General features: G+C 40.2%; 10 protein-coding genes across 27 annotated transcripts; 6 read left to right on the forward strand and 4 right to left on the reverse strand.

Annotated features, from left to right (window-relative positions):
• Positions 1 to 11718: 11718 nt before the first annotated feature.
• Positions 11719 to 19905, reverse strand: idh3g (isocitrate dehydrogenase (NAD(+)) 3 non-catalytic subunit gamma). Of its 3 annotated transcripts, XM_041798749.1 has the most exons (14): positions 19687 to 19901; positions 19406 to 19453; positions 19064 to 19081; positions 16693 to 16790; positions 16493 to 16608; positions 16292 to 16352; positions 15994 to 16126; positions 13902 to 14035; positions 13686 to 13788; positions 13440 to 13586; positions 13215 to 13309; positions 13058 to 13118; positions 12538 to 12668; positions 11719 to 12095 (listed from the first exon to the last, which is right to left on the reverse strand). In XM_041798749.1, the coding sequence occupies exons 1-13, from the start codon at positions 19765 to 19767 to the stop codon at positions 12567 to 12569; spliced, it is 1197 nt and encodes a 398-aa protein (XP_041654683.1). In that variant the 5' UTR covers positions 19768 to 19901; the 3' UTR covers positions 11719 to 12095; positions 12538 to 12566. The 3 variants fall into 3 exon arrangements, with proteins under 3 accessions (XP_041654683.1, XP_041654682.1, XP_041654684.1); XM_041798748.1 differs by having other exon boundaries at positions 11719 to 12668; positions 19687 to 19900; XM_041798750.1 differs by lacking the exon at positions 19064 to 19081 and having other exon boundaries at positions 11719 to 12668; positions 19687 to 19905.
• Positions 19906 to 20019: 114 nt separating this feature from the next.
• Positions 20020 to 31429, forward strand: fam3a (FAM3 metabolism regulating signaling molecule A). The gene is made up of 10 exons (XM_041798751.1): positions 20020 to 20323; positions 20886 to 20916; positions 21006 to 21113; positions 21511 to 21534; positions 21627 to 21750; positions 22099 to 22157; positions 22249 to 22299; positions 22419 to 22503; positions 25632 to 25758; positions 30162 to 31429. The coding sequence occupies exons 2-10, from the start codon at positions 20904 to 20906 to the stop codon at positions 30258 to 30260; spliced, it is 690 nt and encodes a 229-aa protein (XP_041654685.1). The 5' UTR covers positions 20020 to 20323; positions 20886 to 20903; the 3' UTR covers positions 30261 to 31429.
• A 1558-nt stretch (positions 31430 to 32987) lies between these two features.
• Positions 32988 to 81290, forward strand: si:dkey-151g10.3 (serine/threonine-protein kinase WNK1). Of its 6 annotated transcripts, none has more exons than XM_041800187.1 (25): positions 32989 to 33516; positions 44163 to 45356; positions 58637 to 58809; positions 59371 to 59591; positions 60052 to 60209; positions 60388 to 60476; positions 60595 to 60814; positions 61050 to 61368; positions 61496 to 61614; positions 62040 to 62240; positions 62666 to 65977; positions 66251 to 66291; positions 68782 to 68917; positions 69016 to 69132; positions 69213 to 69314; positions 69413 to 69461; positions 69565 to 69717; positions 69850 to 71933; positions 72067 to 72313; positions 74322 to 74407; positions 74491 to 74828; positions 74930 to 75165; positions 75249 to 75344; positions 77042 to 77205; positions 78157 to 81290. In XM_041800187.1, exons 2-25 carry the CDS (start codon positions 44628 to 44630, stop codon positions 78721 to 78723), a joined length of 9957 nt encoding a protein of 3318 aa, XP_041656121.1. In that variant the 5' UTR covers positions 32989 to 33516; positions 44163 to 44627; the 3' UTR covers positions 78724 to 81290. The 6 variants fall into 6 exon arrangements, with proteins under 6 accessions (XP_041656126.1, XP_041656121.1, XP_041656124.1 ...); XM_041800190.1 differs by having other exon boundaries at positions 72067 to 72172; XM_041800191.1 differs by having other exon boundaries at positions 72067 to 72172; positions 74325 to 74407.
• Positions 81291 to 82819: 1529 nt separating this feature from the next.
• phf8 (PHD finger protein 8) lies at positions 82820 to 100441 on the forward strand. Its single transcript, XM_041799487.1, has 22 exons — positions 82820 to 83143; positions 83733 to 84025; positions 84206 to 84291; positions 84387 to 84513; positions 87962 to 88122; positions 88265 to 88406; positions 88587 to 88773; positions 88894 to 89056; positions 89177 to 89264; positions 93240 to 93346; positions 93454 to 93545; positions 93917 to 94006; positions 94103 to 94384; positions 94484 to 94566; positions 95206 to 95375; positions 95580 to 95665; positions 96053 to 96174; positions 96455 to 96786; positions 96911 to 97006; positions 97092 to 97201; positions 98165 to 98525; positions 98610 to 100441. Exons 2-22 carry the CDS (start codon positions 83928 to 83930, stop codon positions 98696 to 98698), a joined length of 3072 nt encoding a protein of 1023 aa, XP_041655421.1. The 5' UTR covers positions 82820 to 83143; positions 83733 to 83927; the 3' UTR covers positions 98699 to 100441.
• A 465-nt stretch (positions 100442 to 100906) lies between these two features.
• huwe1 (HECT, UBA and WWE domain containing E3 ubiquitin protein ligase 1) lies at positions 100907 to 142601 on the forward strand. 8 transcript variants are annotated; one of them, XM_041799236.1, is made up of 82 exons: positions 100907 to 100956; positions 103367 to 103436; positions 107413 to 107462; positions 107657 to 107726; positions 108087 to 108185; positions 111067 to 111273; positions 111395 to 111547; positions 111642 to 111704; positions 112044 to 112121; positions 112229 to 112276; positions 112469 to 112637; positions 112720 to 112820; positions 112916 to 113066; positions 113166 to 113293; positions 113385 to 113525; positions 113652 to 113757; positions 113919 to 114026; positions 114110 to 114211; positions 114359 to 114439; positions 114598 to 114704; positions 115018 to 115195; positions 115285 to 115376; positions 115461 to 115681; positions 115822 to 115879; positions 115986 to 116162; positions 116331 to 116576; positions 117268 to 117401; positions 117486 to 117601; positions 117690 to 117872; positions 117962 to 118178; positions 118257 to 118379; positions 118507 to 118744; positions 119077 to 119424; positions 120188 to 120310; positions 120401 to 120496; positions 120619 to 120888; positions 121087 to 121239; positions 121349 to 121476; positions 121558 to 121639; positions 122002 to 122178; positions 122295 to 122837; positions 123002 to 123197; positions 123330 to 123497; positions 123590 to 123738; positions 123825 to 123891; positions 123978 to 124201; positions 124317 to 124528; positions 124625 to 124807; positions 125510 to 125682; positions 125771 to 125910; positions 126071 to 126146; positions 126448 to 126546; positions 126629 to 126756; positions 126842 to 127001; positions 127268 to 127496; positions 127615 to 127793; positions 127883 to 127972; positions 128605 to 128765; positions 128883 to 128925; positions 129778 to 130191; positions 130372 to 130582; positions 130816 to 130940; positions 131027 to 131247; positions 131348 to 131739; positions 131925 to 132588; positions 132678 to 133395; positions 133509 to 133600; positions 135584 to 135740; positions 135843 to 136032; positions 136174 to 136376; positions 136472 to 136713; positions 137333 to 137435; positions 138036 to 138185; positions 138286 to 138531; positions 139102 to 139219; positions 139310 to 139450; positions 139535 to 139822; positions 139958 to 140063; positions 140322 to 140439; positions 141025 to 141206; positions 141478 to 141668; positions 141747 to 142601. In XM_041799236.1, the coding sequence occupies exons 4-82, from the start codon at positions 107682 to 107684 to the stop codon at positions 141847 to 141849; spliced, it is 13842 nt and encodes a 4613-aa protein (XP_041655170.1). In that variant the 5' UTR covers positions 100907 to 100956; positions 103367 to 103436; positions 107413 to 107462; positions 107657 to 107681; the 3' UTR covers positions 141850 to 142601. The 8 variants fall into 8 exon arrangements, with proteins under 8 accessions (XP_041655170.1, XP_041655177.1, XP_041655175.1 ...); XM_041799243.1 differs by having other exon boundaries at positions 100913 to 100956; positions 136472 to 136554; XM_041799241.1 differs by having other exon boundaries at positions 100913 to 100956; positions 135843 to 135975.
• A 23819-nt stretch (positions 142602 to 166420) lies between these two features.
• Positions 166421 to 222055, forward strand: l1cama (L1 cell adhesion molecule, paralog a). Of its 4 annotated transcripts, none has more exons than XM_041798359.1 (29): positions 166421 to 166550; positions 191670 to 192010; positions 196410 to 196424; positions 197994 to 198096; positions 198566 to 198768; positions 200648 to 200770; positions 201990 to 202160; positions 203192 to 203306; positions 203613 to 203797; positions 205853 to 205984; positions 206075 to 206221; positions 206313 to 206424; positions 206778 to 206938; positions 207033 to 207192; positions 208423 to 208547; positions 208712 to 208813; positions 209176 to 209373; positions 209463 to 209533; positions 209624 to 209849; positions 209953 to 210068; positions 210488 to 210701; positions 210997 to 211119; positions 211388 to 211564; positions 216745 to 216858; positions 216961 to 217110; positions 217508 to 217639; positions 218614 to 218686; positions 218831 to 218842; positions 219452 to 222055. In XM_041798359.1, exons 2-29 carry the CDS (start codon positions 191884 to 191886, stop codon positions 219711 to 219713), a joined length of 3849 nt encoding a protein of 1282 aa, XP_041654293.1. In that variant the 5' UTR covers positions 166421 to 166550; positions 191670 to 191883; the 3' UTR covers positions 219714 to 222055. The 4 variants fall into 4 exon arrangements, with proteins under 4 accessions (XP_041654293.1, XP_041654292.1, XP_041654294.1 ...); XM_041798358.1 differs by lacking the exon at positions 166421 to 166550 and adding an exon at positions 180501 to 180612; XM_041798360.1 differs by lacking the exons at positions 166421 to 166550; positions 218831 to 218842 and adding an exon at positions 180501 to 180612.
• A 285-nt stretch (positions 222056 to 222340) lies between these two features.
• ribc1 (RIB43A domain with coiled-coils 1) lies at positions 222341 to 230018 on the reverse strand. The gene is made up of 8 exons (XM_041800337.1): positions 229950 to 230018; positions 228155 to 228373; positions 227784 to 228001; positions 227561 to 227675; positions 227149 to 227267; positions 226331 to 226567; positions 224752 to 224918; positions 222341 to 222447 (listed from the first exon to the last, which is right to left on the reverse strand). The coding sequence occupies exons 2-8, from the start codon at positions 228351 to 228353 to the stop codon at positions 222366 to 222368; spliced, it is 1137 nt and encodes a 378-aa protein (XP_041656271.1). The 5' UTR covers positions 228354 to 228373; positions 229950 to 230018; the 3' UTR covers positions 222341 to 222365.
• A 259-nt stretch (positions 230019 to 230277) lies between these two features.
• Positions 230278 to 243297, forward strand: smc1a (structural maintenance of chromosomes 1A). The gene is made up of 26 exons (XM_041799331.1): positions 230278 to 230673; positions 231209 to 231397; positions 232368 to 232480; positions 232860 to 233063; positions 233280 to 233518; positions 233632 to 233890; positions 234200 to 234340; positions 234437 to 234519; positions 234634 to 234733; positions 235138 to 235245; positions 235366 to 235551; positions 235923 to 236102; positions 236210 to 236356; positions 236599 to 236736; positions 236840 to 236956; positions 237047 to 237153; positions 237248 to 237389; positions 237489 to 237634; positions 237736 to 237889; positions 237982 to 238089; positions 238212 to 238368; positions 238491 to 238645; positions 238833 to 238984; positions 241669 to 241738; positions 241839 to 241949; positions 242516 to 243297. Exons 1-26 carry the CDS (start codon positions 230565 to 230567, stop codon positions 242594 to 242596), a joined length of 3696 nt encoding a protein of 1231 aa, XP_041655265.1. The 5' UTR covers positions 230278 to 230564; the 3' UTR covers positions 242597 to 243297.
• A 337-nt stretch (positions 243298 to 243634) lies between these two features.
• On the reverse strand, positions 243635 to 277659 carry LOC121517507 (dihydropyridine-sensitive L-type skeletal muscle calcium channel subunit alpha-1-like). The gene is made up of 45 exons (XM_041799330.1): positions 277272 to 277659; positions 275831 to 275936; positions 270345 to 270484; positions 270021 to 270154; positions 269776 to 269928; positions 268545 to 268750; positions 268341 to 268444; positions 265447 to 265592; positions 265288 to 265369; positions 265049 to 265209; positions 264726 to 264951; positions 264428 to 264635; positions 264202 to 264322; positions 263515 to 263629; positions 263321 to 263420; positions 263151 to 263220; positions 262603 to 262735; positions 262107 to 262236; positions 261964 to 262023; positions 259691 to 259797; positions 259469 to 259556; positions 258365 to 258472; positions 258175 to 258227; positions 257934 to 258080; positions 257533 to 257734; positions 257256 to 257414; positions 256151 to 256261; positions 254569 to 254652; positions 252262 to 252309; positions 250879 to 250905; positions 250660 to 250785; positions 250509 to 250574; positions 250303 to 250394; positions 250066 to 250225; positions 249847 to 249974; positions 249636 to 249732; positions 248842 to 248944; positions 248648 to 248749; positions 248423 to 248556; positions 246956 to 247081; positions 246588 to 246796; positions 246437 to 246501; positions 246288 to 246334; positions 246130 to 246204; positions 243635 to 245040 (listed from the first exon to the last, which is right to left on the reverse strand). The coding sequence occupies exons 1-45, from the start codon at positions 277454 to 277456 to the stop codon at positions 244732 to 244734; spliced, it is 5553 nt and encodes a 1850-aa protein (XP_041655264.1). The 5' UTR covers positions 277457 to 277659; the 3' UTR covers positions 243635 to 244731.
• A 2973-nt stretch (positions 277660 to 280632) lies between these two features.
• Positions 280633 to 284143, reverse strand: tmem9 (transmembrane protein 9). The gene is made up of 6 exons (XM_041799628.1): positions 284052 to 284143; positions 283766 to 283899; positions 281951 to 282042; positions 281693 to 281801; positions 281483 to 281614; positions 280633 to 281392 (listed from the first exon to the last, which is right to left on the reverse strand). The coding sequence occupies exons 2-6, from the start codon at positions 283856 to 283858 to the stop codon at positions 281252 to 281254; spliced, it is 567 nt and encodes a 188-aa protein (XP_041655562.1). The 5' UTR covers positions 283859 to 283899; positions 284052 to 284143; the 3' UTR covers positions 280633 to 281251.
• Positions 284144 to 286666: the final 2523 nt, after the last annotated feature.

The raw sequence follows: 286666 nt of genomic DNA on the forward strand, positions 1-286666 counted from the left end.
CCATTTCTGCCAAGCAAATGTTGTCACTAACTTCTTCAGACTTTCCGTTGATAATTCTTCCCTGAGTAGTGCTGCCTGTGGAGGACAGTGGATAAGGAAGCATATGGAACATACAGAGAACACAAACACACACATAGAGATGTTACGATATGAACATTTCATTTTCCTGATTAAAGTGACTTCAAATATCATGGTTATCAGTATTACCATAGTCCGTCCAAAATGCTGATAATGTTATAATTTGCTGGAAATGTTTAAAAAGAATTGATATGTCATTTAAAATCATTTAAGCACAATGCACTTTTTTTTGTGAAAACATAAAAATATCAACATCTTTAAAACTAGAAAAGCACTCAGAGAGCGCAGACCTCAGCCACTAGCCCTATCTCCCAGTAGTAAAGAGTCCTTTTAAAACATTTCTGGATCAAGACAGTGATCCAGATCACTCCCAAAATCTAATTCGCTGGTGGGGTGAAGACACGGTAAGGCAAAGCACTGGCTTCACTAGACGTGGACTGTCATGGTGGAAGCACCCATGGTCTCACCAGACGACTGGAAGTCATGGCAGAGGGTGATTTTTTCCTCTGTTCCCCCCAGCATTGTGAGTATTCTTGCTACAATTCGCTGTCTTTCTCTCTGTTACACTCCAACTCGTCTCCTCGACCAGGCACATGTCTTTCAAACTCTATAAACTCCAAAACTTTAAATGGAAACACACCAAGAAATGCTGCTGGGATTGAAGTTACTCAAGGCTGCCATCTCCTGGTGTAAAGTGGTAACAGCGCAGACCTCTGCCGTTAGCATCTCGATCCAGACGATGATCTGGATCACTCCCAAAATCTTATGAGTTCTTCCTTATGCCATTTCAGACATTTCCTGAAAATTTCATCAAAATCTGTCTATGACTTTTTGAGTTGCGTCGCTAACAAACTAACAAGCAAACAAACAAACAAACTCACCCGATCACATAACCTCCTTGGCAGAGGTAATTAGCATTAACAAAGTATAATGCTTAATTAGCATTAACAAAGTATAATGCTAATTAAATAAGGTCTCCAAATTCCTTTTTTTTTTAAGATACAATGTGCTTTAAAGAACATAATATCTGTTATTTCAATGCCTGACTGGACAGAAAAGTATCAAAGTTATCAGAAACAATCAGATATACAAGTCATATTTTCAACCCAAAGTTCCTTGGAGATCTGGGTCCTCATCAATACTACAATTGATTATTTTCTTTTGTTCGATTTAAAGACAAAAAGCTGTTTAATTTCTAACAGATGTGGTAAAAGCTAAGTAGAGCTTGAGTTAAAAAGTCATTATTCAAATCTATTTTAAAGTGCTGAAAAAAACACATTTCTCATCCTCACAACTGTGTTTAGTCAAGTTTCTTGTCAACAACTGCGTTTCAAAATCACCTAATAGTCATTTAAGTGAGCTCACCTTGAATATATCAAGATAACAATTTTTCAGCTCGTTAAGGGAGCTAATTATCTTCTATTTTGACGATTTCAACACAGATTTCAACACTGGATCACTATTTTTAACTAACTGGACTTCCTACAACATTTGGGAGCACTTTTTTACAGTATTTTTCTATTCCCATAGTTCCCAGAGGGTTGTTTTTTTCCAAGCCAACAACTGTGGGCTACACACTGGTGCAAGAGCAGAGGAGACAGAGGAACAGCGATGTCTCCTGACCCTAGAAGGTTTTCTTTATGTTCCCTGTCGACATGAATGCTTTTTATTCCACTTACAAACTAGAGTTGAATGATTTGAGGAAATTATCTAATTGTGATTATTTTACCAATATCGCAATTTACAATGTTATAATGTCATTAAGCAGACTATTTTGCCAAGCAGCATACATCTGTAACAAGTTTTCATGTCGTTAAGGACCTGACTAGATTGTCATTGGTTTATAATATGTGAATTTATAATATGTGATTTTTTTTTTAAGTTCCTCATCTTACATATTTTCAACAAACACAGACAATCTGTCATTCTATACTTTAACCAGCACAATATCAAATATATCTAAACAGGGCACACATTTAAGGTTAAAGAAATAATTCCCCATCTGCAATTTGTAAATTGCAGTAGGATATATTGCGATTGAATGTCGATTGTGATTAATTGCCCAGCCCTAAAACAAACCCACTTAATAAGCTGTCTGGACATTATTTACCGTGATATTAAAGTGCAGTTATCACAAATAGTTTTAATGATAATACAAATTTGAACAGTACAATAACTTATGAATCATTGTAGCGGTTATCATTAAAGGGTAACTGTTTCATTCTTGCATGCACTTCTGAGCTCAGGTGGCAGAGAATAGCCAATAAGCTGATGTAGCTTAATGCAGCTAAGACACAAGCAATGTCCAAATTAAGGCAGAGCATGCTTTGAATAACCCAGCCTTGGTAGCCTGAATAAATTGCTGCCATATAATGAATCTCAAGTACGACAGACAAAAAAGAATAAACTTGGAAGGATTTGAAAGGGAAAAACAAATGCATCTATTGAAGATGCCTACATAAAGGAAAAGCCTTCGGTACGCCACGGTATTCTGAGATGGGATATAACCATAAGCTGCTTACTTCTTAAGGTCCTGCGACAGCCCTGTGATAAAATTCTACCGTCAGTATGCCACACACATGCAAACACATACACATACAATGCTGTTCTGCATCACCACCTGTGATGTTACACATCACCACCTTGTTCCTGCCATTAAGTCTCTGTGACTATCTCCAGTGGTAGATCGCAGGGGACAACTTTGCCCCACTGTTCTGGCTCTGTGCATTACAAACTGCTTATGAGACGGAACAGGGATGCAAGTATTCGACCTTCAAATGGCAGTATGTGAGTCCCATTTATATGTGCCAACCGATTTAAGGGGGAAAGCCCCATTTACACAGAGGAGAGCTGACGGACTGGATGCAACTGTGCTTAGCAGTGCCCGATCAGAGTCAAGCTGACTGATTAACCAGTAATGAGGTGTGTAATACAGTAGAGATCATCTACGTGAGAAGAAAAGGCACTTCCATATTGATTTAAAATCCCTAATTGGATCTTAGATTAACAACATGTGTGAAACACTGACAAGGAGAGAAAACATGAAAGAGGAGGACTGGAGATGATCAGGAGCAAGCCAGATCAGAATTACTGCCAATAATGAAAATAAATGACCTTATGGCAGTGTCATATCTCATGGTTTGACTCAACCTTTCAGATGAACATTCGTCTTGGAGAGGTGGATGAAAAATACTAAACACGGTGATTCAAAGAGACGCAAGGAGAAAAGAAATGATGGAGAAGTTGGGGGAGGTGCAGGGAAAGGAGCAGCACAGCTGCCTTTTTAGTGAGTGCAAGTAAGCTAAAACATAACTGTATGAGTGAACATGATATGTCTGCAGTTGAGATGAAAGGGTTGCTAAGGGAAGTGATACAAAATAGAATTAAAGTATGAGGCTTTTATCAGCCCGGTATGTCTAATGTACTGTATCTATACCAAAAACCAGACAGCAAAGATAGACAGTAAATAACAGAAAATCTAGAAGCACTGCTAAAGGAAAATGTGAGAGATGACATCAGTGCAAAAAAACTTCATAAATGTCTGAGTCAGACTGTGTCAGGGACCAGGCATACTAGTCATTCAAAGTAATGGGATTTTCTTTTTTATAAATACAGGCTCTGGTTAAACTTTGTGTCTACGCTGTAACTGTCCTTGCTCTACTTCCTGGATGTAAACCTGCAGAGTAGATAGTATCCATTTGGAGCAGCACATAGGTAAATTAGCATATAATCGCTTGACTAAAGCAAGGTGTTGAAGGCTGCAGGTGCTAGCACTGCTAATGTACACGACACTTGGCGACTCAATGTAATGTCATTGATTGTGGACAATTTTGTTATTCAAGATTGTTAAAAACTGCTTAATGAGTAATTAAACTGACTAAAAAAACAATTTAACACAGTTTTCAGCTGTGTTAAATGAATTGTGTGACATTTTGACTGCGTACTTAGTGTCTCCATACCTTTAGACAAGTCAGCTGGTCTGAATTTAAAGTTTCATCTAATTGGCAGGGGAAATCAACAGAAAGCTAGAAACATAGTAGACATTTCCATGGTTACAGCAGACCCAGCCAATCAGACTTTGCTGTGACACTCAAGGATTGTGGATACTGTAGTATTGTTTTTCTTTAACCATTTAACATCTTATGAATGATTTTCTTGTACAGAGGCACACAGCATTATTTCACACTCAGGTAGCACATGGTAAGTCTACCTTGGATATTTCTGACATTTTGGCTAATAATCGGATCCGGGATGCGGAAAACTAAAAGGATTTTTACTCAAGAAACCATGCTGTTGAACACCATATCTGTTCCCAGTTCAAACTGCATCAAATGTCCTATCAAAATGTAGCTTCAACAACTCTTTTCTTTTTTAATACACTCAGAACTAAACCTAAATCATACATGGGCCTTGCCTACTATGGCTTTTCCTTTTATACACATGCAGCTGTTGGCAGTGCATCAAAATATTTCCACGTTACTACCCTGTTAGTTTTACGAGATCTGTCACCATCTTTTTCTAGTAAATCACTTAACCCCATAAAGAATTTGGTCAGCATGTGATCAAAAGTTAGCAACACCTTGGCACACAGCCCAGCTAGACCCTCCAAGAGTGTTACTGGGCCACACCACTGCAGGAATTCTGCAACGGATTATCTCAAAAGGTCCACACACTCTGAAGCCCCCGTTAAAGGATTTATTTAGCTTGCTAGTGTCACACCCTTTTTTTTTTTTTTCTTTTTTTTTTTTGCTTCTTTATGATTGTTCAGTTTGGATCCAGCAACTACTAAGGGATGTACGGTTGAAACCAGAAGTTTACATACACTATATATAAAGGCACATAAACTTTTTTTTCTCACCGTCTAACATTAAATCAGATTAAATTTTTCCTGTTTTTGGTCAATTAGGATTACCAAAATTATTTCTATTTGCTAAATGCCAGAATAATGAGAGAGATAATTTTTTAGACAATTTTTTATTATTTTCTTGAGAGTCAGAAGTTTACATACATTTCATTAGTATTTGGTAGCATTGCCTTTAAACTGTCTGACTTGGGTCAAACATTTTGGATATGCTTCCACAAGCTTCTCACAATAGTTTGCAGGAATTTTGGCCCATTCCTCCTGGCAGAACTGGTGTAACTGAGCCAAGTTTGTAGGCCGCCTTGCTCGCACATGCCTTTTCAGCTCTGCCCATAAATTTTCAATGGGATTGAGATCAGGGCTTTGTGATGGCCACTCCAAAACATTGACTTTGTTATCCTTAAGCCACTTTGTAACCAGTTTGGCAGTATGCTTAGGGTCATTGTCCATTTGGAAAACTCATTTGCACCCAAGCTTTAACTTCCTGGCTGATGTCTTGAGATGTTGCTTCAGTATTTCCACGTAATGTTCTTTCCTCATGATGCCATCTATTTTGTGAAGTGCACCAGTCCCTCCTGCAGCAAAACAACCCCACAACATGATGCTGCCACACCCATGTTTCAAGGTTGGGATGGTGTTCTCAGGCTTGCAAGCTTCCCCCTTTTTTTCTCCAAATGTAACGATGGTCATTATGGCCAAAAAGTTCAATTTTAGTTTCGTCAGACGACAGAACATGTCTCCAAAAATTAAGGTCTTTGTCCCTGTGTGCATTTGCAAACTGTAATCTGGCTTTTTTATGTTTCTTTTGGAGTAATGGCTTCTTCCTGGGAGAGTGGCCTTTCAGCCCATGTCGGTACAGGACTCGTTTGACTGTTGATAATGACACACTCTCACCAGCTTCAGCCAGCATCTTCACAAGGTCTTTTGCTTTTGTTCTTGGGTTGAGATGCACTTTTCGGACCAAAGCACGTTCATCTCTGGGACACAGAACCCGTCTCCTTCCTGAGCGGTATGATGGCTGGACATTCCCATGGTGTTTATACTTGTGTATAATAGTTTGAACAGATGAACGTGGCACCTTCAGGCATCTGAAAATTGCACCCAAGGATGAACCAGACTTGTGCAAGTCCACAATTCTCTTCCTGATATCTTGGCTGATTTCTTTTGATTTTCCCATGATGTTACACAAAGAAGTAGTGTGTTTCAGGTGTGCCTTAAAATACATCCACAGGTGTGCCTCTAATTAACTCAAATGTTGTCAATAAACCTATCAGAGGCTTCTAAAGACATGACATCATCATCTGGGATTTCCCAAATTGTTTAAAGGCATAGTAATGTTAGTGTATGTAAACTTCTGACTTTTAAGAAAGTAATAAAAATTGTCTTAAAAATCCTTTTCTCATTATTCTGGCATTTAGCAAATAGAAATAATTTTGGTAATCCTAATTGACCAAAAACAGGAAAAGTTTAATCTGATTTAATGTTAGACGGTGAGAAAAAAAGTTTATGTGCCTTTTTATATAGTGTATGTAAACTTCTGGTTTCAACTGTACATATCTTTTTTTAATCTCTTAAATACTAAACACTGAGGATATTCTGTCCTTAAAACAAGACCATTGTTGTGAAAAAAGTTAGCAGTATCATTGCTAACAGATCAGTGTGGTGGAGAAACATTTATTTCAACAGCTTATAGCTTTTAATCACCATGTTTGATTTATCCTACATCTGAATATAAAAGATTCAGATATCCTTCTTACAAACTATAAGCCAGTCCAAGATCTATTCAACTGATGACTGGAAATGTCAACTCTAAGGGGGGATCCCTGTTTTAACAGTCAAAAATATACAATTAATAGCAACACCACAAAATTCCTGCCAAACACTTTTCACAGGGACCAACCTCAAGCTTTGTAAATTATCCAGCTATCAGGGTGATTTTTCAATGCTCCTTGCAAAACAAACGACTTCCTTACACCTCATTTGTTCTTCAATGATGCCACAAATCTCAGAGATAGATATCCATATAATGGGACACTGAAAGCTAGATTTGTTTGGCTTTTGTTTTGTTTCATTTATTTTGGCAAATCAACCCTTTAAAGTCATCTTCTCTTCTGCAGTTTGAGCTCCTTCAGAGGTTTATGCAAGCACTAAATTGTGGCCCATAGAGATCAGGTGATTGACTGTTTGTAGCAACATTTCCCTTACTGGTTATCTGTCCCGTGGCCCAGCTCCAGTAGCAGCAGTTCAGAGGGGACAGAGACACTTGGAGTAAAGAAGGGGAGGTGAAGGGTGATGTGTGAGTGAGTGGCTCCATGTGCAGTGATGGGAAGTGGTGTCAGAAACAGCATGGTCAACAGCCTAAGTGGAAAAGGATGATGAGAAAAAGTTGGCACAGTGAGGGACCTCTTATAAAAAAAATACAGGGAAAAGCCAAGGTTTGATTTTAAATAAAAAGGAGCAGTGTCATTAAAGAGCCTGCTCACTGTCTCTCCTGATTAAATTACTGACATAAATATAGAGAGAGCTTGACAGTTAAAGATAGACCATTTTCATGAGCAAAGGCACACATACTGTGTGTTTGTGTGTATATGGTGATTCCTCAGGCCTACTCTAGTGCATGAATTTGGATTTCTTTGCTGGACATGATGCATTGTTTAAAGGGAAAGACTGGGGAAAAAATAGCTGAATTGGACAATATCTATGCCACTATGAGGTTTATGTTGCAAATTGATTCTCTGTAGAAAATTTCACAAGCTATCAAGCAAGATAAAAAATGATCAGTTTGCTCCCTCTTTACCAGCTAGGGCATGGAAACAAACAGTATCATACATCATGTTAATACTGCATCAAAATTTTTTCAACCAGTAATACCCCACCCCCCATTACCATTACCATTTTTTGTTTAAAGTATACAGTGCTCACAAATTTATTAGACCACCTGTCATATTTGTGTCAGAGACAATCCAGCATCATGAAGTGCTTTAATGCGGACTCTTTCATTTTCAGTGAGCTCTCCACATTTTACCATTTTGTACAGGAATGAGGGATTTCAAACTGAATTCACCTTTTTATACCCAAATTTGAGCCGGCTCACTGGGCTTCTCTGGGAAGTCAGAAATTAATCAAGCATAATATTCAACCACTAAAACTCATTTTTCTGTTCAGGAATGCAAGTAAATAACTATAATTTGATATGTTAATCACGAAATAATAATGTGCTTTACTATTTTTTTTCAGTTTTTTTGTAAATCAGTAAATTTGAAAATTCATGGATAACAATAATTAGCATATTTTACATCAAATATATGTTCACTGTTTTTTAGTGATGAGGTTATAGTGGTGGTAAAATTTGTGCTCAATAACATATAACGTACTCACGCAGCTATGAGCTCTCAAAGTCAACATGAAATAGCTAGCTTAATATGCTATCTTTTTGTCTAGCTAAATATTGTCACAGAAACGTTAGCTAGCAAGCCGTACAGCTAGTTAACTCTACAAGAGGACGGACAATAACTTGTGTAAAACTGTGTAAAACTAAATCCATGTCATATCTACAATTTTTAAGAGACAGAAATAAATAAGCATTAATGCTTTACTAACAACTTTAGCACACCTCAGTTGTTGATGGAGACTTAGCTCACCTTAACCTCACTCTCTAGCTATGTTGATATTTCTGCTTTAAGTATGTAATTGTATTTTTCCTCAAAGGAGAGCTTTGTCTTTTTATTGCATATTTTTGGCATGGGTAGTAATCATTATGGAATTTGCATACACATGTTTTTAATTTGACTGTATAATTTATCTATTACTGGCTAAAATTAAGTCTCATTTTGCAAACGGGAATAATATTTCTGTCAGAAAAAAAACAAGACATAAGAGCTGAAATATAGTGAAAGGAACAAACACATGAAAAATATTTAATGAAAGCAGTAAAACAATAAGTCATGAAGCAGTGTTTACTTTCAATAAAAGAGAAATAATAGTAAATTTTGAAATGAAAGGTTATTTTATCTTCTATATTTAAGCTGTATTAGTGTATATGCTGACTTGTTGACCCAAGCAAAAACTCTTGCAAACACCAAAACTATTGGTAAAGCATCAAGCATTTTTACAGTATAATACAGTATATACCTTACACAGCAGGACTTCTACATCTTCAGACTCCAAAGGTCTGCTCTGACCCTTACACACCTCGAGCTCTCTCCTGGCTCATCTCAAAACCTTGGATCTTCTGTCCTACTTCCTTGTCTGTTGTTTTGCCATCTCATCTAGACTTCTTCCACCTCCTCCCATATTTACTCCTCTACCTCTTCTGTCATTTTTGCTTGGACTTATCCTGTTACTCATCCTGTTGCTCATCCAAAAGCCCTTTGTCTGGTTCACACTGAACCAATAAATCATTGAAGACAATGTCACATTGCTTCCCATGATTAAATGATAATCAAAAAAAACAACAAAAGTAATACATTCAAACCATGATTCAGATAAACAAGACTGAAATAGTGACCTGAATAATTTCTTTATATGCCACATTTAAACATTTGCAAAAAAAAGAAATAATGGTTGTTCTACTTTGATGAAAAGCACCCCGATATGTGGGTTGTTTAACAATTTATATTTGAAAAAATTATTGCTCATTTCTTCGGTTATGGTTTCCCAAACTTTTCCCAGCAGGTCTTCTGATTAATCACAGGAGAACTCACATGATTAGTTATCCACACAATTAATCACAGATCCACTCCAATTAAAGCAATGCAATTGAGCAATTAATGACGTTAGTTATGTCTGTGTTTAACGAGTCAAAAAGCCTGCAACACAATATTAAGAGGTTTATCCTCTCCCTGCAAAAAAGTGCAGCTTTAAACAGCCTGGAGAAGTGAGGGTTTTTAAGGAAATTTGAAATTGGGTTGCTGCATCAGATAGAGATTATTTATTTCACGCTTTAGCAGGAGGTAATCTTTGAATTTCTGCAGCACTGTAACATCTTTGTTCCCCTTCTCATGCGCCATTTTGACAAATGAATCCGTTATCAGTGTTTTAAATGATGATAAGACAATAAGGGGTAGTGTTATGAGGCAAGTTAATATAAACTGGTTCCCTCCATGATTTAAAGACAGAAAAAGCCAATCTCCTCTAAAAGTAGCCTCATAAAAGACCAAGAGCCTCATTCCTATCGGTCACATGAAAAGAATAAGAATCAACTTCATTTTCTCAGTTATGTGGGACAATCTGGCTGCCAGATTACCAGGGTCCTATTTCTCCCTGCAGTTTTTTTTAACTCTTAAGCAACCACCATAAAACATGGACTGCTACATTTTGTCCCTGTCAGTTACACTTTTTTTAAAGAGCACACTGCTCTCTCTGGTCCAAAAGTTCCAGTGAAGAGGTGACTCTAGAAAGTGCTGTTGCCACCTAGTGTTGAAAAGTAGAACAGCAGCTTGTCATCTGATGTTGCACGATAAGACATTGATGGGGCATGAAATTGTAAAACTAACAGAAGGATCAGTGGGCTTTATCTAATTAGGAGCAAAATAATCTGGATCTCGAGCAGGAAGCCACAGCAGAGATTCGTCTTTGAAGCAGAGGAAGAGTCAATATAAAACTTTATTGCCTGAGTAAGAAGAAGTTAGTGTTTTATCATGTCATTAAACACTGATTATTTGTTATCACTATTAAAAAATAATGCAGTCTAGTCACATCAATGTGGTGAGAAGTGACAAAAAAGCAACACCAGCCTGGTTGGGTATCCCATGATGGGGGATAAAGGGGAGGGCTTCCAGGGGCCCAGCCAAATGAAAGGCCCATGAAGGTCTGCAAAATCGTGGTCCAGTGTAAAGTTTGGCTGGGATAACTACTTTTTCCCCTAAATAAAAACACTTGTATCAAAGCAACAGAAATCATTGGTGTATTTATGCTGTCATACAGTATAGCCTCTTTTTTAATGTAAACCCCTTTTCTTAAAACAGCATTACCTTTTATTGGTAATGTTTACTGTTTGGATGGATAAACTGAACTAAACAGTTAGGAAGATACCATCATGTCAGACTTTAGAGATAGGCCATAATGTGCACAAACACCAGGACACAAGAAAATAAAGTAGAACCCGAGACAACTTTGACGGAAAAGGATGAATACTTGTGAAAGGAGGAAAAAATGAATTAAAATTGGCAAAAATGGGCTAAATGTGGCAAAATTGGGTAAAAAAATGGGCAGAAAAGTCATGTTAATGGGTTAAATATGGCGAAAATGAGTTCAAGAGGTAAGAATGGTTGAAAAGGGGCAAAACTGGTTAAATATGGGTTGAAAGTGGCAGAAATGGACGAACCTTGTGATGAAAATTTGTTTAAAAAATGTCAAAAATAAGTTAATAAAATGTTGGTGAAAAGTGGTTAGTGGCAAAAATGGATGGAAATAGTCTCAAAAACTGGTTACATAGTGGCAAAAACTGATTAAAAGAGGCAAGACAGGTAAAAGAATTAGCAAAATTGGTTAAATGCAGGTTGAAAGTGGGAAAAATGGGAGGTAATGGGAATGAAAAGGGGCTATAAAAAGTGGTAAAATGAGTTAAAGAAGCAATAATGAGTGAAAAGAAAGTTACTTCAGAAAACTGAACAGAAATGGTGGTGAAAAGGGGTTGGGGGGGCACTTTTCTCAGGTACATGTAGGGGGGCTCCAAGGAAAAATGGTTAGGAAAACTGCCCTAAAAAATTATGACTAAATTCTTCTTACTTGAGCCTCAAAACTAATTGGAGATATTAAAAAATAAGGAGTCAGTTCACTTTCATGTACATTATATCTTTATTGATAATATTCAAGTTATACAGTATTTATACCCATCCACAGACATGATAACCGTTCTTTTCAAATTAAGACAACCGTATTCTCTTATATGATTAAGGAAAAATGTAATAATGGCACAAACACAACAGTTGACCTTTGGCATCATTTGATGCACACCTTTTCTTATAATACAGTAAATATATGATATTAACAGTTGATCTGATGTGAACACAATGGACACTGCAGTGTAAAACAGGCATCATGGCATTACAGTTACAGTATCAAGAAAAAGAAAGTTAAGGCGTTGAATCTGCATTGCACATTTTTGTTGATTGAAGGCTGTAACAGAGCTGCAATTTCAAAAATAAATAATGATCTGCAATGAAGAAAGGAGAGTTGATACTGTATGCTCCTAATAGGAAATTTTAGGCCTTTCTAAGCCCAGTCTGTTTGGTGATTGACGTGCTGAATAAGAATCTTTCCGAACATTTTCAAGACCACAGTATTTCAACTGACAGTACCTGATGATTTATATCTTATATTAATATCTTCTTACAGATATATTTCTCCTGTGTTTCTCAGTTAAATACTATTCTATCAAACGTAAACTGTTTTTAACTCAGTTAGTCAACAAACATGAAACTGACAAGTGTGGGTAGACGGTTGTTTGTGCAGTAAATTGCGCAGAAAGCTGTGCAGGTAAGAAAGAATAAAAAAAGAGAACCGTTTTGATGTTAGAGATAGGATGTGGTGCTATGGAAACTAACATGCATGGACATCCTTTTCAATACTTCACACCTTTTCCCAGTTACACACACCTGTATATCTCTGGTGAGTGTGTAAATGTTTACAGGTCAGATGTAAGCTGTCCTTTACTCTGGATGAACCTCATGATGGACTGAACCACCTCTGATGTGGTGCCCTGACCTCCGATATCAGCTGTGTGCAACTGCAAGACAAAGAAACATTAGAGTAAAAATTCTGGACCCCATAAAGGTTAAAACTTGTAGAAAATAAAAATGCACTCTTTTAAAAAGTTGTGCAACAGCAATAAGCTGCTACTTTGAATGTGACACAGATCTGGTTTTCAAAGCTTGTGGATCATAATTAATGCCACCCAGTGTAAAATCTGATACCGTACAGTGTAGCACTTAATAAGAGCTTTGCGACATCAAAAGCACACAATGGTGCTTTGTGTGAGCATTTTGTAATGCCCACTAGGAAGCGTGCCAGACCTGTCACCAGGGCCTCTAAGCCTCTGTCAAACAACAATGAACCAACAGAGTTATGGCAGCGACACAGGTGAAAGGAGAGGCCTATTAGTGAAGGAAGACTTACCCGAGTTTCATTCATGGTGGTGAGGACAGCATTTCTGATGGAACTAGCGTGCTCATAAAGCCTGGAGATAAAGGAGAATAATTTAGATTAACAGCATACCACGTTTACAACATTAAGGATTTTTAAGTGAAACGCATCCATCTTAGAGGAAGCTTACTTAAGGTGGTCCAGCATCATGCAGCTGGCGAGCAGCATGGCAGTGGGGTTGGCAATGTTCTTGTTTGCAATACTTTTCCCCGTGTTCCTTGTTGCCTGAGAGAACCGGAAAAAATAGGGCAAGAACCAGGCACAGGTCACAATGATGATTCATTTAATTTTCCATTCTTCCAAAATAGAACAGAGGGGATAGTGTGCTAACAACCGTGAAGTGCCAAACACTCACCGTTTCAAAGACAGCATAGTCACGACCGTAATTAGCCCCCGGCACAAGGCCAGGCCCTCCCACTAGGCCAGCACACACGTTGCTCACAATGTTCCCGTACAGATTGGGCATCACCATCACGTCAAACTGCTGGGGCTTGGATACCAGCTAAAATCACACACAAATACGCAAATAATTTCATAAGCATCTGAGAACTTTTTAAACGCAAAAAGATTTTTGAAAAGAGATGATGCACTCATCTGTTACCTGCATGGTGGTGTTATCCACAATCATGCTTTCAAAAGTGATATCTGGGTAACCAGAGGCCACTTCTCTGCAACACTCCAGGAACAGGCCATCGCCCAGCTTCCTGTTAAAGCAAAAAGTCCACACATTAAATTTTTACCAGTGAGAAACTCACAATATTATGTAAGACCCAGGAAGCCTTACAGCCTTGGTATTACATTAGCCTCAGAGACTCACATGATGTTGGCCTTGTGCACAGCAGTGACCTTACGTCGGCCTTTCTCCCTGGCCAGTTTGAAGGCATACTCAGCGATCCTGAGGGAATTGTTCCTGGTGATGATCTTCAGACTCTCCACTACTCCTGATACACTCTAAAGAAGAGGAGGATGACTGAAACACTCTCCACTACCTTACCCAACAGTCTTTGTGGAGCTGTCTAAATAAAGTTACATTGTTTGTTGGAAAGACAACAAATCATAACTGAGAAATTCTATTATAACTGTATAATAAATGCTCATTTTGAATTTACTGCCAGCAACATATCTGTAAAAGTTGGGACACAATTAACAAGAATAAATTGGCAACGCAGTTTTGTTAGATGATTTTGTATAAAAAGAAAAAAGGGACTGTTTTCAAAATGCTTACAGAGAAAGGCTCAGTCCTGATACACCCCCTGCACCTACGACTTAGGGCCAATCCCATTTCTACCCCTTAACCCTTCCCCTTGTTTACCCCTTGAAACAGAGTGGTAAGAGGTAGAGGTGAAACCCTTCCCTTAAGAAACGGGACACCACTTGATTGCTGTTCATCATCACACATTGTCGATAAGGGTGACAATAAAACTTCAACCATCTCGTTCATACTGTGGATCTCCGTGTTGATCTTCTCAGTTCAACACAATAAACTCCCATCCCTAGTAGCTAAAGACTGAATATATATGAGAAAACAGAACTGTTGTGTTTTCTATAATCATTATGCTGAAAATATTTTTACATTTACACGCCTCCTTCGTCGTCTGTTGTGCCATTTCACATTCGGACGCCGTGCATGAAGGGAAATTCATCATATTCTTTGGTTTCAAGTGTGGTCCTGGAAAATCTTCATTTCAAGGGCTATGTAGCCCTTGGCCCTTAGCCCTAGCCCTCCATTCAAAAGAGAATTGAGACACCCCTTCGTCTGAAGTGAACGTGCAAAACCAAGGGGTAGGCGTAAGATAAGAGCTTAGGGGTAGAAATAGGATTCACCCTTAGCCCTACTTCTATGTTTTGCACCTTCACTTCTAGGGGTACAGTGACGATTCTTGTTGGAGTGGAGGGATTGTGCAAAGTGCTAGGGGTAATTGGCACTTAAAACAGAGACTTTCCAGACATACACTCCAAACTGAGTGTTTTCGAAAATCAGGAATGCCTTGCACATCATTGGCAAAATGGCTGCTGAAGCAATGAGAGAAGGATGCAAATGTAAGTAGTGTCTAGGTTAGGTCACAACAACCATCACGTTTCTTAATGTGATGACATTTCAGTGAATTACAGGTATTCTATATCAAACAAGTAAAACATTTTTAAAAATTCCAGTTAATGCTGCCGATGACTACTGATTATGTATCAGGACCTGGGCAAAGGGGCAGTCAAAAATGAGAAGTTAGGGTAAAAAGTAGAAACAGGAATTGGGGGACATCGGTTTAGCTCAGTTGGTTGAGCAGGAATCCCTAAGCTGAGGTTATAGACCTCAACACATTTTTCTTGCAAATGCTCATACTGGGATAACAAAGATGTTGTGACTTACAGTCTATTCAATCACAGAGTGTTGGAGAATAAAAAAATCTGACCAAACATTTTCAACATTACCTGCATAAAATTCCAGATGGCCATAAAATTTTCAAAAAACAATTAAATTCCTTCATTTCAGCATACAATAACAGATGAGGTTTCAATGGTTCATACATCGCCACAAGCTGTTTTATGTTAAACACAGAATCCCAACTTTTTCGGAAACAGGGTTGTTTTGAGTTCTAATCTCTCTCACTACTGTATCTTAAAGCTCACAACCAAGAAACTTAGTATTTAAAGCTGGTCTGTCATGTCTGGCCAATACCAGTCTGTTTAACAGTCATTGTCTGCACCAACACTAATCACGACCAGCAGACTGCTGTTTTATCTCCTGGTAAATAAATACTCTGCTCTTCAGAGTGTCTGGGTAGTACAAAACTCCTATTTCAGAGAGGGCAAAGAGAAGTTTTGGGGACAGGCCACAGAGGGGAAAAGAAATCTTTACAGGAAAAAGTTTCAGCAATCAATAAAACTGATTAAGTGTTCCTGCTTTGTCTGACCTCGTGCTCCAGGCTGCTGTACTCTCCCTCTGTGTTCTCCCTGATGATCATGATGTCGATGTTCTTGTGACGAGTCTGGACTCCAGGGAGGGACTGGCAATGCATCACGTTGGCAAACAGGTCTAAGCTCGTGCTAGCCACACACACAGTAAAAAAAACAAGAGTGAAAGGGGAGTGGAGGGGGTTTAGAGAAAACAAAGTAAAACAACGGGTCAACAAACAGAACCAGACACCAAATTAAAGGACAAATTTAAGTCATCAGACAAAACAGAGCTGAAAATTTCATTAAAACTCTTACCGTAGGAGATTATTTCTGGATTTGACAGATGGCGCCATGGTATGTTTGGTTTCAATGTTACCTACCAGGAGGGTTAAATAATGTCACAGTTTAGCTTTGGGGTCTTGGCCTTTTTTTAAACCACATCCTTCACACAGCTGTTCTCTGCTTTTCATGTTTTTATACTCCGATAGCAGCACAAACTAACAGGGAGTTACTTACCTTTAAGGGCAACTCCATTACGGCGGATGGCAGTGATGGCGTTATTGATATCATCCCCAGTCTCTATAGCAGAGTTGACATGCACCACCTCAAAGTCCACAGGAACACAGCTAAACCTATGAATAGAAAACATGCATGAGGACATAGACTCAAATGTGTGGGCAACACTTTGAACAAGGTTTAACTTAAATCTCACCAACCTGAAAACCTCTCTGACATGATTGAGCAGCTCTGGACCGATCCCATCTCCAGGAATGAGGGTGACAGTGTGTCTCCCTCCATACTTTGCTGGAGGGGGCTGTAACATTAGCACTTTTATTAACTTTACTTCATGTAAAGGACATCACTGGTGGTTTTGCATGTTTAAACCCTACTTCAAAGTAGTAATGTTACACATTTGTAGACATAAACTTCTAAAATGAAAGGGCTGACTGTTTCCTGTGTCATTTTAAACAACTAATAAAGATTTCTCCAATAAATCAATAAATTGTAGACATTCCATAGTCTACGCACATTTATAAATGATTTTAGTAATGCAATGTCAAGCTAAATTACTCAATTTATTTTTCAAAAAATCTTTATTTGCATGTTCCGATGCATACATTCACTCATACTGACACACAAACATAGACATGGGAGGTAAGTGGAAGGTGGGATATTGCCATGAAATCTTATGGAAACAAAACAAAAAAAGCAGAACATCCCATGTTTGACCCTTCAAAGAACATGTGTGAGGGTAATGTTAGCAGTTAAAGTTGTAAGCCAGGGGTTTTTTCCAATGTTTTGCAAGTTAAGCAGCCCACCGGCCCAAGCATCAAGAGGCTAGCAGTCCCATTATGTGGGATCCTTCTGATGATTGCCACAAAGCAGGGTTGGAATTTCACTCTTTTGTCTACTCGGCTGATGGTTTAAAAAAAAAATCTACAAGCCACAAACATTTTTACCAGCCACTCTATTTTAACAAGCAGCGTTACTTAAACTAGTATAATAAAATAAGTTATAGGCTTTTAAAAAGAACATTTGAATTGAATTTAAATCTTACTTTTGATCAGTTTGTCTTGTATTCAACCACGCAATTGTTTGCTTCTTGCAGGAGCGCAGTGAATTCATAGTCATTTTCTTGCACTGTGTCAGATTTGCTAGAATTTTACATTTGTCTCATGCTGAAGTTCTGGCTTTTTTAACCTATTTTGGACTTGTGACAAGCAAAAAATTGGTGCAAACACCTTTAGCAGATACACCAGCTGCAGTGGAGAGCTACTCTCTCATGATACTGAGCCAAACCATCCCAGCATACAGCTGCCTGTAAAGCAGCCCTGACACAGGGATGAGGAGGTGGGGTTTTTGGTCAGTGAGCACGTAGTTTTGCTCAACTTTGCTCAGTCAGCAGGAACAAGCAGAAAAAGGGGTGTAATCAATGTATGCATTTTAGTGTAACAAAATCACTCTGGCAGGTAAGACTGCTTGTGTTTACCTGCCCCAGCGGCCGGTAAGTTTAGCAAATTCACCCGACACTGCTCAAAAGTACCTGCATTTGGCTGGTGCTAATTTCCCACCCTGCTACCAAGACTGACAGCATCTTAGTAGGAACCCTGACACAGTAATTAAGGGTCTATGTTTTGCTTATCAGGTTAGTCACTATTAAGACTAAAACAACAATTAAAACTGTCTTGCTTACAAAGACCAGAAAGAGAGTACACATTACACAGATTTTAGGGTCACTGCATTGGCTAGCCATTTGTCTTTTTTTGGTTTTTAAAGCTCTAAATTGTCTTGCCTCTTCTTATTCATATGATTTGCTTTTACCTTATGAGCCCAGTCGAACCCTCAGGTTAAGGAAGTGCTCTGTTAACAGTATCCAAAGTCAGACCTAAAACATGGATTAGGCATCTTTTTATCACTACATCTTACCTGAATACCTGAGGGCAGGACCCAATATTAACGTTTTCAGATGCAAACTCAAGACCTACCTTTTTAGTCTGGACTTTAACTAAATCTTATATCATCATCTTAATCTTTTTTAGTGTTTCAGATTTTATCTTTCTCTATGTTACTTTGTTTTATAAATTTTAACCCAACCTCATGTTTCCTCATTATGAATCTCAAGATAGTATTTTCTCAGTACATAAGTTCCTATTCCTACAGAACCCATTATTCATTACATATTTGCCAATGTTGTGTTTGGACAATAGGGTTGGGGAATGGGGTGGGGTATGGTGGGTTGGGGTGAGGTCATGCATTCTTTTGTTTATTTTGTTTGTGTGCAAAGCACTTTGTGCTACACTGTTTTGTATGACAAGTGTGATACAAAGATTGATTGATTGAATTAAATTAATAAGCCAGATATATAAATGTGTATCATTGTTTTTATGCCTATATAACATAATACCATAATGTCACGTCATAAAGTATATTACTGAGAGTAGGTTTTTTTTTTTTTTTTGTAATTTAAGGTATCACATGCATTTCCCATTTTAACATCACACAGTCTTGGAACAGAAAAGATCCCATTCTTTCTTATATGTGAAATGTTGCACTTCAGTTACATAAATCACAGAGTTAGCTACTTACTATATTTTCTCTCTGTTGCTGAAGATGCACAGCAAGGAAAGCAGAAGGACAAGAATCAGTTCCGTAGCTCCATAAAGAATCCATGTAGCAGCAAGTACAGAAGCATGTTGTTAATATACTATCCTCCCCCAAGAGGGTGGAAAACAGATAAACCCAAGGTTATATTAAACGGATTAAAAAAGTGTACCAAAAGTTACACCCAAAGCGAAACAGCTTGGAAATACAGTTTTTAAGAGTAGTTGTGACTTTTATGATTTCATTGCAAATATGCAGCATACTGACAAAAATCACTTCCACTCATTCTGGTAAGTAAAAGCCACAGAGAAAGTCAGATTCACTCACAGGAAGCAGGGACTTGTTTCTGTGACTTGTCACAGTTGTTCCAAATACCTGAAACAGAAAAGACAGAAAAGCTGCCGAGTCAGTCATACATTTAATTACAGTAAGTAGATAGGAATGACATCAAGAAGTCCATTTATCTTTACCAGAGAACATCTGTAAGCTTGCAAATAAAAACTAAATGACCTTGTGCTCACGTGAAGCTGCCCCTCCGACTTTAATATGGAGCAAATAAACCACAAGAAACACTCACAAATATGATGATTAAGAATATCTTGTCTTACTTGAACCGTATTTCCAAGGCGTCGACCCCAGAAAGGATTTATGAATTTGGACATCGAAAGCACAGCACTGTGGGCAGCCATCTTGGTTTGCTACAACATTCGCGTGCACGAGGAAGCGTGGAGGATGTGCTCGTGCCAAAGATGTTTTTTCCCCCCTCAAATTCGCATTCTAACTGTTAACTGTTTTTAATAATTGCGTGTTTATCATGTGTTTATCATTGTCTGAAATGAGTGTGCTTCTTAATTCTATTTATTTTTAACAAATTTGTTCAACAGTGATGATTAATGTTTAGTCACATGACGCTCCTCGCGCAGGCTCAGTTGAATGGTCATGGATTGGGGGTTGGCAGTATATCCGGAAGACAACCAGATGGGATAAACCGAACATATTTTTCCCCCCATGTTCCTCGTTAAAGCGGGATTATAAAACGTATGTAAGTGGTAGAACAGACATAGTGTCCGGAGTATGTCTTCTCGTTAAAACATTGTTGATACCAGAAAAGATAGCTTCAATGAGGAAACAGCGAAAGAAATAGTCAAAGTCCCGAGTGGCAGGAGCAACAGCTCTCCGCTATCGTTCATTACATCCGAGGACAGGAGACCGAGAAAAGGCAACACTCGCCTGAAGCGTGAGCAAGTAAGACCTGTTGCTTCTATTTCTAAGTACATATGAGCGATTAATTATTTTATTTTTTTATTTCTTTGTATTCGAAATAATTCTGGTCTATGTCAACACTTCAACCTCATTTCTGCAGTGCCCCATTGCAATACTACTGTAAAACAGTGAAAGCTCACGGTAAAGATTTGGTAAAATAACATTGTAGTGGATTATTTACTTGGGTTTCCTTTGAGGTTGTTTACTCATTCCCATATCGATTTACAGTATTAATTTCATCATAGGTACATGAAATAAGTATTTGCAAGTTTTAAACCACGTAATGAAATTAGGTTTGATTTTCTACGTTTTCTAGTTCATGAATGAGTTTTCCCTTGGACGTAACCGGTGTCTGCTATTCCATATTTAAACCTCTTTTTACTGCACTTTTGTTTATACATTCTGCCATGATGAATTAAAGATAATTTTGACCACTTTCAATGCACTTTTTATTGACAAAGGCCGTTTTTTAATATTTGGAGAACTCTTTACTGATAGTCACTCATTCCCATTTAACAATGCTATTCTTAATGCATCTCTCCAGGTCTATGAAAGGGTGAATATGAGATTAACAGGTTTGTTCTGAATTCCTTTGGTTTAAATTCATTTATCTCTGGCCAATCTGTATTCAGCCTGAACAGGTGTTTCCTGTTTATCTTGACAGGGCCAATCAGAGCTGTGGCTGTGCTGTTATTGATAGGACTCACCTGGCTGTTGGCAAACTCCTTATTTGGAGGGGAAGGCGGTTTGTCTGTGAGGTTTTTCTTCAGTGGTAAGAGAAATAGTTTATTTAAAGACTGAATAAGAGTAACTTATCAAACCCCTTTTTTTGGTTCTACTGTCCTAAATATGATAGGAGGAATCAGTCTGTCTTACATAACTTCAACTGTAAATTGTTAAAGTTTTGAAGTCTTTGTCCTGTGAAGAAAAGCGCATTGAGAGCAACATGAATGGACAATATTTTTAATTCTTGTTATTGTTAAATTTTATTATAGAAAAGTTAATAAAGGAAAAAATATTTGAGGAAACTCTAAGCAAGAGCTATAAGTTTTTTTTTTCTGCTACCTTGATGGGTGTTCAGTAAATGGTCTATGTGTAACTAGATCAAACAAAGCCTTACTGCTATGACCTGACCCGATTTAAGTCTGAAAATTTGTGTCCTTTTTCAGGAGCAAGTGAGGAACCAACTCCAGGTAAGTACAAGATTATGTATGATCTCTCTGTTAACTGTCCCATTGCATCCTTTACTGTCTCCCTCTGACTACTGTATCCCATCTTTTTGCAGAACCCCGCCCTCGACGGTATAAATGTGGTCTCACAGCTCCTTGTCCCCCAAAACATTTGGCTTTCCGCCTGGTATCCGGTGCTGCCAACGTCATTGGGCCCAAAATATGCCTGGAGGACAAGATGTGAGATTCAGAGCTTTCCAGATCTTTTCTGTTCATGTATGTCTTTGTCTCCCTGCTGTCTCACTCCTCTTTTATTTTTTGGGGGTTTCACACTCTGTTCTTTTTTTTCTCTTTGCTGTCATAACAAGGCCTCCAAGTCTGTCTGGGGAGCTGAATGCAAGTATTGTTTCAGTCTGTCTCTCCCCCCAGTTCTCTTGTTTTTGTGTGTAGTCTTTGTCCATTTTACATTTGTTGTTCATTCTCAAGTACCAGGCAGTGTGTATGTAGAAGTGTTTTAGTCAAGTCTTATGTATTGAACAGGGGTGTGCTCCCCTCAAGTTCTTCAACTTCGTTTGTTTTTGTTTGCAGGTTAGTGAGCAGTGTCAAGAACAATGTAGGTCGGGGACTAAACATTGCTTTGGTCAATGGTAGGAGCATCATCCTATTCCTTTTTAAGCCAACCACATTACATGTATTTGTTTCCTTTTTTTGACATCTTACTGGTTTCTCTTGCTCCAGGGGTGACAGGAGAGCTTTTGGAAACAAAGACCTTTGATATGTGGGCAGGAGGTAATTCAAACCAGACACTAATGCATAGTATATATTTCACATCTGGTACATACAGTATTGCTGGGTGATAAGAAGCTGTAAACTGCAGTTCATAGCTCCTATGCTGTTTTTTTTCTCAGATGTTTCTGACCTGTTGAAGTTTCTCCGGCCGCTCCATGAAGGAACTCTCGTCTTTGTGGCTTCCTTTGATGATGCAGCTACAAAGTAAGAATTCACAATTTGCTATCAGTTCCAGTCCAGCACCCTTCTCCATCCCCCTTTGATGCACCTCAAAGCAATTTTCACAGATAAGCTGTCAGCAGGGTTTAAAGACCTATTCTAACTTTGGACAAAATTTGAAAGACTAAAATAATACGTGCCACTGCTTCTGAGGATAGCCTGTTAAATAACAGTAGCTGTCAGTTTCCCATTAACACCTTATACATAATAATGGACTCCATTTTTGCCTTGACTATGTTAGCTTTTAGTATTTTCAAAATATTATAGCATTGTAAAATAGCATTGAAGTGCAGCAGAAGTAAAATGATGAAGTAAAAGTCTTAGGAGTGTTTTATCAGCCTTCAAAATTGCCAAAGCATAGCGGTCAGGAATGAACATTAAAATACAAAAGCCTATGTGGGTGAAAATATACTTTATGGTCAAGGAATCAATACTACATTTTTCATTTTAATAACATCAAGTGGCTTGTCCATTTCTTGTTGACTACTTACTGTCTTCATGTATATGAGATTAAGCACAATAATAAACTGGTTGCTTCTCTACAAAGGCCTTACAGGTTAAATCGAATGTTTACAAAGTGGTTAAAGCTAACGCGGGAGCCTAGAGTGACCATCAGGTTCTTGGTCACCTCTCTTACCAAGGTCCTTCTCCCCAAATCCCACAGTTTGGCTTGCTGACCGGCTATTGAAAGCGTCCTGGTTGTTCCAAATGTCTTCCATTTGAGAATCATGGAGGCAACTGTGCTCTTGGGAACCTTCAGTGCAGCAGAAAACTTGTTGTAGCCTTCTATAGATCTGTGCCTTGTTTGCTCTGATGTGCATTGTCAGCTGTGAGGTCTTCTATAGAGAGGTGTGTGCCTTTCCAGATCATCTCAAATTAGTGAGCCCTGTGTGAAGACTCTTACACTGCTTTCCACATTATTAAGCAAATGACATTTTTCTCTTATTTTCCAAAATATTTATGCAAATGAAAGAGTATTTTTCAAGTCATCAGCCATTAGAGCATAATTCAAATGTTTTTGAACAAACTTCATAATGATAACCGTTTTTTTTTGTAAATAAAAACCTCAAAATGCACTTTTCCACATTATTAAGCAGGCCACAGGTTTCAAGCAGTATGGGAAAGAAAAAGGATCTCTCTGCTGCCGGAAAGTGTCAAATTGTGTAATGCCTTGGACAAAGAATGAAAACATTAAATATTTTACGAAAATTAATCATGATCAACGTACTGTGAAGAAATTTGTGGCTGATTCAGAGCACAGACGGGTTCATGCAGATAAAGGCATAATGAGGAAGTTTTCTGCCAGACAAATTCATCAGATTAAGAGAGCAGATGCTAAAATGCCATTACAAAGCAGCAAACAGGTATTTGAAGCTGCTGGTGCCTCTTGAGTCCCACCAACCTCAAGGTGCAGGATCCTCCAAAGGCTTGTAGTCGTGTATAAACCTACTATTCAGCTGCCCTATCCAGTGCTCACAAGAAGAAACGGTTGCAGTGGGCCCAGAAATACATGAAGACTCATTTTCCAATGGTCTTGTTGACTGATGAGTGCTGTGCAGCCCTGGATGGTCCAGATGGAGGAGTAGTGGATGGTTGGTGGATGGCCACCATGTCCCAACAAGGCTGTGATGTCAGCAAGGAGGGGGCGGAGTCATGTTTTGGGCCAGATTCATGGGGAGAGAGCTGGTAGGTCCCTTTAGGGTCCCTGAAGGTGTGAAAATGACCTCGGCAAAGCATACAGAGTCTGTCTCTAACTGACCACTTTCTGCAATGGTAAAAAAGAAGAGCAGTGCCTTCTGTAACAAAATGATCTTCATGCATGACAATGCACAATCTCATGCTGCAAAGAATACCTCTGTGTCATTGGCTGCAATGGGCATAAAAGGAAAGAAACTCATGGTGTGGGGCCCATCCTCCCCTGACCTCAACCCTGTTAAGAACCTTTGGAGCATCCTCAAGCTAAAGATCTATGAGGGTGGGAGGCAGTTCACATTAAAACAGCCATTCTGGGAGGCTATTCTGACATCCTGCAAAGAAATTCATGCAGAAACTCTCCAAAAACTCACAAGTTCAATGGATGCAAGAATTGTGAAGGTGATTTCAAAGAAGTGGCCTTTGTGTTAACATGTAACTTTGCCTGTTATGAAGTTTTTGATTAAAATAGCTTTTGATTTCAGTAAATATGACCCCCTAATGCTGCAAATTTAACAAATGACCATTTTCAGTTCTTTACAACCAAAAAAATGTTTTAAAACTCTGTCATGCTTAATAATGTGGAAAAGTGCATTTTGGGGTTTTTATTTAAAAAAAAATTACGGTTATCATCATGAAGTTTGTTCAAAAACATTTGAATTATGCTCTAATGGCTGATGAAAAATACACTGACTGTCATTTGCATTAATATTTTGGAAAATAAGAGAGAAAATGTCATTTAATTATGTGGAAAGCGGTGTACTTGGCTTCGCTTCTCTCTGATTCACGTGACTGCCTTCATTGGCTGTAGCCTACATAGAGTTGCGACTACACCACAAATGTTTGTTAGCACTGACGAAGACCGGTTTGGTCGAAACATGATGGCTTTTTAATGATTTGGCCATTATAATAAAGACTTTTTAGTATTTCCTTCCTCATTTGCACTTTTTGTGTTTGGAGTGCCTGGTTTTCTCTTACTTTTTGGACAGTTTTTCCCCCTGTTTTCCAAGAGCATCCAGTTTTGGTTTACTATTGAAGCACCTTAGTCACACTGAGCAGCCAGTCAACCCCCCTCCTTTGCTGCCCTAATTTTATTCACCACAGGTGGATTCAAACCGAGGCATTGAAACATCTCAACAAAGACTGAAAGAATTAGAGAACCCTGAGCTAAATTTAAGTGTCTTTGCAAAGGTTCTGAATACAATTGTAAATGTGATGTTTGTATTTTTGAGAATTTTGCAAAAATGTCTAGAATTCTGTTTTCACTATGTCGTGAGTGTAGATTAATAAACAACTTTTTTTTATAACAGTGGCATCATGCCGCAACACAAGAAAGTTGTTCAAAAAAAAAAGTGAACTGGGTCCAAATATTCCCTGAATACTCTGCCTTAACACACATAAACCCACCAATGTTTCTCTAGGATGAATGATGAGTCTCGACGACTGTTCGAGGAGCTCGGGAGCCAGGCAGTGAAGGAGCTGGCTTTCCGAGACAGCTGGGTGTTTGTTGGAGCAAAGGGAATCGAGAATAAGAGTCCTTTTGAGCAGGTATGTCTCTAAATGCAAGCTAAGGGGGGAAATCATCAGTCACTAGCAACTAAGAACACTTACCTGAGAACAGATGTGACAGAATATATCATCCTCCATTTAAAAGTACATCTGGTGTATTTTTCAATTTCGATTACAGTAGTGTCATAATACAGACAATTTGATGATATATTACAGAATACTTATAAATTCAAATTAGATTCCTGTATCACAGGGGAAAGTTGTGTAATGATGAAGGTAGGCAAAGTAAGTTTATTTCGAGAGTGACTTTGGAAACTGTTGTACACAGTGTGTTTGTTCTGCTAGTGTTGCTTTCAAATATGCAAAATATTAGAAGAGGCTTTTTGAATAAAGTCCTAAGTGGCAGTGATTTGTTTGTCATTATACACTAGTTTTTCCTGACCACTTGAGGTTGTGTGTGTATTGAAGATGATGTATATAAGCACAGTTTAATTAAAATATTGCGATAGTGACTATTCATTTCATGTCATTTTGAAAGCACCTGCATGGTAGGACCTATATCTGTCAACAGAACTGATGCTATTCTGCAGTGATTGTAGTAATGCTGCTCTGAAAACACTAGATGTTAGCCAATTACCTAAAAGAAAATTCATAAAACAAGTTCAACTCTCACGTGATAATTTTTTTTTTTGCCAGTCCAAAATAGGGACTCAAAGATTATCAAAGCTTATGACATGAACTTAAAGGATTTTTCAGTATTTTTGAAGTTGGGTTGAATAAGGTACTTTGCAGTAGTAGTACCATTAGCCTCCAGTCATTTTAGAGCTCGTTGGTCCTTTATCGATGACGTGCTAGAAGAAGTCAAGCTACACAGTGTAGCAGATGGGTACAGCAGCTCTATGTAATGTAGCCAGTTTAAGGTAAGAAATGGGCCAAAAATCAATTGTACACTATTTCAAAATTTTTTAAACATTTTATTTTTCACCCTAAAAGCCTCTGTGATTGGCACTAATGTGAGTTTTGGCTACTGGCTATCTGCTCTTCTGCCTCAGTGTATCTGAAACAGCTGTTTGAGTCTGTAGGTTTTGTCAGAGGAAACGAGTAACTAAGTTAAAGCAGCTGTACCAATCTGCTGCTGTATCTGCTGTGAGCCAGGCACACACTGTGCAATTTCAAGCCGACTCTGGCAGTCGTGGCTGATTGTCACCTCATACTGTGCAAATGAATCGCTCATGACACACGACCAGCATACCCAATTTATGTGCTCACACTATACGGTCTGATGGTGGTGCACGATGAGTGCTCACACTGTGAAGTAGGTACGGACTGTGACAAAATCTGTGGAGTTTCCTCTGAGAAATTCTTACACACTGAGGTTGAAATCATATCCAGTCATTAGGGATGGGTACCTTTCACATTTGAACTGGTACAGTAAAACAGTACCCATTTTCGGTTCTTTTGTGTGTAAATAATATGCAATAATAAATGTTATATAACCTTAAAACTTCTGAATTATAGCTATTTATTTCTAAATATCAAAAAGCACAATCCGGCTGAAAAGCGGTGCGACTTCCAAGTGAATCGTGCCCCTAAAATTTGTGGCAAAATCGGGTAGAATTCGCACAGCATACACCTGGTTTAATGACACTACTTTTGCCAAGCTTATACAACCCAACTTTAAAAATACTGAAATATCCCTTAAAAGACCCTGTAAGGCGAAATCCAAACTTTGTGTCTTAACACACTAGATATTATTTGCTGTCAATATGTGAAAAAAAAGATCTACACGTGATTAAATTTTAGATTTAGACAGTTAGAAAAATTTTTCACCTCTCTCCTGGCGGGGTTTAAATTGGTGAGGGAAAATATGTGGACTGAGGTCAAGGGGGAGACTAATAGAGTGGTGCTGGAATTACTCCTAAAACGCAGAGGTGAGTTAGCATATTATCACATCTGGTTCCCTTGTCTGAAATTCTATGGGATTTTTGACTGTTTTCTCCGTTAAATGCCTGAAATAAGGTCGGTGGTGAACACAAGCTCAAGAGAGTTTAACGTTTTTTCCTACAACATAAAATACATCTAAAACGTGCCCCACCTTTGAATTATGTATCTTTTCACGCCTTTACAAAAGCAGTTGTTAAAGGACAGCTCACTAGTGCCGTTTTTACACATAGATTCTGCAATAAAGGCGAAAAGGAATGCCCGTCTCTGTTCCTCAACGAGCAATTCACACAAAGGTGTAACGGAGCCATGCACGCCCAAGCTTACATACACACCCCTGCATCCCGTAATCAGATGGCAGCCGCTGCCTGAGCTGCTGCTTTCAATGAAACTCAAAACTCTGGATTTCTCGGTTCAAAACTTTGTATTTTCTAAATGAAATACAGGGAAAATAACATGAACATTCATTTTGATCGATTAGATCCAATAGACGTTTTTTTCCTCCATGTTTCTGATTTGGAGGCCCTACTTTAAGCATTGTCATAGTGCAAGTATTTACGTCAGAGGTCGGAAACTTCAGAGTACCGAGCTCACTTGAACACATCATGGAACTTTTCAGACGCTGCTGTGAGCAGAGATGTGTCTGCTCTCTCCTCTCCTGTACAGAGTGTGATCAGCTCTCTAACCTCACAGTCTCTCCAGTTAATCCACATTATTCTGCTGTTTTCTCTGATGAAATGCCGCTTGATTAAACCACACTGGTTTTAAAATCTCCTGTTTATGGAGACAGCAGCGCACACTCACCTTGCAGAATGCCATGACGTCCTTTCACACTTGTTGCAGAAATGTTTGGGATCAGAGGTGGGCGAAATCGACCCCCCCATTGCAGAACTGTCGCTTTCATACAGAACGGCGTTGTGGAACGAAGGCGTAACAGACACGGAAAAGAGAGGCAGTGTGAAAGTAGTTTAGGACTACAGCGTTTATCAGGAAGACTATCCGAAATCATCCACAGCGTGGAAACTGAGCCTGCCGTTCACTTGGGCGATGATAGCATTTTATTAGCTTTTTACTTTCGTCAGTTAGATTAATGAACCAGATATGTTGCTTATATTATCAATTTATTAAACTTATCTGTATGAACAAAACGTATAAGTTTCATAAACTTTTATTGGACACAGATCTTATTTTCAGCAATAATCTGAAAACACATTTTTTATTTTTATTTGTGCAAAAGAAAGAAGATTAAGATAATACAAAGAAATACATGAGCATATTAAATGCACAGGTGGGACAAAAGAAACCCCTAAGGGCTTATAAGAGGGTCCCACCTAATATTAAATATGAACATTTGCTAGATCTTGTCAGGAGGAAAAAGGCCAACAAATTCATATTCTCAAAGTCAAAAGCAGGAACATAATACAGTTTACAGGAAAACAATTTTTGTGCCGTAGTACGATGCACTTAAAAATTGCTATATGCAGTAAAAGCGTTTGTTTAAGATCTCTTTTGAAGGCAGAAATAGAAGTGTGACTGTAGAAGTGTTCCAGATTACTGGGTCTCTGAACCTGATTGAAAACTGTCCAAGGCTGGTTATGTAGAATGGACTATGGAGAAGATCAGTTGATCTGGTATCATAATGGTGGATATCAGACCTAGTCACAAAAAGTCATTGAAAGATTCAGGAAGTAAATTATGAAGGAAATATATAAAAAATATATAAAAATATTGGCAGGCTTTGAAATAATTGAGCAGTATGAGCATTCCACCCTGAGTAGGTGCACTTGAACCAGTAGTCAATCCTATCTAAAGCACTGTTCATTCGAGCAATCAATTTATGTTCATTTTTATCTGTGATGAAAATGTTTGTATCATCGGCATATAAAATAAAAAAGGCATCATTTGATATTAAAGGTAAGTCATTGATGTATATAAGGAATAGAAGTGGGCCCAGTATGGAGCCCTGTGGAACTCCACACTGTACATTACTGTATGAGAATTTAGCTCCGTTCCAAACAACATATTGTTTGCTGTTAAGCAGGTCACTTTCAAATCAATCAAGCTCAACACCAGATACCCCATAAGCCTTTAGCTTTGACAATAACATGCTGTGGTCTAGTGTCGAAGGCTTTAGATAAGTCAATAAAAACTCCAACTGTAAATTCCTTTTGATCTAAAGCTGTAGATCAGTGATACCCAACCCGCAGCTCTCAAGCCACATGTGGCTCTTTAGTGACCAGTTGCAGCTCTTTTAAGGCCTACTTAAAAAAAAAAAAACCTTAACTAAAAACCTTTATGAAGGTAAACACCGTCATAAATAAAGATAAACGATAGGTCACATCAACAAATCTGTTACCCAAACAAAGAAGACAGGCTTTAACTTCCAAATGTAAACATTTATTATTTTAAATCTGTATATTTTTACTGTTGGACGCAGGATTCCGATCCTGGCTGTATTTTTTAAAACAACTGTTGTGTTTGCCTGTGTTTGTTCCCATCAGCGTATGAAGAACAGCAAGAGCAGCAACAAGTATGAAGGCTGGCCCGAGTCTCTAGAGATGGATGGCTGTATTCCCCTCCGTCCCCCACTGGAGGGCTGATCCTGCCTGGTACTCTCTCACGTTAACAGCATAGTACCAGCTGGAGTGGTGGAGCAGTGGATCCAAATGACTGTCAGAAAGCCATGAAACTGCCCAATGACTGGAACTATCTCTAGGCTACAAACAACATTATATTTTCCCTCTTGTTGCAGAGGTATGAGCTGACAGCAAAGATTGTCTTGGGATGGATTCTATTTAAAATTGCTGGAACTTGTGCAGGATTTTTGTGTGAAGCTTTGTGAGCCATTTTTGAGCTGAAGTTTTGCTGTAGGATCTGGGAAAATGTTTGTGCTGGGTTAAGGGAAACTTGAGAAGCCAAAGGCTTGATGACCAAAGTGTAACTACGACTCATGAATGAAAACAGCTGGACATGGTTTTTCAAAGCTGTTGTTAGAAATGGATATGTTTCCTTTGTGCAAGGCTGCCTGTAGGGTGTCAATATTCTTCAGCAACAGGAATATGAAGCGTTGAATACTTGCACATTTTGTGTTCAGCAGACAAAAGACACTCTGAACTGGTTTTGCTTTAAGGCTTTGGAAACCCTAATCCACATTAGCATAGGAAAAATGTTTGAGGTACACTAGTTGTTAAAACTTCCTTCTAAACAACAGGAGTTGGTTAAATTTTATATTGAAATCTGTTAATATATTATCTTGTGATACATATTTCATTGTTGCGCTAAGTGCTTGCTGCCATTGTTTTCTTAGAACTTAATGCATTGCAGTTGTTGCTTGCCAAATGTTTACAGACTTCTTTATATGACATTGGCCTAGGTCATTTTTCTTTTTAATAAGTTTATTTATTTTAACACTTTATCAGAAAATACAACATGTTCAACATTGGGGTTCTTCCAAAACACTGCCTTTAGTTTTAATGTTATCTCAGCTTGTAAGCATATTTTGACTGAGTACTGTTTTTTTCAGGATTCACTTTAAATGTGTTAATGTATGTTATTTTTAAAAGTTGCGTGTTGCCAGGGGGTCTCTTGTAAACCTGACGTTTAGAGTATGTATAAAAATAAATATATATCATTTAAATATATGTTTTGAGGTCAATTTTAAATGCTTTGTCAGAATTATGTTAGCTTCTATGTGTAACAGTTTTCCCCAAAGCGTTACAGTTTGTCTTTACTTTGTTACATACTGATGAAATAAAAATGTCTGAATTTTTTTTTGTTTTCCTCCTTTTATTTTCTACCGCTAGTCTTGAGTAAACTGGCGTGCTTGAAGAAATTCACCAGAGGGCGACAAAAGCCCAAGACTCTCTGGGGTTAGTCAGTTCATCCTGCTCAAGGCATTTGCTTTCCTGAGCATATGCCACCGTTTGGATAATCACTACAGACTGCAAGAAGAAGGTTTCAGGCTTCAAAGTGACCGTAGTCACGCATACAATCGTCATGTTCGCGAAATTTGACGACCGAAACCGTATTGAAAAAACACGTTAAATTTCATTGTTCCATTTAAATGAGTTGTGTTGCATTCAAGTGTTGCTTGGAAAATGGTCCACTTGCGTTGTATTTGTTTGGATAAGTTGATTGTTTACATGGATTGTGGGGAACAAGGTGAAATAATCTTGAATTTTTCATTAATTTTTATTTTATTTTGTTTTCACGGTTTGGCTTTTTAAAATTTCAGTTAAGTTCTGATTAGTTTTTAATGCTTGTTTGCTAATTTACATAAGTGCACAGTTTTCATGTTATCAGATGTCGTGGCTGAGAATCAAAAGGGCTTTAACTTAATACATTTTAAAGAACCCATTAAAATAGGTTTTCCTACACTCTTTCTAAATTTTGTTTTAAGTTCATGTTATATTGCCCAAGACCAAAAATTATCATTGTGGGAACTATTCCTTAATCAAATCAGGCCATTCTACATTCCCCAGGCCTGGATATACATGTCAATCAATATACTATGGTCAAAGACTAAAACTAAGGAGATATGCCCCGAATTTTATCTGTTTTATTTTAGTTAGTTTTGTAAGCACACAATACAGTTGTACTTTTTTGTAAAACTTTTTTTTTCTATTTAGTTTCAGTTAATTAAAATTATTTTCATATGTCGGTCTTAATTACTTAGTTAATTTTGGTTAATTATATTAACCGTGGTGGGGAATTTGAGGTTTACTCTCTGTCTATAAATAAGTCAGAATGTTGATGTAGTTTGTTGCTCAGGCCTTTATATGGACTTCAAGTGTCAAAAATGTACTATATTTTTCCTTTAAATGTCTTCATGTCCAAAATTGGGTTCAAGGTAAGAAAATTAGTCTACTTTAACAGAAATTAAGGCATCAAAGCGACAGAATGTATTTTTTTTATTTAACTTGAAAAGGTAATTCGTAAAATGGACTTTACAAAGACCAAACTGTGAATCAATGCGTCTGACAAGTGTATTCTTTTAAATTTACTTCTATACTTTGCTTTACAATACATCTAAGCAACAAGCAGTATTAAAGCGATATTCTACCGGTCTAACTCTAAACTGTTACAATTTCCTTTACATTCATTATTAAGTAAATAATAAAAGATCAAATGATTATGTGGCTTCAACGTATTGTTTTGGAACTGACGTTTCCTTGAAGTATTTAAAAGCAGCATTCAGGCATCACAACAGGCCGCTGAAATAAACACGTATCATTTGCCCCCTCTCGTGGCGGAGTAAACTAACTGCCGCACTCGCGCGTCCACAGGATGATGATGAGCCCTGTGGCAAGTGAGCACGGGCAGACAGAGCGCGCTCAGTACTCACGAGAACCTGCTGAAGGCCGTTGGACTCGTGCGTTGTAAATTATGTACATAAGTTACCGATAATATTCGGGTTCACATGAATGGCCGGTCGCAGAGGTCGGACTAGTATAACCGAGCAGCGAAAGGGGAAATCTGCAAACCAACGGTAAACCAACGGCTAACATCGTCTGAACCGGACCGCGGACACCAAGTGCTCTGTGCCTGTCGCTCACCGAGCCTCGACGACTCCGGTGGGGATTTTCAAGCCGATAACACCGCGGCGAGCGCATAAAATGTAAAGAAAGGAGCAAAACGGATTTTTTTCTAAAGCTTTGTGTGTAAATATATATTTTTCAGCGGATGTACGATATTTTTGGCCAGAAGCTCAGTGTAATTCGCGTTACTGCCGTTTTTATAAAGCAATAGGAATAATAAAGAATCCAGTTATCAACGAGTTAGCTAGCAAACTGGGCTGAGCAACTCGTTTTGAAGCAAATTTATCTTTGAACCGACGAGCTACGATGTCACATTTTGGTAAGTAATATGTTTTGTATTTTTTTGAATCAAAATTAACAGTGTAATTTTATTACAGTGGTGCTTAGTGTGACATTGTTGTTATCCCGTCAGTCTGTGTAAGCTCTACGAGAAGGCTCATTAGGTATTTATGTTCTACGGCTGCGTTCTTTCAAAATAAATGATGCTGTGTGAAAACACAGGAGTCAAGTGCAGAGCTGCGGACAGTGAAGATGTGACAGGCCCTCAGACAACAACTGTTCAGCCCATCATTTGAATGATTTGCCTGCGCTCGGGGCACCAAAGGCCAGGAGGTTTGGGAGTATTTGATTTGTGTTGGTGTCAGTCACCGTGCTCTCGCCCTGTACTGTGACTGTACTCTTGTGTCTTTCAACGTTTGCATGGCGTTTCTAAAGTCAGCTGAGCTGCCAGCTAGCCAATGGCTGCACGTAATACTGTCTGCACATCCTGGTATCTCTGTATCTTTGCCTATATGCTCTATCCTATAAATAACATACATCACTGCCACTTTGCAGCGAGCATTGGATATTGCATGACAAGTCACATCAAAGTGGATTTTCTCCAGGACATTTTTTAAAAAATGCATGTCAGAAATTCCAAACAACCCCACTAATTTTCCACAATGTCGGATACTTCCTCTTGCATAATACCAATCATTTGCATTCACAACTGAGTACTGCCCCCTTGCTCCTATATCATTATTTATTAAAGTTGTCAAACATTTAAATACTTAGATATGCCTCTGTAGTGCATGGTACAGTCTGTTATTTTAATAGTATTGGGAAAAGTGTTCAAATTGCACAGCTATTTCTGCAGTGTTTCTACACCGGAAGGTTGCAAATGTATTTGTGCATTTTTCACAGTTTGTCTGCAATTTTTGATCAGTCATCAACAAGATACTACACAAAATTGGGTAGCAAGAACTTCTATTTTTATTGCAGGGCTCTCCAAAAGGTCAGATGGTTTTATCTTAACTAGTATTATATCTACGTTTTAAATTCTGGTATGATGACAAACCTAATGGATTTCCTGTCTATGTTTTAAACACAATGCATCTAAATAATAGCCTAATAGTGTTATTGGAGAGTCACACCTGTACTTAAGACATTAGGGAGTGTACTTTCTCCTGTTCTAAAAGGCTGAGAGCTGCTAATCCACTAATATCAACACTTTGCTGATCTCTGAGTGCTCCATCATCCGTAAAAGTTCAGAGACCATTTGCGGGAACAAAAGGGGCTCAGATGCTGATATGAGCTGCAGCAGTAGTAAGCTACTTTAGGAACATGTAATCCCGATTCATCATTGGCTGATTAAGGAGCCTTTCTCTCACCTGGATTAAAGGAATCCTTCAGTATGGATGGAGCAGTTCTGGTAGCTGAAGGGGGAATAAAAGAGAACAAAAAACGGAGGTTAGATAACACATATTCTCTCTGTCTGTGTGTCTCTCTCTCAGTGAACAGTGCTGTGAGTGTGCTACCTACACTCCGCTCTCCCATGCTTGACCTGGATTGGACAAAAGTCCTTGTTGTGTTTCAGCCTTGAGTTTCCCTAATGGGTAGAGAACAATCGGTGTGTGTTTGATTCTAGCGGCCAGCATTTTGGTATTTTTTTCATCTGATTTCAAACACACCACCTTGACTGGAGACGCACAGGGAGCAACATGTGCTGTAACATCTCGTGCAATCATTATGCAGGAGGAGGAGTAATCACAACAGATTTAGTTACATTTGCTTTTATTTTTTGCTTGCACATACACTACTCTTACATTAAAGAGCTGGATTCACATAAACCATGCTTCAATTCAGGATAACATTTAAGATTTCTTCATTTCGTTTACTTTGTTTTGTTAAGGATTTTTATTAACTGTCACTGCAGTAATAACTATTCTTACAGGTCTTTTCATAAAGGCGTTAGCTTGTGTTCCTTGCTGTCTATATTTCACAATGCTTGTCTTGAACATTGTAATTAATTATTGTGCCACATACCAGTGTAAGCCTGAGTACCTCCTCCCACAGCAGCTGAGTCAGAGTCAGTTTACACCTGCCACTTAAAGTGATATGTCCTGATGTGACTGCATGACCAAAGTCAAGTCTGCCTTTAACACAGACTCTCTGAACTCAGCCTGTGTTCTTCCTGCTCTGGCATCAGCAGCTGTGCTGCAGAGTTCATATGTAGACTGTAATCTTCAGATCATGTAGCATGAAATAATTTGAATTTGGCCAGCAGCTCTCAGACCTTGTGGTACCTCTGACCTGTCTCCCCACATCACTCAGGCTCCTTCTTTTGGTTAAATCTCTGTGGGACTAGTGCTGAACTGGGAAAAGACCACAGAGAAGGAAATGTTGCACTGATCATGTGGAGCTGCTGGGTTTGGTTTGATTTAAACTGAAAGAGTCGTGGCTATTATATATTTGTTGAGTTTTATCACACTCCTTGGCCAAGTGGCTCCAAGCTTCTCCTTTCTAACTGTTTTGTACAGAAAAGCTTGGTCTAAAACATACAGTACATCTACTTCATGATAAGCCACTTGGGCACTTTCAACTATTCACCTGACAGGAAATATCTGACTGTGTTTTTCATTATTACAGAAATCTAACTTTGGTGTGATACTAGCAAAACTCTAAGGATTGCAATCCTTGATTTGGTGCCATGGCAACAAATATAGCAGCTGTAAGCGCCAAATACTGGGACATGTCTCGTTTTCAATCATCAAAAAATGCAAGCAGACTCCAGCACCATGTTTAAATTGCCCATCTTTGGCAGTGTTTGGGCACTGAAATGCTGCTTACATACTATTGCATAATTTACACAGAAGTTTTCTTGCTGTTTTTGATGGGCGTCATTCTCCTCTCTGCACCTGTTAAGAAACAGATCCAGCTTATTTAAAGCTTTTAGTACTTTTTATCACTTTAGATCATTAAAATAACAAAGATTACATCATTTTTAAACAAATGGTGCATCCAAAATAGGGATGCACCAATGCATTGGTTTAACATCAGTTTGACCAACATCGGCCCTTTTGACAAACATCAGCCATCCAAATAGTGTAGACATGAGCAGATGTCAGAAATGTATTTGTGGTGTTGTCTCAATTTAATACTGGCAGATAGCACACATAATGGCTGATTCAGGGAGGTGATAAGATATGACGTGTTAGACAAACTCTGATCTGTTTTGTGGTCAAAAATGAGAGAAGGTGTTGGCATTGTGGAAGTGTTACATCAAAGGAAATAATGAATAAACATCTGCATCTTCTCAACCCTGTATTTTACAACTTGTGCATCTCCAATTGAAGAGTATGAAATGATCCAAAATTTTGAGAACTTTACACCAGACATTGCACCTGTAATGTCATAATACTTTCAAGAAGTCACAAGTTTTCAAAGCAACTAATATATGCAATGCATTTTTGTGTTTGAAAAAAGATCTTATATCAATCTCCACCTGTTTTATAAAATTATGTCCTTATATGGATATTTACACTGGATATAGGCCAATATTTATAGCTTGTATATTGGTTATAAAAATGAGTAGAAATCATATCTGCTGATCCAGACTATTTACTTTTTAAGCTTATGTCTGCCGAACAGTTTCCTGAATCTCTCACATAACTTACAGCTTTCTACATCTATCTGCCATTCCTCATATTTCCCTTCAATAATACCTTTGTCTGAAACATGTATTCTCTAAATTCAAAATAAATCCTAAAAGCAGTTTCCCACTAGATTATCATCAAACAGTCTCATAGCAGCTTACAGCTAGACTAACTTGATTTAACTACATCAAAAGGGTGAGAGAGCATGACTATTTCACAGAAGTTCCATCTAATGAGTTTATGTGTGGATGCTGAGTGAAGGCATCACTTTGTGACGTGGTAAAAACACTGCAAATGCTCATATATCACAACAACAATCAATCTGTGATTAAAAGTGCAGCCCTCATGCAAAGTAATATTGACAATACAGCATGATTTAATCTATTTTTCCATGACTTCATGTATCCATTATCAACAAATTATACAAAGGTAATGGTAACATTAGACATGAAGTAACTAAGTCAATACAATTTGTAACTCATAGTATGAGAACATGAGGCTTTATTTGGTATACAAAATTAGCCAGTGAATTATTTACTTGACCAGTCTTTAAAGCTTCACCTGAAACATTTTTTGGGCTGGTAGTAGAGCAGCAGGACAATCTTACTGTTACAGTTTTACAGCTAAACATCCCATGTCCCTGCTCCCCCACAACCCTCTGCACCCAGTCTCCCTGTGACACTGGACATACCAATGGAAACCATTCCTATGCTAATGTAATCACTTCATGTTTACGTGTTTTCAAGCCTTTTTCCACACAGCAAAACGTTCCTACTTTTCCTCTCCTCTTCCTCATCTCTCCTAACTTCACACACCACTATAGCTGCTTTTGTCCTGTGCTGAAATTTAGCTATAGTCACTGCTTTCATTCACACAAACATTGGCACATATTTTATCAGGCAAAATCCCCCCAGCCCCCTTTTTGTCTGTACCACCCCCCTCTCTTTATCTCTCTCTTGTTCCCTTTCACTCACACATTTTTCCCACCCCTTCTACTAGCTGGTCCCCCTCGCTACATCCCTCCTTCCCTCTCATTCTCTCTCTCTCTCTCTCTCTCTCTCTGTCCGCCTGCTCACATCAACCACAATCCCTTCCTGTCCCCCTCACCACTTTTTATTCACTCTTTTCATCTACACGTCCCCCTCGATTGCAAAAAAGGCACTGTCTGCACACGCACTCACTCACTGAGTCCCATGGCTCTTCCTTTGTCCGCCTGCCTAATTTTCCAGTGGCAGTTAGGTTCCTGGGGATTAATGTTTGCACCCCCATTAAGAAATGCAGTAGACAAATAGGGTCGCAATTTATCTAATGTGTTCAAAGTCACAGAGCATGCAGGAGATGACAGACTACTTTGTACATACTTTTGGTGAAAAAAAATGCTTGTGATTTCTGACCCCCAGCATGTCATAACTTTGAGCATAGATAAAAAAAAGTCCTGGAGAAAAACAAACATGGCTTCCAGAGGGTTTTGAGAATAGAATAGAAATCACATCTTTGGCAGTCATGAAAAAAAAGTTGTCACAATGATTTTCATTGCACATTTCAAAAATGATTAGGCAAGCTGCAGGTGTTCTCCGCCGAAGCCTGGAGGGCAGACAGAGGGCAGCATGTCAGATGTTCACTTCTCATGCACCCTAGCACTGATTGAGAAATAAGCAGACAATGATTCTGACATGTGAATTTGATGTAGGCTGCGAGCTGGGGTCACTGGGGTGCTGAGATATAGAATCCACCTTGCAGCTCTGGTGATGTTTTGTTGTAAGTTTCTGATTTGACTTATCGCTTGGTAGTTTGGCTGCTGTGAGGAAATTCCTTTTGGCTTTCTTTCAGTGAAAGGGAACATGTGGTTTGGGTGTGGGAGTGTTTGCTTTTAATGCATCTGTGTGTTTATTTTCATCTCCTGTGTAGAGATACAATAATGTAAGCGGAACAGAGACAAAAAGTGCAACTCAAAGTTTGTCCTAGCCTGCTGGTGTGTCTCATATCTGTGTGTTTGGAGGGAGACTGGGTGGGTGTGAGAGACAGTGATGGGGTTGAACGTGTTTGATGTACTGTGATAACTCTGTCCGGTATGTGGCTCTCATGGGAACTCCTTACCCTGGGGACATGAGCGAATAAGCTCCTGTTTAAAGGGCAACTTCCCTCTCTTTATCGCCTGTTGTTTTTCCTTCTTTTTGTCCCCCACATCCTGTTAGCCTTTACCTTTTTACACTCACTGTACACTACACTATGTCCCCTCTGGGCTGCTGTATCTCAGACCATTTTCTTTTAGGAATCGTCATGCACAAAGTCTCAGATAAGACATTGTTTTGTGTAATTTAGTTTCATTGCAGGGCTGAAATGAGCAGTTGATTGCACATGAAGACAAATTAAAGCTCCTGTGACCAGTTTAGCAAAGATACTGAAATCAGGAGTGATGTCTCTAAATGAGCAACATCATTTTTAATGCCTGAAATGCAGCCACGGGGTAGGTGTCAGGAGAGAGCATTTACAGCACACTTAAGAAACACATGTTATAATATACATATACAAAGCAAGTATTTGCTTGCTTACTACTTCGTTTTTGTCAGAAAATGATCACTACACAATTACATAACAAAATCAGTAAAGAGGTATGATGTATTATATTGTCCAGAGGGGATGCAAGAATCAACACAAGCAAAAAGTCCTCAAGAGAGCTTTAAATAACCTTATCATTGATTTTTCTAAATTAGAGGACCAAACCTGGTTTATTTGTTCAGTCTTCTCGAGTGTAAGGATTTTTATCCAGAAAATTCAACACACAAAGACATACCAGCTATATTTTGATCACAGCTGGAAATATTTGGTGCTGAAGTCCATGTTTTTAACCCCTTTCTTTGTAGAACTGTATAAGCAGAAAATCTCCCATATTTGTCACCAGTGACACTTCCATTATACACAAAAAATTATGACTGTGAGAACTTTAACTGTTACTTTCATATTCAGTGATTCAGATGTGTGGCAGCAATGATATTAGAAACCTTTAGTGAGAAATTCTCTTTTATAATGCTTCAATGATATAACCCCAATCAGTGGCTGCTGTTTAAAAATGTAAATAAAACAGAAGGCAATGATTTGCAAATCTAATATACCCATATACTACTCACAATAGAGCATAAACATATCAGATGTTAAAACTGAGACATTTTACCATTTCATGATGGATATTAGCTCATTTTTCATTTGATGGCAGCAACACGTTTCAAAAAAGTAGGGACAGGGTCATGTTAGCCATTATGTAGCATCCCCTCTTGTTTTAATAACAGTCTTTTAATGTATGGGGGTGAAGAGACCAGTTGCTGGAGTTTCGGGAGAGGAATGTGGTCCCATTCGTGTCTGATGCTGGATTCTATCTACTCAACAGTCCTAGTTATTCTTTGTTGGATATTTATTTTATGATGCACCAGATGTGTCTGTTGGTGAAAGGCCTGGACTGCAGGCAGGTCTTTTCAGCACCTGGACTATTTTACTGTGAAGCCATGCTGTTGTGATGGATGCAGTATGTAGTTTTGCATTGTTTTGCTAAAGTGTGCAAGGCCTTCCATGACAGAGACATTACCTGGAGGGGAGAATGTGTTGCTCTAAAACCTCTATATATTTTCAGGATTGATAGTATCTTTCCAGATGTGTAAGCAGCCCACGCCATAGGCACTAATATACAACCCCATACCATCAGAGATTTAGAGCTGTGCACTGATAAAAAGCTGGATGGTCCCTCTCTTTTTGGTCCCCAGGACACAGCGTCTATGGTTTGCAGAAGGATATTTGACCACAGAACAGTTTTCCAATTTGCCTCAATCTGTTTTAAATTAACTTTTGAACTCTCTGAGGGTTTGTTATTATGTACTGTAGATGGTGAGGTAATGAAAATCTTTCCAATTTTGTGTTGAGGAACTTTTCTGAAATTATTCCACAATTTTTAGACACAGCTCTTTGCAGATTGGTGAAAATCTGCCCATCTTTACTACTGAGAGACTCTGCCTCTCTAAAATGCTCCTTTTATGCCCAGTCATGCTACTGACCTGTTGCCAGTTGACCTAATAGTTGCAAAATGCTCCTTCAGCTGTTTTTCATCCATACCACTTTCTCTTCCAGCCTTTTGTTGCCCCATTCCTTCTTTTTGTGATATTTTGCTGAGATCAAATAGGAAATGAGCCAATGTTTTTCATGACGTGGTCTCAGTTTCAACATCTGACATGTTGTTGACATTTTTGTGAATGAAGTATGGGTTTATGGGCCTCATTGCATTCTGATTTATTTATAAAGTCAGTGTCCCTACTTCTTTGGAATTGGGGTTGTACTCTGGGATGTTGTTTTGATCACACACTTATATGCTGTAAGCAAGACATGCAAGTGGTAAATGTTATTTACGTATGATAGAATATTATGAAAATGCAGCTTTCATCTCCCCTGTCCAATCATGCAGACTTAGACTCCTTGAATGAGGTTGACAGTATGCCAGGTCACAGGGAAAGAGGGGTTTAAATTTTATGTAAATGTGGATTTTGTGTGTATATAAAGGGATTCATACACAAGCTGGTAACTTTCTCCTCAGACAAACATACAAAATGTACAGTTCTGTGCTTATGAAATCAACTTTTTAATTGTTGGGCCAAGAAAATTACAGGAGATTCCCCTTTAATATATTTACATATTAGCTGCTGGTTTAAGAAAGGACATTATCTTGAACCTGTTAATCTTAAAAGCATTGTTAAAACCTTTTCTCAAATACTTAGTCTATTTATAGAAAAAAACAAAAAATCATTAGTCACACCCTTGTGCTGTAGTTGGGTTGGGCATTGCCACATGACACATAATAAGGAGCTCAAATTTGGACTAGTTTGTGTTCAGATGTAGCCATTTCATCATATCTGTGTCAGCTGTTTACTCTTTAGATGAATTAGACAAAAAAATGTGATATTTCCCTCTTAATGCCTCTAGCATTTAGATGAGAAGCATGTTGTGGGAGGCCACAAGCTAAATGCTAATTACAGCTTGTCTCTTAGAGGCATGTGTATGTGTCTCGGGAATGTTGCCCAACTGGAAGTCTGTTGTTCTTGTAGAGCCTCATAGCAGTTGGTCTAATATCAGCCCATTGTGTTTTAAAATGACTGACAGCTTCTAGCGTTGCATGCCAGAGTCGTCCTCTTTGAACCAGCAGAGACAACAGGGCTTGATGTAAAGTGTTAATGACTGTGTTATAAAGGAGATAATTGCTAATGTGAGCCACCAGACAAGCCCCCAGCAGTCACGGTGAACTTTGCTCATTGAAGTGAAAGAAAAAAAAAAAGTCTAGACCTGCTTTGAATGAGGCCAGCATCTGTCAAAGAAGACATTTCAGGGGCTCAAAGAGACTGTACATGGGTGGTCAGTGCGGGTGCATTTCATACCACAGAGTGCTGTAATTTTAGAAAGGGGGTTGAGGCATACATTGGCCCCTGAAAGTCCCATGTGTTCAGGTTGTAAAGTAATACACGTTGAGTTGGAAACTTATATGCAAAGTGAGTAAATAGTTTGACCTGGACTGCCCTTTTTCACTGCACTTTCACCACAGCTTTGGTTATTGGTATGCATTAGCATGCCCACTTCCTGTAAATCCAGCTGCTTGATCCATTATAAATCATAAATGGAGACTTTGAGCTTTTTTGCAGTCTTAATTGCAGCCCAACCTTGTCTCTTAGAGATTAGCTCCAGAGAAACTTCAGTCTTGATGAAAAAGATCATTTGCTGTCAGACAGCAGATGAGATATAATACCTAAGGCCAGATGAGAAGTGATAAAGGAGAGGTGGAGACAAAGATGTCATCTGAATGATGCCCATTGGTATACACAGACTCCTTCACACACAAACCCAAACAGTGAATAAGTTACAGCATTGCAGGGATCTTGCCATGTCAGAGGACACCAGCTGTGCTCAGTTTCACCTTCTGTTGGCAGAGGATAACACTGAAAACTGTCGATTATCACCCCACCTGAATGCTCAGCTGGGTATGCACCAAGTAATTCTGTCAGTGGATCATAATCCTAATCAAAGTTGTGGATATTAATGAGCTCTTAGTTGCAGATGTGTTGTAGTCTCTCCAGCATGCTTTGACAATCCTTCTGAGTATGAATTATTTACACTCCACCAGCCCATAGTTCATCATCCATATTTAATGTAGAGATTGCATATTCCTAACAGCAGCTTTCTGTTGACTAATGGAGCTATTGAGTACAACGTAAAGTCACAAGACTCTGAAAAATGTGCTCTTGAAGTTTGGTCATCTCTGAGGTTAATTTTGACTGGATACGTACTCTTTGAGGCTACTTTGGTTTAAATGTCATAGTTTGGCCAATAATAAAAACACTCTCCTGTACAGGTTTTAGGATATTCTTACCTTATACGGGTACAAGTTGCAGTGCAAGAGTTCACTGCTGGGTCTGAGTTACATTGTCTAATTAATTACTGTAGGCCACGTTGCCAAGAAGCTGTGGAAAAACACCATTTACGGAAGTTACTACTTTCTGAAGTTTCCCTTGTATCTGATTGCTGGAAAATTTGCAGTTATTATGGAGCTCTTCAGAGTGAACACACATTAAGTTTTCATTCATGTCTGCAGTATTTTGTTACCTTGCAAGCATAATTGCATAAATGCATTAGCTGAGGTTTGACACTCAATCAACTCTTAACATTATCAAGGGAAATACATTGTCTCTTTGCAAGAATTGGTGGTGGTTTGCATTATAGGAAATAGTAACATCTTTTCTGCAATGGTGTCTAAAAAGTGAAATGCTCTAGAATGCCACATTCAGTCTTGTTTGATTTTCATAGACATACAAGACTACTATGGCAGTCATTTTTTCTCAGAAGGGTGCGCTGATGATTTTCCTCTGAAGTCCAGGCACCTTTCAAACTGTCTTTTCAAACATGTAGATCATACATTATCCTACTAGCATTTTCTTGACAGGGATATGACAACAATAGAACAATAACCGTCTCCCCTGGCAGAATATTCTGAATATTAATGTGATGTTTTGTTTTTGTCTTGCAGGGTTTACTTGAAGATCTTTAAACAACAGTTTGAAAGAAGAACACTGCTGCTTCCCATCAGGCTTGAAAACAACTCCTGCTTTAGTGTGTGTTTGCTAGAGCTGTGAGATGTGTGGTTATCTTTGAGTGCTTCACATAAGTGGCATCTTAAGAAAATGTAGGCGATGGTGAGGAAGAACGTGAGGAAGGACACTGTTTTCTAACAACTGTGGTGCCACTCTCCTGTGCTGCTGAGTGTCCTCTCATAAAGGAGACAGGAAGACACAGACTGGAGGAGGAGGACTGGAGGGTCATCTGTTTGACCAGAGACGGCCGTCAGTCACCTGAAGCTCTGGAAGAAAACACCTGACAGACTGGCAGGGGTGAGTGGGTGACCACCGAAAGGGAGAGAGACGGGGACTGACGGAGAAGCAAAGGTTTGGAGGAGGAGGAGGTCCAGGAGGAAGAGTGGGAGAGGCCATTCCCCATGGCAACCGACCCAGGAGAGCCCACGGGGACGGAGGAGTCCTCTGAGAAACCTGATGGACAGAGGGAGGAGGACGCAGAGCGAGAGGGCCGGGCCGACCCACAGAGGGAGAGGACACACAGCACCCCCTCGGACTTCCCCTCCTCCCAGACTCAGGAGAGGAAACTGGGAGACGATGGAGGAATCCAAGGAGGCGGAGGAAGAGGAGGAGGAGGAGGAGGAGGAGGGGAAACCAGCCAGGAAAACCCAGACAGACGGATTTCATTCTCCACACCTTCCTTAACTGTTGACTCTGGCCAGAAACGACTGAGGAGGGAGAAGCGCTTCTTCAGGAAGAGTGTGGAGATCTGTGAGCAGGACGATGAGGTGGAGGTGCCCCAGGAGGCACCCCACAGTGCCCCCCACCTGGAGCTTCGCTCTTCAGACTCAGTCTTCACCAGCAGTGCCCAGCAAGGAGCTGCCTCATCCTGTGCTGCCATGGGCCATGACCCATCCTGTGAGAGCTCTGGCCAGGAGCCCGGAAAGGACGCTTCTTCTACCGCAGCTGGCCAGAGGGGGAAGGAGAGGGACCGTGAGCAGGAGGAGGAGGCTGAGATGAAGGCTGTTGCCACCTCTCCTGGAGGAAGGTTCCTCAAATTTGACATTGAACTGGGAAGAGGAGCCTTTAAAACGGTGTTTAAAGGCCTGGACACAGAGACCTGGGTGGAGGTGGCTTGGTGTGAGCTGCAGGTAAGACCAGCTGTTTTGGCACCATGATAGTGACTAGGGCTGAACAATTTTGAAAAAAAAAAAACATCGAATTGTGGTTATCTTTGTTTTATACTGCAGTTGAATGTGACTTGTCATGATAAATGATACTTTACCTGTCATTCTCAATTTTAATTAGCTAAATATATGCAAAAATAAGGAATGTAGGACTTTTTGCAAATTATTCTAGAAAATATTTACACTTGAGTGTTTGCGTGATGTGTAGAGCATAACATGTCTGCTGCAAAAAAAAATGTTAAAATAGTATTTTGATGCTTATTTGGGTCAAAGAAATATTGCATCTTCTGCGATATGAAAATTGCAGTAGGCATTATTGCAATTTCATCTAAATTTCAATTACTTTTGCAGACAGCTGACTTTTTAACCGTTATTTTAATATAGCTTAGTGTTACCTTTAATGTTAAGCTGCCAGATAAAATGAGCTAGAGTAATCAATAATATGGAATAACAGTAAATAATAGATCATTAGAAAGTGTTAGGAGCCTTCAGCAGTTAGTTGAATTATTTGATATGAACAATTAATTCTCTTTTCAATTAGTGCGCCTAAGAGAGCTTTAAGCTCATCATTGCTCTTTTGAAGGGGATCGCATTTGATGTGTCACACCAGGAGACACTAAAATCTTGGAATCTCAGTATGTTGTCTGCTTGCTATTCATGAGGCGAGTCTGCAGTTGAGTGAAGCTGAGGTGAAAAGGAGGAGCACTGCTTGTAGCTGACTGACAGCACAAAGTGAAAGTAAAGGCTCTGCCTTTTCTAGGACTGTTATGAATAATAGAATCTTTGGCTGCCAGTGCCTCTTCTTCTTGTGGGGTATCCTATTAGAACCAGTTTTTGGCTTTAGACTATATAAAAGAAATTCTTTCATGACATTTAAGGGAAATAGCAATTAGAGACAAAGTATTAATAACATATTTTTAAAACAGAAATAGCTAATTTTCTTCATGCCAAGCGGCTCACAAGCTGCTCACAAGCAAATGAGAAGTTAAAGTGTTTTTTTTAACATCTTTTTAGGACTAGTATGTGCATATGTATGGCTCAGACTATAGGGTATATTTCTGCCTTCCATTGTAAATTGTGTAAATATGGTATGGTATAAATTAAAATGGTCAGATGAGAATGAATCTTTGAATGGGATGCTTTCTTTCAGCACAGAGCCATGGGGAACAAATGTAGGTGTAACAACCAAGGACATCACTGTAAGAAACTCTTTGTCATGTGTTGACATGGCAGTGGGAGGATGATAATGAAACATTACAAATGTCTTACATCAGGACCCCGTCAAGTACTTTACACCCTAAAGACAACTGACTTTATCATGAGGACCAAAGGGAAACATTGTTACATGTTATGATTTCAACATGTGGTGGGAGACACACTCGTGGAGGAGAACAGAAACGCATCCCTCTGACTCTTGGCCCCACAATAGAAAGCAGTGTTTTGGTAAGCCATCAGATTTGACTGCCGGCTTTGTGTGAGAAAAGTCAGTCATGTGTTTGGTTCAGAGCTAATTCCAAAACAGAAGCCCCGACTAATCCTCAAGATCAGGCTCTGTCTGTCAGACTAAAAGCAGCAGGCACTTCCCCATCACCTTTCTGAGTTCACCCAAGGCACCTGGAGAATCTGCACTGTATATTATACTGAAACAGCTTATGCTCTGTACTACTTAAATACTTGATATGCTCTGTTTGCAAAGGTGTACTGTTTCACCTTTAATAATAATGCTGTCATTATATATTAATGTCATGCCACCAGACAGCAAAGGCAGCCCTCTGTTCTCTGCTTGGCTCAGCAGTGTGAATGAACCTTAACTAGATTCAGCATTTTTAAAGTCAGTACGTGTAAAATGATATGGACAGACCAATTTTTTTGTCCAGAAATGAAAAGGAAACCAGACAAAGTAGAAACAGTCTGTTTTTGTAGATGAAACATCAGAACTCTGAACTTTGATATGATAATCGTAAAGATTGGATGGCATTGATACCTGTTTCAATTAGGGCTAAAATGATTCCTCAAATTATCTGAGTGATTTATATATAAAATTCCTCGAGGCAAATTTTGTGCCTTGAGGCTTTGCTTAAATCAGTCCTGTATCCATATACGTCCATGCTGTAAGCTTGGACATCGCACTGTGTGTTGCACGGCGTGCTGTGCTGTTACTATAATGTAACATGCATGATGTGAGGCATGAAAATCACGAGGGAAGAGAAGTTGATGCAGTGATGTTTACACACACTCATCCTGTGTTTTTACGCATCCACTGCCCGTCGCTTCATGGCAGATATGGCACTACGCCTGCACCCGTGAACCTATGCAGAACTCCGAGTTTATGCGCTACCTGCATGACTCGCTGGTGTGAGACAGCGCTCAGTTTGTGTCTGCAGACTTCAGGGAATTTCATAAACTTCTCTGATTGACCCGACAGTTTCACAGAAGACAGACAGGCTTAACGATTCAAGTCCTGCTTTGGTGCTATCCCTCTCTCTCCCTCTCTCTCTTCCGCGTGCACGTTATACATTTAATTATAAATTATCTAAAACTCAGCGCACTGATGTCTTGATTACAGCGTATTTTTCCAAAATGTTTTAGCATCCTGCATAATTTGATGAGACTTAAATTGAAAAGGAATTGACACCAATTAAATAGAAACACCTTATTGCCACAGACAGTGACTGAGACAGAGACTAAATAGGTTAAAGTTCATCATCATACCATCAGGATTCAACAGGTCATAGAAGCAGCATTATCCCTTAAAATGTGTTCTCCATGTCAGTGGATGGTCTTAAAAGGTCACATTTTTATGGTGGATGAACTCACAAACAGAAATGTGCAAAAATTAAAAGTGAACACCCTTTGAAAAAAAGACCATATTCCTGTAATCTGAAGGTTCACCTTTCAGACATCATCAGACCACTGTGTGAATGATGGAGCTTTATTCTTGCTAGAATATGAAATATTACAATTATGCATAAAGTAGAGGGTGTTAAAATGATGAAGTGTTGCTTTACTTTAATGGCAAATTGGAAAATAGATATAAACTACAATTAAACAAATAAAGTGTTGGCACCAAACATGTCCTGGGAAAGGATCCCTAAAACCCCAAATATGGCATAATCTAATGTCATTATTTAACTTCCTTTCCTTGTAACTTTAAGAAATGTAAATTGTCATCAGAACTTCACTACACTTTGTAAAATATATTTTCTTTTGAGAACCTGTTAATACTGATTTTTAATATAGAAGTTGTTCATTTAAGGGACCAATCTTCTTTTCTCATTTGTCTAGTACTACTTCTCTTGTAAAAAGCAAAAGTGACTGATTAAAAAAATGCAATATTTCTTATTAGAGTACTTGATTAATCGTTAGAATAATCGATAGAGTACTGGACTACAAAAAGAATCTATTACTGCAGCTCTAGTTTCAATACCACAGCAGCAAAAATCGAATTCCTAAGCCCCTAGTATTGGGTAATTTCTTGTTTTTAAATAGCCAAAAATTGTGGTGAAATCTGCTGGCAATGCTTCTGATAAAAGCTGAAAACATACTTGCTTAGACAGTGCAATTGCTTTTACCTTTACATGCAGCAGCTTTTGGTTAAAATGATTTAATATCTGTAGCTTTGTAAAGCTTCAGATATTTTTCTGTAACATCTACCATTAAAACACCAGATTGTATTGTTTGACATGTGATATTGAAAAGTATCAAGGAACTGTGCATTTTTACCACCTCACTGTCAACATTTTTACTCTTTAATAAGGTGTTATTTCGGACTTATTTAAAGAGATTGTGGCAATTTTTCTCTAAAAATAAAACAGACTAGGATTCTGAAAAAGAGCAGTAGAGAGGATGAGACAACATGAAGAGTGTGAGAAAGAAAAGAGAGAGACACAGGAGGTAATGATGATTGAAAGAGAGAGAGAGACAGAGGAGGGAGACAAGCAGCCAAACAGAGGATTACCATGGCATCCCTCCCAGAGAGCAGCCTCTGAGCTAATGCTAACTTACCCCATGCAGGGAGACACATGGGCACACACAAACACACATGGCCATGCACAAATGCAGACACTACACAACGACCAGGTCACACAACTATAAATGGATTCAGTGCTGCATTCAGGGGAAACATTGTAGTCAGTCGGGTCACTTAATCTGCCCTATTTAGCTCATCTAACCAACACTTTTAGACTGCTTCAATGCAAAGTGGCATGACAATAAACAATAGTGATTTAAAAAATGTATAATTAGACATGATCATCTTACTCTCGCGTTGATAATCAAGTGTAGAAAACAACAACTAGCCTACTGTTGTTGGATACAAACAGCCAGAACACTATTGTTGAAACTTACAGGATGATTATAAACACAAGAATTCTTTTCTAAACTGTGTTAAATGTGATTTATTCAAATTTAAATATTTGTACAAATGTAAGTTCCTAAGGGCATACAAAATATTGTTTCCTTTTATCATAAGTTAGGATAGGAAAGTAGATATTGCACTTTTTGATGCTTATGTGGCTACCCTGTGAGACTGCAGCCTGGGAGCACCTAGCTCCTCTTCTCCTGTGTCCACAAAGAGAGGGAAGCCAGGGGATTAGCTGTCCAAATGCAGCTTGAAAGAGTGTGTAATTAAAGTTCACAGTGCGGACACCATCGCTCTTCTTTCCTTTCCCTTTCCCTGGGAATTCCATGCCTAAAAGGGCAGAGCCATACATCTCCCATGCTAGCACTTTCGCCCCCTCATCACCCTTTTAGTCGATTTGTTTATATCTGTCTCCAACATTTATTGCATTTCTGCGTGCAAGCTGTTGCTCTTTGCTTGTGTCTGTGTCAACATGCCACTGTATGTGTCTGCCTCTCCCCCTCCCTCTTTTCTCCTCTCTCTCAACCTCCCTCCATTTCTCCCTCCATCACTTTTTGTCTGTGTGAGTGAGCATGCAGAGTGATCCAGGGGAGTTAATTACAGTGGGTGCCTGTGAGGCTGGGACAAAAACCCTGCACAGACAGCATAACTCGGGCAGCAGAAACCAGACTGGTTCAACCCAGTTATCCCAGACAGGTTCAGCTCAGCTCAGCTCACCTCAGTCATGCCAGACTCCCAGGACTACAAAAACTAATTCAGTAGTTTGGTCTGAAATACTGATGATCAATGCCACATTAGATATTAGCATGAAAGAAGCAGGTCTGCATGATCTAAGAAAACATGGTTAGATACTAGATATATATTTCAGTGTAGGATAGTTTATTTAATTTTGCAATAACAATATGAAGCACATTGAATTATTATATATCACTGGCCATAGCCTTAAATTGCCATTTTTCATTATTTGTTTTTTTCATAAATCAGTCACCCTTTACATCTGTCAGTGGCTTTTACAAATTTTGATAAATAAAAACTGTCAAAAAGATTCGGATTATCACTGTTCATCATTAAATTGTTTGAAGTTTTTCCCTTGAAAAGTGGTGAATCTGGAGATAGTTAATAGCCCATAGGGAGTGATATATGGTTGCTATATGAGGGTTGCTGCTAGCTTGCTTGCTTATGCTTCAACCTACTTTATCAACATTGTGTGAAATCCAATAGAATTTTTCACAAAATTGATTAAAAAGCAGGTACAATCAATCATGACTTCTCATTAAATTGTCATTCATAAAATAGGACTACAGAGCTTGTAAGCAGAGGCACTGACATGAAATAGCATACACAGTTACAAAAGAGTGGAAGAGGGTGGAGAGTGGAACCATAACTTGTGTATGTTAAGTAATTTTTGTATTATTTATTGTGATTTTAATTTCAGATTTTTGTGTTTTTTCCCCAAAGCACACATCACAGTAGAGATGAAACTGCAGTTAATGCACAGTCTGAGTTAGTAGGCTGACTTTCAAACACCTTGCCATGTCTCTTAAGCTCATCCTTTTAGAGCTTAACAAGACCTTCTCGTGACAAAGGGTGACCTAACCTCATAGCTCAGTGTGATGTGTCTGTGAAATAGAATTTATGTTTACATCTCATTTTATGATTATTAACCCGTTCACAACATTGAGAAATATTATCTGATCCCAGACCACTACCTCTGGGTAAAAAAACTGTTGTTTTTCCTCTTGTTCATAAAGAAAATTAGATGCCATGATTGCAAAATACAACCGCAAAAGACTTGTTTAAAAATTAAAGCTTCAACGAGGAACTTTCAGTTTGTGATTACTTTACAGGCCCCTGTAGTGAAAAGTGCTTATCTCTTTGCTGATCTTTTTCTGTACGTGTATCAGTACACAGTTAAAATAATCACACAATAATGTGCTGTTTCCTCATCCTGCTGTAAATTATTTTGTCTGACACCTACTCTGTGGCAACAGTAACAGGCATTAAATTACTATAAAATAGGAGTAGTCATTCTTGTTGCATTGTTGTTGTCTTGTTTGATCTAGAAGCTTATGAAAATGCAACAGTTAATTTCAGCTTGATTCAAAACCAGATACAAACTTCTCATAGGAGCTTTAATCAACCAACAAACTGATATTCATCATCCCCTCAAAATCACTAAAACGAATAAAAAATGTTAACAAATGGACCAAACCAACTCCATTCAACCTCTTCCAGATTTTAAAAGAGATGCCCGGTCAGACCAGGTAAAGCAAAGTCAGACTATTGATGGATGATCCCAATTAGAATAGGCACCAATAAAAGGACTACAGCCTGAGGACTAGACTGGGATGGAATTGATCCAACCAAACTGACCAGCCACAGCCTTAACAAGGGCGCTGAGAGCTGGCAAGTGCCCCCCAGGCTGTAGCCATGCACGTTTAGCCATCATTTTAACAGCACTTTCAACTACCTATAAATGTTTTACCACATAAACACAGACAGTATGAACAAATCCTAGCCAAATCAAAAATCAATGAGTATGTAGTGCTGGTGATGAGATTAAAATCTGATTTTTATCTAAGGTACAGGAAAGCTCTTGTGGTAGCTCCGGTTTTCATTAAAGACCTTTCTGAATTTTATTGACATTACTATTAAAGGTCACATATTATGCTAAGCACACTTTTTCAGGCTTTTCCAACAAAAAATATTCGGCCTGGGCTTTTCCACAATCCCCCCAAGAGTCAGAAAAATTCATTCTGTCCCCCCTCTCTTTTTCCACCTTTCAGAAAATGTGTGTTGAAACAAGCCATTCTCAGATTTTCCCCTCATGATGTTATGTGGGGAGTTAGCACCACCCCAGGTTTGGTGGCCCTCCCCGCTTGGAGGAAAGTTCTGGTCTCCTCTCCTGATCCTCCTCTCAGCTGGCAGCTGAGGGGATCAGGAGAAGCACATTTCCTGAGAGGGGCATAGTCACAGTTTTTTAGACAGGCAAACATCAAATACTGGAGTGTTTTTTTCAGAAACAAACTTCACAGGCATGTTTTAGGGACCTCTGAGCCAATATGACCTTTCTTAAAGGGGTGAAATATGTGACCTTTAACATATGTTGCTCCCATGAAACCCAGAGAGGATGTGAGTAGCTCAACCAATCTCTCCTAAACTTCGGTATGATGCGGCCCTGTTTGAGACCTGAAAATCTTCTGGGGTCCTCTGAAACCCTTGTACAGCCATAGTATTAGACTCAAATAGTTACCTTTAATTTTTCATTTTTTTATCTCATAAACAGGTAATTTCAATACAAATACTTGGCTTTCAGATTCATTGGCAGTACTTGGAAATTGTCCGCAAAGTACATTTAATAAACCACTGCCTTAAAATCATGAAGCCAGCAACATAGAATGTTTAACAGAGTCTCGCCAGCTAATTTGGCACCTGTTAAACCGTGACACCGGTTGTTTACATCAGATAAACTAATAATAAACATGAGTTGGAACCTCTGGCAGGGTTTTCTTTCTTCTGTGACTTAAATTAGTAACATATAGACATAAGTGGTTTATTATCCTTTAAATGTGATCACATTTTTTTTGTGATTATTAGTTATTGTAAATGACCTCAAATGGCCCCCAGTCCACACTTTGGGATGCACTGAGCTAGACTATAGGGCATTAAAGTTTAGATTTACAGAGAGAAACTTGGACTGAAACTATTGACAGCTAAGAAATATAGCTAATGCTGTGCATCGGCCAAAGGTCTTTCTGAGTGTTGTGAACTTGGCCTACTGGCCTAGGGTTCTAATCCAGCATGAGGGCCAGCCCTTTACCAGCAATCTATCTTGTTAGTCTGATCTGTTGTAGCTTACACTAATCTAATCCTAGCCACCCGCCACCCCAGATTTTCTAACACCAACATACTTTCAGAGCCCTGCATGCTGCATTCCCCCTAATAAACTGTATGTATAATGAGAAAAAGACACTCCTGTCTTCTTTCTATTGCCCTGTTTTTCACACTGTTGCAGACACTCCACTCCGTCTTCAGACAAGAAGGCATCCAGGGAAGTCAGTCCCTCTCATGTTGTGTGTCTGATATCTGACACTCGCGCAGTGTTTGCCAAAATAGATGTTTTAGGGCTCACGTGCTTTGGCACTTCTGACCCCATCCTCTTACCATCTACCAAATGTGCTGTGTAAGCTATATCCTGTCCATTTCCTGTTTTATGATGCTACTTAACCTGCTGCTTGACCTTCTGCTCTGCCAGATGTCTGATCCTAAAAAGAACTAGTGGTACACACAACCAGGTCTTAGGTCTTACTCTGTTTACTAAGATATAAGACTAAAGCCGTGTCGGGGAGGCGGCACGTGACAGCATTACGTGACCTCAGAGATTGTGTTTGTGTGAAGACAAAACAACATGAACATCCAATGTTTTCTCTATCTAAGAACGGTTACCCAGCAGCAAATACTTAATAAAACTCAATTAAGAATAAATGGGTAAAAAGATTAATGTCAATAGTGAAGGACCATACAATAGTAAAGTTAACCACTGTCTCAGATGGAATCAAAGAGATAAAGTCAACAAATACCAGCAAGTGAACATCCTGTTTTTCTTGGATGGAATGTTTTTGAATGTAAATATAACTGTGTTCATTAGGGATACAGTAATACATCACAATATTACAAAGAATGGATACAAATATAGACAACTGAAATCGATTAAACAAAATATATATTGCAGTTTTCTTTTTAATCAGCAGAGAGCTGTATTTACTTTTGGTTTCTCTTATTCAATGCAAGTAACACCTATAAAACCTCAGAATCAAAAAGTATTATCTAAAGAAAAATAAGAAAAGAGATACTTTGCATTTTCATTGTCAGAGGGTTGGCATAAATTGACTGGAGTCTTCTTTCCTACCCAAAAGTTGCAATAATGTCTTTTCATGAGTCCAATATCTTTATTCTATTATATTGTGTATTGAGTGTATCTCTACATCCCTTTTTCATTCCACTGTTTTGTACAAATTAATAACCAAGGGGTTTATTTAAATGCAGGATATGCTTTTATTTTGTATTCTATTATCTTTATATTTTTGGAATTACTTTGACAGTAGCCTAAACCCTTGTTTTTAAAAGATTAGCCTACTTCATTGTGAGCCATCTTTAATAGCCTGCTGGACTTGTGCACTCAGTAAAAAAGAAGTTTAGACACTACCCCGGTCATGTCACAACAATGGCTCATAGACATTTGTGAAAATGGCTGGTTATCTAAAATAACAGCAGATTTGTACTGAAAACTACTTTTATGTTCAGTATACTTTCAAAAACACTGAAAATACGTACTCAACTTAACTTTATTTGTATAGGACTTTTTATACATAAAGTATGCAGCCCAAAGTGTCTTACAAGAAACAGATGGACAGGAAATAATTCAGGGATAATGGATAAAATCATAAAAAACAAGGAATAAGTAATAAAATGGATTTATAAAATTTAAAGTTATTACATAAGTAAAGCATGAAAAAATACTACAAAACAGTAAGTTTGAAAAGGATTGAAATAAAAAATATTCAGACGTATAAATTAAAATATATGAAAGTTAAATGATACCTGATGTAAAACACAGACAAAGGTCATAAAATCATTGCAAATTAAAAGACAGTTTAATCTCCCAAGGCAGAGTATTCCAAAATTACAGCGAAGTACAGACAATGGTCACATATGTAATCATCATAAGGAAAAATGTTACTTTGTTGTAAATCTGTAAAACTATATAGCAGATTAAACAGTATGTGCGGAACTTTTAGGCATGTTTGGGTGAAAAGCTGAGGCTGAAGTAAGAGGTGGATGTGGTGAATAAGCACAATCTAGGGTACCAACTGGGCAGTTAGAGGGGTTGCCAGAAGCCCCTGGTTGTGCTGTGGATGCCTCAAAGGCTAAAAAACGGTTGCCGTGACCCGGGGTGAAAAGACCCAGACATGAGAGATACTGTTGAGGTAGACCTTGGCAGCTGAGCTACAAACATGTGTTGACGTGTGGTGAGCTTGACTCTGGCTGCCCTTTCCAGCCCCAGGTTGTGGCCATAATGAATCAATAGCACCTTACTTGCCTAAAACTTGTGCACATGACTATACTGTACATCCTGGTTTAAAAAGCCTCAAAATCTGAACTGTTCTGTATTCTTGCAGGGTCATTTAGCAGACAGTTTTGTCCGGAGCGACATATATCTGGGACAGGTGTTTTGGCGTTAAGGACCCTGCCCAAGGGCCCACACAGGATACTCATTGTGTCCTGGCTGGGATTCAAACCTCCAGTTTTCTGTAGCAAAATCAGTGATGTAAACCACTGAGCTACCCAGCCGCTTGTCACACTTAATTTGCTTGCTGTCACATATGAGACCATTAAAATCTAACTATGCTTGTTTCAGCTTTGAACTGTGATTCATGATGGTAATTATTGCTGATAGTCACCATCAGTTGTTTACAACTTTTTAGTTTTTGCAGTGCATTGTTGGATACTATGATTGCAATATACAGGGAATAACAATGCTCAGCCAGAAACAGCATATTCATCCACTACATAGTGCACTATATCGTGACTAGGGAAGGATTCTGGACAGAGCCCTAGTTTTTATACTATCTTTGTGTTTAAAAGCCAGTGGTATTTTCTTTCAGGACAAGAGAAAAAGAGAACTGCCTGTTTGATTTAGAGGTTTTGTCATGTTATCTGAGCTGCACTCTACCTACCCTGGTTTATTTTTATGGTTTTCTGTTGCTTCCCCATTTTCATTTCTCTAATGGTGAAGAGACAATTGTTTCCTTTTTCCCCTGAAGTGGCTATTTTGTTTGTCAGTTCTGTTTTTGTAAACTGCTGTTGTGCCAAAACTGCCCCAGATTATAGTAGTATTTTTCATGAGTACCTAAGTAATGTTCTTTACTTTTATCACATCATTTAGCATGAGTGAGACCTGACAGCAGTAGCTGTTTTGGGTGTGTTATGCAGTCTTGGCAATGAAAAGCAGGCTGTTACGTACTTGAAGAGCATGTATTGTCATGTTTTTGTTGTTGTTGTGCCTCTGTTTGTGTGGAAATAGATGTGCGTGGGCCTGTTTGTGAGTGGCTGGCTATGCACATGGCCAGGGTAAGGGGTTTGTTTGAGTCCGTCTAGACAGAATCTCTCTAAATGAACTCTATCTGAACTTTGCCCACCCTAAGGGTGTCTGATGCCACACTCATAGGGAGATAAAATAGATGCTGAAGAGGCAGCAGACAGAGACACAGCTTGTCTCCCACTGTTCCAGACAGTGAAGCAGAGTGATGCTCTGAGTGAGGAGTGAGACAGAGGACAGACGCACCAAAACTCAGCCTACATCAATGACAAAATGTGTCCAGAAGGGAGACAAGTAGATATTTCTTTAGAGATGAGCAATGATGAGATCCTGGCATGATTAGACACACCTGCACACACTCACGCAAGTGCTTTGGCATGCATGCATACTGAAACTCTATGTAGCTGGTATTAAAGGAATGAGACTATGAGGGTGAACCTAGGATGGGTAACTTATTCTTGGCCATAATAGAGCAAAGAGGAGCAGTCTTTTTGTTGATACTGTGTTTCCGTTGAGAGAGGAGGGCGGGAGAGGTTGGTTCCACCAGTATTTCCAGAAAAGGACAGTGAACCAGTATAGACACAGCGACTGGAGGGTCTTTGTAAAGAAGAAAGACAGACACAGGGAGTAGAGGCAGGGGCACAATATATGGAAGGCAAATATATGAGAATTGTTTATGTACATTCAAAATTTGAAATACAGTGTTTCTCTTTGGGGAGCTTTGTATGAAGCAAAAAGCTCCAGATCAATGGTATTGATCAGTGGAAAGTCATTGTTATGATGACTTCTATTTTTAGAGAGCTTTGATTGTGACAGAACTGGCTGCATTTGACTCCCTCATTAAGTAAAACACACTGTCCTTTAAAAACACCCTTTCACATAAACTATTTAACGATGAACTCTTTCGTGTTAGTGTTTACCTTTGAGTGCTATGTCAATGATGATGTCAATGCACATCGGGTTACAAGGTCAATAAAGGTCAGAGACAGCAGACCCACAAAGCTTTGTTAGTACACATGGAGATAGCAGACAACAACAGTTGCTTCTGGCAGGTCTAAAAATAGAAACTGCCATAGGAGGTCCAGTCAGGATTTCCTCTGTTGTTGAATGATTGAATCATGAACATAGTTTTGATTCTTCTTAATATTAATGCACTTCCCTTTAAACGTAATATTCAGGGAATTAAAAAATATATTTCTTTAATATGGCAGATTTAGGAAAATTAATTTGGGGAACTAGGGGAGAAAAAGAATTGGTGCAAATATGCAAATGATACAATAAAAAATGTGCTATGAAAAGCAGTACAGAACATCTTTACTGCATAACAACATGAGTGTTGGGTGTTATAAAAACCAGTGTGACAATGTCTTACACTGGGATTTTTCCAGTGACTGCCCCTGTTCCTCTGGGATGCTGTCCTTGCCACTGAAGTGGGTTTCTGCAGCATCCACTGGTCCACCATACTGTAGATTTGTGGCAGATGCAGCATAAATGTGTTTTATGAAGCTCAGGCATGGGTGTTGTCTCAGTGCTGCTGCATGTCTGTATTGCTAGTACCATCTAGTGGCAGCAGCAGGTGTTAGTGCACACAAGTGGATGTGGAATGTCAAGGGAAGTATTGATTGTTTTTGTGGTGCAGAACTTGTCAACTTATGAGCCACACTGAGCTGTGCTTATGGTTTTAAAAGATACTAGTCGGGGTATGGGGAAAAGCTCTCTTTAGATCTGTAGGTGAGAAAATAGTTATTGTCTTGCCATTGAACTTTTATGTATTTCTCTTCTCAGGACCGCAAACTGACAAAAGCAGAGCAGCAACGCTTCAAGGAGGAAGCTGAGATGCTGAAGGGGCTTCAACACCCCAACATCGTCCGCTTCTATGACTCTTGGGAGTCTGTGCTCCGTGGCAAGAAGTGCATTGTATTGGTTACAGAACTCATGACTTCAGGAACACTCAAAACGTAAGCACTACCTCCTCTTAACAGTCATTCATTCATTTCCTTTCATATTAAAATGATCTCTCTACAAGTAAGTCTTTACTTATAAGAAATATTCTATACCATTTTTCTTGAACCCGCTTGCAGATGTAAACCTCCTTCCTGGACAACAATTTTGATCTGCAAATAGTTAACTAGTAATGAAGCACTCTGGCTGATGAAAGTAGAGTAGAAATGTAAACTAATTTCTCTATGTGAAGGACAAAAATCAACATAAACAGTGGCTATAAAACAAATTAATAGTTGTGGGTCCCCTTTCATTATTTCTAAGGGAACTCGTGGCTTTTTAATTCATCATGATTCCTTATTCATTTCAGTTATTTCACATGCTTTGTTGGACCAACTCTGATTTATGCATGATAGTATAAACTTTTCTTTAATTGAATGCATTTGCATCTCATCAATGCAGTATAAACAACATAAAAGCGTGATTAATCTTTAGTGAAAGTCATTTGCATGTATCAGTGTTTGATTAAATATGTAGTAGTTTGATCACAAAATCAGGCTATTGATATCTCTGCACAGTTACCTGAAGCGCTTCAAAGTGATGAAACCCAAGGTCCTGAGGAGCTGGTGTCGTCAGATCCTGAAGGGTCTTCATTTCCTCCACACCAGGACTCCTCCGATAGTCCATCGAGATCTTAAGTGTGACAACATCTTCATAACAGGCCCCACAGGCTCAGTTAAGATCGGTGACCTGGGTCTGGCCACTCTGATGAGGACCTCCTTTGCCAAGAGTGTGATAGGTAGGCTCCATATTTAGGACAACTGCTGTGGAGAACAATGCCAGGAATGCAGTATATAAATTACCACAATGAAGGTTCTATAAATACAGTCCTCTTTTGATTCAGCACTTTTAAGATTTTAAAAGTCTCAGGTGTCTTAAGAGTAAAGATTACAGAGACAGATTCATTCTAAAATCCATGTGGGCAGCACTTAATGCAAGCAGAGAACTCTGATGAGGATGTACGCCAGCTTAAGCTGTGCACTATGTGTACCATTTGGCTAAATAAAGCCAGGAAGCTCAAACTATTTCTGGAAAGGCATTGATCAAGGTTTAACTTAAGTTTAAACTCTTACATTAACTTTTTTTTTCTGTGTGGACTTCTATATGGCATTAGATACAGATTTTTAATACTCATTGTGGTATCAGACTAAACTAGGTTTCTGCTTTTATTGACTGTGGTCCTCCATCTGATCAACCAGGAACCCCAGAGTTCATGGCTCCAGAGATGTATGAGGAGCACTATGATGAGTCTGTGGATGTCTATGCTTTCGGCATGTGCATGCTGGAGATGGCCACATCAGAATACCCCTACTCTGAATGTCAAAATGCTGCTCAGATCTACCGCAAAGTCACAAGTGTAAGTCTTTTGACCGCATAATAAAGTCAAAGTGATACATGAAGACCTCAGTCTGAAGTAGTTAGATCAAAGTGTTTGTCTGTGTGGTGAAAATGACTCATTCTCAGATACAGTACGTATTTAATTCCATTAATTTCTCATTTTTTAACACAAGTAATCTCCCATTTATTTCCTGTAGGGGATAAAGCCAGCTAGCTTTGATAAAGTTAATGACCCAGAGGTCAAAGAGATCATCGAAGGCTGCATTCGTCAGAACAAGAGCCAGAGGTAAGCAAGTTTTATTGACTTGACAGGACATACAATAATTGACTACTTATAAGCCAAGCATATAAAAATGGTTCCTGTTTTACCATACTTGCATTTTGTGTTGCCCTTCCCTTGTCAGACTCTCTATCAAGGACCTCCTGAACCATGCATTCTTCGGGGAGGACACAGGGGTGCGGGTGGAGCTGGCAGAGGAGGACACAGGCACCCAGGACTGCCTGGCTCTCCGGATTTGGGTTGAAGAGCCCAAGAAGCTGAAGGGGAAGCACAAAGACAATGAGGCTATCGAGTTCAGCTATGACCTTGAGAATGATAGTGCTGAGGAAGTGGCTCTAGAGATGGTGAGAAACAGGGAGAATTCACACCTAACCAGTGGAGAACAGGGTTTCTGAGTCCCAGGTATAGGCAATAGAGTTGGATGGGAAATGTTTTTGAAGTTTCAACATTTGAAGTTGGGGGGTTAGGGAAATCCTTCAGCTCATTTACTCGCTTCTTCTTCGAACCCCCTTATGACCTAGATTTACCATACCTACCTCTACTCATTATTAACTCTCTTGCTCTCTCTCTCTCCTTAAGGTAAAGTCAGGCTTCTTTCATGAGAGTGATGCCAAGGTGGTGGGAAAATCAATCCGGGACAGAGTTAATCTGATCAAAAAGTCACGGGAGCGGCGGCAGCAGCAGCTCCACCAGCAGCAGCAGGGATATGAAGAAAGAAGGGACTCCTCTCTCACCTCCTACACCTTTTCTCATCCCACCTGCACTTCCTCTCTGGGGCCAACGACAGCTGGACAAACAGGAGGTGGAGGAGGAGGACAGGAGGGCGAGGAGCTACCTGAAGTTGACCAGCATGTCAGGCAACAACACATTTTTAGTGGGACAGCGCTTAGGCTACCAGGTAGAGCTTTCAGCTTTTGTATAAGTATATCTCTGCCTCACTACTGCCGTGAAGAATGAGTTAATAAAAAAAGCCTGGTGAATAACAAAACTTAACATTCCTTATGTTTATATTTTCAATCACTCAGCAGGTGAGAGTATGGGGTCTGCGAGCTGTGAATCTTATGCAAGTGGACAGAGCCAGGCATACTCGCAGCAGGGGGATGCTTACTCCCTCTCCCAGACGACTCTGCCCTCTACAGCATCTGTACGTCAATGCATGGTTTTCACATTGTTCATTAGGGGTGGGACAGAATATTGATTGATCCTGAGTTGATGACACAATTCTCAAAGCCCTGGTGACAGACACTGATATTATAAAATTTTAAAAAAACTTTTAAAATAACTTCTCTTGTTGGCCTTAATGTGAGAGGAGGTTAATTGGCCCAAGAACAGTGCGATAAAAGAGGAGAAACATTAAATAAGGTAAAAAGTAAGAGTTTAAGCCTGATAAGAAATGAAACAAACTCAAAATTGTTGTGAATGAAACCTGCACTTAAACTTTTTTGGGGGATCTTGTAATATTGAGTCAACTAGATATAGTGATGCACCAATGCATGATAAATCAATTAATAAATCGAATGCCTGTATTGCTAAATTGTATCCTTCATTAATTGTTATCTTGCCCTGCAGAGCACTGGAGCAGTGGCGCATGCTCATATGCACCCAATCGGTGAAGGTGGGAGTGTCCCTAATGTGCCTATTGGCCAGAGTGTTAGCATGTCCAGCATGTCCATAGGCCACAGCGGAGGAGGACCTATTGGCCAGACGTTTATTCAGCCCATTTCCATGGTTCCACAGGTATCACCAAGTGTCCCACAACAATATTATCAGGTGAAAGGGGTGATTTTACTATTATCTACACCATTCAGCATAATGCTAATGCAAGTAAAGCTATGGTCCCACTTGTCTGTCATATTTTGGGTTCTCTTTCTTCAATTAACTACTTATCCAATGCCAAATCATCCTCATCATCCTCTGTGATTGACCATCTGACTGTATGCTATACAGGATTTCTCTAAGGTAGTCAAAAGCAGAGATGGAAGATGCTATTTTTCTACTGGTCTCTTTTATTAAATAAACTGTATTTTAAATGTGCAGCACACCTCTGCTATTAAACCCTGTGAGAAACCCTGTTGTGTAAAACTAAATGTGTTATTGATTTGCCAAAGCTTATTCTTACCTAATTTTTCTACTGCTTTCTTCTCATCCCTTTTCCAATCATCACCAATCATCGTTCTGTCATTATCACTGAGCAGTCACAAACATTCCCATCAGATGCATTTCAAACAGCCACTCCCCACACCTCATTGGCCCCTTCTCAATCATACATACCACCTGTTTCACCACAAGCTCAGTTTAATGTCCTCACTACATCCATGTCAGTGGGTGATCCTGCTGCACTAGTGGGGACTGTTGTGCCCCTCGCTCAGCAGACCCAGCCCCCCGCCACGCCCATGCAGCTCACTGACATCATTCCGCAGGCAGCAACTCAGCAAACACAGCCCGTCATGATCCCTCAGCAGACTATTGTCCAACAACAACAGATAGGGATGGATCCCCATACCTCCGCCCTTCAGCAACAACCACAACAGCAAATGGATGCCCAGGCCCCACTGCATGATCAAGTCAGCGCAACTCAGCAGGCAACGGAACAACATCCACAGATCGTTTCGACTACAGTTGTCCAGAAACATCAGCATGAGGCTCAGCAGCAGACCTATGTACATCAGTCGTTTCTTCAGCAGCCAGTTTTACCTTCACAAACAGGTATGGAGCAGCAAACCTTGTCATTAGCACAAACAGGGGAGCAACCTCAGACTTACAAACAGCAACCAACAGGGGAACCTTGTGAGCAGACTGTAATACAACCCCAACTACTGCAACAACAGCTTCAGCAACAGCAAACTTTGCTACAACAGCAACAACAAGTTTTAGTACCAGAGCAACATCAGACATATGTACAGCAACAGCTTGATCAGCAACAACAAAAAACATTGCTTCAGCAGCAGCAGGCTCCACTACAACAGCATCAACTGGAACAGCAACAAGTGCTTCTTCACAAACAAATGCTGGATAAACAACAGCAACAAGTTCTCATTCAACAGCAAGAGCAACAGCAGCAACCAAAAGGTCAGATACAACAACAACCACATCAGCCACTTTTACAACATCAGTTAGAGCAGCATCAACAACAGCTTCCATTACAACAACAGCAGCAGAGTCAGATATTTCAACAAACTGGAATCCAAAATGAAGTAGAGAGGCAACAGCTAAGTGGACAACAGCAGCAAAAAACTGTACTGCAGCAGCAGCAACCCCAGCTGACACAACAGCAACAAGAACAACAGCTGCAACAGCAGGCCTTACTGCGGCAAATGGAACAACAGCAGCAACAAGCACTAATACAACAGCACTTGCAACAGCAGGCTATTTTACAACATCAGCAACTACAACAGAAAGCTCAGCTACAGCAACAACAACAAGAGCAGCAACAGTTGCAACTGAAGCAGCAGATAGAGCAGCAGCAGCAGGCTCTTTTGCAGCAACAGCTGGAACAGCAGCATCAACAACAGGTCCTGCTGCAGCAACAGCAAGCTGAGAGAATGCAGCAGCAGGCTCTGATACAGCAACAGATTCAAGATCAGCAGCAGAAAGCAACCATCAGTCAACTTCAGGAGATGCAAAAAACCAACAGTGAAAAGCAGATGCAGGAGTCACCAACTAATATACAGGGCACGTGTATTCCACAATTGAGTGCCACTCAATTTATACCTCATGTGCCGCTCACACAGCAGCAAGTCATGGAGCAACCACAGCAAGCAGTACCAATCCAGCAGCAACGCCCTCCTGTTATGGAACCTCATATCCCAATGGGACCTCCAGCTGCTGAACTGCTCCAACACCAAACTCAAATTGTCTCACAGGCCCAGGTCCCCATTGCCACTCAGACTGTGCAAATTCCTGTCCAGACGTGTCCTGTTATCACCTCTCAAGTCTTCACCCAGCAAGGACAAAGTGAGGCTAATCTCCAGGACCAGGGTAAAATCCCAGTCCAGTTTATTGCTCAGACCACAGTTCAAGCAGCCCAGGCTATAATTGAGGCTCAAGTAACTCCCCCAGCGACAATGATCCAAGGACAGACACATGCCATCCAAAGCCAGCATGTTCCTTTACAGGCTAGTTATCAAGCACCTGTAATTCCTACACAGAGCCAAGCAGCTGCTCAGCCATTGATCCAGACTCAGCCTCTGCTCCAGATACCTCATGGTCAAGGCCCAACAGTTGACAATCAGATGACAGGACAACCAAGCCAGGCTGCTGTTCAGCCTCCAGCTGTATTAACCTCGATTTCCAGCCAGACTCATCATGAGAGTTACGTTCAGCAAAATGCTCAAATGCCTGGGCAGGTGCAGATACAGCTACAGCAACAAGATCAAGGCCATCCACAAATCCAGCTGCATGCTCAGGTTGCCACAGGAATCTTACCTGCTCAGTATGTTCCTCAGCTAACCCAACAAACATTGCCTTCTGCACAACAGGATATTACTCATATCACACAGCTGCAGCAACAGCAACAAGAGCCAGTAATGCAGTTTCAGAAAATGATCCTGTCCTCAGGCCCTGCTGGAAGTGCTGGACCCACTACAGATGATCTCAGCTCCAGGGTCGCCCCTGCAAACCTTATGGGTCCTCCCCATCTTGTAACGCAGGCTGGACAAGTTGTAATTGCAGGTCAGACAACATCACATCCAGTCATGCAGGCACAGCAGCAACCTTCAAGAAGCACTGTTGACCCATCAGTCATTCAGCCCATCTCCCAGTCTACTCTGCCTCATTGTATGGGACAATACCAACAACCACTACAGAAGATTTCTGAGACACAGCAACCACTTGCTTCTCCTCCTCCTCAGACTCAGTTACTGTCACAGCCTATAAAAACTGCAATCCAACCAGTGTTTTCTCTGAATCAGGCTGCAATACCCCTTGAGGAGAGCCAGCTGCCCCCCCAGTGTTCACCTACCCCACATCTGCTGAAGCATCCCGCTTCACAGATAGTTCCTGGTACTGTGGCCGCACCTCAGTCACAGGCTTTGCCCCTTTATAGTCATCTTGCAGCTGGCCCCCCTCCATCTCCACAACACCATACCAAGCAAATGACTCCAGCTCACACACACACACAAACAAGCATTCAGGCCCAGGCACACTCCCAAACTCAGACCCACGTTCAGGTGCAGGCTCATTCTCACACTCAGACACACACTGAGACACCCATTGCTGAACAGCCTGTTCCACCCCATGCTGTCTTTGCTGCTCAACAAATACCCCTCAGCCCTTCTCATAACTCATGTACCCAAACAACCCTACCAACCCATTATCCTGCTGCTAATGCTGTACCAGAGCTGCCTACATCTCCTCCAGCAACCAAGGCAACCATTCCAGGACAGGCTGATTTTATACCTACCTCCCCTCCGCCTGTTGCTACTCAACAATCTCTTGATTCTAATGCCCCCAAACTTCCCCAAGGCTTGCTGCAAGACTGTGACCTTTCCCTGCTGGGCAGTGCTCAGGTACAAGAAGACTTAACGATTGCTGTATTCATTTACAAAGATAGAATTATTGCTAGAACTGCTTTCTGATAATGTGAAAACAACTTTGACTGAGCCTCTTTGATTGAAACTAACAGGTGTTAATTCTTTAACATGTTCTCATTTTAATAGAAAATGTGTTCTTAACAATGACATTATCAATGATTACTTAAACTGATTTACTTGCATTCAGTATCACTAAATGCTTTCTGTTTACCTGCATGCTCCTTTGTGTCTGCGTTCATGTAACTACAGGATGGTCCGTACCTGTTGAGTGCAGAGCATCATTCTTCAGGGTATGTTTGATTTCATTACTTTATAATGTTCACAAACTTTTTGCATGTAAATGAGAAACAAGAGTTTAAAAATCAGAACTTTGGAGCCGCATGCACAAGCATTTCAAATTCATGATTTTTCTCTCTATTAGACTCGTTTGTTTCAAATTGAATTAATTCATTAATATTCATCAATAATCTGAAATGATTGACAACACTGATTTCTTCCTTTGACAAGTTTGGTCTCCTTAAAGTGCCACAGCAGCACAGGGACTGTGGACTTTAAGGTTGCCAAGCAGTACTAGGGGAAGATTGCTTCAGCTCAGCAGGAACCTGATACAGTGTGGGTGCTGACTGATAGTCCTGATGGGGTGTCTGCAGAGATAGCCAGTGGGTATTGAAGCTGAGAATGGACAAGGATAGAAGACCCCAAAATAAAGAGTTGAAACTATGTTTCAGCAGGGACAGATGGGCAAATTGGTGGTTATAGTCAAAGCTTTGCCTGAGTATGGGAACCGACTGGGTTTAAGTCAAAAAGTTAACAGGGTCTCAGGGTGTTGGTCCTGGTAGCTGAGTCTCTTCATGAGCCAATGGGCTGAAGATTACAGCAGGGGTGGAGGGTAACTAATTAAATTTACTCAAAATACTGCAATTGAATAGCTTAATTTGGTGCTGGTACTTTTTTGATTACATTTTAAAATCAATACTTTTCCCACAGCTGTTAACTACACAGTAGCACACAGCAAGAGAATGATTCCACATCACATCCCAAAACAGCTGCCTGCTGGGATCTTTTTGGTGATGTTTCTGGTGGATTGTGGTTGTTTTTTGATGTGAGGTACATTTTCACCATAAATGAAGTTATCCACTGACCCACCTTGCCACAGATTTACAAGAATTACTGCAGATCTGTCATTTTAACTATTAAACACTTTCAGAAATAAAGTTTAACTTTATGTTTTTTGGACCAATGTAGACACTTTTAAAGTGTTAAATTTAACTCAATTTAAGTTTAATAACCACGGTTAATTTTGCTGTGTATTTAACTTAATTATAGAAGTGTGGCTTTATCTGAACCATGTGGTTAGAGATCTGTTCTCTTGTTGTTATTGCCAGTAAGGAAAGATCATATTTTACTGTACAAGTCATTAGTAGCTACTTAGTACTCAGTACTTAAAGTAAGCTTGAAATGAAATTCTTTTTACTTTTACTTGAATAGATTCATAGACCAGCACATTAAATAACTTAAGTAAATTTTAACAAGAGTAACTGTACTTTTACGTGAGTGTAATAGTTGTGTTCAATTCTTCAATACGGTTCTCCACTTCTAGAAAACAGTATTGTGTTGAGGGGGAATAACAGAAAACTCATATACATGGTAGTTAAAATGCCAATTTTATGCCAATGGTAGTGTAGAAAGGAAAATTGGACCCAAGCAAAGAAGACTGCAGTTAGTGCAATTTATTTAGAATTGACCTGGAAGCATAAAGGGGGGTGATAAATTTGTAGAAAAAACTGGTTACAAGAAATACGCTGTCAGCTTGGCCTTTTATTCACTGTTAAGGTACAAAGTCCAAAAGGAGAACACAACATAGTACATGTACAGATGGGTATATTATGCATCTGATCTATTCTGCTTATCATTACTGATACTTACTAATGTTATTTTCTTTCATTTGGTGCACAAACAGCAAATGCATGGCATGAACATATATTAGAATTTTCATTAGACTAATGTAATACAAATAGTCCCCTTTTTGATATACTTATATTTACTTCTCAGGAAGTTATAATACTCAAAACAAACTTAACTTAGCCTGATGTTTTGATTTAGGAATTTTATGTACATATTCAAATTTATTTAAAGTGGGGACCAGCCCAGCCCTAGCCCACATGTTCTAAATCCTCCCTTGCACACTTGTCCTGTGAACTTGCTCATCATGTCTACCACTAGATGCTTATTACACTATATTACAAACACTGGACCACTTAGACAACATTTTTTACTTTGCAGGATATCTGTGATGTTTGCCAACTTGAATTTGTGAGTGTATGTTAAACTTAAGTTGATAAGTGTATGTTTAGACAACCATTACTGGCTTAGAACAAGAGTCAATGAAAGGCTTGTTGACAGAAGGTACCTCTTTTCAGGCCTGCATGGATGTTCATTATTTTCTCAAACAACAGTTTTGAAATCAGATTGCCCCACTATAGTGCATAATCAACATTTTGATTGTCTGTTTATCCATGGTTAGGAAAGACTTCAGTTTGATATGCAGTTCTCACATTTCACTGATAGTTCATAGAGTTGTAGAGAAACATCAGGCTGCATGATCAAACCAAGTTTTGCATAGTGTAATACAGTATAATGCAACCTGGTTTTGTCATCATCATTTAATATCTTTTAAAGAATAATTAAGGTGAAGGAGGCTTGGTTAAGCCTGGAACCCAACAGTGGAAAGAGTCATGGATGTATGGCATGTAACAGTCCCACCATCTTACCCCCAACAGATCTGTTCCTGCTAATGGTGAAGAATCTCTTCATACCTTGGCCAATGGGAAGATAGAGAAACTAAAGGCTCAAAGAAGAGCTTCCTGTCAGAGGCCTGAGAAAGTTGCACATCAGTTCCAGCTGAGCATGCTTCAGGTGTGAAAAAACCTACAAATAGTGACTAATATTGCTAAATTCTATTGAAGTGTTTTTGGTACAGAACGTGTCATGTTTTGTCTTCTCCTCCCCCTCAGGTGTCTGGCAGTGGTGACAATATGGTGGAGTGCCAGCTGGAGACCCACAGTAACAAGATGGTGACGTTTAAATTTGACATTGAAGGGGATGCACCTGAGGACATTGCAGATTACATGGTAGGCTGTTTTCTATTACGTTTGCCTGCATTTCTGGATGAAAAGAAATCATTCTTTATCTTAATGCTTTGTGTGTGCAGGTGGAGGAGGACTTTGTTCTTGATGTAGAGAAAGAGAAATTTGTGGAGGAGCTAAGAGCCATCGTTAAGAAAGCCCATGAACTCCTCCAAACACATTCTCAGGTATACTGATTTCCAAATACTTATTTTTGAGGTTTAATCAATCTTTTATTCAGTATATTGATTTTTGTTTTTGCTTTTGTCTTTTTTGTCTTTGTTAGACGGGGTCAACTGACCAGCTGCATGTGAGCACTCCAACTAGCTCAACAAGTGAGTCACTCAATTATTAACAAAAAAGTGAAACTACAGATAAACTAAATTCTAGTCAGTCTTTAACTTGCTAATATTTTTTCAAAACTGTTTATAATTTTAGTGGACTCAGTGCCGCATTCCTCCCCAGTCGGACGCTGGCGCTTCTTTATCAACCAGACCATCCGACATAGAGACTCTCTGTCTGGACAAGGAACAGCGACAACACCACCTACTTCAGAAACAAGGGTTCCTCAGTCTCCCATACTAGAGAAAAGTAAGCTCATCTAAAATCAGTGCTGTGTCAAAGTTCAAGTTCACTTCAGTGCTCTTAACTCTAATGCTGTGGCTTATTAACACCCCCAAGTTGGTAGCATAACATAAACTAACCATTTGTTCCTCTCTGCAGCCATAGAAAGTGAAGGATCCCAGAGTCTGGAGTCCTTGACTGGAATGGCTTCTCCCCCCTGCCCCACCCTCTCTGCTAGCTCCCCTCCAGTCTCCACTGTCTCAGCTCCTGCTTCCATGGTCCCTTCAGTAAATGCTGCCCCTGCTCCTAAAACAGCTGTCCCTGAAAGCATCTCAGCACCAGCCTCCACCATTGAAGCCCCTGTCATTGCTTCAGGTGGTGTTACTGAACTGACAGGCCTCACCTCTGCATCTGCTAACCAAATTCCCAGTGGGCCCTCATCCATGGGAATACCTGCGCCTGCTGCTGTTAACCTTCTGACCTTGTCAGCTGCTCCTATTATTGTATCTCCCACAGCCATTTTGCCAGAAACGTTCTCTTCTCCAGGAACTAGCAGTTGCTCCCCTGTTGGTCAATGTACAGTGGACGCAGTAATAACTGCTCCGAGGCCACGTGTGGCTACAGTGGAGCAGTCTATTATCTCCCCTCCTCCCACAAGTACAGTGACCTCCTCTACAGTGAGTCAACTTTCCTTGGAGCAACAGCAGATGCTCATCCAGGCTGCCAAGCCTGCCCCACAACCAACGCAACAATTCCAGCCACAGCTACAACCTGTGCTACAGCAGCAGGCACCAGCAGTTCAACAGCAACTGCAGTTTGATCAAAAAGCACACCAAATGAAAACATCAACACCACTACAACAGCAAGTGTCCCAAGAACAACTCAAGCTGCAACAGGGTCAAACACTGCAGCAGCTACAGCATCAGCAACTTTTGCAGACACAAATACCACCTCAACAACAGCTGACTGAGGCGCAGGGGCTGCCTGTGCCCAGTCATACAGAGTTCTTACAACAGTCTGTGCAGCAGTTTCTTCCACCAATGTCCCTACAGCAAGCCCAACCATCGATTCCTCAACAGCAGACTCCACAGTATCAGCAACAGATGCTGCAACAACATCAGTTACAGCAGGTTCAACAACAGGTTATGGCACCCCAAGCTGCTGTAGTTCCACAACATCAGGCCCCAATTGATCCCCAGCAGCAACAGTCAAACCTACAACAGACAATGCATCTACAGCAACAGCAAATGGTGCAGCAGCAGCTACAGCAGCAGCAGCAACAGCTTCTTATGGGTGCTGCTGCGGCTTTAAAATCAGATCAGAGTCAAATGCTGCCCATGTCAATAAGTCAACAGTTTCTCCAACAACAGGCACAGCTCAGTGTTAACACTGTTTCACAACAGCCTATTCAACAGCAAAATCAAATCCCTGCTGAGCTGGCACAGCAACACATGCAGTCACAGAAACAGGTGCAAAACTATGAGCAGCAACAGGAGATGGTTAAAGCAACAGAAACGCCACAGAAACAGCAGCAGTTTTCTCTGCAGAAGCAGTCTTCTCTACAGATGTCAGAGTCAGAGGTTTCCACAGGAGAGACTAGTATAACTGAGGAAACATATAGCTACTCTGCAGCTTTTCACCCTTCTTCTGACTCTTCTCTTCCACCTCTCAATTTGGGCACTGCTGATGCCCCGTTACCCTCTCTTTCCCACACAATGACGCCCTCCCCTGCACAACCTTCCTCTGTGGCTGAGTCGGACAGTGAAGGCCCCCCCAAAATTGATTTCGTAGACAACCGTATAAAGACTCTGGATGAAAAGCTGAGAAACTTGTTGTATCAAGAGTACAACAGCGGTGGCACACAGGTAGGGGGAGCTGCCTCAGGGCCTACATCAGCTGCCTCCACATCAGTGGGAGGAGATGAGTCATCTGAGCCACAGTCTATGCCCCCACCTGCCTCCACCTCCTCAGATACAACCCCTCACTCTTCATCCTCTACCACCTCCTCCACCACCTCACGTTCCTCCTCAACATCCCCTGACCCAGAGAGGGATGGCCGAGGAGATGACAATTCCTCAGATGTGCACAATTTTGTGGAGCAGGGTCCGGTGGAGCAGCAGCCAGGCCCATCTATCCCCTCCACTTCTGCCTCATCTACCCCTCCTATGTCTCTACCACCTCCCACCCAAGAGGACTCTGCAGGGCCTCAACGCCCGCCTGTACCAGGAGAACCAACTATCCTTGTGAGTAAAGACAATGGATGAGATTTTGATGTCATTCTCTTTTGATTTTGTCTCTCACTGCATTGATTCTTTGTGAATTTTAAACGTTTTCTAAATTTCATGCAGCTACTCTTAATTCTTGTAACTATTCCAGGCTGTACCCCCACACTCTGACACCAGTACCACAGGAGATGCATCATGGCCCCACAATCAGCACCCGATCCCCCTCCGGCATGGACAGCAGAAGCACAATGCAGGAGGTGGATATTTTGGCCTAAACCTGACATGTCCTAGTATCAGAAATCCTGTTAGCAAGAAATCCTGGACTCGCAAATTCAAAAACTGGGCATGCAAACTGCGCCACTCCGCCAGCTTGTTCAAGAAGCCCAGAGTCCAAGAAGGTAGCGTCCTTTTAGGGAGCGGGCAAGCACGCGAGAGAGAGCGAAAGAGAGAGAGAATGGGATGTTGGGGCATGGACCTAATATCTAGTTCTAGTTTTAACATAGTGAAATAACCTGCTTAACCAACAGGAACTAATAACTGTTAATGTTAAAATATGTTAATGTTTACAGCTCATAAATCCTGTTATTATATCGTAATATGACTCCATGTAATGTCCGTGTCGACATCACTACATACATTATTGTTTTTGCTTTTTGCTTATCCATTTCTTTTGACTTTATTTAATTTTCTTGGCAATCTTTCTTTTTGCATGGGGTACTCACGCAGTGGGCGAGAGCAGTGAAGAGTAGAGGAGGGTGGAAGATTGGCACAGTTTAGGAAGAGGATGGCATCAGAAATCTGATGCCCATCCCAGTGCAGATGAGCCCTGGAGTATAACCCAGCTGTGCCTGTGTCCAGGACATATTCCTTCATATATCAACCCCTCCCTCCCCTTTTATCCCCAAGTCTGCAAGCACTGCCAGCAGCAACCATCTCACGTCCTCACCCCCACCTGCTGGCTGAGTATAGACAGCAAAGCTCCATGCAAGACAACTCAAAACACAGATAGGTGCTAAGATGCTAACCTAATTTAATGTGTCAGCTCAGGATTGCTTTACAAGTTTCTACTATATGCTGTTTATGCAAATGATGCATTTATGAAGATTACTGTTTTTTACCAATTTTGTATCAAAATGTTTAGACTGAGATCAGAGTCCAAATTTTCATTGTATAATTTGGGGCACAAAAGCTACTGTCAGATGTTGTAAATGGGTAGGCTTGCCATTTTGCATGTGTTTGATTTATCTGAAATATGTGTTGCAGTAGCTGACAAGATTTTTTTAAGTGCATGTGCACAGGCATGTTTGTTATGTTTTTCATGACTGACTAATAATGGATCATTATCTGTAAGTAGAACATATACAAGGCTGCCTGTGTATGTGTTGGTTTTAAACTATACACTGAGTATCCATGCACACTCTTGGCTAATTTAGTATTCCCAAATATCAAACACATTGAACAATACCACCATGGATCTGAGCCCAGATCTCAAATGTGTTATTGAGCTTTGTTGTCTGGTATAAGAGTGGGAATATAGTGAGTCAGTGAGAATGAGAGAGTGGATGTGTGGGTGGGTGGGGGTACACTGTTAACATTTAACTGCCATCTCACAATATGTTGTTTTTTAATTTAACAACCTACTATTTTTTGTTATTAAAAGCTCCTGTGAGGAGTTTTCGCTAGTTATGAAACAGACTGAAATTGATATTGGCATCTCTATGTGACCTGCAAAATCAAACAAGACCTTAAGCAACAGATTGTAGTTCCCTTTATAGTAATTTTAACTCTTTTACCAGATGCTGCTAGGTAGGAGTCAAACAAAGTGAGATACAGCCAAATCAGCCTTTGTTGACATTTTCCACTGCAAACATTCATAGTGAGTAATACATTTGATTGGAAAATTAAAATTTTCATCAGAAAGAATTACACATGTTCAGGACAAGATCAGCGAAGTTGTAAATGGCACTGCTTTGTTTACAAACAGCACAATCCAAAAGTTCCTCACAGGAGCTTTAATAAAACAAGTTATTACCACCCCTTCCCACACACCCATTAAGTTTCTCTGTGGCATGCATTTTGACACAGACATCTATTTAGTTTATCATGTACAAAGAATGACAGCCACAGAAGCCAAAATATGTTCAAGCACATAGACCTGCACGCCATGTTAATCACAATGTTGATGAAGTGTATCATTGATGGATGATTTCTAACACTGTGCCTTTATTTTCGTGCCCCTTGTCTATTTTTGTGCATTTATGTATGTCTCTGTCATGATTGTTTCTCTGTCTGTTTCATTTGTGTGTCTTCACTATGTCATTTACATGTTCTCACGCCCATGTTTGTGTGTTCTTGTCTCTGTGCCTGGTCTCCCCTTTTTGTTTTTCATCCCTGTCTCATTATTAGAAGGACGCTCCTGCAGTCGGGCATTAAGAGAGGAGAAGGAAGCACAACCTGTAAATCCACCTCATTCACGGAGAGGAAGGTTTCAGGTCAGAACAACAAATCTTATCATTTCTACTAATTTATCCAAACTTTTATTTCATGCAGTCTTGATAATCAACTTTGCCATCAGGTGACTCCTGTGCCCCAGTCCTCCCCCCCAAAGGAAGCTCTCCCAGGCCACGGTAGCACCCACAGGAAAGTGGGGCGCTTTTCTGTAACTCAGCCTGAGACGAAGGAAGAAGACAAGCACACTGACAGCTCCCCTGTGTCTCCTGATGTGGAGAGGGAGAAGAGGAGATGTCGGGTTAAAGAGGGAGAGAGAGATGAAAGTAAGAGGACCCCAGCAATGGCTCACCTGCCTCGTGGTCACGGGCATGGCCACTCACCCCTCGGCAGCAGTGATGATGATGATGAGAGTGAGCTGGAGGATGAAGACCTTAGAAAAGAATTACACAAGCTAAGAGAGAAGTATGTCTGTTATGTTGCTCCAATCTTTTAGCCTGTGCTTTCTTTTTACATGAAGGATTTTACCCAACCACTTTCTCCTCTGAAATTTTTCCTCTTTGTAGGCATATCAAGGAGGTGGTTTTCCTTCAGGCCAAACAGAACAGGGAACTGCAAGAATTGTACAGACAGCTACGTTCTCTCAAAGACCAACGGCAGAGTCTACCTGCCTCCCTTTCCCGAACACCCCCTCTTCCTGCAGCACCCCCTGTCCTCTCTCCTCGTAGGCCCCGGCCAGCCAAAACCAAGCTCCGGCCCCGGCCTCACTCACACATGGATAACAACGGAGTGTCACACTCTGGTAATGCTTTTTATCAAATCTCTCTTTTCCTTTTTACCCATTTGTTTCCTCTTTGTGTGACCTTTTTTCTAACTCTCTCCCAGGGATTCAACAGTCGAGTAGTTTTTCAGGTGGTGAACAGGGTAGACTGCCCCTTTATTGCAACCCAGAGCACCACGCTACACTGCCTGCTAAAAGAGGTACAGAATGCCATACATATACCAAGATTACAAATACAGTGCTGTGAAAAGTATTTGCCTCCCTCTTGATTTCTTATTTTCTGCATATTTGTCACACTTAAATTTTTAAGATCATCAAACAATATTTTTTCTTTAATAATTTATTTTTGGGCTTTTTATGCCTTAATTGATAGTGGAGGATAATGGATAGAATCGGAAAAAGCAATGAGAGAGCTGGAGAGAGGACAGTGCCCCAGGCTGGATTCAAGCCCGGGCTGATCACCTACGTTGGGCGCGCCTTAAACCACAAGGCCACCTGTGCCCCAAAATCATTAAACAAATTGTAATATTATAGAAAGATAGCCCGAGGAAATACAAAATGCAGTTTTTAAATTATGATTTCATTTATTAAGGGGGAAAAACCTTCCACACCTTATTGGCCCTATGTGAAAAAGTAATTCCCCCCCTTGTTAAATCATGAATTAACTGTGATTAACCACATTTTTGGAAAGCTGAGGTTAATAACACTATTCACACCCAGGCCTGATTACTGCCAGACCTGTCGAATCAAGAAATCACTTAAATAGACCCTGTGTGACAAAGTGAAGTGTGCTACAAGTTCTCAAAAAGTAACACATCATGCTAAAAAATTCAAGAACAGATGAGAATATCTTTGACATTTATCTGTCTGGAAAGGGTTACAAAGCCATTTCTAAGGCTCTTATGTGAGAGCCATCATCCATATAGGGAGAAAATTCAGAACAGTGGTGAACCTTCCCAGGAGTGGCCACCCTACTGAAATTACTCCAGGAGCACATTGAGGACTCATCCAGGAGCTCAGAAAAGAACCCAGAACAGAGTTCCAAGGCCAGAACCACTACTGACCAAAAAGGCTCGTTTCACTTTTGCCACAAACACCTTGGTGATCCCCAAGGCTTTTGGAAAAATATTTTGCGGACTGATGAGACAAAAGTTGCACTTTTGGGAAGGTGTACATCCTGTAGCGTCTGGTGTAAAATTAACACGGCATTTCATAACACCATACCAATAGACAAACAAGGTGGTGGTAGTGTGATGTTCTGGGGCTGCTTTGCTGCTTCAGGACCTGGGTGACTTGCCGTAATTAAAATGGAGCCATCAATTCTGCTCTATAAGGAAATAATAAAGGAGAATGTCTGGCCATCAGTTTGTGACCTCAAGCTCAAGCAAACTTGAATTATGCAGCAGAGCAATGAGCTGAAACACACCAGTAAGTCCATGTCTGAATGGCTTTAAAAAATGAAGATTTTGGATTGGCCTAGCCAAAGTACAGACTTAAAACCAACTGAGACGCTGTGGCATGACCTTAAACAGACTGTTCATGTTCGAAAACCCTCCAATGGGGCTGAACAATTTTGCAAGGAAAAGTGGGCCAAAATTTTTCTGTATTAATATAAAAGACTAATTGCGAGGTGCCCCAAATGCTTGCAGTGTTTGCTGACAAGGGTGGCACAACCAGTCATTAGGATTAGAGGATGAAATAAATGAAATTATCATTTAAGAACTGCATTTTATATTTACTCTGGTTATCTTTGTCTAATATTAATTTTGCTTGATTACATTTAAGTTTGGCAAATATGCAAAAACAAGAAATCAGGAAAGGGCAAATACTTTTTTCACAGCTCAATAATGTAGCAAATACATAGAGGTGTGATGTGTCCCATCATTTTTCCCCACAGATAACAGCCCTTTAAGAAAAAGCACATTTACTGACGAACTGCACAAACTTGTTGATAATTGGACAAAGGAGACGGTGGGCCCCTCCCCACCCAAACCTTCACTTAATCAAATCAAGCAGATTCAGCAAGTGCAGGAGTTGGGAGGCTGGAGCCAGTCTACTGAGGTAGGATAACACACCTTAAAGCCCCTTTCAGGTGAACTGTCCTGACCGCTTCCACAAGAGTTTGAAATAGGCAGAATTCCCTTTTCACACATATTCCTCACTAAAGTTTAATTTTCCTGGTGAATGGAAGGGAAGTGTTGCAGAGGTTACAGTCAGTACAGTCAGTTCCAGTTATTTAAGACACAGTTAAGTGGTGCTACAGATAAACTACGACCACGTTATGTAACTGGACTTCTACCTTGTCCCAGTAGATTAAAAGCAGATTGATTAATTGACAGAAGTATGTCAGATTCTGCTATGGTAGGTGGCAATACGCCCCCTTTCAGCCAGTTATTGTTGCACCTTCTTCTGGTCACATACCAAGTGTCGTTCACACAAGCTGGCAAACAGCAAACAGATTGTGTGGACAGCGACATCATGGGCTGTGTCCAAACTGACACCCACTATATAGTGCATATATATGGAATATACCAAGTACTGTATGTATGCAGTGCTGTCATAATTCTGAGTGAGCATTTCTTTATCCTGTCATGTACACTTGTTGTATTCCACAGTGCATTTTGAAAAGTTTTGTATAACTTTACATATTACATTCATTAAAGCTTTTGAGTGTAATGTAATGTTTGACTGCTCTCATGCATGACAGGCAGATGAGACTATTCACCTAGTCCACCTTGCAGATTGCATTCACACATGCGACTCAACTGGATAGTGATGGCAATTCTTTTCGGGGGTGCAGGGGCTAAATACGCATCCATTTGTAATACTGAACAATAAAAACCTTACTGATGGTTTTTGTATGTTTATTGTAAATGCAGTGAATTGGATTGTGCCATTACCAAACAAGTAACTGTCTATCTCTTATCAAATATATTTTAAATAATTACATTATCATAGCATTACTTTTTCACTGTAATATTTCTTTTGTACTCATTTCTTTAATCCATACAGGTGGCTTCACAAAGTTGGTTTCCTGTGGCACCGCTGAATCCCCAGGTCCCCCCAACTGCTGCCACCCTACCTGTGGTAGCCCCTCCTCATTACACAGCTGGAGGGAGCCTGTCCAACCTGCACTCTACGGGACCACCGCCACAGACACAAATGGCTCAAGTGCCACAGATGCAGCAAAGTTTACATCTTCATCAGACCCTCCCCCTCCAGCAAATGACCTATCAGCAGTCCCCACTTCGCCAGCAGATTCCGCAGCCTCCAGTTCAGAGTCCCCAACATTCTCAGTCCCAACCACAGACTCATCTTGTCACCCAGCTGCCCCACTCACCACCTCAAACCCAACCGCTGCTGCCTTCCCAAATGCCCGCGTCTCCAGTGTCCACGGCTGCGTCTGCGAGCACAGCTAGCACTGCTGCTGATGCTGCTGCTACTGGAGGGACTTTTAGCTCCTGTTCCTCATCCTCCTCCACTTCCTCCTCATCATCATGCTCTACTGCTGCTCTACCTTCCAGTGCCAAAATTCACCCAGCAACCCCCACCTCTGCTCTTCCTCTGGGACAGAAATAAAACCAAGGCAAAGTGTGAGGTCAAAATGAAGGTGCAAGAGATGGAAGTACAGTGTGGATCAGGACGTAAAGCAGATCCATGTGGAGTGTTAGTTGTGTATGAATGGCAGAGTTGTGAATGAGGTGAATATTTGAATTCCAGTGCTTGTGGGTGAGATGGAGAGTGAATGTGAGAGACAATTGATTCTAGTATGTACAGTTAAGAGGGTAATGGATACAAATGGATCAACGGCTGGGGTTTATAAGTCTTGGCATGTTTGGGTGATGAGATGTATAAATTCTTAAATGTATGAGTGTGTGCATTTATGAGTGTGGATGAGTGTTTATTCAAGTACATATCCCTTTATGTCCTTTTACACAAATTAATGTTCTTATTTTTGTTTTAAAAGAAACTCAGTTGGACCTGATCTAAGCAGAGACAACAAGGACAAATTATTCAACATTTTGTTGATATTTTTGTGAGTGCTTAAAGTAAAAGGACTATCAATTTTTAAAAGTGCAATTAGTAGTGATCATCTAAACTGATCCGCATGTATTGTATGGATTTGTCTGTAAGGCATAAGATATTTTTATAGAAGCACATTGATGAAAACCAGATGCATAAAGGATCCTCTCATGATCCGTATGGATCTTTTAAATCTGCAGGCCTACAGCACAAGGGGCTTCAATGGGCAATGAAAAAAAGAGCACGTCACACTGTAGAGCATGGTTAAGTTTTAGAGCTACCGTTAATACCACAATGCGACCAAACGCACTGTTAAGAAGCATGGGCTTCATTTGTATTATTTTATGTTTAATGTTGTAACATAGAAACTGTCTGAATTAACATGAGTGATGTGGGATAAATTCAGATGAATTCAATAACACAATGGTGAATTGATATATGCCATCTGTGTTTATTGGCTGCACTCAGCCCAGCCCTGCATGACCGTATGACTAAATTGACTTGCCTGTATTTTTGTGCATCTGACATTTGTAGCCTACTGAGATGATTCATCAGTCATGAGTACATATGCTTTCAGTTTAAAAGGCTTTCACGTTCGACATTGACTTTCAGTTTGAGCTCTGCATATCAAAGTAAATCACGATGTCATGCTGCAGAGGAAGATGAAAAGGAAAAAAAAAAACTGCCAATTTTTACTTTAATCAGGGGAAACCTTACAGGTTATTCCCATGTTGCCTTTAAAAAATCTGCATTTTTATGGGTGTGTGTGTGTTTCTATTTTTTTCTGTGTGATAAAGCTGTGATAGTCCACTTGTATATTGCATTTTAAATTGCACCTCTCTTCCTTTCATTTAAAGCAGCCTCTCAGATGTCAATGTATCCAACTGAAAATGTTTATTCTGCCTGCATGTGCTGAGTTTGTTTCCTACAGACAGGTGAGGAGATAGGCTGTACACATGCTAAAAGTTTAAACATTGTGCAATCCTCACACCCTAACTTTGGCATTAAAAAATTCCTAATTTCAATTTTTGAAGTATTTGGTCTTTAAACGTAGGCTGCCAGTGTGTATGCCTGTCAGAAGCTGAAGTATAGGCCAGAACTGTGCTTTATGCACACTGCAAAGTTTTAATCCAGTCAAAATATCTTATTAATTATCTCTAAACTCACTTGATATGAAGACAGAATAATATATCAGCAGTTGATATATTATGGCACATTTGATTGGAGTTGGACATTTTCTTAGCATATTAAGTAGCATGTAGTCTAAGCAGCATTTCTGTTGGGTTGGTAGACTGTGTGTCACTGAAAACTGAAGATTGTATCAGTTGTTGAAGACTGCTGATGTGAGTCAAAAACTTTCAGAATGGATAAAGATGTGTGCTTATGGATATGGCTGTTCAGAATCTGCAATTACATAATCTAGGATATAACAGTGGTTTTCTGTATTGGTTGCTTTTCAACAAAACCCACATTGTCACTGAGTTGTAGTTGATTATTAGTGAAAGGTGAGATTCTATGCTGTCATGTCTGATACTAACATGTTGACGCAAGCTACAGCTTAATGTCCATGATTAATGATATGAAGCTGGCTTTTGTCCTTGAAGTGTTACCAAAATGTTATCTAAAAGATAAAGATTATTTTTGTATTTTGAAATGGGGTTGTACAAATTGTAAAATTGTGTTCTCACTTTAAATCAGAGGTTGGTTGAAACTGGAAAACATTGGTTTTCATTTGTGTTTTTGTGGGACTCCCTGCCATGATGTACCTCTTTCGATCCTGACAATGGGGGTGATTTACAATTTTTAAACATTTAAAATATAATTTAAGACACTACATCATTTCTGAACCATGATTACTTTGTTGATTCATAATACGGTAACATAAACCTTGCTGCAGAGCTGCAGGTTTAGATCAAATTGATTAAAAAATTAATGCAACAAAAATGTGGACAGTCCTTACAGGACATGAATGATAACCAATGATGAAAGGACATTTTGGCTGAGAAACCTCGAAAAATAAACTATGTTGCTGGTGATTTAGCCTCTGTAAATTGTAACTAATTCAACTGTTGATTTTATTTATGTTTTGTAACTAATCAAAATAAATGATGTCAAACATCAAATGGCAACATTGTAAGATTTATTTACAAGAAGTATTATACAGTAACTTACTAAGCTGAAAACTCCTGCAAACCTCAGTAACTCATGAAATTAGACTTCCATCTTTTTCTCTAGTATGCTATTATGCTTGAATGTATGGCTGTTTATTGTTTGCGTGTAACTTCGTCAGCTGCTGCTGCCAGTCTGCCAGTACACTTTTGAAAAAGATTTTAATCTTGACTAGGTCCTCCAAAAGTGTCTGGCTCAGGAGGGGCTGTGCCCCAGCGCCCTCTATTGGCCAGCCGCCACTGCCTCTGCTATAAATGAAACACATGCTCTCTCTTTTTCCCCATCAACAAGATCAGTTTAAGCTCTCCTTTTGATGAAGCACTTCTCTGTGTACATATGAAACACTACAGAGACGTTTGTCATGCTTCATTGATAGAGACAGAAAGTTTCATCAAGGGATGAAACAATGAGAAGCAGAAATAATATCCGGCGTGCTTTAGAAGGGTTTGGTATTTTAGAGTAGATTTTAATTATCTCCGCTAAGGAGGTTATGTGATCGGCAGGGTTTGTTAGTTAGTTTGTTAGCAACATAACTCAAAAAGTTATGGACGGATTTTGATGAAATTTTCAGGAAATGTCATAAATGGCATAAGGACGAACTGATTAGATTTTGGGAGTGATCCGGATCACCGTCTGGATCCAGGAATCTTTTGAAGGATTCTGTACTATTGGGATAAAGGGCTAATGGCGGAGGTCTCCGAGTGTTTTTCTAGTTTCATACAGAGTTCAATAGTAGAATGGGCTTTTAATAGTGTTTCTGTTCTTTCAGTCACATAGAGGTAGCTATAAACACAGTCCACTGTGAGGTCAGGTGATAGTGGTACAGTAATTGCGTTGGCCTCCGTAGAAAAGATTGTGGTAATTTTAGTTTTGGAAGACAATGACAGAAAATTCATCTTCAAGAAAGCGAAGGACTACAGAACATGTGTATATCCGCCTAGATCAGGCCGTCCTCATAAACTGAGTGACCGTGCAGGAAGGAGACTAGTGAGAAAGGCCACCACCTATGACTACTCTGACAGAGTTACACGCTTCAACAACTTTTGTCTGGGTTCTTCACCAGACAAAAGCTGTGGAAGAGAAGGCTACTGTTGAAAAAAACTCATTAAATCTCTTCTAGACTACGCCAACGTATGGGTGTTTGCACCGATTATAAATGACGTTACACAGTGTTGCACTGAGCCATAAAGCCATGACTGAAGTACCAGTGAGACCTTTTGATACTTTCTAAGAAAAAAAAACGATGGCAAAAAAATAAAACTTCACAATGTACCTTTATTTGTCAAATAAAGGTACAAACGATGCCGTTATCGTACCCAAAGTTCTATTTCTTAGGTCATTTTAATGTACAAAAATTAGCATTTTTTTTAAACATAAGACGAGTAAAAAGCTATAACATCCAACAGTACTGTTTCTGTAACTTCCGTGGATAGAACACTATCGAGCGTTTTTTTCTTGAACGCAACCCGGTTTTTGACTCTCTCCAACTTTATTGTTCTGTCAACAGCAACAAAGCGACGAACAACGGTCTGACGCTACAGCCTTTGAAATGGCGTTGATGTAGTTTATTACGCCGTTATTTGTAGTTATTGTGCTCGTTTAGTCCTCTTCGAATTTTAGTTTTCTGGTCCAATGTAAAATTCATGGTCGGGCCGCTTGATCCGTGCAAAACGGATTTTTTTAAACAAAAATGTGGTGAAGCAAATAGCATTTAATTTACGTTGCATAATAAGGCCGCAGCTACCAGCGGGCTTGCGTAGGGATTACAACGGCTTCTGAATGCTTGGCCTTCCGCAGCGACATGTCGGTGAGTTCCTAGCAACAAATATCAGTTTTGCCAGTAAACGCGGCTTCCTAAAACCAGGAAGCTGTGTCGATTAAGTGTAAAGTGTGTTTAAACCTTAGAAACTAAAAAATGTTTAAAGCATTTCTTGTGCAAGTTGAAGTTAACATCTTCTTAAAGGCTTAGTTTAGCTACAACCGTGGTTAACGTGGCTAACATTAGCTTAGCTGCTAAACGAGTAAGTGTTTTGCTAGCAATACAACATTCACGGGAAGCGTGTTTACAAACATTGAGCTAATGCTCTGACCTAAGAGTTTTTTACTGCTTACAATTCAAAAAATATATTTTTAACCATCAAGTCTTGTAATAATATATCGGTAAGCTGGTGCCTCTTGTGTTATTCGTTGTGGTATATTTTGGTACTTAATAATAAAACATCAATGAAATTGCACTGTTTAAACGATGAATTTAATTAGATCCAGGAAACATTTAATTGGCAACAGTCTGGAAGTGCTTCTCAGCACTAACATTACGTACTTATGAGCCCGTAGTGCCAGTGCTATATCGATGGTCAGACCGCAGGTTATCAACATGTTTTTTCCTATTTCTCCAGGCTTCAAAGTGAATCCCTGTGGACATGTTCATCAGGAATCCTCAAGTGAAGTGATACATCTGCAGTTCATTTACGCCTCAACATCAACACCACTTCAGTTTTAATAAATAATTTTATGGTCTGAATAGTGGTAAGCACATATCACTTATACCTGCACAGAAAAGTCCCTAGTTCAGAAAAACCCATAGGCTTAATATGGCATCAGTGCCAGTGTACTGTCTGTGTCGCCTGCCATACGATGTGACACGCTTCATGATAGAGTGTGACATCTGTCAAGACTGGTTTCATGGAAGGTAAGTCAGTTTCAGATTTAGTACACATTTAATCATACTTTTGCTCCCATGTTTAATGTAAATAAAAGGTTATGTTGAGTTTATGGCACGATTAAATTCTTGTCTTTGTTGCATGAGTTATTTGGGTATATTTTGCATTTGAACCATACATCTTTTGATACAAGAATGTCTTCTCTGTAGTTGTGTCGGAGTAGAGGAGGACAAAGCAGCTGAAATTGACCTTTATCACTGCCCAAACTGTCAGGTCACACATGGGCCATCCGTCAGTAAGTTGCAATTTCATAAGTATCCTGTTAATTATATGTTTTGATCTATTGGTTTATATTCACACTTTGTTTGTGAATGCCTCTTTTTTTCTCAGTGCGCAAACGCCGTGGAGGCAATAAGCAGACAGACAGTAGTTCTGCTGGAGTACGAGATCCAAGTCGGCCTGTCAAGACGGGCAGTGTGCAGTTTGTCAGGGAGCTGCGGAGTCGCACCTTCCCTAAGTAAGCCTCTCTGTTTATAGTTTGGTTTATTTCAGTCATTTTTTTTTACATGTAAAGCTCAAATACCAAGGTTTTTATAGTTAACTAAAACTGAATCAATAACCAAAACTAACAAAAAATGTATTTAATTAAAACTTAATACAAGCTCAGCTTTAGAAAAAAAGGGAAACCTTAATTATGTGTTTACAAAACTAACTAAAATGAAACAAAATTAGGCACAAAATTTCCTTAGTTTTAGTCTTTGTTTAGTCTTTGGTGGAAGCAGACTGACCAACATGATCACCCAAACCTGGGGGGTTTAAAATAACCTGATATGATTGAGGAAGACTTCACACAGTGGTTAATTTTAGATCTTGAGTTGTATTCAGTTATCAAATTTGAATAGATACATTGAAAAAGTGAAGCTTGTTTGAATGTGTTCTTGAAAAATGTATGGTTTTTATTTTTTCTGACCTGTTCTGGGTTTCACTACTGACAAATATCCTGTATTTCTGAAAAACTAAAAGCTAAGAACAATATCGCAACAGACTTTGATATTTTTGGTTGAAAAATAATTAACAAGTGGTTTCTAGCATAGTTACTGATCCATAACAACTCTCAAAATGTATTTCCATGTACCCTTTCGATCCTATCCTTAGTAACTTGTACATGTTTTTAGTTTTTCAATGTCAGACTATTTTGTGTATGTACACACAAGCTCTCAAGGTATTTAGTAAATGAGAAACAAATTAGTATGATCTGAAAATGGATCAAAATGTAACCATTTGAACACTTAAAAATATCATTTATATAAACAATATTTGGTCCCAGTGGCAACCCTAGTGTAACAGAATATTAATTTCTATTTTCAACATTGTGACTAAGCCACTTGTGTGCTACTCCTTTAATTCAATTTCGCTAATAGCCAATGTTAATAGTCCACATTTTTTTTTATTTATGAAAACTTCTACCATTTATTCTAAATGGATCTAAATTGTTTAATAACGTGAATATTTGTTCTATCAGATCTGTCACTGCCATTTGTAAAGAGCAGTTTGATCTTAAGCCTTGTTGATGTCCATGCAGTATGTTAAGTGATCAACGCTGTGGTCAAAAGTTTTTGTAATGTCCACAAACTGTGGATGTTGGCCTGAGCGATATGGCGTGAATATCATATCACAGTTTTGTTTATCTTGCCTTTGACGGTATATCGTATCGAGTGTTATAAACCCCCTTCTCCCCTTACACAAGCCTTTGATTGCATACTCAATTTATGTCTAACATAGGAGCACAGAAAAATGTTGTTTTTTTTCTAAGTCTCTATATTAACCTCTAACTGTGCTCTGAGTTTCACATTTCATCTCCATCTTGCTGGTTTAGCTGCTAATGACTTGAGCACATTTCCTGATGAGGGCGTTCACAATAAGCGTTTCAGAAAAATACCAGCCGCAGGCTTTTATTGTGAAGAGCTTGACTGAATTAGTGTGTTCAACATTGATTTAGCTTAGCTTTGGCTGCTGTTCCGTTGACTTTATGCAGCTTTTCTGACCTCATTTAATGTTGCAGCCAAGATTTTTGACTCATTGTAGACTTAGAAAAGAAAGTCATAAGTTAAAACAACATTTAAATGCTTGTTTAAGCTATTGTAAGAAGAATAACTGCAGTGCTGGGCTCTAGCCAAACCAAGACCGGCCAAGGCAGCATGCAGCTTGTGTTAAAGCTTCAGGCAGGCTGACAGAGACAGCACGCTGACTTTGTTGCGGTTCAGCCACCAAACTTTGAGAGGAAAGAACACACGTTTTACTTGTTAACCGTGCTTAGTTACAGCGGGAAGAGTGGGTGAAGTTCGTTTAGTTACCTGGCTACACGTAATGCTAGATCTAAACGTGCTAATGACAGGACTCAGTCTGAGCTGTCCCTCACAAATCATTCGCTCTGCCAGCTGTTGGAGCAGATATGCCTTATGAGTGCATCACAGCACAACGTAGCCATTTAAACCAGTGATGACAGTGTCATAAAAATCCATTGTGTGGCAGAAATTTTACTGGTGATGGTATTAACACTGGTTTACCGCCCCCTACTATGTAGAAGTGTAGAATTCAGTCTGTAGCCACCCATGATCACTCAGATACAAAGTTGTTGTTTAAGAACAAAAAACTGTGACATCTGCTGAATGATGAAGGAAAAAATCTGACAATTTACGCTGACAAAATGACTGTGACAAAAGAAATGAAGAAGATGTACAAATACAAGATTATGATAAGAACAGTGTCAGTTCTAATAATTGACACCATTCATTAGGGGTATAATGGTTCATGGAGGTCATGATTCGGTTCGTACCTCGGTTTTGGGGTCACGTTTTTGTTCAGGTTCGGTTCATTGATAAAGAAAAAGAAAAACTCCCAAATTCATTATTCTATATTTTCCTTACTTATAATTATTATTTTTATTCTACTAATATTAGTGCAGCCAGAACTTTATTCAGATGTTTGAAATATAAATTTAAATCAGTTGATTAATATTTTGTTCTGTCTAGTGTTATTAAATACTATTAGTGATAGTTGGTACAGCCTGTGAGGTATTAAACATGAGACAAAAAAGAGGGGGAAAAAAAATATCCAAAACTTAAAGCAAACCAGAACACAGCCCAGTTTCTCCTGGTGTACAAAGTAAAAAAAGTACATTTGCAAACTAAATGCATGCTTTCTAGAGCCATGTATCATATTTATGGCTTATGAAGAGTATTGCAACACTGCTTCGAATTTAAAAAAGCTGGTGCAGTGATTCCTCGTTTAAAATCCTGACTCATGTGTGAAGTGAAGGATCCCAGACTAGCCCATGTAAACACAGGATACAACCTGACTGAGCAGAGCACTGAACTACACATTTGCAGGCGGTATTCTCTACTTCTACCTGTCCATGCATAGTTTTTAAAATGCATTGGAAGCAGTAATATCCCCAACCCTCTCTGAAACACATCCAGAGGTTTTTTGAAAAAAAAAAAAAGAAAAAAAAAAAAAAACAGCACAGTGATGAGGAGAAATGGGCAGTGGATATCGCTGCTCTGCCACTCTTGCAGCAGAAGCTGGGAGCAGACTTTTCTTCTTCGTGTGTTTTACTATGACAGCTACTTCCTCTTCTTTGTTAGCAGTTAGCAACCACACTAACCAGCATTACTGCTGGCAAGATTGGCTGACAAATATGGTCACATTTGTTTTCTTTTCTTTTCTTATTTTAATGGTTTGGATGTATTTGTCGTGGGACTACGTGCACAGAACCTTGGTTCAGGCCTAATACAAAAACCGTTACTCCCCCACCATTCAAAAAGTTAGGAAAATAAAGGCTGTACAGGCTCCTCTACATTATAATTCAACCAGCTATACCTTACTGTAACGTTATTGGGTGTGTTGGGACATTTTTTGATCTGATTGCAAAACTCATGCATATTTCTGTTTGTTTTCAACTACAGTGCAGATGAGGTCTTACTAAAGCCATCTGGGGCCCAGTTGACGGTTGACTTTCTGGAAGAGCATTCATTTAGCGTCCCTGTCATGGTTCTGAGGCGAGATGGCTTAGGCATGACCCTGCCTCCAGCATCGTTTAGTGTCACCGATGTAGAGCACTATATTGGTAAAGTTTTGACACATTGTATTAAAATAGATATTACTTTTAATTTGTGTTATGAAACTTGAAACATAATCTGTAAGTTGTTTTGGACATGATAAAAAGTCTACCACTCTGATCAATCTGGTTGTTTTTGCTCTAACTCCAGGTTCAGACAAAGAGATCGATGTTATTGATGTGTCTCGCCAATGTGATATGAAGATGCGGTTGGGAGACTTTGTTGAGTATTACAACAGCCCCAACAGAGACCGAGTACTCAATGTTATCAGCCTGGAGTTTTCTGAGACCAGGTACACTAAAATTTGACTCTGATTTTGATGCAGTGTCTTGTTTTATAAGTTTGATTTTATTTGTTTAATTAAGTTCAGTTGACCTTAAAACATGCAAATTAACTAAATTTGTCAAAAGATGTGGCGTTGTTCTGATCTGAAGAATAAGGCATTGCGCACATATGTTGGTTTTTTTTTCAGGCTTTCAAATTTGGTGGAAACTCCAAAGATTGTGAGAAAACTGTCATGGGTGGAAAACCTTTGGCCTGAAGAGTCTGTTTTTGAACGCCCCAATGTGCAGAAGTACTGCCTAATGGGGGTGAAGGATAGCTACACAGACTTTCACATCGACTTTGGAGGGACCTCAGTATGGTACCATGTCCTGAGAGTAAGATAATATTTTTTCAGTCATGATATGAAGGGCTTTCCTTCAAAGTGATATTAAAACAGAGTTCTATTTCTTATAGTTATATATTTCGTTAAGAGTTTGTCTCTCAATCTGTCTTAGGGCGAAAAAATCTTTTACCTGATTTCACCAACTCAAGCTAACTTGGCCCTTTTTGAGCGGTGGAGTTCCTCATCTAACCAGAATGAGATGTTCTTTGGAGACCAGGTTGATATGTGCTATAAATGCTCTGTCAAACAAGGAAACACCTTGTTCATCCCAACAGGTGAGCTGTAATGTTTTTGTTTTGTTAGTCAGAAGTAAAAGGTTTTAGCAGTGTTGTGACATTCAGACAAGTGTGGATGAAAAGACATTCAACCTTTGTTATTTATTTTTTTGTCTTTAGGGTGGATTCATGCTGTACTGACCCCAGTAGACTGCCTGGCTTTTGGAGGAAATTTCTTGCACAGTCTCAACATTGACATGCAACTGCGGTTAGTTATTTAAGATTAAGGCTGAATCCCAATACTCCCCTTAACCCTCAGTTAACCCTCAGTCTCAAAATGCGCATTCCCACGAAGTGTGAGGGCTGTCCCAATTCTCCCAAGAGTTGAGTTGAGGGGTGAGATTGAGGGCGTTATCTCCCTCAATTTTGAGATGTTCCTGGACCTCCCTTGGTACTGAGGGTTATCACTCAAAGAAAGATGGCGGCGAATGCGGGGAAGAAATTGAGCTACAAATGTAAATTTTTGTGTTAATAGAGATCTAAAAATTACGAAAACCACTCCAATATTATAGTTTAATGTTATTTTATGGATTATTTGCCTTTTTGTAGTGTAACATTTACTTTTATTTTTACAATCGTAAGCCGGTAACCATGCCATCGCGGACAAGCCTACAAGTTACAAGTAAGGTGGCCATATGTCCGGCTTAAGGCTGGACAGTCCAGAATTTCAATGCCTTGTCCGGTGTCTGGCGCAGGCTCAAGCCGGACTCTTATTTGTCCTCCTTTGGAGAACGTAATGCAGCGTATTGTCCATTGCTCTCTTTCTCTGAACATCAGTCCGGTGTTTGTATGTTAAATATAATCCTGGTAATGTAAATTTACCTGGCCGTCAGACATAAGTAATATATTTTTGGAGAATGGGGCCATCCGTGATCAATAAAGTGCGTGTGGTGTCTGCTCGCTCTCCCTCTCTCTTTCTCTCCTGATATGAGCTGCACAGAAACTTTCATCGGGTCTGTCCCGTAAATTCACCCGTTATTCTGCAACCTCTCTTGTCAAACGTCAACTTCTTTCATTGTTTAGTTTGTGAATTTATGATAAAACTCTGTGAAATTCCAGCGCTGGTTCTGATCAGGAATTAATTGATGTTGTCAAACTTCCTCACGCAGATCAGCTGTTTTAAAAACCAGATCACAGGTGAAAATAAGTGAAGACAACGTATATTTTAAGGTGATTTAACAAAAGATCATAACACAGAAGCAGAAACATAGAGAGGAAGAGAAAGAAGCAAAATGAATGAGCTGCTCTGTGTGAGGGAAGGGGAGATGTGCAGGGGTGAATGTGAATGGGTGTAAGGGGGACAAGATCAGCTGCTTTATATTATTTTATTTTGAGGAGAAGACCCCAATAAAGCAGATAGCTAATACAGTGGGATTAATGTTATGATGAAAATAATTAACCCATAGTGACCACTTTTTTTAGACACATGTAAATTAAAAAATATCCTTATTAATTCAACTAGGAATATGATCATTAAAATCAATGATGTTTTTACTAACCAAGAACTGTGTCTTTTACATGCGACTAACTCAGGCTAAATTGCAATTACTTTTTATGTCTTATTATTGTAGTAATACATCCTTTAGTAATTTTAAGGTACTTTTGAGTATTGTTCAGTGAGTATGTTTGGGTGATAGTGGGGAGCCTCATATCAGAGTCTGCTTAGGGCCTTTGGCCAGGGTTGGTCTTGGATCAAATTGTTCTTCAATGAGTAGATTATCTCAGAATCACTGTATCATGATACCATCAGTATCATAGACAAAATTGTATTGTAGTGGGGAATACACTAGAGTCCTGTTTGTTGTGATTATTGTTGCTTCACTAAGGGCAGCAAAGTGTCCTCCTTTTTGGTGCTGTGGAAATGGCCACCCTAGTTACAAATGGTGTTTTGCATTAGCTAATGGCTGTGTTATACACATGTGGACAAAATTGTTGGTACCCCTCTGTTAATGAAAGAAAAACCCACAATGATCACAGAAATAACTTGAATCTGACAAAAGTGATAATAAATGAAAATTAACCAATGAAAATCAGACATTGCTTTTGAATTGTGGTTCAACAAAATTATTTAAAAAAAAAAACCTCATGAAACAGGCCTGGACAAAAATGATGGTACCCTTAACGTAATATTTTGTTGCACAACCTTTTGAGGCAATCACTGCAATCAAACGATTTCTGTAACTTTCATTGAGACTTCTGCACCTCTCAGCAGGTATTTTAGCCCACTCCTCGTGAGAAAATTGCTCCAGTTGTCTCAGGTTTGAAGGGTGCTTTCCCCAGATGGCATGTTTCAGCTCCTTCCACAGATGTTCAATAGGATTTAGATCAGGGCTCATAGAAGGCCACTTCAGAATAGTCCAATGTTTTGCTCTTAGCCATTCTTGGGTGTTTTTAGCTGTGTGTTTTGGGTCATTATCCTGTTGCAAGACCCATGACCTGCGACTGAGACCAAGCTTTCTGACACTGGGCAGCACATTTCTCTCTAGAATACCTTGATAGTCTTGAGATTTCATTGTACCCTGTACAGATTCAAGACACCCTGTGCCAGATGCGGCAAAGCAGCCCCAGAACATAACAGAGCCTCCTCCATGTTTCACAGTAGGGACAGTGTTCTTTTCTTGGTATGCTTCATTTTTGCATCTGTGAACATAGAGCTGATGTGCCTTGCCAAAATGTTCCAGTTTTGTCTGGTCTGTCCATAGGACATTCTCCCAGAAGCTTTGTGGCTTGTCAACATGCAATTTGGCAAATTCCAGTCTCGCTTTTTTATGATTTGTTTTCAACAGTGGTGTCCTCCTTGGTCATCTTCCATAAGGTCCACTTTGGCTCAAACAACAACGGATGGTGCGATCTGACACTGATGTACCTTGACCTTGGAGTTCACCTTTAATGTCTTTGGAGGTTGTTCTGGGCTCTTTTGTTACCATTCGTATTATCCGTCTCTTCGATTTGTCATCAATTTTCCTCCTGCGGCCACGTCCAGAGAGGTTGGCTACAGTCCCGTGGATCTTAAATTTCTGAATAATATGTGCAACTGTAGTCACAGGAACATCAAGCTGCTTGGAGATGGTCTTATAGCCTTTACCTTTAACATGCTTGTCTATAATTTTCTTTCTAATCTCCTGAGACAACTCTCTCCTTCGCTTCTTCTGGTCCATGTTTAGTGTGGTAAACACCATGTCACCAAACAGCACAGTGACTACTTGTCACACTTTAAATAGGCCGACTAACTGATTACAAGTTTGTAGACACCTGTGATGCTAATCAGAGGACACACCTTGGTTGAACATGTCCCTATGGTCACATTATTTTCAATCTTTTCTAGGGGTACCATCATTTTTGTCCAGGCCTGTTTCATGAGTTTGTTTTTTAAAATAATTCTGTTGAACCACAATTCAAAAGCAATGTCTGATTTTCATCGGTTTATTTTCATTGAATTTTTATTTATTATCACTTTTGTCAGATTCAAGTTATTTCTGTGACCATTGTGGGTTTTTCTTTCATTAACAGAGGGATACCAACAATTCTTTCCACGTGTGTATGTGACTTTATGCTGAATATGTCCGTGGTTGTGGTGTTTATACATGTTATTTGGTTGAATATTAACACATTCTTGTTCATCTTCTTCCTCTGAATTGATGGACTACGCAGTTTTGGCACATTACTGCCCTCTACAGTCTGAAATCGTAACTGCTATTAAGGTGTATCCCATTTTTAAGTCCCAAGATGGTTGGTTTTAAGGTGTGAGTTAAGACTGAGGGTTGAGCTTGAGGGTTAAGGGGAGGAATGGGCTTCAGCCTTAGACCGTGTGTTTACTAACCTTTTGTAATACTACTAGTGCTCTTTTCATTTGAATATCAAAGTTGGATAATGAATGAGGGAGAGAGGGCCCGATGTAATTGAGACCTAGTTTTACCTGGGTTTTTAAGCAGAAAATTAACTTGTTCCTCCTTTTGAAGATGGACAAATCTTTGTCCCTACTTTGCTGGACCCTTACTCTGGCCTTTTGTTAGCTGTCTAACCTTCATTACTCTACAGAAGTGAAGAAAACCAAAAGCCAAGCTGCTGAAGAAAAATTGTGTCTAAGTTTTTGTTATCTACCACTTCTTAATCCATAGGTGTATACTTATTGAGTTGTTACCATGTATGTTTGAATTTTTATTGTGTTTATTCTCATTTATAGGGCCTATGAAATAGAAAAGAGATTAAGCACAGCAGATTTGTTCAAGTTTCCCAACTTTGAGACTGTGTGCTGGTATGTTGGAAAGCACCTTCTTGATACCTTCAGAGGTGAGAAAGTTTAAATAATGTTGTAGTAATCATGTAATGTGGTTATGTAAAGGACTGGAAAAGTCTGCAGTGTTTACTGTCTTTCACTGTGCAAATCTGTCTCACAGGTCTTCGTGAAAACCGCAGACATCCTGCAACATACCTGGTTCATGGGGCAAAGGCTTTGAACAATGCCTTCCGCAGCTGGACCAAAAAAGAGGTAGGAAAAATTCTGTGACTTTGTATCAGCCTTTCTATCTATTGGTCTTTTGTGATTATTGTTAACTTAGTTTGTTTATACAGTATTAAAAGTCAAACAAATATAGCAGAGGTAAAACAGCATAATTATTTTTTTAATGCAAATCATGAGTTTATGCAACACAAAAATACTATAATTAAAATAGGATAATGCAGAGAACACTTTTATTTCATTGTAAAATAAAAAATAACCATTCTTTCAAGTGTACAGATACACCATTCCTTTATCAGTGAAAAAAGTGAGGAAAAACAAGAAAGACTTCATACTATATACCAGCTTTTACCATGAAACATTACATTAGAGATTATTGATCCTGTTTTGTCCATGCTCAGGCATTAGCTGAACATGAAGTGGAAATTCCAGAAACCATCAATACTCAAATACTTGTAAAGGACCTCGCCAAGGAGATTCGTCTGGTTGAGGTAAATACAGCCAAGAGTTTGCTTGCTAATGCCTTTTATATTATGTAGTGATAATGTGTATTTTGTATGACCAAAAATGACTTTCTTTTTTAACAGGACATCTTTCAGCAAAACATCGGCCGCACTGGAGCTCAGTTTCCTGGTTCCCCACTCTCTAAAGCTCCCCTGACCAACTCTCAGAACTCGGGGCGCCCCCCTGGAAAGAAGAAGGGACCAAAGCCCAAGGAGGTCTTAGGGGGTCTTGGGCCCCCTGGAACTAAGAAGAAGAATCAGAAGGGGATGCTTAAGGCAGAAGCAGGAGAACTGGACCTCATAGAGATCCACACCAAACATACGCTCAAAAAATTTCAACCTGGCAAATCCAAAAACGAGAGCAAGGTACTAGGTTGTTGGTGAAGTTTGTAACAAAAGACAATGATTCTTCCCTTTTTGTATTTAGATTTTTTCATCCTTTGCTTTCAATTCTTATCCCTCCAGTTGGAGCTGCCTGTAGACGAGTTTGAAGGGAAGCTTAATAAAAGCAAACTGAAACTCGTCCTGACCAATGGAAAAATCCAAGGGTGAGTTCTGCAGCTTTTTACTGTTTATTTTATTTTTTAATCTCTTTGTGATCTCTTGCCTACCTGTACAAGTTTTGCTTCTTACTAGGGCTGTCAAGAGATTGCATTTTTTTTTAATCTCTGGATTTCTGTAGTTAATGACACCCTTTCTATAGCATTTTAAAATTCCACTATTCTGCATTTAAAGCTGTTTTTGTGTCATTTTAGATTTTTCTACTGTATTAAACAAAGGGTAATAGACTTCCAGATGGATACAGTCTTGCTTTTACAAGTAGATCAAAGATTTTAACATGAACTTAACCATGGAAAAGGAACTTATGCACTGAATGAGAAATAAGTGAACACTGAAAACATAAATGCTTGATAACATGGTTCAGATGACTTTTGACTTGTCCACTGAGCTGTCTGAGTTTTTAACTAGAATGAGATGTTAAAGAGCAGTAGCTGACTTATTTTACATCACTGAAACTGCAGGGAGATGCTGACAAGGCTTAACCAAAGTTTGTTAAAAAAGACAATAGAAAGTAATTAATCATGATCTAAAAAATTTAATGCATTAATTGTTGATTGTAGTTAATCACAATTAATGCGATTTATCTTGGCGGCCCTAGTTCTAACCTACTGACTATCTGTCTTTAGTAAGAAGGATGGCAGCAGTAACGGTGCAGGAAGCGCTGCTAACTACAAACATCTTGCCATGGAGGGGTCTAGTCTGTCTGACTTGGAGTCTGAAGATGAGCTGCAGATTGATGAGACTCCTCCTCCACGACGCAAACCTGCAGGAGCAAACAAGAAGAAGAAACTGAGTGGTAAGCAAGAGCTTGTAACACTTTACTAATTGTAGTATCTGTTGTATGGAAATAAATTCTCTTTAATGTCAAACCTTGTTTATAAGAGAGTAATATAGCTACATAGATGCTTTAACTGTGAACCTAATTTCTTATCTTACACAGTCTGATTGTTTGGATTCAAAGCCATCATATTTCTGTAATTAGTAACAAATTTGCCTTCAGGTCTTCCAAGGAAGTTGCCAAGAGCCAAACCCTGCTCCGACCCCAACCGCATCAGGGAGCCTGGCGAGGTAGACTTTGACATTGAGGTAAAACACTACTGTATTCAGCAGTCAGTTTTTGGAGCCAATCATAAATGCTGTCATAGTACATCAGTTATAGTAGATACAAGCAATAAGCAATTGGGAAATATTTTAACTTAGACCCACTGAAATTGCCAGTCAAACAGAATCTGCTGGGGAAAAATGTTTTCTCAGCTGGTGCAAAAAATGTACACAACTTTACCTTTTTCATGTGCAAACATTTACTTATTTGTTCTGGAAACAAAACCTTGGTGTTGAAACAGTGCATAAAAGTGATCCATAGAATACTTTCCTTCCAGCAGTTTTTTTTTTTAATAAAATGTTACACACTACTGACCTTATCATCCTTTCACTTCTTCTGTAACAAAAGCATATTTGTGCATATTGCTTTAGGAGGATTATACGACAGATGAAGAGGCACTTGCTGCTCATGGAGTGAAGGGTGGAGCAGGGGGAATTCTGGACTTGTTGAAGGCCAGCAAGCAAGTTGCAGGCCTGGACTCAGCAGCACTTAGGTCAGATATCTTTGATTATAAGTACTTCATTGCCATATTTCTCATTTAATACTAAAATTCAGAAGGCTACTATGGTGGTATTGTGGTGTGTTTTGGATGCCAGTGACTGGAGAAATTGTTCAGAATGCAAGTGGGAGTAAATGTCTCACTCTGTAGTTTCAAGAATTCAGAATACTTAAGAATATGCACAGCTCCCGTATTTGTTACCGCTCTGATGTGACACTGTTAAAGAGATTATTTCTCAATGATGAGTAAGCCCTTATCTCTGTTTTTCTCTCAGTGAGGAAGCCCCAGCCTCTCCCAGTACCCGTGATGCTATTCAGGGTATGCTGTCCATGGCCAACCCTCCCTCTTCATCCTCATCTTCCTCGTCTTCATCTCCTCTATCTATATCTGGAGGCCTGACAGAGGGGTTAGGGAAAATCAAGGAGAAAGGTGGCAGAGCTGTATGGGTCACTGGTGGGGTCAAGAAGACAGGAAATACTGAGAAGATGCCGGTCATACAGCGACCGGGGAAACGGCCAATTAAACGGCCAGCCCGTCACCTGAGCGATGAGGAGAGTCCAGATGAGCAAGAGACACTGGGAACCTGTTTTAAGGATTCTGACTATGGTGAGCAGTATAATAAAGCCTGCATACCTGCTGCTGTAAAAATCTGTGAAAATACTTGAGTTAGTTGCTACATTTGAACACGCCAATGCTAAATTATAGTTATTATTTTGTTTTTGTTTTTAAGTTTACCCGTCCCTGGAATCAGATGAGGAGGACCACGTTATCAAAGCTAAGATGAAGCGAAAGAAAAACTGGGATGACACTCCATGGAGCCCAAAAGGTAACTGGTTAAAACACAGCATTTCCACTGATCAGATTTGGTTTTCCTACAGATTGATAACTTGATAGTTTCTTTTCATTTACAGCCAGGGTGATGCCAACCCTCCCTAAACAGGATCGTCCAGCCAGGGAGGGGGCCAGAGTGGCATCAGTAGAAACTGGTCTTGCTGCAGCTGCTGCCAAGTTGGCACAACAAGTGAGTTTGTAGGAAAGCACCTTTGAAGAATGAGCCTGGTAAAAGCTGTGGCATATACAGGTAAATCTCAAAAAATCATGAAAAAGTTAGAAAGTTCAAGGTCCTAGAGTCTGAAGGAAGAGTGGAGAGGCACCGAATCCACGTTGCTTGAAGTCCAGTGTGAAGTTTCCACAGTCAGTGATGATTTGGGCTGCCATGGCAATTGCTGGTGTTGGTCCACTGTGTTTTCTGAAGTCTACAGTCAACGCAGCCATCTACTAGGACATTTTAGAGCACTTCATGCTTCCTTCTGCTGACAAGCTTTATGGAGATGCTGATTTCATTTTCCGGCAGGACTTGGCACCTGCCCACACTGCCAAAGGTACCAAAAGCTGGTTCAATGACCATGGTGTTACTGTGCTTGATAGGCCAGCAAACTGGCCTGACCTGAACCCCATATCAATCTATGGGGTATTGTCAAGAGGAAGATGAGAGACACCAGACCCAACAATGCAGATGACCAGAAGGCCGCTCTCAAAGCAACCTTTGCTTCCATTATGCCTGAGCAGTGCCGCCACATGCTGATCTCCTCCATGCCATGCCGCATTGATGCAGTAATTCATGCAAAAGGAGGCCCAACCGAGTACTGAAGGCATAGCAATGAACATACTTTCAGAAGCCTGACATTTCTGTTTAAAATATCCTTTTTTAAATTGATCTCATGTAATGTTCTAATTTTTTGAGACACTGAATTTTAGGTTTTCTTATCTGTAAGCCATAATCATCAACATTTCAAGAAATAAAGGCTTGAAATATTTCACTCTATGTGTAATGAGTCTACATAATACATGGTTTTCACTTTCAGAAAAGAGTGACAAAAAATATCGAACTTATTCATGATATTCTAATTTTTTGAGATGTACCTGTAGCATGTCGTGTAGAAAGATAATCACTCCTGTTTTGTTTTCCTTTGGCATGATTCAGGAGCAGAAAAAACCTGCAAAAAGAAAGTACACAAAAAAGCAGCGTCCTCCTGCTCCTGTCATCGCTCCTCCCCCTGTTCAGACTGAGCCAGCCCCACCCTCTCCACCACCTGCTTCAGAGACTGCAGCAGACTTCAGCCCAGACAGGAGGATGGATTATTACTCCGCTAGTCTATTGGACCATGAGTATACAGCAGGGCCAGGACCTTTTGGTCCTGGAGGCCCTCGGGGCAGCGGAGCCATGGCCCCTGGTGTATTCCTCACTTCACGCCGCCCTTCACTGTCCCCACAAAACAGCAGCTCTCACTCCAGTGCATCCCCTGCTGGCTTAGCCAGCCAAGGCATGACAGGAGTTGGTCAAGGTAAGCATTTACTGAAAACAATGTCAGCATTTTTCTGTACCTGTGACATCTTGTGTTCTAATGCTTTTTCTCTTTTTAATTCAGGGAAACGTCCAAAGAAAGGACTTGCAACTGCAAAACAGAGACTTGGAAAAATCTTAAAAATTCATCGCAATGGAAAGCTTCTCTTGTGAGAAACATTGGAAAGGGGGCTGCATTTTTTAAAATTGGAATTAAAAAAGACTTTGCAAAAGGTAATCTAAAGGAAATAGAGATAGCAATTTATATTTTGTACTCAAGATGAATTTGTTTATTGTATTCACCTGTTTTTTGAAACTCTCTTGAACATGTCCTGCATATATAACCATGCAAGCTTTGTTAATGGCCTGTTTGGAACGCCACCTCGCCATACTGACTAAAATTGACTGTAGTGTGCTGGATGCACAATTGGGAAATAAGTTTAAGTGATTTGTTGCTACATGAAATTGGCAGTGGATATGTTGTACATATTTTAAAATGCCATGAGGAAATCGGTTTGAATGGATTCATTTTTTTTCTTTAATTAGAGGTGTTATTAGTTACCCTATTCACGCAAAAACAACAAGAACAACATATTTTTTTAAAGGGAAATTGAAATAACACATTTTCTAGTCAGGTAAAAAGTTCTGAATTTATATATCCCTCATACTGTCATGTAGATATAGTTTTGTATTCAGTCTTTACCTCATAGAACACATTATTGTGGTATGACAATAACAGGGCAACAATCTTTACACCCACTCGCTTTTTTGCAGAAATTAATACTAACACATTAGCTTATCTTCGAGTTTGCCACACGCATTCATTTTTTTGAGGAATTTATCACTATTTTCCATCAGACATACTTTCCATCATAAACTGTAGCTTCACATTCAAAAAAGAAAATGCACAACTGATGCCAAGAGTACCATTGCGTGATTCTATTTATTCTGAACATATTTATTCAGCATGGCAGCACTTTGCCATCTTTGAGCCTGTTTCACTTAGAATGTTTTTACCACCTCATCTTCTGTGTCCCTTCTTTATTTTGTTTCAACATCTTAATATATATATATATGAAAGTTCCAGCCATTACTTTGAATTTTGACAATTTCAGTTGTCTCTGTAAATATCTGTAATATTTGTAATTTATATAGTTACACTGAAAGAGCAGAAAGTATTGAGATGAAGTGACTAGTTTACTGCAAGATGCCATAATTTGTGTCCCAGGTGTTGGCAGTTTTCTTGGGACAGATGTAGAGATATGCTTTCTTACCACAGAATGTACTTGTGATAACAATTTGTCAGAAGTGTAGATTTAACCATGTGACAACATTGTGAAGGTGCAGGATATTAATTAATATGTAAATATATGTTGTAATTTAAGTTCTTTTATAGTTCAAAATCTTGGAGATCTTTCTTAAAATAACTTGTACATGATACATTGCTGTATTTGGAAAATATCTGACATAGTTCATTTTTTATATTTGTACGCAGTAATGTCATGCATAGTTTGTCAAGTTGTCTTGTTCATGTAATAGTGGCAGTGTTATGGAAAATGCCTCTGTTTTATTTCATCCATTAAGTTTTTTTTTATCAATTAATGTTGATATTCACTCTTGTGTTAGTGTGTACTGTGTGTTTTAAAAATGACATGTTTAAATACAACATGAAAAAAGATAAAATATACCTTTGGCAAAATTGGTTTGTTATTGACTTTATTACATGATCACTGAATCACTGCAACCAATAGTGTGTTCTACAATAGTTCTACACTACTTGTTTCTGCCTTCTTTTAATCTACAGTATAGCACAGCCTTTACTAAAGTTGTGTTACAGAATTTTTGTATTAAGATATTGTTATTTATCTTTGTAGGAAACACACCTGTGATGCTTGATTTGCTTAAATGAACCTAAAAATGAAGGTTGTCATATATTCTGGTGCTTCTTAATTTTGATGGCTGGAAATTGTCAGTTGTTCTTGTTTTTGCACAGATTACAGTATTCATTTTTTACATTTATCTTGTTTGGATTTATTTATGAGCTAAATGTGTTTATTCTCAATTTCTAGATTTAAAATAGAGCAAAATTGCAAATACAAGCTGAGTCATTTTTGTGTGGTGCAGTTTTTCATTCCCTTGTCTGGTATTTAGAGGTAATTTCAATATCACACAGAATTGGAAAAACAAATCTATTTGCCTCAAGAAGTACATGATTTGTGCTTCCATATGCACTTCTAATCACAAGGTTAAACTGGAAATACCAGTTAACAGGTGCCCTACCTCTAAAAGATGGTAACACCGAAGAGTTGTTTTCCTTCACAATTGCATGGGAGTGCCCTGTGTAAACGCAATAGCAGGTAATCTCGCGAGATCGAAACTGCCCTACCACTCGCTAGTGCAAGATGGAGAAGCAAATGTAGCACGCATTTGAGGTAAGCTGAAAGACTTGTTCCATGGTTTTGACAGGGGTTTGGATTTACTCTTAGCAATGATGCTCCTCTATAACAACTATTAACGATGATTCGAAGCCGCCACTGGCATTTAAGACCTTGAACAAGTGTGTTTTAAGGGTAAAGTACGGATCTTATGATGTGTAAACCGCCATTTTTAATTTAGCCATGATCCTACTGATAGAGCATTGTGCGGAGCTCTCGCTGCTAGCTAGTTAGCTCGCGCGAAACCCGCAAACATACATGCTACACACATACACAGTCGTGTTCCGTGTGGGTATGTGCGCCTCTGTACGTTTCATTACAAGTCACAGCAGTATTCAAGTTCATTGGCTAACGTTTCTCGCTTTACTTAGATATACGGACACTGCTAGCAGGTGAGAGTTAAATGTATGTCAGGTTGCAGATTTGACTTTTGGTAATCTGCTAACGTTAGCCATCAGAGCTGAATTGGAGCTGAACTAAACGTTAGCAAAACTGTTAGCGATGCTTGCTAACGTCATCTAAACTAGCTTTTAACTTTGCCAGTTTGAGGACCACAGAGTACTACAACTTAACTGCGTAACGTCTGGTAACTATCTTAACTGCATTAGGGGAAAAAAGTTATTTATACTTAAGCTAGGATAGTACTAACGGCTGTTTAAGTAATCTCTGATAACGCGACCAGTTCAAAACTTAGTTTTAACATTTTCACTGCGTTGTTGAACTTTCGGTGTAATTTAGCGTTCGATGGCGTATATTTATTATATTTACTAAGACGGGCGACGTCACACCATCACAGCGTCACTGATAACACATCGAATTCACACTTCCTCAGCTACAAATAACGTTAAGGATGCCTCTCTGAACACAGAGACCTACTTTATTCCAAACACAATATCATCGAATAAAACATTGGGATCCCTTCTTATCCCCTTTGGGCCTAGTCAGTGTCTCTGTCAGATACTATAACGATGGCATTACCTCAGCAGAAGAGGACCTGTAAAGCATACGGGTTTGGTGCATTCTCATGAAAACATGGGCTAATTATATTCACTCAAGAGAGTCAGTGTCAGGCATAGTAAAGATAATCTACATCAGCAATGGACCACTAACCACTGCTTTACAATGTGGGAGCTGATGAGTGTACCTGTAAACCTAATTTATAAATAAAAAGTGTTTAAACAGCAAATAATTGAAGGATGAAGATTGACTAAAAATCAAGATGCATATTGGTTTTAATGAAGCAGTGCTAACATTTGTTGTTTATTCTTAATGGAGCAGTGCTAACATTTTATTTGGACTTGCAGACTTTTAACTGTCAGTTGACTGTCTAAACCAGAGCACCCTTAAGCATGTCTAAAACAAGTCACTCATGGGTAGCTTGGTTTATAGCAGAAAAAATGAGTTTCATGCCTCATTGAATATACTTTGAAGGGGTTAGTGACTCTCTTGACATCTTCTCATAAAAAAAGGGACTGCAGATATGCTTTATGTTGAAAAGGATATAGTAAATTTTAAAAACTCACAAAACTGTGCAAATGTTTTAACAAATGATTAATCAAGGTCAACAATTCATGCTGTAGTTTGTGTTTTTATAACACCTGCTGCCAGTGTGATATTAAGTAAGTCACCACTGCTCCTTAATGTCTCATTTCACTTTTATAAATCACAGACAGCTTTGTGGACAAGTCAAATTTCATCTGAACCTTGTGTATCAAACATTTACCTTTTAACTATTCCCTTATTTCCTTAAAGATCCATAACAAGTTCCTTTTTCTGTGGCTAAGTTCGTGTTAAAATCCTTGATCTGTCTATAAGGCAGCTTTGTATCCTAACAGGAAGTCAGTAACCCTTAGTTTAAGGCAGAAGGAAAATCCGAAACGACACAATGGTGTAAATGTAAAATAGATTAATTTTAAAATGTGATATAAAGGATGTGATAAATCTTGATTAACTACAGGAATTCTGAGATGAATTGCAAATAGAATTTTAATTTTTTGACAGCTTTAAGCTAATGTAAAACAACAAAAGACTGATAAACATGTTTATGTATTAATACTTGCACATGAGGAAACCCTTCAAACCCTTGTATAAAGGTTGGTATTGGGGGTCATTGAAAGTATCACTTGCAGAATTTGCACAATTGTTTCTTATATGAACATCAGGAAATGGTTTATGTTCAGCATTTTATAAAAGATTGCCAACACAGAAAAAAGCATGTTTATTAGAACTGTGCTTCACCTCAAACACAATGATTAGCACTGGCACACTTTATACTAATACTGGTAGTTGAATCAGAATTTTTCATCAAAATGTATTCTTTACTTTAGTATTGTCCAGAATGAAGTTATGCTTAGTCTAGTAGCTTAGTCCAGCAACTTATCTGATTTGACTTTTTATGTGTTTTCAGATAGCTGAGAGAAACTTCAAAGCCAACCAAGGATGAGAACGGTGGAACTTTAGAACCAAAGTAGTTTCTGGTACGTACTGCTAATCTGCTTTACTACAGTGATTGAACTAAGGGATATAATGATTTGCCATCACTATTTGCTGCCAAACCTTTTCTGATATACAAAAGTAAACACTACTTTTAATACAAACCATTTGTATTACAAAAATAACAGAGAGCATAAGATTGTGGTCTTTATCAGTGAGTAATGACAGGCATATCTTGATTATTTTCCCCACTTAACCAAAAGTTAAAAAAAGTTATTCATATTGCTAATTAATAAAAACAGTTTATTTCCTTACCTGGACATTTTACCCTAAAATGTTTGAGCTTTTTTCCTGGTCGAATCAACCCATTTAGAAGGAAATGGGATGACTTGTTGAATTTTACATTTATCACCTACAGCTAATGTTAGGTTCTTTGGGATAGCTTGGTTGAACAGGGCTTGTGTTGCTAATAATACCAAAAACTGACTCTGGAACTGATAGTCATGGCAACTGTAAATATGAAATATATTTCAGAGATATTTCAGATACAAAGTTTGACAATGATATTGATTTTGCTCAGTAAAGTATTTCACTATTTTCCCAAGACCGGTTCAGAATATAAGACTTGTGGCAAAGCAGAGATAAGCACATCTGTCAATACACAAGAGAGCATCAGTGTTTGTAACAAGCAAATAATGTAGATGCTAACTAAACTGCATCATCTCTTTAGAAACAGAAACACTTGCCATGAATCAAAACATTTGTGATGAGTTACTTCAAACAAGTTCCCATTTGTCTCAAGAGTTTCTTAAAATTTCATATGTGAATGGAAATTATTAAATAATTAATAATACCATTTATTTTATTTACAATCACTGAAGTCAGTTAATTAAAAGATCTGTGTTCCAAGAAGATGGAAAAATAGACAAATCCAATTAAGAGAATGCAAGCAATTGCTCAGTTTCCTAACCTTTAACCCCCTCAGAAGGTGAAAACTTTTTTCAGAGGCATCAGTGAAAGGTCATTATAGATAACTAAAACCATAAAATAAAACTAAAATGCAACACCTTTTGTTAGTCCACTGACTGAAACAAATATAAAAACAAGGTTTTACAAAAAAAAATGTTATAACAAGTTTTTAAAAATGTTCTCAAACAGGATTTTACCTTTTAAAAATCATTATTAATTTTTAATAAACTGGTGTTACCTAGGACTGGGACTTCTGGACTTGTGCAGTAGTGCCATTAAGTTGGTGCGCACACACACACACACACACAAGTGATTAGCATGTATTTAAATGCTCTCCAACATGTTTTCAATAATTATATCTGCATTAACCCCTATCATTAAAGTAAATATGGAGAGCCACCCAAGCCTGGGGAGCATTAAAGGACCTGATTTTGTAAGTCAGAACTTCACGTGATGGTTATTTAGGTGTAGGTAGTTTTTAGATATCACATTCTGATAAATAAAATGAGAACTGAAGAGTAGCCTATTTAATCAGTTTTCAAAAGTTGTATTGTGTTTACTTATTCTGGCCCTTTTGACAAGCACGTCATATAACTGGAAAACTAAAACAATCACTAAAACTAAGAATCTAAACTAAAATGATGCATTTGCACAAAATAAAAACTTAACTTTCAAAGCAGCAGTAAATGTACTAAAAACTAAAGATGAAGTGGCAGTAAATTAAAATAAAAACTAATGAAAAATTGTGAACTATTATAACCTTACTTCTGTTAACCCCATATATATATATATATCTCACTAGGCACTAAGAAGTTGTGTTTTAGTTCTGGTGGATTACACACAGTTTAGATGCAGAAATTTTACCAGAGATTAACTTATTACTCTTTTTATATAGTCAACAACTGATACCTTGAGGCAGTACACAGAACTCATGGCTATTTTCTATATTTAATATTTAAATTTTATAGGAAAGGAGACACAAGATTGATACAGTTCTCCAAATAGGAGTCCCCAAAATTAAAAAATGTCACCCCAAAACTTGAAAATGTCTGTCTGATTTTGGTAGGGGCTTTTATTTAGATTTTCACAAACTGGCTGAGATTAATTTAATCCCATCTTGTGCCTTGCAATGCTGGTTACAGATGTCAAATGTGAATGTGGCAAAGCTTAAAAAAGATTTATGCCTGTATGACATAGTGCTGTTGTATTGCTGCATTGTTATGTATAGCAGTGTATCTTGGCTAATTGTTCATTATAAGATGCATTCTTTATTTCTTGTGCCTGAAATATGAAATGTATTTCTGCAAGGTAAATAGTTATCCACATCATAGGTCGTGATTTATTTTTTTTAGATATTATGTGGGGAGGTCGTTTCTTTTGGGTTGTTTTCAGTTGAAGATTTTTATTTTGCATGACTAGGACTGCAATAAATGTTCAGGCAATTTATTCAACAAAGGGGCCATCTACCCTTTATTCACATGCTTTGCATCGATAAATAGTGGCTACTCGCTGCCTGCCGTAACGTTATTCACTTTTTGCACACTACCCAGAGTCATGATGACTGTGCCAACAGCTAGTGCCTATGTGCTATGGAAACAGGCGCGGATACTGTGAAAAATAAAGCAGCGAACGGATGAACATATTTATATACCGAACCGGTAGCGAGTAGTCATTTTGCCCCAACGAAAACAGAAAACAAAACTCGTAGTGTCACGTTAGATCCGTCCGACAATGATTCAGCGAGTTATTATGCGTTTCTGTGCTTGCTACTCAACCAACGGCAGCTAGCTTGCTAACTAGCTAGCGCGTGCTACGACCGTCTAGCTGAGGAACCAGGATAAGAGCCTTCGCAAAGTACCATTACCTGAATACGGGTATTTGACACACACCCACTTCATCGTGTCTGGACGTCGACTGATATTTATGGTTTCGTTTTTACCGAAAGCTAAGCAGTTGCTAAACTGGTGAGTGCGGGCTTCTTTTGCGGCCTGCGCAGCACCGACCTAAATTAGTCAAAGAGTCAGGTCAGGACAGCATGGTGAATTTGAGCAATCTGGATTGACAGCTATGGCATAGATGTCTGAATCTTTTTATTTTGGATTACCTAAAGGTTTGGTTGTTGTCATTTATATCACAGGCTTCTACTTTGTGACTTGGCTTACTTTAAGGATGGCTGGTGATATGAAATTGCTTTGAAGTATTTCAAGAGACGACAATCTGCTAGCGTTACCGGTAGCTTACTGATAGCTGGTCATGGGGCTAACATCAAGTCAATAGTATACGTTACCGAAATATTTCCTTGGTACTTTAAGCTTCCAAACTGGCCTTGTTTTGTCTTTGATCTATGGATCAACCCGTTCACTTTTATGACAACCGCTAACTAGTTAGTGAAAAACGACTGTGATGTTAGGTAAATAACGCTATGCTGTTAGCAACGTTGACGTTAGCTTGTTAGCTAGGTAACTATAACTTTATCTGTCATCGTCAAGTCACTTCAGTTGATTTTGGGTGTCCATACGGTGAGGAGGCGATGTGTTTGTATTGTTACATCACATGAATTACATACACGGAAAACGTCGTACAAACGAATTAGCCCACCAAAAAGGGGCCCTGACTGGTTTAATTAACTTTGTGTCGTATGTTGCTTGTTAGCTAGAAGCTAATGCTCTGCTGTGGTCTGCTTTGTGGTGATCAGTCCTTTCATAGATAAGCTTAACAAACTTAATGATTTTAGTCTCATGATATCCTTGTTTCCAACGTCTGTGATCTGTCATTTTGGAGGTGCTTTTTGAAATGGAAACAGCCCTTTATCAAATGTTGTTGCTTAAAAGTGAGGTGCTTTATCAACATTTTAGAGCTCATTGTTAGTGTTTTTCATATGCTTGCTTGAAGTTATTTCTATACATCCTTTTATTGGATGTACTGCATTGCTTCCTGATATGTGTATAATTTTTTTTTTTTTGAAAGGAGTGCTCTCCACCTTATTTACAGCTTGACTTTGTGTTTCCACCCTTGAGACCGCTGTGGCATAATTGTACTATTACATTGCAGGTAACATGACTGGAAAATGCTGATAAGTGGGGATTGCCAAGTTATTTTGTGTGAGTATATATGAAACTGTGCATATATTAAGTGTTATTAATTCTTTGTCCACCTTCCTAGTTTTTAGATTATTTAGATGTTCATAGTGCAATGTTTAGCACATTTATGGAGTGCAGATTAACTATTGCTGTATTTTTCCACATTGGCATACATCATGTTCTATTTCCTGATGGACATATACATTTATCTACAGGAGTAACAAAAAGAGATTATCGACAATGAAGGTCGACAGAAGCAAGTTAAAGAAAACACCTACGGAAGCTGTGAGTATCCTTAATACTGCACTATTGCTTTTGTGCAATTGTGGCAGCATTGCTTATATGAAACAAGGTGTATGTTTTTTTTCTTTAGTTAAAGTAGATCTTAGTAATGTAGAAGCAGGACGTATTGGAAGTAATGATTGTAACTTAGTGATGCTGAAACAGTAGTTCAGGTAGTTGATTTTGACAGCTTGGCCCTGCAACAGAAATAGTATGGGTCAGTGGATTTCCTGCTACTCAGAACTAACAGAGGATATGCAAAATTTAACATCTCAACATGTGGTACATTGATTGAAACAGAAAGTTTGGAGGTCTGTACTCTCTTGCTTCACCAACCATTTTGTTTTCCTTCTGAACTTACAGCCTGCAGACTGCAGGATACTCATAGAGAAGCTCAAGGCATGCAGTGATGAGCAACTGTTGGTCGAGCTCCAGCACATCAAGACATGGAATATTGGCAAGGTAAGCTCTTAAGAAAAGAATATGTTAACCAGTCATCATTAATTTGCTGCTGTGCTGTAGTATCACAACAGCTTTTAACACTTTTTCAACCCAGAAAAACTTTTTTTTCCGGTCCTATACAGCAGAAAATAAATTTAATCATTAATCCATTTCTCACAAAAGAATGTGTGTGAGATATGAAAAGTGATTTCTTATTGTTCAGTTACAAATACACTTTAAATTACATCTCAACCTTATCAGAATTTTCAATGTCTGGATATTTTTTTTGACACCGCTTGCTTTTGACAAGATAACATGTTATTTTTACGTTCAGTGGTACCAGAAGCACTGAAGTGGGGGAAAAAAGTGTTATTGAGAAAGAAGGTGTCATATCTTATGTTACACAATGGTTACACCAAAGAAGTTAGAAACACACTAACACCTCTGTACACACATGAAGGAAGATTAAGATTTTTGTTTGACTGGTGCACAAGATGTGTTTCTCTCTGCTGCTGTGTGCCTCTGTGCTCTACCTTTTGTCACAGCCTCTGTCCCTGTTTACAGTTTTATTCACTGTTTGGCAAATGCGTATTGAGTCCCAGTGGCAACTCGTAAAGATGCACACATCACCAGCTACTTTCACACTGCTTCTCTTTTCTGTGTCTGTTACGCCTTTGTTCCACAACAACGTTCTGTATGAAAGCAACAGTTCCGCTATTGGGGGTTGATCTTGCCCCGCCTCTGATCCATATTGAGAGGTAGTATCAGAGCCGTAACAGACTTTTCCGCAACAAGTGTGAAAGGATGTCACGGCATTCCGCAACGGCGAGTGTGCGCTGCTGTCTCCATAAACAGGAGATTTAAAAACCAGTGCAGTTTAATTGAGCGGCAATTCATGAGAAAACAACAGGGGGACAAAACAAAGAATAATGTGGATTAACTAGAGAGACTGCGAGGTTAGAGAACTGATCACACTCTGTACAGGAGAGGAGAGAGCAGACACATCTCTGCTCACAGCAGCGTCTGACAAGTTCCATGATGTGTTCAAGTGAGCTTGGTACTCTGAAGTTTCCAACCTCCGACGTAAATACGTGCGCTGTGACACTGTCTAATGTTGGACCTCCAACTCAGAAACTTAGAGGAAAAAATGTCTATTGGATCTAATCAATCAAAATGAATGTTCATGTCATTTTCCTTGTATTTCATTTAAAAAACACAACGTTTTGAACCAAGAAATCCAGAGTTTCGAGTTTCATTGAAACCAGAAGCTCGGGCAGCAGCTGCCATCTGATTACGGGATGCCGGGGTGTGTGTGTGTAAGCTCGTGCGTGCACGGCTCTGTTACATCTTTGTATGAATTGCTCGTTGCAGAACAGAGACGGGCATTCCTTTTTGCCTTTATTGTGGAATCTCTGTGTAAAAACGACTACTAATAGTGCCTGTTACAATATAGAGAGCAATGGGAAGGACGTGATGATGAGTCTCCTGATCCATAAAAGTTATCATTTACATCCTTGTCTGTGAACCGATGACAGCTTCACAGCCCTTCACAAAAATGTGAAAAAATAGTAATTACAGATAGAAAAGCAGTAATTGGATTTCTGCTGATATGTCATTTAAAAATAAACTTTAGCCAATACTCAAATCAAATCTGATATTTAAATGTAGTTCAGACCTTAAACTTGAGTACTTGTAACACATAAAATTTAAAGAATGATGATGTACAAAGAACAGTATTTCAGTTGATGTAGGTCTGTTGATCCAGCCTAAAACTTCTAAATTATTTGTTTATAGGGCCAGTAATTACAGCTGATATAGACAGATTTCTGTAGCCAAAATATCAGAGTTAATTATCTGCAGAAATTTTCATATCTACTCGTGCAGATGATAAATTTTGTAAGCTTATCTGCCGATAATATCATGCTGATAATATCGGGCAAATCTAATTAGACAGAGAGCAGAATCACTACATATACTTTTTCTGGTTTATTAGTGATAATTCAGAGGAAATAAGTTATTTTAGTTAGTCCCTAGACATTTTATAAAAACTTATGTAGCCTTTAATAACAATAAACTGTTTCTGATTTTTGCCATGTATTTACTGTTCAGTGAAACCTTTTTTCTTTTGTTCATTTGGGAGTTCAAAGAATACTAAATTCACCAGTTTTGGGTGTCCAGGAGTCCCCCAAAAGGTGACGTCATTTCAAAACAAGTATTGATTTTGTTTGATTTTAGCTAGTATGTTAGTGAAATTCAAAATTCTGGTATTGTGACAACTCTGTTTCACACCAGTAGCCACTCTCATGCTTCTGCATAAAAAATTAGTTTAACTTTCACTATAATTTCTTTACTGTAGTTTGTTACAAGGTGAGAAAAACTGATGAACTGTTTTATTTCTACAGGCTTGTTGTGGATCAATGCCAGAACTTATTGCCTACCTCATTGCTTTGGTTCATCATGAAGTTACTACAGTTTTCTTTTTTTAAAGATCATTTCTAACTTTTATATTATGTCTCTGATCCACTTTAAATCTAACAAAATTGGTTACAAAAGGTTGGAAAGCTTTTAAAATCTCCTGGATTGTGTATTTTAATCAGTCTAACCGTACAAACTATGGCCTTTCACCACTTGATACTTTTCATGCTCATGAAACCCAAGCTATCAATGAAGTGCAACTGATGCAATAATTTTAGCTATGAGTCATGATGTTTTACATTAGTTGTACTGCGGAAATATTGGTCATTTACTTGGTTCTTACCTGCTCTCATCAATTACAGCCACCCCTGTTTCCATACAGAGAAAGAATTTCCCTATTTGTCTGAGAGCAGACACAAAGGTTTGGAAATACTTACTTGATAAATTGTTGAAAATTGCTTCTTTTCTTTTTTTACTTTTTCAACAGTGCGAGCTTTACCATTGGGTAGATCTGCTGGACCGCTTTGATGGCATTCTGTGTGATGCAGGCCAGACAGTGGAGAACATGTCATGGCTGCTGGTTTGTGACCGTCCGGACAACGGACAGCTCAAAGCCCTGCTTCTGGCAGTCCTAAACTTCACAGCCCTGCTAATTGAATATAGCTTCTCCAGGCACCTCTACAGTTCCATAGAGGTAGGCTTGAACTTGGGGCAGTCTCATTTCTTGGACTGCTATACTTGACAGTACATAGTTTTCATAGGAAAACGTGAAGCAGCTCACTAAATTTTCTTTTTTCTGTCAACTTCTTTTACAGCACTTAACCACCTTGTTAGCATCATGTGACATGCAGGTGGTCCTGTCTGTGCTGAATCTGCTCTATGTGTTCAGTAAACGCTCCAACTACATCACAAGACTGGGATCTGACAAAAGGACGCCTCTACTGGCCCGTCTGCAACACCTAGCTGAGGTTTAGTGAATGCAGTTGTTTTCTATTGCCGTAATTGTAGCTGTCCCTCAAGTGAAAGAGCTTTATTGTTAAGTTGTTTTGTTCTCTTCTGCAGAGCTGGGGAGGAAAGGAGAATGGCTTTGGTCTAGCTGAGTGCTGCAGGGATCTGCCTATGGGGGTAAGAATTTTACTGGATGAAGTTCACTGACTCTATATTGGTTATCTGTAGCTGTGGAATGGTTACTTTTATGTTTATTGAAATAACAATTATAGGTTATTTTCGACATGTCATGCACAAAAAGATACAAAGCCCAAGTGGGCGCAAAGATGCTACAGACAAAATTGACGACAGCAACTTTATGAGTAAAATTACAATTATACTTCCATACTTGTGATATACGTTTTAGAAAAGACTGATGGGATCTCACTTGAAAGCTTTAATTTACAAAGTAAGAACAACATATTAAATGTTAAACTCTCTTTTTTTGCCATGTTGCTCCTTTTGTTACGTGAGCAGAAATACCCTCCCAGTGCCACCACACTGCACTTTGAGTTCTATGCTGAACCAGGTCCTGAGGTCAAAGTGGAGAGGAAGGTACAGTCACTTACATTATTAATGGTGGGATTTTGTTATGAACATAAGTTACATTTCTGTCTGTGGCTCTTCTTAAACTTCTCTGAATTCTGTTTTTTCTCCAACAGACAAGTAGTAACACACTACATTATATTCACATCGAGCAGCTTGACAAGGTATTATTGGTTTTGTTATTTAAAGTAAAGTAAAGTCATACTTGATTAATTATTAATAGTACAATAATTATAATAATAATATATTATAATATAATAATAATAATCATTATTATTATTAATATTATTTTACAGTATATAATTAACAATGATGCTTTGGATTTTTCAACATACATATGGTGTTCTGTGTCTCAGATTTCAGAGAGCCCATCTGAGATCATGGAGTCGCTGACAGTGATGTACAACATCCCTAAAGACAAGCAAATCCTGCTGTTCACACATATTCGACTGGCCCATGGTTTCTCAAATCACAAGAAGAGGTTACAGGCTGTACAGGCTCGGCTGCATGCAATTTCTATACTGGGTGAGTGCAAGTTCTCTGCCAGATAAACTATGACTTTTTTTATCCTTGGTATAAACCCTGACATTTTTTTCTTTGCTTGCAGTGTATTCAAATGCACTTCAAGAGTCAGCCAACAGTATTTTGTATAACGGCTTGATAGAGGAGCTGGTGGATGTATTACAGATTACAGACAAACAGCTTGTGGTAAGAAAGCAATAAAAATCACCTTTTTTTTCTACTACTATCCTGCACTAGTGCTGTTTCTTCGTTTGGTTGATGTCTATGAATTTGTTCTTCAGGATATCAAGGCAGCCTCTTTGCGCACTTTAACTTCAATTGTTCATCTGGAGAGGACACCCAAGCTTTCAAACATCATCGACTGCACTGGCACTGCCTCTTACCATGGCTTTTTACCTGTGTTGGTGCGAAACTGTATCCAAGCAATGATCGGTGAGAATGGCCCCAGGTCTTTTTGTTCAAGTGTGATACATGAGGAAAGGGAACAGGTAATATTCAAAACTGTATCAACTTTTGATTTCTATTTTCTAGATCCTCTGATGGAACCCTACCCACACCAGTTTGCAACTGCACTCTTCTCATTCCTCTACCACTTGGCAAGTTACGATGCTGGAGGGGAAGCCCTTGTCTCCTGTGGTATGATGGAAGCACTTCTTAAGGTACATCCTTACTCAGCCAAAAAGTTGGTTTACCAATAATACGTTTTTAAAACTACTTAAGTCTATACTTTTATTATCCTTCACTTCATAGGTGATCAAGTTTTTAGGTGATGAGCAGGACCAGATCACTTTTGTGACACGTGCAGTGCGGGTTGTGGATCTCATCACCAACCTTGACATGGCTGCCTTTCAGTCCCACAGCGGCCTTTCCATTTTCATCTGCAGGCTGGAGGTTGGTTATGCTCTTTTTTCCACTGCTGTTGGCTTGGTAGCCTTCAGCTAAAGAGGCTGGCATTTTCTACCAGATCTCTGAACTCACTCATTCTCTCTTTCCTTGTAAATAACTTTGTGTATGTAGCATGAGGTGGACCTGTCGAGGAAAGAGTGCCCTTTTGTCATCAAGCCAAAGATTCAGAGGCCCAGTGCAGCTGTGGAGTCAGAAGACATGGACACAGACATGGAGAGTAAGTCACCGTTCGTTAGACCAATAAAGAGGTGAACCTGAGCAAAGTATTATCCTTAGTTCAAGTGTGTAACTGAAGCAGTAATAAATTGGTCAGTATTGCAAGGTTCCAAAGAATACTTCTGCTGTCTGGATAATTTACCATGTTGTATTTTCTCGAAGTGTCAGAAGTTGCCATGGAAAGCAGCCCTGGACCATCAACATCTTCTGGTCCCAGACCAGAGGCGGACCATCGAGCACAGAGCAGCACTGTCAACACACCACGTGCAGGTATGCTAGGGCAAACATGCAAAGAAAAAGATAAAGATTCCTTGATTTTCCTATGACATTGATCTGACACTTTGTCTCCTTAGGTATGCAGTGTATCCCCCAGCGGGCTGCTCTGTTGAAGTCGATGCTAAATTTCTTGAAGAAAGCCATCCAGGACCCTGCCTTTTCTGATGGTATCCGCCATGGTGAGACATTATCATCTTACCTAAGAACTTTATTATTATTTATTGAACAAAAATTAAAAAGGAAAGCTTTTTTTTAAAAATCCGTACAGTTAATTATGCAAATGTTTGATACTGAAATGTGTTTGTGCACCTTTTATCCCTTTACAGTAATGGATGGGTCCTTGCCTACCTCACTCAAGCACATCATCAGTAATGCAGAATACTATGGCCCTTCACTGTTCCTCCTAGGTGAGCTTGAAGTAGTGCTTAGGAAAGACTTCAAATTGTTATGACTCAGTTAACTGCATCTACCTAATGCCAATGTTTCTCACATAATTAACGATATTGGTTTCGGCTAATCATTTTTTTCTTTTCCCCTCCCCTTGTCTCGTTCCTTGGATTTATAGCAACGGAGGTTGTGACGGTGTTCGTATTCCAGGAGCCATCCTTGCTCTCCTCGCTGCAAGATAACGGTCTCACTGATGTCATGCTGCATGCCCTTCTAATCAAAGATGTGAGTTTTCAGCACAGATTTTATATGTACCTTTTCATTTACAGTGTGTTGTCTGAGACTGGTACACTTTGCTTTCAAATTCATGCCCACACACAAGGCACATGGCTGTTCACAGCAGTGTCTGTCATGTCTTTCTAAGGTGTCCCAAGTGTTGAGATTCTATACTGTCAAAATTGCTTTAACTAAAAGGGATCTGTCTGACTTAATTCTTTGGCCATGTGGTTCTGGTTCACCTTCTTATAATGACTAAGATAAAATAATGCCTCTCCACTGATGTACTTTTTAAATCATACTTAATTTTTTTCTTTTCCAGGTTCCTGCTACCCGTGAGGTGTTGGGTTCCCTCCCTAATGTGTTCAGTGCCCTGTGCTTGAATGCAAGAGGCCTGCACTCCTTCGTTCAGTGCCAGCCCTTTGAGCGCCTCTTTAAAGTGCTTTTGTCTCCAGACTACCTGCCTGCCATGCGCCGGCGTCGTAGCTCTGACCCATTAGGTGAGTTTTACTGTATGCGCTGTGTTATTTAGATCTTCGCCTGTTGGAATTTTTTTTGAGTGAATAACTTGGTGTGTATTTAACTTCAGGTGACACTGCTTCCAACTTAGGCAGTGCTGTGGATGAGCTAATGAGGCACCAGCCAACTTTAAAGACAGATGCTACTACTGCCATCATCAAGGTAGTCTGCTTAGATACTATTTGCTTGCTTTTCAAATGTCTTTGCAGGTTCAGTTAGATAATTAAAGCTGTGTTCATGTTACAGTTACTGGAGGAGATCTGCAACCTAGGACGAGCTCCTGAGTACATCTGTCAGAAACCGTCGATCCAGAAGGCAGATGGTACTGTGGCAGTGCCACCTGCACGTTCCAGTCATGCTGCTGAAGAAGCCTCCAGTGAGGATGAAGAGGAAGAAGAGGCCCTTCACACGTTCAGCCAGCAGCAGGGGGAACCAGAGAGCAACAGACAGTCAGTGCCACTTGAACTGTATGACGCTGAGTTCATAACACAATAGAATAGGACAATAAGTCATCACAGACATTGATTTCTTTTATAAAGTCAGTTAACAAAATTTCAGTGATTTTTAGCTTGTGGTTGTCATTATGATGATGTTTGAATTCTTGCAGGGTGGTGGGCACTGAGGAGCGGATCCCCATTCCTCTAATGGATTATATCCTGAATGTGGTAAGTGATCATCCTTTGTCAGTTTTAGTATTGTCTTGGGTATTTAGTGAAATACTTAAAATTTTTCTTTGTAGACTAATTTATCTACATTGCACTTATTTTTCAGATGAAGTTTGTGGAGTCTATACTAAGTAACAACACAACAGACGATCATTGTCAGGAGTTTGTGAACCAGAAGGGTCTGCTGCCTCTAGTCTCTATTCTGGGCTTGCCCAACTTGCCCATTGACTTCCCCACCTCTGCTGCCTGCCAAGCTGTAGCTGGTGTCTGCAAGTCAATTCTGGTAAAGAAATGTCACTTTAAAAAAAGATATTTAGCATTTTCCGCAAGAAGAATTTGCATTAACATAACTGTGATGTTAAACTAGCCTTCAATTTACTTGATATTGAAAAGAAAAACACATTAAAGAAGCTGTTATGGCTTACTTTCCCCTCTTTGAATTCTCCTATAGACTCTGTCACATGAGCCTAAGGTACTCCAGGAAGGACTATGCCAACTGGACAGTATCCTGACGTCTCTGGAGCCCCTTCATCGACCAATTGAGGTGCCTGGTGGCTCCGTGCTTCTCCGAGAATTGGCAAATGCAGGACATGTCACAGATGCCACATTGTCAGCCCGAGCCACACCACTGCTCCATGCTCTTACTGCAGCGCATGCCTACATTCTCATGTTTGTCCACACTTGCAGAGTAGGACAGGTAAATGTGAATGCCTGCTTGCTTCTTTAAAAGACAAAATATGCCCTTTTACACTGTTTTAGTCATCAAAATATAATTATAATTGCTACAATTTTGATCTTAGTTTGCCCTCTATGCTTTCTGGAAATATGTTATTATTAACTAGTTAAAGTAGTGAATACCTATGCAGGCAATTATTTTGCAGTAAATCTTGAACTACAGATATTACAGAGCTAAGACCTTATGAAGCTTTATGGAGCAATTTTTATTATGGGACAGAGCTCCACATATTCCACGTACTCCTGCTCATGATTTAATACTGTTAAGTTGACCATTAGTTGGTTATGGGCTTAAAAGAGAGATGTCATAGATAAAAATGGTAGAAGCAATAGGGTATTTCAAATAATTGGAAAGGCAATAGACCTAGAAATAGACAGTGAATTTATGAGCGGAAATAAAACTTGCTTGTTTACAGCTCCATAGGGCCATCTTTTCAATTCACAATTGCTACTACAATGTTTATCCATGCGTTATCCAACTTATTACAGATATAGAACAGACAGTACTTAATAAAACTGTTCTAATTGACACCAGGTTACAGTCAAAAGATCACAGAGTCTTTTGTTTTAGTTCTGTAAGGGGTTTCTGAGATGTGTGATAATATTTAAGAATAGATGAGAAACTCCACTTTTTTTGTCCTTTTTTTACACAGAGTGAGATCAGAGCAATCTCAGTAAACCAGTGGGGTTCTCAGCTTGGCTTGAGTGTTCTCAACAAGCTCAGTCAGCTGTACTGCTCTCTGGTTTGGGAGAGCACCGTGCTGCTGTCCCTTTGCACACCCAACAGGTAAAATCCCTTATCTTTCACCATCAATATTTTAACTCTAGACAGATTTAATCCTCTTTAACACTTCTTGCTTGCGTCCGCTAGTCTGCCTCCAGGTTGTGAGTTTGGCCAGGCTGACATGCAGAAACTGGTACCCAAAGAGGAGAAGCCTTCAAGCAGCAGCAGTGCAGCAGCTGCTGCCTCTGGCTCCAGGAAAACTGGTAATTTTAATTTTTGGTTTACTAACTTAAAACCCCTGTGACCTTTGAGCACCCTTCCACAACTTTGACATCCTTTTCATTTATTCAGTTGAGTCTGAGGCAGTGTCTGTGGATTCATCAGCTGGTGGACTGTTGGAAGGCATGGGTCTAGATGGTGACACCTTGGCTCCCATGGAGACAGATGAACCTACAGCCACAGACCCTAAGTCCAAGTCAAAACTCACCCCAGCTATGGCCACACGCATAAAACAGATAAAACCGCTACTCTCTGGTTTGTTGATTTATATGATACACATAGTTTGAGCATATGAGTCTGAGTTTTTGTTTGCACTTATCTGTTTGTTTGGGGGTTTTTTTTAGCTTCATCTAGATTAGGTCGGGCTTTGGCTGAGCTCTTTGGCCTGTTGGTGAAGTTGTGTGTGGGCTCCCCAGTGCGCCAACGCCGCTCACACCATGCTACAAGCACAGGCACTACCCCCACGCCTGCTGCCCGGGCCACTGCCTCTGCCCTCACTAAGCTCCTAACCAAGGGTCTGAGTTGGCAGCCCCCACCATACACACCAACCCCTCGGTTTAGGTAAGAGCAGACTAAATTTACCACCATTGTTAATGGATGTATTGAACAGTAGAGTTAATATAAACTGTTTTCTGATAGGCTGACTTTCTTCATCTGCTCTGTGGGCTTCACATCTCCCATGCTGTTTGATGAGAGGAAGTACCCATACCACCTTATGCTGCAAAAGTTCTTCTGCTCTGGGGGTCATGATGCCTTATTTGAGTAAGTTCCGTCTCGTGCAGGGATAAATAAAAAACAAGAAAAGAATTTGAGCTTTTATGTTCATCTATAATTTCTTAATGCACATGCTTGACACCAGTTTAATTGTTTGTGTTGTTTTTTTTCTTAGGACATTTAACTGGGCCCTGTCAATGGGTGGGAAGGTGCCTGTGTCCGAGGGTCTGGAGCATACAGATCTTCCAGATGGAACTGGAGAGTTCCTGGATGCCTGGTTAATGCTGGTGGAGAAGATGGTGAACCCTAGCACAGTGCTAGATTCACCTCACTCTCTGCCAGCTAAAATGCCTGGGGTCACCCCCACCATGCCACAGTTCAGCGCACTACGGTTCCTTATAGTCACCCAAAAGGTCAGTATCAATGAACTACAGAGTTAAAATGAGTCAGAAAGTGCATTTAGATAATACTTGTGTGTTTCTGTTTTGAATTAAGAAGGTTGATTATAAATTATCTGGACAAACTCATGGGTACACAATAGACAGGGAAATGGGAAGAAATGGGATGCAACAAAAATTGCCTCCTGCTCTCTTTAAAAAGATTTCTGTTATTGTTTCTGCATTTTAAAGAATCATGTAATTAAAAAAGGGTTCTAAAGTGCTACATGTGAATAGTTTTTGGGTCTAGGCTTTCAGTTAGATATATGCTGGTGTTTATGTTGTAACTAATTCACTCTTTTATCCAGGCTGCATTCAACTGCATCCGCAGCTTGTGGAATAGGAAGCCACTGAAGGTGTATGGAGGCAGGATGGCTGAATCCATGCTGGCCATCCTCTGCCACATCTTGAGAGGGGAACCTGTAATACAGGAGCGTCTGGCCAAGGAGAGAGAGGGCACAGTGCGCCCAGATGAAGAGACGACTTCCAGTGGTTCTTTGGGTCCCACTGTTGCCCCTGGTGCTTCCACAACATCTGGAGAGGCACCAGCAGCAGCAGGAACAACATCTGGAGGGCCAGCAAGCGGATCAGCTGAGGATTCAACCAACTCTACTCCCCGCCGTGAGCCCCAGGTCAACCAGGCTCAGCTGACACAGGTACATGGGAAAGCTGTGCCATTCTGGCACCTTTATGAATTTGAGTCTTTTTTTTTCCACTAACCAGCTGTGGTTTGTTTCAGCAGCCATCTAAGTATTAACTGTTGCCACAACAGTAAGAAGTTTTCACAGCACAGATTGACTGTATGATTGTAGAACTAGGGAGCCATCGAAACAGACAAAATGAAAGATGAAGGTTCTGTTTATTATTGTTCATTTTTCATATTTGACATGTGCTGAATCCTGGGCCACTGTTTGTTTTATAACAGGAAAGATTCAGAGTGAGACAGAGGCATGCACAGGCCCGCCAGCAGCAGCTCCAGCAGGTATAAGAGCCATCAGGGAGAAGGAAAGAAATGATAGAAAGATGAGTGAACGACCGAGTAAGGGATTGTGAAAAGGTGGAGAAATATGACTGATTTAACAGAAGTGGGAAGAGGATTTCAGACCAGATTTTTGGTGATGGTACCTTTTCTAAGGTTGATTATTATGATTGTGATGTGAAGGAAATGAGATTGATTGGGCCTTTGCAAGAGGGATTAGAAAGATTGTGTGCATTGTTATTTCAGAATTAAGACAAGAATAAAAAACTACAGAAAGTGTCTCATTTCATATTCATGTGCACTTTTTTCTGTCCCTCACCATTCATGACAGCATCAAGTTGCTATCTGCCTTGCAGTCTGCCTTTTTGCATTGTTTTCCCTTTTTTGTGACCATCTGTATTTAGTTTTGTAAAAGTAAGAATCTTTTTGTGTTCTTTTAGCTGATGGATATGGGTTTCTCAAGAGAGCATGCCATGGAGGCCCTACTCAACACCAGCACTATGGAGCAGGCCACTGAGTACCTGCTAACACACCCTCCACCACTTCTTGGTGGAGCAGTAAGGGTAAGGATTCAAAAACAAACAGTTATTTTTCATTTGTTACTACCTCGATTAGGTTTTCTGAATTGGACACTTTTGCCCTGTTTGATTTAGGACTTGACTATGTCTGAAGAGGATCAGATGATGAGGGCCATTGCCATGTCACTTGGACAAGAGGTCAGCATGGAGCAACGCTCCGACTCACCTGAGGTGCGTCATTCTCGCTATGTAATTTGGCAATATACTTAATCTATTGCAAGATAAAACAATATGAATTGATTGTTTGCATTCCAACTGAGCCACTGTTGACATTCATCGCTTATGTGTTTCAGGAGGCAGCACGCCGACGCGAGGAAGAAGATAGGAGAGCCAGGGAGAGAGCAGAAGAGGAGGAGGCCCGCTGCTTGGAGCGCTTCATGGAGGCAGAGCCACTGGACCCCAAGGAGCTGCATGCCTTCACTGACTCCATGCTGCCTGGCTGTTTCCATCTTCTTGATGAGCTTCCTGACACAGTGTACCGACTCTGTGACCTGCTGATGACTGCTATTAAGAGGAGTGGCCCAGAGTACAGAGATCTCCTCCTTGGCCAGGTTGTCCATCAGGTCAGTAATGATGCACTTGTCACTTGAATTACCCAACTTTATCACACCCAACCTTGAAAGAAGATGGGCAGTTGTAGGCTGTTAATAGTTTTATGGTTCAACAATGTTAAATTTTGACCACTAGATTCTTCAAAACATGAGGTTTTGATCACAATAGAAAGCATTGTATGAGTTTGATTGTGTCCATGATTTGTGTAGGTGTGGGACGCAGCAAATGTGCTGATCAGGGCAGCTGAGCCTCTGACTACCAGTGACACAAAGACTGTGTCTGAGTGGACAAGACAGATGGCCACTCTGCCCCAGGCTTCCAAGCTGGCAACACGAATTCTATTGCTCACACTGCTCTTTGAGGTACTAAAACACCTACCTAAAGTTGTACCCCAAAAGTGCTCCCTTGTGAATAACTTATTTAAATAATATTTGTTGCTGTTAACAATAATTTATTGTTTCTGCTTTGAAGGAGCTGAAGCTTTTTGGTGCCAGAGTGGTGCAAAACAGTGGGATTCTTGAATTGCTCATCAAACTGCTTGAGGTTGTACAGCCCTGTCTACAGGCTGCTAAGGAACAGAAAGACATCCAGACACCAAAGTGAGTTTTGCACAGCCTCACAAAAATATCTTTACCCCCCATACCTTCTTCTTATTTGACAGAAAATAACTTTTCCTACAGATGGATCACACCAGTACTGCTGATCATTGACTTCTATGAGAAGATGGCAGTTTCCTCAAAGCGCAGGGAACAAATGAACAAGGTAAAAGTTAGCTGTATAAAACTAAAGTACATATACTGACTTAAAGGTAACTATTGTAGAGTTGTATACTTAAATACATAAACAATTTACATGCACAGGCATAGACAAGTTTGTTGTGGGTCATTAGATGGCAGTTGGAAAAGGATTAAAAAACATTCCTACTTTCCTTATGTCACATTAAAAGCATCACAGTGCTATATTAATTTTGCACACTTAATGTGCTTTTTTCTATTTAACTCTGGGTTAAAGTATTGAGCTGTATTGAATTTTTTGATGCGAATAAACTGTGAATTGCATCGTGTAGTTTTATTTTTGGAATCTCTTATGTAAATTTAATGTATTCCTTCTTGATCTACTTGTAGTATCTGCAGCCCAATGGGAACAACTGGCGGTGGTTTGATGATCGCTCAGGCCGTTGGTGCAGTTACAGTGCATCAAACAATAGCACCATTGACTCTGCTTGGAGGGCTGGGGAGAGCAGTGTCCGCTTCACGGCAGGACGTCGGAGATACACCGTGCAGTTTAACACCATGGTGCAGGTACACAAACTTTGAAACATTTTACTACCTAAAACCACAATCAATCCAGTATTTAACAGAATTTCTTGTTGGTAAGTCATGTTTACTATTTGACTTAAAATCAATCTTTCATATAGGTAAATGAAGAGACTGGAAACAGGAGGCCAGTGATGTTGACCGTTCAGAGAGTTCCTCGCTTGCCAAAGCCGGCCAAGGCTGGTAGCATCACTGACTCTGAGAGAGAAGAGGGAGACAGGAGCAAAGTGGAGGAAACTCATTCTGACTTGGACTCAGTCTCTGCAGTGGAGATGAGTGTTCCAAAGGAGGAGTCCAGCCAGCTGAAGGAGACCACATCAGGCCCCTCTTCTTCTCTTGATTCTGACTGCGCAGACATAGTCATAGAGGGTCTGACTGAAGACATGACCACCGTTCTTATTCGAGCATGTGTCAGCATGATCAGTGTTCCTGTGGACCCAGACACCCTTCATGCCACATTGCGTCTTTGTTTGCGCCTTACGCGCAATCACCACTATGCTATGATGTTTGCGGAGCTGAAGAGCACACGGATGATTCTAGGGCTTACACAGAGCTCCGGCTTCAATGGCTTCACCCCTTTGGTCACACTGCTGTTCAGACACATCATAGAAGATCCGGCCACACTGCGGCACACCATGGAGAAGGTCAGTGTCTATTCCTGTGTTTTACTTAAGTTCACAGTACATGAAGGTGCTTTCAGCTAGATAAGTTGCTGAAGAAATTTATTTTTGTTATTTTTGTTGCCACTTAAGCAATTGAAATAATTTTAATTTGTGATATTCATTCCCCGAACAATCTGTTGCCAAAGGTGGTACGGTCGGCGGTGACAAGTGGAGCAGGGAGTACCACCTCTGGAGTGGTGTCAGGCAGCCTTGGTTCCAGAGAAATCAATTACATCCTTCGTGTCCTGGGCCCTGCAGCATGCCGTAACCCTGAATGTTTTGCTGAAACGGCAAGCAATTGTGTCCGCATCGCACTACCTGCTCCACGTGGAGCCGGCACAGGTAAGTGCAAGTTTTTGTAGGCAGATGTGGCTAATCACTGATAAGTCACTTAAACTTTAAAATTGCTGATGATCTAGTCATGTCTTAATCTTTTTCAGACAAATTAGCTTATACAAATTTTTTTTTCTCTAGCCTCTGATGATGAGTTTGAGAACCTTCGAATTAAGGGACCTAACGCTGTGCAGTTAGTGAAGACCACTCCTCTTAAACTGTCCCCCCTCCCACCCATCCCTGACACCATTAAAGAGGTCATCTATGACATGCTGAATGCTCTGGCTGCCTACCATGCTCCTGAAGAACGTAAGATGTCAAGCTCCTGTCTGCTATCTGTTTCAAGTTTTTTCAAGATTTTATGGGAAATGGTTAATGACCTTTGTTTCTGTGCATTTCAGCCGAGCGTCCAGAGGAGCGTGCAGCAGCCGTACCTGGAGGTCAGGACCTGTGCCAGATACTGCAAGATGTGGGCGATGACGTTTACCAGCAGTACAGACTCACCCGACAGGGCAGCGACTTTGACTCTCAGTCTGCATTCCATATCAATGTGAGTGACAATGACAAAGTTTTCTTTATAGAAACAAATTGTGTCATCACTGCAGCTAGAAGTAAAATTGTATCTCTTCCACTTAGACTCAAGTGTTTGCGGCTGATGGAGGTGTGGCAGAGTCTTCCCAGTCAGGCACACCACAAGGAGAAGGTGGGACTATCTGGCTGATTGTTGCTGTTTGTGTTGATTATATGTGACTGTGCAGAATTAGTCTAACTGTGTTGTCCTGACCTCAGCCTCCACACCTGAAGAGATGCGAGAGGAAAAGAAGGAACAGGAGGGAGAGAAGAGTACCAGCTCAGAGGAGAGCAAAGCAGCAAAAGTGAAAGCAAGCAAGCCTTTAATGCCTACTTCTACCATCCTGAGACTACTGGCTGAGCTGGTCCGCTCCTATGTTGGCATCGCCACATTAATCGCCTCCTACAGCTACACTGCAGGACAGTCTGAGCTTATTAAGGAGGTAGGTAGTTAAACAGAAAAGTGTCAGTATTCCACTCCTCATCACTGTCATGTTTTTTTTTTTTTCTTTCTTTTTTTTAATCTGAACCTCTTCCTACCTCCCTGTATCCTAACAGGATTGCAGTGTTCTTGCCTTCGTACTCGATCACTTGCTTCCCCACACCCAGAATTCAGAAGACAAGGACACCCCAGCTTTGGCCCGTCTCTTCCTAGCCAGCCTGGCAGCTGCTGGCACTGGCACTGATGCTCAGGTGGCCCTGGTCAATGAGGTGAAGGCTGCATTAAGTAGAGCACTAGCAATGGCAGAAGGTGCAGAGAAACATGCCAGGTAAGAAACAAGGAGTAAACTAATCTGTTATTTTGAGAAAGCTGTACAAAACCATTCATTGTTCTCATCTGTGGTCTTCATCTATGTTTTTCACAGGCTGCAGGCTGTGATGTGTATTATTAGCACAATCATGGAGTCCTGTCCCTCAACATCCAGTTTCTACAGTACAGCAGCAGCCAAGACGCAACATAATGGCATGAACAACATCATCAGACTCTTTCTTAAGAAAGGTCTGGTCAATGACTTGGCTCGTGTTCCCCATAGCTTGGATTTATCCAGGTAAAATATATCATATTGCCTTGAATTGACATTTTTTATTGAACTATAAAAAAATTGAATTTTTTGACTGGCTAGTTAGGGAAATCCTGTGGAGATTTTTTTTTACCTGGAAACAAATGTGAAATATTTTTTTCTGAGTTCTCCTTCTCATTTTGTGTCAGCCACAATTGGGATGCATTTTAATGTATTAAACAGCGGTCCTTAACCTTTTTTGTGCCATGGAGTAGTTTCATCAGGGTCTTTAGGGTCACATTGTGATTCTATTCGTTAAGCCATGTTCTGAGTCAAAATAGATCTAAAATCATTTGCTGGTCTGCACAGTCAGTCCAGAAAGTTCACACCCGTATTGTATCAGTACTCTGTATCGGCCAATACCAAACACCTTGGTATCGGAATCATATTAGCAAGGAAAAAATGGTATTGGAACATCCCTAGTTAAGCAACTTGTATCCTCTTTACTTTCTTTGTTGTACCATTGTAATTTTTTTTAAAATTATTATTATTTCTACATGTTTATCAGGGGAAGGGTGAAACAACTGTCTGGGATCAAGGATCTTTGCATGGCCATCCTTAGAGTAGTAGAAATTGACATGACAGTGTGACAAGTGTCCTGAATTGTTCTTTTTCAAGGTGTTTTTTACAGAAACACTTTTCTGTATAGAGTAAGTACTGAAGTTATGTTTCTTTTCATTATTGCTTTAGTCCCAACATGGCCAACACAGTGAATGCTGCCCTGAAGCCCCTAGAGACTCTGTCCCGCATTGTGAACCAGCCCAGCAGTCTGTTTGGAGGAAAAGGAGGCTCCAGCAAGAACAAGACTGAACATGACACAGTGGGTACTGCCAGAGACAGCAACAGCAACACTCAGGACCAAGGTATCCACTAGTCAGACAAGATTCTACAACACTGAAGATACAACAGGTCCTAATATTTTTGATACTAATGTGCTGTATCATTTTTCAGGAGAGTCTGGTGAGGCAGAGCCGGTGGAGGGCAATCATAGGGTGCAGGGAACAGACAGTGACCTGATGGATGGAGAAGCCGAGGGAGACACAGTGGTCATCGCTGGTCAGCCAGAGGTTCTTAGCACACAGGCTATGCAGGTGATTGACTTACAGTACACAATACTTAGATTGCATTCAAACACATTACCTTATGCACAATATATTAATGAAAATTTCTATGAAAGTAAAGAAATGGATTCACTTCATAGGTTTGACATCTATTTAGCTCAGTTTACATTGAATTTTCCTGTTTTTGTAGGTGGAAAATGAGCTTGTGGATCTGATTGATGAGCTGCTGGAAAGAGATGCTGGCACAGTCAACAGTACTATTATTGGTAAGCCACTACAAAAATTTGTATTATGACTGCATGGAAAGATGTTAAACAGGCAAGAAAAACACTAGGCTATTTCTCTACACAACCACTGACCTAACCACTTTCAATTAGATTGTTGCCAGATATTAAAAATAAAAGATGCATTTGTTGCAAAAGTAGTTACTTTAACAATTTAATAAAGTGTCCTTGTACTTTAAGGATTTCTAGATTTCATCTATATTTCATTCTAGAGTATAGCTACTCTTTGTTGCAAACTGGAAGGGTTTTACCATTTGTGAGTTTGTTTGTTTTTCCTGATCAGTGGGACGCAGTGGCGAAGATGAATCACAAGAGGATGTGTTGATGGACGAGGCCCCCTCCAACATAAGCCAAGCATCAACTCTTCAGGCCAACCGTGAAGGTTAAACATCTGAAAACAATGACCTGCTGTTTTCAATTAAATCCACCCCCCGATCTTAACCTTAGTTTTTGTCTTCTGTCAGACTCCATGAACATCCTGGAACCAGAGGATGAGGAGCACACACAGGAGGAAGATTCAAGTGGCAGCAACGATGATGAGGACAGCCAGGATGAAGAGGAGGAGGAGGAAGAGGAGGAGGAGGAGGATCAGGTAGAGATGAATGCAGAGAGGTTTTGCAACAAATCTTGATTGTGGCTTATGCTTTAGACTCATGACTGCTAACTTCTGTTTTCAGGATGATGAAGAAGGAGATGAGGATGATGATGATGAAGGCTCAGAGATGGAGTTGGATGAAGACTTTCCTGATATCAATGCAGCACCACACATCCGCTTCGAGAGGTTTGACAGGGATGATGACCTCATCATTGAGTTCGACAACATGTTCTCCAACAATGGTAAGAAGGGCTTTTTTACAGCTTCTGATACTTAAAATGTTTGTCTTATTTATTTGAGTTTCCTATTAGTTCCATCAACAAGACAAATACATGGTAGCCCGCCTCAAAAAAGCTCTTGCCATTTCATTAGCTAAGTTTTAATCATAATGAAAAAATACTTCCAAATGTGCTTTCTCTTTACCTTTTTCAATAAACATTCATTGGGGTTGTGTTGGAGCTTCCCCCCCTAATGTCTGCTCACTGTTTTCTGTTGTTTTTCCTATCAGCTGACATCCCTCCTTCCCCAGGCAACATCCCCAGCTCCCACCCACTGATGGTACGCCATGCCGACCATGGTTCCCTCACCTTAGGTGTGGCAGGCACCAACAGCCGCCTGGCACAGGGCATGGGTCGCAGCCAGCGAACGCTGCGCCAGCTCACTGCCAACAGTGGACACACAATCCACGTCCACTATCCAGGGAACAGACAGCCCAACCCTCCTCTGATCCTGCAAAGGTGACAGCATGGTTAATTTTGGTTGGCTGTAACACTGCTTTGCAACATTTGCAGGACCGCTGTTTAGTCATTTTTAAGTGATTGTGCTCATGGAGTTTGTTACTGTTATCTTTTTTAGATTATTGGGTCCCAGTGCTGCAGCAGACATTCTACAGTTATCCAGCTCTCTGCCACTGCAATCTCGTGGTCGTGCTCGCCTTTTGGTAGGAAATGAGGACGTGCACATCATCGCTCGTTCAGATGATGAGTTGTTGGATGACTTTTTCCATGAGCAGAGCAGCACTGGGGGGCAAGCAGGTGAGAGTTACCATGGATTGTCTTCAAGTAGCAGTTTTTTTTTTGTGTAAATTGAATTCCAAACAAGTTTGTTCTTTGTTAAATTTTAGGAACCCTCTCTAGTATTCCCACTGCCTTAACTCGATGGACTGATGAGTGTAAAGTGCTGGATGGTGAGAGTATGCACGACTGTGTTGCTGGTAAGTGCGTCTTATACTTAAGACTTTTTAACAGATTTTTTTCTTTTTCATGGAAAAGTGGCTTTTTTCAAGCAGGTCAGTTTCAAGCAGGTCAGTTAATATGTCTGTGAGAAAATAATGCTCACCATGGAGTGTCAAATAATTGATGTCTAATGACCAAGTGGTTAGAAGAAGTCTATTCATTATAACTGCCAAATTTTGATTGACCATTTTTGCATCTTGTTTGGAATCATTGAATCCTGTTTTACACATTCTGTCTAAACAGTAGCATAGATTAGTAATATCGTGGCTATCCAGAGTTGAGGCATTTTGTATTAAGCAAACTAAAAAAATTAAGAAATATACAAAGTCTGGGGATTTGGATTTCATGATAAAACCGGCATTACACTATCAATCAAAGTACATCACATTAAAAAACAGAGCATTTGCTTTGGTTTTCTTCATATTATATTTTTATTTGGTTACTTTTGATACTTCAGGTGAGGAAAAGAACAGAATTCAATCAGCATTTCAGTGTTAACTTCTTAGGTCAACATGGAATTAATAGAATTAGAAGCTAGCTACATCTTCAAGTTTACAGCTCAATCAGTGTTAATGGTTAAGTTAATTCTTACATCTGTGTCTGCTTAAAGTGGTGAAGGTGCCCATCCTGCAGCATCTGGAGAGTCTGAGAGATGAGGAACTGGAAGAGCGTAGGGAGAAGAGGAGGCGGCAGCTGGCTGAGGAGGAGGAGTCTAAGCAGAATGAGAGGAGGGCATCTGGTGCAGAACAGGCCAGAGAACAGAGCCTGCAGGTTTGTGAATGTTGTTTTCCATGTTGGTGGGGAAGTAAATTTTATTTAACCATAGAAGAGAACATATCTTAGCCTTCAATACCTTTTAACAAGTTCCATGTGTTTTTGTGTTTGCAGGGCTCTGGACTGGGGACAGTTAATGGTGCAGAGAACACTGCAGGTACTGATAGTTAAGGTTTAATTAATGTTTCAGTCTTAATATCAGAATTCTTTTTGGCAGTGGACCTTTTCAGTGACAGGCCCCAGAGAATTTCAACCAGCAGAGCGTGCTATGGGATGAGGTAGTAGTTTGTATAGTTTTAGGATCACACCAGATCTGGGAGATAACTATACAGTCTACTGTCTTTCTTATGGCAACGCTATACCAGCTCAACAGTTTTGACAACAGAGGAGATCCACTCTTAACTTTATAATTTTACTTTTGGCTTAAAAATTTTGAAACTGTCAACATCTCATCTACACTTTCATTTGAAGCATGTGTCTTTGATTTGTTGTCCACTGTATTACAATATTATGTCATGTGTTCCCTGTATTCATAGTGTTTTTCCACAACTGGCTGTGCTGTGGTGAGGTAGTAAGTTGTGTTGTTGTTGGGGATCAGGATTGTTCACCCCGTTGAGGAGATAACTATACAACTTACTGCCTTCCTCAGCAGTAGTCCACAGCATCAGTGTTGAAAGATCAACAATTGTTAATCTTAAATTCTGTTTATGCACTGTTTGTTCTTCCTTCTAAAAACTAGTCATGCAAGTTTGCCAATTTCAACATGCATGCTTATATTATTGCAGATCATTGAACCACAAAGTTGCTATTTTGTTGCTGGTAAACACGGAGAGGAAAATAGCTAGTCTGTTCTAGTGATGGCTCTAGTTCAAGATGAAGCTTTTAACATTGTTCTAGCAATAAATCTGTTATTTGTTGATTGATGAATTAACTTTTCTTCTAATTCTCATATGAATACTATTAAAATGTATATGTATGTCAACACAAGTTTTCTTTCTGGCTGTTGCAGAGGGTGAGCAGGCTCAGGGTGGTACAGTTTCATGTCTGGATCCACCCAGGGTGTCGGAGGGCTTTCTCACTGCTCCCCCGTCTGGAGAGGTCACTCCCACCACACCTGCTCCTCATGAACAGGCCCTCGTCTCCCTGGAGACTGCAATAAGTCAGCAGGTCCACCAGCCAATTGCCGACTTGCTATTGGCTGAGTCTCGTGCCAGCTCATTGGCTGCTCTGGCAAGGGCAAGCCTTCCACCCATGTCAACAGGTGACAGGCCAAACAGTGAAGCAGAGGCATCACAAATGGAAATGTCCCCGGCACCCACAATCGGTGAGAGAGTCGGTGGAGGAGGAGGAGGAAGTGGTGGTGGTGGTGGTGGAGGAGGAGGAGGAGGAGAAAGAGGAGGAGCGTTGGATGAAGGCAGGGAAGGTAGAATAACTTTGAAACTCTCTCAGATTAGCCAACAGTAAGGGCACACATCTGTAAATGATGTTGACCATGTTTACAAAAAATGTTACTACTGTCAATTCTAAGTAATTTGCTGAAGGAAATTTTGCTGCCCTGGGTTCTTTACATTATTACCTTTAACCTTCTTGTTTTATTTTTTAGCCTCCCTTAGTCCAGACATTGTGGAGACTTCAGAGCCTGCAGTAGTGGGTGTGTCACAACTGGAAGGGTCACCAATGGATACCAGCAGCCCTGCATCTGCCACTCAGGAAGAATCTGCTCCCAACCCTACCCAAACTGCCCAACTGTCTCAGGAGCTGTCGGGCAGTGGGGAGAGTGGCCTCACCGACAGGCAGACAGATGCAGAGACAGGGTCAGTGAGTCCTTATTAGATTAGTGTTTAGTACCCATCACCTTGTATGTCTTGGCCAGATAACTTCAAATGTTTAAGCGGTGCACACTGTCAAGTGCCTCTGTCTATTAGAAAAGTGCTGAATTCTGAAGCAAAATTATGCAGTCCAATGTTCTGCCAACTTACAGGAATTTCAATTAGTGATCAGTTTTTAAATTTCAATATTTTTAAGCTTTTTTTGTTCATTTCCACAGCTCAACTTCTGTCTCATCACCTGGAGAAACAATGCCCAGGAGTGACAGTGCTGATAGCCAGTCTCAGGCCATCCAGGAAGAGCCACTCCCATCCACCAGTAACGAGGAGGAGGATCCACTTGCAGGTAAGAAGAATGATGACAGCTTTTTTCTGGATTTGCTTATCTCTTAGAGTAAAACATACCTTATATTGCTTGGATGGTTTTTGCAGGCATCAGCTTGCCAGAGGGTGTGGATCCCTCTTTCCTGGCAGCTCTTCCTGAGGACATCCGTCGAGAGGTACTGCAAAATCAGCTTGGTATCAGACCGCCCTCTCGTCCTCCTGTTGCGACCACCTTGCCTTCCTCTTCTGCACCTGTTCTGGGAGGACCAGGTGTCACTGAGGTCAGCCCAGAGTTCCTGGCTGCCTTACCACCTGCCATCCAAGAGGAGGTGAGAGACTCTTCCTGAAATTTTGAATAGATATAATGCCTGTCCTAAAGACGTGCCAAATTAATCAGTTCTTCTAATAAACTCTTATTTTCTGTCAAAGGTTCTTGCTCAGCAGCGGGCAGAGCAGCAGCGAAGGGAGTTAGCTCAACAACCCCCACAGGGAGACACCCCTCTGGATCCAGTCACCTTCATCCAGACGCTGCCCTCAGAGCTCCGACGTAGTGTCCTGGAGGACATGGAAGACAGTGTGTTGGCTGTCATGCCCCCAGACATAGCTGCAGAAGCAGCCGCATTGCGTAGAGAGCAAGAAGCACGGCAGAGGCAACTGATGCACGAGAGGTTGTTTGGACACAGCTCATCTTCAGCTCTATCTGCCATCCTGCGCTCACCAGCCTTTACCAGTCGGTTAGGGAGCAATCGTGGTGTCCAGTACACCCGACTGGCTGTGCAGAGAGGAGGCACTTTTCAGATGGGGGGAGGAACAAACCATAGGTGAGACAAGTCTGTGAAGTGACAGCCAGTTTTTAAATTAAATGTAATACTCTTTATAGACACGTAAAAGAGAATATGATTGGTCTGACAGTCTTAGTAAATGTTTAACTTAAGTGGTGTTGACACTTTCCATGGTGTGATGAAAGCTTGGCTAAATTTGACTGATATAAACTTTTTTATTGTAGACCATCCAGTTCCAGCGTGGATTCTCTGTTGCGACTGCGTGGTCGCTTGCTGCTGGACCATGAGGCTTTGTCCTGCCTGCTGGTTCTGTTGTTTGTAGATGAACCGAAGCTCAACACCAGCCGCTTGCATCGTGTGCTCAGGAACCTCTGCTACCACTCACAGACACGCGGGTGGGTCATCCGCAGCCTGTTGTCCATTCTCCAACGCAGCAGTGAGAGTGAGGTGTGTGTGGAGACCTCACGGTTGGAAGACTCCAGAGGCAAACGGAGCATCCAGGGAGGCTGCGGAGGGAAAGGCTCAGCTACCTCCTCCCTCTCCTCTTCATCCTCCTCTTCTTCCTCATCCTCATCTTCCTCCTTAGAACTACTGAACAGGGTAGAGTCTCGCAGCTCCAGCCAGCTTTCCTGGCTCTCTGTTTCTATGGATGCAGCATTGGGCTGCCGGACGAACATTTTCCAGATTCAGCGAGTATCAGGTAGGAAGCATGCGGACCGGCATTCAGTTGGAGGTTCTGCAGGATCTGGAACACTGGGAGGAGGAGTGCCGGGCACTGCTGCAGGTGTCACATGTACTGGAGGGGGAGGTTCCACTGTCCATATCCATCCACAGGCTGCTCCAGTGGTCTGTAGACATGTATTGGACACTCTCATCCAGCTAGCAAAGGTTTGTATCTAATTACCCTCATGAGCTGTGTGTTATTTGCTACTACAATGAAAAAATTTCTTAACATTGATTTTTTTTTTGGGTATCAGGTTTTCCCCAGCCACTTCACCCAGCAGCGCTGTAAAGATCTATCAGCATCTTCTTCTGACCTGGACTCTCGTCTTTCTTCAGTCACCTCTGGGGGAGGGGGTGGAGCTGGTGGCTCCAGGTCAGGGTCACAGTCTGGCAACCCCAGCGCCAACGCCTCCAACTCCCAGAACTCCCTGGGCTCCTCTGCCGCTACTCTCCAGTCTTTGGGAATCTCCACAGATTTTTGGGACCTTCTGGTTAAGCTGGACAACATGAATGTCAGCCGCAAGGGCAAAGCCTCTATGAAGACAGTGCCTCTGGGGGGCAGTGCAGAGGCTGAGGGGGCTCAGTTCAGCCTGGAGACCTCCCCTCTGGGCCAGCTGATGAACATGCTGTCCCACCCAGTAATTAGACGGAGCTCTTTACTCACCGAAAAGCTGCTGCGTTTGCTTTCTCTCATATCCATCGCTTTACCAGACAACAAGGCCACTGAGGTGCCTGCTGGACACCCCACCCCACAAGCTGCCAACCCCAATGTGGCAACAAGCTCAGGAGCCACAGCCCAAATCACAACACAGGGCATGGTGACAGCAGGCTCCACCCAGTCCACTGTGGCAGGACCAGGGGCCTCTGTGGGAACTGCATCCCAGGGTACATCCTCAGGGACAAGTCTAACAGCTACTCAGACATCCTCGACAACAATCTGTATACCCACGTCCACTGGAACAACCTCTACAGGTAGTGTTTGTTGATTCCAAAAGAATTTCTTTAATTCTTTTCAGATTTAGCACTCTAACTTTGATTTCAGAATAAAATAATATTAATTTTTGTGGTCTATTGTGTCAAAATAGGGAAACAGAGAGCCACTGGAAGCAGTACAGAGAGTGACAACAAAATGGCCTCCTCTGGACTCACAGAAAAACAGCTCCAACTCTCTGTGGAGGTATTTGGAAAAAATTGTTTGTTAAATCATGTTATGTTAAAGAGTAGAAAAACGCCATCGACTGAGGTGCATCCAGCCTGTATTTCAAATAGTGCCTTTAGAGTGTTATGGGCAGGACAGGGAGAAGGGAGGGATAAATCACACCAGCTCACTCATTCATGCTGTTTTGGTCAGCCACAACTTCTTAGCATCTATGTTGCTTTTGCTGACTTGATTATTACTATAATGCTAAAAGACTGTAGTGAGTGAAACAGTGTCATATGGTCCTGTAGAAACCAAGTTAACTTGAGCTGATTTGACTTAAGTTGATTTAAATGGAGAGATAACGGCCCATGTCCTTAAGAAGAAACAAGCTTGTTATAAATTTTAAAAATCAAGAAAGCATGTTTTTTTATAGTCTCAGGTTAAATAACTACACTACTGATGGGGACCAGTTTTGATCAGATTGTGGAGCAGGTACAATTCTGGTTATTGGCAGTTACTGCTGAAAGTGAAGATTGAAAGTGGACGGTCACTGTTGAGCTCCCTGATAACAATGTTGGTACCATATACATAATTTCCCTTCAGATCAGCAATAGAGAAATTTAGTTGCAGTATCCTGGTTTCAACCTGTAAAGGCAGGACTGTATAGTGCCACATATATGTCACACATGCTATAGATAAATTGGATTGAAATAACGTTGTGGCACTCACCAGTGTGATGAGTGGCAAAGAGAGGTGTGAGTCGATGTGCGTGCTAGGCACACATGTGGCTTAAACTTAATTTTTTTGAAGGTACCACCTGCTGCAGATGATAGAGGAGGCAGGCTAAAGGTATGCACTATACAGGGAGGCGTCACACTTATTTTTATCCTCATTTTGTTTTACTAAAATAATGGCTGACTCAGAGACGATCAGCGTGCATCTAGCTTTAATCATTTAATTTCTGTGATCACGGCACAATAACTTCGTGTCATCATAGCCTACAAAATATCCTCAGACAATTGTTTGTATTATCTTACAATGAAAACTATTAACAGGATCACTTGCTCCAGCCGAGGCGGTGTCATTTGCAAGCATACATCAGACTTCGTGCAGCGTTTATTTACTTGGGTGACAGGGGAAAGGTCAGCTGGTCGTGATTTAATAACAGAGGGACATTGTCTTTTCTCTCTTTGCTCTATGTCTGCCTGTAACAGACATTCACGCTGACATGAACTTTCTAATCTGATGATAAACAGGCAAAAATATACCCCATATTTACTGACCGATGAATTAAACAGGTCATGGGTGTTAAGGTTCTGGTGGAGGACAGAGCAGAGACACTCAGCAGTGCCACTTCAGTAGCCTACAAAAAGCCTGTATCTTCATGTCGAGTTCAAGACCTGTTTGCATGTTATTTACAGCCTAACTGCTGTGAAACAATCAGAATAGAACATGTTCTGCGTCACTTTGTGTGCCTCTCTGCCTGTTTTGCCCAGCATTGCTCCTCTCTCTTTTGCTGCGTTTGTCAGTCAGCTGCACGCTCCGCTGTTTCATTCTCATGCGTGACCGACTGACAAACAGGAATCTTGATCGGTTGAGAGCATACCAACTAACCATCCGGCCAGTGGACTGAAAGGTGTCAGCCCTAGTCTTAAGAAATTGCACTTGTGGCTTTCAGCAAATTTTTGGGATTCTGTTCACAGGTGATGAGCAACAGCAGCTTTCAGTTGGTCACAGCTAAAAGTCTTACAGCTATAACTCTTGGGTTTTTTCCTGTAAATCAATAACCTATTCTGATATTTGTATCAACAATGAATCTGTCACACAGTTGCCACTGTGACACAAGCAGGCATTTGTCGTAAGATATGATTGAAAAATATGTGATGTACTATGATGGTGAAATGAGATACTTTTTTGCCAGTTTTGAACTTGTGCTCACTAATCAATATTCTCATGTATTTCAAATAGTTCTGGGACTTGTAAGACTGTCCTTTGAAATCTCCTCTGCTCCCTTGCAAGGTGTTGACATCTCATTCGTGTTCAGAGGAGGGTCTGGAGGATGCAGCAAATATTCTGCTACAGTTATCTAGAGGAGACGGTTCCACCAGAGACACTGTGCTCAGACTGCTGCTCAGTGGGGCCAGACATCTCGGATACACTCTGTGTAAACAGATCGGTAAGTGCTTGGCAGCTACTAAGATACTTGTTCTTGTGCTCCAGTCTAAGCAAAAAGCATTGTCGCTAAAAATTTCCTAACACTTGCTCTTTTCTAACACAGGCACGCTATTAGCTGAGCTTAGGGAATACAACTTAGAGCAGCAGAGACGGGCACAAGCTGATTCACATTCCCCAGATGCTCCACCTGAGGATTCCTCCATCTCTGCCAGACTAAAGGGCAAGATGACCAGCAGGTTAGCTAGTGACCACACTGAGCTTTACAGTGACTTCCAGCATTTGAGAGAGACCAGGCAGGAGTATTTTTTTAAACTTTTGTGTTATCAGCCCTTGTACCTGAATACTATGCAATCATGACATCTGTTCTGGCTTGAAGTTCAATTTCTACACTTCATTGTTCTTTATCTGGTTTGGATTTGTTGTTTGGGGCATAGGTTCGATGGGGCGGAGAGTGTGGTAATTGTAGCTGCACAGAAGCGCACACTCGGGGGACGAGAACTCCAGCTTCCCTGCATGAGCTCTCTGACTTCCAAGACATCAACACAGAAGTTCTTCTTGCGGGTGCTGCAAGTCATTATCCAGCTCCGTGAGGACACACGTCGCGCCAACAAGAAAGCCAAACAGACAGGGCGATTAGGTGAGAAGATGTTAAACTTGGTGCTACCATGATGAAAAGACCTTTATGTTGAATGAGATGCTAACAATTTTCTAATCTTATCTGACGATGACCAGGCTCTACCAGTTTGGGCTCAGCCAGCAGCATCCAGGCTGCAGTGCGCCAGCTAGAGGCAGAAGCTGATGCCATTATTCAGATGGTGAGAGAGGGTCAGCGGGCACGCAGGCTCCAACAGGCCCCCCCATCAACCGCCTCCTCTGCTACTGCCGCCGTCGCTGCCACTGCTGGATCATCAGTGGCCGCCCCCCATGCCCCCACTGGTGCTGCTCCCCCTGCTGGCACGGCTGCTGCTGCCACGGTTAGCATGGGCTGCAATCATAGCAGGCATACCCACACACCGCACACACTTACAGAAGTATTATATATATTACTATTGTTCATCAAGACACAGGCAATCAAGGACAATTTGTTGCCTTGTTTGGAATTACTTGTACTAGTTTGTGTGTTTTAGAAATCCAGTGCACATACTTATTAGCTGTATTGCATATCTTTGTAAGTGAGAGTAAAAAAACTTAAGTATTGTATCTGTAAGCAATGTTTCGCAGTGTTATGTCATCCCCATAAAGCTTTCTGGCTTATACATAGTGTAACAGCTGCTGACAAGTTGAGCATTTTTTGCATTTACATTTATTACTGATGAAATGGTCTTAATGTGAATGTGCTTCCTGCTCCAAACTGTTTATGTTTTACTGATGTTTGTTTGCTGGCTGACATGGCTTCATGCTTTTGGCCCTCCCTCCCTCTCTCCTTTAATTCCAGTCTCCTCATCTAATGGTGGATTGGGATTTCATTCTGCATGGCAACATCATTAAAGATGGTTATCCTGTTTTTAAACAGTTATTTTTCCCTGTTTCTCTTCTGTGTTGTTCATCCACTTTCTCTACCTCTCTTGTCCGTCCTGCTTTGCTTATGTGTAGTCTGAAGTACAGGCAATGTCAGAAGCACAGGCAGCCAACAGGGATGACTCACCAATGGATGTGGACCAGCCATCTCCTCTAGATCAGGACCCCGCACCACTGGGTATGTCTCACTTGTAATGTAACAGTGACTCTTCAAAGTGCCTCTGGATAGATGTTGATAGACAGTCGGCATCGTGTGTCTGCAGTCCCCGTATCAGTGCATTTATTTTTACCCAAAATGACTTTTATTTTGTACCTACTGTTGCATGGAGAATGTAAAGTCAGCAGTTCAAAAGTGTGTAAATGATTTGTTTGTAGTTCAGAACAAAAAATATCAAGAACCAGAACTACTGCTTAGGTTGGGTTAGATGTTAAGGTATTCAATTATAATCAAGTATAATTTCAATCATGTTTGCAATGTGTCTCTTTAACACAAATTGTACTTTGCTTTTAGTTCAGGCTAACACTTAATAATCTGTTTTGAACCAGATCAACCACACCATAGTTAAATAATAAGCCTATTTTAACAATTACACAAGGATTAAGCTTCATTACCTGGGATTAATTGCATTTGAATGAAGAGGTGCTAGATCAACAGCTCAGTTTTATAAAGACAAACATAGCTTCATTTCTCATAACTGAAGCAGTCAGTTTACCAGCCAGTTAACACTCACCCTGCTGTCAAGCAGAGTTAATGATTGATTTTGTTTGTCTTTTGAAGATGAGGATGGAAATGGCCAGTCAGAGAGTGAGGAGAGACTTCCAGACCTCCCACTGCTTAGTGAGCAGCTGTTGCTGGATGAACTATGGGACATGCTTGGGGAGTGCCTCAAAGAGCTGGAGGAATCCCATGACCAGCATGCTGTACTGGGTATGAAAATTTTTATTTATGATAATTGCTATTTGCAAAACGTATATGCCTTTTGAAGGAGCATGATTGACTGTCTCCTCCTCATGATTTTTTTCCCTAGTTCTCCAACCTGCTGTGGAGGCTTTTTTCCTGGTCCATGCCACAGAGCGGGAAAGCAAACCTCCTGTGAGAGACACGAGGGAGAGCCAACTCTCTCACATCAAAGATGAGCCTCCACCTCTGTCACCAGCACCCCTTACACCAGCTACACCTTCATCCCTTGACCCGTTCTTCTCTAGGGAACCATCATCCATGCACATCTCTTCAAACCTGCCACCAGACACTCAGAAGTTCCTCCGCTTTGCTGGTGAGCCTTAAAGATCTAAAGCCAGCAGTGCGTGCTGACGTATACATATGTATGCATATGCATGCATTCATACAGCCTACTTTCTATATTAGAACTGTGTCTTACACTTGGGACTATTTGTTTCATCTCAGCGTATGACTGTTATTGTTATATGTGTGTGTGGGGCATACATGTGTTCATATATTACCCTCTGCATTATCTTGTTGTCTTGTTCCAATCCAGGCAGCAGGAAGGGTTGGTTTTATATAACTGGTGGTACTTGACTTGTGTTGCAACACTTGGGGAAAATGACTCCTTTCAGTTAGAACTGCACTTTTTAATGTTTATTTCAAACTGTAAATTTTATTCCCCTGAATTTACACTAATGTTGTTTTTGTGTGTTTGCACAAAGTACGACTATGGATGTAAATTAGCAGTGTTGCTAACCCTAGCACTTTGCACTTATCTTTAATACTTGTGTTCATTAATGTGCTCTGTCCCTTTTAGATAATTAATAAACTACAAATGAGGGGAATGATGCGTCCTTTCCTTCTATGTTAACAGTGTCTAAACATCTTTTCTTCCTTGTAGAAACTCACCGCACAGTGCTTAACCAGATCCTGCGCCAGTCCACTACTCATTTGGCTGATGGGCCATTTGCAGTGCTGGTTGACTACATTCGAATCCTGGACTTCGATGTTAAGAGGAAGTAAGCAGGATTTTGTAGGACTTTTGTTCTCTCTGCCTGATGATTGGTTATTACAATTTTAGATCCCTGACTTGCTGTCAATTTCTTCAGGTACTTCCGTCAGGAGTTGGAGCGACTGGATGAAGGCCTGAGGAAGGAGGACATGGCTGTCCATGTGAGGAGAGATCATGTGTTTGAGGACTCCTACAGGGAGCTGCACCGCAAGAGCCCAGAGGACATGAAGAACAGGCTGTAAGGCTCTGTTGCCTTTCTGTCCACATGTCTAACAACTCTATTGAAAAGCACTCAACCTGTCTATGCTTCCTTTTGTTACAGGTACATTGTGTTTGAAGGGGAGGAAGGCCAGGATGCTGGTGGTCTGCTGAGGGAGTGGTACATGATCATCTCTCGGGAGATGTTCAACCCCATGTATGCCCTGTTCCGCACCTCACCCGGAGACCGTGTCACCTACACCATTAATCCCTCATCCCACTGCAACCCCAACCACCTCAGCTACTTCAAGTTTGTGGGCCGCGTGGTGGCCAAGGCCGTCTATGATAACCGGTTACTGGAGTGCTACTTCACCCGCAGCTTCTACAAGCACATCCTGGGCAAGAGTGTCAGGTATGCGAGTTACTGTCAGTCAACAGTACATGGCATTATAGTTCTTCAACACTAAGTGCTGTCGTGTTCACCGAGCTTTCATTTTTTTCTGTTAAGCTTTCAAATAAAATGAACATGATTATGTGGACTAAACAGGTACACGGACATGGAGAGCGAGGACTACCCATTCTTTCAGGGCTTGGTATACTTGTTGGAAAACGACGTTTCCACACTGGGTTATGAGCTGACATTTAGCACAGAGGTTTGTGTCCATTCCCTTAATGTTTTAAGATTCCCATGATGTTTTTTCTCTTCTTGAGAGTTGACATTGAGACCAGGTCTCAGGTGTTTGACAGCTAAATACTTTATCTACACATAAAACAAGTGCAGCAAAAGTGTAATTTAGATTCTTACATCCTTAAAGTTCTCCTAATGGAATCCAACTTGTCAGACTAAGAATGTTTTTAAGGTGAACAAGGGGAAGTGTCTCTGAAAGTCTTGATGTGTGTTGTTTCTGTAGGTCCAGGAGTTTGGCGTGTGTGAAGTGAGAGACCTCAAGCCAAATGGAGCAAATATCCTGGTGACAGAGGAAAACAAAAAAGAGTATGTGCACCTGGTATGCCAGATGAAGATGACAGGTGAGATCATGGTTATTTACTCAAATACATTTTATAGGCACCACTTTCACAGGGAAAGTGAAAGTACACAAGTGAGTTTGTGCATGTAAGTTGAGAAAACCTGAGAAGGGCTTATAATTAAACATCACCATGTCATGTATTTATCCTTACAATACAATACAAATATTGATTTACCATTAGGCATAAATCTACAAAACCCAGTTTTGTTAAAATATTAAGAGAATTCAGACTTTCTGTTGGCTAAAATATATCTTTTCTTCCGTGGGTTTGGAAAAATAAAGGTGTTTCCACATAGATATTTAAAAGAAACACTAGGTGGCAGCACTGTTGAATTTCTAAGCTGCTCAATATGCAGCATGGTGCTCAAAGGTGTTTTCTCTCTAGAGATTGCTGATTTATTAAAGGCAGCACCGTCCAGCTGCTGCTCAGATGCATTATTCAGTAAAGCTTGTAAATTCAGCTGCTTAATTGGAAAGAATATCCACCTTATTAAGTCATAAAATAATGTCAGTCATTCGCAATATAAAGCATGTCCTCAAACCCACCTGAAAGATCCCCTCATGAATTCTTTGACTTGTTTTGTAGGTGCAATCCGCAAGCAGCTGGCAGCCTTCCTTGAAGGATTCTACGAGATCATCCCCAAGAGGCTGATCTCCATCTTCACTGAGCAGGAGCTGGAGCTGCTCATCTCTGGCCTTCCCACTATTGACATCGATGACCTAAAGGCCAATACTGAATATCACAAATACCAATCCAGCTCCATTCAGGTATGAATGAGTAAACATGACATTATCAAAATGTTTACCAATGCATGTAATAGAGCGGATTTAGATGCAGTATTACATAACATCACCAGAAACTGGTTTTCTTGGATTCCTACTATTTATTTAGATGCACATCTTAGTTCTTCATCTTCTGACAGTTGTATATGATTCTGGATCTTTTTCCTCAAACAGAAATCAAAATCATGACGAAACCCCTTTTATGAAATAGCTTCTGTAATGCATTTCTTCTGTTTCTGTATACTTCAAACTTTAGATCCAGTGGTTCTGGAGAGCGTTGAGGTCCTTTGACCAGGCAGACCGGGCGAAGTTCCTCCAGTTTGTTACTGGCACATCCAAGGTTCCCCTTCAGGGTTTTGCTGCTCTGGAGGGCATGAACGGCATCCAGAAGTTCCAGATCCACCGTGACGATCGTTCCACTGACCGCCTGCCATCTGCTCATACCTGGTAATCACATCAGTTAATAAATCGTAATGATATTTTGGAGAGAACAAAACTGAACTTGTTTTCCTTTTTAACCACCAGCTTTAACCAGCTGGACCTCCCAGCTTATGAGAGCTACGAGAAGCTGAGACATATGCTGCTGTTGGCCATTCAGGAATGCTCCGAGGGATTCGGACTGGCTTAAACTATGAGACTCCTTAACACACATGGACATGCATACACTTGATTTAGATTTGCCTACTCCTGACACACTCACACTGATAACCTTTGAACGCACGCACACACTATCATAGACATTACTGGATAACTTGTTGAATTGCCTAGACTTCCTGGTTTCTATTCCATATAAAACAGTTAAAACCAGCAAGTGAAAACGGACTGATTGATATTGCATACAACACAGAGAGCCTCATATTGACACAGTTGTGTCCCCCTTCCCAATTTAACGGCAAATGCAAGAGTGGATTCAGAGGATAAAACATGGACTAATATAAGAGATGTTTTCTTCATTTAGTTTGATTTCTCTGTACAAAAGGTTTGGGAGTTTATTATGTTTAATCTTTTTTGTTCTCTGGCTGTGTAAAAAGAAAAAGAGAATGTTGTTTGAACAGGATGGTTATAAAACCTTTGGGGAAAAAATGTTGGTGGTTTCTTGTTGCAAATTTGTGACCTCACAAGCCTTGATGATGGGGAACATTTTTATGGGGGGTATATGAACAACTTGAAAAGTTTTGGAGTTATACACAAAAATGCACTTTTCAAAAGTTTTGTGGCATTTTTAAGGAAGGATGGTACAAAAATGAAGAGAAAACCTGAAGGAGATTTAAAAAAACATTAACCATAAATTCTAAAGTATTTTTGGCTATTAAATCGCTGACCCAGCCTTGAGCCTTTGAATCAGAGTGGAATAACTACATGAATAAATGCATAAAATTGCGTCCATTGTCTCTTTTAACCATGTTATAAGCATTACGTGCAGTTTATTCATCTCATCAGAAATTAATGCCAAATGTTTTGTAGTTTATCCCCAGTGACTATGTGACAAATGAAATCATTCCCACCATTTATACACATTGATCTCAGAGATGACTCAGTCAAACTGTCACTCATGGCACAATCGTTGCACAAACACAAATATGTTAAGACTGATGCCATCCTGGAGCACATTTCTCATGCAGTGGTTAAAGCCTTTAGGTTTCAGCAGGTGGCTCTTAGCATAATGGAGGCTCTTTGCAGCAGTGCTGTTATTTAGCATACTGAATTTGACCTGTTGTTCCCTCCAGTCCTCATTAATTGCCTGAGCTCTTTTGTCACAGCTCACTGTGTTGCGTCTTTGCTGCCTTTATCATTTATGAGATGTTGGTTGTTTTGACAGACGCCTTTAACAAGAAGCGTAGGTCAAATTAATTTTCATACATGTTTGTTCACAGGGGAGGTATTTCCAGGTGTATCCAGGCTCACTGGCATAGTTTACTGTGACAGCTAATGGAAGCAAGCCCTCAACAGTAAAATCTGTCACTCTTAAACCTCCTAGTATTGAAAGCTGTTATTGCTTTTGGCTTTGTATGGAAGCCAATTTCCATTACTCAAAAAAAAAAAGAAAAAATATGAAAGTCAGGCAGTTCTTTTATATTAGTTAATTCCCCCTGATGTCAGTATTTGACACGTGCATTTGCAAAGGGATACTCAAAAACCAAAGAAATCAGTTTAGACTTTATGATGCTCACAAAGCAGGAAAATGATCTACAAAGTCAAGACACTAGTGAATGACTTAGGCAGGTCAGGAACTGGAGTCTCAAAGAAGACCATCACCAGAGCCCTGCACAGGAATGGACTGCGAAGTTTCAGACCAAGAAAAACTCCCCTTTTACAGAAGAGAGACCTTCAAGCCATACTGAAGTCTGCTAAAAACAACCTGGATAATCACCTGTGTAATCACTTTGTCTTCCAACATGACAACAACCCAAAACATATGTCACTCCTGGTGAAGAACTATCTTCAGAAGACCAAAGTGAGCATTATTGAGTGGCCTGCACAAAGCCATTACTTAAATCCTTTCGAAAATCTATGGGGTGAACTGAAGACGAAGGTCCATGCCAGAAGATCATCAAATCTGGACGAGCTTGAGAGATTGGCCAAAGAAGAATGGGCTGGTATTCCTCAAGAGGTGTGTCTGAGACTTGTTGAAAACTACAACAAATGACTGCAGGCTGTTATCCAGCAAAAAGGAGACATTTTTGACTATAAGTACCAGGGGGGCTAACAATTTTGACCATGGTAGTTTTGAGGGGTTTTGGGGGAATATTTTCATTTCAGTGTGCAAAGTAAAATAATATCAGCATCCAAAATAAAACTAGGATGTTTGAAAAAGCTGTGCTAAAAATTCTTTACTTTGTTTAACAGCATTTCAGAAATATGTTTAAATCAATGAAATTTTCATGGGGGGGTAGTAATTTTTTCATGTGTATATTTCAACATTTTAGGCCTGTAGCTACTAATAAACTACTAATAAACTAATAAATTACTAATAAACTACTGAAAAATTTCCCTTTACTTCCATTATGCATCAAGGTTGAGTTATGCACCTGTGCATATCTGCAGATTATCATACAGAAGAAGAGAGAAAATTGAGCATCCCTGCAGTTAATGTACACTATATTGCCAAAAGTATTCACTCACCTGCCTTGACTCGCATATGAACTTAAGTGACATTCTTAATCCATAGGGTTTAATATGTCGTCGGTCCACCCTTTGCAGCTATAACAGCTTCAACTCTTCTGGGAAGGCTTTCCACAAGGTTTAGGAGTGTGTTTATGGGAATTTTTCACCATTCTTCCAGGAGCGCATTTGTGAGGTCACACACTGATGTTGGACGAGAAGGCCTGGCTCTCAGTTTCCGCTCTAATTCATCCCAAAGGTGTTCTCTCAGGTTGAGGTCAGGACTCTGTGCAGGCCAGTCAAGTTCATCTACACCAAACTCTCTCATCCATGTCTTTATGGACCTTTGCTTTGTGCACTGGTGCACAGTCATGTTGGAACAGGAAGGGGCCATCCCCAAACTGTTCCCACAAAGTTGGGAGTATGGAATTGTCCAAAATCTCTTGGTATGCAGAAGCATTCGGAGTTCCTTTCACTGGAACTAAGGGGCCAAGCCCAGCTCCTGAAAAACAACCCCATACCATAATCCCCCCTCTACCAAACTTTACACTTGGCACAATGCAGTCAGACAAGTACTGTTCTCCTGGCAAACACCAAACCCAGACTTGTCCATCAGATTGCCATAAGGAGAATCATGAATCGTCACTCCAGAGAACGCGTCTCCACTGCTCTCGAATCCAGTGGCGGCGTGCTTTACACCGCTGCATCTGATGCTTTGCATTGCATTTGGTGATGTATGGCTTGGATGCAGCTGCCATGGAAACCCATTCCATCAAGATCTCTACGCACTGTTCATGAGCTAATCTGAAGGCCACATGCAGTTTGGAGGTCTGTAGCGATTGACTCTGCAGAAAGTTGGCAACCTCTGCGCGCACTATGTGCCTCAGCATCTGCTGACCCCGCTCCGTCATTTTACGTGGCCTACCCTTCGTGGCTGAGTTGCTGTCGCTCCCAATCACTTCCACTTTGTTATAATACTACTAGTTGACTGTGGAATATTTAGGAGCGGGGTAATTTTATGATTTAACCTGTTGCACAGGTGGCATCCTATCACAATACCACACTGGAATTCACTGAGCTCCTGAGAGCGACCCATTCTTTTACAAATGTTTGTCAAAACAGTCTGCATGCCTAGGTGCTTGATTTTATACATCTGTCGCTATGGAAGTGATTGGAACACCTGATTTTAATTATTTGGATGGGTGACTGAATACTTTTGGCAATATAATGTATGAGAAAGGGAGGCGTCCAGTGGTGTAGTGCAGGGTATATGCTGGTATACCAAGTATACCCACTTGTTTTTTTGTCCACATAGAGAGTAGACCCACTTCTGCACACACCACTTTACCACTGGAGGCGTGTAATGTTAAAAGTGACAGGAGAGGTTCATACTTAACAGTTTTGAAGTTGTTCTGCCATCTATATATTTGTTACGAATTCTGCAACAGTCCTCGTGCAGATAAGCTGTTGAACCTAACTATTAATGCTGGGCAACACGCAATAGGTAAAATGTCCCAGATTTTTTACTCTGCAAATGACTTATGTGGTCAATTCACAGGAGATTAAAAACACAGATGTCTTGCACGATTATTACAAATTACTAGAAGTCCCCATGCAATACTGATTTCTTGCAAATTGGGCATAAATTGAAATGATGAAAAAGGAAGTTATAAATGAAAATGAAAAATTATGAAATTAAAACTCAAAATTAAGAGAAGGATAATTATGAGCTTAAAGTTGAAATTATGACTATTTCATACTTGTAACTTATCATCTAAAAATTTTGACTTATATCTGATAATTGTGATTGACATTCTCATAATTTTGACTTCTTATCTCGTAATTTCCTTGTTATCTCTTAATGATGACCTACCAACGCAGACTTAGATTTTGCTTTGTTTTCATTTCTTAAAAGAAGTGTCTGACTTTCATATTTTTTTGAAGTGGCCAAAATGGGCTTCCATACATTTGACCAGAGGAAGACATTAAAAATAGCTCTGTTATTTGTCTCAAAATGAGGAATTGACCCTAGAGCTCCGAAATTTGCCCAAGGAAGTCTGGCTTCATTAGATATTTGTCAATAACTTGGTATGTGTGCAAATCATCGACCAGAAACCTTTTCAAAACTTTTGTCTTAGCTGTGAGACATTGGTTGAAATGAAAGGTGAGTTACATAATCAGTGGTTGTTAAAGAGACCACTATCGCAGTCTATGTATTCTGCTACATCAAATGCGAATTTCATGTAAGTAATGGCATGATTTTGTCTTTAATATTTGCATTAATGAATAAATATATTAAGAAATGGTAGTTGGTGCAACTGAAATACCCAATGACGCCAAACTGATTAACCCTATTTGATCAAAGTTAGTCCGCTAGTGAGAAGTTGTTTAGTCCAACAGTAAAAATTTTGAGGTATGTTGTTTTAATTATGAAATTGCACTTTTTATCAAGCTAATCTTAAAATTATTTTTGAAGAAATGCCTGGTGACACAGGTACACTGTTTTTTTGTTTTCAGACTTTAAACTGTGAGAATTAGTAAGCTAACGTTATTTTGCTAATAGGCTAACTTAGTATTAATAATGAACACACGTGTAGGACAAATTCTAGGTCAAAACAACAGCCTGTTGAAGAATTCATCCATAAACAGGTGAAATAGATTAAGGTGTCACTAATTTTATTCTTGGCCTAATTTTCTCTTGGTAAATGCAGTGTTGCCTTTAAGAAAAAATGTTTAAGTCTGAGCAAAGGTTAGCTACAACAAGCTTTTATGTGCATTGAGATTAAGTAGCTATTAATGTCCACATGAAGTTCTAGAGGACAGAATAAAACGTTTAGTGTTGGACTATAAAAGAATAACTCCTGGCTTAAAGGTCAGTGATGTCCAAATACTGTGGATCAAAAAGGACTGGGAGAAACAGTGCAGGGCACACTTGAATACATAGATGAATAGAAACTCATTCATTCTGTCGGTTATAACATTTTTTTAATCTTGAAAATAGTTAAGGGATTCGATCCTAATTACTTTACCTGTTCTGTAACCACAGTGTGTAGGTAAGAAATACTTCTTGCTCTGCCTCTTGTCATTTCCCTTTTGATTGACTCTTTCCTGCTTCACTTACACCCTTGCATGCCTGCAGTTTCCGCCTGCTGTTTCCTTGTTTTCTCCCTTTTTCCTCCACTCTTCCCCTGTGTATCTCTATCCATCTTCTCTGAACCTGCTCCTGCCTGCTGAATTTGTTCCACTTAAGGACCCTCAACAACAGTGGGAAATCGAATCCCCATCACCACCACTACTACTGCTGGTGCTCCTCTGCTGCTTCTCTGACCCTCCCCCACAGAAAATCTACGCACAGGTTGCAGAATAAGGAGCGTCCATGTCTGATTTGGTGTGTGCTGAGGCATGATAAATGAAATTACGCTGCTGTCATGCAGGGATTTCAGACAGCACAGTAAGCCATAGGTTTACAGTGCATTTGCTGGCCAGGTTTTTGCACCCCACCCCCTTCCTGCGTGGAGCATGGATGCAGTTTTCTATTGGCCATGCTTGATTTAAATATTCTGTAAGCATCTGTTGCTGCATGGAAGCTTGATATGCAATCAAAGGAGTAAGCTAATTAATTCATGCAGGGACTTTGCCTGGTTAAAGATTTCACAATACATTTCCCCACAAATTCATTAACTTTAATGCTTCTCGGGGGGGGGGGGTTAGCTTTCCTGTCGAAAAAATTATGCTGCAGCTTTTGCTGGGCATCTATCCTGTAACTGTCAGCCAGAGATGAGGATATCGGTGGGAAGTATATGTCAGATATACTGTTGCAATAAATGCACTATGTCGTCTCCTCCACTGGGTGGGGATCATTAGTCTATGCAGAGAGAGAGCAGGATGTTCCCTGTTGTACATTTTATATGCCTGTGCATTTTGATAACCAGCAGAGCCATGCTGTGATCTTTTCCATTTCATGGTCTAAGAACAATTTTACAGTTACTCTTACAAGAATTTAAATCATTTGTCTGTAAAAAGCAAGAAATGCTTTAGCCTGCATGTGAATTACAGTGTAACAAATCAGAAATTCATGGAGTCATGGAAACCACATTGAAAAATAGAAGTTAAAGGCGATATATTGATGCATCCTCATGAGAGTGGAGTTAAGGAGAGAATGTAGTGGGATGGAGTTCATTAATAATGACTACTTTGTGTATGAGCCAGAAAGCTCTCAGCCTAATACATTTTAGTGCAGCTGTCCTCAGCATCTCTGGAATAAATCACAATATTACAGCCCTTGCCCGGCAAAATGAAAAAGGGTTTCTATGGTGCAGAGCACAGACGGGCAAGGGGACAAAATCAGTTAATCAGAGTAAATGGTTTAATTCTAATTAGCCAAAGAGATATTTATACCAGGGAAAATTTGTGAATGCACTTAACCCTTAATTTGATGAATTCTTCATCCATGTATGCACCACCCCAGTTTCTTGATCCTTCTAAGTCTCTGCAAGGAAAAGTTAAAGCTTGATAATTATTCATAATCAGTTAATTTTCTTAATTTGCAGTGTAATCGCTGGGAAAGCACCAGCATATCGCCACTGTCTGCACATAAATTCAGTTTGTTTTATTCATGCAGTAAGCATTACAAATCCATATTATCAAAGTTGATTCTTGCAAACCCAAGTCATACTTTTGTCGCGACTTTAGTTCTGGAAAATTTTGCAGTAATTGTTTTGAACCCTGGGCTCAAAAAAAAAAAAAAAAAAAAAAAAAATTATATATGTATATATATATATATATATATATAGTGCATTCCTGAACAGAAAAATGAGTTTTAGTGGTTGAGTTTTATGCTTGATTAATGTCTGGCTTCTCAGAGAAGCCCAGTGAGCTGTCTCAAATTTGGGTGAATTCAGTTTGAAATCCCTCATTCCTGTTAAAAAAAAAATAAAAAAAAAAAGAACATGGAGAGTTCACTGAAAATGAAAGAGTCCGCATTAAAGCACTTCATGATGCTGGATGGTCTTTGAGACAAATATGACAGGTGGTCTAATAAATTTGTTAAGCACTGTATATATATGTAGGAAGAAGCTTGATGTATCAAGGTGGACAGGAGCAGCCCTTCGTTTTGACAGCAGCTTGACATGTTAGGGAGGGTGTTATGTGCTCCTGTGAATCTGTCGGATTTGTCATCACCTCCTGATTAGGCTGCTATCTCTGCTCTGCCTGTGAGGACAAGAACCAGGGGAGGATAGAGACATTGCTCTCTGCTTCCCAACACAGCAGCTGATTACAGACACATAGTTGTTTTATTTTAGATGTGCATTGTTTTTTATGTATATTTGTTTATCTCTTCTACAGGGAGGAGGGGCGAGGCAGTTGTGGATGCAGTTTGGCTCAGGTGGGTGCATGTCTGGTGATCTTTTTGTCATGGATGCATGCGCCCACACTGCAGAGTCCAGACCTAAACCAGGAGTGACAGTCTGTCTACTGTAAAGGTCAACATCTTTATTACCTGTGAGCCTCTATGTATTTGTGGTGGCTATCTGTTTACAACAAAGCATCTTCCACCCTCTCCCCTTTTAAAAATTCTCCCTCACCTCCCCTCAGTGGCACAGCAGTGGTCACCTTGTGGCATTTTAGAGGAGATGAGCCGCTCCATGAAAATTCAGCCCTGTCATATAACAGATCATCAGCTACTGACGGTTATCATTTGGGTAAGCAATATTGAAGAGAGAGCTGTAATATAGCAGGAGGCAATAACTGTAGCCACATCTGATGGCACCATCTACAATAAGCAGCTTATTTATCTGCAGATATCGTGTGGAAATGTTCACAGTGCAAAAGAAAATCTCCTCTTGGTGACATTTTTATGGCTCACTTATTACACAGCATTAAAAAATGCTAATCCTTGGATGATGTAATTCCCACATTGCACATTGTAATAGAAGATAAAGGACAGTGAAGGGTCATTTTAATTTTAAGATTTAAAAAGCTTTGGAAGTGAAAGACAGCAAAGATATAAAGGTCATAATAATTCTTGTGCTTTAACAATAAAGCATGCCATTTGTGCATTAACAAATTTCATGCAAAACCCTTATTTGAATATCAGAGAGGGAAATTTGAGTGTGCATAAATCAAATGCCATTTCCCCTCTGACTGACTGCCCTCATTTTGATCCCCCAGTAACAACACCAACAGCTCATCTTTGCTGGTGCTCTAACCTTTGGTGAACCACCACACATTTGTCTGAGGCTGATTCACAGCTCGGTACACGCAGCTAATATGCCTAATGAGATGTGTTCTGGTAAGTAAAGTGCTGGTCATATCTGGCCGTCAGGGCACTCTATGCATGGAAGGAAACTAAATCAGACTCATTTCCCTTCACTTAGCGAGTGATTAACGCCAGGTCAAAGACGGCTGGCTGACCTTCTGGCCACCTAATGACTTAAACTGGATCAATAGATCTCCAAAAGCCCGCCACATCACACAGCATGGTGCGTTGCAGTCAGTGGTAGAGAATTGTTGAGTAATCCTCTAACTCCCTACATCTCACCCCTGTTCTATCTTTGGCTCTATTTCTTGACACCTCTATATCTTTGGGTAAAATGTGTCACATCTGCACTCCCCCCAAAACTGTGGCTGAGTGCTATGGCTTTATCTTTCTCTGTGAATCCCTGTGGCTCAAAACACCTTCTCAACACTCTAAACACGTTCTCACTTTTCTAGACCATCCAGCCCAGAAGCCAGACTAGGGTTGTATAAATGATAAATTCAACAAATGTGTTCCATTGCATTATTTATTCTTACAATAAAACATCCATTATGTTTTCCCCTAAATGTCAATAAAGCTCTTTTTCATTTCAGACATTTTTGTCATAGTGTTGGCATTAATGCAGTGGTACGTATAATAACCTAAGGATGTTCATGATATGAATTTGGAAAGACTGCTTAATTTCTGCTCAGTCAGAGGAAACTTTGAAATTTAGGGTTTCCTTGCTTGGAGACGAAACTCAAATCATTAATCAATTCAAAACCTTAGGCAGTCGGCAGCAAAACAGGGTCTTATTCATTACTTTGTCTTCCAATGCTACAATGACCCTGCACAAAGCCTAACCTAACACGCCAGACGGATTTGTTTCACACATCCATCCGGAAAACCTCTCATACACAGCGTTTGGGAAAGGGAAGAGCCTTTAAAAAAAAAACTCAGAGGGTGATTGGATGAACGTTCTGTCTGTCACATCTGTACGGGCCAATCAGAGCAACAAAACAAGTGACATCGTAGTCCCGAACTGACATGCGCTGCTACAGAGGACTCCATTGATGTATAATGTCAAACATGGCGACTTGAGACATGTCAGTACACGACTTTTTTTTGGAAAAGAAAACAACTCAATGCTCTTCTTTGTTCTCTTTTAATGAAGAAATGTTGTCAAGTTCTGATAATACACTTTAGCAGCATCCACGCTAATGTCTTCCGCCATAATTGCACTGGCCTTTTCTCGCTGCTTGCATACATCATGGCTCTGCCGCGTCTGAAAGCACTTTTCCTCGATGCTGATTGGTCCTGTCACTTTCTAACCTAGCTCAAACGATTCAGATGGGAGCTTTGCAAGATGGATTTGCCAGTAAGAAAAACAGAAATAGGCGAATCCATCAGCTTTGTAAGGTTACACAAAGCCCTGACTTGAATCCCATTGAAAATCTGTGGGGTAACTTAAGACCATGAGGTCCATGCCAGAAGACCATCAAATCTGGACGAGCTTTAGAGATTGGCCAAAAAAGAATGGGCTGGTATTCCTCAAGAGACATGTCTTAGACTTGTTGAAAACTACAGCAAATAACTGATTGGTATCCAGCAAAGAGGAGGAACAAATGACTATATGACATAACTGAAACAATGTAGCCCCTAAGGCCGTGCATACACTGTGCGATTTTCATCCAATTTAGCCACAAATTTTGACTCACTTTGAAGTGAGTCAGACCAGGCGTTGTTTGTTGTGCTGTGTACAGGGGCATACGACGGCTGACTACGGTCCAACTATGACCCCATGAGCTGCTCCCGACTGGTTGGATGGATTTCTGGTATGTTTGATATTTTGTCGGACGACTCCAGACACTTCACAGCGAGAGCAGAAACACGAGCAGAATTAACAACTTTGGGGGATTGTTTTCCTTTGTAAACAATCAGACAATGTCCTAAATTACCATGACAAGAGCTAGAATGACTTTCTAATGCACCCCTGCTTTGATAAAGGAAACAAACGAGCACGAAATATTCCTACCTGCAAACCTGCAGCTGGCATTGATGATGATGCTGTTTGTGTGGGATAGAGAAAAATAAAGGGAGAGAGAGAAAGCAGGGGAGAGAGAGAGAGAGAGAGAGAGAGAATATGACTGGAAACACTTCACCCTCAGTGTGCAAGGCTTTTTAAAAAGGAAATTCCGTGGATTTCTGTCACAGTCTGTCCCAACTTCACTCATACAGTGTGAGCACTCAGGTCGGGCATGACCATGGGACCGTATAGCGTGAGCACATAAATCGTGCGGCATGGTCGAGCTTCGTAAGCGATTCAGACACAGTATGAGTTGACATTCTGCCACGACTGTTGTATGGTCGGCTTGAAATCGCGCAGTGTATACCCGGCTTACGATGTCTATGGTAGACTGCATCCTGGTTCTTTGGGTCCTCACTTAGCACTTTTGGGAATTCAGCAGAGTGTTGCTTGAAGCCTGTGTTGACTTCAGGAAGGCATTTGACTCTGTGAGTAGAGATGACCTCTGGAGGATTCTGGAACTGCACAGGATCCCACAGTTGCTCATTCAGCTGATGTCTGCCATATAAATGGAGAGTGCTGTGAAGTGTGGTGGCTCCATCTCTGACTTCTTCCCAGTTGATTCTGGAGTGATGCAGGGGTGTGGCTTGTCTAGCCCCTACACTTTTCAGAACCTGTGTGGACTGGGTAATGGGGCAGGTAACAGGGGCAGCGAACTGTGGAGTGTCATCTGGCGAGGTCCAGATAACTGATCTAGACTTTGTTGATGATGCAGTAATCCTTGCAGAGACTGTAGATGTACTCATGGGGGTTCTCAACTTGCTGAATGAGGAGGCTGAAACTTTGGGAATTCACGTTTCCTGGGCCAAAACAAAGATCCATGCATTTAGGGATGCCTTGGATGCTGCCATCAAATCGTTGTCTGTGAATGCTGAGAGCATGGAAGTTGTAGAGCAATTAACCTATCTTGGCAGGGTAATCCATCGATCTGCTGGTGACTGTAAGACTGAGATCAACCACAGACTAGGACTTGTGCATGAAATGATGGGATGGCTAAGCGACACAGAGAATGCAGATGAAAGTCAGAGTCTTTTGGTATTTGGTCCTCCCAGTTTTACCATGCTCTTGTTAGGCCAAAGCATTGTCTGATGGCCAGAGGTGCCAGCTGGACCCCTTGGCAACAAGAATTATCTTTGGGTATTGTTGGCAAGACCATGTGTCTAATGCTGATGTTCTTAGGAGAGCTGGGATTGGAAGGGTCAACTGCATGATGCGGGAATGGCAGCTGCCCTCTTACAGGCACCTGACATGCTTTCCCAGGCCTGATCAAGCTCAATGCATACTGGGTGCCCAGGACCTGGTGGGCTGGTCAGGATGACAGAGGCCACCACGTGCATTGTGGAGTTGTCAGCTGGGAGTATGCCTGAAGAGCTTGGGCATGGGCCTGGTGGAGGCCTGGAGGATGGCCAGAGCAGTACAGGACCAAGGTTGACGCAGCGAAGTGCCAAATGAACATATGCTCCAATACCTGACCGGACCTGATCTAGTGTGTCTAGCTGCTGAATCAAATCAGTTTTTTCAAGGCAGTAGAATGAGCAGCTATACAAACTCTGATCTGTTTTAGGGTCACACATGAGAGGAAATATTGACATTCTAGGAGTCTTACACCAAACCATGAATTGAAAAAAAACATACTAACAACAACAAAAAAAACTAAACGTATCGGCCCTCATTTTCACAAACGTTTCTAATTTGTCCCACCATTACTTTTTTACTAATGTCCAACCAAACTCTCACATTAAAATGGCTATGACTTACTAGTCTATTGTTTTATCTCTCTGATTTCTGTCTTAGGGAACAGGTGCATTACCAACAAAACCAATGGCTTTATACAATTTTAAAGTGATTTTAGAGCACATCCTATGTGGAAACAGCATTCTCTCCAGGGTTATGTTCCTTTTTTTAGGCCCTTATAGCAAACCAACAAAAGTCTTTTATCTATGCCCCATGTTTCAAACACTTTTTTCTCTCACTACTGTCAGAGGGGTTAAACCCTTGAAAAGACTACAAACAAAGGGTGAAGGGTTTACCTGTAAGAACAAAAATATCACAGGAGAACAAAACATAAATCTGATACAAGTATTTCAAAGATTTAATGTGGCTGTACGTTTATCTTCAAAATAATACAGCTGATCTTTGGTTCAAAAACAAGTCAAGTCAAACGTAGGAGGTTGTAGTAGACTAAAATGATAATTCAAATCACACATTTTTTGAGCCTGTCATCTGGCATGGATAAATAACATCAAATCTGAGTTGTGTGTTTTTAAGTAATATGAATTATATTATGTGTTTCCACAATTGAACAAATGATTACAGTATTTGCACTAAACTGCCTAGAAACATTGCTCTATTATTTGCCTCTTTTCTTTGTATTTTGTTGTCCTTGGTATTTGTGGTTCATTGTGTTTTGTAAGTGTTGTTTGTTTATCTGCTCTCCTCTCTCTCCAACAGGTCAAACATATCAGTTCTTCTTCTGTATTTATATCTGCTGGGAGACAGCCAAATGGATTGTCATCTTCATTTCTGTTCATGCTGTTTTTGTGCTCTTGTAGCTTAAAAACAAAACACTGCAGATAACATTTTTAAATAGTAATATTCTGAAAACGAAGGGTTGTCTCCAGAGCATCAATGTTCATAGGTAGAGTTGGAGAATTCATATCCCATGTACTCTCAGATTATGTTCCATTCACATGTTTCAGTTCTGTCACACATCAATACATCTTATCATAGTGCATTTGGATTACTATTACTGATATATTTGTTTCCCTTTTCTGTAAGCACTTTAATTCATTACAGCAAACGGAGAAAATCCTCATCTTCAGATTTCACAAAGATAATTGTAATAATGCAGGACTACATTTTTTGATGATAGTGTAAATGAGCTTGTATTTCTATACTTTAAGAATAGCTCAACTTAATTCTGTTCTGTTATATTCTATGTTTATCAATGTAAGATTACATAGTATGTCGAGATATATACAAGCACACATATTTCTAGTATTATATTCAATTTGTAACAAAAAAATGTAATTGTAATAAAAAGCCAAGTCTTAGTAGTCTTTGGTCAAATCTCTTGGTACATCCCTAGATAGACAGAGAATGTACATGGTAGCTAGGGACAATAATAGTTGGTGAATCCTGACTCTAGCTCTCTTGTTCTGTTGGGTAAGAAAAGTCTCTACAAAACAAAAAGCCAAAATATACATCACAAAGAACACTGTTTTGTTAGAGGCCACTACATTCCTTATTAAAATAGGAACAAATCCTAATACTTCTTTATCCTGTACCTCTTTTTAAAAAAGTTTATGCCAGAGAGAGCTCATTTTTTTGCCAGAAATTTTTGGCCAGCACTTTAAAACTGATTTCTCATAAACTAGAACTTTAGTTCCCTTTTCCTCAGCCATCTGTGTCCACTGTGCTTCCTCATGTATGGTCCATCTGCTAAAACACCCCATTTCATTCTTTATTAATACAAACACAGACTACAGATAGAGCCTGTCTTGCCTTATGCACATTTTCCAGCATTAAACATTTTCATTGCATCCCTGTTTGAGTTTGCCTTTGAGGGTTACAAATCAAACATTACCAGGTGTGTCACTTGTCTTTTTCTCTCCAGTCTGTTTCTCTACAGCTAGACTTTTCTGACTGCATCTGATTTTCTCAGAGATGTCTGTATTTATTTGTACTCACTGCTACTTAGTTTACAACAGTTTTCTCTTATCTCCCTCTGCTTCAATCTGATCCTCTTTCCATCTTAATACTTCTCTCCCTCTCTGTCTGAACCTCCACACCCTCACTGCAGCCATTTACTATATTGCCTCCATCCATTCACTTTTTAAGCTGATGGAATTGTCTCTCTCCCCCTTCTGTGTTTTGCTGACTGCATCTGTTTTTCCTGCAACTTCAGACTTTAAGTTGTTCATTCATGGTCATCCCTTCCCCCCGTCTCTTCCTCTCTGGTCTTGCTCCACGCTCCCGTCTCTCTCCTCATATATCACTCCATCTCTCCCACCAGTCTGCCAGCTGACTCACCTACACTCAAGTCGGGAGGAGGGAAATTAGAAGAGAGCTTTTGCAAGGGCAAGAAAGACGTCCCTCACAGATGAATGGATCTGAGGGAAGGGCCCAGACAGGAGGCTCTGTAGGAGGTACTGGCAGCTGAGGCAAATGTCTCCTCATAAAAAAGGTCATACAACAGAGGTCAGGGAGGGGCGTTCACCATTTACCTCTTGTTTTTCTTTCATTTATTAGTTTTGATATACAACACTGAGGAAGGAAAACATTCCCACAGGAGAGACTGCCTTTTGCACTTAATTGATCCGTCTAAGTGAGACTTCCTTCGAGCTGATAACAACTGTTACTCCCTCCTTGTCCTCAAGGCCAATGGCTTAGAAATATTGCAGTGCCAGTTTTTGTCCTAATAGATTTTTAATCACTCATGACTCAGAATCTAAATTACTTTCTGCTCTGTAATTTTAAAGTCTGTGTAAATAAAAAAACATGAGTATTACAAAAGAAGAATTTCTTATTGCCTATTTAAGTTATTAAAAATAATGCTGAAAATGAAGTTTCATGCTCTTGAATAATGCAGAATGTTTGTTGAATGCTACCCAATAATATGCACAACTTACTAGATAGGCCCGCCTCTTTCAACTGTCAAAAAAACTGCACTTTAAATTCTTCAAATTCAAGCATGCAGTGCATTATTTTATCATAGCAAGAGGGTACAGGGTTACGATAAGGAATGTAACTGCGTTGTCTGGCCCCCCATTTGGCCCAGCACCTTGAAGCAATGAAAAGCCTTCTGTCTTAATCTGTAATTCCCAGCATCTATTTTTAGTTTAATATCTATTTTTACTCTACACAGACTTTAAATCACTGTCATGGTATTCATTGTGTTATATCTGCAGCAGTGTCCAGTCCACATTGACATTAGCGCCCCCCCCCCCCCCCCCAAAAAAAAATTGACCTTCCATCAAAGTTATGACTCTGAACTCTCTGCCTTTCTTTCTCCAGCCATGCAGCATCTCATGCAACACAGCCTCTCCCTTAACCAAACAAACAACTCATCAATCATTGTTCCCATGTTGTCTGCTTTGGTGGCAGCTTTTGTCCGCATGCCTGGCATCGACGGGGAACCAATGGCAGATGGGCAAGCTGGCACCCTCACTTTACAGAAGCACAAAAAAAAATAAAAAAAATAAAAAAAAAAATACAGCAGCTCTGTGAGGATGAAGCTTTGTAACTGGACATGGTGTTGCCCCAGTTATCCAAACTAGCTAAAATAAAATGTCGATTTCATTCTTATCTTAAAAGATAAATATATTATTGTTATAAATTATCTAATTATGACTGTGATATTGTAGCATAAAAACAAGAGCTGGAAAAGTACATGACCATTGTGCTCAAGTAAAAGAGTTATTGTGGTTAAAATTTATTTAAGTACAAGTAAAAGTAGTGGTCTATAAATCTAAAAGCAAAATTTATTTAATATAAAGTTTACTCTAAATACTGAGTAGATACTGAGGAGTTGTACAGTAAGATAAGATATTTCCTTAATGGTAAGAATGAGAAAAGAGACCAGGTTGTTCAGATAAAGTCACACCCCTATGATAAAATAAAATACAAAGAAAAATTGACAGTGTTAATTGAACTCGGTAGGGTTAAATTTCATACATTAGTGTCTGTATTGGTCTACACTACATACAGTTTAACTTCAGTTTTTAAAAAATTAAATATGTAACAATCCGACAGAGCTGCAGTACCTCTCAAAAATATGTGGCAAAGTGGGTCCTCCTTGGCAAGAACAAAGCAGAGAGTTGACCTTATAGCAAAGCGATGCATTCTGATGCTCTATGCGTCCTTCAGGCACATCTAAAGTCACAACCGGAAACTCTTATTCAGCAGATAACTTCACCCATGGTGCAACTGTCTCTAACAGCAAAATAACAACAATTCACTGAAAACATGACCATAAGAACCCCAGCAGGGATCACTCTACAACAGGCAGCATCCAAACACTCTGCCCTAGGGCATGGTGGGGAACTCCACCCACAGATCCCTCTCAGATTTGAGATTGCAGCTTTCTGCGGAGTCAATTGCTACAGACCTCCAAACTGCATGTGGCCTTCAGATTAGCTCACGACCAATGCGTAGAGAGCTTCATGGAATGGGTTTCCATGGCTGAGCAGCTGCATCCAAGCCATACATCACCAAGTGCAATGCAAAGCGTCAGATGCAGTGGTGTAAAGCACGCTGCCACTGGACTCTAGAGCGGTGGGGATGCATTCTCTGGAGTGATGAATCGCGCTTCTCCATCTGGCAATCTCAATGACGAGTCTGGGTTTGGCGGTTGCCAGGAGAACGGTACTTGTCTGACTGTATTGTGCCAAGTGTAAAGTTTGGTAGAGGGGGGATTATGGTGTGGGGTTGTTTTTCAGGACCTGGGCTTGGCCCTTTAGTCCCAGTGAAAGGAACTCTGAATGCTTCAGCATACCAAGAGATTTTGGACAATTCCATGCTCCTAACTTTGTGGGAACAGTTTGGGGATGGCCCCTTCCTGTTCCAACATGACTGTGCACCAGTGTACAAAGCAAGGTCCATAAAGACATGGATGAGAGAGTTTGGTGTGGATGAACTTGACTGGCCTGCACAGAGTCCTGACCTCAACCTGATAGAAAACCTTTGGGATGAATTAGAGCAGAGACTGAGAGCCAGGCCTTCTTGTCCAACAATCCGTGTGCGACCTCACAAATGCTCTTCTGGAAGAATGGTGAAAATTTTCCATAAACGTACTCCTAAACCTTGTGGAAAACCTTTCCAGAAGAGTTGAAGCTGTTAAGGGTGCACTGACATCATATTAAACCCTATGGATTAAGAATGTCACTTAAGTTCATATGCGAGTCAAGGCAGGTGAGCGAATACTTTTGGCAATATAGTGTGTCAGACACGCTGTCACCTCAATCCAAGAAGAAGAGAGCTTGAGAAAGGTGCTCCAAAATTACAGCCGTTTGCTTCTGGCCAAAGGTGTGCCAAGATTGCACAGTGTAAACCTACCAATAGCCAATGAAGCCCTTGATTGCTTTACTGATGCAATACTCAGTCAAAACAGACTAAAGGATCATAAAGGTGTGCTTGTTTTAATAATAAACCAATCCACGTTTATTGTGGTTACTGCTAAACTTTTGAACTAGTGTGCTCTCTGGACTAAATTAGGTTTGTTTTGTTTGTTAAAGCTTTACCTTTATTGGAGCACCTAGTTGTCTAGGTTCTCTACTTTTGCCTAATGGTGAAACCTGCCTCTGAGAACAAAGTCTTTCTCCTTTTTTGACACTGTGGTGGAAAGAGTGCACCAGTTTTGAGCCAGTACACCCAAGAAGTCTCCAGAGAGGTATCAAGGACAATTGGTGCAACAATGCAGCATGAAAATTGAGACAGACGCTCTGCCAATTATAGTAGTAAGAAAGTTCTGATTTTATTTTTAGGCTCGGGTGTGCAAGGGGTGTGTGTTTCATACCCCAGTCTTTATTTTTTCTGTTCTCTTATTTCAGAAACAGATCAAACCCTTCTGCATATCATTTTGTGATATTGTCTATTTGGAGGAGTCAGCCTGCTAATCTACAAGAAGTGAGTATCATTTACCTGAATTTGCATTCATGTCTAGTATGATAACAGAACCAGTATGACTTGAAGTCTTTAGCACCTTAAACAGTTTAAGGCTGAAATTGATGGAAGAGTCTTTATTTGTTCATATATTTCAGGGATAAGCAAAGTCACTAAAACATTTGTATGAAAAGAACATGCATGGCACATTAGTAAAATTAAAAGACATCGAAAGTAGCATCATACTCAGAAGGTTGAAATATAATTTACAAGTTTAACTGAGGATATTTCCCACATCAGAAGAAACTGGGTACACACTGATACAGAGTACAAACATTTTTTCCTAAAAAAGTCATTTGATACTATCAACCACAACATTCTTCCTTCCAAGTTGTCATCTTTTAATTCTTCTAAGAGCACAGTTGATTGGTTTAAGTCCTGTTTAAAAAATAGAGAACAGTGCATAAAATTTGACCTACAATCTTTAAAAAAGAAATACACTATGGGTATCCCCCAAGTGTCAGTTCTTGGCCCTTTTCCTTTTTTTTTAAAAAATTTTTTATATATGATTTGCCCAAAGCAAATGATGATGTGGTCATCTATGCTTCTGCTAAGTTGCCTAGCAAAGCGGCAGAGATCTCAAATGAGAACATGTATGAAGTCCAACAGTGGCTGTAACATAATCATCTTGTTTTGAATCTTAGTAAGACTGTGTAGTTGCATTTCTACATCAGGAAACAAGGTTCACTTAAAAGTTTTTGTTTAGAAAAAGACTATTGAAATAGAGGTTGAAGAATCCAATTCTTGGGAGTAATTTAGGATCCGTAGCTCAGGTTTGATAAGCATGTGAAGAAAATCAGAAAAGAGCAACCTGAATTGTTTTAAATGAATTAGGCATTACATACCAACTCAGGTAGAGCAGGTATTTATGCACTTCATGATTTTCTCTGATTTTTTATATATACACAGTCGGCTCAAGCTTCACCTTCAACAATCAGAAATCTTTCATCATAATACAATAAGGAAAATAATGGACAAAAATGGACAAAAAAATCCACCCATTCTGAAAAAAACACAATCTACTGAGTTCAGAGCTTCATGCATCTTTGTTTTCTCAAATTAGTTTTTAAATGTATTAATAAATGTGCCCTTGAACCTTTGTCAAAATTTCTTCAAAGACAGGACGGTCGCAGGGTAACAAGTAGCACAGTGAACGGAAATTGTAGCATACGAAAGCGTAGATCAACATTTGGTCATTCAGCTTTCTTCATTAAACTCTGTAATTCATTACCAACTGAAATAAAGCTAATCAAAGATTTAAAATCCTTCAACAACAAAGCTCAAGTGCTGGCTGAAAGCAAACCAGAGCTGTAATCATTTTTAGATTGTCATGTTTTAACTTTCCTATTTGAACCGGTTTATAGCATTTATGTTTTGGTTTATTATGTGAATATATTTAATTGTCTCTTTATTCTGTAAACTGCCGTGCCATTTTAAGCCGTTAAATGCTGTTAAATTTTATGAACTGTGCACTCAAAGGCCCAACTAGGAAATTTGCAAATCACTACAGTCATGGATGAAAGTATTGGCACCCTTGGAATTTTTCCAGAAAATACACCATTTTCTCCCAGAAACTGTTGCAATTACAAATGTTTTTGGTATGCATGTGTTTATTGCCTTCATGTGCACTGGAACAACACAAAAAATCAGAATAAAAAAGACAAAATTGACATAATTTTACACAAAACTCAAAAAATGGGCCAGACAAAATTATTGGCACCCTTTTAAAACTGTGGGTAAATCATTTTTTTTCAGGCATGTGATGCTCATTTAAAATCACCTGTGGCAGTAACAGGTGCTGGCAATCACACCTGAAGCCAGTTAGAATGTATAAAAGTTGACTCAGCCTTTGTGTTGTGTGCCTGTGTGTGTCATACCAAGCATGGAGAAGAGAAAGAAAAGCCCAGAACTGTCTGAGGACTTAAGAAGCAAAATTGTAGAAAAATATGAACGATCTCAAGGTTTCGAGACCATTTCCAGAGATCTTGAAATTCCTTTGTCTACTGTGCGTAATATAATCAAGAAGTTTACAACCCATGGAACTGTGGCTAATCTCCCTGGATGTGGATGGAAGAGAAAAATTGACAAAAGAATGCAACACAGGATAGTTGGAATGGTGGATAAACATCCTCAGTCAACTGTCACACAAATTCAGGCTGTCCTGCAGACTCAGGGTGCAAAAGTGTCAGCTCGGACCATACGTCGTAATCTGAATGAGATGAAGTGCTATGGCAGGAGACCGAGGAGAACCCCACTGCTGACAAAGAGACATAAAAAAGCCAGACTGGAGTTTGCAAAAATGTACCTGAGTGAGCCTCAGTCCTTCTGGGAGAACATTTTGTGGACAGATGAGACTAAGGTAGAGCTTTTTGGAGAAGCAGGTCATTCTACTGTTTACAGAAAACAGAATGAGGCCTACAAAGAAAAGAACACAGTACTTACAGTCAAACATGGTGGAGGTTCAAGGATGTTTTGGGGTTATTTTGTTGCCTCTGGCACTGGGTGCCTTGACTGTGTGCAAGGAATCATGAAATCTGGAGACTATCAAAAGATTTTGGGCCGCAATGTAGGGCCTAGTGTCAGAAAGCTGGGTCTGCGTCAGAGGTCATGGGTGTTCCAGCAGGATACTGACCCTAAACAAACCTCAAAAAGCACCAAGAAATGATTGGAGACAAAGCGCTGGAGAGTTCCAAAGTGGCCAGCAATGAGTTCGGATCTAAATCCCATTGAACACCTATGAAGAGATCTCAAAACTGCTGTTGCAAGAAGCACGCTTCAAATCTGAGAGACCTGGGGCAGTTTGCAAAAGAAGAGTGGTCCAAAATTCCAGTTGAGAGGTGTAAGAAGCTTGTTGATGGTGATAGGAAGTGATTTGTTATTTTCAGTTATTTTTTTCCAAGGGTGTGCAGCCAAATATGAATTTGAGGGTGCCAATATTTTTGTCCAGCCCATTTTTTGAGTTTTGTGTAAAATTATGTCAATTTTGTCCTTTTTCTTTAGATTTTTTTTGTCTTGTTCCAATGCACATAAAGGCAATGAACACATGTATACCAAAAACATTTTTAATTGCAACAATTTCTGAGAGAAATGGTGTATTTTCTGGAAAAATTCCAAGGGTGCCAATACTTTCATCCATGACTGTAGTGATTAGCAATCACTATAGCTGTCTGTTCAGCACATCAGCTTCATGCTCTGTTATAAAACTTTGTTAAACTGCATCATCCCTATCAAATGAAAAATTATAATTCAGTTCAATATGCATGAGACAGACAGTGTCAAAAAGAAGAGAAGACAAAAAAGACAGAGATTGTTTTAAGAAATCTTTTGAACCATAAATTGTAGTGACTTACTTTTTTACTCTGGGAGTGTACTATTTGGTCATTCTAATGATCCATGCCTTTGTACCACTTAAGGAGGCTTTTCTAGTGAGCCTGGAACTTCGGAAATTTTCTGGGGTCTCTAAAGATAAAATCCACACCACTAACGCTTATGTTGAACCTCTTCTTGTCTATTTTTTAATCCATTTTTCAATCATTTCTGCTAATGCTATCTGCCATATCGTCTGTATTCCAAAATGCATTGTGACTGGACTGTGACGATCCATGGCAGGCTGTTCTGTCATCTCATACTTTGTCAAACTACATGTCATTCTGGAGGAGGCGGTGGAAATAGCTCATAATGGAGAGAAAGAGCCTGTGATGTGGCCCTCTGTGGGCTCATTGCACATATAGGGCCTATACAAAGAAGTGCAAGGACATCTTTTATAATTATAAATGAATTTTTTTTTTTTCACTTTTTGGTCTCCAAAAGATGGGAGAACAACTTTGTGCAAAAAAGTCTTCCTCATTATTGTTAACTGTGGAACACGTAAAAAGTTTTTCTCTGTTTATCAAAAACAACAATAATACATCAGAGACATGAGCAAGAGAACCCCAGCAGTGTCTCAACATCAATGTCTGAACTCACCTGAACACATTTAAACACGTCTAAAACTTATATAAATGCGCTGCCCAAGGGCATAATAGGAATATTCTGCCTACATACTCCCAAGATTTGAATTTCATCAATCTGATCCACCATCACTGCTATGACCTCTGTCTTCAGCCAGCAGTTCAGATGTTCCTGATTGTTTGAAAAGCTTCATTTCTCATTTGTAAATGCCAACAGTGCATCACAGAGGACATTGATAGTTCATGGGTACTGTAGAGTTTTGAAATACGGAGTGAAATAAAAGTAAAGATAACAAGATCAGGTTTTGTTATGTTGATGAACTTAAGAAGACTGGTTTACATTGAGTGAATTACTCTTGCTCAGGAACTAAGGGGCCAAGGGGCTCAGGCTTAGGTGTACTAATGTAAAGCTAGAAACTTCTATTTTTATTGTTAATATCACAGGATTAATTACGTTAACTTAACTTTTGCTCATATTTATTTTCACCAGTGATTAATGAAACTTTTTCATTTCTCAAGGAACAAGTGTTTTACAGGGTACCCACTTAATTTCCATGGGACCCATTGAGATCACCACCTGTGGGTCCCAGGGACTTAATACATTACAAACCTGTCAACACCACTGCTTAATTAAACTGTTACAGTGCCTAAATTATTCTGGAAAGTTCATTTTATATTCATCAGATGTTTTCCACCCCTCCTCTTGACAGTTTAGCAGTGCATAGTTTGCAGCGTGCTCTACTTTTGTCATCCTCATTTATGTTCAAATAACTCCAGTCTGCAGACATGGCTCTAGCTTCGCCTACCTACTCTTTTGAAATGAGGCAAACGTGATGCTGTTAAATGATACTGAGTACAGTATCTGCTGTGTTTTTAAGTTATGGCATCGTATCAGTGCATCCTTTATTATTTATATCAGAGTTACGTATTTAACAGTGCTCAACTTGTCATTGTAGTTTAAATCTGCAATAATTGAATCCCTAGAAATTTTTCTTTGGTTAATTTTTTCTTTTTGTTTATGTTTGATTTCAGCACATAGCACAGTCCCTTACAAATTAAAGTGGGTCTAGTAGCATAAATGTATGTGAAATAAAACCTTCAGACACCATTTCAGAGAGAGGTAGACTATTCAACAGACTGCAGGCAGAATTTGTAAAAGCCCACCGAGTTTCAAATTTAAATAGGAGTGTGGAATTGAGAGCACTAATTGTTTAGAGGATCTAAGGGGTTTTTGAAGGTGGAAGAGGTTTAAAATATAAACCCATGCCAGTCCATGCAGTGCTTTAAAAGCAATTAAAGGGAAGGTTCAGTTTTCATTTCTGGATTGTGGATGAGCCTTAGAGGAAATGAGGCAAACTCACTGACACATAAGTCCACAGTAATCAAGATACAAACAGGTCAGAGTAAGTCTAATAAAACCCTGTGATTTCTGTCGACACGTGTGGTGGATCACAATCACCCTGCCAGTCTGCGTTATCCACTTCTTAATTACCCTGAAATCAGTGAATCTCTGCATCTCAACGGCCTCCCCCCCTCCCAGTCTAAGATAAGAGACGGCAGTAATTTCTGACACATTTTTATTCATCAGCGTTACGTAAGTTTTATCCCAGTCATGCCTTTGATTAGACCATAATGAACCGCAGCCCAGCCAATGTCTTTGTGGCAGAATGAATTAAAAGAGCTTATGAAAGTGAAGCCCAGTGGAGCATGGAGAACATTAACAGAAAACTCAAACTGTCATTTTTTTTCACCTTTGTAGTCTGTTTGGTACAGGAGGAGAGGATAGAGAGGAAGAAACGCTGGAGGGCCATAGGCTGTGTGCTATGCAGATGTAGTCTATAGTATGCATTATTGTGCTTAGCTCTGCATGGCTGAATACAAGCAGTCGGACCAACTAATCCAGACTCTATACAAGGGAGGAAGGAGAGGACAGAGGGAATAGACAGAGGACACGAGAAGGGGGGGTTACAATAAAGGAATGGTCAGAATCCACAGAGGAGTGAGGTGAGAAAGAGAGAGAGAGGAGGGAGGGGACAGAGGAGAGAAGGAGGCAGGCAGGCTGTGAAGAAGGGTGATGTCACCTCTAACAGGCAACCAATGAGAGTCAGGGAGGGAGAGAGAGAGCGAGCGGCCGAAGGAGGGTGTGTTTTTCTATCACTGCAGCATCAGCAGAGAGGAGAGGTGCACAATCAATTTCATAGAGAGGAGGAAGAAAAGGCACAAGTAGATAAGGAAGAGAGAGGAGGGAAAAAAACAAGGAGGTGCCAGAAGAAGGGAGCATCCCTGTGAGGGTAAGAGGATCTTTCTGACCTAAAATGAACAGTTTGTCGGTGAGTAGAAACAGAGCTAACAGAGCCTGTGGGAAGATTAATTAGGCTGTTAGGTGGAGGTGGCTTGATATGGAATTGCATTTTAGCACAGTTTTTTCACTGCCAGTCTGTTTTTCACTGAATCAGCTTCACAGCTCTGTCTTTAACAGCTTTTCATTGGAATTAGTCCTATACCGAGCTGGCTTAGTACTGTTTACCAAAACTATGAAAGAAAATTTTGTCTAATGGGCTTAGATTGGGAAGAAATGGCTATTATACAAATGTCAAAACTCTTTTATTTCAGTGGTTATTGGGGTCACAATTGATTATTTTTCACTGAAAACAGGTTTTATCGATAACCTGTTGGTGTAGATAAGCCTAAGAGATCAGTTCTTCTTAGTTCTCAAGTTTTGTGTATTATCTCGCTGTTTGATGAATCACAGCATGCAACAGGATTTCAGATAACATTGATATTCAGTCTACAGCAGTGCTTTGGACCACTCTCTGAGCATTTTATTGGTAAGATTACAAGATTTACTCTCTAAATCTTTGGTTTTGTTGTTTCATATGATATTCCTGAGGACAAGTTACTTGTGTTCAAAACATCTCATTTGGATTTAAACATCACTGGAATCAATGGCATTACTTAAGATTTATAGCACAAATACACTGGTGGCCATTCTACACAATTTTGTATAAATTATGTGAAACAACTGTTGTTTAAATCTGCTCCTTTGCCATCTGTATTTGCATTTTTCTGCTAGCTGAGACTAATTACCTGGACAAATTCTTCGCTTAATATTAATGTTCATTTTCTCTGCACATTCCCCTCCCCCAGCTAATCGCTGTCTGGCTTAATGTTAAGTACTACCCATGATTGCATGGGCATGTGCTGCTGTGATTTTCATTGATGTGGAGGATGAAACTCAGCTGTATGGTGAACAGCACAGCGGAGCAGACGACAACAATTTTCTAGTCCACCAATCTTATCTCCTGCGGCTGCAGTGAGTCTCTTTGGTAAGGGCAACGTCAGAGCAGAGCAACCTGAAACTACAGACCTTGTAGGGGAGATGGCACAGGAGTCTAAAAAAGGGGCAGGAAGAGGAGATGTAGAGATTCAAATATCAACAGGAGACAGAGTAAGAGAGATATCAGGGGAGGTGAAAATAAGGGTGGGGCCGTGCTCGCAGCAGACTGTGGAGGTGTGCCCATGAAAAGCAGAGGCTCACCTGGCTGTTTGCCATACAGCTGCCTGCTGTCATCCTTTGTGGCCTGTTACACATCTGTTCCATCCAATGGCAGAAAAAGACAATGTTCCCTTGGCTGTGTTAATGATGTATTAGTTTCACCAGGGGCAGCAGCTAAAGGCTGTTTTGTCTGGAGGTTGTTTGTGCATGACTTGTGTGGTGTTGGTAGGTATAGCTCCATGCATCTGCTCATACAAGACTAAACGAACAAAAATCTGTTCAAATGAATGTGTGATAGTAGATATGTCCATATCTTCATGCATCTGCACCAAACTTATGTGCTCTGGTGGTGTTTTGGATCCGCTCTCTGTTGCTCCATGCCTAGGTAGCCTGCAGCCTGTCCCAGATGAACCCAGTCGAGGGACTATATGAGAGGGACAGCATTGTGCCTGACAATGACTTGTTACCATCTGTACAACATCCATAAACATACTGCATTGCACACACTCACACAATAGATCAAGATACAGCTGCTGCTGAAGAGGGCGTGTTGAAGTGAATGAGCGTGTATGCGCCTGTGCCTCCTCTCTGTGACAGCAATGCTCCAGAGACCCACTGCTGGTCACATTATCATACTATTTAATGCAGTAGGGTTTGTATGGCGGTGGCAGCTGAATCTCCAGACAGTGTTTCTGTTTGTGCTGGTGTTGCAGGGATGCTTTTTTTCAGAGTAGGCTGCTACACTTGGAAGCTATGATTACCTTTGCTACAGTATGGTGCAGAATGTAATCTCCCCTCTGACGCTGGTCGGTTAATTGAGCTGTTCCATCAAAGAGATGGATGGAAACAGGGATTTATGTGAGGAGAGAAGGACAGGGAGATCGGAATAGAAACAAGAGAGAGAAAAGGCAGGGGTGGATGGTGTAAGCAACATAAAAAGATAAAGGGGGAAGGTGGACTTCCTTTTAAAAAACAAGCACTTTGCATTCTTTTATTTCTATAGAGGTGAGAGAGAGGGATCAACTAGGATATAGAATAGGGCAAGGTCACCAGGGAGGATGGGCTCTAGCTAATGAAAGAACCACAGAAATGAAAGGCTTAAAGGAGGAATTCTTCACTTTTTATTTACAGATAAGGATAATGACGATCGAAGAATATTATGAGGGAAAAGCACTGCAATGTATGCCTACAGATTTATGCTGGCCTCTTGCCAAATGCCTTTAGTGCTGCGGTTGAAGTGGAGAGCTGGTGTTGTGTAGGAGGGGAGGAATGATCTACACTCAGTCTGCCAGTTAGGAGGAGCAGCTCCAAGGAGGAGCAGTGCTGCACTGGCCATTCACTCCTCAGTAACCTGTTACAGCCTGAGGGCACCTTCACCTGTCATCCGGCTCTCACAACCACATCTGAACACTTATGCAACATACACAAACACTGCAAATACACGCTGCAGAGATCCTGTTGCAGTGCACCAAATTAAAGATTCTCCAATGTTGCCTCCCTGGCCTGATTACTTAAGCGTCTGCTGCTGATCAAAGAGCACACTCACAACTTTGTGGGGAATCAGCCGAGAAGCAGCGACGGGGTAAAATAAGGGTTAAGCGAGAGAACTGTCTCTGAGACTGGAGTGTCAACAATAACTTTCATCTCTGGTTTTCTTTTCATCCTCCTCTGAGAGTAAAAACTGTAAAGTTACAAACCCACAAGCGCAGATCTAAAGGCTTCTGAGTGAACTCCCGTGAGTTATCCTCTGGCTTGCATGTGTGAGCGCTCACTTACATGTGCACCTTTAGAATGCCTATCCACCACACACACATGCACAAACAAACACATCCTCCCCAGTTGCAGCTCAGAGGTTGTTTGATTTAGACTACACAGATGGGAGTCTGCCCACTGGGTGTCAAGTGGGGGGATCGTGAAGACATGCTGTCAGGGTTTGGTGGAGAATACATTGTGGTGATTTAGGGGAGCTTAGGGTCAGATGGATTGACAGGACAGCCACGGGTAAATGATTATGGAAAATTGAGGAGGAGGGAAGGGGGCCAGCAAGAAAGGTGGATGAAATTTACAGAGGTAAAATGAGGCAGGCACAGGGAGGAAAACTTAAGGGCTGATTTAAAAGGCTGTACAGAGATGGTGGGAAGATAAAGGCTGTTAAGGAAGATGAGACAGATCTGGAAAGGATTGTCACAGCAATTTCTCTGAACCACCTTTTTCCAGTCATCACTTTGGAGTCTCGCTCTCTTTCTTCGACAGAGAAAAAGGCAAACAGTAATCCATTTCCCTCTACGGTGTCTCCATTCTTTTTTTTGCTCTATCTGCCACTCACTTCTTTGGTTTCTCTTGTCATGTCAGTATTCATCCTATGGTGGACAGAGAAGCCCACATTGAGGTCTTAATCAAAATAATGACCATGGCTCCTATTAGTCTTCCCAGAAAGAGGCTTTCAGACAAAGGCTCATAAATCCAACCCTATTATACAATTGAACCTGCGATGGAAACTAAAGCACAAATAGAGGCGTCATGTATGGAAATGAATTTAATCTGGAAGAGTGAATTACCTTATTACAGCTCTCAAAAGTGATGGTGTGAGGGAGGAGAAACTGTGGAATCCCCCTGGGAAACAAATACGATATTGGCAGATAAAATTACAAAGCTGGAACCCTGTGGTGAATATTATTTTGAAACCTGGAGAGAAATTAATTGCTGCCAAGCCAATACTACATTTGGAGGCCGCAGTTATTGTAGAAATATATTTTAAAATGAGGATATATTGATTTAAAAAAAAATCCCTTTATTATTAAAATCCATTTCTGTAAATTTAATTTCTTCAGCGCTTATCATTTAAAATAAAGAACCAGACTGGAGAGAGAAGTGATAAAGCTAAGGTTGAATATAAATGAGAGGAGATATAAAACTCCATGTCTGACCTTCTCTGTCCCTCTTTTATGCTGTCCTTATCCTTTTTTGTGTCTTCTGGCAAAATGATGTCTTTGTCTTAGCGAAACAGAGAATTCCCCTTCGTGTCACTCCATCCGGACTACAGTCAGCTCCTTCAAAGAGGCCTCTTATTCCACACCAGTGACTATAAATGGACTAAATTGACCCTCTGTGCACATCTATGTAGTGTTTTGTGCATCGTCAAAGATGATGCTCTGTGCAGAAGTGTGCGTTTGTGTTTTTATCATGAACAATGTCCAGCATGAGATGCCACTATGAATGAATTAACTGTGCTTCACATAGACTGCAAGTTTTGGTTTATTGCCTCTTATTTGCAAAAGATAATGTGGAGTATCTGAAGGCTGCATGGCTAAAGTATTGTATGTTTGTCTGTGTAATTGCTTGTAAAAGGAGATGCAAAACTGTCCAGCTCAACTGAAAGATTAAGACTAAAAGATTATCTTGGAGTTGTGTTGTAATCTTAAACCTGCCTTATTTTTATTGAACTGAATTCATTTATTTGATAGGAATTTTATCTATTTAAACATAGTTCCTTTTGCTACTTTTCATATCCAATTCTTACTCTGTAAAATGCAGTTTGCAAACCTTGATTTAAAAACATACAGATTTTCTTAAAAAACAAAGTAAAACAACTTTTTGACCGCAGTGAAGTACACTAGATATTGTGCATTAATTTGCAAAAGCCTTTTTAGTGTTGTGCACTTGCACTTGAATTTAAGTAACTTTAGGTATTTACATTATACTGAAAAACAGTATTTGTTAAGTAGCATATACTTAACCACTTAAAAACTCAATTTTCTTGTAAATGTATTCGTCACATGTTTTAATTTCAAACTTTCATGCCATTCGGAGAAGTCTAACTTCTGTGACTTCAAATGGCAGAATTAAAGGTTCACTCTGAATCAGGAAAGTGCTTTCCCACTTTGTTCAGTACACCAGCCCTGCCATATTAGTGTTCCTCCAGGCAGGTGGGACTAATCTGAACAATTTCACTCACGGTGCAAAAGTGTTTCATGCCTAAAGGTATTCTGGGAAAACTCTGGCTGTTGTGGCTGTTTTGATTATTTAAGTGATCTCATTTCAATTTTTTTAAATAATCTCTCACTTCTGAATTTTACAGTGTTTTAATAATGACTGAAAGGTGCCCAAATTTAGGACAAGCTTGTTTTTCATGCCTAGAACCCCATACATACACACAGACATGGAGTACTACAAGCAGGACACCTCTGACTCTGTCAGTAACTTCAGTCATGGTACAAAAGTGTCTAATGCCCAAATAAATTCTTGGGAAACTATGCAGATTAAGGCATGGTCGTCAAACAATTTTTATTAGAATGACAAAAAATACCTAGCTTGAGTACCTAGGCCATATCTTATAATTTAAAAAAAACCATCATTATAGCAGCATAGAAGTTGAAATTTTGTGTTGTCCTCACTTCTGTTCTTAGTGTGGTCAAACTTGGCTCAAGCGCATACTCAGACTGTTAAATTTGTCTCCCTTTTCTGCTTGTTTGAGTGTTGCTTTAACCTTGTTACTTCCACCTAGTGGACAGTTTGTTGTGAATCAGCAAATTGGCAGTCCAGCCCTTAGATGTTCCGTGTTTACTTTGAATTGACTTTGCTTGAAACAACTGTATAATGCTTTCTTTTACACTGCAATTACTTTATGAAACCTAGTAATAAGTACATATACTAGAACAGTGCTGGGTAACTGGCGGTTGGGGGCCACATGCAGCCCTTCTTTCCACTCACTGGGGCCCTCAAGTTACTTTCAAAAATCTAGAAATGCTAAGATAACTTTAACATCTTTGTTCATTGCACTAAAAAACACTATATTGACACACTTCTCTGTCTCTCAGCACAGCAGTGTATTTAGATATGGTGTACTTCTCACTGGTAAAACCTAACCTCCTCCACCCCAGCCTCCTCCTCTATAGCATAAAGCTTGTTGCACCCTAATATTCAGATTTATGCTACTATGGATTAATTGCTTTTGAACAAATTTATTTTATTCAGTGCACATTGCCATAAATGTATCTATCCATATGGAGGTTTCTAGCCATGTGCTCCCTGAAATGTCAAAGCATGCTACTTGATTAACCCAGGGAGCATCTTCTGAGCAGAGCCTTCTCCACCAAGTGAAACTGTATAAGGTTGTATAACTTAGTTTATATAAGTCTTTAACTATGTAAACAGAGTTCATGGTCATAAAACCACAACAGATAAGGAGCCTAAACAAAAACCATCACTTTTATAAAAGTGAAACTCAATGAAGCTGCAGTTGTAGCGCAAACAATCTCTGTTGGTATTGTTGCCCATAGAGAATTGATAGTTTGTTATTTTACCATCCTGGCTTTAGTTACAATGCACAGGCTGAGTATTAATGGGACATGACAGCATTGGTTTACTAATTTATTGATTTGTTGCTGAGAGGCCAGCTGCATTTTTAATGAAACTTGGAGGCATGATGTATCTCAGTTCTGTCGGCTACTTCAGCACTGTTGCTTTGCTTTAGGTTACATCATGCTGTTCTGCTCAGCTTTTGAGAAGGGTTTCTCACTGCAGTTGAAATTTACTCTTTTCATGTCAGTTTCCCCTCGACAGTGCATCTCAATGTCCTTGGCATGACTTTCATCTTATCCCTTTTTTTCTTTTCAGTACTTAAGCTGAGGGGGAAAGGAATAAGAGTTTTCAGCCACCATTTATACATGGGTCTGCATCTGTTTCAGAGGTGGAGTTTGACAATCAGGTCTAAATGTCTTTAAAAAAGCTACGAGTCGCTGTTTAAAAAAGGTCGATAAAGTTGTCTTGATAGACATTTATCCTTCATTTTGGCAGTGAGGCATTAACTCTGTCAAGTTGTTGACAAGCTTCTGTTTGCTCCCAGAAAGCTTGGGCTGGATTGCAACATTGAGGCTTATGTGGGAGCATTTCCAAGCATTAGAAGCATCGTGGAAGCAAACGCACAACTTTCTGAATACAGATTATGTTGCCTGGATTCAGTGTCTGGATTCTAAATTCAGTGTGGTAAATTTGTGCTTTAATTGCAGAGAAACTAAGTCGTAAAGTTGCTATTATAAGATTGGAAGAAGTGCGTATGTTAAAAGATAGTTGAGACAGAAACAACTTTTAAGGCATCAGACGAATGAAATGAAATGAATGCAACTGCTTGACATCAACTCCTTGACATGGAAACACAATATGGTTTTGAATTCATTAAGTGGCTTATTTGTGTGGATGGTTTACATTGAAATGCATTGATTTTGTTCCTCTTGGCACTTTCCACAGCTGAACCTCACTTAAATGAACTATAACAGAAATAAATGGGGCATGAAACACTTGAACAGACACCACTTCCTCAAGTACTGCAGGTGATGTTAGTAAACAGTCTGCCTGTATTTGTCTCGTCTGCATATCTCAGTGATGTTGTGACTGTGTTTTCTCTCAGGCACATTATCTGCTGTGTCAGCCATGATATATTCATTAGGGTTGGATTACACAGAGTAGGAGGAGATCAGGTTTTGAGTGGGTTGTAATCCCCATACACTGGCCTAATTTAATCTCACCTACTGTGCCATCCTATTACACACTACACCCACCACATGCATGCAGGCTGCTGGCTGGAGAAGCGCAGAGGAGGGGCGAGGAAGGTTAAAACAGGGTAATGCCAGACAAGAGGCATGGAGACAAAGAGGGAGTGTTGAGAGGAAAGAACCACAGAGAAGAAAATTGATTATGAACAGCAGGCGAGAGATTCAGGAAGAAAATGTCAGGGATTAAAGAAATGTCAGAGACAAAAGTGGAGACAGATTGAATTTAAAGAAGGTTTCTCTTGAAATGTGTTTTCATGAGTAACAAAAGTTCTGTTTCCATGACCCTGAGTGTCACTGCACTTCCTCCTCCCTTGTAAGGCTGGAGATAAAACACTTTGAAAAGAGACAAAAATAGGACTTTTGACCAGACTTTATGAAAAATTGACAAACAAGATTATTCCTATAACATTTATCTACCCTGGGACATCATCTTTAACTGTGTAAATACACAAACAGATCAATGAATGTGTAATAGATTTATGTACATGTAAACAGATCTGCAAATAATTCTAGATCAACAAATGTGTAGATAGTTCAGTCCACAAATATGTAAGTTGATCACAATTTAATAAACAGGTCCAAAAATATATAAAGGGTTCCAGCAGATCCTGGAAAACAATTAAAAGGTCTTTAATTTAAAACCTTATTTTTACTTGCAAGATGTCTTATATTTTAAAAGGTAAATTGACTTGACATGCCACTATCTAATTTTTGTTTTCTAGCTACATTTATTTGATTTTAATCATTTTTGTGTGTATGTTTGTTGCCTATATTGTGATTAATATCTCTGTATGTTACATGTGGCATTACGTGTGCCTGAAATATACAAATTTAGGTTGTATGACCCAAAAAGCAAAAAAAAAATTGGCATACCATCAACAGTGAATTAAATTCAGAATTCAGCTCTTCCTTGTGTACTGAGGAATCTCACATGCCTCTTATTTTTGCCACAAAAAATGATATTAATGTCATTCTCAGCCCTGGCCTTTAATAAGGTCTTAAAAATCTCTAATTTAATTCTTAAAAGTGTATTGGAAGCTGAATATAAAAAAATAAGTCCACAAATATGTAAACAGAAACTTTTTAATGGTCTACATAAAAAAATTCAGTATAGTTTACAGTGTTTTCGCATGTTGCAGTAACCTTATTCCAACATATCTAGTGTTTTGAGACACAAAGTTTGGATTTCACTTTATAGGGACTTTAAAATAGATCCACAAATGCTTACATAAATCAGTCCAGTTATTCTTGAAACTACAAGTGTTGCTTGAGATTTCTGCTCTCTTCAACACTGTCTTCATCCTCCATGTACCTTGGACATTGGTGAGGCTGTGCCAGAGTTACCCACTTCAGCTCTTACATAAATAAATCCACAATTATGTAAAAAACATAAATTGATCCTAAATGTGTAATAAACTCATGTTTTTACAAAAAGATCCTCAAATAAAAACAAAATACACAAATTAATCAATCCAAAAATATGTTAATCTATTCACAGATGCACAAATTGAACCACAAATTTGTAGATAAAGTTATTCAAAAATGTTAAAGTAGATTCACAAATATGAAGACTAAATATACTGATCCACAGACTTGTTGAGACATCAACTAATGCCCAGATGGGTTTACAGCTGTCAGTTCATCCAGAAATAAGTAAATAGATTTATAAAGGTATATGTGGATAAAGGACTCTGTTACCAGATCCTTATACATAAATAAATCAGTATACAATCATGCAAATAAATCCACAAATTGGTAACAGATTCATGTAGATTTATGCACATGTAAATAGATCCTTTGAGGTATAAAAGAGCTACAAATGTGTCCTTAGATCCAAAAATGTCCAAGTAAATCCTTTTAAAACTGTATCATCCAATCCACAAATATAGATCCACACGTGTAAATAGATCCACACATATGTATATTTATAGATCTACATATTAGGATACATATCTGATTCACTCTTCATTGGATGTGTGAATGGATAAATCTCTGTATGTACAGTACTCATTAGTGGTCCAGTTACACTAATATCTGCATACTTTTTCCTGGTCACGTTTTCATTGGTTTTGGGTTTGGAAAATTGAACACTGTGTCCTCTGCCTGATCTATTTTAGGATTACTTCCCATCTCATTAAATTTATTTGGCCATGTAGCAAATAATTTGCATGTCAAGGAGACTTTGCACATAAAAGTTAGTAAGTTATTCTGCTGTTTTCTCTACTCTTTATGACCTACATCCCTCCCTCCTCATCAGCTCATAGCCTTAGAGAATTAGGCCGTTCAGGCCTGTTACACAATGTCTACCTAAAAAAGGGTGCATGTCTGTGAATTTGTTCTTGTTAGCCTTTCCTTAGTTCTGTCTTTATGCTCTTACTTTATGTTCGTAAAACAGGTTGGCGCTGGAGTTGTTTGAGCTCACTCTCTGAATTGATCAGGAGTAATTGGGCATGGCGCTACAAAGAGTCTCCCACAGTTCCAGGGCTGCAATAATGAGCCTCTATATTTAGCTATAAAATGTCTGTTTACATCAGACATCATGCTCTGCTGCACAGTGGGAAAGAAATTGATCGTGTTTATGTGGCCAAACTTGCAGGGCTCAGTGTCATTTTTGTGAATCATTTGTTGAAATCTGTGCTGAGGAGACGAGCGACTGATGATGCAGGAAGTGATAAGGAGACATGGGGCGAGGCTTCTTGTTAATACAAGGAAAAGATAAAAGGCACAATCCCCTGGAGAAAGCACAAAGAGTAGCACAGAGGGAAAACAGATTTATTCAGGGGTGCAGATGTCACCTCAGAGGAAGGAGGGAGATGAACAGAGAAGGGAAGAAATCACACCACATGGAGAAAAAATAGAGACTGCACAAAACTGACAGAGGGCCTGGACACTGATAAAGTTTAACGAGGTGATTATACACATAAGCAGACCTCATCTTACAGGCCTTACAGGGAAGGGTGTGGCAGGAGAGAAAGTGAAATACTGGAAGAGAAAGAAGAAAGCACTTTTATTATCAGGCCTTTAATTATATTGATTGTAACATTAAAGTGTGATCCTGCTCAGGGCGACGATGAGGAAGTGTGAGACTGTGGAGGTTGAGGTTGGAGGACGGAGTGGAAGACAAGGAGAGATGGTTACAGGAAGAGGAGAGAGAGATCGGAGGGTAAAGGAGAGAGATCCTGTTGCGATTGAAATGTCAGTATGTGCAGTGGCAGATGCACACCTGCCTCGCACACACAATTTCACACACATATGCCTCTTGCCTGGATCTTCTCAGGCTGTGTGCTTAGTGAGCCTTATTAGATAACACAACTCCAAACATAAATAGAACTGCCTACAGACCAGACTGACAGGATAAAATAAGGTGTGATGGCTTCATACTCAATATCTGTCATATATCATCAATCTTTATACCCACTCATAGCTCTCATTTTTCTCTCCTTCTCTCTCCAATCTCTTCATCCATCCCTCCGTCTCTCCTCCCTCAGCAGTCCAGACAGTCTCTGTTTTATTTATGACTACGTGCTGAACGCCGTTTTGACCAGCCGGTGTTTCAGACGAGGGGGACCAAACAATCCAACAGTAAGCATTAGTGACAGGACTGTTACAAGCTGTGCTGCAGTTGTACTCACTTTTTTCCCACTGTTTCCAGCCCCCTTGGTCTATCTGCGGGGACCTGTCCGCCTCTACAAGTGTCAGAAAAAGCTGGTTTCTCCTTTCAGTTCAAATCACATGAAAAGTGTCTGAGGTACTGGGAAATGTTGTCATGCTAAAGCTGTGTTTGTTCAGCCAGAGCTCACTGGCAGGAGTTGCTGACATGCTGTGTGGGTGTCCCATATAAAAACCAACAGGATCAGCGTATTTAAAGCCATGCTATCATGGGATGGGGATGGTTTAGATATCTCCTACCACGCCAGGGGATTTAATGTACCAGAATAATGCCAATGTTTGATTTTTTTCCTCATGAAGGTGTGTTTCTGTGAGCTTTGTGGCTTGTATATTAAAGTGTGGGCGTATAAACAAGAGTAACCACTTCTCGCCGTAAGCATCTTTGTAATGTGTCTACAGTATGGAGGTGGAAATGTCAGACCTTGTTGGTCTAACTCTCTATGAAAAGCTCATCAACCAGTTGTTTAGCCACAGGGAAAGGTCACCCAAGCTTCCACTACATCTCTGTGGTCCCCCTCTCTCTGCTTCAATCTGTTTTTCTCTCCCATTTTCTTTCTCTCGCTTGAATTCAGAAGGAATCCTTTCTGTCATCTCTCATAACTAAAGCAAAAGTAGAAGTAAAAAACAGGATGTGAGTGACTGTGGGGAAGATGTGGCCACAGATGGGGCTTCAGTGTGCAGGGTAAAGCCCCTGGAGGAGGTGGGAGGGGAGTGTTGAAGATTTGCAAAACCATACCATGCTTTTAAAAAGTATTCACCCCTTTGGATGTCTTACCCTTTTATTCATTTTTTAAATCAATAATGATCAATATAAATTTACTTTTTTGACCAAAGAATGACAAAAAAAGAACCTTTTAAATGACAAAGTGAAAATAGATTTCTACAAAGTCATGTCAGTTGAATAAAAATATGGAATGTGAAATAAGTGACTACATAAATATTCACCCCCTTTAAAGTGACTGACATCATTCAACAGAGGTCCAGTCAGTTGGTACTAGTAGTCTCACAGTTAGTGAAATGGGGATCACCTCAGTGCAGTGAATGTGTCTCAAGTTATTATAGTATAAGGACACCTGTGTCTGGAAGGTCCAGTGGCTGGGTAATCAGTATTCCTGGCTACCATTACACCATGAAGGCAAAAGAACATCATCTTTAAGAAATGGAGGGAATACGTCACGTGTGTAAATCTGCCTAGATCAGGTTGTCCTCACAGAGTGACTGTACAAGCTTCATCAGCTTAGATGGGAGAGACTCTGCATATAACAACTGTTGCCTGGGTTCTTCTCTAGTCAAAGCTTTATGGGAGAGTAGCAAAGAGAAAGCCACTGTTGAAGTAAACTTGGATTTAATCTTGACTAGAGTTCGCCGGAAGGCATGTGGGAGACTCCATGGCCAAGTGGAAAAAAAGTGTTTTGGTCTGATGAGACATAAATAGTGCTTTTTGGCCATCAGACTAGACATTATCCTTGGAGAACTCCAAACACTGCACATCCCCACAAACATACTATCCCCACCGTGAAGCACGTTGGTGGCAGCATCATGCTGTTGGGATGCCTCCATTCAATCACACCTGGAAGGCTTCTAAACATAGAGGGTAAAATGAAAGCAGCAAAAAATAGGAAAATCCTAGAGGACAATCTTATCCAGTCTGAAAGATCCACAACTTGGGAGAAGATTCATTTCAGGGCCAGATAATAACCCGAAGCATACAGCAAAAGCTTCACAGAAATGGTTTAAAGATGATAATGTGAAGGTTCTGGAGTGGCCGAGTCAAAGCCCAGACCTCAATCCAATAAAGAATTTGTGGCTGGACTTGAAGAGTGCTGTTCACGCCTGATCCCTCTTCAACTCGACAGAGCTTGAGCAGTTTTGCAAATATAAATGGAGTAAAATTACAGTGTCCAGGTGTCCAAGCCTGATTGAGACCTATCCACTCAGACTCAGTGCTGTGAATGCAGCCAAAAGTGAATCTACTTAATACTGACTTGATGGAGGGGAAATTTATTTATTTATGCAGTCACCTATTTTACATTACAAATTTTCATTGACATTACTTTATAGAAGTTTCACTTTGACATTAAAGAGGTTTTATTGCATCCTTTTTTAAAACTAGCCCAATCATGATTGATTTAAATAAAAGGGTAAAACATCCAAGGGGGTGAAAACTTTTTATTGACAGTGTATATTCAGAAGACGGATAAAACTGCACCCTCTCTTCTTTTTGCTTATTCACTCTGCCTACCTCCTGGAATAGATATTATAACACCAGATATATTTGTCATTGCCTTTAAGCACCAGACGGGAGATGACGCACAGACACACACACACAGACAGCTGCAAACAGGGGCGGGACGGGACAGGTTGTCTGTTTACTCGCTTTCATTTTTGTGCCTCGCTGGAAATTGCTGCGAGTTCCGGAAAATGTCACGTCCTTGATCTCTTTACACCACTACACACTGCTGCGTGGACGGGCTGTGTGCAGACTCAGGGAGGGGGATTTACAGACGGGGGTCCTACAGCAGAGACTCGGGCTGTGCGCCTAAGATAACGCTGCAGCCTTTGATGGAGCCTGGCCCTTCTCTGCCAGAGAGCACAAGCCGCTCCGCCTCACATAGATCTCCACTGCGGACTCCATTGGTAATGATTGGATTTAGTTGCGGAGCAGAAATGGTTTGCCGATGATAATGATAACAGATGCGAAGGGAGTTAGTCAGCCACTTAGGGGTCGAGGGATTGTATCGATGCTGTGCCAGACTGTAAATTTCCCCTTGGACTGGAAGGTCTCTCTCAGGCTTGATAAAAGTTGATGGCAGGGGTTGATACAATGCTACCTGTAATTGCATTGTGTATGGTCTTGGTTTGGCAGGTGTAATGAAGATGTAGTGCCAGCGCAGAGGTATGACAGTGCTCCATAAGCTACTTCCCATACTGAAGGAGAAGAGTAAAACTATGCTGAAGGATGAGGTGAAGGAGTTCATGGGGAGAAGAGAAAAAATGGGAAGTTTGGTACTGGTACTAAAGAGTGAGAGGCAATCAGCAGGGAGCAGAGAATAGAGAAGTGAAGTGAAAGCGATAGAGCAGCGTAAATAACAGACTTTCTGCAAGGATGACAGTCAGGAAAAAGGGAGCTCTTTCAAGTGTTGGTAGCATGTAGACATAACAGAGGGAACTGGTGAGAGCCAGAGATGGGGAAAGAGCAAGAGATGGGGACTCGAGAGACGGGAGATGAAGGTAGAGACTATAAAGTTCAGATAGATGAGAGAGAGAGAGAGAGGGAAGGGGGGGTGGGGGTGGGGGGTGGTAGAGGAGGATGAACACGTAGAAGGGGGAAGGGAGGGAAATGTGTTCTGTGTGCTGCTGCGCTAGAGTCAGGAGGTTGTCATGGTGATAGCAGGGTGTGAAAAGGAATGGGAGGCAGGGGTATTGACACCCATAGGCCAAGACAGCCTAGACAGTCATACACAAATATAAACGCAAACACTGGACACACAAAATGAATCATGCATGATAACACTGACCTGTCACATCTTAAGTAAACACACTCACACCTTCTCACCAAGCATGCACACAGGTGGAGCGTAACAATGACCTGAGAATATACATGCTCTGTAGCCTTATCACATGCAAACTCAGTTTCCTATGTCTCTCTGCTGTCTTTTATTCCCCCTCAGACTTATTTGAATGGCAGGCAAATTCCCTCAAACTGACTTTTCTTGCCAGACAATTACCTAAACCAACCCCTGCTGTCTGCTGCTGCATGCCTGTGTGTGTTTTTAGCTGCGCAGGCTTCGAGCGGCATGTGTGTGAGTTTGATATATCTGAGCGTTGCTGTTTTTTTTTTCCTGTGAGTCGATGACACAAAGAGATGAGAGCGGCAGAAACAAGCCGATGTAGAGACAAGCTGCAACTCTGGTGGGGCATGGTTTACTGAGCCAGTGAAAACTCTTATATAATAATAGTTTCTATTCTTATATTCATTGTTTTTGAAACCAAAGACATTTTGGATAAAACTGCAGTACAAGTGCTGCATTTCCAGTGAAAAGATATAAAACACATCTCTATCATTCTGGAGCAATAAAAGCAAGGGTTCCCAAAGTGGAGCTTGTAGTCCCAATTAGACAATGTAAGGTATTTTGTACTGCTAGCAGAGTTTATCAGAGTTTCAGGTAAATGCAGGGCTAAAAATGAATCTTCACAGATGTTACAATGACTAGAACAAATTCACTGGGGTTTTTAAGATTTATCACCCTAATCCTTTATGGGGAAAGGAACCATTTATAGTCACTTTGTTTGTCTTCCTTCGTGGCCTCCCCCCACCTCCCTGTGATACAGTAGAACCAGAATGTTTTTTTCTCAGCATATCAGTGGAGATCAGTCAACATCACAGAAAGAGATCCAACCAATCAGCAGTTGCCAAGAGCATGTCAAACTTCCTGTTTCCTCTGGAACTTGAAAAATGCAGTTTTACATCTCTTCATCTCTTTTGAGCCCTAAACCATGATAAGTTGATGTAAAGTCTCATTTCACTTTAAAAAAATGCACAGACAGCTCAGTGGACAAGTCAACCTTTTCCATGATTGAGTTTGTGTTAAGATCTTCAATATACCTAAAAGCAGGTCTGTATCCAAACAGGAAGTCAGTTACCCTTAGCTTAAGACAGTAGAAAAATACAAGATGACACAAAAATAGCCTTCAATGTAAGATAGTGAAATTTAAAAATGCAATAACAAGGATATGATTTATCATGATTAACTACAGAAATTCTTCATGTAATCACAAAAAATTGTAAGCTTTTGGCAGCTGTGATGTTGACATATCTTAGTGGTTATCAAAGACAGGGCCAAACTCCTTCCTTTTGCCACATTTAACCTTCATTAGAGAGTTTTTCTGTTCTCAGTACTGTGCAGAACTTCCAGTCATTTTTTGGCCAAAAATTGAGTCTGAAGTAAGGCATAGATTTCATGTGTATGCTGCCTGAAGGTACCATCGGAAGGGAAGGAGGATTGACAAAACCCTGGTCATGCTCTGGATGTCCTGACATAGTACAAGGGGTATGGGAAAATAACATCTTGACAAATAATGTCCACACCTTTAGAGTGAAATAAGAGGTGGCTGTGGTGAGTAAGCAAGGCCTACGGTACCGTCTGGGCAGGTGGTAGGGTTCCCACGGCCCCTGGTAATGCTGTAGATGTCCCAAGGGCCCGAAACTGCTGGCAGTCACCGCTGTATTATCAGCGATAAAAGACTTTTTCTTTTTTTAAAGATTTATTTTTACTTTTTGTCTTTATTAGATAGGACAGCTGAAGAGAGACAGAAAACATGGGGACAAAGTGTGGGGGAAGACATGCACTAAAAATACGCCAGGATCAGGGATTGGTTCTGTGACCAGTGCATTGGTAACTACAGACTATGTGTATATGGGCACCTGCTCTGCTCTACTCGCCTTAAGAATGAAAAATTTACATATTGGGCAACATATAAATCAAAATCATTGCTCATTCAGAATGTAAGCATTTTTAAAATGTGGCTGTAGCTGCTTCCATCTAAAAAAGAAAGAGATTAAGATCAATTGTTCCACGGTTTATGGGCCCTGTGATCATGGATTTTATTAATTTAGACCTGAGAGACCAAACTATTTAGAGAGCGCTCAGATATCCCTTCCCCTTATTCCTTCTCTGGTTCCTTTTCATTCACACTCAGCCCATTATCTTTCCACTCAGTTTCCTCTCGATAGATATTTACTAGCTGTTTAGGGGGCAATGTATCTCCTTCCTCATCCCCAGAAGACCTTGGATTTGATTAGATGAGGAGCACTTAAGGAGATGTGCTGCTTCTGCAACTTTTAACAAAGTTAATGTGATTGCAGAGTAGCTGTTGTTGGACTTGGTTAATCCTTTTTATGATATGAATCACCAGGTCCAGTAAGCTCTTTTGCTAAACTATTTCTGCAGCTCTACATTTACCTTGCATTGTTTGGTTTGTTATGCATGTGCTTTAACAAGAGCTGGTTGGTTTACTGCTGTTGCTGAATTTTCAGTTATTTGTATCTCTCTCTCTTGCATTGTTATGAGTCAAAACGGATGTGATTGTACCTTCAATGCAGGGATGTGTGAATTATGCTTTAATCACAGTGATTTCATTTGTGTCTCAACAAGCCTGGTGTGAGGATAAAAAAAAGCCGACGAGTTTCCCACAGACGTTGTGCCGCTGGGGCTCCTCCATGCAAATGTGTTAGCAAAGCACTATGTGTGACCTTGCCCTGCCAGCAGCTCATTTCCCTGAAGTGGTGGAAAAGACAGGATTACATCCATCCTAAGGAGACCTTGACAAATGTTTCTGACAGAGTCTAACTCTGAGCAAGCAGCTGTCTGCTTAAGGCTAAAAAAACTGTCAAAACACTATATACCTGTGATTAAAACCTGCAGTAACAGAGACATATAGAAATGACAGCAAACTAACAGTCATATTGTCAGGTGAACTAATGTGACTTTTCTTTACTTATGTTTGGTAAAAGTGCTTTTTCTACCTCTGTGACAAGCAGTTCCTCAAAATTAAACCTGTTGTGATGGAGGTTGTAGGTCACGTACACACACCCCGCCCCTCTCCTCAGGGTGTGGCGTGCCGATTCTCCCAGGGTAGACGGCCGATGTCCTTGCGTGTCACAGGAGCTGCAGGCAGTGTCCTCCAGCTCTATATGGGCCACTTATCACTTGACCCAGGGGACCACTGCCTCCTCCTTCTCCCTCTGCTGAATGACTGAGTTCACGGCCCCTCCTCAGACATCCTTACCTGCTGCAGCCAACACGGACCAACCACGGCCAGCACGCTTCACTTGATGCAACCCAGACGCACAGACAAGTGCACACATATGCTCCCCTTCACATCCAATGCTTATCAGATAGCCTTAATATTACAAGCTTCTCTTTAAGGCTCATACATTTTTTTTCTGCTGATCAATAATGCATGTATGTGAAGCTGACTTGAATTACAATGTGGCCAGTATAGAAAAAAATCCCCAACCAGTCATATTAATGTGTTTTTTTTTCTTATATATGCTGTTGGATTGCTATTCAAGCATCTGCTCCAGTGGCTTATTTCCCTCTGGTGCTGTTTCATACTGTTTGTGTCATTATAGCTGGTTTGCCATCTCCAGCAGTGTTAAACTGCAAGATCTGGTTCCAGGGCAACCACTGTCAGATACTCCACTGATGTCAGCTCCTTTTTTACTGGGCTGCCTGGCTCCAGTTTGATCCCCAAAGGCTTTTCAAGCACACTCACATAAAACCTCCTTTCCACCAGTCTGATCCCCCTCTAATTTTTCTCTCTAAGGGATGAATGGCTGCACAACACAGCGTGTTTACTGAAAGATCTCCTCTGAGCTCCTCTTCCCAAACAGCATAAATATCTTCTGAAAGGTGGAAGGAGGGGAGAACGTGAAAGTGGCACTGAAGGTCAAAATGTATGTCAGAATATAAAAAAACCCATGAGTAAGGCTGCTGGCTGAAGAGGAGTAAAGAGAAAAGGGGAGAGGCTGACTGTGGGAGATAAAGGGAAGAGAAAGCGGGGCGTGTAGGATGGAGGAGGAAACATAAAGAGAAACCGGGAGGGGAAATAGGGAAGGTCACTCCTAATAGCTCTTCCACATAATTTCATAATGTCATGATTGGCCCTATTTACGCAAGCAAACCCCATTAACTCCACACTGTATGGACACTCGACCATGCTGCTATAAAGGAGATCATAAGCTGCATGTCTTGCATGTTCCTGCTGCACTCATCATGCATAACGATGTTCCTGTGAGGACATGAAGCGTGCACGGAGGTGATTGTATGCATCGCATCTTATATCTTCTGCCTGACATGGAGGGCGTGCCCATAATTACTGCGCAGGCTGCTGCAGGCACAGAATCTGACTGATGCTGCTGCTAATGAAGCAAATGATGCCCAAAGGAAGAGCACACAGTGTTTGATAGTTTATGCATGTGAGTGTTCTGTTAGAACACATATGGTTCTCATTTAGTGCACAGGAACAATCAATTTCCTTGTTGTTGTATGTTTCTTTTCCCAGTGAGACAGTTTTCTTCTCATATTTATTGCATATTGATAACATGAGTTGAAAGGAAATAGAGATAGTGCGCACATGTTGTGCTTAATTTAACCATGCAGTTCAAAGTCTACTGCCATGAATTATCTAACCAAACACAAACATACTGCATTCCCTGCTTTTTTCCTTGTTTGTTCAACAATGCCATACTCCATTTCCAGGACTTAATGACTGACAGGCAAGCCATAAGCAAATTAACTTATCATTTGTGGACTTAAGTGAGCAGCAGCTTACAAGCTGGAAGCAGGGAGTCCTGGAGGCAGCACTCCATCTGCAAAGACTGGATCCATTAGCTGACAGGAGAGATTAGCTGACCTGCTGACACACAGGCTGATCTGTTACTGATACACACCCCAACACACATGGACTCATGTGCACACATGCAGGGAATCTGATACCTTGTTAGATTAGGGTAACACCCCTGATTTTGATCGGTGCAGAGCTTTTACTCGTCAGTAATCTCAGAATCAGATTTAACATTTTCAAAGCAATTTTTTTCTTTTTGCTCTTTCTGTCACATCTTTCTTTGTTTTTCACTTTCCATTAATTTTTCAGACTTTTTGTTGTCTACTTGATGTCAACCTATCTTTGATCTCCCGCAAGTGTTGCCCTTGTTTTTCTTCTTCTGTTGTCTTTGCACCCTCCATCCATCCATCCATCTCTTCCCTTCTTCTCTGGCCTTCATGGATGTCTTAATGAGTCCACTCCCTTCCTCTTAAATAATTAACCACTTCTTTTATTCTACTATTCCATTGAGTCTTACGGGGAAAACATCAATAAATAAATCACGTTAGTGGTATAGCTGCTTCTGCAGACTTGGCAATAGGATGAATGACTGCGCATGCAGTTATTGGTGTGCAAAGACAGAGAGGAAATTCTAATGGACTTGGGGAATCATTACTTGATAGGTCAATACATGATTTTGCCTTATTAACATTTGCAAAACTTTAACACTTCATGCCAATTAAGATTTGAATTGTATTTGAGGTAAAGCCTTTCAGTGTGAGTAAATGAGAGAGCATTGGCACGTGCATGCGCATATGTAACCGATACTGCAAACCTGTTAGTGTCCATGTGTGTGCATAACCGAATTTGTATGTACAAGGGGGGATGCTGTGTGGAGACCCTGTTGTCATGGCAACCAGGAGAGAAAGTGAGAAGGAGAGAGAGAGATAGAGAGAGAATGAGAGGGAGTGGGCGGCTGCCCTCACTGCTCCTCTGACAACCTTTATTTTCTCCAGTTTTGTGTCACTCTAATATTAACCCCTAACCTTTAACAGAACAAAGAAAGGGGCTGAGGTGTGGTCATAGAAAAAAAAAAATGCTTTGCAGCTTTGACTTAAGTGGGAGTTGCAAAGTATCCAACAGCAGAGCTTATGCTAATAGTGGTATTGATAAATGTGCTGTCTGCGTAGCATGGTCCAGATAGCGTGAAGCTCTGCAGCGTTTTTCTTCTGCTGGTAAATTTCCATTGTGAGTTGACCATGGATCATGGGCTCTGAAACACATCTTACTTCTTTTCAAACAAAGCATGAGGGAAACATTGGTGTCCCACTGTGCTATAAAGCCTCTTTCCTTTAAAAATGCAAAGATTTAATTAATCAGCAGCACTGCCTATTGTCCCAGCCAGAGTGCTACCACAGCAGTTTATTGAATTGATGGAGAGACGAAGCAGTGGGTATGGAAAGAAGAGCGAGAGAGGATGAGGGGATAGGAATATGCTGTGAAAAGTGATCGAAGGGGAATTGAAGAAAGCTTTTAGTGTCATATACCAAGGGGGCTGAGAGAGGGAAAGGAGACAGCTGATGAAAAGGTGACGGGAAAATGGGTACCCATCTTTCTGGGATGCTTCCTATTATATAGTGTGGCTTTTAAGCAGGAACACTTTGTGAAAATATGAGAAAGGATGGTAAGAAATGCAGTCTTCATAGCTGTGAATGATTAAATACACTCCCGTGTCGGAAGTGAATCGTGGAGCCGAGCAGGAACAGGTATTATTTCACATGATTTGTGGTATTTTTCTGCAGGAGCGACAAAGTGGGTCTGAGACTTGTCTCACTGCAACAGGCTCATGCATTAAGTATGACCCTGCCAGAGAGAGGGAGAGGGGAGGGAGAGAAGGAGACAATCAGACAGACAGAGCAAAGACACCAGGTATAGAGAGATGGACAGCATCTGTCTGGGGCCACGACAAATGTATGGTGAGGGGCGTGAATGAATTATGAATTTGGGTGAATTTAGGGCAAATTGTGCCGACAGGAAGGAGATTTCTATGAATAATTCACTCTATAGGGGTCCTGATCATCTACCCCCCACCAGCATCACCTTGTTTGTAGGAACCCCCTCCTTGCTGTTCCACTGACCCTTATAATCTATCTGCTTCTCTGTTGAACTCATTGTCTTAGTGAGTACCCTCTTTATGAACGCCTAAATCACCCCATCTTTCCCTTGTCCCGCCGTCTGTCTCCTTTCAGCCTGATGTTTTAGCAGACAGACGCACCCTGGGGGAAAAGTAGGGGGTAAAGGGAGTTAAGGGGTGCATGTATTCATTTATTTTTCTCCTACCCCTCCTTCATCCGGCATCTTCTACCCCTACACATCTTCACAGCTGGAGGTAGTTAATATTTAAAAGCAAGGCATGACAGGACACAAGACCTGCAAACATGTTAGAACATGCACAAACACGCTCACACTTCATCTCACACACTAATCCAAGAGAGGAGCGCTCCTCATCAAAGTAGCAGAGAAGCTTTCAGAATTTATATTTGCATGACTCAATGTGTTGAAAGAAAATACACCATACTACATTATCAACATCGCAGCTCCTTGCACGGATATGAGGATAAGAAGCAAACAGTAAAAGTCTCCTGTGTATATGTGGGCGGTTGGCGCGATGGGATCAGACTACGTGTGAATCTCAAAACATGATTTGACTCTAGAGGCTTGTCTATGTGTTGTTGCCCCCCCTCCTAACAGAGACAGCCTATTCAGCACTTGAAAGTCCTTGGCAACGCCCAACATGTCTACTTAATACTAATTACTACATTTTGCAGAGGAAGGAAAAGTGTAATTTTCTATTTAATGGATGACAAGGGGAGTATACAGCATAATGGTGCAGCAATTCAATTCTTCTAATGAAAGCCACTCTCGCAGCATAATATAATAGTTTGACTTATTTATGTTTTTGTAAGCAAAATGCCTCAAAGCAGGGATTCATGAATAATTGAAGGAAGTTCAAAATCAACTTTGTCAATTCAGCTTGTTTGATACGTGACCAGATAATTTTCCGCACTCTGGCTTTCTTGTTGAAAAAAAGAAACAAACGACCACGCCCTCAAATCTCAGCACTGCACTGCCTAGTTCACAATCATCCCGTGATTGAATGGCTTTTGATGGAGGCAGTTGACATCTCAGTGGTGATAATAGTTTTAAAAGCACTCAGACACACCAGTGGGTCATCTCAGCCCAGCAGAAAGCTCCCATCTAAGGAGTGACCTTTGACCTTGTCCAATGAAGCAGGTAACAGGGCCGGGATTGGATCTTTTTTTCTCTGACACAGGCTCAGTGGAAACCTTAAAGAAGTGAAATCAGGCATCTGCGTTGGTGTCAGTGTCTCTCACCCTAGGGATAATAGAGCGCCACAAGGCTCCACAGCGAGCACATGCAGGAAATGTTTCTGTGCGGTTGTTTGTTAGTTTGTTGGGCCACATCAGCGTGTGTTTGGGTGTCTGGGTGAGCCTCATTACATGGCACCATCTCTCTCTCTCACTGACAGTCTCTCCTTTACACACCCCTCGCAACCCATTATAGTGTTCCCCTTTACTGCTCCTCCTCTACATGACCGGAATACTCTTTGCTCTGCCACCTGACTGGAGCCCACTGGAGCATGCCCTTTCATCTGACTGATTTCTCCTGTCAGACTGCAGGAGATGTGTTTTTGTGTATGCGGTCTGTCCGTCTGTCTGCCTTTTCTATCTCTCCGTGATTGGTGGCGTGACAAGGGAAGGAGCGCCACATTGTTGATCCGCACCTTGCTTTGCTCCACTCCATTTCTCTGGAGGCGGCACTGATAAGCGATTGCCCACCTCAGATCCCATTAGCACCAGTACTAATACCCTGACAAGCTGTGCTTCATCCGTCTGCCTCTAATGGCATCTTGGAGAGGCCTTTTTAAGGCTGGATCACTGTAATTGGCCCCGTGTCTCTGCAGAACAACAATCACTAAAGAAGATAATAGAGAGGAGGCAAAAGAAGAAGTGGGAGAACTAGTGATGTACACTGATTGGAGGAGCTTGCACATGTGTGAATTTGTATGCAAGTGGATGGAGAGGATTAGTGTCACAGCTGTCACCTTTTGTCATCCCTCCTACTCCTCTTCCCCTCCTTCCACAGCATCCCTTCTCCAAAAACCCACTTTCCCTTTTTTTGCCCTCCTCTTGCTTCATCCCTCTGCCTTCTCCCTCTCCTATGAGCTTGTTGTGCTGTTCTTTACACAAAGCAAGCAAGTTAGCGTGATGGCTCATTTAATCCTAATGCTGTTAGTTTAAACTGCCTTATTAAGAGCTCAGCTTTCGTTTGGTCTTTAATTAAATCTAATTGGGCTCTGTGTATCTAGTTGAACCTTACATTCCTGTTTCTCTTTCCAAGACTTTTTTTTTTTTAAATCTTTTGACCAAGTAAAGGTCTACTATGATTAATCAACAGATGAGGTAAAAGACAATGATATCCTTTTCTTTTCCCCCATCATCGCTTCTCCTCCATGACCTTCCCCCTCTCTCCAAGGTCACCCATCACTCCTCTGTGGCACTGCCAGCATAAAGCAACGCATGGAGCCAAAACTCCTTAATCAGGGCTGCCAAACAAGCCTCCTCTCTCTCTATTATCGCCATTTTCCTTTTGTCTCGCATGCACATCTTACTCATAGTGTGCTGTAACAGTTCTTTGTGTGTGATGCTGAGTAGTGTAAACAGTCAGCGGGCTGTCACTGGAGAGGACAGCCTGCATGTTGTGGCACGGACCCAATCCAAGGGTACAGATGGAGAACAGATAGACTAGTAGGGGTGGCTTGCCTCACTCAGTGAGACTGATAGCATCTTTATCGCACACTTATCACAGCACTATCACCCAAGTACAGTACACACTGTTCAGCTTGTGCAACCTAATTATCACCTTTATGTTTGTCTGTCCTGGTCATTATCTGATTTGACACTTCATCGATCTGCATTTGTTCGTCCACAGCTCCATCTGGGTGCTGGAAGGCTCTTTTCGGCTTCTTGTTGTGGTATTCTGTCCATCTGTCCTGCTGATTGGCCCCTCCATATGGGCCACTGGTCACATAATTAACCAAATTTTTTTTCCTTTTACAGGAACAGGTTCAGTGACAGGCATTGTAGTCGTTTCTTTTTTCCCTGGGATATGTATTGTTAACTGTTGATTGGAGTGTTAACTCTGTGTCCCGGTCTGCATGTAGGTCTGACCACATGGCGCAGGGTAATTTTTCTCCCATTCTGACACATGGCCCCACTCCGCCCCTCCCTTCGCTCTCCTCTTGTCCTCCTCTCACCTCCCCCCCTCTCCTTTTTATCTTTCAGTGAGGAGACCAGCAGGAGGGCGTGGACCTGACTTGTAGAAAAAAAAAAGAAGACGTGGAAGAACAGGGGGACAAAAGACAAACTACGAGGCAAAGCCGAGGCCTCCTGGAAAAGAAACACAGCCTCACACCTGCTCTGTTTGAGAGAGGTTGCTCCTGCAGTACATTTTAGTGCACGTGTGAGTGCAGGTGGGACTTTGATGGGACGGTGAGCAATGCCTCACACACAGCGACAGCAGGTTGGCAGTAGGGGGCGGTGCTCCCCTCACCTCCTCCCACACCTCCTCCTTCTCTTCTTTGCTGCCCAGCCCAGCCGAGCAGCCATACACATTCCCCACAACTGTGAGTACAGTCATACGGTACATTTGATAACAATGGTGACTGAATGCTTCAATGGAGTTCAAAGGCTCTATTTGTTGTGTTAATTACATTGTTGGTTCATCAAAGCAGGCTAATAATGATCTTTCATCATAATTAATTAGAGCAAATCAGCAGTGAGCATGTGATTCTCCTCCACTAACCTCAATATTCAGCATTGGATAGCAAAATTATGCTTGAAATTCTACCCTATCTGAGGTTTCTTTGTGAGCACGCATCTGTTTCTCTGGTGTGTCTAATTACTTTGTAATTGATCCCCTCATGCGGCATTGATTAGTCCCTCTATTGATCTGGTTTCCTCGGTGCAAACCAGAATCAGATTGGAGAGTAATTTGATCAACAATTGAGTTATACAACAAAAATCCAGCTATGTTTTCCCTTGCTTGCCTCATTTCTTCCTCCACCTCCTCCACAATGCAATATGTGGGCATTAGAAATACAGCTGAGCTTGTGGCCCTGCAGGGAAATTGATCATCATCTCCTTGGCTGTTGTGGGCCTGCCCACAGAGCTCCGGCGGAGAAAGAGAGAGAGAAAGGGATGATATTGTTTTCCACTGCTCGCCTTTGTTGTTCAGTCTTTATCTAAGACTGCTTTAAATGAGTCACAATCCTTCACCACCCACACGCATTTCAAGAGAGTGTGTACAAACAAGCAATTATACGTGCATGGACGCAGATGCGCTCACGCACATATAACCTGTAAAAGCTGATGAGATGCAGTAAATCAACAAATGCAATCCTCAAATGGGCGAGGTGACACGGAGGTGAGAGGACTGAGAAGGATGAAAGGAGGATGATGGGGAGGACGGAGTGGGTCAAACAGGGAAAAGGTCAAGGTGTCCCCTGCCTTTCAATTAGCGAGCCCTGGACATGTCAATGAGAGGCGGTGATGGGGATCAATAAAGGGAATATCTCAGAATCTGTGTCAGTGAGGACACTCCATTACAGGATGCATTACACGGTTTTACTATCTATCTATCTATCTATCTATCTATCTATCTATCTATCTATCTATCTATCTATCTATCTATCTATCTATCTATCTATCTATCTATCTATCTAGTTCCTGCAGATCCTTGAAAAGTCTGAAATTGAACATTTGGAATTTAAGGCTATAAAAAGTCTTATTTTTAAAGTTAGATGTCTTAAACTTTAAATAGCACCACTGCTGTAAGTTTTCAATAACTGCTTGAAGTGCACTTGTTTTCAAGAGTACCTGGATGCAGCTGAGGACCTCCACTTCACACCAGAAGTCTGATGAGCACCGCGGTATCTCGTCTTCTAATACCGGAAGTCACTTGAACTGAATGTCTTCTTCGTTGTTTTCTCCTTGTGTCGCCGCCATATTAATATAGGCAAGTCTGCCACATAATGATCGTATTAAAATAAGAACTGATAGTGAAACATAAAAGCAGAATCTGCTTTCTTGTATTTTCTCAGTTCAGTGAAAAGATGTACTCCATGATTTAAAACTAAATAATTTTATATCTATTACAGTTTCATATATGTATAGATTTTTTTAATTTCTAATATATATATATATATATATATATATATATATATATATAAATATTTATCTGATTGTTTGAGCTTTTTATTCTGAAAACTTGCCCAATTCTTGTCTAATGTATTGAATGATGTAGAGACTTGCGCCTGGAAACATGGCGGTGACATCGGCTTCTGGCCAGCCAGCCAATCTCCTGTCGCATATTATGTCTGTGCAAAGTGAAACTAGAATTTGGATCATAGATCTATTTATTAAAATTAATGTTATGTCGTTGTGCTTGTTAGTCTGATACGTCACGTATTTTCCCCTACTTATGCCTCCTTATGTGGCAGACCTGCCTATATAACAGTTTTTCTCAGTCGCTTTGGTACATTTCTCGAATCATCCTCAACATTTGCAAAACAGTAAGTGCATTTCTCAAACAATTCGTACAAATAGCAAAAAACCATGGATTACCAGCAAAAGCCAGTCTCTTGCTCAAAATCCTTAGTTCATCTCTCAAAAGTAAATATCTGTGTCAATGAACATGTCAATGCCATCAGAATGACAAGTCCTTGTGTCATTGTGTATGGATAAGACAGTCAAATGGCTTAGTCATGTTGTCACTATAACAGTGTACTCTGGAGGAATGTTCTGATGTAAACCATGGCTAAAGTTTTGATGACAATTATTGTAAATTGTAAGTTACACCTTAGTGAATGTGGGAGATTGATTGCAAGAGACTGGACAAGATTCACATTTACGCTTTTACTGTTTGTACTGTAATTTGTTGACAGACGATGTCATTGTGATACAGAAAGGAAAAGACAGCCCTGCATAGCACAAGGAAAAAAACAAAGGTAAAAATGTGAACATAGGACAGTCTTCTTAGGAAAAACTGTACATGCAGTGCTGTAGGAATTACAGCGCAGTCTTCCTACATGTCCTGATGTTCCTGTCTGTTGGGCCAGAAATTCTCATCCACATCACAACAAATTTCTTCTCTTGTAATGCAGCATGGAAAGAATCTTTTAGAGTGTCTTATCCAGCCTCTGCAGGTATCTGCTGTGATGTCACCACACGCTGCATCCATGGCAGCCAGAAGGGTCATCTGTGTATGTGGCTGGCGATCATATACTTTCCATCTCCATGCTGAGAAAATTCCTCAATCATCAAATTCTCCACAATCAAATTCATTGATCATTGGTTGATCTAATGCTTCACACATTTCGCTTTGTTTGAGAAAGTCAAGATTTGCATGGGAGCAATTTACCAATTCAGGACAGATTTAGGGAAAAAAAAGTGCAATGGAAATGTATAGAAATATGCTTGACATATTATGACAACGTGTTCAACCATTTTGCATGTAAAGACTTATGCGATGAACTAATACCTAAATATTGTGAGGGGTCAGACTATTCAGCAGAGACCCATTATAATACATTTCGATCAACATGACATGAGCAATTGATAATGTAGGAAACAGCAGAGAATTGTACATAGTCATTTGCATGGATGTACCAAAGCAGTTCTGATCTGAGAAATGTACAAAAGTGACTGAGAAAAACTAACATGGTGGCGACACACAGAGGAAACAACAAAGAAGATGTTCAGCTCAAGTGGCTTCCAGGATTAAGAAGACAAGATATGGCGGTGTTTGTCAGACTTCCGGAAATTGAAAAAAAAAAAACAGGATCCGAATTTTTCCATACATTAACTGAGATGTAATGGTGTATGTCACAGTCACGTGTGTTTGAATGGCACAAAAAATTTAGTGAAGGCAGAGAGATTGTCCAAGACTTTGAATGTTCTGGGCGTCCATGCACATCAAAAATTTCTGACTTTGTTCAACAAATTGAACAAAAGTCAGAAATTATTGACAACTCAGTATAAGGCTGATAGCAGAAATGGTCTCAATTAGTAAAGGACAGTTTGGCAAATTTTGCATGAAAATTTGAACATGACAAAAGTGTGCACCTAAGTTGTCCCAAAACTTCTGACTCCTGATCAAAAGGAAAAATCAAGCAAATTTGTGGATACATTTTACAACAAGTTGAAGGAAACCCACATACTTTAGAAAGTTGCTCAGCTTTTTAAGTTGACCGTTTTCCGATGCCTAGGCAAAAACGTGCTCTTCAGTCAGTAGCTAGCAGTGAACTAAAGACGTCACGTATTGGAAACTCACAGCAGCTGTGCATGAATGCCCCCTTAAAATGTGCCCTCCTTAATTTGACAGGGCTTCCTTTTTAACAATGAACATGTTTAGCATCAGGTTAGCACACATGGAAGTATGATACGATAGTATAGGATATATTGATTAAATTGTTAGAATAGAGGTATTAAATATACCAGAAATATGGTTGTTTATTATCCAAAAATGTCTTTGCCCTGTGCCATCTGACATTTCATGAACAGTACGTTAGATCTGAAAATTCAGCCCTGGTCTGATGCACTGAGAAATTGCACATGCCTTTCATTTCTGATCTTTTGCTGTGCTAAAAGTGATTAGATTTTTTTCTCAACTCAGGTCTACAAAGGTCTTAAAAAGTCTTAAACTTGATCTATAAAAGTGTTTAGGAACATTCTATTAACCCTTTTGTCTGTTCTTTCTTTATTTTTTTAAATACATTGATTAATCAGTGTATTTTTTATCCCTGCTTTCCTATTCTCTTGTTCTTTTTTCTTTTGATAAGTCTTACTTTCTGTAATATCTTTCCACCTTTCTTTGTATCTCTCTGCTTACCCTTCTCTGCGTTATCTTTAGCAGTCCATATTTTCATTTTCAGCTTAAACTGCCTTCTTGTCCCTCTTGTTTACTGTAACTGAAATATTTTTTCCCTCATTGCCTCTCGTCTGCCCACCATTTTGGATTAACAGACCACATAAGTAATCGTAAGTGCTTTCAACTTTATTGACGTCTTTCTGTCTTAATGCAAGTGCTGGCAGAGCTTGTTGTAAACACTTTCATTATGCTTAAGAGGTTATTTCCCATCAATGACAGCGCTGCACTTAAATGAGTGCAGCATTAGTGTACATCTGCAGTGTTATGCTTCTGGGTGTGTGCATCTGTTTCACAGTAACTTTTGTCTTGTGTGTTTTATGTTTGAGGATGTGAGTGTTGTATTGTAAACATGCGTATGTTTCTTTCCACTCTTCTGTTTTATATGCGAGTGTATGTTCAGCCTTAGTGGCTCCCATTAGGTAAGGTCCCTGTTGGAGCAGGGAGGAGGACATTTAAGGAGCCGCTGTGTGTAAGGGCTGTCAGATCAAAGACACAGAGAAATATAGAGGAGTTAAAGCACTAAGCACCAGCTTCTCTCCTCCTCCTCAGCCAATAATGGAGCAGTGCCTGCAGCCCCAACTTCAATTTGATCAGCTGAGAAAATGAGCTTATTTCCTCTATCAGAGGGAATTCTTTCATTAAATTCCCCCAGTCGCCCTAACCATCTTTTCCGCATCTCTGTGAATCTACCCCTTGTTTGCTTTTTCTGTTTCAGTGAGCCTTTGCTCAGTTTCTCAGCTGCTCTCTTTCTGCTGCAGGTCCATCCATCCCTGCTGTCTGCTCACTCCCCGTCTCCATCGCTTTCCCTTCATCCACTCCACTCCCCCACCCATTTACCTACTGAATTTGAATTAATCCCTGACTAGAGCGCCGTCTCCTTTCCTTAAAGTCAAAGACTCTACAAGTGCCAAGCTGTGACCTCTATTCCACCGCAAACAGTCTGAGTGTAGTTATTAAAGCTGCAAGGAGAAGAAGATTTAAATTTCTGTCTATAAGTTTCCGAAAACAGAACATAAAAACTCGACATGGGTCGTAAAGCTTGTGGGGCATCAAACATGCTGGTTCAATACTGTACTCACAAAAATCCTAGCATGCTGGTTTTACGAGACTGTTATCGAGGCTTTGCTTTACGACTCTTATGGACAGTGATGACAGAGAAAGCCAAACCTCTTGCTCTGGTCAAAATCCTTGCTTCATTTCCCCACAGACTCCCTCCTCTCCTCACCACCCCATCCCCATCTCTCAGCCTCCCAGGGTGCACTTTGTCGTATATCTCTTTTGCATGAATTCTCCCTCTTACATTATGTTATATCAATTTCCTCTCATCTCAACCCATTTTCATGCCTGCTCTCTTGCTTTCACTCTTTTCCTCGGCCTACATTTCATCTCTTTCTCTGGGGAGTCTTTTTAAGTGAAATTGACTGAATATACTTATCGGTAGCTGTTAAAGTATGATAATGAATGCTATCTCTTATTTTTTCTTCGCCAAGGAGATCTGTGTGCTACATCAGGGTGATATATGTGTATGTTGAAGCTGGAGTGATTACAGAATGAACAGGTCATGTTAAAGACTCCAGAATAGATGATGTGCATGTGCGTCTTTCTTTCAAAAGTGTGTATTTTGTTAGATACAGTATACTTAATTTGTTTGTATAATGACTCTGTTTTGGTCGTTGCAGTAAAAAGGCCTCCAGTGATCACAACACAGCCGGGGTCTGTCACAGTCTATAGTGTTGAAGACCTTGTCATGAAATGCGAGGCCAGTGGCAATCCTCCACCCATGTAAGTCAACAAACTCACAAACACTAAAAGTCTAAAGATGCCACATTAGTCATAGAGGAGTCTAGCCTGTGGTTATCTTTCTGAGGACACTGACCTTCTCTCTCCTTGTTCAGCTGACATCTTTAAATCAGTGTTGCACGAGAGCACAGTTTAACCCCATCAGAGTTCTCATTTCAACAAGGGATAAATGACATTAAGCCCTCAAGCAATCTTTCCAGAGCGTCCTAGCTGCTCTGAAGTGGAACACTGCTTCAGTCACCAAGGAAAAGATGAATATCGCAATTACACAGCACAAGCCTGTGAGCCCCGCTGTGGCAACACATCTAAATTTTGCAGCAAACCATTTGTGTCCTCAATTTCAAATGCGTGTTAAAAACAACTATTTCAAAAGGCATGGAAATGACTTTCTAATTTGCCATTTGAGTGAACAGTCTGCCAGCTGAGTCATAGATGTTTTTCTTTTCTTAAGTTTCCGTTGGACAAGGGATGGAGAGGAGTTTGAACCAAGGAATGATACGGAGCTGAAGGTGACGGAGACCTATGGCTCTTACGCATTCTACACACTCAGCAACACGATGGACACTTTGAAGCACTATCAGGGCAAATACGTCTGCTATGCATCCAATAAGCTGGGGACAGCCGTCTCCATTGAGGCCATACTTAATATTGATGGTAAGAAAACACAGAGGGGCGGATCAACTGATTACATGCTGAAAAATTAACACTGGAATTAAGGTTTTATGTTAAACCATTTTTGGGAAAAATGCACGGAAAATGACTGAAATAAAATATTACAAGTAAGTAACCCAACAGACAGGGTTAATTGTAACATCAATAGGCTTGGTTGTAACACTTTCCAGAAAAGCTAGATTGAACACAATTCATATATTACAGTTCTCATCATTTGTGTAGTTCAGGTAGATGTTCGTGGATCTACAACATATTCATATTTGCATGTCTACTCATATCATTCACGTATATGGATATTACCTTTTTACAGATAAAATATGTAAGAATATAAATAATATTAGTAAAAATACGAAGAAATCAAGATAACACATTTCTTCCACCATGCAGTCTAGACACTGCTGATGGTGGTGTTGTTGAGGTAGGCAGGTTCAGATGAGGGGTAGACCTCTGAGAGGCTGGACCAGGAACCCAAGAGGATGAGATGAGCAGAAGACCTGTGAGGATCTGGACTTGATGCTGATTAACTTAATGGAGGTGGCTGGGGTGGAGAAGGGTTTCAACGTCTATAATGAAACGTGATGATTGGTCAAACGAGGTTGTGGCAGAATCTGTTTAGCTGAGTACTTAAGAGAGTGAATCGCCATAATCAGCTGATCACCAGAGCGAGAAAAGACAAAGAAAGCAAGGTGGGAGAGATATGAACCATCTGTGACTATTGAATGATTAGAAAGTCTTCCTGCTTGAACTTTCACTCAACTTCATTTGTATGTTAAAGACATTTGCTTTCATGGGGTAAAAATACACATTCCCAGAAATCCCCGCAAAAACACATCTATAACTGATGAAAATTAGTGGTGATACCCTGCTGGTGTTATGGCTAGATGACCAGAAACACATTCTACTCAACAACACCCTTAAAGCTCTGTAGTACATTTTACCCTGCGTTAGTTTATGTACCGCTCAGCCCATTAAACTGTCAGATTTTTCATCTTCAGGGAGAATTTGATGATTTTAAATCAGTGAGTTGAATCATACCATTCTACATAGTTAAAAACCTCTTCTGATGTCTTTTCATACAAGCAGCATCACATCAGAGAAGCTCTGTCTTTTATAGATGTCAGCTTTCAACGCTAGCACTTGTGTAAATGCCTCTGAGGTCCAGATTAGAAGCAAGCTACGTTACTGTTGGTTTTTATCAGCAATAACAGAGCGATTTACAAAGCTGTAAGTGTAGCAGGCACGTAAACCTTCCCTTGCCCTTCTTTATGGAGAGCTCATTTGTTAGCAGATGGAGGCTCACAGCGAGCGCTCCCTGTACCAGCACCCAGAACATAATTACATGCAATAACATGATAATCAGAGTACACACACATTTGTGCACACACAGAAGCCCCTAGGCAAAAGTAAAGAGCACCTTTGTGGATCCATCCACCTGTGTGACTGGCTCTCTCCTGGGCGACCTCCTTCTCTCACTGTTTCCCTGACAACAGTTACCCCAGAAACGCTCTTGAGTTGATGTCATGTGAAGCACTCTTCAGAGGCTCCTGTGGGGTTATCAACAACGAGAGGGGTGGGGTGGGGGGGTAAACACATATGATACACAAATCACGTCTGTCTACTTTTACAAGACAAAAGACAGCCTGGAACTCTCCTGAAACACTTTTCTCCTCAGATCCTTAAACTGGGCTGTAAAACAGATACTCCTTATCCAGTGTATATGTGTTTAGTTGTCTTGCTCTGCAGACTGCCTCAGATAATCTGCAAACAACACAGACAATATTTGCACAGATTGGTTTTGCACTAGTTTTTCAAAGTAGGCAGACTAACAGGTGTGTATTTGTCCTTACATGCCTCCCTTTAGCTCTCCCAACACAGCAGAAAGAAAAGAAAGTGAATGTGAAGGCTGAGGAGGGAAACAGTATTGTCCTGAAGTGTAACCCCCCGCAGAGCTCCATGGAACCAATCATCCACTGGATGGACTGGAGTGAGTACATTACCTCTCAATCTACTTCCATTGCATCCTTCCTGTCTTCTTATTCTAGCTGCCACTTGGATTGTTTATCAATGATTTTGTTGTTCCTTTTCATCTGAGCAGAGGAGTAGAGTCATTTTTTTTATCTTCTTTATTTTATCACTGTCTTCAATATTTTTTTATGCATCTTCATTGCATTCAGAAAGTATTCAGACCCCTTTACTTTTTCAATTTTGTAATGTTGCAGCCTGATGCTACTGCTGAAAAAAAAAGCCTTTTTATTCTAATTAATCTACACTCAGTACCCCAAAATGACACGAGGAAAACTGAATCACCTCAGTGTAAAAGGATGAGAGCCCACTTGGCTTTCATTTCGAGTTTTTGTACCTCCAAGTATGCTTTCATATCCGTCTAGCCACTCTGCCATAATTCCATATGGGTGGAGGGCTGCAGTGATGGTTGTTCTTCTGGAACTTTGTCCCATCTCCATTTAGGATCTCTGGAGTCCCATCAGAGTGACCATCAGGTTCTTGGTCACCTCTCTGACTAAGGCCTTTCTCCCCGATTGCTCAGTTTGGCTAGGCATCCAGCTCTTGGAACAGTCCTGGTTGTGCCAAACTTCTTCCATTCGTGTATTATGGAGGCTTCTGTCCTTGAGAACCTTCAGTGCAGCAGAATTTTTTTTGAAGCCTTCCCCAGATCTTTGCCTCACAACAGTCTTTTAAATCTAATATGCGTTGTCAGCTGTGAGGCCTTGAGGTCTGAGGTCTGAATATTTATGTCAGTGTGGTATTTCAGTTTTTTCTTTTTCATAAATTTGAAAACATTTCTAAAATTGTGTTTTCACTTGTCATGATGGGGTACTGAGTGTAGATTAATGAGAATAAAAGTTATGTTTTTTTATTGTAGTGTCAGGCTGCAACATAAGAAAGTGAAGGGGTTCTCTGTACTTTAAGAATGCACTGTCTCTATTATTACATGTTTTTTTGTGTGTTAAGTAACCTTTTGAGCACATTTTTCTTACCCCAAGCATCTCTTTTCCATAATTTCTCTTCTTCTTTCATCCTTTTGTGTCTCTATGCCTCCCTCCTCTGTCTCCTCTCGCTGCTCAAATCTGCTGTTAAGTTCCTCTTCTCTCTCCACTGTTTTTCAAGTTTCTTCGCTGCTTCTGTCTGTCATTATTTTCTCTCTTCCTCTTCATCTAATTTCCTCTCTCCCTGTCTCTCTTTAGGGCTACACCATATCCTGCTTAGTGACCGGGTGGTGGTAGGAAAGGATGGCAACTTGTACTTTGCCCATTTGACAACCCAGGACAGCAGGCAGGACTACACCTGTAATGTCCAGTACCTGGCAACGCGCACCATTCTGACAAAAGAGCCCATCACTTTGACCGTCAACCCATGTGAGTTAAGAGCAAGAGGACTGTAGAAATGATTACAATAAAATGTGTTTCAGCCAATCAAAACAAAACAAACATTACAGTTCTACAGGGTATTATTATAAAGATGAGGTTGTCCCTAATAGGGATAATGTAAAAAAAAATGTGTTGAACAAGAACACACAGCTTCTCTCTGACTTAGATTTCAAAGGATATTTTCTCAACTCTTCCTCCAGTGGTTTTTAGACATGCTGATATTTTGCAGTTTTGAGATAACTCCCTGTGAGATTTCTGCTGCCAGCCCAATAAAATAAAGATTAATAGGATTTTATTAGTGGTGCTTATAACAGTGAAAACTGCATTTCAAATTTCCAGCACGTTCATTTTTTCATGGAAACACTTGATTGAACTCATGAACATTTACAAAGCACAATTTCTTGATGTAAAATCGTTTGAATTAAAGGTTTATAAGTCTGCTGCAAAGACTGCAACTGACACACTGGAGAATAGAGTTAAATGCTTTCCATAAAATACTAAATTATTAAAATCTGTCATACTTTATTTCAAAGAAAACTGTTCCAGTGAAATCCTGTTTTGGTTTCTATAAGAAACTGGCACACACACATCTTAAATACTCAGCATGTCGGTGAGAACCATGAGGCTGGGTAGTTAAACCAAAGTCATCCCCCCCTGTGGTGGCATGTTGCTTACCAAAGCAGTAAAGTGTCCAGTCGACAGTCCCACAGCCAGCAGGAGGTCCATCACCTCCTCAGCCCAGCGGTAATGAGATGCAGCTCTCTCTGAGAGGAGGCTGCCAGCATCTGTGGCCCGAGTAGAGGTCAGAGAGATGAGCACATGTTAACATGGGACCTCTGTGTGAGTGAAGGAAATCCGTATGTCGATGTGATGTTAGAAAGGTGAAGTCCTCTCTGCAAGCTTCCACTCCCTGCATCTCTCAGTGTGTCAGTCTCTAAAGTGGCTGCTGTGTCAGCAGCACGTTACCTATAAATACCTATACAAATCTCTGTCTTTATGTTTCAACCTTTTTCTTCCAGCCAACTCTGTAGTGCGGAACAGGAGGCCACACATGATGAGACCTACAGGAAGCCAAAGCATTTATCACGCTCTCAGGGGCCAGACACTGGAGCTTGAATGCATCGTCCAAGGCCTGTGAGTGTGCCATGTCTGCTTCCATCAATCACTCATTTTAAGCCACTCCTTTTAATCAGTCTTACCTGCCTCTTATCCATCACTCATTCCTCCTGCCATCTCTACTCTCCCTTTATTCCATTCTTCTGCCAATGCTGCTGTTTGCTGCCTTCTTTTTCTACATCTCATTTCTTTTTTTACTTGTCTTGGCATCTTAATTTTAATCCAAAACAACAATCCTCATTTCTATTCTCCCCACTCTCTCCCATATGACCCTTCCTCCATTTATCCCTTTATTAACATCCTCCCATCTCTCCTCCTCTTTAGTCCAACTCCCAAAGTGTTATGGCTGAGGAAGGACGGCGAACTCTCTGAATCCCGGACCTCTAAAGATATGTTTGACCGCCGCCTACGCTTTAGCAACATCACAGAGAGTGACGGGGGCGAGTACCAGTGCATAGCTGAGAACCCCCAGGGGAAAGTCACTCACACTTATATTGTGACAGTGGAAGGTACATCAAAAGCACATATCCATACATGTTGTTTTGATTTGAGCACATGTTGTTATATATGATATTTATTAGAGAAACAGTGTTGATTATAGTAACTGAATTACCAATATTTTTCTGAAAAAGGGTTCACTTCAAAATGTTACATGAAACATTATAAGTGATGAAAAATGCAAAGACAGCTGAGTTTAGTCCCTAATTTGGTTCAGTGTCTGGATTTCCTGTAATGCAACCCAACAGCATTCTACATCTATAAAAAGTATTCGCCCCTTTGGATGTTTTACCTTTTAATTGATTTTTCAACTCAATCATGGCCAATTGTGCTTTTTTGACAGAAAATTCTGACCAAGCAAAAAAAAAAAAGCAAAAGCAAAAAAAATATTTCTACGCAACTAATGTCAGTTCAACAAAATTTGTAATGTGAAATAAGTGACTGCATAAATGTTCCCCTCCTTCAAGTCAGTATTTAGTAGATGTACCTTTGGCTTCAATCACAACACTGAGTCTGAGTGGATAGGTCTCAATCAGGCTTGCACATCATTACACTGTAATTTTACTTCATTTACATTTGCAGTACTGCTTAAGCTCTGTGAGGTTGTATGGGGATCAGGTGTGAACAGCCCTTTTCAAGTCCAGCCACAAATTCATCATTGGATTGAGGTCTGAACTTTGACTCGGCCTCTGCAGAACATTTACATTGTTGTCTTTTAAACATTTCTGTGTAGCTTTCACAGTATGCTTCAGGTTATTGTCTTGCTGTAAAATACATTTTCTCCAGAGCTGTAGTTTTCTTGCAGACTGAATAAGATTGTCACCCAGAATTTTCCTATGATTTGCTACATTGAATCTACCTTTACAAGCCTTCCAGGGCCAGCTGCAGAAAAGCATCCCCACAGCATGATGCTGCCGCCACCATGTTTCACAGTGAGGATGGTGTGTTTGTGGTGATGTGCAGGTGCAAACATAGCGTCTTGTCTGATGGCCTTAAGGCATCATTTTGGTGCCACCAGACCAAGAACTTTATCCGATTTGACCATGGAGTCTCCTGCATACCTTTTGGCAAACTGTAGTCAAGATTTGGTAAGAGTTTTCCTCACCAGTGACTTTCTCTTTACCACTCTCCCATAAAGCTTTGAATGGTGAAGAACCCAGGCAACAGTTGTTATATGCAGTTTTTCTCCCATTTCAGCTAATGAAGCTTGTATGGCCACTCAGTTTGTGAAGGCGGCCTGATCTGGGCAGATTTACACATATGATTTATTCCTTCCATTTATGATGATGTTCCTTTGTTTTCATGGTGTAATGGCAGCCAGGAATACTGATTAACCAGCCACTGAACCTTCCAGACACATGTCTTTAAACTACAATCACTTGGGACACATTTACTGCACTCAGTTGGTCCCCATTTCATTAATTGTGAGATTACTAGCTACAATAGGCTGGGCCTCTGTTAAATCAGGTCTAACAGTTTAAAGGGGATGAAAATTAGTGCAGTCAATTATTTCACCTAAAGTATTTTTAAATAAAAATATACAACAAGTGACATTGTAGAATTCAGTTTTCATGTTGACATTAAAGAGGGTTTTTTGTATTTATTTTTTTTTTGTCCAAAAAGCAAAGTTATATTGAACAGGATTGATTTATAAAATTAATAAAAGGGTAAAGCATTCGTGGCACCACGGCACTGTATAGGTCCCAACTGACGTAGCATTTAATAAATAAACTATTCCGTTGTCACAGGCTTCTGGGGGAAAAAAAGGACGTTCTCTCAAACCAAGATTTGACCCTGAGTTGATGTCAGTTTAGTTTTTTTCTTTGAAAAAGAGAGTACATCGACTGTCACAGGCTGCATAGTTTGTCCTGTAAATACTGAACAGACCTTGACATGTGATATTGATTGAGAAATTGTTTGGCCATCAAAGTCTTTCATTTACAATTTGCAACTTGCAGGAGGTGACCTGGCAATTTCAGCCCATCAGTCCTGCTGAGTCATATTGTAATTTTTTTTCTGTGTAACTTTAAAATGTGATATTCAGCTGCTTTTTCTGTCCCTTAAAGCGGCTCCCTACTGGACAAAGGAGCCAGTCAGTCAGCTATATGCACCAGGTGAGACAGTCAGACTAGACTGCCAGGCAGACGGCATCCCCTCTCCTGACATTCACTGGACCATCAATGGCAACCCTCTCTCAGGTCAGTCAGTGTGTTGATCCACAAGGAAATAACACCTCAAAATTTAACAACAAACACTGTGTGTTTGCTCACAGTACACTCTTTTAACAGCGACTGATAAGGACTCCAGACGTACTCTGACAACAGGTGGGTCTCTAATCCTCAAAGACGTCAACTTTGGAGACACCGCCGTCTACCAGTGCCGGGCCTCCAACAAACATGGGACGATCCTTACCAACACTGACATCTATGTGATTGGTGAGTGTTTATTTCATCACATATGTCAGGTATATAGCTGTTAGTGCGCTACTTCTGTGTGCCTCATTTTTCTTTGTGTGTGCTGTTTCAGAGCTGCCTCCTCAGATCCTTACTGAGGATGGGAGTGCATACACGTTTACAGAGGGCCAGAAGGCCTCATTGGAGTGCGATACCTTTGGGTCCCCTAAACCTAAAGTCATTTGGTGAGCCACAAAACCACCTTGCTCCTTTTTTATTGTGTTCTGTTGCTTTGTATTGTGAATTTAAGTAGGACTTCTGGTGGATTTTCACATCAACAGATTTCACAGAGGTGATATAATTGCGTAGGTAGCTCTTCATAGCACATAAATTAACAGCCAAATGCTGCTACATCTGGGCTGTGAGGGGGAATTTTAGCAGTGTGGACGAGTTCCAATTATGCTTTGTTCTGCCTGGTGAAATAGGCTGTTGAACTGGTGAATTCATCAGCACCTGCAGCAGCCAGAAAAAAAGTTTTTTTTACTCTGCTTTCCAAGTTTTTGATGTCCCCCTTTGGGTTCGTGTGTGTCTTGTTCAGGGAAGGCAGCAGCACTGCCTCCCTTTTGGCAGATCCCAGAGTTAACCTGCTCACCAATGGAGGGCTGGAAATCTCTAATGTCACTCATGACGATGAAGGCATCTACACCTGCTCTGTGTACAACACCAGTCTGTCCATCAGTGCTGTTCTGGAAGTGCTTAGTAAGTGAAATGCCAAATGCACTAGCAGATTGTTTTCTTTCTCACCTCAAACAACCTCTAATTATTATTCTGTGTCCCCCTCTTTCTTCCTCAGACAGGACAGTAATCGTCACACCTCCACAGGCTCTGAAATTGCAACCTGGAAACACGGCGATCTTCACTTGTGTGGCCCACGTTGACCCAAAACTGGACCCACCGCTAATTCAGTGGAGAAAAAATGAACAAAAGCTGTTTCAGTCCCACAGTGATGAAAAGTAAGACTAAACTATGTATATAACATAACTGTCTAGATACATTTTCTGGCTGTTTATTGTGAACGTAGTAAAGGCAAACTAGAAGCAGTGTATACCGATGAGCCTTAGAAAAACATCCTTTAATACACGGTATGTAAATTCTACCGTCAGGGCCTCTCAGTCAAAACAATTGCCAAAATACATCGTCTACAGCAATTGTTCTTGGCTGTTCTAGCCTCAGGATCCACTATCAACTTCTCAATGAAAATTGCAACCCCAGTTTCAGGGCATTTTGACCAATCTGAAATAGTAAATGAAAAGTAGTGCACTTTGTACTTCAGACAAGGTAAAACGTGAAAAAAAGAAAGATACAGGACCAAAAAGCATGTTTAAAAGAGTTTTATAGATTTTATGCCACATTTTTTTCCAAGCAAATCTTTGTGACCCACTTTTGGGTCCCAACCCACCAGTTGAGAACCACTGGACTAGAGAACAGTGCTGCTCAGCTCCATCCACCCACTGCTCCTCGCAACGTATTCTTGGATTACTTATAGTACAAACCAAGAAGGGCTTTTACAGCTTTCTCCCTAATTATGAGCAATTCATCCATGGAACCAAAACATTGGTTTACTACTTGGTGTAAATGTTAGGGATGTAGCGTATCAAAATCTCACAATAATAACTTACTAGCAAGTCCACAGTAAATTGTGGAATTGTGGAATAAAAAAAACAAAACAAAACAACAAATGAAGAGTTTGAAAAAGTGGCATTAATTTGAATTGATAAAACAACAATTACACTTGAACATTATAATATGTACAAAAAGTGCTGTAGGTGGGCTTGTTTGAAACGGGCACATGTCCACGACGGTATTTAGATACATCTGTCACAGTTGCTCTGTCATGACAGCCACCATAACAAGTCATATACTGTTACAATCATAAAAATGATTATCTCTGGTTTAGAAAACTGAAATATTTTAGGTGATGTAATAATTCAAATAAAAGCTACAGATAACATAGGAGTAGTCAACTCTTAATTAACATAGACATTTCAGTGTAAAAAATCTGCATATCATAGCTTTAAACAATACATCTTTCATACTGTTTTATCATGCGGTGTTGTTTATCTGCTTTGTCCCACTTATATAAACAAAAACACATCCCTATTTCTATGCAAATAAAATAATAATTAGATGTTGAGGTAAAGGAAAAGGATGTAAGATGGCTTTGAAATAACATTTTTACACAGGTACACATTTGAAGGACCAGACCTGATAATAGCAAATGTGGAACCAGATGATGAGGCCGTATACACCTGTCAGGTCATCACTAAACTGGACATGGCCGAGGCCAGCAGCACCCTCACTGTATGTGGTAAGATGACACTGTGTTACCACATATAGCTTACTAGTCTGAGACTAGCACTGGCAAAAATATATGTTTTCAGTATTTTTTCCATGTAGCTAAAACCATTTGTTCAACTTGTTATATGCATTAGGAATTTAGTTGTAGTAACAGTCTCATGTTTTTCCTTTTAGACCGTCCAGACCCTCCCATCCTCCTCCAGATCTCTAATATTAAACATCGAGCTGTCACCCTCAGCTGGACACCTGGAGACGACCACAACAGCGCTGTACTAGGTTGAGTACAAACACACAGAGACTCTCTCAAACATTCTGCACACAGCTGTCTTTTTTTCCTCTGTTTTTCTTTGTTTTACTAAAAAGGATATCTTCCCCTGCTGTGATCCACTTGTGTCACTAAGTAAAGATGTGTTCTGACACAGACACAAATCATCATGTCTAACTTCAATCCCCACAGCAACAAGCCTGAATCCTTTATCTCCCTCAGGCACAATGAAGACAGCCCTGTTTTTATTACTTAGACAGAATGATTATTATTTGATCTCCAGTATTAGACTAGTGTCTGCGTTTGACTTTATCACAGCTGTTTGTCTCTATTACTTCATTATTGTTCTCTCTCTCTCTCTCTCTCTCTGTAGAATATGTAATCGAGTTTGAGGACCAAGCTTTAAAGGACAAGGGCTGGGAAGAGCTCAAGAGAGTAAGCGGAGACAAGGAGCATGCCAGTCTCTCTCTGTGGCCCTATGCATCCTACCGTTTCCGGGTCATTGCTATCAATGATGTGGGCAAGAGCAACCCGAGCAGACCATCTGAAATCCACAACACACCCCCTGAAGGTTTGAACTAGTGTTTGTAGCACATTAAGTGTTTATTCTCAGAGTGACCCCCTTAATAAGACTGCATCCCTTCTTTCTGTCAAAAACAGCCCCAGACAATAACCCTGAAGATGTCAGGAGTGAGTCTACAGACGTTGACACTCTGGTTATCTCCTGGGAGGTACGTAAATCAATCTGAAGTGAGGTCAAACAGATATTTAAAAAAATAGTTTCTGCCTTATTTGCTGCTATTTCTGCTATTTCCCTGCAGGAAATGGACAGGCGTAAATTTAATGGCCCTGACTTCAGATACCGTGTGCTGTGGAGACGAGTGGTGGGCAGCGGGCCAACCTGGCACATCAACTACACAACTTCTTCACCATTCATGGTCACTGATGTTGGCAACTTTTCAGCTTTTGAGATCAAAGTGCAGGCCGTCAATGAGAAAGGGGAGGGACCTGAACCTGATCCTGTCATTGGCTACTCAGGAGAAGATGGTAAAAAAAATAAAAATGTCAGCAGTTGCTTATTATTTCAGCAATCTCTCTGATCATACTTACAGTCCATTTTCTTTCTCTTCTTTCTGAAATTGTCTCTCAGTTCCTCTGATGGCTCCAATTAGTGATGGTGTTGTGCTACTGAACAGCACAGCCATCAGAGTGGCCTGGGTACCCATAAACAGAGAGACAGTCAGAGGGCACCTGCTGGGATACAAGGTACCGATCCTGTATCTCCTCTGTTGTTTGGCCTGACATACTCAGTGCGTGTCCTCATGAATAAAACATAGTTTGAGTTTACAAGAGAGGCAGCCAGATCTGAGCTTGGCAGGGCTTCAGAGTTCTCTTTAGTTTCAAGGTTGTGAGGAGAAGTGTCTTTTATTGTTGATGATCCAAGCTTCGAAATGTATCATACTCCTGTCAAGCTCTTTCTCTTTGGGGTCTTTAATGTGTTCAACACCCAAGTCTTACTTTCAAAATGCTTTTAGAGAAAAGAAAATGTCTCTTTGGCTGTGCTTGTGTCACACAATATAGTCTTGATTTAAAAGTCAGTTTAAAAAAGCATGGAATCATTCAGAAATGTCTCAGACACTAATCCAGTCCTGATCCAGTTCTTTGATCTTGATCTTTTTCTCCAGATCTACTTGAACAGAATCGGCTCAGGCCACCACCAAGGCCGGAGGGCCCATGAGCCAGATAGCACATTAGTTTTGGAAACCGGGGCCAAAGAGCAAAAGAAGGTGATTGGTGATCTCAGGCCATACTCCAATTACACTCTGGTTGTCACTGTTTTCAACAGCAAAGGAGAGGGCCCCCCCTCTGAGATGCTGAAATTCACGACTCCCGAAGGAGGTGAGAATTCATATTTGGGATGGGAAGAAGGAGGAGACGATTTGGGGAGGGAGTGGACAAAGTGTGGCACATGATTTATTTATGGACAGAGAGAGGCAAAGATGAAGATGGGAGAGTGTGACATGTAAACAGATGAGGGACACTGAGAAGGGCGGGGAAGGGTAAAAAGAGATTAAGGTGTGGCAGGGACAAATACTGATGGGAATCTGTTGGGGAAAATACATGACAGTTGATCAGGATGGCCTAATACTGCCTAAGTGATACATTTTATGGTGCATTTTTGTGTTGTTGCCAGTTCCTGGTCCTCCAACATCCCTCATCCTAGACAGCCCTTCAGAAACAGAGATGACTCTCCACTGGACCCCTCCAAGCCAGCGGAACGGAGTCCTTATTGGATATCTTCTGCAGTACCAGCAGAGTGAGCATTGTTAACACCTTCATCCCATAAAAAACATTCACATCACACACTTGAAATCTTCAATAAATGAAAATTTCTATGCTGCTCATTTAATGTGGAAGCCACTCAGTTCATTTCCAGCTTAATCAATATATATGAAAAAGGTTAGAAGTGTAGCCTCTTAATGAAGCTCATCGGTCAGTCACATGTCACCCACAACAACATGTCACCCATAACTAAGCGTTCAAGATTAAGCAGTGACTGAACATTTTCCTTGTGCTGTGGTCAGTTGTGGAGAGCGATGACAGTCCTATGCAGGAAGAGAAGATAGATAACCCCACAGTCTCCCATCTCACCCTGAGGAGTCTGGACCGCCACAGCCACTACCGCTTCTACCTGAGGGGGCGCACTAACGCAGGGGAAGGGGAGTCCATTACAAAGGAAGGGGCCACCACTCTGGATGGAGGTATGAAGCAGTTTCACACTGGGGTTGTTGAAATACCAGAACATTAAACTTTCAATTAGAGTAAAAATCAAACAACATTGATAGCTGTTTCAAAGCCAGAAAGGCATTTAACATTATGAGTTTCTTTTATTCATTTCTAAAAAAATTACAGGCAAATTCCATATAAATATTAGTTAATGTAATTGTGTATTTTAGACAGTGTTAAGGAGAATGAAATGGATGTAGTTTTTTTTATAAAGCTTTGGTTCTTTTTGATGCTAACCTTCAAATTTGTGGAGATCGTATGGTTTTGAAACATGTTTTTGAAAAGTATTTAACCCTCGAATACCCTTATAAAAAAGAATTACACTCAGACCCCTGGTGCCCAAAAATGGATGACATCCTTGAATAAATAAATTAAATTATAAAACATCCATCCATCCATCTTCTTCCGCTTCTCCGAGATCGGGTCGTGGGGGCAGGAGCCTAAGCAGGGAAGCCCAGACTTCCCTCTCCCCGGCCACTTCATCCAGCTCTTCCCAGGGGATCCTGAGGCTTTCCCAGGCCAGCCGAGCGACATAGTCTCTCCAGCGTGTCCTGGGTCTTCCCCGGGGCCTCCTCCCAGTGGGACTCGCCCGGAACACCTCACCAGGGAGGCGTCCAGGAGGCATCTGGACTAGATGCCCGAGCCACCTCATCTGGCTCCTCTCAACGCGGAGGAGCAGCGGCTCTACTCCGAGTCTCTCCTGGATGACCGAGCTTCTCACCCTAACTCTAAGGGAGAGCCCAGACACCCTGCGGAGGAAACTCATTTCAGCTGCCTGTATCCGCGATCTCGTTCTTTCGGTCACTACCTGCTGCTCGTGACCGGTAAATCGAGAGCTTCGCCTTTCGACTCAGCTCTTTCTTCACCATGACAGACCGATGCAGAGACTGCATCACTGCTGACGCTGCACCGATCCGCCTGTCGATCTCCCGCTCCATTCTTCCCTCACTCGTGAACAAGACCCCGAGATACTTGAACTCCTCCACTTGGGGCAGGATCTCATTCCCAACCTGGAGAGGGCATTCCACCCTTTTCTGACTGAGGACCATGGTCTCAGATTTGGAGGTGCTGATTCTCATCCCAGCTGCTTTACACTCGGTTGCAAACCAATCCAGAGAGAACTGAAGGTCCCAGTCTGATGAAGCCAACAGGACCACATCATCCACAAAAAGCAGAGACCTAATCCTGAGGCCACCAAACCAGATGACCTCAACACCCTGGCTGCACCTAGAAATTCTGTCCATAAAAGTTATGAACAGAACCAGTGACAAAGGGCAGCCCTGGCAGAGTCCAACACGCACCGGGAACGAGTCCGACTTACTTCCGGCAATGCGGACCAAGCTATGGCACCGGTCGTACAGGGACCGAACTGCCCTTATCAGGGGGTCCGGCACCCCATACTCCCAGAGCACCCTCCACAGGATTCCCCATGGGACACGGTGGAATGCCTTCTCCAGATCCACAAAACACATGTAGACTGGTTGGGCAAACTCCCATGCACCCTCTAGGACCCTACCGAGGGTGTAGAGTTGGTCCACTGTTCCACAGCCAGGACGAAAACCACATTGCTCCTCCTGAGGATCGACTATCCGACGGACCATCCTCTCCAGGACCCCCGAATAGACCTTACCGGGAGGCTGAGGAGTGTGATCCCTCTATAATTGGAACATACCCTCCGGTCCCCCTTCTTAAAGAGGGGAACCACCACCCCATTCTGCCAGTCCAGGGGCACTGTCCCTGATGTCCACGCGATGTTGCAAAGGAGTGTCAGCCATGACAGCCCTACAACATCCAGAGCCTTGAGGAACTCAGGGCGGATCTCATCCACCCCTGGGGCCCTGCCACCGAGAAGCTTTTTGACCACCTCGACGACCTCAGCCCCAGAGATAGAAGAGCCCACATCCACATCCCCAGACTCTGCTTCCTCATCAGAAGTTGTGTCGATGGGATTGAGGAGGTCTTTGAAGTATTCCTTCCACCGACCCACAACGTCCTGAGTCGAGGTCAGCAGCGCGCCATCTCCACCGTACAAGGTGTTGACCACGCACAGCTTCCCCCTCCTGAGACGCCGGATGGTGGTCCAGAATCTTCTTGAAGCCGTACGGAAGTCGTTCTCCATGGCCTCTCCGAACTCCACCCACGTCCGAGTTTTTGCCTTGGCAACCTCTGAAACCACAAACCGCTTGGCCTGCCGGTACCTGTCAGCTGCCTCTGGAGTCCCACAGGCCAAAAAGGCCCGATAAGACTCCTTCTTCAGCTTGACGGTGTCCCTCACCGTTGGTGTCCACCAGCGGGTTCGGGGGTTGCCGCCACGATAGGCACCGACTACCTTATGGCCGCAGCTCCTATCAGCTGCCTTGACAATAGAGGCACGGAACACGGCCCACTCGGACTCAATGTCCCCCGCCTCCCCCGGAACGTGGTTGAAGCTCTGTCGGAGGTGAGAGTTGAAGCGCCTTCTGACAGGGGACTCTGCCAGATGTTCCCAGCAGACCCTCACCATACATTTGGGCCTACCAGGCCTGACCGGCTTCCTCCCCCACCAGCAGAGCCAACTCACAACCAGGTGGTGATCAGTTGACAGCTCTGCCCCTCTCTTTACCCAAGTGTCCAGGACATGTGGCCGCAAGTCCGATGATACGACTACATAGTCGATCATCGAACTGCGACCTAGGGTGTCCTGGTGCTAAGTGCACATATGGACACCCTTATGCCTGAACATGGTGTTCGTTATAGACATCCCATGACGAGCACAGAAGTCCAGCAACAGAACACCACTCGGGCTCGGATCAGGGGGGCCGTTCCTCCCAGTCACTGTCGTTGCGTTGAGCATTGAGGTCTCCCAGCAGGACGATGGAGTCCCCGGAAGGAGCACTCTCCAGACCCCCTCCAGCGACTCCGAAAAGGGTGGGTACTCTGAGCTGCTGTTCGGTGCATATGCACAAACAACAGTCAGGACCCGTCCCCCCACCCAGAGGCGGAGAGAGGCTACCCTCTCGTCCACCGGGATAAACCCCAATGTACAGGCTGCCAGCCCGGCGGCAATCAGTATGCCTACACCTGCTCAGAGCCCAAGCTGTGCATCGAGGTGAGACCAACTATATCTAGCCTGTACCGCTCAATCACACACACAAGCTCAGGCTCCTTCCCCACCAGAGAGGTGACATTCCATGTCCCCAGAGCCAGCCTCTGCAGCCGAGGATCGGACTGCCAAGGTCCCCGCCTTCGGCCACCACCCAGCTCACACCGCACCCGACCTCTATGGCCCCTCCTATGGGTGATGAGGGGGGACCCATGTTGCCTCTTCGGGCTGTGCCCGGCTGGGCCCCATGGGTGCAGGCCCAGCCACCAGGCGCTCGCCATCGAGCCCCACTCCCAGGCCTGGCTCCAGGAGGGGGCCCCGGTGACCCACGTCCGGGCAAGGGAGATCTAAGTCCTTCCTGCTGTTCTGCCATATAAGGTCTTTGAGCTGCGCTTCGTCTGGTCCCTCACCCAGGACCTGTTTGCCTTGGGAGACCCTACCAGGGGCATGAAGCCCCTGACAACATAGCTCCCAGGATCCTTGGGACATGCAAACCCCTCCACCACGTTAAGGTGGCAGCTCCAGGAGGGGAAATTATAAAACAAATACTATGAAAATATCATAAATCTATAAATATCCCACTTTTTGCATACATTTTTTATCACGGGACCTGATGAGAAAAATACAAATTCTGATGAATTTTCAGAAATTTAACTGTTGAAATGCCAGGTTAAGAGCAGAAAATCCCTTTTCTTTTAATTAAAATAAATCCCCCAAATGCAATATTTTTTAAACTACATGCAAATTGGATTTCCTTGAAAGAGGTAATCACAGCCTTTATATTTGACAATGTTGAACAGAAACCTTCACATTTATTTGTTATATATTTTTCACAATAAGATTTTAAAAAATGGTTAAAAACAGACTCCTTGTGTCCAAAAATGGACACAAGACCATAATGAAAATATAAATACTATGCAAATATTTCTTTCCAACTTTTTTATTTTGATTTTTTCATCCACATGAGACCTGATGAGAAATATCAAATTTTGATTAATGAAAATATACAAAAAATAAGATAAATATCATAAACTATGAGCAAATTTTATTTCCCTGAAAGGGGTTATCACAGCCTTTGATATGTCAATGATGAGCAACAGCTATGATATATATGCATTGTTATTTTAGAAGCATGGGATTATTTCAATGTCATTACTTCAAATTAAAGTTCTTATATTTTATATTTTTATGTATACAGTGCTTAACAAATTTATTAGACCACCCTAACCAAAGTAAGCTTTATGCCACAGCTGCCCTAAATTAACAGCTCTGATAATTACCAAAATTATAATTTTTTCTGTAATGGTTAATGTAGAAGCTCTTTAACCCAAATGGTATTTTTAATGCTAAAATATAATAATTATTGTTATCCAAGACTTTTCAAATTTATTTATTTACAAAAAAAAACTGAAAAAATAGTAAAGCACATTAATATTTCTTGATTACTATGCCAAATTATAGTTATTTACTTGCATTCCTGAACAGAAAAATGAGTTTTAGTGGTTGAATGTTATGTTTGAGTAATTTCTGACTTCTCAGAGAAGCCCAGTCAGCCATCTCAAATTTGGGTGAATTCAGTTTGAAATCCCTCTTTCCTGTTCAAAATGGTAAACCGTGGAGAGCTCACTGAAAATGAAAGAGTCAGCATCAAAGCACTTCATGATGCTGGATGGTCTCTGAGACAAATATGACAGGTGGTCTAATAAATTTGTTAAGCACTGTATGTATCATCTCTATGATCAAAAATTGTTGTTTTAATGTGTTTAAATGGGACATTTTTGGTCATATTTACTGAGTGTATACGAAAGTAAGAAAAAAAGCTTATTATTGAACCTTTACAGGTTCTGAAATTAAAATTTCAACTTTTATGAGAGAGACAGTCAAAATAATGACAATAAAAAAACAGAAAATGAGCAGAAAAAAGGACAAAAGACACACGAAATGGACGTAGGAGTATCTAAGGGTTGATTGTCAAACATTTTGACATCTTTACACAATGGTTTATCTTCAGTCTCAAAGAGGTCCAGCTGTGTAAAATCAAGAGTTTAAATCATTTCTCTGAATGCCTTACAGAGCCGCCTGCCAACATCAGCCTGTCTGTGGGGGAAACCTCAGTGAACCTTAGCTGGGTGGCCAAGAAGAGACATAGGAATGTCAGCTTCCAGATCCGATATCTCAGGAAAAATGGTATAAATTAATTTTAAGTGCACAAGAAAAACTGTATAGATGGAAACTTTCCATCTCCCTAAATGATAGAGGGTAACCAAGATCCATGTCATGCCTCGACAGACGGGTCTGGATGGAAGACGTCAGAGAAGGTGAACTCCTCACAGTCTTTCTACCAGCTCCAGGGCCTCACTCCTGGCTCTCATTACCGTCTAAGCTTCATCTACAGCAACACCTCCTTCTGGGAGACTACGATTGACACAACAGGAACAGGTACTATGAGCTCCATTCATCCTCTTTCCTTTCATCTTCACAGTTCTCTCCTCTGGGCTTCCCACATCTAAATATAAAGCTGAACCCATTGAGAGTGGCGTGCAGTTCTCTCAACAGCCTGTGAAGTGCTTTCAGAATTGTATATGAAAAGGAAGCTTGGTTAGCCATATGAAATAATCTATTACTTGTGTTTGTTTGGTGCAATTTTTCTGTTTCCTTTGGTAGCCGAGTGAACTGTCAACCTTGTCAGAATGCATACTGCTCTGTCTCTTTTGCTCCAGATTCTGCTGCCTCTTTTATCTCACCTGTCTCAACCCCTCCTCTCTCCTCTTGTATTTCATCCTGTTTTCTTGATGCGAAAAACTTAACTTCTGCTTTTTCTGCCTCTCCTTGGAAGCTGTGACAGAGATGCAGCCAAGCTTTGCCACACAGGGTTGGTTCATCGGCCTTGTGAGTGCCATCGTGCTGCTCCTGCTAATACTGCTCATCCTCTGCTTCATAAAGAGGAGTAAAGGAGGGAAATACTCAGGTAAGTGTTGCCTTTTTCTGAGGACTCAGACTGTAGCAAAGCTGAATTTTAACACACTGTATGATAAAAGGGAAAGAAAATAAGGCTGAGACCTTAAAAAGCTATTTTAAAGAGTGTATCATATAGATATACCTCTACCTTCTCCTGTTGGTGTGTACAATACAACGCGAGAAAACTGCTGTGTCACCCTCCTTTGCTGGTAACATTGCAGTCTGGAGCCATAAAGCTGTTAAGATAATTAAAATAACACTGCATCAGAAAAGAGCGTAGCAGTTTCATGAATGTAGCAAAGTAAACAAGATTACTCTTTTGGGAAATAAGTAAAGTAAGATTGCACCAGGTTTTAATCTTTCTTCCAAACAGCTCTCTTTGTGATTCATGTGGTGACTGCAAATAATGTGCCAGTTTCCACCTGGCTATCCTCCTCCCCTGCAGCTTTCATAACACAAATATTGTAAAACCTACCCCAAAGCTTAAACTTCCTCCCTATGATAGCAAGGAAGAAGCTCAACCCTGAAAAAGACTGTGAAATAATAATCAGAAACCACAAGAGTAACTGCAACCTGCAGGCTACTGACTGGTCAAAAAAAAAAACACCAAGCCTTTTATCTCCCTTCACACAAGGGAGACACGAGCAGCTGGCCCCTTTTTAAGTAGACGCCATGGTCTGTGTTGAAATCAAGGACTTTGAGAGAAATGAAAACAAGCTTTTATGAGATCAAAAATTAGTGGAAACTGTTGTGTAATCCAATTAGAATGCTAAAAGTGAATGATTACATCAAACACCAGACAAAAAAGCAGTTTACAGATCCAAATCTTTCAGCCAGATACATATAGATATTTAATCTTCCTTTACTGTCTTGGTGTTATCTTCCTGCTTGACAGAATGTAATTATTGACGTCTGACTCAGTGGTTCAGAGAGAAACATGGCTGAGATCACACTGATAATGTAATCCAATAATCTCCTTCACAGTGAAAGATAAAGAAGAGGGTCCGATGGACTCAGAAGCACGGCCGATGAAGGATGAGACTTTCGGAGAGTACAGGTTTGTCATCTGAATGCACATCATCTCTTTAAGTTTTACATTACGCTCCTAACACAGCCTGACTCCCACAGCACTTCTTTTTTCCTAACCCTTTGTGTTCCTTTCACTGTCCCTCTTCTCCTAATGCCTGCCCCTGCCATGCAGATCCCTGGAAAGGTATGCTGTGATGTGAAATGCTGTCCCAAACCCATTTCTTTATAATCCCATGCCAATGCTTGACTTTCCTGTAACATTTAGAGGCATCGTGATCTAGTACACTATTTAGGACTGCTGCCAAATATTATTTTGTTAGCTGTATTTATGCTCATTATTTTCTTGTGATCATTAAAACATTAAGAAAACGAAAACAGGGCCAATCAAAGTACCCTAAAACCTAAGCTGAGTTTCTGAACTATCATTTTTTTTCTACCCAGAAATATAAAAATCTGACTCACTAGAAAGGAGACCAAGAAAAGCAGCAAACTGATTCGTTTAAATATCTTAATTTGTACCTGAACTTTCTTTGAAATTTCTTTGAAGTTTTAGGGAATTTGTGCAGACTTCTGTAAAGAAATTTAGAACTTGGCCTTAAGAAACTAAGAGTGTGAGAAACTAAAAATCCGTTCCAAACAAAAGCTCAGGTCTAATGTTGTTTTAGGTAAGACTTAAAGTGAAATGTTTGTTCAGCTCACAGACAAAAATTCAATCAGATAGCAATGCATTGTTTACTTGCCATCCAATTATATGTCCTGCTCTTGACGCCTTCTATGCTCTCATGCATCCCAGTGACCTTGAGGAGAAGCGCACAGCGAGCCAGCCGTCCCTGTGCGAGGAGAGCAAACTGTGCAGCCAGGACAACCTGGACTTCAACGGCAGCAGCGCCATCACCACGGAGCTCAACATGGATGAGTCTCTGGTCAGCCAGTACAGCCGGCCCAGTGAGGGTCCAGAGGTGCTCCATGCCCTGCCGGACAACTCCCCGCTCAACCCCACCACCATCACCCCATCCACCAATGGCATGCCCAACTCAGTCACCATCCTCGATTAACCCCACCTCCAGATGAGGACCAGCAGACCAAAACATGTCAACACATATGTGCCCATACGCTCCTGCTCCCTACTGACCTGCTGATCTGTAGTTTCCGACTAAAACACAATCAAGATGTTGACTTTTCAGATGTCTGTCATCTGATGGACTGGACTATTGTGACCAAAGGAGAGTCCAAAGTAGTGGACGATGTGATACAAGTCTGACTGACCTGAAGATGACCCCCTTATCTGTTGTTTACAACATATCCTAACAACTAACATTCATTCCCCTTGCTTACTGCTTGTGTTTTTTATCTTGAGAGGACTCTTTAGAAAGTTAAAGACAGAATGTTGTTGAGATAGAGATATCACAGGGATGCTAGGTGTGGTCCTATAGAGATGCATTAAGAAAAAATGAAGATGATGGTAGAGGCTGGAGTGAGGATTCAGACAGCACACGCTGCTGATAAAGTCTTGAACCTTAGATATTTATCATGCCTTATATGATTTCGCACGATTTTGTACGTCTAATGCCATTTGGTGTCTCAAAACATATGTGCCAGTGACATTTTTTTATTTTTTTACAAATATGTTTGAATACAAAACATTTTTTGTTACCTTTTATTTATATTATCACCTTTCATATTGTTTTCTACTACATTTGACTCCTCTTTATTGACCTTTTTCATACACAAAGTTGTTTTGATGAAACTAAGTGAAGCCAAGTTTCTTGCTATAAATAACATTGGATGCATACGGGGAACTTGCTGTGAAAATGCTGAGTAGCATCTGGTGTATATAGCTGCATCTACATCTATCTATTTAGCCATAATACAGTATTATAGATATGTACATGCTCCTTCTAAGTTCCTGTGCCTGCTGGGTCTGCATAGAGCACCAGATTGATGTCATTACTCTCTCGCCTTCCCACCAGAAGTGTAATGTCATTATTGGAAATGATATTGTAATTTTTTGTGTCGAGACCTACGTGTAGCTTTCTGTATCTGTCTTTGTCTCTTTCTACACTGTATTAAAAAAAACATTTGTGTCTCTAATTAACAACCTTTTCATACCTGTCCATCTCATACTACACAAACTGAGAAGCAGTATTTATGTATATTAACAGATCACAGAGCGGAGAAATTTTATTTTTCAGGCCTTCATCAATGCAAGTTGACTTTGCAGACAGGTTTTAATGAGTGCCAGTTGATGTATAATAAAGGCAAGCCGTTGGTATCTACATCCTACACAGAGAATGTATTCTTTTAAAGCTGGACAGATATTGTATTCACATGCTACTGATTAAACAAAACCTCTGAGCTTCAACAAACCGGAGACATAAGAGTGGTTATGATTCATTTTTCCCCTTACACAATGTAAATACAACCTTAAAGATCGTTTTGATGAAGCCCAAATCTTTGATAAAAAAAGGTGAAAAATGTGCAGCTTTGAAACCCCTCAACTTAATGTTCCTGTGTGTTTATTCTTTTTTTTTTTTACTATTGCTATGATATTTAACTTTTTGACCAACAATGGAGTGAGGTTTTGTCTATTTGAGCAAAAATCCCTCCATGCAAAAGAATAAAAATCACCTTGTTATGTAGATGTTTGCAAACATTTAAATAAAAAAAAAAAGCACATTAGTGCCATTTAGTGATAGTTACATTTCAGCAAAAAGCTAAGATTACTTTCATGCCCATGTAGCGATGCAGTGCAGCGCAGTGAATATCTGTGGAGTTTTTGTCTGATGCAGTTATGAGAGGAAAGGATGCAGCCAGCCAGTTTGTGCATACCGCAGGGAGTATCTTTATGCAACGCCACTGCCTCAGCTCTCCCTCTTTAAATAAAAGCTTGACACTGGCCAAACATCACCCGACAGTCCCTGACATAAAGAGTACAGGATGTCTACAAAGACTGGTGGCGCTGAAGGAGATGTGTATACGTTGGTTATTCAGACACACTCAGGATAAATAAAGCTTTTAAAAATCTATTTTCATATAGGAGCGTTGATTGACACAAATAATGCCAATATTCTAACTTGACTATCTGCTGCTAAACATCTGTGTTTGTCAGTGTCAGGGGCAAATGTTAGCTTTGGATGTGGAATGAGTGTAAACACAGATACTCACTCGACTGCCACTCACTATGTGCTTCTCATGTGCTGAGGGGAAAGCTGGCCTTTGCTTTTCTGCTGTTGTTTTCCCTCATTTATAGAGTTAAAGGACAAAAAAACCCTCAAAAGTGAATTTTCAGGAGCATTTTCAAACAACAACAAACAACGGCTGAGTGGGAAGGGGAGAGGGCTGGAAAAACAGGAGGGGGAGGGAGTGTGAATCGCTGCAGGGATGTAGATGTGAGTCTTTTGTGGTGTGTGGGGTGCACAATTAACACAATTGGACTGACAGTATCTAAATGTATCACATGTGATTGGTGGATTAAAACTGCACTGGGGGAAGATTAACTGTACCTGCATTATGAATCTACACCTGTACCTGGATATATGACTGAAAAATAAAGAACCTGGAACAATCCATATCAATAAACGGCCTTTTCTTCAGCTCCTTTTCCAGATAACTGCCTGTGTTTAGGTATTGATTACTCAAGAATCAATTCACATTGACTGAAGCAAGGCACAAAATTTTATTAGCACGTTGTCACAAGCTGGTGTCAGTCAACGGGAGCTGGTGTTGAATTGATAGAAGTACTCCTTTGTGGGTCTGTTGGTGTACAGCTTCCTGTTCAGGTAGTCCTGGCTGGGACGCAGAGAGACACACAGTGAGAAACTGTTTTCGAAAAAGTGTTCATTTAAGCTTCTCTGAGGACAAGATGGGTTGTGATGATTTTGTGGCCCTTGTGGTCGAACAAGGGTGATAAATCTGAATTGAAGCTTAATGTATTTAATAGGGATGATGCAGTTTAACATGGTTTTATTACAGAGCATGAAGCTGATATGCTGCACAGAGAGTCATAACAACTACTTATTTCCAACTCCTGTCCCTGGTTGAGCCATTGAGTAAACAGTTCACAAAATGTACAACATTTAATAGCATAAAATGGCACAGTAGTTTATAGAATAAAGAGACAATAAAAACATAACCACACAAAAAACATACGTTCTATAAGCCAGTACAAATGGGAAGTTTAAAACATGACAATCTAAAAAAGGGTGCAGCTTTAGTTCACTTTGAGTCAGCACTTGACCTTTGTTGTAAAGGATTTTAAATCTGTGATTAGTTTTATATTAGTTGGTAATGAACGCCAGAGTTTAAAGCCTTAAATGGAGAAAGCTGACTGTCCAAATGTTGATCTACACTTTTGTCTGTTCACTGTGCTTCTCATTGCTCTGCTATGGTCCTGTCTTTGAACAGACTTGGACAAAGATCTATGGGCAAATCACATTTAAAAACTAATTTGAAAAAAAAAATGCATTCAGCTCTCAAAGCTCAATAGGCTTTTTTTAATAATATGACAGTGATGCCAGCAGATGATTTTTTTGTCCAATACTTGTAGAGCCATATTGTAAAATGATTAAAGATGTCTGGTTATAGAGGATAAAGCTTGAGCTCATACACCAGGGCAGCCTGAGCTGGTGTATACAATGATTTGTGTGTCAGTAAGTATTCAATCCCCCTTTACCCTTAACCTTATTCAAATTTGTAATGTTGTAGTCTGATGCTCATTTTTATTCTGATTAATCAACAATCAGTACCCCGTTGTGACATAGTCAAAAAACAGAATAATCAAATCTTGCTAATTTATTAAAAACTAAAATTGAAGTAGTGCATCGACACAAGCATTCCGATCCTTTATTACGATTGAAATTTAGCTAAGATGCTTTCCACCTTCTTGAACATTGCAGAGATGTTTCTACACCTTAACTGCTGCATTTTGAAAGGCACACACCTCTCTGTAGAAGGCCTCACAGCTAAAAATGATATCAGAATAAGAAACCAAACTATGAGGTCAACGGAGCTGCCTGCAAAGCTCAGAGGCAGGATTGTTGCAAAGCACAGATCTGGGGAAGGCTGCAAAATTTTTCTACTGCACTGAAGGTTCAGCAAAGTGGCCTCCATAATTCTCAAATGGAACAAGTTTGGCACAACCAGGATTCTTCCAAGAGCTGGTCCCCAGACTAAACTGAGCAATTAGAGGAGAAGGGCCTTAGTAAGAGAGGTGACCAAGAACCTGATGGTCACTCTGAGTGAGCTCCAGAGATTAGCCACAAGCTAAGAGGCTAGAGGTGCCTCTTTTCAGCTTTTGTCCCTCATTTCGTCATAAGGATATTATTAAAGACCATGCAGATATACTATTTAGCAGATAAATCTTATGGGTTACAGGTGAGATTGAAATTGCAGTTCAAAACGACAAGTCCCAAAGGAGTCGTGATGTGTTGTTCACAGATAAACCGATTCTAAGAGCTGGCTCCTTTTGTGAACAATGGGTAATGTTTCTTTTGGAGAGACTGTTTCCTTATTTTCATTTTTTGTTGTTTCAAAGATTTACAAAATTCAAAATGGTATCAAATGAAGAGCTGTTTGGGAACCAAAAGACATGCTCTTATTACTGAGCTTGGCCAAAAAACCCAGATCTGTAAAAAGAGCTCAGTTCCTTATCACTCAGAGCCAAGCTGGATGGACATAAACAAAGCCATGCTTTTGTTTACTACTGTAATACTGTCAGCTGATGGGCTGTTCAGTAATGCATGCCAGTAAGCGTTTTATCTACATAACCATTCCAGACTCAATGAAGAAACCCCAGACCATCACTGTATGCTGCCTGAGCTATCAGATATCAAACCTTTTTAAAAGCACAGTGAGGTGCAGCCACACTAAACATTAAGGATTACTTGTACCCGTCTGCCCAAACTACATATGAAGCCCTGTTAATGCATTGTCTTAATAGGTTAAGAGATGCATCATAATTGATTTAAGTCTGTTTCATAACCATCCACAGAAGCGTTAAGGCTAAATTTTAAATTATACTACCCCTTTATCCACACCCAAACACATTTATGACTTCTGCCAGAGAGTGTGTGTCTGTGTGTGTGTAGTGCTCACTGTGCCTGCTGCTCTCTGGCCAGCTGCATGTTGTCAAGGTCTGTCTGAATCCTTTTCACTCTTCTCAGCTGAGCCGCTCTCCTCTCCTCCTCCTCCGCCTCTCTCGACAGCTTCAGGAGCTGCTTTTCCCAGGCAGCAGTCTGAGCTTTCTCGTTGTCATGTTGTCTCTGAAGATGGAAGGAAATACAGATGTGAATGCAAAACATGCTGCATTATATGTGATACCCAGAAATGTTCGTCTGAAGACATGGTTCACAACCTGGGTTTCAGGATTGGGTATAGAAAGGGGTTCAAAATCTATTTACAGGAAAAGAAAGCTGATAGAGTTGATTTTTGCTTTCAGAATTTCTTCTCCAGGACTTTTACATCACATTAATACACATTAGTATTTCTGCAGAAGAGGGCTCTAGTGACTGTCTTCTTTGTGACTACAACTCCTGACTTGGTTAAACCATTAACTAGTGTCTTGGCAGTTGTTCTGGGGCCACATCTATCACTATTTTTCTTTCCAGAGTCTTTCAAATCTTTCTATTCCTATCTCTACCAAGCTTGTTCTGTACTGTGTGGCTCTCTTTGAATTACTTGATTATACTTCTCACTCCAGTTCTTGGCACTTGGAAATGCTGTAATATCCTTCTCATGCTTTGTGAGCATCAACAATTCTTTTTCTCAAGCGATTTCTTTTGTTTTTGTGAGGCCTTCTCCAACGACAGCTCAAACCCTTACTGAATATTTATACTAAGTTAAAAATTGTCAGACATCCTCAATTTTAATTTGATTTTACAAGCTTTGAGCATTACAAGGTAAAAGCACATCAGTGAACAACAGTTGTTTGTGAAATGGCTCAACAAATGGGTCAGTTCAAAATGGGGGGAACAATTTAGACCCTGGTAGTTTCTGGCTCCAGTGCAATAATTTTATTTGTGTGCAAATTGAAATAACATAATTATTTTAGCTCCACTTATGAGGCTTGTGTTTAAAATAGATCATCATTTTTGGCCAATTATATACAACATTTCTCCTAACTTCCAAAGAAACTATTTGCGTTTAGGTTTTTAGTTTACTGAAAATGACAAGAAGCTGCAGTACTCTTTTAAAACATGAATAACACAATTATAACAAGATCTTATTTGTATTCCTTTTTAAAACAGAAGTTGGTTTTTTGACTGTGGAAGAGTTTTGAGATCAGTACTTTGTGGGTCAGAGATGCCAGTCTTCTTTCTGAGTACAGCTGTGATGGCTTTGACTACTCCTGCTCAGGAGGTGCTCCTCCTTTCATCGCAGTAGCTCCCACTTTGACATCCCTCCATTAGTGAACGTCTATGACACTCTGTCTGTAAATGTGCATGCATTTCAGTCTGTATGTGTGTAGCATGTTCAACAAAAGAGTGTAAAATTGACTTTCCCCTTGAGGGATTAATAAAAGATATCTCATTAGTAATTAAAGCTTTCGTGTGTCCTGGTGTGCTCTCCTCTAGAATTCCCCATTGCTGTTGGGTGATGTTATGTCAAAAATTCATCTCAGCTTTGTTCAATGGCTTGTCATGTCAGGAGACTTATGTAGATGTAGAGAGTGCACCTGTTTCTGGAGACGCTGTTCCTCTCTCTCCCTGTAGATGGCACCCAGCTGCTCAGGTCTCATCCCTTTCCACTTGTCGACCAGCACCTGAGGGGGCTTCCCATCAGCCCCCTGTCTCTCAGCTGCCTCCGCACACTCCGTCATCATGTCTGACGTCAGCGTGTGCCACACCTCCTCCAGACTCTCCCTCTCCTCTCTCCTGAGCTGCTCCTTCAGGTTCTGTGCTCGCTCTGCAGCCTGTGGGCGACACAACATGCTGAGGACCTTTACCAGTGATCCACAGAAACTTGATTGATCATTCCTGTGGTGTTTAGAGCACTAGGAGTAATAGAAACCTGTCTTCTAATATGCAGTTACTTCTAACATGGAGGGAGCCTTGTGCTGATTGTCCTCCTGAGAGATCTCCTCAGTCATGTGTGTTTGCATGTGCACTGTGCATGTGAGTGGTTATTAGAGAAACCACGTAATTGCCATGAAAGCTACCACGACCTGGAGGATTTATAATGATTCGTCCCTGTGGAGGATTCAGTGCATTCAGGCAAATGAGTGAGCAGAGCTAAAGAAGGGCTTTCTGAAAACAGACAAGGCCCACGCATACATCAAAGCAGTTTAACCATCCGTGTTGCTTGGTACCTGCTGATGCTATGATGGCCGCCTTCCTGCAGCAAATGTGTGCATGCATCACTTAACATTTTCAATTAGAAATTTTAATTTCAAAAACCCACCTGGGAACATCGTGTCAGAGCTCAAAACCCCTCTGGAGTTTGCTTTAAGCTCTGACAGCCAGTGGAGAGTGTATGCATATGTGTGTACCGTACCAGAGCTTGATTGTAGTTGTCGAGGGCAACACGGGCAGCCTTCTTGCACTCTTCCTCCTGTGTGTGCCGCCGAACCCCCCTCAGGTCCTCATACACAAGCTCTTTGCTCATGAGCATCTCTGTGACACACACAAAGTTGAAAATCACCTACTGTGTGTTTTTCACACCTGCATTAGTCATTACAGAGGGCTTTAGTGACACACTCACACATGCATAACAGCTCTCCAGGATGAGCATCCATCAGTGCCACCTGGCAGTAAAGGCTGTGCGTAGGAGTGTGTGATTGTTTGTGCAGAAGAGCATGAAGCATGTGTGTGATTTACAGAGACTGTGGTGTATAGCATGTTTGTTCATCAGGGATTACATCATGTGTGTGTTCCTCTGTCTGAGTGTGGGATTTGTGTCTTTTCACCTTTGTGCTTCTCTCTCATACATCTTCTCTCATTTTCCTCCTTTTGTGCACGCAGGTCTCCTTCTGTCTGTCTTTTTTGTTCCCTCCTCCGTTCCTTCTCTCCAGCACCCTCACCCTAAACATCAAACAGAAACATGATAGCAGCATGGGTATTTATGTAACCTTTGGCTGGTTTCTGCTCCACGTTTCTTTGATGCATGTCTTCCTACTTGAATAAACCTACCTGAAAGATCTGCATGCTGGCAGGCCCAAGCTCAGCCTCTGGAATAGTGATCCTGAATGCCCCCTTCAGGCCACACTTAAGATCAGCATCACTGGAGTCTTCCACCCGCTGGTGAGTGGCCCAACACTGGGCAAGGTCAGTCTGCAAAGTTGCTCGTCTCTCTTTTTCAGCAGATTCTTGCTGCAGCAGTGCTTCATCATGCATCTTTCTCAACTGATCTAGTGAAGAAAAAAATGAAATTTCAACTTGAGCTGTTGGTACAACAAATTAAAAAAGGAGACTTTTCATGAAGAACACCTCTTTTCTTGGTTGAATAATTTAACTGATGTAATCCTGACCCTCTCAATGGTCTCCTCATGCCTATAGTTTACCATAAGCTTTGTCCCGTTGTATCTCCATGTTCTGCTTGTGTTTTTTCTCCTGGACTTGTTGGTTGAGAGCATCAGTATCCAGGCCCATCACACGGAGCCGCGTGTTGAAGATCCGAGCCTTGCGAGCTGTTTCTGCTGATCTTCTTCTCTCCACGGCCTTTTCAATGGACTGGTCTAAAGGTAAATCCACTTTGTACATTTTCTCAGTTTCAAATGACCCTGGTGAGAGGCAACAAAGTAATACAAAGCTGATTCTCATAGTTGATGTCATTGCATAGAAGTGCAGTGCTTACAAAAAGTATTCACCCCCTTTGATGTTTTATCCTTTTATTGATTTTTGAAACCAGTCATGGTCAATATTTGGCTTTCTGGACATCTTTTTTTTTTTTAACAAAAAACCCCCTCTATAATGTCAAAGTGAAAACAAAGTCATGTCAATTAAAAATATTTAATGTAAAATAAGTGATTGCATAAATATTCACCCCCTTTAAAGTGACCTAATTCAACAGAGGTCCGGCCAATTGGTGCTAGTAGTCTCTCAAATAGTGAAATGAGGATCACCGAAGTGCAGTGAATGTGTCTCAAGTGATTGTATTACAAAGACACCTGTGTCTGAAGGGTCCAATCCCTGGTTAATCAGTATTCCTAGCTACCATTACACTATATAAAAAAAGAACACTCCAAAAAAGGTTGTTGAAAAGTATAAGTCAGGGGATGGGTACAAAAACATTTCCAACACACTGATCATCCCTCGGAGTTCAGTTAAATCCATCATCAAGAAATTGAAGTACCATGGCATATGTATACAGTAAATCTGCCTAGATCAGGCCATCTCCACAAACCGAGAGACTGTGCGAGAAGGAAACTAGTGAGCAAGGCCACCAGGACACCTGACTACTCTGAGGGAGTTACAAGCTTCAGCAGCTGAGATGGGAGAGACTCTGGATACAACAACTGTTGCCCAGGCTCTTCAAGATCAAGTGAAAGAAAGTTCTTTGGTCTGATGAGACCAGAATGGTGCTTTTTGGCAACCAGAAAAGAAGCTGTGTTTGGCGGACACCAAACATTGCACAGCACCACAAACATAATCCCCACTGTGAAGCACGGCTGTGGCAGCATCATGCTGTGGGGATGGCAGCTGGCCCTGGAAGGCCTATAGAGGTTAAAATGAGCTGGGCAAAATATAAGAAAATCCTGGAGGACAATCTTATTCAGTCTGCATATGAAAAGGGCTGTTCACACCTTATCCCTGTGCAACCTAACAGAGCTTGAGCAGTTTTGCAAAGGAGAATTTAGTAAAATTGCAGTGTCAAGATGTTCAAGCCTGATTGAAACCTATCCACACAGATAGTGCAGTGAAGGTGCATCTACTAAAAACTTTATGCAGTCACTTATTTTACATGACATATTTTCATGTTATTGGCATTACCTTGTAGAAATTTGTGTTCACTTTGACACTTAAAGAGTTTTTAGTCATTTTTTGTCAAAAAGTCAAACAATATTGGCCAGTATTTCTATAACAGTCAATAAAAGGCAGTGAATACTTTTTATGAGTAATTGTAATTGTTGCTCAAAGTTAGCTTCTGGAATAGGTGCGCTGATGGTTCAAGATCAGCGCAGTAACTTTATCTTGTTTAAGTTGAACCAGATTTGATGAAGTTAGTGTCAGGCCCCGGTACGCTAACACCAAAACTTATGAGAACTTTTACTGAACAAAAAATAAATCCATGCATGTCTTTCAATGCATTGACTGCATTAAATCAGACACGGATCAATGACTTATAACAATACTTACCCTAGAGGTAAGGAATGACGCGAATTTTGATTAATCGAAGGATAACAATATCAGAGTGAGGCTGGTCACAGTTGGCTCCTGTTGTGTTTGGATGCAGTCAGTGGGGGTAACCATGGCAACATCTTTATTTTCCGCGGAAATTGTCGCATTTCGTTTGGAAAAAAACGCTACAGTTTAGGGACACGAGTACACAAGTTTCATTCAAATAAGTGTTTCTAATTTCAGGACATTAGTGGAGGACATAGACAACATAACAGGTGTCGCAAGGAATCTGGAAAGCCCTCCGTTCAGTCTCGCGATAAACTACGACGTTTCATGCCCCGCGCGCTGAAGGGTCTTCCTGTTGGATTGTAAAATGGCGCATTGTTGTCACAACCGCGGCACGTCTGTTTTATAGAGATTATTAACTGTTTGGAAAATGCTGCAACATATGCACTTAAGAATGTGACTTGTCCATATGTCCGAACTAGACTGAATGTAGAGCGTCATTCATTCGCGTGCATGCTTCGTCTTTGATATAGCTTTGCGGGTCATCTTTGGTTTGTTAGCATTTGTTAGCTAACATCAGTAGCCTCTGCAGCTTTCCTTCAGAACAGCAACACAAACTGAGCCAAGATGGGCTATCTAAAACTTATAGAGATCGAAAACTTCAAGTCCTATAAAGGAAGGCAGATAATTGGGCCATTTCACAAGTTTACGGCAATCATCGGACCAAATGGATCTGGTATGTTATGATCGCGGCTAACGCATGCTAGCATTAGCTAACGGTAAACAGTCAGGAGTGCTCTCTTTAGAAAAAAAAACTTTTCCTTTATGCATGAAACTTAAGTATTAATAGCTTCAGACTGGCTTTGCTGTACTTCTCAGGATAGTAATATGTAAATGTTTTTATCATCACCATTCAAAATATTACCAGTATGTAGGGTTTGGGGATATCCTTGCAGGCTTATCTGGTTGTTATAAACATGGCAAAACGTCATTTGTTTGGTATTCATATGTTGTATTTCAGCGTTGGTTATAATCACAAACACAGGCCCTGGTAATCCAATGTCCTTAACACTAGAGTAGGGTAAAAATACAGAGTCCAATACAATATTGCAATTGAATTCAAATAGATTTTATAGATGATTAACTTAGCTGAATAGTTGTAACATGATGAAGATGTATGTATATAATATATTTGATTTAGTTATTCATTTATGCTTGTAAACTGTGTTTTTGTACTTGCATGTTACAATGAAAATGGCATGTTTTTGTAGGAAAGTCCAACCTTATGGATGCCATCAGCTTCGTATTGGCAGAGAAGACCAGTAACCTACGTGTGAAGACCCTGAAGGATCTGATCCATGGAGCTCCCGTGGGAAAGCCAGCTGCCAACAGAGCCTTTGTCAGTATGGTGTACCAGGAAGATAACGGAGAGGAGCGCTCCTTCACAAGAGTCATCATTGGTATAAACTGCTATTAACAGTCATGTTAGAGTGGATAGTTTATTTTCTACTCCTTTTGTGTGACTGAACATTGTAAACATTATTACCCTGGAGTGTTTTGAATGCATTTAATGATCGTAAACTCTATATGCATCTGATGTTTACATATTTGCTGTATTTAAAAATGCAACTTGTGTGCTTTTTAACATTTCAGAGTACAGCACAGGTATTCAGTATCTTTTAAACTTGTAACACAGACTCAAACAGAGCCCACTTTTGATATTAAATCCATGAGCAAATCGAAATCGTAGCCTGGGTCTGTAAAACATAATAATTCTATTTGGGCTGTGATGGACATGTGGTAGGGTAGGTAAGGTAGTGGATGTCTCTGCATTGACATAGTGGGCGATGAGAGCTAGGATGGAGTGGTGTGGCTCTAGTCTGGGATGCTGGGGATCACTGTTCAGCCCTCTGGAGGTGTCATGGGACTAACTGAATGAAAACTGGCAAAGGGGGTTCCCACTTGACACACCTGATGGGGTCTCGGCTTCCTGCTGCCTATTGGCTGGTGTGGTTGACTTGTGGAGGCAAATAGTACGAATTTAAGTAGGTTCAGGGACTTCTTCGCTGTGGAGCACTAGTGTCTTGTTTACTTCAAACGTTGTATTTAGCCTTTGTTTACCACTTAGCAGAGCTTAATTTTTGTCTTTACATTGTCCTCATCTTGTCTTGCAGACATTTTTCCTGGCACAAACCACATATGTTGGAGATAAATCAATTGGCCCTTGATAATGTTTAATGCAACACTCATCCATCTTTGTTTAAATGTCTTTTAGATGTGTATGTTTGAATTAGAGACAAAATAGTTAAACTATTTTTCCTATCAGGTAAAAAAAAAGTTAGATATAAATGCAGCCTGTGGATAGTAAAGTTGTGCTGCACTGTGACACGTGAACTCTGAACCCAACTTTGCATTTTGTGTGTCTGTTAGGTGCCTCCTCAGAGTACCGCATCAACAACAAGGTCGTGAGTCTGCCTGAATACAGTGAAGAGCTGGAAAAACTTGGAATTCTGATCAAGGCCAGGAACTTCCTGGTCTTCCAGGTGAGACTAAAATTCAAACATCCTTCTCCAGACAAAAAAATTCATTTGTTTTTAAGACATTACTTCTCCACTAACCTAAAAACACTGCTTTACAGAGGTATGAAGACAGTCCTTGTTGAACTTTGTTTATTATGATTGCACTTGTAAGTGGCATTTTTAGAAGAATACTGCACTTAAGATAAAACAATAAGAATATGATTATTCAAAAATAAAATAAACAGTGCTGGAGGTGGTGTTTTTAATAAAGCCTCAAAACTTCACAGTCACTGGAACAATCACAGTAGTCATCAGAAATATAAATATTTAGTGTTGAATAAATCTGGTTAAACAGTGTTGCCAGTGGCTGTCCTTCACCTTCTCTTTTCCTTTTCTTCTCCAGGGAGCAGTAGAGTCTATTGCCATGAAAAACCCCAAAGAGCGTACCGCTCTGTTTGAGGAAATCTCTCGTTCTGGTGAGCTGGCCCAGGAGTACGACCGCAGGAAAAAGGAGATGGTGAAAGCAGAAGAAGACACACAGTTTAATTACCATCGCAAGAAAAACATTGCTGCTGAGCGCAAAGAAGCTAAACAAGAGAAAGAGGAGGTTGGTACCGTTTTGATAGTTTATGTTTGGAATGTAGGACTCCTCCCTCTGTATTTGTGTCTTGCAAAATTTGGAATTTAAATTCTTCATTTAACTTTTGCCCCATTATTGTGAAGTTTATTTTACACATAGGTTGCATAACTGCTATCTCTTTACAAAAAAGAAAAAAGAATTACCTTCATCACAGTCTTTTTCTCTCTCCCTTCATTTCACCAGGCTGAACGTTACCAGCGTCTGAAAGATGAAGTGGCCAGAGCAAGCGTTCAGTTGCAGCTTTTCAAGCTCTACCACAATGAGACTGAGATTGAGAAACTGAACAAAGAGCTTGGTCAGCGTAATAAGGAGATTGACAAGGACCGTAAGAAGATGGATCTTGTGGAGGAGGAGCTGAAGGACAAGAAGAAGGAGCTGGGCAGGCTGATGAGGGAGCAGCAGACCATTGAGAAAGAAATCAAGTAAGTGTCTGTAAAACTATATTGTCCTTACAGCTCACTTGACGTACTCTTTAGTTCAGAGTAACTGCATTTAAAAACAACAGGCCTTGCTAATCTCTGGTCCCTGCACACAGAGAGAAAGACTCTGAGCTGAACCAAAAGAGGCCACAGTACATCAAGGCCAAAGAGAACACCTCACACAAGATCAAGAAACTGGAGGCAGCACGAAAATCACTGCAAAACGCCCAGAAGATGTACAAGAAACGCAAAGCGGACATGGACGAGCTTGATAAAGAGATGAGAGCGGTGGAGCTGGCGAAGCAAGAGTTTGAGGAGCGCATGGAGGAGGAGGCACAGAGTCAGGGGCAGGATCTGACTCTGGAGGAAAACCAGGTGGGATACGTCATACAAATCTAATGAGCCTTTGATTCAAACTTTATGATGATTTGACCAATAAAATGGGGACGCCCATTAACATGTCAAAAAAAGAAGCCATGTGAAGGTACCTTGAAGCTTATTTGATCATAAACGTTTTATTTTTTATGATAAGTTAGCTCTGTGGTTTTGATTTCAAAATCTTTTAACTGAGAGCTGTCAGATGTGAATGCCGGGCAACTGAGTGTGAATTGCATATAAAGTTTTAGTTAATCTTGAAAAGTATCATCACCTTCATATGACCTACTGTTTCTCTCTCCTTCTCAGGTGAAGCAGTACCACCGTCTGAAAGAAGAAGCCAGTAAACGTGCTGCCACGTTGGCACAGGAGCTTGAGAAGTTCAACCGCGACCAGAAGGCTGATCAGGACCGCCTCGACTTGGAGGAGAGGAAGAAAGTCGAGACAGAGGTAAATGAAATATGGATTTAATTTTTTCATTAGCAGTTTGGGTTAGTTTAGGTTGATTTGAATGTATAAGACCATATATTTATTTTTTTTCTCCAGGCGAAAATTAAGCAGAAGATCAGAGAAATTGAGGAAAACCAGAAGCGTATTGAGAAATTAGAGGATTACATCACCACCAGCAGGTAGGCTCCTCTCATCGTTGTGTATTGATTTAACAGTGCTCTGGTTTGATTGCTCAGTCTTTAGATGCTCCACTATACTCATTCATTCACATTCATTCTTCTCTAATCCCTCAGGCAGTCACTCGATGAGCAGAAGCGTATGGAGGAGGAGCTGACCGAGGAGGTGGAGATGGCCAAGAGGAGGATTGATGAGATCAACATGGAGCTTAACCAGGTACCCAATACAGGCACTTGTAAGGAAAAGAAAATCACTTTTGAATGGTGTCCCTTAAGCTGACTAATGATTTCTGTAGTATGCCAGACTGTTCCTATAAGCCCCAGGACCATATTTGCATGTTTAATATCACTGTGACTTAGAGAGAGGTGAAGCTGCATTTTGGCTAACCTTTTGCCCTGGCAGTGAGGAAAACCAGGCTCTTCTCTCTGTAGACATTTAAACATTTTCAAAAAGCCCAAGCATGACTTATCACATAATTGATATCTAGGTGCACCAGCAATCCAGGGCCTGGCACTGGCTCTATTATTGTTAATTTAATTTTTAACACAAGTGTTTGAGAAGTCAAAATGTTGGGTGTGAAATTTCTAAAGCAAATCCCATTATTTTTCCTTTGACTGTAGGTGATGGAGCAGCTGGGAGACGCCAGAATCGACAGGCAGGAGAACAGCCGCCAGCAGCGCAAGGCAGAAATAATGGAGAGTATCAAAAGACTCTACCCTGGCTCTGTGGTATGTGTACTGTGACAGCATTCACAACAATGTTATAAATAATCTATGCTTGTAAGAGTGCCTGTTTTCTCTATTCTACATTTATTAATTTGTTCTAAATATCTGTATTTCCCTCTCCAGTATGGCCGGCTGATTGACCTGTGCCAGCCCACTCAGAAGAAGTATCAGATTGCTGTGACTAAAGTGTTGGGCAAAAACATGGACGCCATCATTGTCGACTCAGAGAAGACTGGGAGAGACTGTATTCAGTATATCAAGGAGCAGAGAGGAGAGCCTGAGACCTTCCTTCCTCTTGACTACCTTGAGGTTAATATGAGAATACAGCTCTGCTGAATAGTCTTCATATTTAGTTATCAGAGTGTCTCATCTTAATAGAGCCACACTTTGTTGAATAAAAAATCAGACGTTTATTTTGCCTTAGAGCGTCATTTATCACTCTGACACTGCTGATGCACATCTTCCTAATTTGTGTTATTTAATTTCCAAGCTTCTAATTAAATGTGGGTGAACAGTTTTCAAGCTAGGATGTTTTTTGGCTGCTATCTCAGGTTATTAATTTCTTGCTCAGTACCAGTCACCAGCTTTCTTGCTGAAAAGTACAGCACTCATAAATAACGTCTTATACATTTTAAAAAGCGTAATGAGAAAACATCCATATTTTCTCTTTTCTTATGAAGGTCAAACCAACAGATGAGAAACTGAGAGAGCTGAGAGGAGCCAAACTGGTGATTGATGTGATCCGCTATGAGCCCCCTCATATCAAGAAAGCCCTCCAGTATGCTTGTGGCAATGCTTTGGTGTGTGAGAATGTGGAGGATGCCCGAAGGATTGCCTTTGGAGGACCATACAGACACAAGGTGCTTGACTTAACATAGGTCACCAGCTGAGTTTTACATGTGTTGCATATCCTCAGAAGTGACTTTTGTATTTCTTTCCCCTCATTGCCTTGTTTGTGTCCTTCCAGACGGTGGCCCTGGATGGCACTCTGTTCCAGAAATCTGGAGTCATTTCCGGAGGAGCGAGCGACCTTAAAGCCAAGGCTCGGCGCTGGGATGAGAAGGCCGTAGACAAACTCAAAGAGAAGAAAGAAAAACTCACAGAAGAGCTCAAGGTAAGTTGAATTATGAATACCTACATCAAAGAGACTGGTTTGTCTGCGTCTGTCGATGAGTTAGCTAACAGAAAACTCAAGGTTTATTTCATCATTCTGAAGAAAAGTGCACTGAACATGTTTGTTGGAATAAGGTTTGTACTTCAAATATGATATTTTTGTTCTGAAGTCACTGACTAGAGATTTATAGATTTTTGCTTGAAGTATGTTGATGAATTTTTCACCCTGTGTTGTCTTTGTAGGAGCAAATGAAAGCCAAGAGGAAGGAGGCAGAGCTCCGTCAGGTGCAGTCTCAGGCCCACGGTCTGCAGATGAGACTGAAGTACTCTCAGAGTGATCTGGAACAGACAAAAACCCGTCACCTCTCCCTCAACATGCAGGTACAGTTTGGCGGTTATAGCTCTTTGTCTTTCTGTTTATGTGTATATATTTTAACACCATTGTGAATGCTGCATTTAAACTTCGGCCATTTTTTCAATGCAGGAAAAGTCTAAGCTCGAGAGTGAACTTGCAAACTTTGGCCCTCGCATTAATGACATCAAGAGGATCATCCAGTCCCGTGAGAGGGAGATCACTGACCTGCGGGACCGCATGAACCTGGTGAGACTGACATGCAGTCAGCTTCATTTAAAGGGCTGTTAATTAATGTTTCACCGCAGTAATGTCACTATGGATGTTCTTGTTCTCCAGGTGGAGGATGAAGTGTTTGTGGAGTTCTGTAAGGAGATTGGAGTGAGGAACATCAGAGAGTTCGAGGAGGAGAAGGTGAAGAGGCAGAATGAGATTGCAAAGAAGCGGTAGGTTTTATAATAAGTTAGTTCCCTCCCCATTGTTTATGAATCTGTAGTATGTTTTCTTTGGCTTAACATTGCACATATTAATTTGCTGCAGCCTTGAGTTTGAGACCCAGAAGACCCGTTTGGGTATCCAGGTAGACTATGAAAAGAATCAGCTGAAGGAGGACCAGGAGAAAGTCATGATGTGGGAGCAGACGGTCAAGAAAGACGAGAATGAAATTGAGCGGCTTAAGAAGGTGAAAACATGACGTCAAAGATCAAACTGATTAATCATCTACTCTGTCTTCAATATAAATTTTAACTTGTGTTTTTTCATCTATCTTACCTTCCTGCAGGAGGAGCACAGACACATGAAAATTATTGATGAGACAATGGCACAACTGCAGGACCTGAAGAACCAGCACCTCACCAAGAAATCTGAAGTCAATGACAAGAACCATGAGATGGAAGAGATCCGCAAAAAATTGGGTGGTGCCAACAAGTCAGTGGCTGCAAACACACATTTCCAAATTTCTTATGAAATGTAAGAATAAATATTTTCTTTGTTTGCTAAGCTACAAATGCTGCCTCTGTATTTTCTAGGGAGTTGACTCAGCTCCAGAAGGAGGTGACAGCTATCGAGACAAAACTTGAGCAGAAGCGCAGCGACCGTCACAACCTGCTGCAAGCCTGTAAAATGCAGGACATCAGGCTGCCTCTCCGTTCTGGAACAATGGATGATATCAGCCAGGGAGAGGTGTGAAAAAAACAACATGCTCATACAGACTGTCACTTTATAAGCATTGGGACTGGGACAGAAAATAGCTTTGTTTTTGTTTTGCGCTGTAGGGGAGCTCTCAGACAGATGAGTCAAGTAGCCAAAGGACGTCCAGCAGTGTTCTCGCTAAAGAGGCTCTGATAGAGATTGACTACAGCAACCTGTCAGAAGACCTTAAGGTACACAACACCTTACTCTAACATCCCACAGAACATCTCCATCTCCTCTTTTAATCTCTGCTATAGATTTACAAAGTGCTAATATGTGGACAAATAATTTTCTTTTACTTGATTCAATGCAGGATGCGCTGTCTGAAGAGGAGATCAAGGCGGAGACAAACACTCTACAGCAGCGTCTGAACGAGCAGCAAAGTATCCTGCAAAGGATCAGCGCTCCAAACATGAAGGCCATGGAGAAACTGGAGAGTGTCAGAGACAAGTTCCAGGAAACTAGTGATGGTAAGAGAGTAGAATAACAGTAGAGGCTGGGATGAGAGAGTGGATTCATGCAGGTTTTTTTAGAGCCCAAAATGATGCAACCTGTATGTATTTTAATGGATTTCTTAAAATCTTTCCCACAGAGTTTGAGGCTGCTCGCAAGAGAGCAAAGAAGGCCAAGCAAGCCTTTGAGCAGATCAAGAAGGAACGTTTTGACCGTTTCAATACCTGCTTTGAGTCTGTTGCAACGAACATTGATGAAATCTATAAGGCTCTGTCACGCAACAGCAGTGCGCAGGTATGCTTCAGGGATTTTTTGTCTGTTTAACAAAATACACAAGTTCAAGCTGCAAAACAAATAGGTGAAGTGTAGTTTGTTTTTTGAGGCAGGTGAAATACATCACAAATCATGTTTGTGATGGCACTTTGGTATGTTTTGGCTCCAAAGTGACTCCTTTAATGGTGGGTTTCTCTGCCTTCTGCAGGCATTCCTGGGGCCAGAGAACCCTGAGGAGCCGTACCTGGACGGCATCAATTATAACTGTGTAGCTCCAGGAAAGAGGTTCAGACCCATGGACAACCTGTCTGGAGGAGAGAAGACTGTTGCTGCCCTCGCTCTGCTCTTTGCCATTCACAGGTAACATTAAAAACTAGGAGCACAAAGTCATAGAGCTGCTTGAATTGAAAAAAAAGGTGTTTGTATAGTAATATATACAATAAAATCAAATGTATAAGAACTTTAAACTAGCATTGCAGAGTGCCTTACAAAACATCAAAGTCCAATATTCAAAGCACAATAAAAGAATAAAACAGGGATTTTAAAGGAAAAGATACCAAAGGAAATAGAAATGAATAAAAAAGGAACTACGTCAATTAATGATCAAATAAAAGATGAAAGAAACTAGCTTTGGTTGGATAAAACAATCAATTTCAATAAATAAGCACCATGAATTAAACATGATTTAAATAAGGTCTTGAATAAGGATAAAAAGATATCTCTGTTGAAGTAATTTAAAAGAACATACTGTTGGAAGTCTGAGATTTTCAGGCAGGTTTTTCTGCAGCTGATGCGTCTGAACAGAAAACACTTGGTCTCCTTTTGTTTTTAAGTTTGAGGTAGAAAAGTGAGAAGGTTTCTGCCTCAGACTGGGGATTTGTTGATAAGGGGATAGCAAGCCATGTATTCTGGGGCGAGACCATTACTAACACCAGAGAGAAATGCTCTTATCTTTGATTTTGTAATAATTTTACACAATTTAAAGATTTATTTCGTGGCCTTTTCGTGCCTTTATTAGATAGAGGAGGACAGTGGATAGCCTCAGAAACAGGGAAGAGAGTAGGAGAGACAGTGAGGGCCCTAAGGGCCACAGGCTGGATTCGAACCCGGGCCGCCTGCATACATATCCAGTCATGTAGAAAAGCAGCAAAATAACCTGCTGACACAGAGCTTCACAGTGCAAGAAAGAAATAGCTTATAAGTTTAGATCAATTACTCAGCCAGTTTGCAGGATGGCTCCCTGAGATACTCCTGACAAAGTGCCTTAAATAACAACAAAACGATGGATTCTTAAATGCAAAAAAATCTAGCTATAGTTAAGACCTTAAATATGATTTAAAATTTTTGAGACTCAAGATGAACAAAAGAAATACAACTTCAACTGAAGTAGTTTTCCTGATTCTGCTTTAAACAGCACAAACTAACTAAGCAACCAAGTTTAATGGGCATTTCACTGTAAACAGCTCTGTAACAACACAGGGGCAAACCACATCTCCAATGTTGGAAACAGGAAACCAGAGTGCAGGAGAGACTTGGCACACAGAAGTCCGTCATTGCTTTTGCCATGTGTCGCACACTGTCACGTAGCACGACATGCATGTTCTTTATCTCTATTTTCCATATCCCAAACATCTTATCAAAAATGAGAACCGGAGCACTCCAGGGAGTGTAGGACAGGCTTTTTAAAAGTGAAGTCCTCATCTGTCCACTGAAGCAGTGAGGCTCAACATGCTAACAAGACAAACACTTGATGTCCATATATCTGTGGTGAAGCTCATATGTTTAGCTTTAATGAGGAGCTTCTCTGTGTGATTTGAAACAAAGTTTTGCAGTTCAGGTAAGGCTATAGGTGATATAATGTCTTGTTGTGTACCTCGAAGGGTGAATAAGCTATGTGAGCTGCACCGGATAAACGTCGTGTTTATTATAGTTAAAAATTGTAGCAGGGGATGGTTTCAAACTATAAGATACCACCCATTTTTAACTATAATAAACACAGCGTTTATCTGGTGCAGCTCACATAGCTTTATTCACCTTCGAGGTACACAACAAAACAGACAATATATCACCTCAACCACATAACATGCTCACCAGCGCCCCCTTGTGCCCATGTACAAAACAAATCAAACAATGTAGAGGAGAAATACATGTTAACAATAAGCGCTTGCTAGGTATAACGTAGTGGGGCTTTAAATGTATCATTAGCTGCAGAAGCCTGTATATTCTACTAGGCTGAAAGGCTGATTATCAAGAGCTATAAATTCAATGACTTTCATGTTAAGCTCCTTACCTTTGGGTGGTCGCTGCTGTATTTTTTAGCTTTGTCGAATGACTTAAGGAGAGGCTGCTGACGAGTTTTCCCTGGCACTAAGTTTTGTCATTCTTTATCTTTAGAAAGTCCTTGTAGTCATCAGGGTGACAGTTTTTTAGATGCAAAATTAAAGTGGTGGTGTTAAAGGCGTGTTGTCAGGTCCTCCTCCCATCACCATACTTTACAAGCGATGCAAACCGCTACTTTGCTGTCTTGTTCCCACACCTCAAACTTCTCCCACACAGCCGACATGTTGAGTTTGTTGTTGGCGAACGTAGGGCGTCACGTGTGTGCTTAATTGTGACGTCACATTATCGGCCGAACAGATTGGCGTAAAAAAAATTTTTTCGGCTGATACCAATAATTAACTTTTTAAGCTATTATTGGCCGATACCGATATACTGCCGATAATATTGTGCATTCCTAGTAAAGACAAATGCCTTGGTTTCTGTTCATTTTTTCTGGATTTGTTCACACCTTTAACCAAAGAGCACTATTTTTTTTTTGTTGACCAATACTATAGGCTCCCCAGTCCCTTGTTTTTCCTAATAGATTGTGTGTTACTAAAAGACAACACTGTTCTTAGTCTGGTAATATTACACAGAGTAGATGTTAATAATAAGACTACATGACCTTGTCTTTTTCACGTGTGGCTGATGTTTATGTTGAGTTTAAAGTTAATGGTGGTCTCTTGTCTTGTTGATAATAATGATTATCTCTTGCTTGTTTTTAGCTACAAACCCGCCCCGTTCTTTGTCCTGGATGAGATCGACGCTGCCCTGGACAACACTAACATCGGCAAGGTCTGCTGAGAATTACTTTCTCGTGAATGATTTAGTCAGTTTGCCTGTGAGTGAATGGTGTTTTGAGTTGAAGCTCATGATTTCACTCTATACTTTAAAGGTCGCAAATTACATCAAAGACCAGTCAGTGCAGAACTTCCAGGCCATTGTCATTTCTCTGAAGGAGGAATTCTACACCAAGGCAGACTCACTGATCGGTGTTTATCCTGAGGTGTGTATCTGATTACTCTCTCTACCAAATTTAGAGTGAAATTGACCCACAAATCTTTGACCGATATGAACTACAGCCTGTCTGCAGAATAACAGTTTAGGTTTAAAATATCTATGTGAGGCTGAAGACTAACTATGAACGTGATAATGCTTATTTTGATCCTGGCCATTTTGATTAATGAGAATGAGACTCCTTAATGTGGTCAATGAGTTGCAAAAGTCCTGAAAGTAGAAACAAATGTACTTTATAATGATGCTCTTAATGTCAATTCTTCTTTTCCCTCATTCTTTAATCTATATGAGCTTGAAAAAGGATTAAATTAAGTCTCATGTTGTATTCAAAGTATCTGATATAATTAGCTAAACATTGCAAAATACTGAAATCATCTGGCATTGTAAACCATCTATTTTCCAACATGGCATTGTGAAAATGAGCCTGATCCTGCCAGAGTGGAGCAGAAATCTGCCAATAAAAGCTTGAAATCTTGTTCTGTTGACACGTGTACATAGGAATAAAGCTGCTGCATATGTGATTAATGGATTCTCTGATTCTGTTTTCTTTCACAGCAAGGAGACTGTGTCATCAGCAAAGTGCTGACCTTTGACCTCTCTCAGTATCCTGATGCGAACCCAAATCCCAACGAATAGGAGCAGCACTCCACCGACAGTTTAGCAAGTGGGACGGTTCTGTAGTCAAAGATCATGAATGCATTAGGCCTCACGTGTTATTTCCTATTGTTTTTAAGTTCATGTATTATTTTGATATGGTAGAGTAGCAAATTAGTGAGTTTTTTAGTTGGGGGGGTTGCTCTTTATAGACAGCGACAACCAGGATGTATGTACATTTATATCAGCCTGCCCTTTCTTAATCTGACTGTACAAAAGTGACTAAAATCAAGTGACAATGGAGGGAATCCATCCTTTTTAACCGACTTGAGAATTTCTAATGTGTCCAATTTACCCAAGATAAGTTTTTGTACTGTTTATGGCCCTCTTCTCAGTGGTGTGCTCTAATGCCTTTAATTACCCGTCTTCTCTTGTGTGTACTCGAACATGTATTCGAATTTTCTTGTGCTCCTTTTTTTAATCTGGAAACTGTTGTTACAGTATGGTGGACACATTCCTGTGTGATAAATTAACCCCTGTCCACTGCAGCAGGCAGCGCTATGAGATCATAGACATTCACCACCAAATCATGTCAGTAATTATTCTAAGGTTATACAGCTGTAAAAACATCAAGTCTCTTTCTGAATCAGCTTTAGGCAAATTGAAAATTTAATTTGGACTTGTCTGTCTGGTCAGTTTTATTGATTGCCATGCTCCAATAAATAAAAAAACAAAACATTAAAGCTGCTTTTTGTTTTATTAATTGCTTTGTGTTGCTTTTTACATACATTTCTTCTGTTTAGGGCGCCTTTTCTCCCTTCATGCATGTTATGTTACAGTAGTTTCCATTCCATAAGGGGGAGTCTGTGCTCTGCTAGACAAGACTATTTATAGAGACTCTCAGTTTTCACACTGTACTGTCTGCACGTATCTTCTCAAGGCTTCATCCTCACTAACTCTTATGTCAAAGGTTTGATCTTTGTTTTGTTTTCACCTGAAGTGTGGACATTTCTCCATTTCTCAGCCTTGGCTTTAATGTCAGGTTTGTTTGCAGAAAGGAAACTAACACAGAATTGTGTGTATGGATAATTTATTTATTTTTTTTTCATGGTGAAAACACTGGTGTAACATCAGCCAGATCCTCAGACGCTTAAGTAGAGAGGTTAAGCTTTGACGTTCACTCAAACTGTCTCCAAAACCCTTTAAAGTGATATCTATGAAACACAGGCTGACCAGAAGATTGTGTAAAAAATACCTTAAGGCTGTCACAAAACATGAAAAAGTGCAATAATATTTGCCCATGCAGTTAAAAATAAAACTTGTAATAAGCCCAGGTGAGTTATGAAGCTAAAATCACCATACTCCAGGTATGCTGAAGACTTCTTTATCCAGACTGGTCAACTGTGTGTCTTAAAAGTATGACATTTATGTAAATGAACATAGCAGCTGTCCACAGTGACTTAGAGTAACCTTAAAAAGATCACATGCACTGTTTTACTACTTTGTGTCTTGAAAAATTAATAACAAAGGTAAATTATTATATTAAAGGTACCTCAATGTCCAAAATGATAATAGAAAAATGTTTCCTCTTAAAAACTTTCGCCCATACTGCATACAAGAGCAGGAGAAAACCTGGTAAACTTAAATAATCAAAGACTAAACATAGTTACATCCTGACACTGCCTCATCAAAAACAATATAAACCTGCATCATTAAAATAGCACCAGAGAATACTCAGTTATATCTCTGGGCCTGGATGCATACATACTCCTTTCCCACTGTCCAAACTTAACTGTTCACAATAAAGCGACCTTTCCCTCTGTACTCAGTTGGTCGCCCTCTCAGTAAGACTTTCAGCTCACTTGCATGGTCATCCCAGAAGTCACGTGGAATGAATTACCTCCAGAAACGCAACAAAGAAAGAAGTGCGTCATTCTGATTTCTCTGAGATAACTGAGTGAGTTTATTAGTTTCAATAAATCTGAAGATTTAGATGTTTTATTATATTTTCCTCTATTCTACCACACTTGACAACATATTTATCCTGAGCCAACCTGCTTTAAGTTGCCAGGCTTGCAAAGAAAGATTGTCACAGAGGAAACAAGCTCAGTAAGGTGAGGTGGTATGGAGCCATTATAAGATTTTCAAAATAACCATGTAAACTCTAGTGACATCCTTTAGACTCTGGAGTCATCCTCCTGTATGGCGGGGATCCTGGGGATTGGACGTCTCTTTCTCCTCACAGCTGGATCAGGCTCAGATGTCTCCTTTGCTGCAACAGCGGGAGCAGAAGGAGGGACAGGGATGGGACGTCTCTTCTTGGTAGGCTTGACTTCTTGACTGGCAGAGCGGCCGCTGAAGATGCCCTGCGCCACACTCTCCATGTCTTCTATAGATGTGTGCATGGCTTCAGCCATCTCCTCCTTAGCCATTGAGACAAAGCCGGGGTCTTCTGCTAAAGAGGCCATACCACCCTTCACTAGAGCCTAGAAAAGAAAACAGCCGGTAATGCTTTTGTAATTTCATTCCAGACATTTGAACAAATTCAAATCATAATGTAGAGATAATGCATGTAGGCTCAATACCAATTAAACCATCTGTATTGCCCCAGTAATAAACAAATGATTCCTTAAGCCACTGTACAAAAAAGCAGGTAAAGACAAAGAAAAAATCCACATGAATCTACCATGAGAAAACATTTATCAAAATGTTCAGCAGGCAGAAATAGACTCATGTTGAACAGCCTTCTCCATCCCTGCTGGGCTTAGAAAGTTAGTAGGATAGAGATGCAGGAGGAGGAATGCAACACTGCAAGTGTCTTAAATAAATCTAAAGATAAAAAAATCCAAAATCCTATTTTAAAATGATCCTAACTCCCTTGCACGAAAAAAAGACACAGGTCTGATTTTTCTGCCCCAAACCCAGAGAGAAATCGTCGAAAAATTAGTGAGAGAACGTTCTCTACCTCACAAATAATACATACAAATTTTTAAAGGAATTTTTAACACAGCTTTATTTTGGATGCCTACATTATTTTACTGAGACTTTTTGAAAACTACAACACACTAATGCAGGCTGTTATCCTGCAAAAAGGACACACAACTGACTATTAGTAATACTTTTGACCCAAGGAGTTTTTGGTTTTAGTGAAATAAATTTGTGTCTGTGTGCAAAGTAAAATAATGTAAGCATCCTAATAAAACTATGATCTTTGGAAATGGCATGCTAAAAATATTTGCTCTGTTTAACAGCACCTAGGAAATAATTTTAAAAAAGTTAAATTTTCATAGGGAAGCTCATAATTTCATCCTCATTTGTATGCAGTGGACAGATATGCGATAATGATGCTCTTAATGTTAATCTACTAAGTTCTCAAACAGCTTTGAACTTAACTTTAGTTGCATTTTTTAATGATGATATAATTAGCCTACAGGAAATTAGCGATGCATAAGAAAAGCGGGGTCATATTTGTTATCATTTATCAGAGACAGATTCAGCAGAAGATCAAAATATATCCTCCTAATAATAAAGTCATTATAATGAATGCGTGATGAGTCAGATTTGTCCTCACTCACCTCCTGGACCAGCTGATCTGCTGCAGTACTTGAGCTCTGACTCTGACTGTCACCGTAGTTTGGGTCATAGGGGAACTGTGAAGGAAACGTGTATCAGTGAAACATCTTTACATATTTTTAATAAAATCTGGCTGAATCAGGCTTAAATGAGATGTTACCTGTGTTTTGTCTGTTCTCACTGTAAAGTTCCAGGAGCGTAGGCTGTCTGAACAAATAAAGAAAAACATCATGAACCACAATGCACTGAGAGATCTGTGCATTTTAAGTCTGCTGAACATGTTGCTGTTGATGTAGGGATTTTCTTTACCTGGCTCTTCATCCTCACAGGGATTGTAAAACTCAGCAGGACTGCCCTCTCTGTCAAATGAAAACCTAAAAGGCAAGAAACTCATCAGGTTCACCCTTAAACATGTCAAACTGTCTTTCTGATCGACAGAAAAAGTTGATGCGGCGCTTACTCTGCGTAGGCATTGTTGTTAGTGTTGTTTTTGGGTGCAGTTGTAGGGAAAAATTCAGTGGTTGGCGTCAGGGCCGAGGAGTCAGGTGGAGACTCGGGCTGGCTCTCTGAGAACATAAGGGGCCGCTGGCTGGTCACCTGTTGGGACTGAGCGTTGGCTGGCTCAGTGTCGAATGAGTCTCCTCGGTTACCAAAGAGGCCATGTGAACGCTGGAAATAGAAAAAATGCACATAGAATCATTTCTTACTTTACAAGCTAATAAATAAAACCAGTAATTCTGCAACCAAAAACAAACTGACATTCACCAAAACTTTTTATAAAACATTAACATTTATTTGTTGTGCCCAGTTGCAGATGGTGTTTCTCACCTGGTAGATAGCTTCCTCTCCGGCCTCCTCCATTGCTCGTTCCAGCTCCTCCTCATTCTGCAGGTCTCCTGAGATGGCTCTGTGCATCTCTGGCGCTGCTTCTTCATCTATAGTCCTCAGACCCGCCTGTAAAGACAAGATGCATATGAAACACAAACCTAACTGCATGTTTGCAAAGAGAAAGAAGAGGAAAGATCAAATTTAGTGCTGCTTGAAGAATAAAAAGGTTCACACTCTTTAAATGAATTTAAATATGGCTCTTTAGTGAGTTGAATTAAAAACCAACAAGAAAAAGGTAAAACATGTAGAATATTCGCACCAACACGTCTGATTGACTACTCGTATACTATTCATATTTTCAAGCTGAGTACTTATATCAAATGTTTCCAAAGGTTTTCAAAATAAATGTACTAGTCTTTAAATCTACTCAACTAAAAGTAAAAAGTATTGATTTACTTCAATACTCAGAAGTGGGTAGCTACTGAGGAGTTGTACAGTAGAATATGATCTTTCTTAATTGGCAATAACAATATAGGCACATGGATCTCCATTCAGGTTATTCAGCTAAAGTCACACCTCTATAACTGTAGAGGCCTAGCCACTGCTTGAAGCCCCTGATGTGCTACACCTGGATTTAACTAATTGACATGCTGACTAGAGCTTGTTGGCCCCACAATAAAAAGTAAAACACAACAGCTGTATTGGGATGTGATGTGCTATTGGGGATGCATGATATTGGATTTTGCCGACAATATGCCAATATCTACACATATCTTTTAGCTGATATAGGTATTTAAATTAAGTTCAGACCTAAAACTTTATTCCTTAAAAACACTCTTTAACGTGCAAGGAATAATGATGAATAAAGAGTAAAAGTTCAGCAGATGTAGGTTTGTTAGTTCAACCTTAAACTTCACTAACTTCTTTTTTGTACAGCCAATATTTACAGCTGATACAGGCAGATTTTTAATCCAAAATATCGGCTGTAAATATCGGAAGAATTGTTCCTACCTTCCAATACCGACACCATGCAGGTAATATTTTTGCATCCCTACTCGGTATGTGCTACTGTGTAGTCAGCAGAGGTAGAAAAAGTACAAGGTTATTGTACTCTCGTAAATGCATAGTAACTCTGGTTAAAATTTACTTAAAAGTAAAAATACTGATTACAAAATGTACTCAAAAAGTAAACTACACAAAAAAAACGTATTCGTGTACTGTAATCTGAGTAAATGTAATTAGTTACTTTCACCTAAAATAATAACATATTAAAGAGTACGGTCTAGAACCACTCTCTTTGTGTCTTTAGATAACTGATTATGAATTGGCGCTATGCAAATAGTCAAGTGATTGAATGGTTTCTAATTTTTATATGGCATATTTTTTACTCTAATAGCATTAATTAACAGTTCAACACATCTACCACCACATTATTGATGTGACTGTGGCCTCGTATTGACAGCACACCTGGATCTCTGGGCCTGTGGCGCTCTTCTTCGAGGGTCTGTAGCCGTAGTATTCCTCTTGGCGCTTCAAGAACTTACGGAAATGGTCCTGAAGCAGGAAGGTGGAGTAGAACTTTCCAACAGTCACTTCATCGTCTATTAATAGACAAATCATCCAATGTGAGAGTTACTGAATTATTCTGTTTAGGAGGAATTTAAGTGCTTCACTTTATGTTGACAGACTGACCTCCTATAGGGGGGATAACCTGGTCCAAGAGTTTCATACTTGTGCGTTTCCAGATTTGTTTTATGATGGCTCTCAGCTCCTCGTTGGCCTGCTCAAAGTTCCCTGTTCAAACAGAAGTTGCAATATCTCAAGGCAAAAAATAAAATGTACATGATAAATAGTATTGATAACAGAATAAAAAGGTGTAAATGTACCTTCTGTTTTGATCTTAAGTGCAGTCCTCACAAGAGCAAACAGGGTGGCGTTGAAGGTGACGGTGCCATCACTGTTCAGAGGCATGTTCATACCAACAAGGCGCTGCAGACAGAATTTAGATTGAGCGCATTCAGGCATCAGAGAAGACTCTTACAATCAGATATACTGGCATTTTTTGGGCTTTTTTCCATTGCCTGTTTCTAATTATTATTTTTAGTTTATTAAACTTTCTGACAAATTTGAGATGATTGATATTTGTTTAAAAAATGATGAAAGGAAAAAAATTGAAAATAATCAAACATTTAAAAAAACATACAATTTATCAATGTTTAATATTATCAATTGTACCTAACTTTAATTTATTTTAACAGTTTATATCCCTTCAAAATTCAGAGTTTACCTTAAAATTTTCTGTAAATTTAAACCCAATTAATAAAAAAAATCTAAATTTGAAACCAATTTTAAAATGTACCTATTTTGATAAAGTTATAATTTTATTTTTATTTTTTAAATTTTATTTATGTAAGAAATGACTTATACTGTTTTGATATGGCATATTAAATATTTTTTGCTTTTTGTTTTACATAATTTGTGTCCATCTTCAAGTTCCATGTTCATTTAATGATTTCTGTGATTCTCTTATGTTATAAATGTTTATGCCTGTTTACTGCTATTGCTCTAATTTGTTTTGTATTTCAATGTCTTATAAATCTGTGGGGGCCGGGCACCTCGTTTGATGCAAGGCAGGTTGAATTAATAATAAATGTACTGAACTGAGATGAACTTTATGTACCTTGCATGCAGCTCGATGAGGACAGAACTTGCCAAAGCCTAGCGGAGGCTGGATACGTCGCAGCAACGTCACCACGTCCAGATGTTTGATTCTCCCCCTGGTAGATAACAAAAATATTACAGTTGTTTAAGTGACACCCTTTAACCTGATTCCTGTGCATTAAGCAGAAATAAAACCAGAGTAAATTTCAATAAATATTGTTCTGTCTTACGTGGCCTCAGGGTCATATTCAGCCCAGATCTTCTTGAACTCATCCAGATGGTGTGGACCAAGAAGGGACCAATCCCGAGTCAGGTAGTCAAAGTTGTCCATGATGATGGCTACAAACAAGTTGAGGATCTAAAATGTAAAGGATAAAATAAAGGGTTATAAGGCTTTGAAATAAGGCAACAAGGATAAAGGTAGATGTTGATTTTCTGCTGCTGCTCACCAGGAAAGCACAGAGACAGTAGAAGCTGAGGAAGTAGAAGATGGCAAAGTTGGACCCACAGGTGTACTCCTCCCCTGGCAGAAAGTCAGACTTTGGATCACACTTCTTCCCATACATGGAAGCCATCATGACCTCCTGCCAAGCCTCTCCTGTTGCACATCTATGGATGAGAAGAGAGAGAAGTTTACAAAAGAGAAGTATACAAAAAATAAAAAGGCATCTTGCTTTGGGACTCACCGGAATAACATCAGAACAGCCTGAGGGAATGTCTGGAAGTTGTTGTTGCGGTTGATTTGGGTACCGTCAACTAAGGCTATCTTTCCAAAGATCTGATGGGTTGTTAGAGAAACAGTATAAAGACAATAACATGAAAAAACTAAACCTTATGGAGAAATTAAATCTGAAATCCACAAAAATCTGAGGGTACTTATGGTTCTCCGTACCTGCATCCCAATAACAGCGTAGATAAAGAAGAGCATCACGATGAGCAGAGCGACATGAGGGAGAGCCTGCACAAACAAGAACAAAAACATTGTGTCAAAAGTATGGACAAATAAAATTGAAATTTACTTTGATGACGGTGGTGTGACAGACCTGGAAGGACTTGATAAATGTCCACAGCAGGTTACGGATGCCTTCTGAACGATTCAACAGCTTGACCAGACGCATGACACGGAAGAGTCGGAAGAACGTGATGGAAACCGAAGCATTTTCAGAGGCCTGCAGACAAAAAACGAGGATATGAGGGAGGGGAAAAAAACTAAAAAAGATAAAACCATTGTATGTTTTAATGCAGAAAGTGTTAAAACTTACAGCAATTACTTGCATTGGATTTGTCTCCTGCACAAAGTGGATAAAGAAATGAAAAATTTGTAACATATGATATTTAAGAAGTGATTATGTTATTGATACAAGGCATGACGCAGTCATACAGTGGCCTGGAAGTGCAATACAAAATTACAAGTCTGAAACACTTTTGCAAAGCTTGAAAAAAAAAAGAGTCAAAACATTTTTATATTTCATAAAACAAATTCACATTAGCAAAATGCTTTTATGAATGACAAAAAACAATTTACATATTACCAAATAAATGTTTAAAAAAAAATCCAAAACAAAAATTAAAAATTGCAAACACTTAACAAAAACATCTTAACATTTTAATAAAGTTATAATTAAAAAAACTACATGTTAAATTTTAAATTTACATTTTACAAAACACAAAACCCTTTTACATTAGCAGAGACAAATTTACAAGTTGTAGTACACTTTTATAACTTCTAAACAAACAACAGTATCATATGGAAAGGGAACGTAACAAATGCAAAAGTTTCAAGTTTTGTAAGTCTTTCAGATGTTTTATTTTGTATCAGACTTTGCAATTTCTTTCAAGTTTTGTAAAAGTTTTTCAGACTTTGTGGTTTTGTACCATTGTAAATTTCTTTGAAATGTTGTTAAATTGTTTCTAATGTTGTCATTTTGGGTCAGACATTGTAAATTTGTCTCATGTGTTGTAAAAGTGTTTCAGACTTTGTGATTTTGTATCAGACCATGTCAATTTATTTCAAGTTTTGTTAAGTGGTTTTGTAAAATGCTTCTTTGTAATTTATTTTGAAATTTGTGAGGTGTTTTGATACAATAAATTTGTTTTTTGAACTGTAAAAATGTTTTGGTTAATCTAAATTTGTTTCAAACTTTCTAAAAGTGGTTCAGACTTTGTAAGTTTGTGTTGCACTTCCAGGCCACTGTAGTCACAGCATGGTCAACAGTTGAATATGATCAAGTTTTGAACTACTCTGTTTTGTAAATATTTTAATTTTTTCTGACATTTTTCCTCTTTGTTGAGCTACAAAGCATCTAAAGTTGCTGAAAACTAGAACAGAGGCAATTTGTAACTCATGCAAAATATACAAAATAACTACACTTGATTGTATAATATACTTTCAGCCATTCCAGCCACTATTAATGCTTGAGTATACCCCTCTAGTAGGCTATTTTAGCCTACTAGAACACAACAGCAAACACCTGGAGGCTCTAGCCATGTAAGATCAGACAGACAGTAGTAACAAAGACGCTTTACCGGCTGCTGGAGTCACACACAGCTCAGTACAAACAGTTTAGTAGAGAAGATAGTGAAGTGCTCACACAGCCACGCTCATGCAGCAGTGCAGTGCAGTGCAGTGTGGATCAGATATTTACAGCACAGCCATGGAGACAGTACAGTCCTCCACTGGAGGCCAGGGCAGTCTGTGGAGGATAGACACATGAGCAGTGAGGTGTGTGGAGGATGGAGGGAGCAAAAAGAGGAAGAAGAGATAGCAGGAACAGAGGAACAAAGGAAATGGTGAGATGAAGTGAATGTGCTATAAGCTTGTACTGGTGGATGAAAAGGTGAGGACGACAGTGCAATAATGAAAGGAAAACATGACTTGCATAAAGTGTGTTGCCATTTACCATAAAATGAATGCAAAACCCTTACTATATATTGTGTTCTTTAAAATTTGTCAGACAAAACAAAAAAAAGAATAATCTTAATTAGTGTTTGGAACTAATGTAAAAAAATTGACATTTTTGCTATTTGCTGATGAAAATGATGCACAAAGTGGTGGGTGCAGGCACACGGGGATGTGATTGGCCAACTGACCATCTCTTGAGAGCAAGACCTGCTGTTACCAACCAGCTGCTGGGTCACAATTAAATGCTTGTGGATCACAGCGTTAAATTAATACACTGAGTCTTTTCAAACCAATACTGCCATGGACTGTATCTTAAAGACAACACCAGGGACTTTCATGTACAGCACCTGAAATGATAGTCTGATATCTGTGAAATTCAATGGTATGAATTCAAAAATAAATGTAAGCTTAGAACAAAAGTAAGGAAATTTGTTTTTGGTAGGTTATTTCTTTGTTGTAACAATACTTCTTGGCAATAAATCGTATACCATTGGAAAGCCTGTTTATTTCCCTTTTAAATGGTGCCACATTTGTAAGGAACATGCATTTGTGGGATGAGCAGCAGAGCTGAGTATGTGGGTTACGCCCATGATTTGCCAAATAGACATTTTTGCCAAATCTTCTCTGCCATTGCCAAACAGCTTATTGTGCTGTTGCTATTGAATCTTGTTTTGAGCTTCTGGTACCCCCAGGTGCTGCTAATCAGGTGCCACGTTTAACTGATCTGGATAGGATCCGTGCGATCGGGCAACTTCAAGCTGGTGTTCCACGAAACCAAGTTGCAACATTGTTTGGAGTAAGCCCTAGTACCATTTTCAAACTGAAGGCCAAGTTCCATATAGCGGGGGATGTCAGAGACAGGCCACGAATTGGGCGTACAAAAAGGACGACACCCCAAGAAGACTGTTTCCTCACCCTGTCAGCACTTAGGTACCGTAGGCTGTCTTCTACAGATTTGCAGTCAAGGTTTGCAGGACGATACAGCAGACGGCCCTCTGCCCAGAAAATCCAGAACAGACTGCACGCAGCCAATCTCTGGTCTCATAGGGCTGCCAGGAGGCCTGCCATGAGCCTTTCACCGTCAGGCCCGTTTGCGCTGGTGTCGGCAACACGTGCACTGGAACCTGAACACGTGGAGGAACATTATGTTCAGTGATGAGTCCAGATTCTGCCTAAGGCAGTTAGATCACAGGGTCAAAGTGTGGAAAAGATGTGGAGAATGCTATGCTGATTGCTGCACCGATAGAGTAACATCTTTTGGTGGAGGCAGTGTGATGGAGTGGGGCAGGATCTCACTCACTGGAAAAATGAGGCTCACTGGAGGCAATCTCAATGCAGAGAGATATCAAGATGAAATCCTGCAACCAGTAGCAGTCCCATATCTCCACAGTCAAGATGATGATGCTGGCCCCCACAGAGCGGGGTTTATCAGAGACTACCTCCAGAATTTGGGAATGGAGAGGATGGAATGGCCTGCCAGCAGTCCTGATCACAACCCCATTGAACACTTGTGGGATCAGCTTGGGCGTGCTGTTCGTGCCAGAGTGATCAACACAATCACGTTGGCAGACTTGCGACAAATGCTGGTTGAAGAATGGGATGCCATCCCACAGCAGTGTGTGACCAGGCTGGTGACCAGCATTAGGAGGAGGAGGTGCCAAGCTGTTGTGGCTTTGTATGGTTTTTCCACACGCTACTGAGGCTCCTGTTTGTTAATTGAATAAATTGTTAAATTGCCAATATGTCTTCAAACTTCAATCATCCGGTCCACCAAACACCAAACAAGAGTAAATGGCAAAAATAAGCTGTTTGGCATTGGAAGAGAAGATCTGGCAAATTTTTCATGGGCTCAACCCACATATTCAGCTCTGCTGCTCAAAAAATGCATGTTCCTTACAAATGTGGCACCATTTAAAAGGGAAATAAACAGGCTTTCCAACAGCATAAGATGTATTTCCAAGAAGCATTGTTACAACAAAGAAATAATGTACCACACACAAATTTCCTTATTTTTTGTGCTAAGTTTATATATTTTATCCAATGCACTCACATCGACTTCACTCAGGATGACGTCAACAACACTGCCCACGACAATAATGAAGTCAAAGACATTCCAGGGGTCTCCAAAGTAACCCTGCAAAGAGAGAAAGAGATGCTTGAAAGGCTGATAAGTATTTAAATTAATTTCACTGTGCACTACTGTCAGTTTTCTCCCTTTTAAAAGCGTTTGTGCCTGTTTTAAGCTTGCACACTGCCAATGAAAAGTATTCGTCCCCTTGGATGTTTTACCATTTTATTGATTTTATTAATCAGTCATGGTCAATATAATTTGGCTTTTTTGACAAAAAATGCAAAAAAAAAATTAAATTAAAGAAAAACATGTAATGTAAAATAAGTGAATGCATAAATATTCACCCCCTTCAAGTCAGTATTAGTAGATGCACCTTTGGCTGCAATCACAGTACTGAGTCTGTGTGGATAGGTCTCAATCAGGCTTGCACATCTGGTCACTGAAATTTTACTTCATTCGTCTTTGCAAAACTGCTCAAGCTCTGTCAGGTTGAACGGGGATCAGATGTGAACAGCCCTTTTCAAGTCCAGCCACAAAGTCTCTGTTATATTGAGGTCCATGCTTTGACTTGGTGTCTTTAAACAATTTCTGTGTAGCTTTTGCTGTATGCTTCGGGTCATTGTCTTGCTGGAAAATAAATCTTATCCCAAGCCGTAGTTCTGTTGCAGACTGAAAAAGATTACCTTCCAGGATTTCGCTATATTTTGGCACTTTCATTTTACCTTCTACCTTTAACAGCCTTCCATGGTCAGCTGCTGAGAAGCATCCCTACAGCATGATGCTGCCACCACCATGCTTCATAGTGGAAATGTTTTTGGTGCCATGCAGTGTTTGGTGTCCTCCAAACATAGTGTCTTATCTGACGGCCAGAAAGCATAATTTTGGTCTCATCAGCCAAGAACTTTCTTCCACTTGACCATGGAGTCTCCCATACACATTTTGGCAAACCTTAGTTCAGATTTAATATGAGTTTTCTTCAATACGCACTCTCTCTTTGCTACTCTCCCATAAAGCACTGACTGGTGAAGAACCTGCCAACAGTTCAGGGGGATGTTCAGTGCTTTGGAAAGGTTTTTGTATTCATCCCCTGACTTATACTTATCAATAACCTTTCCTCTGTGTTGCTTTAAGTGTTCTTTTGTCTTCATGGTGTAATGGTAGCAAAAAAATACTGATTAATCAGTGTCTGAACCTTCCAGACACCAGTGTCTTTATAATACAATCACCTGAGACACATTCACTGCACTTAGGTGATCCCCATTTCGATAATTGTGAGACTATCAGCCTGAACTGGCTGGACCTCTTAAATTAGGTCAGTCACGTTTAAGGGGAAGAATGTTTATGCAATCTGATTTCACACTGAAATGAAAGAGTTAAAAAAAAAAAAAAAGCCAAATTATATTGACTTATAAAATCAGTAAAAGGGCAAAACATTCAAATGGGTGAATGCTTTTCTATCTGTCAATTTGCCCGTCTGTACATAGAATGATGTCAAATCTGATTCAAAGTCCTTGTCGCATTGCTTTATAAAACTGATCTGATTCAAATCAAAAATATTTACCCTCGCTTTAAAGGCCATCAGCTTGAGAATCATCTCCACAGTGAAGAGGATGGTGAAGATCAGGTTCAGCATGTCGGACAGCTTGGTCACATATTCTGACTGGTTGCAGTGCTGTTTGAAGTAGAACGCAAACAATGTCAAAATGTTAAGATTAATGTAGTACTCTTCAAAAAAAATGTATAGGAGACAATGCATTTTGGGCAATTCACTGAGCTAAAGCCTTTTTACTGACAAACTAAAGATGTGATTCAGAAAGAGTTTAACTCACTGGTTAATCTGAGTCACCAGGACTATGTGGGAGTGTTATAACTCCTGTTTACAACAGACCCGACAAACAACAAAATCTGATCAGAATTTGATAGAAATGTTTCTGTTTTGTGCAAAAAAAAAAAAAACATGTCATCACAGTTTACATTTGACACCATTTACTTCAGATTGAATTTATGAATGAAATTGTTACATTTTAAGGATCATAATGTATCATGTAAAATTACTGCGGATCACATCATTCATATATAGAAGAAAAATTAGGTTTATTACTAAATGGGTCTAATATGGGAGTAGCTGTAGCTTACATCACATTTGCAGTCTCAGTTAACTTTGTGGCAACAATGCTCTCTAAAAACATCATAGACTACAGCAATTCAAGCTTAATGTATAATTTCCTCTAAATTATTATTAAATTCCTATGAGCAATAGACATAAAAATAAGAGTCAATATTAATTTATTGGAATTAGCTATAGTAATATATGCATCATGCTTATATTAATCACATCCATTTGACATATTGTCTGATCCTCTCTTATGTAAGTATGATTCTATGCAAATAAGATTTTGTGAATTAACTCACAAAAGACTTATGCAGGCCAGTCTGCATTAATGTGTTCCTAATCCCTGTGAAAAATTAATTAGTCTGGGATGTTGCTGGAAAGTCATAATGTCCCATTTTCTAAATGCAGTTTCAGAGTTTCACTTTCTCATTAACTTAATGCTGTCACAATGTCTCAAGTCTTTCCTCCAAAGATAATGAAGATTGTCCGTCTGTATGCAGCGCTGAAACAATCCCAGTGTTTTTGGATTGTAAGGTGACATTAATTCACATACCTGCATCCCCAGACACAGGGTGTTGAGCATAATGAGGAAGAACATGAGGTACTCAAAGTAGCAGGAGGTGACGATGTACCACACTCTGTACTGGTAAGGGTTTTTGGGGATGTAGCATCTCAGAGGACGAGCCTTTAGAGCGTACTGCACACACTGACGCTGAGGAGGGAGACAGAAAAGGGGCTTAAAAGCCAATTTTGTAACAATTTTCAACATTTTCGGTGGGTATATAATTTCCCACACTGTCCTACAGTTCATCTTGAGCATCTTAGCGTACCTGGTTTTTGTCCAGCTCACAGTTCTTGTACTCCTGCTCGCCCTGCTCCTGGAAAGTGACGATGACAAAGCCCACAAAGATGTTCATCATGAAGAAGGCGATGAGGATGATGTAGATGATGAAGAAGATAGACACATCCACGCGGTTATTGAAAACAGGACCCATGTCCTCTTGGTCAGAGTCAATAGCTCTATATAACAGTCTGAGGGGAAATTAGAAGGACAAAGATGACACATATGATTCAGAGGGTAACCCAGTACTTCTACTACAAAATCTGACTCAAGGTAATGGACTTTTGTCCAATTCAATAACCTCTTAGTGAACTGATCTCTCTTCTCTCTCAGTCTAACAGTCATATCAAGAAATTCAATTTCTAGGATCAGAATGGATGCTGTTCTTACTTTGGCCAGCCCTCAAATGTGGAAACAGTGAAGAGAGCCAGCATGCCGTACAGCACGTTGTCAAAGTTAAAGTCACTGTTGAGCCACTCCCTCTTAGCCAGCACAGTATCTTGGAGGGAATTATCAATGTGCTTCCAAAACATTCCCCTGAGAGCAGACACAGAGGACAGTCAATCTAAAACAGCATTACAGCTTTTAGAGATTAGAAATATCTATGATGTATTAAAAATGTCTGCCTTACTGGCATTCCTCTGCAGTCATTTTGGATGGGTCTGTGCAGCTGTAGAATTTCCCCTGGGAGGAAGAGAATTGGTGAAAAAATTTAATTCATGAGCAACAAAAGCCTCCAAACTTATAGGAGATTATTCAGAAAAATGACCTTTACAAGTTAATTCTCTGTGTGGTTTAAACAACATCATTTAAAAGCTCACCTTAAAGAGCTGCACTCCTATACAGGCAAACATGAAGTTCAGCAGCATGGTGACCAGAACGATGTTACCGATGGTTTTAATGGCAACAAACACGCACTGGACCACGTGCTGTTAATAAAGACAAACAAATTTCTTAATACAGAGAGTGCACTTGAGTAAGTGAGGTGCTTCTACTTATTTCCTCAATATAAAGACAAAACTTATACTCTGCTGCATTTTGGGAGAAAATATTGTTTATCTATTCTACATCTATTTAAAAGTCACGGTATGACATTTCAGACTGATTAATACATTTGCTAAACATAAATTTAGAAAATGAAATAAATTGCTGAAGATACCACTGACTTCCACTCTTTTTTTGTGCCAGTTACCATATACAAAAAGCTCTGACCAGAGCAGCTGATAAACTATTTGTAAAAAAAAACAAAACAAAAAGAGCAAAAATGTTAGTTAATTAAAATTAACAATGGTTTAGCTCACATAGGGTACATAAACCTTTTACAATGTCAAATTTCAGCACTTTAAAGCACTTACAAGAAGTATTTTACAAGCTTTTTCCTGCACCTTACAGCCGTAGTAAAGTCTGCACTTATACAAATACACATAAAAACACTTTTTCACTTCCTTATCATATGAAAACAGTCATTATGCTTCAAAAGACCTAAATTATCCTAAATTATGTTTCATAGGGGTGCAGATGGCCTAGTGGTTTAAGGTGCGCTCCATGCATGCAGACAGCCTGATTTCTGGCCTGTTGCTTCTTTCCTGCATGTATCTCCCCCACCCTCTCATCCTTGTATCTGACACCATCCACTGTCCTCCTCTATCAGTAAAGGCATAAAAAGACCAAAAATATATCTTTAAAAAACACGTTCTAAAATAGCACTCTATGAATGGATGACAAACTAAAGGACAACTTAGCCAACATAAACATTTGCTTAGACAAATGACACATTTTTAAATCTTATCATGTAAATGTGTATGTGATCACTTTTACAAGGTTGAATTTAGAGTTCTAATCAAGTAAACAATCTGATAACTTCTTCCAGCAATAAAAACACAGGCATTAACCAGTCAAACTCAGTGTATTTATGCGTTTTATACCTTCAACCCTTTGGCTCTGTTGATGGCTCGGAGAGGCCTCAGCACCCTCAGCACCCTGAGAATCTTCACTACAGAGATCGCACTGGATCTGCACACAAAACATGATTTTTAAAAAAGAGCACGATATACTTCTGGTGGAATATATAAATTTTTCATTTTTAGGGAAAAACTAAAAAGAGGTAAAGTTATGTATCCAGTGTGGTCATTTGAGATATTACTCACTCCATTCCCATAGAAAGCAGCGACACTGTGACCACGATCAGATCCAGGATGTTGAAGGAGTTACGACAGAAGGAGCCCTCGTGCATGAACGCTCCGTACACTGTCATCTGTCAGTCAGATATATCCAAATCATGCTTATAATACTGTGCCGTTAAGACAATTAAACAACTGTGTCAGTGAATATACAGTTTGCACTGAAGTGAAGAAATTGGAATAATATATCTCTGAATCCAACAACCCTGAAAACAGTTACTGCTAGTCTTCTTGGCTTGTGAAAATATTCCTTTTGTATATTTTCAGGTCTTAAGATGACAGGAGAACAGACAAAACTAGATATTTTAGGATGGCAACTTAGATGGACTTTTTATTCTTTCTGTCACACTTTAAAAGCCAATATGATTAGAATGAGCAGGGGAAATGTTCAGAAAATGAATCAGTATTGACAATAATCTATAGGCAGCTTTATCTTATAATTTTTATGCCTGTGAACCAGCCGAGGCTGCAGACTACATGCTTTCAGGCTGCTGTATGCACGTTCGTCCATCTGGGCCTTATTACACAAGAACGCAAGTCCTAAAGAACGCTTTGAGTGGTTTTCTTCAAACTTAGCATAAATCAACTCTGACACAATTATGAACTGAATAAAATTTGATGGTCAAAGATCATTGGGCCTCATGTTTACTGACGCTTTTCTTTAATGATTTTCTACCAATCACACAACCACAGAAACCACCCCAGCCCTTCGTCTTGACTCTCTCTGTGCTTTCATTGTCCAGCATTTTTATACCCTGTGGATGCAGGTGGTAGTTCTGGATCTTGACTGTACACTATATTGCCAAAAGTATTCACTCACCCATCCAAATAATTGAAATCAGGTGTTCCAATCACTTCTATGGCCACAAGTGTATAAAATCAAGCACCTAGGCATGCAGACTGTTTCTACAAACATTTTTAAAAGAATGGGTCGCTCTCAGGAGCTCAGTGAATTCCTGCATGGTACAAGTCCAGTTGTGAAAATTTCCTCGCTCCTAAATATTGCCCAGTCAACTGTCAGTGATATTATAACAAAGTGGAAGTGATTGGGAATGACAGCAACTCAGCCACAAAGTGGTAGGTCACATAAAATGATGGAGAGGGGTCAACGGATGCTGAGGTGCATAGTGCGTATAGGTCGCCAACTTTCTACAGAGTCAATTGCTACAGACCTCGTAACTTCATGTGGCCTTCAGCTTAGCTCAAGAACAGTGCATAGAGAGCTTGATGGAATGGGTTTCCATGGCTAAACAGCTGCATCCAAGCCATACATCACCAAGTGCAATGCAAAGTGTCGGATGCAGTGGTGTAAAGCATGCCGCCACTGGACTCTAGAGCAGTGGAGACGCATTCTCTGGAGTGATGAATCACGCTTCTCCATCTGGCAATCTCATGGACGAGTCTTGGTTTGGTGTTTGCCAGGAGAATGGTACTTGTCTTACTGCATTACGCCAAGTGTAAAGTTTGGTGGAGGGGGATTATGGTGTGGGGTTGTTTTTCAAGAGCTGGGCTTGGCCTCTTAGTTCCAGTGAAAGGAACTCTGAATGTTTCAGCATACCAAGAAATTTTGGACAATTCCATGTTCCCAACTTTGTGGGAACAGTTTGGGGATGGCCCCTTCCTGTTCCAACATGACTGTGCACAAGTGCACAAAGCAAGGTCCATAAAGACATGGATGAGAGAGTTTGGTGTGGATGAACTTGACTGGCCTGCACAGAGTCCTGACCTCAATCTGATAGAACACCTTTGGGATGAATTAGAGCAGAAACTGAGAGCCAGGCCTTCTCTTGTTCAACATCAGTGTGTGACCTCACCAATACACTTCTGGAAGAATGGTAAAAAATTCCCATAAACACACTCCTAAACCTTGTGGAAAGCCTTCCCAGAAGAGTTGAAGCTGGTGTAGCAGGTGACCGAATACTTTTGGCAATATAGTGTATTTATCCTAAAATTGACGGTAAAATAAAGTTGTATGCAGGTAAGTTAAAAATGATTCTCAAGGTTCTGAATAAATATCCAGACCTGAAGTAAAGTCTGTCTTATCATCCTCTAATAACTTTTTGACCATTATAACACAACTACTATGAAAAATGGAGGGATGACAAGTGCAGTGTAAAAGAAGAGCTTAATTTTTTTCAGTATTCTATAAACTTTAGCACCATGCCACTGTTTTTAAATGCTAGAATGTCAGCAATTAAGCATGTCTTTTTCATGATTTAGCACCATATATAGAAAATTACCTTTAGTACAATCTCAATGGTAAACACAGTAGTGAAGACAATGTCAGCATAGGCCAAAATCTGGAAGAAAAGCAAATAAGTTTCTTATTAAATTTGCATTCTTTTAACAATTAAAGATGTGTAGTGGTAGACCTGGCAATCACCTCGTTTCTGTAGGACTTGGGGTCAATAGGGTCCTCAGCTGCCAGTGAGATGGAGGAGAGCAGAATGAAGAGCAGGATTAAGTTGGTGAAGGAGGTAGCATTGATGATCTTGTAGCACAGCTTTCTGAACCTGGAAAACAATAAATATACCAGGAAATACAATTAACACCAAAACCAGCCCATTCACTGTGTGAGAACATATTAACTGATGGCACTGGGCCAAAACCTTGTATCTCCATTTTTTCCAGATTTTTTTTTCATAAATCAGGATTATTGGTCACCCCTTACATCTGTTAGTGGTTTTTAACTATTTTTAAAGCAATAAAAAGTGTCAAAAAGATGCTGACTATGACCATTTAGTGTTGAATTAATTAAAAAAGTACAGCATTTATTTAATTTCCTGAAATCTGCCATTTTGGAGATACAAGGTTTTGGCCCAACACCAGCAAAATATAAACACTGATCTTGGTTAAAGGGTGATACATGTGGTTCCTACTTATTCTGAGGGCCAAAAATGAAGAAAGAACTGGCTTCAGGCAGAGGAACAGCCTCTTCCTTCAGCTGCAGGTCAGCCATGGGACGAGGTCGAGGGCTAATGGGGATCTCAGGCTCCTCCTCCTCATCATCACCTGCCATATAGAAAAAAGTTAGACCCAAAATGACAACAAGGAAATCAATCACAATCAATCATTTTCTTGTTTGTAGTCCTCACATAGCAGTATTACAATAAACATAACCTTATATCCTTAGAGAAAAAGGAAATATGTCATTATAAATGTAGACTTTTATGGTTGTCAGAGGAGGAGTGTGAAGTCAGCCTAACTTTAGACTCTGCTGTTAACTCAGCTATGTCTAATAATAATAAAGGTTAACTATACTTATACTGTAACATATCCAGGGCAGCAGCACTGGCAGACAGCTACTATGATAAATATGAATTCCTGCTTTCAGTGACCTCTTTCTGCAGAACTTCATTTGCTGGGTAATGTGGGAGACTGAGGAGTGGTGGAGAGAATGGTTTTCTTCTTTTTCTTTCGATTTTACCTGGGAAATCATCAGGTGGGAATGGATCTTTCACCTCATTAACATTGGACTCAAACTCATCAATTTTGAGCTGAAAAAAAAAATGCATGTGTAAAAGAACAAGTTTGAGCTCATCATTCTTACTAATAGCCAAGATATAAATGTGATATGACACCAAATATAGAGCTGACCTTGGCTGTAGTAGGCATGCCCTCTATTTTGGCTCTCTGCTCTGCAAGTTTCTTAGCTATTCTCTCTCTCTCCTCATCAGTCTTCTCAGGCATTTTGGACCTGGATGTTAAGAGAGAAAAAGAAAAGAGCCATTTTAAGCTTTGGTAAGACAAAGCAGATAAATTCTCATTTCATTCCATATTCTTTTATCCACCTTAGTAACTTCCTCCTCATTTTCTCCTCTGCCTTTTCTTTCTGAGCAGAAGTCAGACTCTCAGCCTCTGCCAGGTTGTCCACAGCGATGGCCAGGAAGACATTCAAGAGGATATCTGACATTGGAGTTAAGGACAACAAAAGCCTTGATATCTTAAAAGCACTTTTACTAATTGTTTATATTTGTTGCTGTGCTCACAAAGATCAATAAATAGACAGCATAGTCATCAGTTAGTTGGGCGGTTCACCATTTTGGCTCAGATTAAAGTATCTTAGTATTTACAGAGGCTTTAGCAATTAAAATCTAGTACAGACATTAATTGTTCCAGCAAAGCTTGGATGGATTACCATTCATTGGCACCAGATGAGAAATCTTTATTTGGATTTTTCTTCTAGCACCACCATGAGGTTCAATTATGCTATTGACTGTAATATCTTGGCAAAACCCAGAAAAGAAAAGATAATTCTTCATCCTTAATTGAAAATTGTGTTAAAGATTGTACACTAAAATGTAGAAGAAAATTAACATTGTGCCAGTATGGCATGCTTTCAAAGTGAATGTCAGCATAATTAAATTAGCATTTAGCTAACAAAGGAGTTTAAAATGCTAGTTCTCAGATTCACCAGCATGTCTGTTAGCAGCTTTTTTTAAAGACCCTTGAAGACATAATGAGTGAGTGAAGGATACAATTCCCACAAACAAACAGGATGATGAAGTAGATGGCCACCAGAATGCCAGGAAACACTGGTCCTCCATAGGCCATGATGCCATTGTACATAATGCTGGTCCAGTCCTCTCCTGTGAGGACCTGAAAGATGACAACTATCCTTAAAAACCAGTAATAAAAATTTAATCAAAATCAAAGCACAATCTGCTAAAGGCAGAGTGTATATAAAGTGATGCCTCTGCTCACCTGAAACACACTGATGAGGGCCTGGGGGAAGTTGTCAAAGTTGCTGCGTCTGGGTCTATTGTCACTGAAGTTAAATTTCCCTCCAAACACTTGCATGCCCAAGAGGGAGAAAATGACGATGAAGAGGAAGAGAAGAAGGAGCAGGGAGGCGATGGAGCGTACAGAGTTGAGGAGAGAGGCCACAAGATTACTCAAAGACTTCCAGTACCTGGAAAACAAGTAGAAAAAGAGTTGTATTAAATGACAGCAAAAAGCTTATTCAATTACATGTGAGTCTTTTAAGCAGTTGCAATCTTACTTTGTGACTTTTAGGATCCTAAGCAGTCTGATACACCTGAGCACAGAGAAACCCAGAGGGGCTACAGCTCCCGCAGAGAGCATGATCATCTCCAGGATGCCGCAAAGCACCACAAAGAAGTCAAAACGGTTAAAAAGTGACATGAAGTATGCTCTTGGGCCAAGCGCATACATCTTCACAAACATCTCTATAACAAACAGCACCAGCAGGACACGACTTGCCACATCTGTGGAAATGACAGAGGAGAGAAACATGGATTTGGGAGCAACAAATTCGTCTAAAACTGCAGAATAAGATGTAATACAGGTATACTTAATACCAACCTTGTAGGGTAGTGAGTGATTCAGGCTGGTGATGGAACTCAGTAGCTATGGTCAGGGTGTTGAGGAAGACGAGAAACATAACCAACCAATAAAAGCCTTTTGTTTTCACATATACCAGGCATTTCATCCTGAAGAAACGGTTCCAGCGACGAGCCAGGCGGCTAAACACACACCCAAAAATAATCAACTTCTGTGCTACGACAGCCTGAACAAAACACGTCAAAAAAGTCTGGACTTACAAATAGTAGATGATTTTGCTTTTGCCTTCCAGGTCATAAAGGCTGTCTGTGTCAGAATCTCCACTGGTTAATGGCAGGAGTCCTAACAAGAGAGAAAAATTGGTCATTTTTTGAGCGCCATTGCATGACATGGGTGCTGACATTGTGTATACTGCTGACCTTTACCCTCCCTATCCGCATCCAGGACTTCAGCGTGAGTGATCCACTCCATGTAACCGTGCAGGTCTTCATCCAGCTGCTGACGCTCTCGCAACTTCTGGTACTCTCCTCGTGACCTTGACTTCTCTCGCTCTTTGGTAAACTCTCTATGAAATAAGACAAATAATTGCTAGTGTGATTATTTAGAGGTAAGAATCAAAGCAGAGGTGGACAAACTCTTCACAGAGGGCCTCATGCATAACAAGACTAGGTAAAAACCTAGTATATGGCTGACCGCAACTATCTGGGATGCCTGTTGAAATGCCTGACTGGCCGAGTAATTTTGTCATTATCGTTATTTTTGTGAGCCACATTTATTGTGGCTTCTTAAATGTACATAGCTACATGCTGCCCTCTCTCTCTCTGTCTCTCCTCTTAATAAAGCTCTTCTCTGTGTACATATGAAACTCTACAGAGACGTGTCAGAATTCAGTGATAGGGACAAAGAATGTCACTGTAAATAAATTTTTTTGTCAGATATAAGTCTTTAATGGTGGTAAGTTTATACTAACAACAAAACACTAGCTGTTACTGAAGTGTTTATTCTAAAATAAAATAAAAACTGCAGCAGGTTTTATGAACATTCCTAATTCTCCTCAGACAGGTGTGTAAGGGTCTTTATATGTGTAAGATTAAGCAGAGTTTCTATATCAGTGTTCCTATTATTTTTTTATATCCATTAATTATGTATAAACAGCACATTGATCATATTCCCTGCAAATGAAGATGCGCTAAACACTTAAGTAGCGTTCCCTTAACAATGCAAATGTGGAGATTTTAACATTTATTTGTTCCCCATAAACATATAGTATTAAAGTAATATATAACAAGTATTTTTTTAACATAGCTCACATAGTGACACAGACACACACAGCTGGAGCACACACACAGCGCTGACACGCTGATCCTCCGTGGTGAGAGAGAAGCTTTAAGAGGAGGAAAGTTCTGCTGTTTATCCTCCAGTATTCTGAAACTTTTGCCCTCAACAGATAGAAGCCTGAATTCTACACTAAACATGTTTGTGTGTGTTTCAGTGGAGGTGTGTGCCCAAGTGTCGCGTTTGTGTGTGTCACTTCAAAGTGGACGAGGAGGAGAGGAGAGCAGCGTCACGCTGCTGCTGTGCCTCAGATTCAACAAGAACAGCGGTCTTACAGCGACATCCAAACTAACAGCAGTTGGCGGACAACATTTTTTTTTTCTGTGACAGAAAGTGTTCAGTGCTGCTCTCAGACAATTGTCTGTGGTTCAGCCAGAAGCGCCGCTGCGGCTCAGTCCCAGCTAATGGCTAGCAGGCCTGATAGAGTCATTAGCTGGGACACAATGACTCATTAGCTGTTTACAACAAGTAACCCTTTCACACAACAATCACATAATCATGCAGGGGGGGCGTCACTTTCTGTGTTGCTCTCAGCGCTAACTGTGATGAAAAAGTGTGTTGGTCTGGCTAAGGCCATGCTAACGTTGGGCTGGCACAACAAACAACCCTTCCCCCTTTAACTATCACACACTCACGTTGAAGCAGGTTGGCAGAAGAGCAAAACACCATTTCTGTTACAGAAAGCTTTTCGTGTTGCTGTCTTCCTTTGTTTTAATAAAGGAGAAATGTCCAGTTTTGACTAAGTGCTGCTGTGACTTTGAGCTAAATGCTACACATTGTACACAAGAATTGACATAAAAAGTCACATTTTCCCCCTAGACTATCACATACTAATGCCAAAGCAGCTCAGCAGAGGAGTAAAAACATCTTTCTCAACATGAAAAGCTTCTTGGGTTGTTTTATTTTTTGTCATACATAAATGTGGCCCAGTTCTGGTGAAACAGAGGCTAAAGCTATATCTGAGTATTTAGAGCAGTGGAGGCAGCCATGACAGTGCTTTCAGCACAAGTAAACCCCGCCCATAGAGCAACTCTGTATGGATGAGCCATACATGATGTTAACTATAGCCTAGTTAACACAGTGGAGGCAGCCATCACCGCCAGCATTCAGTTCAAGCAAACATTACTCTCTAGTATATGCCTCATTCAAAAGTGTCACTCACTCAGTTACTCAGTCACTCAGTATAGGGACAGACCTATCTCAGCGGTCAGCCAAAAATATGAGGATGGCTTGATTACCTCAGTCTGGTGTTTGAATGTTATTTAAACAATCCAATGTAGAAAAAGATGTGCCTAGGAATTGAATATGATTAAAAAAAAACACCCTACATCAAAGCTTTTCATTAATAGCAAACAAGACAAATAGTCAATCATTGTTAATGATTTTGTGGCAGCCAATCAGATTCCAGGGGAGCCCCGTTCAGCTGTGGCTACCACTTGATCCAACACAGACAGCTCATCTCCACTGTCAGACACAAAACAAAAGTCTACTGCACATAGATGCCAAACTTTACAGGAGTGTTCGAGCTTTAATATGCAAAGCATGGTATGCTTTGTAAATTGAACATTGAGACAGAGCAGTTAGCAGAGCAAAGGAATGCAGTTCATGCTATTTGCTGCCATAATCCCTCTGTCTTTGTTCATCAGGCACAATAGAGTCTAGAATAAGTATGCTCTAATGTGGGCAGTATTGCATTTCATTTTTAGCATTTGCTGTGGTCTGGATAAAAATGGACCAATGGAGACCCCAGATGGTTAGTGGCAAGCCTGGGTTCAAGTATTTAATAAACTAAGCATATTTTTCCCCACTCTCTCTCTTTTCTCCACTCTCGTCACGGTCCTATCTCAGTAAAGGATAAAAAAACAGCCCAAGTCTTTAATAACGAAACATCTGCTGCAGTTATCACGTAGACCATACTTTAGACACTATAAAGGCAGATATTTGGAAGCTAGGGAAGATAAAGAAAACAGTTTCTTACCCACTGAGCACGCCCAGAACCAGATTGAGCACAAAGAAGGAACCCACCAGAATGAGGGGCACAAAGTAGAGCCAAGGCCATTCATTTCCAATGGCATCATTTACCTGAAAGACAACTCCAAGTCAACCAAAGGTGCAAAAAACATACTGATGACTAATAAAAGCATCATTAAACTGTTGAGTGGATGTTAAGACAGTCACTGACCCAGTAGAGGACTTTTGTCCATCCCTCCATGGTTATACACTGGTACACTGTCAGCATGGCAAAGCCGATGTTGTCGAAGTGGGTGATCCCGTTGTTGGGACCCTCCCAACCTGGTCGACATTCTGAGCCATTGATGATGCAGCGGCGTCCATTACCAGCCTGGGCACAGGGTGCAGGCAACTCAAGTTCAGCCGTGGCGTAGATGTCTATAGGCAAAATAGAAGAAAATCTGTTTATAAGCTTTTAAGTTTAACACAAAGTAAAACCGATAACAACAATATAAAATACTTAAAGCCAACAAGTTGGCAAATGAGGTTAGAAGCCCAGAAGGCTTGAAAAGATACCAAAATCATTATCCTTTGTAAAGTTAAGCTGTGATGACCAATATCACAATATCACAAAAACTAATTTTGTATATTAATGTTTTAGTAGAGCATAACCTTTTCAAGATGTAAACCCCTTATTAAAACAGAATTATCTTTTTATTCGGACATGATAAGTGTGGATAATGTGTGGATGAGCATATTAAGGTAAACTATTTACAAAGTAATATCACATTCTAGAATGCCAGAAAATAATGTAGAATAAACTGAGACAACTTTAGTGAAAGTTGACTAATTGCGAAATTGTGCAAAAAAGGTAAAAATGTGGCAAAAATGGGTTATACTATTTAAAAAAGTGGCAAAACTGGGTTTAAAGTGGCAGAAAGTTGTGAGAATGGTTAAAAGTTGTAACAAAGTGGGAAAAAAGAGGTTAAAAGTGGAAAAATTTGACAGCAATGGCCTAAAAGTCACAAAAATGGCCTTTAATGGGTTGAACGAGGCAAAAAGAGGTGAAAATTAGTTTACAGTTGCAAATAAGCGAAGGTTGGTTAAAAGTTGCAAAGAAGTGGTAAAAATGGGTTAAAGTGAAACAGCAGGTTGCTAAACTTGGTTCAAAATGACAAAAGAAGTTGTGAAAATTGGCTAAAAGTGTGAAAATGGGTTAGAAGTGGTATCAACTGACAATTTCAACATCAGACCCAACAACTACTGTTCATGACACACTTTTCAGCTCCAAAATGTGCTAGCCATCTAACTGTTAGCCAGAATGCTAGCACAATGCTACTGGTCTGACACACATGCAGTGACATTGTAAATAAATCATAACTTTGGAGGGCCCATTCACTGTTATTTTCAGAGGCCCAGGCAATTTGTAAAAGCAGGCCTACCAGTATGCCAGTTAAACATACCTGTGCCTGTGTAATAGCAGGTCTTATGCATTTTGCACTTAAAGAGCTCCAGTCCCATGATGGCGTAGATGGTGACCAGTAAAAAGACAAGCAGGGCGATGTGCAGCAGGGGCAGCATGGCTTTGAGAATGGAGTTCATCACCACCTGCAGGCCTGAATGGTAAAAAGTTAAAACAGAGACATTACATAAGAACTAAATTTCAGCAGCACTTTTCTGTGTTTACAATTACAGGAAAGGCTCTTACTTGGGACTCCAGAGACAAGGCGCAAAGGTCGCAGCACTCTGAAAGCTCTCAGTGCCTTCATATCAAATCCCCCACCCTTCTCCATCGGCACACCTGCTATCTTGTTGATGGTATCCAAGGCGAAAGTAAAAAGACTGCATGGAAAAAAATTTAACTGTGAAACCTCAAAGCCCTTTTACAACAGAACAGTACTACAGTTTTGTTTTAACAGACAGATATAACTTTTTTTAGCTATTTAAATGTAAATTCTAGTTTCCTAGACATGGTCAAAGAAAGCAGTATCCTTGCTCACAGAGATCATCTGCAGCTCAGAGCTCATCTTACCCCATGAAGACGATGACAAAGTCCAATATGTTCCAGCAGTTCCGTAAATAGGCGCCTTCATGGAATACCAACCCATACGCCACTATCTTCAGAAAGCATTCTAATGTAAATATGATGAGGAAGATATACTCCAAACTCTCCTGCAGAAAGATAAGCACAGACCCAGAACATCAAATGCATTAGACTCATTTACCCCATGAACAGTTTTTTGGAAAAAAATGTGGGAAGATGGAACTTTATGAGCAAGTTTATGAAGGAGAAAGATTGTTTAAGTTATTAGACAGGATTATGAGCTTTGATAGATTACTGCATGATAAAGGAAACAAGATGAGTCAGACTTTAACAAGGTCGAAAATTTTCACGTAGCATTAACTCACAGAACAGAAAACATACAGAAGGTAAAGCTGAAGTTTAACTTTTAGCGTCCTAAGCCTTACCTTAACACTTACCCTAACCCTAAATTGAAGTTTAATCCTTTTTCATTTCTGAAGTCTTAGCGTGTATTTCTGTTCTGACAGCAACAGCATCTCAGTGATTAGTCTGCAAGAGGGACTGTCAGGGATGTCTGGTCTGTAGCCAAACACCTATGCTTATGGTAATCTTTACTATGTGGGTTGCCTCATTCAACTTGGCCATATGTAAGACTTCATAGCTAAGTCATCACCTGCATAAAAGTCAGGACGCCAGAAAAAAAGGAGAGATACTGAGGCAACTTTCTAAGAAACATTTGAACCCAACAATAACTTATTAATAGGAATATACTATTGGTGCAATGTAAGTATCAGCAGCTATTACCTTAAAAAAGTTAATCATCAGTATTAGCAGATATTAAAAAATCCTGCCAGTATTTACAACCAATCTATCAGCTGTTAATAGCCTATCCTCTGCAAAAATTGGCAGTATATGTGAATACGTTTGTTGGGAACCAACAGACCTAAATCAGCTTATGTCTTTTGCTTTTATCATCCTCATTCTATAAAAGTGTGTTTTAAGGATAGATGTTTCACCCTTAAGCTTTACAGTGTTTAAATATCAGTTTCTGCTACAAGAATCTGAATATATCAGCATATCCGATATCAGAAAAAGTCAAATATTGTGCATACCTATTTGTTAACACTTTTTAAATCCAAAAGAAGGTAAATATTTGCCAGGGGGCTAACACCAGCATAACTAATCCAACAAAGATGCTTTGATATTAATAAATCATATCGGGGAGGGCCCATTCAATGGGCTTTGAGTGGCCCAATCATTTCTGCAGTCAAGCCTGACATGAGGGTATCTATTTAAAAAAACATCTATTGCAGCCTTTAACGTGTTTTCACCATCTGTGTTGGTATTTTCAGGTACTAACATGGTTGGCATAAAGCAAAGGGAAAACATGGAACCAAGCATGATTTAGAGAACATCTAATGCATACATGACGAAAGGACATTTCTGCAACATTAGTTTATCATGAAAGTTTCAGTTGAGATTAATGTAACTTTTTTGAGATTGCAGCCAAGAGAACAGCATATTCATTGTCACGACAAAAACACAGGCAATACAAGGAGCCAAATTTAACAGTTACATCTGAATTATTATGCTGTAGCTTGGTTATTTGAAGAAGAGCCAAGTGAGCCCAAAAACCTCTCATTAAATATCTTTAATGCAACCCCAGAAATCAAAAGAGGAAAAATTTCCATAATCCAGAGCTTCCCCTCTATCTATGAAGTCTGTCTTTCTCTCACAGTGATGAGCTATACCAGTTTCCTTTTCTTTTGACATTTACGTTCTTTAGGTGTTTTTTCTTACATATGGCTGTCATAACAAATGTCCCACACATTTCTAAACATAGCTGTATCACTGATTAGCATTGTTGTCTGTACATTCTGACTGTAGACTTAAAAACAATTATTGCAGATAAAGAAGCTTTAATGAATAAATAATATTATAGAATTAGACAGAGGGAATCAGGACCCAAAGTGTTGCAGAATCAAACTTTGACAGTTCATTTAAGGTCCAGTAGTCAATAAATATTACATCACATGCTGTTCATTTCCCCTTGAATCCTTTTAAAATAATTATATCAATAATGTTTGACTGATCCATCTGGCAGCAGCCCTGAAGCTGCCAATCCTTAAAACCCTCAAGGCCAACACTGCATACATCAGCAACAATATATAAAGTAAGGAAGTTGTGCCTATGCAACAGATTTGTATAAATATGGTTACATGAGTCTACTCTGTATACTCTACACTATCCACCTGCGTCAGTGGGGTGAGGCTGCCTGGGCCGACCTACTTCCAACAGCAACATGGGGCTGAAGCAGTGCAGCTCTTCTTACATTGCTCACCTCTGAGGAATGGCTCAGTGAGAAGTACGAAAGAGGCCGGAAGAGAGCCAAAGCAAAGATATCAAAGAGCTGAAGTCAGCTCCAGATACCTAAAGTCCCCATGTAATTCTCCAGAGATTGGAGGAATAAGTTGACTGAAGACTGATCGCTTTAACTCTGTGGTATGTGGAGCTTATTGACTGAATAGTGGAGAGAAAGTGATGGGTGATATATCTGGCATTTGAGCTGACTGCTGGCCTCCAGAGACACCGTCCACAAATCAAGTCTGTCATAAGCTGCCTCTTCAATAACATGACTCCGGTGTCAATACGACAACAAATATTCAACATTGGAAGGATGTGTACACTGAGCAAGAGCAAACATGCAGCTTTTGCACCACACAGAGACATTTTTTTTTTAATCATGTCTGGCTTCAATCCATGACCCATATTACACGCTCCACACACTCACAGCAGTGTAAACACAAACCTACGAGCTGATATTTAATAACACATCAGCAGGACATAGGGGCCAAACACCTGCCATGAGTTTAGTTACAAGACTTAGTAGAGGAATCACCTTCCATCACACTTAAAGGAGGAAGAAAAAACCCCAGTTTGCAAGTATATTCTCCAAAAAACAAAACAAAACAAAAATGCTTTCATATTCATAAAGTGTTCAAAAAAAGGAATGTCCCAGGAAGAAGTTACAGGATCTGTGTGAGCTGTTTTATTCAAAGATTTTGAAAAGATGGGTGATTTATACGGAATCATAGTGCTGTCACATCCCAAAAAATAAAAGGGCTCAGTATCACATAATTACATGAAAAGTTTATTGTTATAATAATATAATTTTCATGTTTTAACAATTTATTTTTCACATTGTAATGTAAAATTATCATGTTATTTCAAGATATATATTGTAATGCCCCTAACTGCAGGAAAGTCAGCCAGAGATGTTGGTGCACTTCGAGGTGTTCTATTTAACAACAATAATAAAGAAAGAGCTGTTGTCACAGCCACAACTCACACTGAACTCACAAGGAAAAATCAAGCAACAGTCCAGAAAACAGAGCCGATCCGTCTCTCAAAACTCCCTCTCTTCCCTCTGTCCTCTCACACACACATACACGCCCCCTCTGCTCTCCCTCCTATACTCATGAAACAAAACCCTTGCATGACAACATGAACATCAACACCTTAACCATTACAATATTTTCACGTTATAATGTGAAATTATGAATCTTGAAATATGATAGTTTCACGTTATAACGTGAAAAATATATTGTTAAAATGTGAAAATGATATTATTATAACAATAAACTTTTCATGTAATTACGTGATACTGAGACCTTTTATTTTTGTTGCATGTGACAGCACTACGCTTCCGTAGATTTATATATAAAATAGAAAGCCTTTCATCTATGTCCTTTTTTCTCCTACTCTTTCGTTAGTAAATTATTCAAACAAAAATTGTTAACCCCCTAAGTTCTTCCATGCTTTATTAAGCCAGTTAAAATTTAAATACACTTGAAAATTTTATCTCTAAAGGACATGTTTGACAGCATATTCCATTATCATCTCATTTAGCTACCTTTTTAATTAATGTATTCATCCTTTTATTTTTGTCCAATAATGACATTTTTTCTTTTTATGCACTTTTAAATTTTTGTCATTGCATTGGGACAGGACGGTGGATAGAGAAGGTATTCTGGGAGAGGGAATGGAGACTGACGTGGAAAAGGAGCAACAGCAGTCTGTTTGGAAGTCTCTGTACATGAGAGGTACTTGAAACCAGTGTTATTTTTTTAGTTTCATAAACTCAGTTATATTTCTGTAATCTCTTTACAAAGTGGTTGGCAGTTTCCTACCAAATGGAAGATAAGCTCATGGTCACAGTTGCCATAAATTTGTCTTTCATTTGTTGTTTTGTTTCTCTTATCCCTTTCCAACCCCGGTGCAGCTTCAGCAGAAAACTGTCAACATGAGTCTGGTCTTCCTGACAGTCCTGTTTTATTGTTTGGCAAGGTTATGTCACCACTGTAACGGGGCTAAATACTGCTAGTGCTGTGCTCATGGTGATTATCTCTGGTATTTATTATAATAGGGTATAGACTTTATTATAATGATTGACACTGATCTATTACAACAGGCGACAACAAAGACTTCAGTCTAGGCCTGCCCTCTTTGTGAAATGTCTCGAGTCTTGTCTTAACACTATTTCCTGTTTCCTGGTAACATGTGTTTGCAGTTGGGTCAGTAATCACTTCACACTACCGCATCCAGATTTGGCTTAAAAAAATAAAAAAATATTTGTTTGACTGCAGCTGAGGTCAGGTCAGGTCTGTTCCCCTCACACACTTGCAGTTTCGTGTCTTCTCCGCTCACACACTAACAGATTTTTGTGCCAACTTGCCATGTTGACTGTCCCTAATTATGGTGGACTGGTACAGACTTTGCCCAACTGGGAATCGTGGGTAAAATCTGGCAAAAAAAACCTTGCAGTGTGTCCTCGGCTTAACCTTTACTTTTAATGATGCTGTGTTAATACACTTAAATCTACCATTATTGTAACAGTCACATAATTGAAAACTCTGTCTCATACTAATGTAGGACCAGCAGAGAAAGAGACAGAGAGGTAGAGCTGAAACATATTTCTTGGGATATAAACACGTTTACTTCTGCAGTTAAATATCAGCATTAAACATGTGGTATATATGTGACTTTTGGTACTGCCGTTGTTGAATTTTCACATAGGTTTTCTTGGACATGATGCTACAACTTTAACAGTTCAAATGGCTTTAAAATATCTGTCTACTGTGTGGACTTGAATAATAACTGAATGATTAAACTGTAACAGTAAGCAACTAAAACTAACTCCACATTTGTCACTCATATGGGACTCCAAATATAACACTGAGTTGTGTCCTGAAGCACTTACAAGAGTTTGTACTCTGACTAATGACCAGCTGAAACACTCAGTGGTGAATCAGCCAGATCAAATTGTTGAACAGCTGTAGTCATGCACTGTTCAAGATCAAACGCTCAGTCCTTCTGAAACAAAAGACCAACAACTCTGTACAACAAGCAAATGTCTACTGTATTTACTCATCAGGTCAAATCTCTACACAAAGTCCTGAGTCATACATAAAAAAAGACTTTGTGTTTGAACTCACCAAGCTCGAGTTTGTGTTGTTTGTGTCTTCTTCAGGCATGGGCAGGAACACAGCCAGAGCCACACAGTTTGCAAAGATGGTCAATAAAATGATGATCTCAAAGGTTCTGAATGGGAAACTCAGGTTCATAACCACAATGGACAAGGCTGGAACACATGAATGTTAACAGAGGATCAAAAATGACCTGGATTAATTCATATAACATTATGTTTATTTGAGCAATACTTTTAGACACATAAAGGTAATTTCTTTATTTCTGTATTTATTCATTTTTTTAATCACTTGTGATGCCATATAACAAAGTAATTGTTATAAACATTTTTACTACTCTAATACTGATCAGTGCCCCTAAATACTGCCTGAAACCTCATCCATATAACAGCTCATTACAAGGCGAGCAGCCACAGTAAATGTAATCTCGTCTGCTGTGCTGCTTCATTCTCGCCTGTAGAGGGCCCTCTTTAAGAATTCCCCTGCCAGGTCAGCATCATGTCTCTCTGTGACGCTGTGGGACAGCTGCAGAGCCCAAGAATATGACTGAGCCATTAAATAGAGAAGACACATCAGGGGAAAAAAGAAAAATCTTTTTGGTTTATCTATGAGATACTTAAACATCAGCGAGAGCTCTCATATGTTTCCAACATTTATTTGAGATTTTTAAACCTGTTCATCAAAGTCATTTTTTGTAAAGCATCCATGATCAGTGGTTTAAAGGACCATAGCAGTGTGATTAAACTGCTGCAGTAAAAACAGAGGCAGGGCTGTTTCAAAAAAAGCTAAAGTTTCTACATAATTATTTTACATCAATATTCACTCTTCATCTCTGTTCATTCTTATTTGAGGATAAAGTCGGTCATGGCCTTATAGGAATGATTTTTTATGTTTTGATGGGCAACATGGATTATCCTGGAATAAAATAAGTCTGAAAGTAGGAAACCCCCTACAGGGGCTTTCATCACTCAGCAGCTCACCTTGTGTTCATGCATCAAGCCTCAGTCAGTGCCAGCATTTGAGAGCAACTATTTCCACATTAGAAGTTAAATATAAACTATCACAACACAAAGTTATTATTAAGAGCCTCTTTCAGCCAGATGTAAACAGATCAGGTTAAGAAGCTCTTCAGGCAGAACTGCTACAAAAGCTACAAACATGACTTTGACACAGAGCTGTCAGATAAATAACAAAAGTCTTTACACTTCAGGGATCACCTTAACACAGATTTGAAAGACTTGACTTTGGCATGTTTAACATAGGGAACCCTGCAGCTGATAATTCAATGGCCTTCTGACACCTGATCACGGTGTAACCTCACTGTCAGTGTTCCTAACCAGAGGCCTGAGTGCTGTAATAACTGTATAAAACCATCAGTATGCATCTGATCTAACAGCACATTTACTAAATCTCACAAACGTGTGTGAGGTGTGTATGATATAAAGGATACTTCCACTCTACAATGTTGATGCAGGCCTTGCGGAAAGGATTTTTCAGGGTGAACATGAAGAGGGATCTGGCAGGTCGAGGGTTTCCTCCTGTGGCCTGCAGCTTCTTCAGCTTCTCCCTCTGCTTCCTCTTCAGCTCCTCTTCATTCATGATGACGGGCTTGGCCGCCTCCGCATTGGCCGCCATCTTGACACCTCCACCTGAGACAAGCTCTCACTCCTCTTCAATTGTATCTTCTCACTGAATAATCCCAAACTGAAGCAGTTTATAACTCCCCGTTTTGAAGGCCCCTGGGTTCCTGGTCTTGTTTGCGCTCCCCCGCCGCCCCCTCTCTCCCCTGGTCTCCTCTTCCTCTGCCTCACACAGAGCCACAGGCCTCTTCTGCTGGGTGAGGGCCTCTGACAGAAAAAGCCCCCCTCAGTAGGGACAAATAACAGGAACCCAGAGAGGCTGGCGGAGCAGTTGGCCCTGCTGTAGTTTAAATTTAGACTGTGAACCAATACGGGCCATGCTTGGGGATGGTTAAAAGGGTAGAGGGGGGGTTGGATTGGAGAAGATAGGATCATTGGCAGAAGAGAGCAAGAAGAAAGGGGGAGACACAGTTTGGGGTTCTTGCCACAAACCTCCTGAACCTGGCCTTCAAAAACAGAATGTTGCTGAGCCCTAAACTGAGAAGAAACTGTGAGCAGAGAGGGAGAAAATAAAACATGGATGATTCTATCTCCAGTGTGACTTTTAAAAGATGGAAAGTGTTTACTGCATTTTTCTATAACTAAAGGAGTTATGATCTGGATTATAAACACAATGAAAGCTCTGTGACCCAGTGTACAGTGAATCTAAAGCCTAGTCCGCACACTTCTGTTGGAATCACAGATTTATGTAATGTTAAAAAATGAGAGAAAGATGTATCATTTCACAACTTTTCCACTTTTAGTATATACAATTTCTCAAAAAAAAGAAGACTTTAGGAGGAAATAGTTTGAAAAATTTAGATAACAAAAACCTGGTTGCACAAATATGCAAAACCCTAGACTAAAACTTTGAAGAACAATTCCAGCTGAAGAAAAACAGCCATGCTTTGTTCAGCTTGAACTGGGGTTTTAGTTCAAGCACTAGATTTTATGAACAACAGTGCTGAGTTTTTACCTGAATTCTCTGAACTCCTTTCCAATTTTGTTCTTGGCACCAGTAAAATGTGAGTTGTAGGACTTCAATAACTGTGGGTCACATTAAAGTTGAAAAAAGTTCTGCAATGATATTTCTTTGCCTCATTCTTAACACTAAAAAGAGCTATTTTAAAGGCATGCATTGACTTTGTATATTCACTAGCCAGAAGCTTCTGACCAACATCGTACTGCTTTAATCAAATGAAAGGATCCTACTGTATAAGACAATGCAAGCCACATTCATCATAATGTACTTGAACATACTATTTAAATAATAGCTCCAGTATGAAACTTTTAGTTTGCTCTGATTTTTTGACAAAAGCAGTAAAATGTGTGAAGCATTTTCTGATCCATCTCCTTTCTTCTAACAATAAAATGCCTCATTCATTGGAAATACTAACCACTGAAAATACATATCAAATATATGAAAGGAAAAAAGTTACTTCAGTTTGTTGTAGATTGTTGTGACTGACACAGTGCCTCTTGGCAATGGTTAATAAATTACATAGGAACAAGGAATAGTCAGTAAAGTTTCTGATTATCCTGTCTAGTTTTGTAGCTCATCAAGGGGCATCATTAATTAACTACTTGAAGCTCTTAACAGGCACTTTAAAGGTCACACCATGCTCAGAGAACATTATTTCTCGCACCGTGAAAAAAATCATCTGCAAACCGTTCAAACTAATTTTCTTGACTATGACTGAGGCAAAACATTGCTTTTCCAAAACCTTGAAACCACACATGTGAGAATTAATGGGTGACATAGACAGCTAAGGGTTTTTGTACAGCACAGAAATAAATATTTTGTGTACTCTGTTGCCCCCTAGTGCCAAAGTCTTCTTCAACAGCCAAACATTCAGAAAGATTAGAACAAATTCTTGCACTGAAAAGTACATTTTTATTTCACATCAAGCTAAATGAAAAGATAGGAGCAGTGAAAAAATCACTCTGGTTTGAGATAAAAATACAAAACAGTGATAAGAAACTATACTTAAATCAATGGAAAACACTTCAGTACAATTAACCATAAGTGGCAAATTAACTTCAGTAGTTCAGTAGAGCTTGAGGTAATGCGAATCAGTGCACACTGCTGTATTAAAATTTCCCCACAGGGTGCTTCAGCAAGATCCTAGTGGGGGAATTCATTGACACATCATGACGCACAACAGCTTCCTTCAAAGCCATGAGGCATCCTGATTCTGCCACACTTAAAGGCTTTAACAGCAGCTTTACTGATGTGGGACATCCTCCAGTGGAGATTTGATTCAGCAGAAGAAAGCCTTAAAGCTCTGTTCTCCATCCCTCTCTTAGCATGGAAAATTTGTCCCATCAGACTGAGAAATATAGGACAGTAATGTGGCTTTGCATCTGTCTACTGCAGCAAAATTCTTTCCAATCAGGTTTGAAAGTTTAATAGAGGTCAAATATTCAATTTATAGGCTCACAATGGTTTCCTTGTTGGCAATATACCACAAATATAGTTTGGTTTACACTTAAATCTGTTCAGTTTTCTGTAACACATTAATCCAGACAAAGATGAACTGAAGAAGGCACCTATCACAGTCAGGTATCTAAAAGTAATTAATTAAAAGCGCATAATTTACAATCCATCAATTTTTCTATAAATGCAAATGATACCAAAAATGCCCTGGTCTTTATGCAGAAATAAATACAATATTCAAATTACAATAAGTAACATTGATGCTGAACTCAGGAATGTGCAATGCTTGGCAATAGTACGCTTAGGTTACTTTTTCTGACCCAATAAATAAAACAACCATGCAGATAAACTGAGCTAATGTGTCCTGAGGCAACTTCATAAATTAAGCAATGAGGAAAAAATACTTCATGTCTAACCAGTCCAGCAAGTAGAGAACAAGAAAAAATCAGTACAAAAGCTATTCACAGTCTGACTAAATAGGCAAAAATTTTGTCTTTATGGAGACATTCAAAACCTGTTGCATTGCTAATTGCTAAAATTATTTTTAGCCATTAAGTACAATGGCGTATTGCATTCACTTGAAAATAAAAAAAAAATCCTCCTGTTTTTACGACATAACTATTTTGTAAAAACAGGAATTGATTTATTTTTGAATTTCCTGTTTTACAAGATAGTATCTCATAAAAACAGGATTCCCCCTGACACTCTCCTGCATGACTGGTTGCTGTATTTATCAGCCAGTTATTGGAGGTGCGGGGTTAAGAAGTAGTCAGAATCTTTCAAATCCTTAAAGATGTTGATCCAGTGCATATTGTTTCCTCAAAAATCCCCACCAGTTCTCTATGTGTTGGTTATGATTGCTTGAACCATACAAATAGCATCTGCGTGAAAAATCATCCACATGATCATGTCTCAGGAATATCTGCATCTGCATCACATAACAGTTCTCTGTCCCTAGGTCTGATCGAATTCTCTTTTTTCGAGTTCCTATCTCATAAAAACAGGAAAATCAAAAATAAATTAAAAATCCTGTTTTTACGACATAGTTATGTCGTAAAAACAGGAGGATTTTTTTATTTTCAAGTGAATGCAATACGCCAACGTAATCAAGAGTGCGCTAACATGCTGCTTTTTTTTTCTCACAACTGCAACATGTCTTCTACAGTGTTACACAGAATAAACAAACTTAATCTGATTAAGTGGTGTGTGCGTGTATTTGAGTGGTTCATTATTTCTTATGGAGGAACTACTAATTCAAAGTGTGCAATACACAGAATAGAAGAGGTTAGTTACAGTGCAGCTGGTGAAAGTGTAAAAGCGTTAAGCCCAGTAAAGTTACCTCCTCTAAACCTGATACGAGGTCAGCTGTAGAGTTTAACTAAGCATCTTGTGGCGATCAAAAACAGTCTTGCGTTGTTCCTGGACCTGCTTTTTCCAGCGCTGCTGAGCTCCCTCAACCCGCTCCAGCACGGTGTTTCCTCGGGCCTGGGCGCTGTCCACCTGGGGACGCATCTCCTGAACATATACACAAATCCAAAATATACATTTAATGAAGGATTGAAAATACAATGGAAAAGAAATAAAGGCATGTGCTACATCTGTTACCTCTGCGTCCTCCTCATTGTGCAGCGGCTGCGTGTAGGGGTCATGTTTGCGAATAAGAGGATCAACAAGTAACAGGAACAGCATGTAGAGGAGCAGAGCACCCACAACAGACAGGTAGATGATGATAGTTACCTGCAGACAGATTTACTTATTTTAAAATTAAACTTTGAACTTTGTTTTGAATTTTTTTGTTTTGAAAGCTGGTGGTACCTTGATGGTGTTGCTGCTTCGCTCCTCATACTTGCACTCACACAACAGGCAGTATGCTTCAACGTCATGGCCAGGAACAGGCATGGGCTCCACAACATGAAGGCAGTTACTGTAAAACACATCAAGGAGTGTAAAAGGACATTTGTGCCACGTGGATGTTTAGATTTGTACTTCCAATCTCTGCTAAAGGATAAAAGGGAACAGTAAAAAGACAGTTTGTGTAAAACTTTAGAGAACAAGGTGAATAGCTGTTCTTACCAATCCTTCTGGGAGACGTTTCTGTTATAGATGTGGCCGGTGATGTTTCTGTAAGGCGGGCAGATGCACTTGCAGCGAACATCCTCAAAGCTCTGTAATTGTCAAGACCACTGTGTTAGACTGTGTCCAAATCCAGCAAACTTTGTGACTTAATGTTACAGTGTATATATCTTATTTGAGAATTAACTCTTTGTCTACATTATGTACACACTGAGATATCTTTAAATAGGCATGTAGCTAACCTTTCACTTATTCCAGAGTTGAAGCAAAGAAAGACGCTAAAATTATTGTAACTGCTCTTTTATAGATATTGTGCTGAAGGGACACCAAAGTGAAATACATTTTCTTAATCATGCTTAACATGCTGTATAAACCATAATTAGCCAACAGTGGCACTACTTTAAGTCAGGGCTTCAGAAAAAGATGATCAATTTATTTTGGTTTTGCCTGAAACAGCATTAAACAAATCAGTTGCTGAAAATATAGATTTAAAAGTATACATTATTATTGTTATTATTAAGTATCAAATTGTAAAATGGTGATTTCAGGATGGACTAGGATGTCTTGCATTCAGTTTTCCAATTTACTGTTTAGTCATTCTGACTAATTTGATAACTAAAAACCTAAAGTTGGAAGCTGAGTCAACATTTCTGGACTCACTATAGCTAGTTGAAACAACAAATAGGCTCCAAAAAGTAACACCCTGCTTGACAAACTATTAGGGTTAATGATTTGCAAAAAATAATCCAATTGTGATTTCCCCCCCCCAATATTGCTATTGTGATTTAATATGCAATTATTCTTAGGTTAATCTTGTGTATTTTTCGACAAATTCAAGCAATAAATAATTCCACAAATAAGACCATGTGCATTGAAAAGAATGAAATTATCTAAGAAGCAAATAAACCATAGAAGCATGAATCTGAATATGGGGGAGCAACAAGCTTTAAACTATAAATGAGGCCGCTGGGGTGGGGGAGGTGAAGCTGGCTACCAGCTGGGGTATGACTTTCGTAAAATAAAGCTAGTCTTCATCAATTTATTTAGAATGATGTTACTATTTTTGCTGATATTGCAAATGTGATGTCATTTGCTTTGGTTAAGTACAGTATCATATTTTTGTCACTCATTTTGATTAAGAAAAATGTACAAAAAACACAAAAAGGAGGATTTTTGTAAACCATTATTTACAAAAAGACACTTAAATGCTTGCACAATGTGCATAAAATCTCTGCAAAAAATGATTCATTAAGCTGGTATTTTCACACATTTCAAGTATCTATCTATCTAAATATTGCAACTTCTGCGATTTGTAAATTGAAACAGGTCATATTGCGATTTAATCTAATTTGAGATTAACTGCCCAGCCCTACAAACTAACCCCTCATTTATTAACAGATTTGTTTCATTGTGTTGAAAAAATCCTATTTTCACTTTGTCTTGATGGAGTACTGAGTGTATTAAACTTAAAGAGAATAAAAATGTTTGGGTTTTTTTTTTCAACTGTAGCATTACAAAATCGGAAAAACCGAAGGGGGGCTCAATCCTTTCTGAATGCATTATACATTACAAAAAGCACATGATTAAATAACATGAAAAGACGACAAGACGTATTTCTAAGACTGTTTATATTCAAACAGAAAAAATCATTTTCGTCTCTTTCACAAAGTAAATTTGCCTTAGAAAAATGTCAGTTACCATAGTTACTACTATTTTTATTATAAAATGATAGAGGTACATCCTGTACCCCAATAGTGAGTAAATGTCGCCCCTGGTATTATGAATCAGTCTGTTTCATACAGTTGTGTATTTTACCTTCGCCTGCACCACACCAACAGCATCCAGCAGAAACAAGGTCACTGCAGCAACTACTACAGCCGTACACAATTCTTTTCTTTCCAAAGACATCCTCCCACCGGTGGGACAGGTGCAGAAACACCAGTGAAGCTCTGCAGAAACACAACAGACAGATTAGCATACAGCTGACAGTTACAGCATTTTAGCTAAAAAAAAACGTCAAATACACGACAGAATCAGTGCAGTAAAAGTGAAGCCAGGAATGCAATTCAATCACTAATCTAGCAACATAGCTACAACTTACGCGGTAACAGAGGAAAATATGTTTGATTTTGCTTTTCAATCAGGATGTAACCAGCTGAGCTAAGAAGGAGGATGGCCCAAATTTTATTTTTGGCTTCCTGATTCGGCTTCTTCCTGCTGCGTCACACAAGAGGCGAGAGGGCAGATGTGGCGACACCGCCACCTAGTGGACAGAAATCCAGACACAGATGTGAGAAAGAAGCTAGATGAATCTTAAATTAATCAGAAAATTTCGCTTTGCTTTACTATTTTGATTTTAAGTGTCTTTCTTCTTCTTCTCCTCCATATTACAGTTAAACAAATATTCTTTCTTTAAAGCTATAGTTGACACTTTAGATGGTTTTATATTTAGAAAAAATATGGTAGCCTTATAAAATACCGTGCGTTATTTGCAGAGACATAGTAAGAAGCACTCTTATAAGGCAGAGGAGTGTATATTTTTTACCTACAAACAACAACCACAACAACAACAAAAAACATAGCATACATTTTTAAAAGTCCTAATACAACAGATTGATATCTGGAACCCTTTGAGGTTTCCAAGCTATCTGAGAACCTCTTACCCATACTCATCAATAATGACATTTAATACAAGAAAACATAAAATAAAAAAATAAAAATACCCACCTCTCTTTACTGACACAAGGCAGTGTTTTGTAATAGATACTGGGTTATGGGATTTTGTTTCCTGTGAAATGCTGAGCTTGATTTTATACTACTCTATGTTGGTGCTAGGTAGTTATCTAGTTTCAATTTCAAATACTGGCTTCCCATGGTCATGAAAACAGCTTAATTGAGATTAAATGACTATGCTGCAGTATGCTGTTGAACTTGTTTAGGGTTTACCATGTGTGGTAAATGGAGCCCACTCTCCTTTCATTACAGTACAGCCTGTACTCTGCCCCTCCCTCCAAAACAGCTCTCATTTTATTTTAAGTGAGGAGCAGAGAGAGCCGTGGCCTGTATCCTGCTAAGTATGAAGAGCAAGAGAGCAAATGAGGATGATAGAATGGCTGATGTTTGTTAAGCAAAAAAAGAAAAATGACAAAAAGGGGAAAAACAGTAAAATAAAATAAAAATGATGAATTGGAAATGCTCCGATTTAGAGCAGTCCAACCTTTAAAAATGCTTAATAAATTGTTGTGCCCACTCCTCAGGCAACGCAACAAATTTCTGTAATCATTTAAAATTCACACAATGATTGTTTATAAATGTTTTACATGATAAACACCTTTGCAGTATCAATCAAAACAGTAATTGTGATTCTTTTTGCCATAATGGATCAGCCCTTTATTATGTTGCAACAGTGTAACAGACACAGACAACACATGTTGTGTCCTTTTTTGAATAGCCATCAGCAGAGGAATATTTAGTCACATTCATATAAAATGTTTCAAAACATTCTGTATATTTTTTAACCCAAATTAATTTGTCACTCATTGTAATAATCTCCCATATTTATCCACTGAACATTTTTATTACTTTTAAAATCCTGTCTCCCCAGAGGAATTTGAAATGTAAGCTCCCGCTTCTGAACCCGATCAATGCCTCTATTTCCTGGTAATCCTGCTTTCACATTTCTCTGTATAGTAAGATACTCACACCCTTAATAAGCCATAGAAATCAATGACTCACAAATTCAGCTGGAAACACTTGAGCCTGTGGTCACAGAGATCAATTGAAACTATGTTTATACCTCTAATCAGCTATGATATCAGTGTGAATAGCACAACACTATCCTCTGTGTAACCTCAATCATCCATATGACCCTGGATTCAAACGTTTGGAAGAGCTGCAACAAAAGTTTGTTTACGGAAAATATAACAAAGAAAGACACCCAAAGTTTGATATTAAATTGTGATCATATGATCTTTGTCGCCAAAATGCATGATCAAAACACAGGAGGTAATATGAGCCTGTCTGGGTGAACAGATAGTGGCATCAAATGAGTAGATCACAAACCACTAGGCCATCTTTGCTCCGTAAGATGCTTTATTGACATGAATGGGAAGAATCAATATTACTAAAGCAAAATTGAACAAAAACAATCAACAACAATATTCACTTTTTAAAATTTATGTTGTAACTTAATACTCAAATACACATACATACACAGCAAAACCTGCATCCTTAAATTAACACTGTCAGGGTTAATACTGACACTTTACAGTGTCTTTATGTTGGTTAGACTCTTTTTGGAGTTTGTAAAATTGACTCTTTTGAATATTTACAATGTCCTTTTCTTAACACTGTTTTGTAGTGTTAGAAATGCACTTTCTCTGTGTAACATTTTAAACTACTTAAGAGTTATCCTCATATAAACACTGTAAGGTGTAAATATTTATGTAATTGATTACTAAAAAAATTTCTTGTCAAGCCCGATATCAAGATATTTGTGCTCAGAGACTCTTTCAATAGTGTGTCCTGTCAACGTGGTGGTATAAAAGTTATGCAGGTTGTCGGAAAGGTCTCTGGTTTTGGAGAATAAAATAAATTTGAATTTTTTAGGGTTAAGGACCTGTTTCAAATTACCCCGGATGTTAGGGCTTGCTAGAAGATCTCAATAGCTGGATGTGCGGTGATAGCAAAGCAATATAAAATTGTATCATCGGCATA

This window comes from Cheilinus undulatus, linkage group 11 (assembly GCF_018320785.1).
Source record: "Cheilinus undulatus linkage group 11, ASM1832078v1, whole genome shotgun sequence".
Taxonomy (NCBI): Eukaryota; Metazoa; Chordata; class Actinopteri; order Labriformes; family Labridae; genus Cheilinus; species Cheilinus undulatus.

What these genes read in the sequence shown, in the direction of transcription:
- idh3g (XM_041798749.1), bottom strand. Translation starts at nt 19,767, where the DNA reads ATGGCTGCCCACAGTGCTGTGCTTTCGATGTCCAAATTCATAAATCCT. An exon ending in GTGCACAAGGCCAACATCAT is followed by an intron (nt 13,789 to 13,901) that starts GTGAGTCTCTGA and finishes TTGCTTTAACAG; the next exon opens with GAAGCTGGGCGATGGCCTGT. An exon ending in ATGATGCTGGACCACCTTAA is followed by an intron (nt 13,119 to 13,214) that starts GTAAGCTTCCTC and finishes CTTTATCTCCAG; the next exon opens with GCTTTATGAGCACGCTAGTT.
- fam3a (XM_041798751.1), top strand. An exon ending in TGTGAGGTTTTTCTTCAGTG is followed by an intron (nt 21,114 to 21,510) that starts GTAAGAGAAATA and finishes GTCCTTTTTCAG; the next exon opens with GAGCAAGTGAGGAACCAACT. An exon ending in AAACATTGCTTTGGTCAATG is followed by an intron (nt 22,158 to 22,248) that starts GTAGGAGCATCA and finishes CTCTTGCTCCAG; the next exon opens with GGGTGACAGGAGAGCTTTTG.
- si:dkey-151g10.3 (XM_041800187.1), top strand. Translation starts at nt 44,628, where the DNA reads ATGGCAACCGACCCAGGAGAGCCCACGGGGACGGAGGAGTCCTCTGAG. An exon ending in GCAGAGCATCATTCTTCAGG is followed by an intron (nt 66,292 to 68,781) that starts GTATGTTTGATT and finishes TACCCCCAACAG; the next exon opens with ATCTGTTCCTGCTAATGGTG. An exon ending in TACACTGCCTGCTAAAAGAG is followed by an intron (nt 75,345 to 77,041) that starts GTACAGAATGCC and finishes TTTTCCCCACAG; the next exon opens with ATAACAGCCCTTTAAGAAAA.
- phf8 (XM_041799487.1), top strand. Translation starts at nt 83,928, where the DNA reads ATGGCATCAGTGCCAGTGTACTGTCTGTGTCGCCTGCCATACGATGTG. An exon ending in AGGTAGACTTTGACATTGAG is followed by an intron (nt 95,666 to 96,052) that starts GTAAAACACTAC and finishes ATATTGCTTTAG; the next exon opens with GAGGATTATACGACAGATGA. An exon ending in CTGCCAAGTTGGCACAACAA is followed by an intron (nt 97,202 to 98,164) that starts GTGAGTTTGTAG and finishes GGCATGATTCAG; the next exon opens with GAGCAGAAAAAACCTGCAAA.
- huwe1 (XM_041799236.1), top strand. Translation starts at nt 107,682, where the DNA reads ATGAAGGTCGACAGAAGCAAGTTAAAGAAAACACCTACGGAAGCT. An exon ending in TCAGGACCCCGCACCACTGG is followed by an intron (nt 137,436 to 138,035) that starts GTATGTCTCACT and finishes TGTCTTTTGAAG; the next exon opens with ATGAGGATGGAAATGGCCAG. An exon ending in GAGGACATGAAGAACAGGCT is followed by an intron (nt 139,451 to 139,534) that starts GTAAGGCTCTGT and finishes CTTTTGTTACAG; the next exon opens with GTACATTGTGTTTGAAGGGG.
- l1cama (XM_041798359.1), top strand. Translation starts at nt 191,884, where the DNA reads ATGCCTCACACACAGCGACAGCAGGTTGGCAGTAGGGGGCGGTGCTCC. An exon ending in CAGTCCCACAGTGATGAAAA is followed by an intron (nt 207,193 to 208,422) that starts GTAAGACTAAAC and finishes ATTTTTACACAG; the next exon opens with GTACACATTTGAAGGACCAG. An exon ending in GGCACCTGCTGGGATACAAG is followed by an intron (nt 210,069 to 210,487) that starts GTACCGATCCTG and finishes CTTTTTCTCCAG; the next exon opens with ATCTACTTGAACAGAATCGG.
- ribc1 (XM_041800337.1), bottom strand. Translation starts at nt 228,353, where the DNA reads ATGTACAAAGTGGATTTACCTTTAGACCAGTCCATTGAAAAGGCCGTG. An exon ending in ACAACTACAATCAAGCTCTG is followed by an intron (nt 226,568 to 227,148) that starts GTACGGTACACA and finishes TGTCGCCCACAG; the next exon opens with GCTGCAGAGCGAGCACAGAA. An exon ending in GCCAGAGAGCAGCAGGCACA is followed by an intron (nt 222,448 to 224,751) that starts GTGAGCACTACA and finishes TCTGCGTCCCAG; the next exon opens with CCAGGACTACCTGAACAGGA.
- smc1a (XM_041799331.1), top strand. Translation starts at nt 230,565, where the DNA reads ATGGGCTATCTAAAACTTATAGAGATCGAAAACTTCAAGTCCTATAAA. An exon ending in ACCTCTCCCTCAACATGCAG is followed by an intron (nt 236,737 to 236,839) that starts GTACAGTTTGGC and finishes TTTTCAATGCAG; the next exon opens with GAAAAGTCTAAGCTCGAGAG. An exon ending in AAATTGGGTGGTGCCAACAA is followed by an intron (nt 237,635 to 237,735) that starts GTCAGTGGCTGC and finishes TGTATTTTCTAG; the next exon opens with GGAGTTGACTCAGCTCCAGA.
- LOC121517507 (XM_041799330.1), bottom strand. Translation starts at nt 277,456, where the DNA reads ATGGCGGCCAATGCGGAGGCGGCCAAGCCCGTCATCATGAATGAAGAG. An exon ending in ATCAACATTGTAGAGTGGAA is followed by an intron (nt 275,937 to 277,271) that starts GTATCCTTTATA and finishes TTTCCCATTCAG; the next exon opens with AACCTTTGAGATCATCATTT. An exon ending in ACTTAAGATCAAAACAGAAG is followed by an intron (nt 248,750 to 248,841) that starts GTACATTTACAC and finishes CTGTTTGAACAG; the next exon opens with GGAACTTTGAGCAGGCCAAC.
- tmem9 (XM_041799628.1), bottom strand. Translation starts at nt 283,858, where the DNA reads ATGTCTTTGGAAAGAAAAGAATTGTGTACGGCTGTAGTAGTTGCTGCA. An exon ending in TTGGTGTGGTGCAGGCGAAG is followed by an intron (nt 282,043 to 283,765) that starts GTAAAATACACA and finishes TGACAATTACAG; the next exon opens with AGCTTTGAGGATGTTCGCTG. An exon ending in GAAGCAGCAACACCATCAAG is followed by an intron (nt 281,615 to 281,692) that starts GTACCACCAGCT and finishes ATCTGTCTGCAG; the next exon opens with GTAACTATCATCATCTACCT.